At 48.1% G+C, this 243,793-nt stretch overlaps 14 protein-coding genes, 2 long non-coding RNA genes and 2 other non-coding genes across 37 annotated transcripts; 12 read left to right on the top strand and 6 right to left on the bottom strand.

Annotated features, from left to right (window-relative positions):
* The first annotated feature begins 4,708 nt into the window (after positions 1-4,708).
* Positions 4,709-11,223, top strand: LRRC23 (leucine rich repeat containing 23). The gene is made up of 7 exons (XM_036296641.1): positions 4,709-5,543; positions 5,632-5,741; positions 6,213-6,466; positions 7,058-7,188; positions 7,846-7,982; positions 10,043-10,349; positions 10,946-11,223. The coding sequence occupies exons 1-6, from the start codon at positions 5,418-5,420 to the stop codon at positions 10,308-10,310; spliced, it is 1,026 nt and encodes a 341-aa protein (XP_036152534.1). The 5' UTR covers positions 4,709-5,417; the 3' UTR covers positions 10,311-10,349; positions 10,946-11,223.
* Positions 11,224-11,563: 340 nt separating this feature from the next.
* Positions 11,564-20,809, top strand: ENO2 (enolase 2). The gene is made up of 12 exons (XM_036301593.1): positions 11,564-11,681; positions 13,076-13,175; positions 15,135-15,230; positions 15,377-15,435; positions 15,746-15,815; positions 16,299-16,432; positions 16,658-16,880; positions 17,938-18,135; positions 18,859-19,060; positions 19,324-19,432; positions 19,596-19,654; positions 19,906-20,809. The coding sequence occupies exons 2-12, from the start codon at positions 13,091-13,093 to the stop codon at positions 19,973-19,975; spliced, it is 1,305 nt and encodes a 434-aa protein (XP_036157486.1). The 5' UTR covers positions 11,564-11,681; positions 13,076-13,090; the 3' UTR covers positions 19,976-20,809.
* A 3,855-nt stretch (positions 20,810-24,664) lies between these two features.
* ATN1 (atrophin 1) lies at positions 24,665-36,746 on the top strand. Of its 2 annotated transcripts, none has more exons than XM_036297278.1 (10): positions 24,665-24,836; positions 29,246-29,439; positions 29,584-29,721; positions 29,875-29,988; positions 30,558-32,515; positions 32,662-32,884; positions 33,398-34,094; positions 35,380-35,523; positions 35,846-36,026; positions 36,200-36,746. In XM_036297278.1, the coding sequence occupies exons 2-10, from the start codon at positions 29,413-29,415 to the stop codon at positions 36,231-36,233; spliced, it is 3,516 nt and encodes a 1,171-aa protein (XP_036153171.1). In that variant the 5' UTR covers positions 24,665-24,836; positions 29,246-29,412; the 3' UTR covers positions 36,234-36,746. The 2 variants fall into 2 exon arrangements, with proteins under 2 accessions (XP_036153171.1, XP_036153170.1); XM_036297277.1 differs by having other exon boundaries at positions 30,555-32,515.
* A 436-nt stretch (positions 36,747-37,182) lies between these two features.
* On the top strand, positions 37,183-39,566 carry CUNH12orf57 (chromosome unknown C12orf57 homolog). 2 transcript variants are annotated; one of them, XM_036297286.1, is made up of 3 exons: positions 37,183-38,123; positions 38,393-38,569; positions 39,103-39,240. In XM_036297286.1, the coding sequence occupies exons 1-3, from the start codon at positions 38,072-38,074 to the stop codon at positions 39,177-39,179; spliced, it is 306 nt and encodes a 101-aa protein (XP_036153179.1). In that variant the 5' UTR covers positions 37,183-38,071; the 3' UTR covers positions 39,180-39,240. The 2 variants fall into 2 exon arrangements, with proteins under 2 accessions (XP_036153179.1, XP_036153178.1); XM_036297285.1 differs by lacking the exon at positions 39,103-39,240 and adding an exon at positions 39,335-39,566 and having other exon boundaries at positions 37,639-38,123.
* LOC118652293 lies at positions 37,751-37,813 on the top strand. The gene has a single exon (XR_004966547.1). It is a non-coding gene; the product is annotated as a U7 small nuclear RNA (small nuclear RNA).
* Positions 39,567-39,934: 368 nt separating the features above from the next.
* On the top strand, positions 39,935-56,166 carry PTPN6 (protein tyrosine phosphatase non-receptor type 6). Of its 5 annotated transcripts, none has more exons than XM_036297281.1 (16): positions 39,935-40,276; positions 45,239-45,361; positions 45,582-45,776; positions 48,237-48,426; positions 48,569-48,685; positions 48,792-48,905; positions 49,058-49,154; positions 49,964-50,043; positions 50,232-50,381; positions 51,976-52,107; positions 52,214-52,368; positions 54,010-54,077; positions 54,172-54,323; positions 54,433-54,524; positions 54,877-54,987; positions 55,972-56,166. In XM_036297281.1, exons 1-16 carry the CDS (start codon positions 40,263-40,265, stop codon positions 56,051-56,053), a joined length of 1,872 nt encoding a protein of 623 aa, XP_036153174.1. In that variant the 5' UTR covers positions 39,935-40,262; the 3' UTR covers positions 56,054-56,166. The 5 variants fall into 5 exon arrangements, with proteins under 5 accessions (XP_036153174.1, XP_036153177.1, XP_036153173.1 ...); XM_036297284.1 differs by having other exon boundaries at positions 39,938-40,276; positions 54,877-55,018; XM_036297280.1 differs by lacking the exon at positions 39,935-40,276 and adding an exon at positions 41,931-42,286.
* A 2,462-nt stretch (positions 56,167-58,628) lies between these two features.
* Positions 58,629-61,026, top strand: LOC118652150. The gene is made up of 2 exons (XR_004966444.1): positions 58,629-58,785; positions 60,842-61,026. It is a non-coding gene; the product is annotated as an uncharacterized LOC118652150 (long non-coding RNA).
* PHB2 (prohibitin 2) lies at positions 61,000-66,281 on the bottom strand. Its single transcript, XM_036302118.1, has 10 exons — positions 66,009-66,281; positions 65,802-65,886; positions 65,426-65,505; positions 63,977-64,161; positions 63,527-63,656; positions 63,313-63,416; positions 62,815-62,892; positions 62,215-62,291; positions 61,546-61,551; positions 61,000-61,345 (listed from the first exon to the last, which is right to left on the bottom strand). Exons 1-10 carry the CDS (start codon positions 66,133-66,135, stop codon positions 61,318-61,320), a joined length of 900 nt encoding a protein of 299 aa, XP_036158011.1. The 5' UTR covers positions 66,136-66,281; the 3' UTR covers positions 61,000-61,317.
* On the bottom strand, positions 62,985-63,234 carry LOC118652402. Its single transcript, XR_004966630.1, has one exon. It is a non-coding gene; the product is annotated as a small nucleolar RNA U89 (small nucleolar RNA).
* An 87-nt stretch (positions 66,282-66,368) lies between the features above and the next one.
* EMG1 (EMG1 N1-specific pseudouridine methyltransferase) lies at positions 66,369-71,022 on the top strand. 2 transcript variants are annotated; one of them, XM_036302119.1, is made up of 6 exons: positions 66,371-66,687; positions 69,469-69,570; positions 69,683-69,824; positions 70,131-70,189; positions 70,266-70,415; positions 70,745-71,022. In XM_036302119.1, the coding sequence occupies exons 1-6, from the start codon at positions 66,520-66,522 to the stop codon at positions 70,856-70,858; spliced, it is 735 nt and encodes a 244-aa protein (XP_036158012.1). In that variant the 5' UTR covers positions 66,371-66,519; the 3' UTR covers positions 70,859-71,022. The 2 variants fall into 2 exon arrangements, with proteins under 2 accessions (XP_036158013.1, XP_036158012.1); XM_036302120.1 differs by lacking the exon at positions 70,266-70,415 and having other exon boundaries at positions 66,369-66,687.
* A 238-nt stretch (positions 71,023-71,260) lies between these two features.
* LPCAT3 (lysophosphatidylcholine acyltransferase 3) lies at positions 71,261-107,104 on the bottom strand. 2 transcript variants are annotated; one of them, XM_036302115.1, is made up of 13 exons: positions 106,840-107,102; positions 78,019-78,126; positions 77,430-77,536; positions 76,779-76,872; positions 76,577-76,614; positions 75,981-76,159; positions 74,998-75,106; positions 74,213-74,299; positions 73,959-74,125; positions 72,964-73,111; positions 72,727-72,885; positions 71,880-72,008; positions 71,261-71,665 (listed from the first exon to the last, which is right to left on the bottom strand). In XM_036302115.1, the coding sequence occupies exons 1-12, from the start codon at positions 106,988-106,990 to the stop codon at positions 71,892-71,894; spliced, it is 1,464 nt and encodes a 487-aa protein (XP_036158008.1). In that variant the 5' UTR covers positions 106,991-107,102; the 3' UTR covers positions 71,261-71,665; positions 71,880-71,891. The 2 variants fall into 2 exon arrangements, with proteins under 2 accessions (XP_036158008.1, XP_036158009.1); XM_036302116.1 differs by lacking the exons at positions 71,261-71,665; positions 71,880-72,008 and having other exon boundaries at positions 72,736-72,885; positions 72,968-73,111; positions 106,840-107,104.
* Positions 107,105-122,970: 15,866 nt separating this feature from the next.
* C1S (complement C1s) lies at positions 122,971-131,792 on the top strand. 2 transcript variants are annotated; one of them, XM_036299756.1, is made up of 12 exons: positions 122,971-123,141; positions 124,413-124,490; positions 124,729-124,936; positions 125,131-125,308; positions 126,121-126,246; positions 126,659-126,858; positions 127,045-127,198; positions 127,563-127,678; positions 128,090-128,168; positions 128,686-128,814; positions 129,522-129,596; positions 130,619-131,792. In XM_036299756.1, the coding sequence occupies exons 2-12, from the start codon at positions 124,468-124,470 to the stop codon at positions 131,416-131,418; spliced, it is 2,088 nt and encodes a 695-aa protein (XP_036155649.1). In that variant the 5' UTR covers positions 122,971-123,141; positions 124,413-124,467; the 3' UTR covers positions 131,419-131,792. The 2 variants fall into 2 exon arrangements, with proteins under 2 accessions (XP_036155649.1, XP_036155650.1); XM_036299757.1 differs by having other exon boundaries at positions 124,328-124,490.
* An 8,325-nt stretch (positions 131,793-140,117) lies between these two features.
* On the bottom strand, positions 140,118-150,474 carry C1R (complement C1r). The gene is made up of 11 exons (XM_036300333.1): positions 150,319-150,474; positions 149,364-149,592; positions 147,622-147,814; positions 147,161-147,307; positions 146,863-147,059; positions 146,418-146,565; positions 146,186-146,307; positions 145,385-145,463; positions 144,875-145,030; positions 141,450-141,524; positions 140,118-140,993 (listed from the first exon to the last, which is right to left on the bottom strand). Coding segments are annotated over exons 1-11 (2,118 nt in total). The 5' UTR covers positions 150,321-150,474; the 3' UTR covers positions 140,118-140,223.
* A 2,345-nt stretch (positions 150,475-152,819) lies between these two features.
* C1RL (complement C1r subcomponent like) lies at positions 152,820-166,049 on the bottom strand. Its single transcript, XM_036301186.1, has 6 exons — positions 165,948-166,049; positions 165,207-165,435; positions 158,964-159,153; positions 157,772-157,897; positions 157,324-157,398; positions 152,820-155,528 (listed from the first exon to the last, which is right to left on the bottom strand). Exons 1-6 carry the CDS (start codon positions 166,028-166,030, stop codon positions 154,756-154,758), a joined length of 1,476 nt encoding a protein of 491 aa, XP_036157079.1. The 5' UTR covers positions 166,031-166,049; the 3' UTR covers positions 152,820-154,755.
* A 3,158-nt stretch (positions 166,050-169,207) lies between these two features.
* On the top strand, positions 169,208-171,554 carry LOC118651718. Its single transcript, XR_004966331.1, has 3 exons — positions 169,208-170,301; positions 170,861-170,883; positions 171,347-171,554. It is a non-coding gene; the product is annotated as an uncharacterized LOC118651718 (long non-coding RNA).
* An 8,458-nt stretch (positions 171,555-180,012) lies between these two features.
* On the bottom strand, positions 180,013-183,265 carry RBP5 (retinol binding protein 5). The gene is made up of 5 exons (XM_036300805.1): positions 183,145-183,265; positions 182,930-183,042; positions 182,486-182,664; positions 180,993-181,094; positions 180,013-180,491 (listed from the first exon to the last, which is right to left on the bottom strand). The coding sequence occupies exons 2-5, from the start codon at positions 183,000-183,002 to the stop codon at positions 180,438-180,440; spliced, it is 408 nt and encodes a 135-aa protein (XP_036156698.1). The 5' UTR covers positions 183,003-183,042; positions 183,145-183,265; the 3' UTR covers positions 180,013-180,437.
* A 1,423-nt stretch (positions 183,266-184,688) lies between these two features.
* CLSTN3 (calsyntenin 3) lies at positions 184,689-209,694 on the top strand. Its single transcript, XM_036300804.1, has 18 exons — positions 184,689-185,058; positions 187,454-187,576; positions 188,030-188,225; positions 189,522-189,730; positions 189,978-190,127; positions 190,389-190,574; positions 191,009-191,290; positions 192,117-192,229; positions 194,436-194,598; positions 195,966-196,022; positions 196,854-197,011; positions 197,148-197,296; positions 200,261-200,487; positions 200,786-200,956; positions 201,769-201,914; positions 202,144-202,279; positions 208,285-208,487; positions 208,722-209,694. Exons 1-18 carry the CDS (start codon positions 184,995-184,997, stop codon positions 208,860-208,862), a joined length of 2,874 nt encoding a protein of 957 aa, XP_036156697.1. The 5' UTR covers positions 184,689-184,994; the 3' UTR covers positions 208,863-209,694.
* A 6,725-nt stretch (positions 209,695-216,419) lies between these two features.
* On the top strand, positions 216,420-233,128 carry PEX5 (peroxisomal biogenesis factor 5). Of its 11 annotated transcripts, none has more exons than XM_036299666.1 (16): positions 216,420-216,540; positions 217,295-217,457; positions 218,236-218,271; positions 218,523-218,655; positions 218,875-219,006; positions 225,493-225,598; positions 226,072-226,162; positions 226,577-226,687; positions 226,950-227,042; positions 227,385-227,504; positions 229,448-229,591; positions 229,795-229,865; positions 230,280-230,492; positions 230,788-230,953; positions 231,293-231,450; positions 231,670-233,128. In XM_036299666.1, exons 2-16 carry the CDS (start codon positions 217,311-217,313, stop codon positions 231,869-231,871), a joined length of 1,923 nt encoding a protein of 640 aa, XP_036155559.1. In that variant the 5' UTR covers positions 216,420-216,540; positions 217,295-217,310; the 3' UTR covers positions 231,872-233,128. The 11 variants fall into 11 exon arrangements, with proteins under 11 accessions (XP_036155559.1, XP_036155568.1, XP_036155560.1 ...); XM_036299675.1 differs by lacking the exon at positions 216,420-216,540 and adding an exon at positions 216,643-216,798; XM_036299667.1 differs by lacking the exon at positions 216,420-216,540 and adding an exon at positions 216,666-216,798 and having other exon boundaries at positions 227,409-227,504.
* The last annotated feature ends 10,665 nt before the right edge of the window (positions 233,129-243,793 follow it).

Genomic DNA, 243,793 nt, shown 5'->3' with positions numbered 1-243,793 from the left:
TCCAAAAATACTGAATATTGGAAACTTCCTAAGCAAATACTCTCAAGGTTTTATTATTATTATTATTTGCATAACTAATTCACTTCATTGTACTGATGATTGGGGCCAGCGCCAGGCACTGGCAGCGGGTGCGAGTGGCGGCTCCAACACTGACCATACAGATAAATAGAGGTGTGAGTGGGGCCGATGCTGGCAGCAGGTGCAAGCACCCAGCGGGACTTCGGTGCACAGAAGCAAAGAATTTTCAGTAACCACCAGAGGCTTGCCCTGATGACAGTTGACAGTGACTGGTGCCCCACCTTGGTCTGGCGCCCCTGCTCACCTGCTCCGCTCCACCATCCCGCTGCGGCCGATGCCTGCCATGTTCCGTGCTCTGCCACCTGCTGCTGATGCCCGCCATGTTCTGCGTGTGACCCCTGGTGGTCAGCACACGTCATAGTGACTGGTTGTTCAGTTCTGCTGTTTGGTCTATTTGCATATTAGGGTTTATATATATAGACTAGAGGCCTGGTGCATGAAATTTGTGCATGGGTAGGGTCCCTAGACCTGGCTGGCAATCAGGGCCAATTGGGGCCTTCTGGCTGCCGGCTGGGGCCTTCATTTGTTCCATGCTGCCCCCTGGTGGTCAGTGCACTTCATAGTGAGCAATCGAACTCCCAGTCTCCCAGTTGAACTCCCAAGGGGACACTTTGCATATTAGCCTTTTATATATATAGATATACAGAAAAAATCAATAGCTAGACAGTGTGGTACTAAAGCAGAAATAGCCAGGCATATATAGATCAATTGAAAATAATAGTTCAGAAATTGTATATATAATGATATATAATGATAAAGATGGCATTTCAAATCAATAGGGAAGGATGGGATTGATCAATGAGTGGTGTTGGGAAAATTAGCTCCCTTTTTGGGAAAATTTTAGATCCCTACCTCACACTATACACAAAAATTATTTCAGATGAATTTAAAACTAAAAACCATACAATGAAATATTGTTCAACAATTAAAAGAGATGAAATACTGCCCTAACCGGTTTGGCTCAGTGGATAGAGCGTCAGCCTGTGGACTAAAGGGTCCCAGGTTCGATTCCGGTCAGGGGCATGTGCCTTGGTTGTGGGCACGTGCCCAGTGGGGGGTGTGCAGGAGGCGGCTGATCGATGTTTCTCTCTCATCGATGTTTCTGACTCTCTGTCCCTCTCCCTTCCTCTCTGTAAAAAATCAATAAAATATATTTTTTTTAAAAAAAGAGATGAAATACTGATATGAACTACAACCTGGATGAATCTTGAGACATGCCAAGTGAAAGAAGCCAGTCATAAAGGACCATGTGTTGTACGATTTCATTTACATAAAGTATAAAAAATAGTCAAATCAATGGAGACAGAAAGGGGATCAGTGGTTGCCAGGAGCAGGAGTGGGAGGATTGGAATGTGATGGCTAAGGCGTAGAGGGCTTCTTTTTGGGGTAATGAAAACTTTCTAAATTTAATTGTGGTGATGGTTGCACAACACTGAACATATTAAAAGCCACTGAGTTGTACATTTTAAATGGGTGGATTTTATGGTATGTTAGTTATATATTAATAAAGCTTTTAAAGACAATTCTATGAGGGAGAAAAAAGGGAAGAATGAATATCAGATAGGCAAGAGGCAGTTTCTGCCACAGTTAATATCCAAATCAAAAAAGTAACAAATTGATTAAAAAAATTAATGGCATAGCAGGAACATGAAAAAGGATCTGAAAAGGCAATTTGTAAAATAAATATAAACAAATACAAATACATGTACACATAAAAAGAAACAACCTCAGCAATAATAAAAAATGCAAACTTGCCCTAGCCAGTTTGGTTCAGTGGATAGAGCGTCGGCCTGCGGACTGAAGGGTGGCAGGTTCAATTCTGGTCAAGGGCATGTACCTCAGTTGCAGGCTCAATCCCCAGTGGGAGTTGTGCAGGAGGCAGCTGATCAATGATTTTCTCTCATCATTGATGTTTCTCTCTCTCTCTCCCTCTTCCTTCTTCTCTGAAATCAATAACAAGTTTATATTAAAAAATAAAATAGTGACATATCTATTTTTCGACCTATTATGATTGGCAAAGTTAAGTACATACCCTCTGAACCAGAAATTGTACCCTCTAAGACTGTATCCCATGTTACTCAAAGTGTGTTCTGTGGACAAGCAGCACTGGAATCACTTGCAGGGTCGGAATCCACATTTTAATCTGATACTCAGGCAATTCCTATGCACATTACAATTTAGGAAGTACTGTTACAGAGTACTCATGCAGAATAGTAAGGCTATATCTAGGAGGATTTTTTGTTACAGCATTGTTTATAATATAGATAATTTTTAGAGTTAATATCCATCAATAGGGAACAGTTTAATAATTACTGTATATCCATAGAATGGAAGACTAGACAACTATAAAAAAGAAAGAGGTAGATATATGTTTAGTGACATGAAAGATGTCCAGAACATATTATTGAATGACAATAACCCAGTTGATGAATGGTATGTATGATTGATACAACTTTTGTTTTTAAAAAATCTTTAATACATTAACTTTATTTAAAAATGAGAGTGGTGCTGAGAGAGATCATGGACTTTTATATTCCTCTTATACACTTCTCTATTATTTAATTTTAATTTTAATGAATTATTACTTTTATAATCCAAGGAGATTCTATTTAAACCAGCTACTAGGGAAGGAGGATGGAGTGTCTAGCTCTCATTATACAGTGCAGATTCAGTCTTTGCCAATGAAACACAAAACAACACCCCAATGATTCCTCACAGCTTTCAGGATAAAGTCTTCATTCCTTAGGGTGCTCGGCTCTGTTTGCTGCTCCTACCTCATCCCTTAAGTGCACCTACCATTCCAGCCAGCAGAACGACCTGCTTTCCTTGCACAGCCTTTGAGCTCTTTCTTTTCCAGGCCTTACCAAAGGTGCTTCCTCTGTCTGGACTCTCTGCACTGAATATATGATACTAGTGGCCCAGTACATGAAATTTGTGCGGGGGGGCGGGGCGTCCCTCAGCCTGGCCTGCACCCTTTCTAATCTGGGACCCCGCAGGGGATGTCCGACTGCTGGCAGTTTCAGATCCCTCTCGAAATCTGGGACCACTGGCTCCTAAACGCTCACCTGCCTGCCTGCCTGATTGCCCCTAACCACTCTGCCTGCCGGCCTGATTGCCCCCAACTGCCCCCCCTTCTGGCATGATCACGCCTATCTGCCCCCAACCCCGCTGGCCTGCTCGCCCCCAACTGCCCTCCCCCACTGGCCTGATTGCCCCCAACTGCCCCCCCCCCTTGCCGGCTTGCTCACCCACAACTGGCCCCCCTGCTGGCCTCTGCCCTGGCCCTGCCACCATGGCTTTGTCCGGAAGGACGTCAGGAAGGTCTCCCAGTCTAATTAGCATATTACCCTTTTATTAGTATAGACTTACGAGTACACATGTACTATAAAATGATCCCCTGGCACTCAGTAAAAGCTCTGTATGTGTTGGGTATCATTATTATGACATCTGTTTCATTGTATTGAAATACCTGTTTACTTAATCTTGTCACTGGACTGGAACGGACCCTGTTTTACTGTCCTTAAGGGACCCTGTTTTACTGTCCTTAAGTCCCCGGTAGGCACATCCTGGCACAGAGTGCTTAACAAACGTATGTTAAAACAGACTTGTCTGTTAACTATATGACCCAAGCTGGACAGGGCAGGAGGTAACATTTCCTGGTTCCCAGTCCACCACATCTTCCGTCAGACCACTTTACTGTCTGTAATGCACGATTGCACAATTAATCACATAATAGCTTACTTTGTTCCCTAATTGTTTTATTTATATTAAATTCCACAAGATTAGTAACACCCTCCCCCCTTTCCCCAGACAGGAATTGTGTCATAAATATTAACCTCCCTGGGTCTTGGTTTCCTCTTCTTTCAAATATCTCTCTCACAGGACTGGTGTGGGGATTAAATATCACTTGTAAAGGCACCTCACACAATGTCTGGCACCAAATATTTGTTGCAACTCAACCTCTCTCTTTTCATCTCCTTCAACAAGTCACACAGGCCTGAGTGCCTGGGTTTGGCGGTATCAGTTCTCATTGATTATTTATGTAACAGCGTTGTGTGAGGAGTATTTTAGTGGGCACATGTTGGATTTTCTCCCCAAAAGGTTTGCATCAAACTAGTCCAGGATATGAGGAGTAAAATGCTCCCACACTGGCTTTACAATCTGAACAGCACTGTAGGGTAGATTAGACTCGTACTCAGTCCCTGGCAGTTGGTATAGTTAAGCCGATTTTACAGACGAGAAAGTGGAGTCTTGGTAAATTGCTAGTAAATTGCAGATCTGTCAAGACTCCAACTCAGGTCTCTAGGATACTTTGGGCCTGGGCTTCTTCCACTCCAAAGGTCGGCCTGAAAATAACGAATGGACGGGACCTATAGGGGTGGGGTTAGGTGGGGGTGGGGGAACAAGACCACGTACCTTGGTATTTTATTCCCTCTTTACCCGCCTTTTGTGTTTCTTTTGAATTCACAGTACTTTGCATTGAGGATGTCCGGTCCCTTTAAGGTCTCAGGTGACGTAATGAACAGCCCCGACCCTCCCCCTACCGGTGCACAGTTCTAAGCCCCGCCCCCTCCCCCCTCCCCCCAATTAAGGCTCCTCATCCGGGTTCCTGGGTTTGAGAAAGTGGGTTTGTAACTTGTCAACTGATCCGGTTCAGTTAGTGGCGGCTCCTCTCTCAACGGTTGTCAACTGCGGACGTCCAGTGCCCCGCCCCTCCGTTGCCATAACAACACTAAACAACGCCTCCGTCCCCTTTTCCCATCTTCCGAAACAATCCTTCACTGGGCCGAGACCCTCTCCAGCTTGTCATTGAGCGGAACCAGAGTCCGCTCCCTTCCGGGCAGGAGGATTGGGGACTGTCAGGCTGGTGTCCCCGAGGGCACAGGGAGCGGGCTAAGCAGGCGGAGAGTTAGAAGACATGAGTGGAGCTGGGCTTAGGGATGAACGGGAAGGGGAGGGTCGGTAAGGAAGATCGGAGGAGGACGAGGCTTACTTTAGAATGGAGATGGGAAGGACTGGGCGGAAGGGGTCCAGGAAGCGGGGGACAGAGCTGTGGAGGAGAGCTGGAGCCACTGCGAAGGCAGAAAGGGTCTCAGGGGTCTGGAAAGGCATCCTGGAATGTGAAGATGGGGAATGTGAAGTGCAGGTTGGGAGTCAAAATGAGATGCTCATAGGGATGAGGAAAGAGGCATATTTGGGGAGAGATCAGAGGTGATGGGAGGGGTAATACCCCATCCGTGGAGGTGACAGAGCTGAGGGCTGGCAGGCGCTGAGGAGACCTTCTTTCTCAGGACGAGGACCCAGCTTGATCGGTCGCCAGCCTTCAGCAGGGAAGAAAGATGTCAGATGAAGACGATCTGGAAGATTTTGAGCCAGACCAGGATGATCTGGAAAGGGAGGAAGATGAGAAGGATATAGAAGATTGGGAAGATGACAGGAAAGAGGAGGAAGACGTATCAGAGGAAGTGAGAGCATGGAAATGGAGAGGTCCTGGGGCTAAGGTTAGGTAGGGTTGGGCTGGAAAGGGATGCCTGACTGCATTTCCTCCTGCAGTGGATGCCGACCCCCCTCACCGAGGACATGATGAAGGAAGGGCTTTCTTTGCTCTGTAAGACCGGCAATGGATTGGCCCATGCTTATGTCAAGCTGGAGGTCAAAGAGAGGTGCATTGGGGGGTGGGGGGCTGGGAGGGGAGAGAAATGAGGTTGTAGGGCCCAATCTCAATTCTCACCCTCATTCCTGGGAGTTTCAGCTGAGAGTTTGGATCTCTCTGAGAGTCTGGATCTCTCTCATCCTAGACCAGTGGGAGGGAAGGGTCAACTTTACTTTTCAGGAGCCCTGAGACTCCCCGCGTCAGGGCTGGCCTGAGGAGTGGAGGCTGTGAGAGGGGATGTGGGATTTCTGCTGGACTCCCTCACTTGTCCTTCTGAGTGTCAGGTCTCAGCTCTTCAAAGACACAAGGTCCTTGCCCACTATTAAGAATCCATCTACCTTCTCTTCTCCCCTTCACTCTTACTATCTGTCACCCCTTCTTCTCCCCATTATAAGCCATCTCCATATTGCCTTCTGCCTTAGCATCTCTGCCAGTCCTTGCTGGATTCTCACCCTTAACCATGGCCTCTTCCATCTCCTAGAGAACTGACGGACATCCAGTTGCTGCGCTCCTACATCCATCTGCGTTACGTGGATATTTCTGAGAACCATCTGACGGACGTGTCCGCACTCAATCACCTCACCCACCTGCTCTGGCTCAAGGCTGACGGCAACCGGCTGCGGAGTGCCCAGCTGAACGAACTGCCTTACCTGCAGATCGCCAGTTTTGCCTACAACCAGATCATGGACACGGAGGGCATCTGTCATCCTCGTCTGGGCATCCTGAATCTCAAAGGTGGGTCCATAGGACGGGCTACACAGATTCCCTCCTTCCTAGCCGGAGGCCAACAGAAGTGAGCAGTGTGGTCCTTGGCTGTGCCACACAGCAATTCGTATTCATTCATTCAGGCACATTCTGATTCATTACGGCAGTTCCATGCGGTGGAGGTATTCTCATGCAGCTTACAATCTAGATGGGGGAGACAGACCATGAACACAGTAAACACAATGAGCAAATTCATTCAGCAACTTAAAAGGAGTTGTGTGCTATGGAGAAATAGATTCGGGTAAAAGGAATCGGGGGCACAAGTGGCAATTTCTAACAGATGGGTTAGGACACACATCATTGGAAAGCTAACATCTGAGCAAAGAGTTGGGGGAGGACAGGGAGGTTGTTGGCGATGTGGATTGCTGGGTGGACAAGTCCTTCAGGCTCTGGACCACCAGACCACTTGCCCAGGGCCCCTGAGGTGTTAAGTCTGGACTTGTCTCTCCTCATATCCAACTGGCATTGGAGAGGAAGATGCAGAGGCTCCCCAAACTCAGGCTCTGCTGCTGAACATTTCGGAGTGGCCCTTTGAGCTCTTGACAACCTCCTTCCCCTCAGGGAACCACATCCGCTCGGTGACAGGTATGGACCCCGAAAGGCTGATCAGCCTGCACACACTGGAGCTTCGAGGGAACCAACTGGAAAGCACATTGGGGATCAACCTTCCTTCGCTGAAGAACCTCTTCCTGGTAGCTCCCTGGGCCCGAGGGTGGCTGGTGCAAGGAAGACGGCACTGGGGTTGGGGGGCCAGGAGGCCTGGCTTCTAGTAGACTCAGCTTCTGACTTTATCATCATGCTGATAATTGGCATCATTTACTGAGCCCTTACTTGATGCCGGATACTGTGGTGATGCAAAGTTACAACAAACGAGGTGCTAGCCACCTAGCATCGCTGATAATACCTAATGTGTGGATAACACAGGAACAGTTTGCTTTGATACAGGTAGCAGCATAACGTGCCATAACTGAGGTTCAGACATCAGGCTAAGGAAGGCACTTAAATGTACAGTCATTTAGACTCTTGAGCTTCCTCGTTCCGGGGTGGGGCTGAAGTAATTTCTCCTCAGAAGAGCAGTGGGGCTCTGAGACCTGGGGGTGGGTTAAGGCATCGCCTCCTTAATCAGAGGTGGCTTTGGTGGGATGAGCAGTCAGTGGGAAGTTACTGCTGACCTTTCTCTGGCAGCTTCTCCTGGATTTCTTTACTCTCATTACCGATCTCTACTCCCCTCCTGACCCCTCCTTATCTACCTTTTAGATTTCCTCTTTTTGCTGCATCTCTTTCTGACTTCTCTTCCTTCCCTATTCCTCTCCCCTCTCCCAATATATCTACTGTATCCTGGAATCTAGGCCCAGAATATGTTGAAGAAGGTGGAAGGCTTGGAGCACCTAAAGAATCTCACTACCTTGCATCTTAGAGACAACCAGATTGACACTCTGAGTGGCTTCTCCGAGGGAATGAAATCACTGCAGTACCTCAACCTGAGGTATGCACGCCCTCCAGGCCCCACCATGTTCTTCCTGGTCCCAATCCCCCAATCCTAGCCTGTTCTGAGATTCTCACCTCATCCTCCATCCTGATCCTCATCCCTCCTTTCCTTACTTTTTTCTGCATTCAATCCTAATTATAACGCTGAGATCTTTATAGCCCAAGACCCCCAAATCCTTATGCATTCAACCCACAGTTATTGAGAACGTGCTATATGCCAGCTCTTGTGTTGTGTTTCAGAAACATTTAAAGGCACCAGAGATGGCCCCCGTTCTCAAGGGACACAGTCTGGCTCCCACCCTATGTTTTGTTTCTATTCCATATAAGTGTCTACTCTGCTTCTCCATCTTCTGGACCCCAATTCCCCTTCCCATTTCCTGCCTCTCTTATCCTGATCCCCACCTGTAAGGCTCCTTTACTTACATAAAACACAAGATGTGCTCAGATGTGAGCAGATAATATTTGAAGGAAATCTCTAGATAGAAAAGCACTCAGGATCAGAGATTTTCTCTCAGCAATTCTTGTCTGATGGAGGATTTTATGTGTGTTTCATTAAGCAAAGATATAAGAAAACTGCCTCCTTAGTCAACAAGGCCTCTTTAGTCAATACTGGCAATGGAGCCAGGCAGCATGGTTCAGTGGTTGAGCATCAACCGATGAACCAGGAAGTCACTATTTGATTCCTAGGTTCTTGGGGTTGATTCCTGGTCAGGGCACATGCCCAGGTTGTGGGCTTGATCCTTGATCCCCAGTAGGGGGTATGCAGAAGGCAGCCAATCAATGATTCTCTCTCACCATTTATATTTATAATAATAATAATAATAATATTTAAATATATAAATATATATTTGTAAAATATATATTTATATATATTTATATTTATAAAAAGGACACACACACACAAAGACTGGCAATGGAAACAGAATCTCCAAGTAGGAGAGATGGTTGAACCCCAACTCCAGCTTTAATTCATGGAGCAGTCTCTTGCTAATTAGCTCTGCCACATTGGCCTGGGAGGGTGGAGGGGCTTCTGTCTTCCTGCTAATAGCCTGGGCAGGGAGAGTGGACCCTTTTCCGTGGCTGTTCACTGGGGAGGTTTGGAAGTAAGAGTAGTGGAGCTGCATTGTCTCAGTGACTAGGAGGTGCCTCTGGGGCCAAAGATGCTCAACCTCCTGCAATGCACAGGGCAGTCCAGCACGAAGTGCATGCAGCGCCCCAGTGAGACATAGGGCGGCGGCGTGAGGTTCAGCACCTCCACTGAGATAAAGCGGAGACATTTAAACCTGATTTCATACAGGCTTGAAGCAAACACATGAAAATAGCTGTATGAGGAGGCATATTAGGAGATGGAGCTTGTTCTTTAGGCTGGGAGGCCCCAGCCCAGTGGTCGGCAAACTCATTAGTCAACAGAGCCAAGTATCAACAGTACTTCTTCAAAATAGACTCGCCCAGGCCGAAAACCGACTTCTGTGCATGGGCCATGGAGTTTCAGTCGCACTGTACGTGCGCGCCCACACATGGTATTTTCTGGAAGAGCCACACTCAAGGGGCCAAAGAGCCGCATGTGGCTCGCGAGCCGCAGTTTGCCGACCAGGGCCCCAGCCCATCCTTACCTCTAGGTTCCTTCCAGCGGAGAGCACGACGCAGCACTCACTACCTTGAGCGTCAATCCCAGGTCCTTTTTCTCTGCCCCAAGTCCTTCTAACCTCTGAGTGGGTGTAATTGACACAGAATTCTGTTCCTCCAAGGGAGATGCCCCCCTCCTCCCCAACTACCAGACCGGGTCGTGACCTAGCTTTGCTGCTCCAGAAGGATAAATAGGACACATTGCGGAATAGAATATGGCACTTAGGGATTCCTTGAAGGACAGAAGCAGGACAGGAGTAGAGCTGGACAGCAGCCCTGCAGCAAATCTGGCAATGCGTGGCAGGCCAGTCTGCAAGAGGCAGTGTTTCTGGGGAAGCTGGAGCCCATGGGAGACTCCCCCAGAGGCTCCATTCCTGGCAGCTCGCCTCCAAAGTCATTATTCCCACGAACCCCTCCTGACTGCACCCACAGGGCCAACATGGTATCCAACCTGCAGGAGCTTGCCAAGCTTCAGAACCTGCCCAAGCTCCGGGCCTTGGTGCTGCTGGACAACCCGTGTACAGACGAGAGTGACTACCGCCAGGAGGCCCTGGTGCATATACCACAACTGGAACGCCTGGACAAGGAATTCTTTGAGGAGGAGGACCGGGCCGAGGCCAATGAGATTCGTCAGAGGATGAAGGAGGAGCAGGAGCAGGATGCTGAGACTGAGCAAGACACAGGGCCGGACCAGCCATAGACGTAGCAGCGGTTCTTCTCGTCTTCGTCTTCCCTGATAGTAAGAAAGCCAGCAGGGAGGCAGGAAGAGGAGGCCAGGGGGCCTGGCACTTAGGGAGAGAGCAAAGCTGCTGTGGGAGGAGGTGGGCGAGGAAGGGATTAGGCAGAGAGAACCCTTGGAGAGATGAGGGTTAGGGGTCAGGGGTGTCTCGGGGTGAGGAGGAAAGACCAGCAGGGCCTAGGAGGAGCTGAGGAAAGGCTTAGGAGATACATCAGGAAGCCAGAAGAGTCAGTGAGAAGAACTGGGGTGGCAGGCATAGCTGCTGGTGTGGGGTGGCAGCCATACCTGAGCTAGAATGAAGATCAGCTGTGAAGGCCAGGTCGGCAGCAAGGTGGTGGTGGGAGGGAGGTGGCTGGTGGTGTATGAGGAATGCAGCTGGGCCTAGGAGAGAAGGCAAGAGAGAGAGAGCCTGCACTAAAAATCAGAAATTAAACATAACGGGACTCCGGGTAGGGGGAAGAAAGGAGGCCAGGGGAGGCAGCCGGGGCTGGGGAGGTGAGTCCAGGGAAGTGGAGCAGCGGCACATTTCAGATGGGGCAGAGGCAGCAGTGGGAATGCAGTCGGGCCCAGAGGGTTTACTCTGTCCCTTCCTCCAGGGGATCAAAGACACTGGCTCCCAGACCTGAGGTTGGCAGGGTCCACCACCGGCACGCCCGCCCCATCCGGAGACAGAGCTGACCTCTCAGCCCCGACCTGCGGGTTCATCACAGCCTGCCGCCCAGGCTCTGTGTGGGCACCTGGGCAGAGGGGTGGGTGGGCTCGAGCGCTGCCTGGAGCCTAGAAGTGGGCATCCTTCAGGCAGATCCGGTAGCCTGCGGAGACGGGCTGGGGTGTGTAGGAACAGCTCGGTTTCGAATAAAGAGATATTTTGATACTTTTGTGTCTGACCGGGTACGGGAGCGTCTATCGCGGGCTTTCCTGGCTGTGGCTGGCCTCGGGGATCAGATTACTCTCTCCGAGGCTGTGCGGGTTACTTTCCGGGGGGCCGGGTCGTGGGCAGCAGCGTGCGTGGGCGCTGGAAAAGGCAGGCTCTGGGTCGCCCCCGTCCCTCCCGCATCACTTTCCCCCTCCCACCCCCCCCACTACACCCCCACCGGCCCCCCACCCGCACTCCTACAGGCGCCTCCGCCCACGGCTCCTGACTCACGGGGGCTCTGGGTCACATGCGCCCGCCCGGCCCTATCGGCGCCTCCCCCCTCCGCACCCCCCGCCCGCCGCCCGCAGCCCGGGAGCCGCAGTCGCCGCCGCCACTCCCGCTCCCTCTGCGCCGCTGCCGCCGCCGCCACCGCCACCGCCACCGCCACCGCCACAGGCTGAGTCTGCAGCCCCGAGGTGAAGCCCTGCCCGGCCCCTGCGCCCCTCTGGCCTGTCCCCCGGCCCCTGTCCCCCCTGCCCTGCTCCCCCGGCCCGCGCGCATCTCTCCCCGGGCGCTGCGCACCTGCTCCGTCACCCGCGCCTCCCGGCACCCCCCTCCCCGCCTTCCCGGACCGCTCCGCTCCGTTTCTGGCCGTCGCCCCCTTCTCATTTGGGCGCCAGCCCTTCTGCACCCTGGCCTGTCCCGCATCACCTCCGGTCCTGTGGGCATTAGGTCGGGCTCTCTTCCCCGCCCCGTGCATTTTCATCCTGCCACGTCCCCTCGGCTTTGCATCTGAGGGGTGTCTTCTCTCACCCTTCCGCAGCAGCCTCTAGAGCAGCGGTTCTCAACCTTCCTAATGCCGCGGCCCTTTAATACAGTTCCTCATGTTGTGGGACCCCCAACCATAAAATTATTTTCGTTGCTACTTCATAACTGTAATGTTGCTACTGTTATGAATCGTAATGTAAATATCTGATATGCAGGATGTATTTTCATTGTTACAAATTGAACATAATTAAAGCATAGTGATTAATCACAAAAACAATATGTAATTATATATGTTTTCCGATGGTCTTAGGCGACCCCTGTGAAAGGGTCGTTCGACCCCCAAAGGGGTCGCGACCCACAGGTTGAGAACCGCTGCTCTAGAGTCTAGGCTCCCTCCCCCCCCCCCCCCCCCCCCCACACACACACACTGAGCCCCTTCGGCCGCCCAGGGCTGGGAGGGGAGAATTTGTCTAGGGGCGGCTGGAGGAAGGGCCCAGCCCTGCTCACCCCTCGGGTCTCTCCTCCTCCTCCCTCCCCGCTGCGACCCCCAGGATGGAGGGCCTTTCCTAGGACCCTCTCTCCACTGCACATCTGTGGGAGAGGAGGGACGTACATTCGGGGGAGAGTGGGACCTGGGCGTGGGGCTGGGGTGTTAAGTTGGGGGGACAGGCTGTGAATGCAGGCTGCAGCTGTGCAGACTACCCATCCTTTTCTTGGCTCCAAGGAGAAAGGCAAGCCTGGCGGCCATTCCTCTCTGAGGAGGTCTGGGCGAACCCCACCAGCCGGCTGCCCAAGCTGCTGAGGGGACGAGGGAACCACTGCCCCCCCCCCCCCCACTGCGGTGTCCTCCTGCCTCGGAGCTGGATCTCACCCCGCCCCGCACTGCAGTGACCTCCCCTTCCTCACTGCAGTGACCTTCTCCTGTCCCCCTGGAAGGGGTGGGGGAATCCCTTCTACAGCCCGTGGTAGCGGCCTGCTCCTCCCCACCCCCACCCACTGCAGTAACCTCTTTCCCATCCTCCTAGCCTCTGGCCCCTCCCACGATCTCAGGCTCCACCCCTCTAAGCCTCTTACCTTTCTCCTTACTTCCCTTCCACCCAAGGAGATCCCAGCCATCATGTCGATAACGAAGATCTGGGCCCGGGAGATCTTGGACTCCCGTGGGAACCCCACTGTGGAGGTGGATCTCTACACTGCCAGAGGTACTGAGCTGGCCCGGACCGAGCCCCGCCCTCCACCCGACCCCCACCCCGACCCCCACCCCGACCCCCACCCCGACCCCTCAGTGCTGGGTTCGCCCTGGCCTGGGAGGGGAAGCTTCCTTGATTCCCAACAGGGATGGGGTGCTGGGTCAGGCTCTTGGCCTGGATTGTGGGGGTTGGATGCTGTTGTCCAGGGGCGCCAGGATAGGCAGGCCTCCGTGTTCTAGTTTAGTGTATGACACATGCCCTGCCTCTGCATGTTTGTGTATGCACCTGTGTGTGAGCATATGAGTGCATAACTTCATTTCTCTGGGTTCCTGCTGGTGCATGTGGGAACTCAGATGGGTGGATAAGGAGGCCCTTGCTTGTGTGTGTGTGTGTGTGTGTGTGTGTGTGTGTGTGTGTGTGTTAGGGAGCAGTGTGTATATGTGTGTATTAGAAAGCAGTGTGTATATATGTGGGTGTATTAGGGAGCTGTGTGTGTGTATTAGGAAGCAGTGTATTAGGGAGCTGTGTGTGTATTAGGAATAGTGTGTGTGTATTAGGAGCAGTGTGTATTATGTATGTATGTATTAGGGAGCAGTGTGTGTGTGTGTGTGTATTGGGAATAGTGTGTGTGTATTAGGGAGCAGTGTGTGTGTGTGTGTGTGTGTGTGTTGGGAATAGTGTGTGTGTATTAGGGAGCTGTGTGTGTGAGAGAGTGTCTGTGTGTGTATTAGGGAGCAGTGTGTGTATTAGGAAGTAGTTATGTATTAGGGAGCTGTGTGTATCTCTGTGTGTATTAAGAATAGTGTGTGGCCCTAACCAGTTTGGCTCAGTGGATGGAGCATCGGCCTGCGGACTCAAGGGTCCCAGGTTTGATTCTGGTCAGGGGCATGTACCTTGGTTGCGGGCACATCCCCAGTGGGGAGTGTGCAGGAGGCAGCTGATCGATGTTTCTCTCTCATCGATGTTTCTGATTCTATCCCTCTCCCTCCCTCTCTGTAAAAAATCAATAAAATATATTTTTAAAAAAAGAATAGTGTGTGTGTATTAGGGAGCAGTGTGTATTGTGTGTGTTAGGAGCAGTGTGTATATATGTGGGTGTATAAGGGAGGTGTGTGTGTGTGTGTGTTAGCAGTGTGTATATATGTGGGTGTATAAGGGAGGTGTGTGTGTGTGTGTTAGCAGTGTGTATATATGTGGGTGTATAAGGGAGGTGTGTGTGTGTGTGTGTTAGCAGTGTGTATATATGTGGGTGTATAAGGGAGGTGTGTGTGTGTGTGTGTGTGTTAGCAGTGTGTATATATGTGGGTGTATAAGGGAGGTGTGTGTGTGTGTGTGTGTGTTAGGAGCAGTGTGTATATATGTGGTTGTATAAGGGAGGTGTGTGTGTGTGTGTGTGTGTGTGTGTGTGTTAGCAGTGTGTATATATGTGGGTGTATAAGGGAGGTGTGTGTGTGTGTGTGTGTGTTAGCAGTGTGTATATATGTGGGTGTATAAGGGAGGTGTGTGTGTGTGTGTGTGTGTTAGGAGCAGTGTGTATATATGTGGGTGTATAAGGGAGGTGTGTGTGTGTGTGTGTTAGCAGTGTGTATATATGTGGGTGTATAAGGGAGGTGTGTGTGTGTGTGTGTGTGTGTGTGTGTGTTAGCAGTGTGTATATATGTGGGTGTATAAGGGAGGTGTGTGTGTGTGTGTGTGTGTGTGTGTGTGTGTGTGTGTGTGTTAGGAGCAGTGTGTATATATGTGGGTGTATAAGGGAGGTGTGTGTGTGTGTTAGGAGCAGTGTGTATATATGTGGGTGTATAAGGAAGGTGTGTGTGTGTGTGTGTGTGTGTGTGTGTGTGTGTGTGTATTAGGGAGCACTGTCGGGGAAGGGCTGGATGTGGCAGGCAGGAGTTTAGAGCTGGAGCCTAAAGGGATCTCTGGTCCCTGGTGTCTTTCTCTCTTCCTCCTCACTCCATGCTCCTCTCCCAGGTCTTTTCAGGGCCGCAGTGCCCAGTGGAGCCTCCACTGGGATTTACGAAGCCCTGGAGCTAAGGGATGGGGACAAACAGCGTTACTTAGGCAAAGGTGAGGCCTTCTCTCTTTCCCAAGCTCGCCCACCCCTCAGCTTTATATTCCGACCTCACACCAGTCCCCAAGCCTCTTCTTGCACCCCCCCTTTCCCTCTGGTCCCTCCTGGCCTGACCCAGCCTGGCCTCTTTGCCTCTCCCCAGGTGTCCTGAAGGCCGTGGACCACATCAACACCACCATTGCACCAGCCCTCATCAGCTCAGTGAGGCTCACTCTTTGCTGGGGATGGCAGGACCAGGGTCCTAGAAGGAATCTGGGCCAGGGGAGAAGCGGGATGTGTGTGTGTGTGGGGAGGCCCACCTCTTGGGAATCATGGTTACTAAGGGAAGGTGGGAAGATGACCCCTTACTGTCCTCTGCTCCCGTGGGGGCTCAGGTCCCCTGATCCAGACAGGCTGCTGTCGCAGGAACGTGGTTGGACCCTGGCTGGCTGTGAGCCTGTGTGAAGGGGGGCTCTGTGTCTTAGGGCCCAGCCTCCATTCTGGCCCTGGGTGATGGTGGCTCTGCCTGCAGGGTCTCTCTGTGGTGGAGCAGGAGAAGCTGGACAACCTGATGCTGGAGTTGGATGGGACAGAGAACAAATGTAAGCAGGGGCCGGGAGAAAGTGGGGAGGCCGAGTGTGGGGAGGTGTGGAGCAGAGAGAACTGAAGGGGCCAGCGCTGTGGGAGCTTCCTGAGGATGGACTTTTCATCCTACCCCCAAAATCAAAGCAGGAGAAGATGAGTTTAACTGCAGTTGGTGTGTGTGTGTGTGTGTGTGTGTGTGTGTGTGTGTGTGTGACATTAGACCATTAGACCAAGGAAGAACTTCTTTGCAGCATAAAGGGGAGAGAGTTGACATGAGATAGTCTGATCTTGGGGTGGTTAGAAATAGACGCAGCTCTCTGCCCTTTCCTGTCACCTCATCCCCAGCTCCCCCGCTATTTCAGGAGAGAATGGACTAGATGTTGCGCAGAGGAGGGAGGAGGGGGGTCTCCTCTATTGCCTCCTTTGGGGAGTATAGGTGATGTCGGGCTAGAAGAGGAAGGAGACATTTTTGCTTAGTGCCTTCTTCTGTCATCTCCCAGCCAAGTTTGGGGCGAATGCCATCCTGGGTGTGTCCTTGGCCGTGTGTAAGGCAGGGGCAGCCGAGCGGGAATTGCCACTATATCGCCACATTGCTCAGCTGGCTGGGAACTCAGACCTCATCCTGCCTGTGCCGGTGAGCCCCCCGCCATGCCTGTACCTCTCCCAGGGGTGGGGCCCAGGGGAGCATGAAACCTTGTGAAGACTGATGGGAGGACAGGGAATTGGGGTAGCTAAAGAGAGAGGATGGGGACATGAGACTCGGAGTCTGGGAAGCTGGGAGGGAATTTGGGATCTTGGGTGGATGCTCCCAGGAGCAGAAAGGAAAATGCTCGGTGACTATCTGTCCTGTGGCTCCCAGGCCTTCAACGTGATCAATGGTGGCTCCCATGCTGGGAACAAGCTGGCCATGCAGGAGTTTATGATCCTTCCCGTGGGTGCCGAGAGCTTTCGTGATGCCATGCAACTTGGGGCGGAGGTCTACCACACGCTCAAGGGGGTCATCAAGGACAAGTATGGCAAGGATGCCACCAATGTGGGAGATGAAGGCGGCTTTGCCCCCAACATCCTGGAGAACAGTGAGGGTAAGACCAGGATCCCCACTCCCAGCTCTGAGTCTCACTTCATCCTGGGCCATTGGGAAGGGCCACATAATTCCCCACGTCCTGAGGAGTGTGGGTGGTGGTCCTTGACTCCTGCTAGCTCCAGAGGGCCTGACAGATTCACATGCAGGCTGGAAGAGCAGTCCTACCTGCCCAGCCAGGTTCCTTCGCGACTGTAAGTTCTCGCCGGAGCCCCTGGAAGTGCTGGACGGTGGTCTAGGTCTCCTGTGGGATCCATGCCAGCCTTTAACTCCATAGGTTCTCAGTTCGTTGAGATATACGAAACTCTAGGAAACCTATTCTAAATCTATCCCACTCTCACCCCAACTTCGTAGGCCTTGAGGATCTCTAACTTTTTTCTGCCCTGGGAGAAACCGTATAGTGAATAGAAACAAAACCCAAAACTGGTAGTGAAGAGTTAAGGTTCTGAGGCCAAAACTGCCTGCCCTTGAACCTTGACTTGAAGGCTTACTGGCTGGCGATGTTTCTTACTTATTTTGTCCATGCTTTGTCTTTAAAAAAATATTTTTATTGATTTCAGAGAGGAAGGGAAAGGGTTAGAGAGAAACATTAATGATGAGAGAATCATTGATCAGCTGCCTCCTGCATGCCCCCTACTGGGGATCCAGCTGGCAACCTGGGCATGTGCCCAGACCTGGAATGGAACCTAGGTCGACGCTCAACCATTGAGCAACACCGGCCAGGCCATGCTCTGTCTTTCTTATCTGTAACAGGGGAACACTAATAACAGTATCTACTTCTTAGCATCGTTGTGAGGATTAAATGAGATCATATATGTAAAGTGCACAGTTAGCCCTCAAAAAATGATAGCTATTTAAAAACACTGTTATTAACCGAAGGCATCCCCTGCCTTCCTGGGAGATGGCCTGCTCTTCCCAGACCTGGAGATAACCCTGACCAGAACCTTAGCCAGACTCCTCCATAGCAAGTGCTCTACCACGGCCCCTAATTTCTTCCCCTCTCTCCTTCCTCCTTGTCTGCCCTTCCTGCTAATAATCTCGCTGTGTTTCATCCCCAGCCTTGGAGCTGGTGAAGGAAGCCATTGACAAGGCTGGCTACACGGAAAAAATTGTCATTGGCATGGATGTCGCTGCCTCAGAGTTTTATCGTGATGGCAAATATGACTTGGATTTCAAGTCTCCTGCTGACCCTTCCCGATACATCACTGGGGACCAGCTGGGGTCCCTCTACCAGGACTTTGTCAGGGACTATCCTGGTGAGAGCAAGGCGGGGTATGGAAGAGAGTGCAGGGGGCGGGCAGCAGGACCTTATGGGATGCTACCCCAGGTGCCAGGTGCAGGTACCCTAAGAAGAGACCGAGAGCCAGGGGTGGGGTGAAGTCTCCTGCAGAGCCTGGGCTTTGTATGGAGTACATGTGCAGGGCCCTGCGATGAATTTGTTCCATCTGCCTCAGCTCCTGATTAAGGGCATGTGCTCTGAAGCTACTGGGGTCATGGGGAAGGCTTTGGAAGAAACCAGGGATGGTGAGGTGACTGGACCTGGCAGGGAACCAGCCGTTTCAGTGTTTTTGATAGATAAAATTGTGGATGCTGAATGGAGCTGGAAGTGATGTGAGAATAGAAGGCTGATGAGGAACTGAATTATCCTTCAGTTCTACCAGAGCTTTAGATATAAATTGCAGAATGAAGGATTTTTATTAGTAATGAGGAAGGGCTTCCTGGTAGTGAAAATGTGAAAATGCAGATAGGTTGTGAGAAAGATTCGGAACCCTTGTGTTTTGAAAGTTTATGAATGAATCAAGGTAAGACTCAGTTAGGGCAGGCTTATTTCAGGGATGGGGGAAGCCAGGAGGAGCAGCTCAGTTAGCCAGGGGGTCTGGCCATTTCAGGAAATCAAAGTGTGTGTGTGTGTGTGGGGGGTTCCTGCCTGGTGCAGAACCCCAGAGAAGATCAACAGCCCCTTCACTCCTCTCCCTCAGTGGTCTCCATTGAGGACCCCTTTGACCAGGATGACTGGGCTGCCTGGTCGAAGTTCACGGCCAATGTAGGGATACAGATTGTGGGTGATGACCTGACGGTGACCAACCCAAAGCGTATCGAGCGGGCACTGGAAGAAAAGGCCTGCAACTGCCTGCTGCTCAAGGTCAACCAGATCGGTTCAGTCACTGAAGCTATCCAAGCGTGAGTGCCTCCTGGTTCTCTCCTGCTCAGCCCTTCTGAGGACCCTCTTGAAGGGCTCTACGCCCACAGATGCTGAAGAAAGCAGGGAACCTAGAGTCACCTTTATAGCCCTCAGTTCTGCTCCCTCTGGGTTCCGAACAGATTCTCTGCTTCCCTCCCAGACAACTTCCCTCCACATGTTTCTTAACATAGACCAACGTTGGGGCTGGGAAGAGAGTGCCCAGTGTGAGGGGCTGGGGGTCAATGCTGGTGTATGGATACAGGTGCAAGCTGGCCCAGGAGAACGGCTGGGGGGTCATGGTGAGTCATCGCTCAGGGGAGACTGAGGACACCTTCATCGCAGACCTGGTGGTGGGGCTGTGCACAGGCCAGGTGAGTGCAAGGGAGATCTTTGTGCAATTGGTGGGTTCTAGGCTCAGGTGGGTCTCTCCTTCCAGGTGTTTGAGGGTGTCGGGGGAATTTCAAGGGAGTGTACGTTTCCTTTAAAGAAATGAAGGGGCAGCCACTGAGCTGCTTATCTTTCCTGCTGTTTCAGATCAAGACTGGGGCCCCGTGCCGTTCTGAGCGTCTGGCTAAGTACAACCAGCTCATGAGGTGAGGGAGCCTGGGGAATGGGAGCCCGGGGCTCAAGGTTAAAAGCTCTGTTTGCCCACCGTTCCATATCCAGAGAAGAGTTCTGAAGGACGGGTTGAGTAATGGCCTGATGGATGGATCCCACAGGTCACGTGGGAGAGCCAGGGAAGGCCCACACTTGGGCCAGGGCACAGGAGCGGGTGGTGTGAGGGGCTTGGAGACTGAGGACCTCCTGCTCCCCTGACGTTTCCTTTCTGGCTCATTTCTCTCAGAATTGAGGAAGAGCTGGGAGACGAAGCTCGCTTTGCCGGACACAATTTCCGCAATCCCAGCGTGCTGTGATCCCTCTACTCTCCTGGAGACTTGGACCCCCTCCACCCTCCTGGAACCCCTTCCTGTCCTGCTCTGTGATACTTCACCCCAGACACCCCAGCTGACCTGCCGCACGGCTCCTGGGCTTGTCCTACCCCTGCTGTCTCTACTCTCCCGCTCTGGGTTTCACACTCTTCACTTCTCCCTTCCTTTTCTCTCTCCTCAAAGACTGGCCACAGGACTGAGGATTATAAGGGGGTCCGTGGAAGAATGATCAGGGTCTGTGACAGGGGCATCAGGGTTGGCTGCTGAGGTGTTCAGGGAGGGGCCCTGGGTCACTTGCACTTTGCACCTGTTCCATGTGTTTTCCATGTTGCAGATGAGCCAGGCACTACATGGTGCTGAGGTGGAGGGAGGTGCTGGCTGCTGGGCATGCCTGCCCTAAGGTTTTAGTGTGTTATTTATTTATTAATTTATTTTTCACTCATCCTGTTGATTATTCATTTCCTCATGACTCCAGGGCCAAAAACTGGCCTGACTGGAGGGGACTATGTATTTCATATGGCTATAGATTCTGAGATGGTCTGGGATGGAAGTCTTGCTGGAATGCTGAAGGGAACAGAAAAAGGCCTTGCTGGCAGTTCCTTTGTGTGTAGCAACCCTTCACTGAAGCCTGGCTGGGGTCAGAGATGGGGCTGTGCGCCTGGGGACTCTTCCCCGGAACTCTCTTCCCAGCCCTACCTTCCCTGTTCTTTCTCCAGCTGCCCCAGAGCAAGGTCTTGCTCCCACCATGCCATGTTCCACCGTTCCCACCACCTCTGACATTGAAATGAGCACCACCATTAAAGTCTGAATCACAGTGCATTATTGTGTCCGAGGAGTCTGACTGTAGTTCATATGAGGGGAGAGAAGATGGTGAAGCTGGATAGCAGAGCTGGGGAGGGCACAAGAGGAGGAAGACAAATAGAACAAATATGGCCAAGATGATGACATTGCCTTCCCCACCCTAGCCAGGTGAGGGCCACACTGCCCCTGCCTTCTCAGCAGCAAGCTTGGCCCCAGGATCCAGATGAATGATCAGTTCTTAATCTGGTGCAGCAATTCTTCAAATCACCAAAAATGTGTGTATGTGCATTTTGGAGGAAAGGTGGCCACAGTGTTTTCAGATTCCCAAAGAGCCTTGACCAGAGAAGGGATAAATCTGTGAACTAGAGCAGCTCCCATACTGGGCCTCTCCAAACCCAAATCCCGGCTGCTTCGGGGATGGAACAGCATTGCATGGCCACCACTCCCTGCAAGGTGGGGAACGAGGAGGGAAGGATGGTACCAGGGACTGAGGAAAAAGGCCTCCGGTAAACTGGAGATTCCACTCCCCCCAGTTGGGTCAGCCTGCAAGTTGGGTGCCAGTGTGGGGCTGAAGATACACGACAACTCTCCAGCTCCTGCGGAGCCCCAGCACTGAGATGGGAACCCAGGAACCACCCTGGGGGAGAACCCCCTCAGTGCTTTGAACACTAGGGGCTGTGGAAAGCTGTGGCCACTAGAGGGAGGCAAGGTTCCGCAGGACACCGTATGCCCGGCTAAAGGTAGGTGGGAGGAATTTCAAGGTTGTTCCCTCTGTGGGCCTCCCACTCCGTTTCCGAGTTCTGGTCCTGGGATCCCTCTGCCACCCCGCCCAGCTCCAGGACAAGAAGATCCCAGTTCTGCATGGGCAGAACCCATTTCTCGGCCCTGTCCTTCCTGTGTCGCTGACACGTCCTCCATTTGAGTTCAAAGAACTTGCACCCTCTCCTCAGTGCCTCTTCATTTCAGTGCGGGCATCTCATCTTTCCCTTCTCTTCTGAGTCTCCTGGCGCCTTTTCTGTTTCCCTTGGGGCACACTATACTTTTCGCTGGGCCTCTTGGTTTTCTCTGGGGTGCGTTAGACTCATTTTTCCTTAGTAACTCCTAGACTAACCAGGCCTATTCTGGTTGGAGCCACATTGTCTAACCTCTGCCCCCTTTCTCCCTCCTTACTAAGTCACCTTCTCTGCAGCCATGCCCCCTCCTCCCCCAGGTACTGGGTAGATTGAGTTACAGCTAGCTCTGCCTGGGTTTCCCAGGCCCTTCTCTCCACTTTCCCTTTGTGCCGTTGCCTGGAGACCAGTGGGTCCTGGGGGGCTGGGGCCTGAGAGGGAGCTGGGGTGAGGGATGGTGGTGGTGGTGGTGGTGTGTGTGATGCTCCTGAAGCTGAATTGTCAGCCTGGCCCTCAGGTAGGGAAGGATTTGGAGGGTGGAGGCCTTGACTCTCCCCCATCTTCTGTTCCTACCGATGCTTACGTTTTCCTTTCAGGCTTAGATGTGTCACCATCCTCATCCACTCCTTAGTGGTTGAAAAACGAGAGAGAGCTCAGCCTGGAAGGGAATTGGAAAAGGCCTCGGCCAGGATCCAGTGGGAGACTAAACTGAGAGGTGCAGAGAGAGAGGAAATGCAATAGGGAGGGGGATGAGGGGGGGGAGGAGGAGTCTTGGAGCAAAGTTGGGAGGTGGGGAGGAGCAGGAGCTATTCTAGGGTACTGGGAGGGGGGGCAGGCGGTTGGGGGGTGGGGGAGGTTGGCCTTGGCTCTTGAAGGCCCTGAGGAATAAGGAAGGTGGGCATGGGGTGGTGAAGTGTCAACCAATTTAAGAGACAAAAGAGTGGTGTGATTCTCTCCTGGGCCAAGGAAACCTCTTGTTCAGGGTCCCCAGTGCTTTAGAATCCGGTTGGAGCTTTTGGGTATTCCTAGAACTTGGCTGAGCCCGGCCCAAGGAAATACGAGGCAAAATCTACTGAGCTGATACAGAGCCAACCTCCTTCCCAGAAGGCTGGCGGGATCCTGCCGTTCAGGGCCCACCCTTGGCCTCTAGCTGTCCTGGCCTCACACATACCCTACCCCCACCCCAAATCTGGAGAGCTGTTGAGGGCTCCCAATCCAGACTCCAGCCCCAGCTCTTCCTGTTTCCCAGCCTGCCTCCCTCCCATTCTCTGGCAATCTCAGCTGCCAAAATCCAACCAGTGTCTTGGTGTCCTTTGTCCTGGGAGATGTTGCTGCTTGGTGTGGGGCAGGGAGCCAGCCCAGAAGAAGACACTGGTGGTGGGCTGCTGGGGTGCTGCAGGCGTGGAGGCTGAAGACTGGGAAGGCTGGCAGTGCGGAGGCTGCCTGGGGAACAGTGTGGGAGAAGAAAGAGCCTCCGGCCGGTGGCGGGGCTTGTCTCCACATTAGAATGATTGGGATTAGGGAACCGGGGCACCTAGGGATTTGGCTCAGTTTTGAGACTAATCCTTACCCCATCCCTTCCCTGGGGCCCAAAGTCCCAGTGATGACTTCAAAGGAGACACCACTAGACAGAGGGCCTGAGGATGGTGGCCCACTCCTATGAATTAATCTCTTCCCTACACCAGAGCTGCCCTCCCCGTTCCTATCATTTCCTTCTCCTTTCCCTTCCACTGTCTTCTGCATCACTGACCTTCCCTCTTCCATACCCACCACCAAAGGCCTTGTTTATCTTACCTGCCCTTCCAATCCTCATGCCCCTCCATTCTATCTACCTGGTCTTGCCAACCAAAATCCTCAGCTCTCTTGGAAGCCCTCCACCCCCAGGACCCAGCCATCCCTGTGGCCCACCCTCCTTTCCCACCCAGCACCCCTAGAAAATGCGCCTGGCCCCGCCTCCGTCATCTCTAAGGTTTCTCATGCATTCCTTTCTCCGAGCTGACATCTCTGAACTTGTCTCTCCATCATCCACAAATTCTTGTTTCCTATTCTTTTCCCAACCACAGTCACCCCCAAACTCTGCTCTCTTCCAGAAACCCCGTCCTCCTACTTGTCTCCATTTCTTCCCACCGTATGGCCCCGAACTCCCATCCCATTCTCGCAGGATCGCCTCCCCAACCTCCCCCCAGCTTCTTTCTTCTCGTCACACCCTCCCTGCCCCGCAGCCCCCGCGGCTCAGCTTCCCGGTCCCCCCGTCACCCCTCTGCCTCCCCACCTCCCGCCCACCTCGGCCACGGCCCCTGGGCGCCCAAACTTCTGCCTCCCGCAAAGCCACCCCGACAACCACAGCCCCTCCCTCCCCGCCTCCCCGGTGCCAAGGCCCGCAGGCGCCCCACATTCCGCCCCGGCGACCCCACCCCCCCGCACCCGGGGCCCCTCCGGCCTCGGTCTGGGCCAACTCGCTCGGCGCCTCCCCCGCTCCTCCCCCCCTCGCCGCGCGCCGCGCTCCCTCCCCCGCCCGCCCGCCCGCCCGCCCGCCCGCGGCTCCCTCCCGGCCCCTCTCCCGATTCCTCCGCGCTCCCTCCCCTCCTCCCGCTCCCATCCCCCTCCGCGCCCTCCCTCCGCCGCCGGCCGCTTTCCTGTGCGAGTCGCCGGACGCGCCGCCCAGCTCGCCCGCAGCCCGGCGTCGGGCCGGGGCCAGCGGCCAGGGGCCAGGACTGTCTCGGGGGCCCGCCGGCCGGGGAGGGTCCGAGGGGCCCGGGGACGGCGCCGGGAAGGGGCGGGGCCGCGGCGGAGGCCTCCTCGCGGCCGGGGACGGCGCGGGCCGGGCGCGGGCGGCGGGCGAGGCGGCGGCGCGTAGCCGAGCGGAGGGCCGGCCGGGCCGCGGGGGCGAGCAGCGCGGCTGGCGTTCCGGGCGGCGGGGGCCGGGGGGGGACTGAGCGAAGCCGGTCGGGGTGAGCCGGGGGGAGCGGCCGGGCCTGCGGGGGGAGGGGGGATGGGGGCCGCCCTCCGAGAGGGTCGGGGCCGCCGCCGCCGCCGTCGCGGCGGCGACTGAAGCGGGAAGAGGAGCGGGGGGCGGGGAGCGGCCGCCGCCCCCCGTCGGCGCCGGAGCCCCGGATCCTGCTCGGAACCAGCCGGCCGTCCCGCGCTACCGCCAGGTAAGAGCTGCCGCCGGGCCGGGGCACGCCCGGGTTCGGGCCCCGCTCCCCACCCCCACCTCCCGGCCCCCTCCCGCCGCCGCCTCCATTTGTTCTGTTTCCGATCGGGTCCCCCCGCGGCGGGCGCTGCCCGGCCTGAGGCTGGGGGGTCCGAGGGGCCGCAGTGCCCGGCGGACCGGGCAGGTGGGGTGGGAGGGTCTCAGGAGGAGGGTGATGGGGTAGCGGGACCCCGGACCGAAGAGGAACCGGGGTGGGGGGTTTGGGGGATGAGGGATGCCCGTGAGGGGCTTTGGGGCGAAGCGGAAAGGAATGGACGGGGCCGCGAGGTGGGCGCCAGGTCCCCGGGAGCAGCCCGGAGGCCCAGGCCCGGGTTCGGAGCCGGGTGGGGTGGTGGGCGCGCAGGGGTGGGAGACGGGGAAGGGAAGGGGTGGGGTGGGGTGCGGTGGGAAAGGGGGGGGATTGTGGCTGTGAGGGGAGAGCGCAGCCTGCGGAAGGCCCAGGAGGGGTGCACCTTGGTGCCCCCCCAGGTGTTCCTGCGTGGAATTGGGAAGGCAGTGAGTGCCTTTGTGATTCCGTTTTCTTTCCCCCATGTCAGGTCACCTCTGTCCTTTTTTTTTCTCCTCCCAGTTTCAGGCATAGTTACTTCTTGGCGAGGAGCATATTGGGGTCCAGTAGTGTGGGTGACCCTAAAACTAACGGAGAGAGGGACACTGACGGGAGCGTGGAAACCAGAGAATTGGGACATGTAGGCACTGGAGACGAGGTGTCCCCTCCCCTTCACATCCAGGGCCTCCCGGGCCCCTCCAGCCGCGGTCTCCCGGCGGCCCCTCCATCCACGGTCTCCCGGCGGGCGGGCTGCCTTCAGGACGGTTTGAGCCCTCGAATTCCCTTTGTGCAGGGCTCGCTGTGACCGGGGTGGACTCGGAAGCTCTCTTCCCTGAGGGGACCGTCGAGGAGTAGGAGTTGCTTTGGCAACTGCAGGGGGAGTGGCTGGCAGATGGACCCCTGAGATGGACTCTTGAGGGGCAGGTTCTGTCATTGTGTTGCCATGGCAACGATCCGCTGGGATGTCCAGAAGGTGGGGGCTCAGCGTGTCGATTGGACCTCAGCCTTTGGCTATGTCCTCGGACTGTGGTCTGGGTTCGGGAGACGGTTTCTAGTGTTGCTGGTGGGTGGGCTTTCCTTCCATCTCGACGTTCACGGTGTTTCTCCAAGCCCCTCCCCGTAGGCCTGGTGGGAGCCTGGGAATGCTCTGTTCACGGGACCATCTTTTGGTAGTTTTTTCTGACCCTCTCTCATTTTTAGGGACTTTTTGTATGCAGGAGTCTTTTTGCTTCTTTGCACTGATATTCTTCCATTTTCTTAAGCGTGAGTCTTCCTCCCCAATCAGTCTTTGCCTCTTTTGACACAGTGGCCCCTTTCCTCAGCGAACCTTGGAGCTATTCCTCCCATCTTGTAGGAATGGCCGGGCTTTCCACGCCCATCTCAGGTAAGGGTGGCCCAGGGGAGAGGGCTGTGGAACAGCTGGTGCGGTGGAGCCCGGAGACCTGGGTCTAGTCCTGGCTGTACGTTTGTGACCTGGGGCAAGTCACTTCTGTTTCTTTGAGCCTCGGTTTCATTGCCAGGTGAAGGGGTTGTGTAGATGAGATGATTTCTGAGGCCTTTGACAATCCTGGATTCTCTGAAGGCTTAGGCCAGTGCATTGTTACCTGCTGGTCTGGGCTGCTTTGTTATCGAGGTGTTTGTTAGTCTGGTAGATCTGGAATGATGATGGGGGCTGGAATTCAAGTCCTTCCCGAAAACCCTATGCCTCTATTGTATTCCCTCTGACATCCTTCTCATATTTCTCCCTTAATTTCTTTTTCTGTTTTTACTTAGAGACTCTCGCTATTTCTCACTTTTCCACGTCCCCAGTCTGGTCTTTATCATTTTCCTTTTGCAGTGAAGCAATGACGGTGAATGCCTGTGTGTTGCCAGACACAGAGTAGGTGCTCTGTGAATGTTAGAGTGACTGGCTACAGGATGGAGTGTCGCTTAGCTTGCTGGTGTTAAAACATGCCCCTGGTTCACACATAAATACAACCTTAATTTCTCTCTCACTCCCTGCCCCTCCTTCCCCCAGGATTACCTACCTTTCAATGACTGCTTTTCTTCAAAGCTACTCACTGCTTATTTTATCAGACTTCGGCTGATTTGATTTTATTTCTTAAAATATATTTTTATTGTTTCAGAGAGGAAGGAAGAGGGAGAGAGAGAGAAACATCAATGATGAGAGAGAATCATTGATCAACTGCCTCTTGCATGCCCCACACTGGGGATTGAGCTCACAACCGGGGTATGTGCCCTTGACCAGAATCGAACCCAGGATCCTTCAGTCCACAGGCTGACGCTCTATTCACTGAGCCAAACCAGCCAGGGCAGATTTCAACTGATTTTACAAGTGGAAGTATGGGGAGGGGCACACTGGGCTTGCGCAGGTACATTCCTGCATTTCTGTGGCCTTTCGGATTCCCTGGGTCTGACTGACTTGTAAGCAGGTTTGGTGCTGGAAGGAGAGAGAGGCTCTTCTCTAGAGGGGCTTGCAAAGACATACCTGTCACAAATAGTCATCATGGTCATTGCTGTGTGCTTCTGTTAATATTGTCTTCCCCTTTTGATATTTGGGTTTTATTTGGACATTTTGGGTTGAGAGTATTTTAAAGTCAATCTACACAGCAAAAAATATGCTAATAGTTATAGTTGAAGAGAAGTGGCTGGTTTATTGGGCAGAGCATCCGTTGTAAGTTCAGAAGACCTGGGGCTTTGGTCCATCTATTTTTTTTTCTCAAGTAAATTCTTATTAAGTTCCCTGGAAAGGTTAGGCTCACCCCTCACTACCTGCCTCAGTATGGTTCAGTGGAGGTGAGTAAGAAGTGATTACTTTGTATTCCTTGGGGAAAATATGATCTAGAATGTGGAAATGCCATTTACCTTAGCGAAGCCTCCTAACTCGGAGCACACAGGTAAGCTTACTCTGTTCCCACTGAGGCCAGCAGCGCTTCATCCAAGAAGACCTACAAAGTTAGTGGGTTTAGAGGTCAAGAACAGAACTCCATATATACATGACATCAGTGGGGGATACAGAAAGGAAGAAAACAGTAGCAAGGTAATATTTTTGCTCTCAAAAGATCATATGGTTGGTAGTATGGAAAGACATGACACTTAGCAGGAAGTACAAACCAAGGCAAATGAAAATAGCTGACTGTATAGACAGATATAGATATATAGATATAGATAGGGTGTGAGGAGGTGTATGTGCCCGTCTAAGCCAAGAGAGAGGATAGGCTTACAAATCTGTATTGGGTACTCACTGATTTGATTGGTAAAGCGAAAGTCCTGCCTTTTCCTCTAGCCTTTGGGAACCCAAGCACTAGAGAGGGGGGTCTTATGAGGCTCTCAAAAGTGAAATTCTGCACTTTGGGGACACGTAGATTTTGTCTTGGGATTGGTAGGGTTGCATTCCTTTGCATTGTAGAATGGGACATTCTTCTCCTACTCACTCTGATGTGAAAAAAAAGACTATTTTCAAATCTCTGGGGTTGACCTATGTCTTCTGAGGATTATCTCAACCAACTTCTGATAAAGTATAAAGAAAGAACCTGGGTTTCGGAGTCAGGGAGAGGTGGGCTTGATTTGGCGCTGTCACTGGTTCCTCACTGTATGTTCATCACATGAAGTTGGCAAGTCAGAATCACAAATCTTTGAGCCTGTTTCCTCACTTATGTAATGGGAATAAGAACACCTACTTTTCAGGGTTGGTTATAAATATTGTATATGTGAGGGCTTGACATAAAGAGGGTGCTCAATAAATAAATTAACACTTTAGCTATGTTTCTTGATGTTCTTTTGTAAGGCTCTGTGGAGTTTGTGTGTGCACAAATATTTCCTAGGGATCATGAAGGGTAAAATAGTGTCATCTCCTGAATTGGGGCTCATAGATACATCTGAGTTTTATTGCCTTCCCAGAGATGATATTGTAATTCACTTATAGACATGGGGCAAGCCAGCCATGTATTGTGGGGCCTGCACTACTTCTTATTTTATTTTATTTTTCAAAGTATATCTTTATTGATTTCATAGAGGAAGGGAGGAGAGAGAGATAGAATCATCAATGATGAGAGTGAATCATTGACCAGTTGCCTCCTGCACGCCCCCTACTAGGGGTTGAGCCTGCAACCCAGGCATATGCCGTTGACCCGAATCGAACCTGGGGCCCTTCAGTCCTCAGGCTGACGCTCTATCCACTGAGCCAAACCAGCTAGGGCGGGCCTGTACTTCTTGACTGAAAGGCCAAGGCTAGGACGCTTGCTGTGGTAACCCCTCAGACTCTATTCCCTGATTTGGACATTTTGATGGTCTTTTTCTAACAGGCTTCACTGAAAACAGATCCTGCAAGTTCCAGGTGCCTACGCTGGAAACTTGGAGATCCTGCTTCCTGCTTCCCAGGCCACAGTTGTGGGGAACTTGGGGTGAAGCAGGGAAGTTTCTGTATTCAGCTGCCCAGGCAGAGGAGAATGGGGTCTCCACAGCCTGAAGAATGAAGACACGACAGAATAAAGACTCAGTGAGTGACAGCTTAAATGAGGGACATGAAAGATTAGGGGCAGGGAAGGTAGGGGGGTGGGCCTGGAGAGAAAATTGCAGTAAGGCACATCTTAAAGTTAGATGTAGTGTGAAAACAACTTTCGTTTCCTTTCTTCTCCTTCAGATGTCAATGAGGAGTGGACGGAAGAAAGAGGCCCCTGGGCCCCGGGAAGAATTGAGATCGAGGGGCCGGGCCTCCCCTGGAGGGGTCAGCACGTCCAGCAGTGATGGCAAAGCTGAGAAGTCTAGGCAGACGGCCAAGGTATTCTGTCTTGAGGTCCTCCCACAGGTGGCCCAGGCACTTGGGCTAAGGCTGTGTGTGTGTGTGTGCTGCAGGGGTACTTCCTCGCTGGCAGAGGGCTGTGGTGGAGGTTTGGGAGGCCTAAGACAGGAATGTTCCCTTTCTCGCTAACAGAAGGCGCGAGTAGAGGAAGCCTCCACCCCAAAGGTCAGCAAGCAGGGCCGGAGTGAGGAGATCTCAGAGAGTGAAAGTGAGGAGACCCATGCACCAAAGAAGACCAAAACGGAGGTATCCTGACCCATCTTCTGACTGTTCTGTCCCCCACACTTGCTTTCATTCAGGATTCCCACTTTAATCTTACCTGGGATAGGAGAAAAGTGGAGGAGCCTGGCCTTTCCTTTTCTAGGTCCTGATTTTCAGGAAGGAGGAGGAGGTTTAGGGTGAGAAGTCTTAGTGGAAGGAACAGATAAATCATACAAAAAATGCAGAAGTGGACCTTTTAAGAACCAAGGGTTTCTGGGATGTTAAAGAGGTAAAGGAGTTAAGAAGGGGATGGCTATAAGCTGGTGGAAGACGGATTTGGGTTCAGCTGTGGATAGGAAGAAGGTGCTTGAGATGGACACTCGAAGAGGAACAGGGTTTTACAAGGAGGGGCTGATCTAGGGAGCAGCTGAGAATGTGGGGAGGGGTGGAATCCAGAGGTGGTAGGAGAGTGGGCTTGAGTAAGAGTGTCCATCACGTCGTGGCCCAGTGGTGCGCTGTGAGGGGGAAATGATTTATGCAAGGGAGGCCCCGAATCTAGGGGAAGCCAGAAAGGAAAGGCACAGGGGAAAACAGCTCTCCCTGTTCTGCAGCAGGAGCTCCCCCGGCCCCAGTCCCCCTCGGATCTGGACAGTCTAGATGGGCGGAGCCTCAATGATGATGGTAGCAGTGACCCGAGGGACATAGACCAGGACAACCGAAGCACATCCCCCAGCATCTACAGCCCTGGAAGCGTGGAGAATGACTCCGACTCGTCCTCCGGCCTGTCCCAGGGCCCGGCCCGCCCCTACCACCCACCTCCACTCTTTCCTCCCTCCCCCCCACCGCCAGACAGCAACCCTCGACAGCCAGAGCCTGGTTTTGAATCCCACCCTTCTGTGACACCCACTGGCTATCATGCTCCCATGGAGCCCCCCACATCTCGAATGTTCCAGGCTCCTCCTGGGGCCCCTCCGCCTCATCCACAGCTCTACCCTGGGGGTGCTGGTGGAGGAGTTTTGTCTGGACCCCCAATGGGCCCCAAGGGGGGAGGGGCTGCCTCTTCAGTGGGGGCCCCTAGTGGCGGTAAGCAGCAACCCCCACCCACTACCCCCATTTCAATATCGGGCTCTGGGCCTGGGGGTGCTCCCCCAACAAAGCCATCAAACACTCCAGTGGGTGGTGGAAACCTACCCTCTGCTCCACCACCAGCCACCTTCCCACATGTGACACCAAACCTGCCTCCCCCACCTGCTCTGAGACCCCTGAACAATGCATCAGCCTCTCCTCCTGGCCTGGGATCCCAGCCCCTACCTGGGCATCTGCCCTCTCCCCATGCCATGGGGCAGGGTATGGGTGGACTTCCTCCTGGCCCAGAAAAGGGCCCCACTCTTGCTCCCTCGCCCCACCCTCTGCCCCCTGCCTCCTCTTCTGCCCCCGCCCCGCCAATGAGGTACCCTTACTCGTCCTCTAGTAGCAGCTCTGCAGCAGCCTCCTCGGCCAGTTCGTCGTCCTCTGCCTCCCAGTACCCCGCTTCCCAGGCCCTGCCCAGTTACCCCCACTCCTTCCCTCCCCCCACAAGCCTCTCCGTGTCCAATCAGCCGCCCAAGTACACCCAGCCTTCGCTCCCGTCCCAGGCTGTGTGGAGCCAGGGCCCCCCGCCACCCCCTGCCTATGGCCGCCTCCTCGCCGCCAACAATACCCATCCAGGCCCCTTCCCTCCTCCTGCTGGAGGCCAGTCCACTGCCCACCCCCCCGCCCCCACACATCACCATCACCAGCAGCAGCAGCATCATGGGAGCTCCGGGCCCCCTCCACCCGGAGCATATGCCCACCCTCTGGAGGGCAGCAGTTCCCACCATGGGCACCCCTATGCCATGTCTCCCTCCCTGGGCGCTCTGCGGCCCTACCCACCGGGGCCGGCACACCTGCCCCCCCCTCACGGCCAGGTGCCCTACAGCCAGGCGGGCCCCAGCGGCCCCCCCACCTCCTCCTCCTCTTCCAACTCCTCTGCCTCCTCTCAAGGGTCCTACCCGTGTCCTCACCCCTCTCCTTCCCAGGGCCCCCCAGGGGCGCCCTACCCCTTCCCCCCGGCGCCTCCGGTCACCACCTCCTCGGCGACGCTCTCCACAGTCATCGCCACCGTGGCGTCCTCGCCCGCCGGCTACAAGGCCGCCTCCCCGCCTGGGGCCCCGCCGTACGGGAAGCGGGCCCCTTCCCCGGGGACCTACAAGACAGCCACCCCGCCGGGGTACAAGCCTGGGTCCCCGCCCTCCTTCCGAACGGGGACCCCCCCGGGCTACCGAGGCACCTCGCCGCCCGCGGGCCCGGGCCCCTTCAAGCCGGGCTCGCCCACGGTGGGGCCCGGGCCGCTGCCGCCAGCGGGACCCGCGGGCCTGTCTGCTCTGCCACCGCCGGCCGGCCCGGCCCCAGGACCGCCCCTGAGCGCCACGCAGATCAAACAGGAGCCGGCCGAGGAGTACGAGACCCCCGAGAGCCCAGTGCCCGCGGCCCGCAGCCCCTCTCCCCCTCCCAAGGTGGTAGACGTGCCCAGCCATGCCAGTCAGTCAGCCCGGTGAGTGGGCGCGGGCGGGCTGGGGTGGGGAATGGCGGAGCGGGGGTCGGGGGGCTGCGTCCACAAGGTGCTTTGTAAAGTACGGCGGCCCCTGTCCGCCTGCCCAGCCGGTGGGGGCTGAGCGCGCGCTGCCTCTGCGCCCTCAGGTTCAACAAACACCTGGACCGCGGCTTTAACTCGTGCGCGCGCAGCGACCTGTACTTCGTGCCCTTGGAGGGCTCCAAGCTGGCCAAGAAGCGGGCCGACCTGGTGGAGAAGGTGCGGCGCGAGGCCGAGCAGCGCGCGCGCGAAGAGAAGGAGCGCGAGCGCGAGCGAGAACGCGAGAAGGAGCGCGAGCGCGAGAAGGAGCGCGAGCTGGAGCGGAGCGTGGTGAGTGCGTCACGGCGTGCGCCTCCCGCCTTCCGGCCTGCCTTGTGCGCTACGCAGTCAGGCTCGAGGGGCGGGGGTCACTGCGCCACCTCTTGGAGAGGAGGAAGTACTGCAGCCCAGGAAATGGAGACCACAGGATTCCTGCGGGAGGGGTGCCTGGCCTGGGGTCGGCTCAGGTCAGACTACCTGTGGATTGTAAGAGCTGCTCTTCAGAAGTGGGTAGGGGAGTCCCTGGTAGGCTGAGTTCCAATAAGACGAGGTACTTTGGCATTCTGCTGCTGAGATAAACTAGCAGCTCAGGATTGCCCACCTTTTTTATTATTGATTTCCAGAGAGAAGAAGGGAGAGAGAAACGTGGTGGGTTGCTTTTCGCCCATGTCCCAACCCGGATTTGAACCTGCAACGTTTTGGTGTACAGGCTGATGCTCCAACCAACTGAGCCACACCAGACAGGGCCTGGCCACCATTTGCTAAAACTGCTTTTCTGATTCCTTTTCTCCCTGTATCCCACAGAAGTTGGCTCAGGAGGGCCGTGCTCCAGTGGAGTGTCCGTCTCTCGGCCCAGTGCCCCATCGCCCTCCATTTGAGCCGGGCAGTGCTGTGGCTACAGTGCCCCCCTACCTGGGTCCTGACACTCCAGCCCTGCGCACGCTCAGTGAATATGCCCGGCCTCACGTCATGTCTCCTGGCAACCGCAACCATCCGTTCTACGTGCCCCTGGGGGCAGTGGACCCGGGACTCCTGGGTTACAATGTCCCAGCCCTGTACAGCAGTGACCCAGCAGCCCGGGAGAGGGAGCGGGAAGCCCGAGAAAGAGACCTCCGTGACCGCCTCAAGCCCGGCTTTGAGGTGAAGCCCAGCGAGCTGGAGCCCCTACACGGGGTCCCTGGGCCTGGGCTGGACCCCTTCCCCCGCCATGGAGGCCTGGCTCTGCAGCCTGGCCCCCCTGGCCTGCACCCGTTCCCGTTTCACCCGAGCCTGGGGCCGCTGGAGAGAGAGCGCCTGGCGCTGGCGGCGGGGCCCGCCCTGCGGCCCGACATGTCCTATGCGGAGCGCCTGGCCGCGGAGAGGCAGCACGCGGAGAGGGTGGCAGCCCTGGGCAACGACCCGCTGGCCCGGCTGCAGATGCTCAACGTGACCCCCCACCACCACCAGCACTCCCACATCCACTCGCACCTGCACCTTCACCAGCAGGATGCCATCCACGCAGGTGAGACGCCTACTCCTTCCTGGCCCCCCCCCCCCCCAAGTGGTTGGGCTCTCCTCTTCCTCAGTCCAGGACCCCCTTCGTCCGGCATGAGCTCTCTCCTCAGTGCTTCCTGATCTTTGCTTCCCTGTCATTCACCAGCCTGTCGTCTCCTACCCTAGCCTTGCCACAGCACTGTTGCCCACATCCCACCCATGAGAGAGGCCAAAGCTGAGCCCTTTGAGAGAGCACTGCCTTTCTACCGTTACCGCCCCTTTCCCCCAGACCCTCACGTACCTGTTTTCTTGCTCCTCTGGATTCAGCTCTCTTGTGACTTCTTGCCACCTTCTCTCCTCCCAGCTGTAGGCCTTTTATGTTCCTCCCCATCTCTGTGCCTTTCAGAAAGAATCTTGTAGCTGTGGTTGTGGGCATCATAGGTGATAATGAGCTTTACTTACTGTCCTTTTACTATATTTCTTTAAAAAAAAAAGACTTTTATTGATTTCAGAGAGGAAGGGAGAGATAGAAACATCAAGGATGAGAGAGAATCATTGATCGGCTGTCTCCTGCAAGCCCCCTACTAGGGATTGAGCCCATAACCCGGGCATGTGCCCTTGACCGGAATCCAACATGGTACCCTTCAGTCCACAGGCCAATGCTCTAGCCACTGAGCACAAACCGGCTGCAGTGGTTGGCAAACTGCAGCTAGGCAAACCACGGCTCGCGAGCCACATGCGGCTCTTTGGCCCCTTGAGTGTGGCTTTTCCACAAAATACCAGCTCTTCCACAAAATACCGACATCTGCGCATGGACCACGAAGTTTCAATCGCACTATACGTGCGCGCCCACACGTGGTATTTTGTGGAAGAGCCACACTCAAGGGGCCAAAGAGCCGCATGTGGCTCGCGAGCCACGGTTTGCCGACCACGGGGCTAGGGTTTCACTAGATTTCTTATTGCCCACTCTAACCTTACATTCATGTTCATTCCAACCTCCCTTGAGCTTTCTCTCTCTCTGTTAACCTCTCTTCCTGTCTCATTTTCTCAACTTTCTTTCCTCTTTCATCTCCTCTAAGCAGACCACGTCTCTCTTTCCTTTTCCTCAGACCCCTCTGATAACTATAATCTGTCTGTTAATATGTCCCTGCTCCATTAGCGTCTCATACTTGTCCATTGTGCTCCTTGTTCCACTCTGGATCTCCCTGTGTTTGATTTTCCATCTCTCTTCCCAGGCTTGGATCCCTTCACTACATGCATGGTTTTCCCCAAACCTGCCTTCTGGTGACACCTTCCTCTTCTTTACCCTCCAGCCTCTGCCTCAGTGCACCCTCTCATTGACCCCCTGGCCTCAGGGTCTCACCTTACCCGGATACCCTACCCAGCTGGGACCCTCCCCAACCCCCTTCTTCCTCACCCTCTGCACGAGAATGAAGTTCTTCGTCACCAGCTCTTTGGTAAGGATGGAGGTTGGGGATAGGGAAGGTCTAATAAAGGAAGAGCAGAAAGGAGGAATTTGGGTGGTGGGATTGGCCTAATTTGGCTTGGGGTGGGTGAGGAGGTGCCCAGAAGAGCTGGGGGTGGGAGTCGCTCTGCTGGAGAGAGGCATCGGTTTTATTGCCCGGCCAAGAAGTTTGAATCCTAACTCCACCACTGGCATTTTTCAAGACTGCTGTTACCTAATATTTTAGTCTGTTTCCTCTGTATGTAAAGTGGTTGGTTATCTCTTGGCTCAGAGTAGGTCATCAGTCATGTGCCCTGTGCCCTTCCTGCCTACAGCTGCTCCTTACCGGGACCTGCCAGCTTCCCTCTCTGCCCCGATGTCAGCAGCTCACCAGCTGCAGGCCATGCACGCACAGTCCGCTGAGCTGCAGCGCCTGGCGCTGGAGCAGCAGCAGTGGCTGCATGCCCATCACCCGCTGCACAGTGTGCCGCTGCCTGCCCAGGAGGACTACTACAGGTACGACTGGGCGCCCCTCGGCCAGGAATGAGGAGATGTAAGCCTGGGATGGGGTGTAGGCATGGTACAACTTGGTGTTAGTCTTCTCAGGGAGCGATCCCCTCTTCCACCATCCTCTGTGAGAGGGGTCAGGTCAGATTTGACCTCACTCGCTTATTCTGTTCTACTCCCAGTCACCTGAAAAAGGAAAGTGACAAGCCACTGTAAACCTGCCATCAAGAGAACACCCAAGTGTGCATCTGGATCTTGGAAGCCTCCCTCCCGGCCTGCCACCCAGAGCGAGGAGGGGTGCTGCTCAGTTGCAGGGCCTCAGCAGCTGAGCAGAGGGAGGGAGGAAGGGACAGATGGGAACCGAGGCTCCTGTGGTGTGCAGAGGTGGGGAGGTAGGGGGGTGGGGGCAGAAAGCGCGCAGTATCTTGGACCAGGTCCCTCTTTTTGTCCCCCTGCTTTCTTCCTGTCCCATGCCCAGCCCCTGGGCCACCACCCCGCCCTGCCCCGTTGGTGTGATAATTTCATCTGTTAGATGTGGCTGTTTTTGCGTAGCATTGTGTGCCACCCCCTGCCTCTACCCAACCCCTGTGTGCGCGCCCCCTCTGCAATGTATGCCCCTTGCCCCTGCCCCACATTAATAATTTATATATATAAATATCTATATGATGCTCTTTAAAAACATCCCAACCAAAACCAACCAAACAAAACATCCTCACAACTCCCCAGGAAGATGGCTGTGACTCCTTATTTGCGGCTACGGGGCAGGGTGGGGGGTGAGGGGTGGGAAGTTGTCTGCTTAATGGGGCCTCAATAGAGACCCTCTGGGAAGTGGGAAGGGATGGGCCTTCTGAAGAACAGGGTGGAGGGACCCTAAACAGTTGAAAAGGATACTCCCATCAGGATGCTAGAGGCCTGGGACAGGCACACCTCTGCCAAGGTCAGGTCTAGGAAATACTCAGACTTAGGAGGTTTTTGTTTTTAAAATACATTTTTATTAATTTCAGAGAAGGGAGAGCGAGATAGGAACATCAATGAGAGAAAATCATTGATTGGCTGCTTCTTGAAAACTTCCCCTTCCCTCTCCCTCCCCCTTACACCCCCCCCTTTCCCTCCCCTGTTCCCCTCCTCCCCCATGAGCCTGTAACCCGGGCATGTACTCTGACGGGGAATGAACCCCCACCTGATTCATAGGTCCACGGGCAACCACTGAACCACCACTGCCGCGCTGAGGCATGACAGCTAGGAGCCACCAGTCTGAATCCTTTCTGCAGAACACTTTGAGACATTATGAAGCAGAGGTCCAAGAGCCGTATTTCCACAGATTAATGCGATTAGAATCCAGGAGTCTTTACCCTATGGTTTGAGGAGAGAGCAGGTGACCATTTCAAACGCCTAGACAAGTTAGACGGCATCACGCCGCAGCACTCCTATGCAAGTGCGACGGCTGTTTCGGTTCCAAGCTTTTATTGCTGCAAGTCACTCTCCTTAAAAACCAAAAGGTGTGACTGGCTTCTCTCAGCCAATCAGCATCGGTCTCATTTGCATACGCTCGTCTCAAACGTTTGCCAACTCTAGACACGCACACGAGTCCCTTAAATACTGCCTTTCCTTGAGAGACTCGCAGTGCGCCTCGCTGCGTGCACAGCGGTGGGAGCTAGGAGCGCCCGCCCGGAGTCACCCTCACCCAGGGCGGAGTCCACGGGGGCCCCGCGTTCTCGCCAGGGCCCGCCCCGCAGTGCTTACAGCTCTTTTTGAATTTGTCCAGCAGGTCTTCCGGCTCGTCCCGGAAGGCCCTCCCCAAACCGCGAGTGCATGGCAACAATAGAACCACTCAGAGCCCGCGCGGGCGTTATTCTCCCTGCTCGTTAGAGCGTCACGCCCCCGACTGTTCCCAGTTCCTCGGGGTTCCGTGGGGTGCTCTGGGGGGCGCCCGAGGAACTTCCGGCTGCGGCTGGCTCTTCCCCCGCCCCGACTACCCCGGGGAACCGGTCGGCGGCCTCCCTCTCTTCCCGGCATTTCCTAGGTCTTGCCGTCCGTGCTGCTCCCGTGGCGCTATGGCGTCCGCCTCGGCCCAGGCTGCGGCCCTGAGCGCCGAACAGGCCAAGGGTGAGCAGCAGGGCATCCTAGTCCCGGGGGCCGCCTGCCGGGGAGGGTGCCGGCGGGGGCTGGCAGCGAGATGGGCTTGCTCCGCCGGAAACGGGGCGCGGGGTACCAGCCTCCTCCCTCCTCTGAGGGGTGCGGGGCCGTGTTTATCGGGTTACCACGGCTTCGGCCCGCTAATTCCCTGTCCTCTTCCCTGCACTGTCGGCTGGGCCTGCCGGCCACGCTCCGGCGCCGGCCCCGGGACGCCACCCTGGGTTGCATCCGCCACACAGTGGTCCTGGCCGAGGTGATCCAGGCGTTCGCGGCCCCCGAGAACGCCGTGCGCATGGACGAGGCTCGGGACAACGCGTGCAACGACATGGGCAAGATGCTGCAGTTCGTGCTGCCCGTGGCCACGCAGATTCAGCAGGAGGTCATCAAGGCCTATGGCTTCAGCTGCGACGGGGAAGGTGGGTCGGCCGGGATGGGGTGGAGTTGGGGAGAAACGTGCTGGATTCGTAGTCCTGACTGTCGTCTCCCTTCTCGCCACACGGAGGCAGCCACAATCCGTCTAATAGTGTTGGCCCTGAGCCCCCTAGGTCCTAGGACCTACTCTGAAATGCGCCAGGTGAAGTCCTCAGTGCATTTTGTAGTTACCATTAGTTATACTATTAGTCCATTTTAAGATGAGGAAACATACTCTTGTAGTAAACTAAGTGCCGGAGGGTCGTCACCGCAGAGCCGGACCTGAGTCCCGTTTTGAAAGCTTTTCGTCTGCATAATAGCAGCTTCTGCAGCCCCTCCAAGGTGTTTGGCTGCTCTCTGCTTGAGGGTTGGAAGTTCAGTTTCTTTAATGAGATCATGGTATTCCCCAGGGGTGTTGACTGATTTAGGCTGGTCACCCCCTGGCCCTCCTGTGTTGTGGTTATAGATATGGGGTGTTTCCTGGGTGTTCATACTTTGGATTTCTGTGACTAAATTGCTAACATTGTTCACTCGATAGGGAGAAGCACGCCTTGGGATATTTCCATTCCCTGCATCCCATCTGGTTGTGCTCCGTGTAGACGGGAAAGTGGTTGATCCAAACCCCCAGGGCAGAGGCCTTTCATGTGCCTTGTTTTGCAGACAGCTACCTGGCGAGTGACTCATGCTCAGGCTACCCTCTGCCCTCGTCTTGAGCACCTCCATTCCCTGGGGATGTGGGTTGACCTCAGACCCCCCCCCACCCCCTGCAGGTGTCCTGAAGTTTGCCCGCTTGGTCAAGTCTTACGAAGCCCAGGATCCTGAGATTGCCAGCCTGTCGGGCAAGCTGAAGGCACTGTTCCTGCCGCCTATGACACTGCCACCCCACGGGCCTGCTTCCGGTGGCAGCGTAGCCGCCTCCTGAGAGTTGGCCTCCCCGTGACATTGCCTGGGAAGGGAAGATCTCCGTGTCCCGGTGGATAATAAACATGCCTGTGATTTCTTCTCAGCGTCATTCTTTTGTGACCTGACAAGCCCACCTCCTGGCCCCGGATTCCCTCTGCCATTTCAGTTGCTCATGTCCCTGTCCAGATCTTCCTATGCTCTTGCTGGGCCCAACCCTGCTCCAAGGCAGGGTTGGAGGGTGGGCCGGCCCTTCAGCACCCTGAGCGGGTGGGCCTGCACAGGTAGTACCTCTGGTGAGGAATGGGGCTTCCTGGGCTTTTCCTGCGGCCCCTTGGTGGCTGCGGACCAAAAAGTTCCCTCATTGGCTGGTGTTCACTTGGCCGGGGTTACTTCCTGGTCCTTGCCCCCACCCGCTCTCCTGCGGCCCTGTCAGCTTGCGCTCCAGGTGGAGCTCCAGGTGGCTCCTCCCCTCCCCATGGAAGGAGGCCCTGGGCAGGCAGGCAGGCACGCCCTGGACTCTCGACCTGACCGGAGGAGTAGGGCTGGAGGGAAAAGCAGGCTGCTGTGGGTGGTCTGAGGCCAGCCCCACCTCATCTGCCCCTTTGCTGGGGATCCTTAGTGCAGGGGCTTGTTCCTGCCGTACCCTTGGCCTGGTGGACAGCATCGAGGAGGAAGCGGCTGAGTTCAGAGCATTCTTTTCCACCAGGTCTGGGCCACCACACTGCTGCGCCTTGGGCTCAGCCCCGCCCCGCCCCTTCTGGCTCTCTGCCTGTGACTCCCCCATCCTCTGGGGAGATGCTGTCCCGTGGGTAAGTCTCCTGCTCCACCTGGGTGCTACAGTCTCCTGTTCGTTTGGAGGGAGGAGCAAGGTTCACGCTCACTTCTGACACGTGTGTGACCGTGAGTGCGATCTGTCAGTGCTCCCTGCCCTGGGTCTGCATCCTGTCTCTACCCTCGAGTTTTGAGGAGCTCCAGGCTTATTCATGCTTCTGGGGGGACTCACCCCCTTCTCTGACACTTTTCCCTGACACATGTGTTGATTCTCACCATTGCATTTCTCTCTCCATCCTCCGTTCGCCTGCTTTTGCTGTTTGCTTAAGTTAGACCTGTCCCCCGGGTAGCCCACATCACCTGAAACATAACGTGTCTGAAAGACAAACCTGAGAAAGCTTGTCTGCGTTCCACTTTCTTTCAGTTCCTCTTCACTTCCCCTCCCCTGTATCATTCATACACAGACACATGGTGAGGCACTTTTGAAGGTTCTGGCTATAACTGTAGCGGACAGGGCAGACATGGTCCCTGCCCTCATAGAGCTTCATTTCAGTGGGAGGCGACAGACTACACCAAGAACCCAATTAATAGGATATTTTCCGATTCTCAGAAGGGAAAAGAAACAGCTTCATGCGCTAGCAGGTGACTGGGCTGCCGGCGCCCTCACTGGCTGGAGGGGTCCAGGAGGGTTTTCCTGAGGAGGGGACGAGTGAGTCAGAGCCCCTGGGCAGAGGGAATGGCGAGGGAGAGGCCTTGCTGTGGGAGCAATGACACAGGGACAGTGCCCGAGGCAGGGTGAACTGGTGGGGAGGAAAGCAGGGCCCGGCAGGCCTGTTGGAGTTGGTGACCATCTACCTACTGAGGACCTGCTTGGAGTGTTGGTGAGTTGGTAGGTTGGCCACGCCCCTCTTTTCATTGGTGCTGCCTTCCCCAGGGTACACGGTTGTCACTGTCAGCCCCACTGACCATCTTCTGGACAATCCCATCCATGCTCCCACCATGATCGTTTTCTCACCAGCCGGTTGGAAAGGCCTCTCCCGGTGCAGGTTCCTTCCCCGGATCCTCAGCCGGCGTGCCTCGTAAGGCTCTGCAACAGGCCCCAGCCTCTCAGAGCAGCTTTGCAGCAGGCAGCCCGCTCCGCTCACATGCAGCCCTGCTCCAGCGGATCCGGCGCCTGCCACCTTGGTGCTGCCTCTGTGGGAGCACCGGCCCTCCAGCGTCCCCCTAGGGCCATGCCAGCACCCTCCCCCCAGTATCCTACCTCCACTGAGGTCTGCTGCAGCAGTGTGGCCGTTGCGTGGGGAAGGACAAGCTCTGGTGTCAAATAACCTTGGTCTGTCCACCTTCCCACTCATGTGCTTGTGACCTTGTGCCAGTTACTTAATGTCTCTAAGCCTGTTTTTTTTTATTCTAAAATTGAGCTAATAAGACCTAATAAATAGGGTTGGCATGTGGGTTAATTTGTAATGTAAGAGCTGCTGGCACTAAAACCCTACTGCGTATCAGCTTTTTAAAAAAAATTTTTTTTAATTGATTTCAGAGAAGAAGGGAGAGAGAAATGGAAACATCAATGATGGCCTGGCCGGCATGGCTCAGTGGTTGAGCGTCGACCTATGAACCAGGAGGTCACAGTAAAATTATGGTCAGGGCACATGCCTGGGTTGCAGGCTCGATCCCCAGTGTGGGGCGTGCAGGAGGCCGCCGATCAATGATTCTCTCTCATCATTGGTGTTTCTATCTCTTTCCCAGGTGCTGAGGAATTGGGAAGCTCAGGAATTTCCTAGGCATTTCACTTGGCTATTGTAGACCCCTTATCTTTCTACTTCACCACTGATCTCTATCTCTACCTTTATCTCTCTGCTTCCCAAGTGAATACTTTTCTCTTCTGAAGCACTAGGCACTTATTTTGTAGCTTCCGGCCTCCTTCAGCCTGTTTTCCTTCCTTAAAAAAGTGAGGGAAATAATATCTACATCAGAAGGATGCATGAGGCCCAGGTGGGATTGTGTCTGTGCAAGTGCTCTGGGGATACTGGAGCGCCCATAGCAAGGTAAGGAAGGCGGTGGTTCTTTATGTCCCTGTTAAAGGGACAACAGAGACTGTACATCTTATCTTAGTGTCTGTCTTCTGGCTTGACACCTTCCAGAAAAAGTCCTTCCTCTCCCAAGGGTCAGGCGCTCCTGGGTGCCTAGCTAGTTTCTTCCCACCCAGTGGGTTTAAGCCCCAGAAGGAGAGAGGGCTGGGTCCGGGGTGCAGTGGGTGTTCAGTGCTGAGCAGGGACCTGGAACTTTGCGTGGGGTCAGGATAAAGTGTCCAGGTGGGTATTTGTACCAAACCAGGGATGTGTGTCGATGGACATGGGCGATGAGCTGCATGTAGTGGGACTGTGTGCGTGGGTGGGTGATTGTGTGTGTGTCTGTGTCTGTATATGACAAGGGAGGGGTATATGTGTAGGACCAGGAGCTGGACTTGTGACCATGTACTTGCATAGGTTTTGATGAGCTTGTTTATGGGACACATGCTCTGTGCGAGGCATTGTGCTAAGCTATGAACATTCGGAGGTGAGCAAGACTGGTGGTGGGCCCCTGTGGTGGAGCGGGCTGTGCAGCTGCTCTTCCGGCCCTTGCTGTGGGAGGGAGTTCACGGTCATTCAGAGCGGCTGTCCTAGACTGAAGGGGAGCCCGGCTGGGCAGCTCAGTTGGTTAGGGCGTCATCCTGTAAGCCAAGATTGTGGGTTTGATTTCTAGTCAGGGCACATCCAACAAGCAGCCAGTGAATACGTAAATAAGTGGAATGACAGATCAGTGTTTCTCTTTCTCTCTCTCCCTTCCTGTCTCTTTCTTAAAAAAAATCAATTTAAAACATTTTTTAAAAAGACTGAAGGGGTAGTCAGCATCAGACCACGCAGTAACCAAGCCAAGCAAGTTCCCCAGGGTACCAGAAAGAGGTGGGAAAAAAGCCCTTTTTGGGGAGGGGAGCGGCGGGGGGTGGGGGGATTGATGTTTGATGTTTTAAAAAGTGATACAGTAGTCGTCATAGAAAAACAGACTTTTGTTGGGCTTTAAGACTTTGTTATTTTTTTCTCCTTATTTTTTATTGAGGTTGGCATGGATGTAAGCCTGGTGAACATCAGCATGCACCCATGTATATACCACCCAGATCAAGCAGCCCAGAGCTTTCCTGGAAATTGCTACCTCCCAGTCAGTTTATTTATTTTTATTTTTTAAAATATATTTTATTGATTTTTTACAGAGAGAAAGGGAGAGGGATAGAGAGTTAGAAACATCGATAAGAGAGAAGCATCAATCAGGTGCCTCCTGCACACCCTCTACTGGGGATGTGCCTGCAACCAAGATACATGCCCTTGACCAGAATCGAACCTGGGACCCTTCAGTCCACAGGCTGACGCTCCATCCACTGAGCCAAACCGGTCAGGGCTATTTTTATTTTAAAATATATTTTATTGATTTTTTTACAGAGCGAAAGGGAGAGGGATAGAGAGTTAGAAACATCGATGAGAGAGAAGCATCAATCAGCTGCCTCCTGCACACCCCCTACTGGGGATGTGCCTGCAACCAAGATACATGCCTTGACCGGGACTCTTCAGTCCGCAGGCCGATACTCTATCCACTGAGCCAAACCGGCCTGGGCCCAGTCAGCTTATTTTTATAAAGGTAATACATGCCCATGCCACAACTTTCTAAAAGGTATAAGGGAGAAGTCGCCATCTCTCCAGCTGCCCAGACTCCCCCCAGGGGAAGCCACCAATATGAGTTTCTTGCCTGTGCTTTGTTGGGCTGCTTTCCTCTCGCGTTGGTTGGGTGGTGTTTGTGTGGAATTACACACTGAGAGCATCATGCCCTTGTAGTGTTTAGGGCCTCTCAAGGTCAACGGGCCCTGAGACTATCAGCCATGGCAGGGACCGGGGCCCCAGACAGGCCTCTGGCTGATTGAGACCAGATCCACTCGGCAAGAAGCTATGGCTCAGACATAGGGTGGTTGGACCAAAGGGGCCTGTCAACTCCGTCCCCACCTGCCTCCTTAACTCCAACTCCCTCCCTCCCCCCATTCTGTTCCTGGGCTCCAACTACATGGTTAGGGCAGGGTAGGGGCAAAGGCCCAGGGGCAAGAAATAGAAAAGGTGCCAGTTTCACAGGGGTCATTCTATCCACCTCTCTGCCCCAGGGGCACCCCTGCAGATGTGAATGCTGGGAAGGCGAGGGCAGCCTCCTTCAGAAGCATCTACAGGTCTTGGCTGTTGGGGACCCGCCCCTTCCCACTACAACTTCCCCACACTCCCTGAGCCTCAGGTCCCTTGTCTGTAAAGTGGGACAGTACCTGCTTCACAGGGCTATTGTGAGGAGTAAATCAGGCGAGGGTCGTGAAGGACCTTATAGCACAATGTCCGGCACACGGCATGATTGCAGTACATGCAGCGATCACTGTGACCATTATTATTAGCTCGGAACAGGGAAGGCAGTGTGGAAGCAGCTGGGAGGAGGAAGAGATGGCGTGTGACTGTGTGGGTTCACATGTATGAAGCATGATCTTCTCCCGGAGGGTGCAAGGTGTACACGTGTCCTTATTTGTGGAATGCCATGCTCCGAAGGCCTTTGATGGCAGACATGTGGAAAGTGGGCCCTAACCCCACCCCCACTGCCACCGTCTCTGCTAAAATGAGAAGTACAGTGAGTTCCCCCAAGGGGGCCTCGCCCCTTCCTGTCCCCGCCCTGTCGGCAGCCCTGGGCCATTGGAGTGGCAGCCCCAGAACCAGGACTACAGGGTGGTGAGGCGGCCTGGGTGCTGAGGGCCGCGTTTGAGGCTTAGCCCTAGCGGTCTCCGCTTGCCCGGACTCCCCGGCACTACCTCGTTCCCGGCACCCCCTTCCTTTTGGGGAGCCCCCAGGATGGTGAGGTAAGGGCCTGGGACCCACGGTAGGCAGGAGGCACGGGCGCCCCGGAGCCCGTGCGACCTCTCCTCACCGCCCTCCTGGGCCTCTCAGGTGGTTTCACCGAGACCTCAGTGGGCTGGATGCAGAGACCCTGCTCAAGGGCCGCGGTGTCCATGGGAGTTTCCTGGCTCGGCCGAGTCGCAAGAACCAGGGCGACTTCTCCCTTTCTGTCAGGTAGGTGACCCTCAGCTCCACCCAGGACCGGGATTTTGGCAGTTCATTCTTGGTTCCCTCACGGTAGTGCCCACTCCCCAGCCCCCGCCCAGCATGTCCCTGTCCCTGTCTGTGTCCACCCCATCCTGTGTGTGTCCCCTTCTTAGGACCTCAGCCCATCCCCTACCCGTCCCCCCCTCTCCTCCTGCACCCACTGGCCTCACCGCCTGGTGTCCTGCAGGGTAGGGGACCAGGTGACCCATATTCGGATCCAGAACTCGGGGGATTTCTACGACCTGTATGGGGGGGAGAAGTTTGCGACGCTGACGGAGCTGGTGGAGTACTACACGCAGCAGCACGGCGTCCTGCAGGACCGCGACGGCACCATCATCCACCTCAAGTACCCGCTTAACTGCTCTGACCCGACCAGTGAGAGGTGAGGGGCTTTGCTTCCGCCCCTCACTGGCAGTGCCTTCCCTATCCCGGCGCCCTACCAGGGCTCTGTGGCCCTCTGTCTTCCGTGTGACCCTAGGGCTGTGTCTCAGTGGACGAACCTCCCACCCCTTTCCGTCTACCCCTGAGGAAGCGAGAGGTCACCTCACCCTTCGGGGTCCCTGTCGACTGGCAACCCAGGCCGCACTGGTGACAGAGAGTCCACTCCTTGTGGCCAGCCTTGTTGTTAGAAAGCTCCTCTTCCTTCTATGGAACTGAATCTGACTTCCTGTAACCATTCCCTCCTTCTGGGCAGGTTAATACAGTGCGAGATGGAGAAGGAGCAGGGAGAAGTGTCTATGAGGACACTTAATGCCTTGCCTCAGCAGACCAGCGGGAATGGGTCTGCCTCTTGGGGCTGGCAGGGCATCGCTGTGTGATCTGGTCACGTGTGTAAGGGCCCAGGACTGGGCACAGGGTAATACTCAGGCCATTTCCCTTCCATCCCTTTGGCTCCAACGCTGTGGCCGCAGAGCGGGCCTGGCCACTCTCCAGGAGGTCCCCCTAAAGCTTGGGTGGGAGGTGGGGCACCTGAACACTCAGCATCACAGGTGGTTCATTCTAGCAGCTACATCTCAATGACAGCTCCTGTTAAGGCAAAGGGCAGCTGCAAAATTCTAGGGTGTTTTTTCCCCCATACTCCTGTGGCCAAGCCAACGTGCCCTTGTACTGTATTTGTGTATCGATTGTTGACATGATTCTGAACCTTGATTCTGTCCGTTTTCAGTGCTTCTGAGATGCATGCCTCCCACCTTGCATCCATATTTTTGTTCAAGTCATTGATTAAGACTTAGAAGTGGATGAGGTGAGGTGAAGGCCCCAAGCCCCACCATGACTCTCTCCAGTCCACATGAACCCATTGATCACTTCCTTTGAAGCCATGCCTTCTAGGAGAGAAGCCTCAGCATTGGTGACCTCGTCCTTTCCTACCCTTTCCCTAGGTCCCATCGCTAACATGCCTGGGGATTTGTCACTCAGACTCGCTGAACTCATGTCCTCTTTTGGCCCTTGCCCACAGCCAGGCTCTTGCAGTAGGAGAATGGGGTTGCCAGACCATAGAGAAGCAGTAGGTTGGGGACTGAGCTGGGAGAGGGAAGGAGGGTCTGAGCAGACCCCTTGGGGAGGAGGCTGAGGCCTGGGTTCGCATCACTTGGGAGAAACAGGAGGAGAATAGAGCTGGGGCTGGGGCTGGTCAAGACCAGGAAGCTGACTCTAAGAGGCCCTTTTGGTTACCTATGCCTGGACACTCTGGGCTCACCCCTGACCTTGGAAGTGTGTGTGGGAGGCTCTTTCTCCAGACCTCTGTGTCCCTGCAGCCACTGCTGCTGCCCCTCCCCCTCCACAGGAATTTGCATTCGTCCCCTTGATGGCTAGCTCTGTGCCTGTGGTCAGCCTGACATTTGCATGGAAACTTCCTCATCCTGGGGCCTGGGGGAAGAGGGCCAGACCCCTCCTCATTGCCCTGGGGCTCTGGCCTGTCCCTGAGTAGCAGGATGGGGTGGCCAGAGGGCTCCTGGATAGGCCAGGAGACTCTGAAGGTCTTTGAGCTGTGGTCGTCTCTGGGCTGGAGTGAGATGCCCTCTTCCCCACCCCCCATTTTTGCGGTTGGAAAATGTCCCCCCCTCCCGAGGTCCCTGGGCTGAGGAAACCTCACAACCTCACTTCTCACTCTCTCCCCAGAAGGAGTTTTGTGTTTTTTCCATCACGTGGTTTCCTGTGGGGCTGGGCATTGTGGGGCTACAGTTTCCTCCTGGGAAGGGGGTGTGCTTCGGGGAAAGGTCCTAGTTCTGCTTTCTGCCCTTTAGAGCCCCTTTGAGCCCCTCTGAACCCCAGCCTCCTCTTCAATGGCATCATCCTGGGCACCCCAGAGCCCCCCAAACCACTCTCCCCTGCTGGTTGTCTACCTTGCCTGCCTCCCTGGAGGAGCTCTTTCCATCAGGCCTCCCTGGTGACTTCCGTCTCTCCCATCTCCATGGCTCTCTGTGGTTTGACCTTTGGCTGCTTTCCTCTTGGTCACCGTCCTCTTTCCCTAGCCTAGCCCCATCTTTCACGGAGACCCTTCCTGGTTTCTCCCTCCAAATATCCTGGACAGGGCCTGCCTTCCTGCCTTTGTATTAAACTTCCAGAGGTGGACCTGATGAGCACTCCTGAGGTTTGCTCGTTATCAGCAAGGGCCTTGGGCCAGTGTGCAATGGACAACCTCAGTGTCCTCATCTGTAAAATGGGCATGGAACCTGCCTCTTTGTGTTTTGTGAGTAACGGACCTAAATATGGTGGTGGGATTGGAAGCATCTAGCATAGTGCCTGGCCCCTCACAGGTACTGTTTCCCTGTCCCTCCCTGTGAGCCTCTCAGTGACTGCCCCTCGGCCCAGGACTCATCTTCCCCGATGCTGCCCTTTCTAGGTGGTACCATGGCCACATGTCTGGGGGGCAGGCGGAGACACTGCTGCAGGCCAAGGGTGAGCCCTGGACGTTTCTTGTGCGTGAGAGTCTCAGCCAGCCTGGAGATTTTGTGCTGTCTGTGCTCAACGACCAGCCCAAAGCTGGCCCAGGCTCCCCGCTCAGAGTCACCCATATCAAGATCATGTGTGAGGTAAGGCAGCCTGGCAGGGGGGGAGCCCCTTGCTGGGGCGTGGGCGGTGGGGAGAGTCAGCCAGGCTTCCGGCCAAGGCTGGGGGTAGAGGGAGAGAGGGAGACTTGGGCCCTGAGGGCTGGCCTGACTTGGTATCCCTCAGGGTGGACGCTACACGGTGGGCGGTTCAGAGACCTTCGACAGCCTCACGGACCTGGTGGAGCATTTCAAGAAGACGGGGATTGAGGAGGCCTCGGGAGCCTTTGTCTACCTGCGGCAGGTGAGGCGTGGGCCTGGCTGCGTCCTTCCTCCCCCTGTGCAGTCCCGCCGCCTCGGAGCCTCTGAGATCGGGCAGTGACTGACTTCTCGCCCCGCGCCCACCCTAGCCATACTACGCCACGCGGGTGAATGCGGCCGACATCGAGAACCGGGTCTTGGAACTGAACAAGAAGCAGGACTCGGAGAACACAGCCAAGGCTGGATTCTGGGAGGAGTTTGAGGTGCATGACGGGGACCATGAGGGTGACCGGCATGGGGTGCTGGCAGACCCCACTCCCTCTCTCCGTACCTGATACTGATCTGCCCCAGGCTCTCTCCCGCCATAGACGCCCCTCTTGGGGCTGGCACTCCATTGCCCCTTCTCGCCCCTCAGAGTCTGCAGAAGCAGGAGGTGAAGAACCTGCACCAACGGCTGGAAGGGCAGCGGCCAGAAAACAAGAGCAAGAACCGTTATAAGAACATTCTCCCATGTGAGCATCCCCATGGCCTCCCTCCCTCCCCCTCCCAGAAGGCCTCCCTCCCCCTCCCCCATGGCCTCCCTTCCCCCTCCCCCATGGGCCCCATCCCTCCCCCCATGGCCTCCCTCCTCTCACCATGGCCTCCCTCCCTCCTCCCCCCATGGGCCCCATCCCTCCCCCCATGGCCTCCCTCCTCTCCTCATGGCCTCCCTCCCCCTCCCCCCATGGGCCCCATCCCTCCCCACATGGCCTCCCTTCCCCCTCCCTCCATGGCCTCCCCCTCCCTCCCCTTATGGTCCCCATTCCTCCCCCCATGGCCTCCATCCCTCCCCCTCCCCCCATGGCCTCCATCTCTCTCCCTCCCCCCATGGGCCTCATCCCTTGTCCTCCCCCCATGGCCTCCATCCCTCCCCCTCCCCCATGGCTCCTATCCCTCTCCCTCCCTCCATGGCCTCCATTCCTCCCCCTCCCAAGCAGCATCCACCCAGGAGATTCTCCTTCCCTCAGCCAACCTCCCCCATCTCCTAGGATCCCTACCCCCAGCTCAGGGAGGATCCATCTCCCACCCACACAACAGAACCTCCCCTTCTTCAAAAACCCTCTAATTCCCCCAAGCCTCCCACACCGGCCACCCTCTCCACCCTCCTTCCTTTGAAACCTCCACTTCCATGCCTGCAGCTGCCCTGCCTGCCCTCAGTGCTCCGAGAGCCTCATGGCTTCTCAGACAAGAATGGCCTGTGAGCTTGGGAAGGGTCCGATCCAGGGGCTGGTGAGCTCCTGCTGACCCAGACCCTTCTTGCTTCCTCCCTGCCCACTCTCAGTCGACCACAGCCGAGTGATCCTGCAGGGGCGGGACAGTAACATCCCCGGGTCCGACTACATCAACGCCAACTACATCAAGGTCTGTGCCGCCCACCAGTCACACAGGAGGAGGGCTGGGCCCTGGGAACTCCCCATCTCAGGGAGGTACCAGGTCCAGACACATGGGCAAAGCCAAAGCTGACGACTCACGTGGGTGAGGGTAGTGGGGACGCAGGACTGTCCCCGGCCAAGAGGCTCATGGTCCCGGTGTGTGTGTCTCTGCACCAGAACCAGCTGCTAGGCCCTGATGAGACCTCGAAGACCTACATCGCCAGCCAGGGCTGCCTGGAGGCCACGGTCAACGACTTCTGGCAGATGACGTGGCAGGAGAACACCCGTGTCATCGTCATGACCACCCGAGAAGTGGAGAAAGGCCGGGTAGGGCCGAGCTCCTCGCTACCCCCTGATCCCCACATCCCCTCCCCGGTACTCATTGTCCACCACCACTAAACCAAAGAATTCCAGGGCAGAAAGGCACCTCCGAGGGCAAGGGTCCAACCCTTGTTGGGAAACAGGCACAGAGGCAAAGTCTTGGGTACACCCTGACTCCCCAGATCTCTGCTTCCAGCCTTGGGCACTCCTGACCACCAGACTCAGGTTTTATTTATTTACTAGAGGCCGGACGCACAAAATGTGTGCAAGGGTAGGCCCTCACAGCCCTGGCTGCCGCAGCCCTCACTGGCTCCCAGCTGCCTCGCAGCCCCACCCACTGGTAGTTCCAGAAGGTTGCTCTGGAAGGTCATTTAGCCTCTGGTCTAATTAGCATATTAGCTCTTTATTATATAGGATTTTTAAAATACATTTTTATTGGTTTCAGAGAGGATGGAAGAGGGAGAGAGAGAGAGAAACATCAATGATGAGAGAGAATGATTGGCTGCCTCCTGCATGCCCCCCACTGGGGATGGAGCCTGCAACCCAGGCATGTGCCCTGACTGGGATTTGAACTGCGACCTCCTTGTTCATAGGTTGACGCTCAACCACTGAGCCATGCTGGCCGGGCCAGACACAGGTTCTAAATGGGCCTTCTGCCTTGAAGTGTCCAGAAGCAAACATTCCACCGATGGGGAAGAGCCCCTCTTGTCCCCTCTGCCTCAGAAATCTCTCTGGAATCCCCCCCCCCCCCCCCACCTGCACAGAGCCTATCCTGGAGCCAAAGTGACCCGTCCAAATTGCGAACTGTTGCCTTCAGGACAGTCACACTCTAAGAGTGGCGGTCAAGGCCTGGAGGCTTCTCCGAGACGCCACTGCCTCCAGTGGGCCCGGCCCTTCTAGGTTGCTGTGCCTTTGCACAAGCTCGTTTGCTGCTAGGAAACGACTTCCTCTCTCCACGCTATCTCTGCCTGACAGACTGCTCATGTGTGAAGACCCAGTCCAAATGCTCCCTCCTCTGAGAAGCCATTTCTGATTTCCTCCTTAACGAGAGGGAGACTTAGCCTCTCCCTCCAGCTTGCTCCACGGTTGCCCGCCCAGCTGTCTCTCCGTGAGCTCCTGGAGTCCCAGACTGCATCTTACTTGTAGTTGTAGCACCTGCCTGGCTCGCACAGCCGATGTGGACTGAAGGACTTGTCAGGTGGCTGGGCAGGACTCAGCACTGGATCCTCAGGCTCTAACTCTTGGCTAGTCCATCCATTCCTCTAAACCAGTGGTTCTCAACCTTCTGGCCCTTTAAATACAGTTCCTCATGTTGTGGTGACCCCCAACCATAACACTGTTTTCGTTGCTACTTCATAACTGTAATGTTGCTACTGTTATGAATCGTAGTGTAAATATCTAATATGCAGGATGGTCTTAGGCAACCCCTGTGCAAGGGTCGTACGACCGCCAAAGGGGTCGCAACCCACAGGTTGAGGACCGCTGCTCTAAGCGATGTTGACTGGGCCAGCACCAGGACCCAGGACCTAGAGCAGGGCCCAGAGCACCCTGTGTCCCGCCTGCTTCCGCGCCTCATGCTCGCCTCCGCCTTCCCTTCCAGAACAAATGTGTCCCGTATTGGCCAGAGGTGGGCACTCAGCGTGTGTATGGATCCTACGCTGTGACCAGCTGTGGGGAACAAGACACGGCTGAGTACAAACTCCGCACCTTACAGGTCTCCCCACTGGACAATGTGAGTGTCCCCCACCCTTGCCCCCTCTCGGGCCCTCCTTGTTGGTTGGGAGGGGGATGGAGCCATGTGTGGAGCAGGGGGCACTGACTCGGTGCACTGGGTCCAGGAGAACCTGGTGCGGGAAATCTGGCACTACCAGTACCTGAGCTGGCCTGACCATGGGGTCCCGAGTGAGCCTGGGGGCGTCCTCAGCTTCCTGGACCAGATCAATCATCAGCAGGAAAGTCTGCCTCACGCAGGGCCCATCATCGTGCACTGCAGGTGAGGATGATAAAGACGTCAGTAGTAGCTGGCAAGTAAGTACCGTACTGCTGAGGCCCACACACTATTGTCAGCAATTTACGGATTAACCAGCCTCTCCCGGTTCCCTGATGGCTGCAGATCCATGGGTGGAACTGAGCGTGCACCAGCCCCACTGTCGGACCCTGTGCCAGGGAGTGGCTTTCTCAGAGCCCCCTGGATGTACCATTTTGTCCAACTCTGCCAAAGGCAGATGAAGACACAGGCCCAGCCCCGTGGCAGGTCACCCGGGTCAGGACAGAGCCTAGACGAGGTCCCCGTCATGGTTTCTGGCATTGGCCCATTCAGCCCGTTTCTTCTTGGCACCCACACCCTCCATGAGGGGCAGTGTGGCTCCCCATCTCTTCTCCTTTCCCACCTGTAGCTCTGCGAGTGAGGGAGTGAGGGGGCTTCTTCGTTGTTGTTGTTGCTCCCATCTCCCCTTCCCAGCCAGTGTCCCCAGCTTGGCTCCAGAGCGTGTAGGGACGGCGATGTTCAGGACGGGCACAGGCGTCATAGCTCCAGGGGAGACCCTCATGTTCATGATCAGGAGAGCCCATTCCCTGGGGAGGTGGGGGTTCAGCGAGGAGGTCTGAGGGCAGAGTCCTGCAGGTCACTGTCCCGGCCAGCCTGGCCCGGCGGATGGGCGCAGTGGGCACCGGGTCCAGGGCGGCTGGTTTAAATTCCGGCTCCTCTCCTCACTGGCTGGGTGGCCTTGGACACATTGCTTCACTGCTGTGACCCTCAGATTCTCAACCGTCAAGTCAGGATCTCACAGGGCTGTGGTGAGGATTAAATGAGAGCCTATCACTGTGTCTGGAATATAGTAAACACTCAAGAAGTGGGAGCTGTGCTGTGTCCCCTCCCTGCTTCCTGTGAGCCGGGCCTGAGGGCCTGACTCCTGCCCGCCTGCAGCTGCGCTTCCTGGCAGGGCTGGGAGGCCTGGATCTGCAGGTGCCCCCTCCCTCCATGCTCCGCTCCCAGGGGCTGCTCTGCATCCATCACCAGGAACAACCCTCCCGCTCACCGCCGCCCCCCCCATTCTTGAAATCCCCATGGTCTTTATTTAGACGTTACAGGAAGGAAGTGGGTGCAGGGGGTTTATTTTTTGACAATCTGGGTTTGAAATTAGCGAGACTTGGCACCAGCCTGATGGGCGCAGTGAAGGGGCAGGACTGAGGGCATGTGGGGCCCTGAGGTTCCAGGCCCTGTTTGCCCAGGCGGGGAGAAGCGGGGAAGGCTTGCTGCTGCACGGCTCCTCCACGGCTCCTGTGCGCCCTGCACCTGCTGTCTGAGGGCTGTCCTTCTCCTGCAGCCAGGCTCTGAAGAAAAAGGGAAATGAAGCCCTGAAGAAAGAAGCTCCAGATATAACCTTTGAAGGGAGAAGGGGAAGGCCTCGCTCAGGCCAAGGGTTTGGGAGGTCAGGGGAGTGGACAGGACGGTGGTGGGACGGGATCCTGGGTCTTCTGGGGGCGGGGGCAGCAGTCACTGGCCAGAAATGAGGCGTCAAGGTAGGGGGTGGAGGAAGTGGCAAGAGAGGGACGGCTGGAGCTGAGCTCTGGCCCCTTCCTGGGGGGTAGGGGGGGTGGCCCTGGCCTCTGAGGGCGCCCCTTCTCTCCCCAGCGCGGGCATCGGCCGCACGGGCACCATCATCGTCATCGACATGCTCATGGAGAGCATCACCACCAAGGGTGAGGCTGCCGCGGGCGCAGGGGGAGGTGGGTGAGCAGCTCCTCCGTGTCCCTCTCCACCTGGGCCTGAGGTCCAACTGCCATCCCTGCTCAGGCCTGGACTGTGACATTGACATCCAGAAGACCATCCAGATGGTGCGGGCCCAGCGCTCGGGCATGGTGCAGACGGAGGCGCAGTACAAGTTCATCTACGTGGCCATCGCCCAGTTCATTGAAACCACCAAGAAGAAGCTAGAGGTCATGCAGGTGTGTTCCCAGCAGGGCCTGGGCGGGGTGGGGGTGGGGGGCTGCGGAGGGCTGTGGGCATCACCTGGTCCTGGGGAGCCCACTGCCCTCCCACCACTTCTGCCTACAGTCCCAGAAGGGCCAGGAGGCCGAGTACGGGAACATCTCCTACCCCTCAGCCATGAAGAACACCCACGCCCAGGCCTTCCGCACCTCCTCCAAGTGAGTGCCCCGCCCTGCCTGCCGCCTCCCAGCTCCCAGCGTCCTCCGGTGTCTCCTCCCCAGCTTGGCCCGCCCTTTCCAGAGTGCACAGGGCTGCTCTTGAGGAGGCCTGGGTTCAAGGTCCAGCTTGATTCTCACTGCCTGTGCGTGTTTCCCCAGTGCTGTCTGCCTGGGGCCCGTGCTGGGGGCGGGCGGTGTCTAGTGTGAGGACAGTGACCAGGCCTCCCCACTTTCCTGGCCTCAGTTTACTCGCCTGTGAGGTAGAGGGACCAGAGGCGGCTGCTGGTGCTGGGTAACCCTGCACTGTCTCCCGACCTGTGCCAACTGCCCACGCTTGCCCACCCCCCTGCAGGCACAAGGAGGATGTGTACGAGAATCTGCAGAGTAAGAGCAAGAAGGAGGAGAAGGTGAAGAAGCAGCGGTCAGCAGACAAGGACAAGAGCAAGGGCTCCCTCAAGAAGAAGTGAGCTGGGCACCGTCCTGAGGTGGCCATGGTATGGCCCCTGTGCTCAGGGCTCTGCCCTGCCCCAGTGTCCCCTGGCCCCTCTCTCAGGGCTCTCCCTGCCCTGTCTCAGTGTCCCCTGGCCCCTCTGTCAGGGCACTCCCTGCCCTGCCCCAGTGTCCCCTGGCCCCTCTGTCAGGGCTCTCCCTGCCCTGCCCCAGTGTCCCCTGGCCCCTCTGTCAGGGCTCTCCCTGCCCTGCCCCAGTGTCCCCTGGCCCCTCTGTCAGGGCTCTCCCTGCCCTGCCCCAGTGTCCCCTGGCCCCTCTGTCCGGGCTCTCCCTGCCCTGCCCCAGTGTCCCCTGGCCCCTCTGTCAGGGCTCTCCCTGCCCTGCCCCAGTGTCCCCTGGCCCCTCTCTCAGGGCTCTCCCTGCCCTGCCCCAGTGTCCCCTGGCCCCTCTGTCAGGGTTCTCCCTGCCCTGCCCCAGTGTCCCCTGGCCCCTCTCTCAGGGCTCTCCCTGCCCTGCCCCAGTGTCCCCTGGCCCCTCTCTCAGGGCTCTCCCTGCCCTGCCCCAGTGTCCCCTGGCCCCTCTCTCAGGGCTCTCCCTGCCCTGTCTCAGTGTCCCCTGGCCCCTCTGTCAGGGCTCTCCCTGCCCTGCCCCAGTGTCCCCTGGCCCCTCTGTCAGGGCTCTCCCTGCCCTGTCCCCAGTGTCCCCTGGCCCCTCTGTCAGGGCTCTCCCTGCCCTGCCCCAGTGTCCCCTGGCCCCTCTGTCAGGGCGCTCCCTGCCCTGTCCCAGTGTCCCCTGGCCCCAATGTCAGGGCGCTCCCTGCCCTGTCCCAGTGTCCCCTGGCCCCTCTCTCAGGGCTCTCCCTGCCCTGTCCCCAGTGTCCTCTGGATCTGGTGCTCACCCTGGATGGGTGACAGGCTCAGCCTTCCCAGACTTGCTCTTGTCCCCCTCCTCAGGCTCCAGCCACCCCCTTAACTCCCTTACTCCCTTCTCTCTGCAGCCTCAGCCCTGTCCCCTTAGAGAAGTCTCCAGAGAACAGCAGCAGCCTGAACCTAGGAGCTGCCCGCCCAACTCCATTGTAATTTAAATGGTCGTGTTACCACCTCCCTCTCCCAGACTCTGTAAATAGCCCAGCAAGGCTCCAGGCGGGGCCAGACCCTCCTACACTGTAAATAAAGCCCCTAGGATCACGGTGTTTGGGTCTCTAACTCTGCTGCCTGGTGGGAAGGGCAGGAGGGGGTGAAGAGGGAGGTGGGCAGGGAGCGTGTGTGTGTGTGTGTGTGTGTGTGTGTGTGTGTGTGTGTGTGTGTAAAAGCTCCACCTTTAGGTACAGACAGACAGACCTGGTTCTGGGCTCTGCTTAACCCACTAGGAGTGTGCCGGTGGCCCCGGTTCCCCAGGCTCTTTCCTGGAAAGGGGAGGAGGATCCTAACAGGGTGGCTGTGAAGATCACTGAGATAAGGCGTGATGATTGCAAGGGCAACAAAGTTATTACACGCTTGCCATGTGTCAGGCACTGTTTACTTTTTTAATTTTATTTTTTTAAATCCTCACCCAAGGATGTTTTTTCATTGATTTTTAGGGAGAGTGGAAGAGGGAGGGAAAGACAGAAATATCGATGTGAGAGAGACACATCGAATGGTTGCCTTCTGCGTGTGCCCCCACCAGGGCCTGGGCTGGGGAGGAGCCTGCAACCGAGGTACATGCCCTTGACCAGAATCGAACCCGGGACCCTTTGGTCCGCAGGCTGACGCTCTATCCACTGGGCCAAACCCACCAGGGCGGCACTGTTTACTTTCATTTATTTGTTTTCCATAAGAGTTTATTTGAGCCAAACTGACCACAGATGCCAGGGAGCACGATGAATGCTCCTCCTGTCAGGCACTGTTTAAAAGACCACATGTATTGTCCTGGCTGGGGTGGCTCAGTTGGTTGAGCATCATCCTGTGCAGCAAAAGGTCACCTTGTCAGGGCACTTACCCAGGTTTCAAGTTTGATCCCCGGTCAGAGTGCATACAGGAGGCAACTGAACGATGTTTCTCTCTCTCCCTTCCATTCTCTCTACAAAGCATCAATAAAAACATTAAAAAACCTGCATGTTTTAATTCAGTCTGGGTATCTATCATTCCCACTTTACAGTGGGGGGAACTGAGGCACAGATTAATAACTTGCTCAAGGTCACAGAACAATTGAGCAGTGAAGCTAAGGTTTTAACTCAGGCCGTCACGTCCCAGAACCCACACGCCTGGAGATGCAGCTGAAGTCACTGAGGGGGGTGGGGGTGGGACCACACACTTCTGGTGCCGACTTAGGTCCAAGAGCTAAGAAAGTACATAGAGGCCAGGAAGCTCAGGGCCAGGGCCGCCCTGGCTCCCCCCCCCCCCCCCGGGCTCCCGGTGCCCCCATTCCTCCCTTCCACGGGCCCTTTTGCTCCTGATTCATTTTATTTTTGTCCTCTCTTCCTTTCCCGGTGTCCAGAGTGGGCTGCCAGTGGTTCCTTCTTTGTGTTACGTCTTTACCTAACTCCTGGGGAGTTAAGCCTGTGCGCGTCCCCCTGCTGGGCAGGCTCAGGAGTAGGCCCAGTCCTGATAGATGTTGGCTGACTGTCCTTCGTTCAGTATATACTTTTTTTGAGTGTCCACTGTGCTGCGGGCACTGGAGTCACGCTGGGGTGCGAGGATGGACAAGACAGCTCCTCTCCTTGTGGAACTTAGGAGGGTGGTAGGGGAGACAGACCCACAGACACATGTGAAGTACAGAAGGATGCAAACAAAACAAAGGAAGGAGGGAGGGAGGGAGGGAGAGGATCAGATTGGGCGACACAATAGCTCCCTGGGGCTAATGCTCTCCGGGGGGTGGGGGTGGGGCCTTCACCTGTGCACCTGTGGGCCTCAGGGCCCCTCTCCCAGCAACGCCCTTTCTTTCCCAGCTACAGCTGCACAAAAGAAAGGTAGGCCCCACACCCTCTAACCGCTGTTGGGCTCCCTGCCATGGGCTGGGACTTGGACCCAGGGCAGTGAGGTGGGTCCCAGAGTGGCTGGGCTCTGTGACTTTGGTCCCTCCCGGGAACAGAGCACAGTCCCCAGTCCCTCCTCCCTGAAGGACGCCTGCAGGGGCTGAAGGAGAGCAGCTCAGTCCTTTAGTTGTCTAGGTCAGCACTGATGCTCATGGCTAGGTCAGGTCGAGCCTCTCAGCAGAGGCAGGCACCCTAAAGCGGGGGCTGAGGACAGGGAGACGCCATGCTAAGACCGGTCTGCCCTCCACAGGCAGGGATGCCCAGCACAGGTGGGGCCGTGGGCCTGGGCACAACCCACCCCTGCCAAGCGAACCTGTGGCTGACCTCAGGGATCTCCGGCCTCCAGGTCTGGCCATGAGCAGGGTCGGAGGCCTCAGAGAGTAGCTGAGGAGAGAGCTCAAGGAGGTAGGCCAAGGGGCCCCAAAGCCCCTCCCTTTGTCCCGCTGGAGACAGACCAGTCGGCCTGATCTAGGCCTGGGGCAGAGGTGCTGCTAGGCGAGCAGACGCAGATAGAAAAGGGTGGGGGGGTGGTGGTTAGCGGGGCGGTAGAACTCAGAGGAGGCTCCTAGGGCTGGCGCTGGGAGGCAAGGGGTTAAGGCAGTGGGGGGGCAGCCTATGGCAGGAGGACACACCTGTACGCAGGGGCGGCAGGCGGGGCCCAGGTGAGGAGCCTGCGCTGCCTGCCGGTGGAGAAGGAAGAAGGAAGAGTGGAGGCCAGGGCGGCGGTTGAATCCTGGGCCTGACTCCCCTTCCTCTCCTCAGCACTCACTCTCTGGGGGTCAGGTGGCCTGGTGACAGGTAAAGGCCTGGGAGAGGGGCCCTGGGGCTGAGCAGGGAGTGCAGAGGGCCCGTGAAGGCCACGGACGGGTCTGTGGGGACAGGGACAGGCTGTGTGGGTGGTGGGGGAAGGGGCTCGGAGGCCGAACACAGGTGGGCCGGGGGCTGCTGAAGCTTGGCCTGGCCGCAGTGGACCCACCGTTCAGGGGGAGCTGGTGGCAGGCTGCAGGGCTCACCCGGAAATGTCCCCCAGGGACGCGGGTGTGGGGGGGGAGGGGAGCTAGGGCTCTGCAGCCTCTCCAGAGGGAGCCTGGGCCTCGGACTGCCTGCCCGGGAGGTGGGCCGGCTGGGTGGGGGCCCCCGTCTTACCCAGCAGTGTTTGGGTGCTGGTCGGGAGTCTCTAATACTGCCGGGTAATGATGGAGGCCCCCGTCCCTGTGTCAGCGACCATCCTTTGCCTCAGGCCCCGGCAGGCTGCAGCCCCCCACGGCTGGCCCTCCCCCCGCACCCCGGAATCCCCTCCATCTGCAGTGGAGGGTGCTGCAAACGAAGTGGCTCTTGGTTGGCGAGTTGCCCACTGGACACAATGGTTCTGAGCCCCTCCCCCAGCCCGGAGTGATTTGTCATCTGCTGGATCCAGAACGCACAGCCGACCGTGAGCTTGGGATTGGCTCACTCCTCTCAAGAGACCTCACCTGGCCTGCGGCCAGGTCCCTGTAGCAACTGGCCCGCTCCGGCCGGAGTGCGTGTCCCGGCTCTGGGCCCATCTTCCAGTACAGTGTTGGATGGTCTAATCGCGAAGCTCCTAACACTGTCTGGTAAAGATGGCCCCCGGGCCGGTCCCCTCGGCAGTGACCTTCAGGGAGCCCTGAAGACCGTGGAGGCCTCCTGACCACCCCCTTTGACCTTTACCCCTCTGGATGGGGGTGCAAGTCACTAAGAAAAGGGGAACAATGGGGAGGAGACAAAATGGCTGCCCCAGGACTTGAAAACACGCTTGCTCTCCAGGCAGCTCCACGCTCTTCCCGCCCTGGAAGCACGAAGGAAATAGTGTGGATGGGACCTGTGGCCGCCGACTCAGTTACCCCACCCTTCTTGTCTGTCGATCTCATCTTCGGCTCCCGGCTCCGGGGGCGTGGGCTGCCACGTCGGCTTCCCTCCCTGCCTCTTTCATGACATTCGACCTGCAGAACAGGGAAAGTCAATCTCCGGCTTAAAAAATCCAAGAAGCTGAAGACGAGCCCAGTCCCTCACCCTGGAAGGCTCCCCTCCTCCCCACCAGCTTTGTAATCCCTGCATGCGTTTGCCCCCAGTGCTGCCTCCCTACAGGGACAAGGGATGGGAGGTGGACTGTATGGCGCCAGGCACAGCGGTAGCTTCATTTCCCTGGTGGTTGAGATTCAGGGAGCCGTTTTGGGAAGATGAGGCCTGTCCTGTAGGGATTGAAAACAGGCACCTGTTCCGCTGGGGGCCCGGAGCTGTGGGAGTGAGCTCACCCCCGCAGGTGGAGCCGTTTCATAGGTTCCTCACCCCTGGTGATTGTGAAATTGGCAGTGAGTAGCTCTCAGCAGGAAACACGACCCACGGGGCCATTTTTTATCCTCACCCGAGGATAATTTTCCGTTGATTTTTAGAGTGGGAGAGGGAGACAGAAACATTTGACTTGAGAGAAACACATGGATTGGTTGCCTCATGCATGTGCCCTGACCAGGGAGGAGCCTGCAACCCAGGTACATGCCTTTGACTGGAATCGAACCCGGGACCCTTCAGTCTGCAGGCTGATGCTCTATCCACTGAGCCAAACCAACTCGGGCCCACGGGGCCTTTGAGCACATAAGCCCCTGATAGGCTGAGTGGTCTCCCCCACAGCTGCATGGAACCGTTACCAAGGAAGCAGCTCTTGTTGGGGTCATCATATTTTTGGTCTAGCTCAGCAAAGCCACAGCTGCTCGTCTTAAAAAAAATGTAGATGTCGGTAAATAAACGGGGTGATGTGGTAGAAACGGAGGGTGGGGTGGGAAGTGCAGCTGGGCTGGTTTTCAGCTTGGGCCCTAATTTCTGACTCTTGGACTTCCAGGGTGAGCAGGGCCCAGGCCTGCCAGTCCTGTACTGCCCTGACCAGAGCCGGTGCGCCCCCTGCCGGCAAAGACAAAGAAAGACGCAGAGTGTTATGTGAGAATGCGCAGGCGCACTCCCCCCTCCCCGCAGCCAGGCCCATGGAGCCTTGACTTTTGCTTCAGTAATAAAAATTTATTGAGAATTCCTGGGATGGTGGTTATTGCCTCCCAACCTTGAGAGAGGAGCCAACGCTGCAGGAAATCACTGAGAAATCACACACTGTCCCAGCCACCCTGCCAACACAGGGAGGAGGAAGTCATTCCCGACCATGGGTCAGTCTTCATCTGAGAAGGGTGGGACGACAGGTACAGAGGGGACCATCACATGATACTGGGGGCAGGGTGGGGGTGTGCTGGACCCCAAGCCGGCTCCTCAAACACCAGGGCAGAAACAGATCCACTTCTCCGCTGGGGGTGGAGTTCTTGGTCAGCAGGTTCACTTCTTAGTCTTGAGGAGGCTGTCACTGTGGACAGGAGATGGATGACATTATTAGAAGACATAAATGTGAGAGGAACGGCACCATGGCCACTCCCTTCAAGGTCACAGGAACCACCCTCCTTCCTGATTAGGGGTGTGTGAGGAAGGTTAGGTGGTGGGGAGAAGGCAGGTACTGGGAGATGAGCTGCAAGACCCCATGGAAACAAGGATGCACCATCAACTTACCTTCCCCTGTGGACACCAGGTCACCAGATAAACAGGAAACACAAAAAGAGAAGAAAAATGCAGAGGTGATTTTCAGTTCAGGCCTCACCTAGCTCTAAACCCTCTGTGCTCCCAAGAGAAAAAGGGTTGGAAGCCAGGACCTTAGGCTCTGGAAAGGAGACTAGTCCCCTCAGCACTGCCATCTCTCACCTCTCCTTTCCTAGCATCCTTCCATGCCCAGAGCAGCAATGTTAGGGCTCCTGAGTAAGAAAACTGAATACCATCTTTCACCACTTGTCAGTAGACAAAACTTTACAATTAAAGTGCCCCCCCCTTTTTTTTAAAAAAAAATTGATTTGAGAGAGAGGAAAGGAGAGAAACATCGGTCAGCTGCCTCCCATGTGTACCCTGACCAGGCATCAAACCTGCCACCTTTTGGGTACAGGACAAAGCTCCAACCAACCGAGCCACACTGGCCAGAGCGAAAATGTTTTTCACATGAATAATCCTATTTTCATAAAACCAATCATATGAGATTCAAGTCACCAACACTTTCTATCTTCTGGTTCAGAGGAATGGTGTCTTTCAAAGGTCACAGGAATAAGCTAGTAACTGGCTCCGGAGCTCAGGAGACTGGACTTATACCCCATGTTCTTTGTGGCCCCCCACTGTGTAGGGCACATCTCTCACCGGGTGAAACTTTCATCCTGCAGGTTCAGCACAAGGTTGTCAGCAGTGAGATAGATACGATTCTGTGATGTGGCAATCTACCGGGCAGGAAACAAGACAGATGCGTGTATTAAGCAAGGCTTCCATTCCTATTCTGGCATTCAGTACCACAGACGGGACATACGTGGGTTAGGAGCAGGGATGCAACAATGAGAAAGACATGGTTTCTGTTATCACACACAGACCCAGAGCAGCAAGCAACTGTGATTGTGCTGGTATAACAGAGGCATGAGCAAAAGGTGAAGGGAATCCACAGGAACTGTGTTTGTTTTGATCCTCACCCGAGGGTATTTTCCCCATTGATTTCCAGAAAGTGAGGGGGAGGGAGAAACATCTGATGTGAGAGATACATGGACTGGTTGCCTCCTGCCCGCATGTGCCCCTACTGCAGTTGGAGAACCTCAACCGAGGTACATGGCGACCCTTTGGTCCAAGGCTGAAGAAATTGTTTTTGATGATGGGAAGTGTCAGTTTGAGCAGAAACCTGAATGAGCACGATTCTAACCACCACACTTCATTGCCCCCAGGAAGCCCCGAGGGATACTAGGCTCTTACACTCACCGTCTTGGAGATGTTCTGGGCCGCCCGGATCTTTCGTAGCTTGATGTAGCCTGGGTTCTTGCCCAGTGCTTCTCCAAGGTGAGCAGGGAGGGGTTAAGGGTTCACACAAGGCAAGTCTCATTCTCTGGCCCCATCCTTACTCCTCCCGTCACGCCAGCCCTCCTCTGGGCTGTCAGATCCAAGGTTGCGCTCAGGTGGCTCGTGCCTAGTCTTACTTTGGTCCTCACCTGTGGGCCCCCCTGTAGGCAGCTGCCAGGAACTAGAGGCAGCAGCGGAAATGGAGGTAAGGCCAGCAATACTATTGATCTGCTTTACAGTGAGGAGCCAAGCTCAGGTACCCCACTAAGATTTCACATCCCATTTGAGAACTCCACCCCCCAGGGAGCACGGAATCGCATTCGCCTTAGTTTCATCAGCCAGCCCATGAGGGAGGAAAAGGGAGGATGGGAAAGCAATGTGCCTCAGGGGTGAGCTGAGATCTCTCCATCAGAAGGATATCATCTTAGCGGCCTCAGCTTCACCCTCAGCCTGCACGATCTTCTGCCGCTGTTCCTGCTTTGCCTTTTCCACTAAGAACTGGGCCCGCTGGGCCTCTTGCTGCGCTGTGGTGGGAGTCAACAGGTCACAGATGTGAGGTGTCAGAAACCCCATGGCCCCCCCCCCCACTTTCTGCATTTTCAGAAACCCTTGACCCACTCCTCTGGTAACTCACCCACTTGTTTGGCTTCTACAGCAGCTGTGTACTCTCGGCTAAAGCTTAGCTCCGTGATGGCTACATCGTCCAGGATGAGGCTGAAGTCCTTGGCCCTCTCTGTCAACTCCCTTCGGATCAGCAGAGACACCTGGGGGTCGGAGGGAGGAGGGGAAGGGAAAGGTCTTTCGAGGGGACTGGAGAACTGAAAGGAAGGTGGGTTGCTGTGACCATCTGAATATCAGATCTTCTGAAAAAGGCAGAAAACTCACCAACCCTTCCTTAGTACCTACTGAGTGCTAGTCTTGGCTCTCCTTGTTCCCCACAGTGGCCATTAGTGACGCTTTTAGGTAGAAATGGACCTGGGGTCCCAACCTTTTCCTCATAATCTGCCTCTCCTAATACCCAGTGCCCCGGGTCTAGGAGGAAAACGCTGACACTATGCGGATGGTGATGGGAGCGGGGTCCAACCTGGGCCCGCTGGGTGATCAGCTGTGAGGCGTTGAACTTGGCCACCACGCTCTTGAGAACCTCGTTGACAATGGACGGCAACACTCGCTCCTCGTAGTCCAGCCCTAGGCGCTGATACATGCTGGGAAGCTCCAGGGCATTGGGTCGAGACAGCACCCGCAGGGAGATGTTCACCATCTGCAGGTCTAAGAGTGAGGTCAGCAGTGGCTGGTCACGGCCATGGGGCCTCATCTGGCCCCTCCGCCAAGCACCCTTCCCCACACCCTGTCTCCTCCACGTAATATCGTGCAGCCCGCTACGCCCCTGCAGGGAGGAGAGGAATCAGGCCGACAAGATGAGACTCGGCACAGGCCAAATGCATCCTTGTCCACAAGGGTGTTAGGCCTTCTCTATCCACAACCCCTCCACTAACAAAGGTAACCTCTCCTCTTCTCTCTTTGCCACTGTAACTGTTCGCAACCTCTACCGTAGGCGCTATAATAATCACCTGTCTTCTTTACTAGACCACCAGGGCTTATGGATGAGGACTGTGTTTTATGAATTCTTTATTCCCAGGAACTAGGGTTTAGGGCAGGGGTCCTCAAACTTTTTAAACAGGGGGCCACTTCACTGTCCCTCAGACCGTTGGAGGGCCGGACTATAGTTTAAAAAAAAACTATGAACAAATTCCTATGCACACCGTGGCGGCAAAAACACCCGGCGGACTGGATAAATGTTTTCGGTGGGCCGTAGTCTGAGGACCCCTGGTTTAGGGAATGAATGTTAAGTGACCGGCACTAAAAACAGTACAACAACGTTTATTACAGGTGAGCTACTTGCCTCAGTGTGAATATGCCTGTGTGTGTGTGTGTGTGTGTGTGTGCGTGAGAGTGAGATGAGGGATCAGGGGAATCCCAAAGGCACAGCTTCTAGGTACGTCTAGGCCAGGGGTGGGCAAACTTTTTGACTCGAGGGCCACAATGGGTTCTTAAACTGGACCGGAGGGCCGGAACAAAAGCATGGATGGAGTGTTTGTGTGAACTAATATAAATTCAAAGTAAACATCATTACATAAAAGGGTACGGTCTTTTTTTTTTTAGTTTTATTCATTTCAAATGGGCTGGATCCGGCCCGCGGGCCGTAGTTTGCCCACGGCTGGTCTAGGAGGAACCAGTGTACCAGTGGAGAATGGGACCAAGTTTCCCCAGGACAGGGCATACCAGGGGATACCATTAAGTCAAGCAGCTAAAACAACAACAACAAAACCTAGGAGTGAAGGACAAACCGTGCTCCCACTGAATTTATGTTAGGGGGTAGGAACAGTCAGTTAAAAAGTGCAAACACACAGCGTGCCCAGAATGTTTTGCTTTAACCGCAGAAGCAGGTACTTTAGTTCCAGCTGTGTTGCAGCTGTGGCACCACCATCTTCCCCGAGGGGCTCCTGCCAGCCTTCCCAGCGTCCAAACCTACCTTTCGAGCCTGTGGGGGAGGAAATTTTCCGTGGCCTGGCCCGGATGTCATAGATGATGGGGTACTGGAACCAGGGGATCCTGGAGGAGAGGGAACAGACAGTTATCAGGAGGCTGCGGGGTCACTAGTGTCCCTCGCCACGTGCTTCCTGGCCTGCTCCTCCCCTTGGCGACCACAGGCCGGGGGGAACCCTCTTCTTCCTTTGGAGAACAACATGCACGTGCTGCTGCAGTTACGGGAAGCACCCACTCTCCGGGAGATGGAGTCAGGAAGGGAGAGAGCACAGCTCAATCCTGTCGCAAGTCCTACTACAGCCGCTGGCGGGTCGGCGTTCAAGGGTGAAGGGTCAGGGTCAGTCCGCTCTGCCCGCCATTACCTGAAGTGGAGGCCCTCGGCGAGAATGGTGTCCTGTTGCACGCCACCGATCCGATTAAAGAAGATGGCTCTCTGCCCGCCTTCCACTGTGGGGAGAGGGGTGGGGGTCAGGCCGGGTACGCGCTGGCCCCGGGTGGGGCGAGGGGCTCAGAGGCCGGGAGGGCCCGGGAGGGGAGGAGTCCGGGGGGGGCGGGCGGAGGTGGCTCACCGGTGAACACGGACTCGCGGACCCCGTAAGCCACGGCGCCGGCCCCGAGCAACAGCTTCAGCGCCGTGCCCATGCCACGGGGCCCGGAGGGCAGCCGCCCCGCCAAGTCCTTCAAGTTCTGGGCCATGTCCGATCCTGAGACCGGCGGCCCCAAAGGTCAGGAGTGGGTGCCGGCCCGCCTCTACCCGACTCCAGTTTAGAAACCGCACCCTGCACACGAGGGTCCGCGGCCCAGGTGCTCGCAGGAGAAAGGGCACCGGAAGTGCGCTTTCTTCTAAACCCTCCCCCCCCGCCCACGGGGGACCCGAACCGGGCGCACCGGAAGTGCGCACCGGGAAGTCCCGCCCCTCCCGGAAACCCGGCCCTCCCAGGGAGACCTCGGGAGCGCCAGGCAGCCAGACCTCGCCATTTCCCAGCGCCTGCTTTTAAAATGGTAGCCGGAAGGAAGTTTTCGATTAGGAAGCGCGTGGGGCTCTAAGGATACGAACATAACTTCCGGCCGGCTTGCAAGATGGCTGCACCCAGTGGTGGATTCCAGCCTCGTGAGCGTCGCGATGGGGACCAGGAACAGGACTGGGATGTTGTGGCGCCCAAGCGGCCCCGACTTGGGGCGGGAAGCAAGATGGGAGGCCGTAGGCTGATTGTGGTGCTGGAAGGGGCCAGTCTGGAGACAGTCAAGGTAACACGGGCCGAGAAGGCGGAGAACCGGGGTAGCGGTAGGACGGGACCCCGGGGATGCGGGAGAGCGGGGAAGCGAAACACGCTTCTGGCGGGAGAGCGGCCGAGGTGGCGGTCTTCTGGTTCGGCGTCCTGGGTTGGCTGTCCTCGCTTTCTTCTTCCCTTGCGGAGTCGCAATCCAGCCGTCACGTCCTCGCTTCCAGTTGATTCACCAGGATCGTCCTGCGGTATAAACTCATCTAACGGGAGGGGAGTTTCTAAAGGTGGTTCCGGTAGCGTAGTCGGCCCTTCCTTTTATTCGTAGGGACTTGGTGTTTTAGAAAAGGTGTTTACTGTCACGCTCCTTTGTATTCCTACCCACTTCGAGAAACACTTTCTTACCTATCCTCCGGCTCTTCTGAATAACCCGGCAGTTCTGTCTTTAAATTGTCCGTGTTCTCATTCCCCCTGACTTTCTTGTTTTCTCACCGTTTACAGCTAAATTTGTTCAGTGAGTAGGCCCAGAAGAAATAGCACTGGTTTGGAAGTCAGACCTGGACTTTAATCTTGATTCTTACACTTATTTTATGTTGAGAAAAATTTGCCCTCAGTTAATATTTACAGGAAGAGTGCAGTGAAAGTGCTTTAAAAGCAGTATGTTTCCATAGTGATCTACGGTGTGATTCTTTTTCATGTTCCTCAACCACTTTGACCCTTTATTAGGGTTGCCATCTACCCTCCTCCCCCAACTTATTAAAATCGATATTTCTTCCTCTGTAATTGATATTTCTAACCTAAGTAGGTTCTTCTATTTATCCCTCACTTAATTTCCTGCTCCCTTTCCAAACTATTAATTCTGAGTGTCACTCAGCCACTCCATTTCTTCCTGTGTCCCTTGGGGATGATAGTAGTCCCTACCTTGATGGATTATTGGGGAGATTAAAGGAGTCAGTATGTATAAGGGGTTTAGAATAATGTCTGTCACTTGGAATTAGTTATTATTGTTACTGATTCCACGTTACCTATTAAGTAGTTGGAAGTGGCATGGTCAAATTAAAATTCCTATAGTATGCTCTGGAAGAATTTAGGTTAAGTTGTCATTAATGGCACTCCAAGGGTGACAGAATCATAGCTGGTTGAAATCTTCGGTGCTGTTACCTCGTGCCTTCCTTGTGCTGGTAACTCTTGCTGCTCCCAGCCTCCTCTGGGCCTGCTCTCTGCATTTGTTCTTCATACTCCAGCCTCACTGGCCTCCTTTAAGCTGTTTGAAGGCATGAAGTTCTCTCGTACCTTGAAGCCATTGCATACAAGGTTCTCTAACTGGAAGCTCCTTTTACTCAGCTCTTTGCTTCATTAATTCCTACCTAATGTGCATTCACTTAACAATTATTGATCCTCTTATGCTGCTCATTCATTAATAGGTTAAGTGTTACTTGCTTATAGAAATGACTCCCTGAAGTAACTAGAAGGCTCTCTCTGAGGGCAGAGAAAGTTTCAAAAATTCTTACATCTCCAATACCAATTATAGAAAGTGAATACACATGGTATTCATTCTTATTGGTTTTCAAGCTTAACCACATACCACAATTAAAAATCAAGTTTCATAAACCATCACCATTACTACATTTGAAGTACTCTGATATTTTCTATCTTATTTCATTAAAAACCCTCCTTATAACTTACTAATGGGTTAAAAATAGATTCTTTTATTCAAGAGGTTTTCTTCTATAACTAAGTGTCCCATGGTCTTAGTTCCTGGCCTTTGTTCTTTCTCTGCTTGCTTTGTGACATTGTTATTTCAGTTATCATTTAATTTCAAAGTCCATGTGCCTCTTCCCCACTTTTTGGGGTTGTATATCTTCAGATGTTGTCAGACATACAAATGTTCTACTGATACATAAAAGCTTAGCCTTTCAAAACCTGCATTTGTACTTAATGGTATGTTTTTTATCTTAATGCTCCTTAGGACTCCAAGTTGCAATTTGCAATTCTTTCTTTTTGCTGCTACAGATGGATTCAGACAGAGCTTTAGTATCAAACTCCTACTTGGCGTATTTTCTAGTATACAGTATTCCTCAGTCATTCTCATACTCCTGTTGTTCCAGAATCATTTCTTCCTGGTGGATACGTGAGGATTCTGCAGTTTACAAAGCAGTTTCATATGTAATCACTGCCCTTCAGTGTTTCACTTCCCACTTTTTTCAGCATAATTTTCTTTTACGTTTACCTTTACAACTAGGAACAACCCCTCTTATTTTTGTTTTACTTTTGACAGAAGTATTTCTTGATCAAATGACCTCCTTCATCATTAGAATTTTCACAATTCTAGTTCAGATGTGCAGCTCTTCACTCAGTACATGGTTTTTATAAGCAAACAGCGTAATGACCATATATATTTTGCCCAGTTTATCACAATTGGTATGCCTTGATAAGCTTTCAGCCTTTTTCATTAACTTTATTCCACCTGGTTCTAGAATCTCACACCAGCTTTGCCTAATAGCCACAGATTTTTAAATTAAATCAAGTTTAAATCATCTGAAATCACAGGTTGTGCCTTCATCCCTTTTCCAAGATCAGGTATGGAAGGAGGAGTGAAGGAAAGGAGGGGAGGGTAAATGTGGTCACACAGTGAACCCCTGAAGTCTTGCTGGGCCCCCACCCCCATAGCTTCTGGTTTAGGAAATCTAGAGTGAATTTGCCTAGAGTAACACGTTTCCAGATGCTGCTGCTGGTTTGGGGAGCACACTTTGAGAATCACTGGGCTAAGTAAAACTGCTTACGTTCTGTCATGTTCCCTCTTCAGGCAGGGAAGACATATGAACTATTAAACTGTGACAAGCACAAGTCTATGTTGTTGAAGAATGGACGGGACCCGGGGGAAGTGAGACCAGACATAGCTCACCAGGTAACTCCAGGGACAGCGCCTCACAGCCCCTTGAGCCTTTATACGGAAGGTGAGACAGATGCGTGCTACTTTTTTGCAGTCTTGACTGTGCCTTGGTGTTTGCCGCCCTCAGAGTTTACTGATGCTGATGGACAGTCCCCTGAACCGAGCTGGCTTGCTGCAGGTTTATATCCATACACAGAAGAATGTGCTGATTGAAGTGAACCCTCAGACTCGAATCCCCAGAACCTTTGACCGCTTTTGTGGCCTCATGGGTGAGATCTTTAGGACTTAAACTTTAGGAGTGAAGAAGGGAAGAGGGAACATGCTTGATCTTAGAACAGGGACTCCTCATCACTTTCCATGTGTAGGGGTAAAGCCTACATGGGTTCCTGGCTGAGTAAAAAAGGGAGAGCGAACCTATCAGTATATAACTAGTCATATGCTTGACAACTGCTTGCACATAACATTTTAGGGGTACAGCATAGCTATAAGGCCATCTGACCATGGGTTTTTCTGGTTAGATTATGGGCAGAAATGTGGTCTCCACTGAGCTCTGAATACTTTTCTTTTCGCCCTAGTTCAGCTTTTACACAAACTCAGTGTTCGAGCAGCTGATGGCCCCCAGAAGCTCTTGAAGGTGAAGTATTGACACCTACTGGTTGGAGAAGGGTTCTGAGAACCTTTCTGGGGCTCATTTTTCTCTTTTACTTTAGGTAATTAAAAATCCAGTGTCAGATCACTTCCCAGTTGGATGTATGAAAATTGGCACTTCTTTTTCCATCCCAGTCGTCAGTGATGTGCGAGAGTTGGTCCCCAGCAGCGACCCTATTGTTTTTGTGGTGGGGGCCTTTGCCCATGGCAAGGTAAGGTCTAGGTTCAGTTCTTAGATTATTCATAGCTTAGTACAGAATTCCAAGAGCAGTTAGCATTTTGATGATCCTTGTCCTCATCAGTTGGGAAATAGAGGGTCAAAGAGCTGAAAGACAAGTGTGGGTTCCCTAACCTGCCCCAGGACGTATCTTTTGAGGACTGCTGGCATATTTGTAATAGTCAAAACTAGGACCATCTTAATCCTTCATACAAATTTGATATTAACATAGTGAAATAAGAGCTCAGCCCAATTTTCCTGCCCTAAAGGACTGAACCTATTACAGAGTGTTAGAGTTGGCTGACAGAACTATTCTCTCCTCAGCTCAGTGTGGAGTATACAGAGAAGATGGTGTCCATCAGCAACTACCCCCTTTCTGCTGCTCTAACCTGCGCAAAACTTACCACAGCCTTTGAGGAAGTATGGAGGGTCATTTGACAGTAGGACCTTGCTCTGAAACAGAGACTGTTGACATTGCATCCCTTGACTCTTCTAACTCCCTGTTGGATGATGACTTTCCTGAACCAAGACTGGGGTTAGTGGAAGCCAAGGCTGAATGTACATTTGCTATTTGTTTATCTTATAAACACTGTTCTTGCAAACCTGGTTGTATTTGAGGATTCCTAAACTTAGTCTCTAAAGGTGTAAACTGTTCGTTCTCCTCAGACTTCAGGGAAAGGTGTGAGGTTACAGTGTTTGCAGCCTGGTTCCGGGCTTTGCAGGTGGGCTTTAGCTCCAAACTTCTGAGATTACTGTGCTCTCAAGGAGATAGCCCTGATTACTGCAGCAATGGCAAGCACGGAGAACTGTCTGAAAGAAAGCAGCCAGGAATGCTAGCAGTGAAAAATTGAACAAACAGAAGTGATTTTTATCTGGTACAGTTCCAAGGTAGAAAAAGTGGAGCAGGCAGGGCCTTATGCCCCTTCTCACCCCCCCATGGGGGGAGTGGTGGTGGCGGCATATATACAATCATAGTAAATTGGCAGAAGAAAAACAGAACAGATTCCTGGCTAGAGGGGGAGAGATAAGGCAACGTGCATGGGGGAGTCCAGAGGGGAGACATGGGCCCCTCTACTCCTCCCACAAGAGTTTCCCCTTTGGCCCAAATGAAGACTTGGCTGTCAGCAGAGGCACAGCTGGGAGTGCCATGTCTTTCTACTCCCTGGCTTCTGTGTTCTCTGTGCTCTAGGGTGGAGTGTAGAAAGGGAGACAAGTCATTTCTGCACCAGTCTTGCTCTAGGCCACCTGCAGAAGAAATTTGATGGGAAGGCTGGTCAGTTATTTCTTCTAGTTCCTGGTTTACAGCCCATCTAGCTTCTTCCTGGCACGTTAGTGCCCAATACTGCTTCCTAGAAGTCAGACTACCTTGAGATTCACCCCAAATTTCTAACACTGTCCACCCCCCCCCCCCCCCCGCCCAAGTTTATTGCTCTATCCTGTAACCTGGATGTTAACTTACCAGGGAAATAGATTATTCCATTTTCTTTAACTTTTCTTTCCTTGGCACTATTGCTTTGTGAAGATAAGGCAATATGAATAATAGGCTCAGGAAGAAGACGTGGCCAAGGAAGTAGATGGATTTATACACCTGTGGAGAGATTCAGGCCACTGAGTTAGCCTGAGGGCATCCTATATAATAAAGAGCTAATATGCAAATGGTTGTCACACAGTCATGCTGGGCCCACGCGCCCCGCCCTGGTGCAGGGGGACCTGAGGCTGCACTCCCCGCCCCGCAGGGCTTGACAGGGGACCTGAGGCTGCGCCCCCGGCCCTGTGGGGCTTGATGGAGGTGGGACCGGCTGGGTCTCGCACGATTTCAAGGTGTGTGTGGGTGGGCAGGGAACTTGACTCTGGGTCCCGCGACGCGCCCTGGACTCTGACAGGAGGGAGATTTTCATATACATTTTACTAATTTTCTTTCATCTCTGACACTTCCATTATAGAGAAAGGGCAAATAGCAATATTAAAGTATTTCCTCTAATTCCTTTAAAAAAATATATTTTATTGATTTTTTACAGAGAGGAAGGGAGAGGGATAGTGAGTTAGAAACATCGATCCTACTGGGTATGTGCCTGCAACCAGGGTATGTGCCCGCAACCAAGGTACATGCCCTTGACTGGAATCGAACCTGGGACCCTTGAGTCTGCAGGCCAACGCTCTATCCACTGAGCAAAACCGGTTAGGGCATCCTCTAATTCCCTTCTAATGTGCACGAATTTCATGCACCAGGCCACTAGTGGTATATAATATCCCTTACTACCCGAGGTTTCAGTGGTTCCCTCCCATCCTTGCAAGCAGGCCCTCACCTTAAACCATTTGTCCCATGTGAAGAGACAGAAGGCAGTCATTGAGTAACCCATGAAGAGCCAGTGGATGGTCTGCTGCACCAAATAGTAGAAGGGTTGTAGGACAGTAATGGAAGCCAGGTTGCTCAGGGTTGGGCTATCTCGTATTAGGCTGGCAGCCTGGGGAGGAAGAGAAGAGGTAATCAGGACCTTGCCTCTTTTCGTAGTCCCCTTTCACCCAGTATCCTTAAGGCCTACCTGCCTTTCCACGATAACAATGAGGAATTCCATCTGGAAGCAGATCAGGTATCCTGAGTGTAGGCCATGCCAGAGGGCCAAGAATAGCAATGAGAGACCCTGGGAGAGTTCTTTATTTCCAAGGAACTTGAGTCGTTTGAAGAAGTAACTAGAGAAAAGGATGGGTAAGGATGAGCTACAGACTAGTTCTTGCACTCCCACCATCCGCCTCTGGGTTCTCAGCACCCTGAGGAGTGCAGTGGTGGTGGCTGGCTCCCACTTGGGCCCACCTGGGGCAAGGGAAGCAGTGCTGCCTGGTTAGCTTTAGAGATGGAAGGCAGTGAAGTTCACTCAGTTTAGAGACAGAAAATAGACATAAGGCTTAGCTGGGTGAACTTGGGCAAACTACTTAAATGACTAGTGCCTGATGTTGACTTGCAGTGAATAGGGGAGACCAGTTTTCTACTCGTGCTGCTTACCTTCTAGTGATGGGACAAATAAACAAAGACTTTATAAACAGAACAATAGAGAACATAAAACCAGTGGCTGAACTGGGGTTAAACCCAGGACTCAAGGCACTTAGACATTTTGCTTTCGTTTTTCAAATAATTACAGAAATGGGGCAGGGGGTGGGGGGGTAGAAGTGGAGACACAAGTGTGTAAGGCAGGGGTCCTCAAACTTTTTAAACAGGGGGCCAGTTCACTGTCCCTCAGACCGTTGGAGGGCCGGACTATAGTTTTTTAAAAAAAAACAACTATGAACAAATTCCTATGCACACTGCACATATCTTATTTTGAAGTAAAAAAACAAAACGGGAACAAATACAATTTTTGTATTTGCATGTGGCCTGCGGGCCGTAGTTTGAGGACCCCTGGTGTAAGGGTATGTGTGAGAATGATTGGAAGTTCTGCCCAAAGTGGGAAAAGACAGAAGTGACAAGTCCATTTCTGCCCTCCAATCTGGAAAAGTGGTGGAAGGCAGAAGCTCAGGTCCACACCTCCCCTCCCCTGCTTACCGGGCCACCCAGGCGTTGGTGTTGATGTTGAATGAAGCGATGGTGCCGGTGAAGCGGGGGGTTGTTTCAAAGAGCCACACCTTCATGTTAGCGCAGGCATCCCACTTTGCCTTTCCATTTTCATCAAAGTCATTGAAGCCCAGCCCCGTCAAAATGCATACTCCTTCCTGAGGGAAGGACCGACTCAGGGTTCTTGCCACTCTCCCCACGTCCCCCACAGCCTGTCTATGCCCTATTTCATCTTTTCTACTTACTGTGACCAGCCAACAGGTGACGTATTTGTACAGCACAAACTTGCCCCAGATGAGCATGTACATGCAGCGGAACCAGAAACGGCGGTTCTTAAGAGAAGAACGAACATGTGCGTTAGACTGTGCGAATTTCCCTAATGTTCCTCCTTTCTACTCTTGGGACTGACTGCTTCATGCCCATCTGACAGTCTGCCTCTATAATCGGCTAAGAGGATGAGCAGGGAGCCTAGCGAATATCCACTTCCTTTCCCTTGGAGTTGTGAAACAGCATTGTCCTTAACTCTTCTTCTGAAGCACTTGGGACACTAAGTGCTAAGGGACTTTTATGAATTCATGCTCAATGTTAACTTAAGGAGACAACTGACTTTGAGTGGGTAGGGAATGGTTGCAAACCTTTCAGGTGGGCAGGAGCAAAAGCCAGCACTCCCCCCCTCGGATTTTAAATTCCCTAGAAGCCCCCAATCTATCAAGAAAAGAAACAAGCTGGAGAGGACCAGGAGCTGCTATGCTGGGCTGTAATATAGTAAGCTAAGAGCTGCTCCTGGGGAAGGTAAGGGGTGCCGAAAGTGCACCTGGCACAGCCCTGTGCCCGCGAAGGTCGTTCAATACTGGCTGATGAACATGTCCTGGCCTGGCTGGCATTGACACCAACTCTCACAGATCTAGAGCAAAACCAACATGCATTTGTCGATGGTGTTTCCCACTTCTTGGCTATCTATAGGAATCCTTGCCTGTCCATTTTCTATCTCGGATGCAGTCATACTGCTGCTGCTTTAGTAGCCACTCACTTCATAGTCTTCGGTGAGGAGATAGTTTTCTGGGATGTGGGGACTGAGGAAAACGTAGCCCACCAGGTAGATGAGGCCCAGACTCAGGCGCTTGAGAGCAGGTATGGTGCTGAAAGGAACAGGTGGGGGTCACAATGTGTAGAGGCCACTTAAGTCACAGAGGGGAGCTATCCATCTGGGATGGGATGAATAGCTCCACTGCCCAATATATCCTATATAATAAAAGGGTAATATGCAAATTGACCCTAACAGCAGAATGACTGGTCACACACTGACCAGGGGGCAGATGCTCAATGCAGGAGCTGCCCCCTGGTGGTCAGTGCACTCCCACAGGGGGAGCTCTGCTCAGCCACAAGCCAGGCTGACGGCTGCCAGTACAGCGGTGGTGGTGGGAGCCTTGCCTGCCTCCTCAGCAGTGCTAAGGATGTCCGACTGCAGCTTAGGCCTGCTCCCTGCTGGCAAGCGGACATCCCCCGAGGGCTGCCAGGCTGCCAGAGGGATGTCTGATTGCCAGCTTAGGCCCAATTCCCTGGGGAGCGGGCCTAAGCCAGCAGGTGGTCATCCCCCGAGGGGTCCCAGACTGCGAGAGGGCACAGGCCGGGCTGAGGGACCCACCTGAGTGCACAAATTTTTGTGCACCGGGCCTCCAGTTTAAGTATATTAAAATCAATTTTTTAAAATGAGAAAATGAACTTTAAAGGTGGGGACATGACTGGTTCAGTCAAAATCCTGCTACATAAAAGTGAATTTTATGTTTGTGCCACAGGGTCAGAATGGCTGGCTGAAAAGGGCCCGCTGCCTGCAGTGAGCAGGTACAGAGTGCCTGTTACGACAGTCCAGGGCCTGTGTGGCATGAGCGCGGGGAGCCAGGGCCATGTGGAGAATGCAGCTGGGGCTGGTCCGCAGGAAAGTCACTTCAGAAGTGGCTTTATAGAGGGTGAGACACCTACTCTACAGAGGTCTTGACCAAGAGGGGCATTTACCTGCTTGGTATCTCTCCTGGCTTGTCAGTCAGCTTTCTGTGCACCAGCTTCATGTAGTGGTTCATTGAGAACTGGGGCCCTACCAAGAAGGCTCCATAGAAGTAGGAGAAACCAGCAACTTCCAGCAGGGAAGGGATACCTCGTATGGCATATTTCTGTTGCTCAGAGGACAATGAACTCTATGCCGAGAAGAGAAGGAATGGTTCAGGATAGCTTTGAATCTACCTGCAAGAGCTGGTTTGTGTGTTCCCCACCCTTTTGGCCCACTGAACTGGTTCTTTAAATAGCCATCTCTGAGGGGATGATATGGAGAAAAGTAGTTGCTTCCTGTGGAAACGAGTGTGTGCAGCAATAGTTGACTGCTGCTGATTTCCAAATGCCTTGTTGGCATTGATCTCTGGACTTTGTGCAAGAGCTGGATCCAGGCAAATTAGATTTGTTGATCCTTGCTCAGTGCTATCAGAAACAGATCACATAGGCTGGGGATGAGGTGGGGCTCAGCCCCTGGTGGTTGGGTTCAGTCTTTTGGTAAGAATAGCCTTTCTCCTTCCCTCTGGTTTACTTCCTTAATCTCTCTGTGGAGGAGTTGTGCTTACCTGATCTTTCCCTCCATCAAAGTAGTCAACAGCCAAACCTGAGCAGAGAGAGAAGGTGTGGGTAGAGTGGAGGGAAAGGACACTGGGGATGTGACCTGTGGACTGAGGGTAGCAGGAGTGTGGGGGAGAACACAGAGTAAGTTTATGGTCAGATGGGGAGGAGCCTAGATGTAAAAGGGGAGGGTAGTAACCCATCACATACCAATCAGTTTCAAGGTCAGAACACAATGAGGCATTGTCCACTTGATATCATAGTTGCCAGTGGCTGTCCAATAATATCCGGCAAGAAGGTAGGCCTAGGAGAGAGGAAATATTTATTCTATTATTGCTATGATTTATTTTCTCTCTACTCTGAAATCTACTGTATTCCTTCATTTTTTCTTTCTCCTGGTCTATCATTAAAGGCCTTAAGAAGTTCCTATAAATGGAGACACTGAAACTGTAAAGGGAAAGAGACTTGCCTCAAGGTTTCTCAGTAAAATTAAGGCTAATTGAGAACTTAGATGCTTAGGTTCTGTAGCTCATTCTAAGTTGATTTTCTGCCTTGCCTTTACATGACTCCCCTCATGAAAGCTGGGCCAATCTTGGTGAGAACCTTAATGCACAGTCCTATGCAGAGGGTTAGCTGTCACCTCTTCCTTGAGGCAGGAAAAGTATTATCACTGCTACCTGCAGATGAAACACCTGGGGCTTGTGTAACATGACTTACATAAAGTCATACGGGTAAGTGTTATTGGGAGAAAACAATCAGAAATTGGATTGTTTTCCAGTTCACTGGTTTTCCTACACCACAGTCTCTGACTTCTCCCCAATCCTCAGCTGTGACCTGTGCTGCCAAGGGAAAGATGCTTACCATCTGGAAACAAAAGGTAGTGAGAACAGCAGTTATAGTGCGGCCCATTAGTCGCAGAATGAGGAACTGAAGGATGACACATAGCAGGGAGTGGTACATCTGGTTTCCTAGTGCAGAAGAGAGCAAATTTTAACTTGTGTCCCATCCTGAGACTTCTAAACACAAAGAGATACATACAGAAAAAACTATTTTGGTATTAGGATATTTTTGTCAAAATTACCTCATGTTCTGGGGGAAGGGACTATAAATAGAAGGGACTGTCGGGCAGCTACTGTATTTCTGAATGTTTGAACTTAAGGTTGCTCCTGAGGGGACTGCTTGTTATCCAGTTATAGGCATAGCAGAGAAACTGGTGCCTCTCAGTTGATGGGGTCTGGCAAGGGTAACCACTCTCAAATGTTTTATCTGGGGGGGGACTGTCCATATAAGGAGAACTTAAGCTATTTTCTTGTCCATACAAATCCTTTCTTTGCAAGCACAGGATTATAACTTACCTATCCATCAAATTCTCTCCAGGAAGTTTGGTTCAAATCTGTTCCTTCCCAGATTCCCTCTAATTGCAGCCCCACTGCTAGCCCAGTTTACTCACCAAAGTTAAAATAAGCAATGGAGAGGCCTGTAAAGGTGTGGAAGAGATGGATGAGGTAGCTGTCCTTGTAGAAAAGATAATGCCGATAAAACAAAGCCAAGGGGTAACCTGAGGGGAGATCAGAAGAGGGTTATTTGTGGCTGGTGCTCTCCCATTTTGTTTTGGAGGTTTATCTGGCATGAAACTCAGCCCAGAGAGGAAAAAACATACATTATGTGGATGTCAACAGAGAAGATAATAATATCCCCAAAAATCAAAAGTGTTTTCGTGAGAAAACATTTAAAACTGAAGACAGTTTTATATAGAGGCCATATAAAACCAGGTCCTAAGGCTAGGTTTCTCAGAGAGACTATTAAGTAGTGCTAGGAATTTTCTTTTGCGTTTTCGGTGATACAAGGAATTGAGGGTATCCAACTGTGCTCTGCCCAGAAGCATTATTTTATACTTTTATGATCTATTACTAGAGGCCCGGTGCACAATTTCATGCGCAGGTGGGGTCTGGTGGGCCTGCCCCATCAGGGCCTGGCTGGTGGGGGGTGGGGCCTCGGGCTGTTGGCTGGCCTGCTTCCTGATCGAACTCCTGCCTGAGGGGACAATTTGCATATTGGCCTTTTATTACATTGGATAATTTTATCTCCTGTCCTGCTAGTAGTGTATTATCAGCAAATTATCAAGAGGATAACTATAAATCAACACAAGGCTATAAACTGCGATTGCTGACTGAATTACAGCTGAACAGCAGTTATAGGATATGTGTGGATGCTTCTCACATGCTGAGGTCTGGGCACTCACTGGGTTAGAAATCCATTAAGTATCATGGGAAAATGTCTTCTAAAGCAGTGATTCAGAGTATGGTCCTGGGGCCACAATTGAACTATAGTGGATCTCCTGATGGGCCATGAGCTGATTATGCATGGCCAAAGGTTGCTTACTGAATAAAAGAGGGTCAATATAACATTTGGTATTCCTAAACTAAAATTAGCATGTTCCATGGTGTTACTACACATTTGCATTTAGTGTTCTATCAAGAGGTCGCTGATGTGCTTGGCAGTGCACGTGTGAAGAACTGGAATTCCTACTGTGTTTTAGAAGGACACTTGACCTATCCTATCATTGCATAGTGTCAGCTTATCATTGGCAGTATAGTTGTGAGTTTGGTTAACTCTGCAATGCTCAGAAGTGTCAAAAACAAAGAAAGTGCTCAGTTTTTTATTAAGTAAATGGGTAATCCTGTTGTGTATTTGGCTTATGTCCTAGGTCAGTGATGGCGAACCTTTTGAGCTCGGCGTGTCAGCATTTTGAAAAACCCTAACTTAACTCTGGTGCCGTGTCACATATAGAAATTTTTTGATATTTGCAACCATAGTAAAACAAAGATGCATATTTTTGATATTTACTTTATATATTTAAATGCCATTGAACAAAGAAAAATCAACCAAAAAAATGAGTTTGCGTGTCACTTCTGACACGTGTGTCATAGGTTCGCCATCACTGTCCTAAGTCCTAGTTTTTTTTCCCTATAATTTTTTTTGTTTTTTAACTTATGATCACATCCTGTGTACTTATGTAATCAAGTTTTTAACAGTGTATCCGCCATTTAATCTTCCTGGTGCCAGGACTTGCTCTTGTTTTTTTTTTTTCTTCTCTTTTATTTGTTATTTATTTTTAAAAAAATTGTTTTTTTGCTCTTGTTTTTTTTTGACTGCTGTTCTAATGGGCTAGACACTTCATCAATTTTATAGCTTCATGCAAATAGCTAACTTTATAGATATCCTGTGGATTACTGGCTCATTCATTCAACAAATGTTTATTAAACACCTACTACATGTCAGGTATTCTCTTTGTAGATCACATAATGAGGGACAAGGTGGCATGCAATGGTTTATTTTCTAGCTAGCTAAGGTGAAGATATAGGATTACTAGCTCAAGGGAGAGGGAGACAGCTATGACCCCTTCGTAGTCAGATGAATGAGTAAAGAAATAGGATCAAGTTTCATACATATCACATATCAAATTTGGCAGGAACAGAACACCATGTTATCAGCAAGTATTGCTAAGAACCAGAGCCAGGTACTAGAAAGTATATATAGAATAAGATCAGACTGCCTTAAATCTTTGACTTTTTAACATTGTAGGAAATGGGATATAAATGAATAGAAACAATAAATAGGGTATATCTTAATTATTTAGAGTACTCATAAATAAATCCTGGATAGCTAAGAGTTTACCCCTTTAAGCACTAAAACCCTTAACCACTTGGAATCACCAAAACCCTGAACCATTCGGAATGCTTAAAATTTAAAAATGCAACACATATCACTCTGCCCCCTTAACGTGGATATAATTGAACACTTTCTTGGTGATCTGGTTCATAATTATTCTAGAGTAAAGTCATGACTGCTTTACAAGCTGTTGAGATGTGTAAAACTGTTGCTCCGATTCTGTTAGGGCCTACACTGTCCTGCATTCCGAGTTCTTGTATCCATTTCTTAGGGCTTTTCTGCCCCTTTCCTTCCTATTGAGGGATTAGTAGTCACTTGAGCTTTCAGTGTGCCTGCCAAGGATGTTGTTTTCCCTACTTCTAATTTACTGCAGGCCTTAGAAATTGTATGTTTTAAAGGCGTAAAAAAGAAATATAAGAGCAAAGGTCTTGGATGCTTTCCTTACAGACTTAGTGCTTAGCCTGGTAACATCGGTTCTGGCCACTCAAGGCCCTTTGTTCGGGTGTATTTTGGAGAAGTGGAGGTTGTTGAGTTCCACACAGGCAGGTGAAGTAGTATTGTACACTACTAAACATATGATAAGAAGATGGTGCAATTGGCAGAATAATCAAAAGAATGCAGCAGGCCATTAAGGTTACCAAGAACATTAAGATCATAACAGAGAACAGCGAAGCCTGAATTGAGGCCACAGAGGGGAAGAAGGAACTGTTCTGGGGAGAGTTGCTGTGACAACCAGAGCTGATTTTGAGTGTGTAAACACCAAGGCCTTGCTCTTGGCTGCTGCTCAGCTCAGCAGGCTTTGTAACCTGGCTGCCCAGTCACCCCTTTAGGGATGTGCTGGGTTTTTTTGGAGGGTGTTGTCCCACAAGGTGTTTCTGAGTCTTAATGCTTTCTTGTGGGAGCCGATTCTTAATACAGTAGCCACAGTCACCTGACAAATATTTAGAGAACAATGGAAGTAACTCCTCCCCGCCCATCAGAGAGTCAGATTCGGTAGGTCTGAGCGATCTGGTGTGCAGCCAGGGTGAAGAAGCACTGTCTTACTAAAATCCTGGTGCCAGGCCGAGTGCTTACTAGGTCCTGAGAATAAAATCCTGAGCTTGATGACTGAGAGTTGCTATCTTTCCTTTAATACCACTCTCCAGGCAGAGGTTAGTTTTGTAAGTCTGATTGGGAGGTTTTAAAGAGCTTGTTTGGCAGTACTATAACTTTTTTCTTTTTAGTTAAAGAAGGGCCTTCAGAAACTCATTAGCAAATGCAGGCTGATGACCTAACCTACTCCCAAACACGATGATCCCATATTAGAATGGGAGCATTTCAAGAGCAACACCTATGGTGTTTACAGTTTTAGAGCAAACTGCTGGGATACACGGAATCTGGCTCTGTTTGGGGGTTCAGGTTGTGAGTGTATCCAGCTGTGTTCTCCAATCAGTCATTGGACATCTCATGAGTGCTGTTGGAGTCAGGGACTAGGATCTGCCACAACTTAGTTATTAGTGGAACTTCTTATTCTCTGCACAATTGTTGTGAAATTACTTATTAATTTTAGAGGTCCTGAGGTTTCATTTGAAGGAATAGAAATGAGCTGTTTTCATTAAAGTCTGGTAAATTTCTTTGTCTTTTCATCCTGTAGAGCTATATCTGGGTTCTGTAGGAATAGGATGTGACCCCATTTGACTAGTCAATGAGTGATAAGACTCTGGTGAAAAGAAAGTAGAGGATGTTTTGGCAAGTGTGAGGAAGAATACGGAATTAGGACTGCTAAATGCTGGATTAACCAGATACTGGTACCAGTTTTATAGAAAAGAAAAACACTTCAAATACCATACAAAGAATTGATATAAATGAAGAAAATTAAAATTTTTTTGAATTAATCCATTAAAACACGGATATTAATAGAAATATCATACTTTTATTTATTATTATAATTATTTTTTAATGGTACCCTGACTGGGAATTGAATCTGTGACCTCCTGGTACATTGAACAACACTCAACCAACTGAGGCACACTGGCTAGAGCTAAATATCATACCTTTAATGAAAACAAATATATTTTTCTAAAACAAACAAAATCATTGAATGCAGAGAATGGCATTGTTTTACACTTGTACAAATTTCTGGCCTTTCTCTAAGTAGAAGATAGCTGGATTCTCAAATGTGCCCCTGTATTTAATCTGTTGTTTTGGTTAAACTATATGAAGAAAATCGTTATACAGATATATAGTTGAAAGGCGAATCAATAGCTTTTTCAGATAAATTTGGATATTCTTTGATATTCTACCTAAACTTGACAGATTGTTTCTTAAAGGTTTGTTGCAATGTGGAATGTGCAGCAAACATATCAATGAACTTTTCATATTCTATTATGTTAAAATCCAGTGGTCTCTCATTGCTTTGAATGGTTTTTGTAATATCATGCACTGGTCATCTGGAAAACAGTGGTTCACTGTGTTAGGCAGATCTTCCAAATATTGACAATATGTCATTAAAATACAGTATAAAAATCACATCTTTTGCCCTAGATGGTTTGGCTCAGTGGATAGAGCGTCAGCCTGCGGACCAAAGGGGTCCCAGGTTCGATTCCGGTCAAGGGCATGTACCCTAGTTGCAGGCACATCCCCAGTAGGAGGTGTGCAGGAGGCGGCTGATCGATGTTTCTCTCCCATCGATGTTTCTAACTCTCTATCCCTCTCCCTTCCTCTCTGTAAAAAAATCAATAAAATATATTTAAAAAAAAAATCACATCTTTTAAAAACACCATTGATCTTCAACATAAAAATCTGTATGTATTGAGTAGTTGTCACGCTCATGGAGGCAGATACAAAAAAGTTTTCCAAAATTTTAAAAATTTTCAATTGAAAGCTTGAATTTTATTATTTACTACAAATAGTGTCTGTTATTTTCCTTGAAATGACAGGCTCACGTTTTCAAGAAAATATCTGCCAAATGCCCATATCTAAATAATCCATGTCTAAGTTTGTCAGTTGTTTTTTTTCAAGTAAAGATGCTGTCCCATGAAAAAAGCTCTTAATTGAACGTGCAACTCAAGTAACTGCACAAATACTCTGCCTCCAGACAGCCTTGTACTTCAGTATGCAGAAGTGCTTTCGGCACATTTCTCATTTCTTCAGACTATTAAGAAGGGTTGAGATTTAATACAATTCATAATACTTACTGCTTCATCCAAGACATTCTTTTTTTCTTTTTTTAATATGTTTTTTTGGTTTTTTACAGAGAGGAAGGGAGTGGAATAGAGAGTTAGAAACATTGATGGGAGAGACACATCGATCAGCTGCCTCCTGCACACCCCCTACTGGGTATGTGCCTGCAACCAAGGTACATGCCCCTGACCAGAATCAAACCTGGGACCGTTGAGTCCGCAGGCCAACACTCTGTCCACTGAGCCAAACCACTTAGGGCAATCCAGGACTTAAGTGAAACTGGCTTGTTTTTTGTTGTTGTTGTTGTTTTTTTTACTATGAGTGCATGGCAGTGAGGAATACAGAGGGAAAGATAAAAATATACAGTGACTGCTAGTGCACTTTGGTACCCTTGCCTTCATTTGTGTTAAAGCACCAGCAGTTTCACACACCATTGCTTTTGCACCATCAAAGCAAATGTCAACACAGTGAAAAAGGCAAATAACACCTTGGTATTACTATGAAAGTAATTTTCATCCCATGAACGCCTTAAAGGGTTCTCAGGGGCTCCCTGGGAATTCATGGGCTCCACTTTGAGAACTGCTGACATCTGGATTGATGTTTTGCCTTCATCTGCCTTCTTATAATGCCAAGTCTAACAGTCTTTTCTTCTTCCCAGCTTCCTCAACTTCCCTGCTGTATTTTCTTTTTTTTAAATCCTCACCCGAGGATATTTTTTAAAAATTTATTTTAGAGAGAGAGGAAGAAAGAGGGAAATATTGATGTGTGAGAGAAACATGGATCAGTGGCCTCCTAAATGCGCCCTGACACCTGGAATCTTTTCATTTTTTTTGAAAGTTTCTCTTTCATTGGTTTTGAGAAACACAGTGTCTCTGTTCCTTTTCTTTCTTTTTTAAAAAATATATTTTTATTTCAAAGAGGAAGGGAAAGAGAGATAGAAACATCAATGATGAGAGAGAATCATTGATCAGCTGCCTACTGCACGCCCCCTGCCCCCCCTCCCCGCCCCCGACTGGGGATCGAGCCCGCAACCTGGGCACATGCCCTGACCAGGAATCGAACTGTGACCTCCTGGCTCATAGGTCGATGCTCAACCACTGAGCCACACTGGCCAGGCTCCTTTTCTTTTTCTATTGAGGTAATTCACATAACATAAACTACACCATTTCAAAATGTAGAATTCAGTGGTTTTTGGCATATTCACAAGGTTACACAACCATCCCCACTATTTAATTCCAGAATGTTTTCATTCTCCCAAAGTAACTCCATACCTGTTAGTAATCACTCTCCATATTCTTCTAGCCCTTGGCAACTATCAATCTACTTTCTGTCTCTATGGATTTACCAATTATGGGTATTTCATGTACGTGGAGTTCTACAATATATGGGCCTTTTATGTCTGGGTCTTTCCGTTAGCATATTGTTTTCAAGGTTAATTTTGTTACAGCATATATCATTCTTTTTAAATGACTGAGTAATATTACAAAGTGGACATACCACATCAGTAGTTGATGGGACACTTGGGTGAGTTCTACTTTTTGGGTATTACAAATAAGGCTGCTATGAACATTTGTGTACAAGTTTTTGTGTGAATATATATCTTGAGTTCTCTTGGGTATATACCACTCCTTAATTATTTTATCCTCTAACCCAGCACTTCTCAGTTAGTGGTGTAGAGAGTTTTTAAAATTTCCCATCTGTTGTGGACCAATACTTATTTATTGATTTTAGAGAGAGATGAAGGGAAAGTGAGAAACATTGATTTTGTTGTTCCACACATTTATGCATTTATTGGCTGATTCTCCCAGGTACCCTGACTGGGGATCGAACACGCAACCCTGGTGTATCAGGATGATGCTCTAACCAACTAGGGCGGACCAACATTTTGTAAAATACAAGTCATGGGCTTGGATGATATGACACTGTCAAATTGCTGTGAAAGGTTCCTAAACATCACTTCCTGTATTTACTTTCACTGGCAAATAGTGGCCAACTATAATCTGAACAGATTACACCAATCTACCTTTCTTTGTCTCTTTCAATTAAGGCTTTTCTTCTGGTTCCTAAATACTGCTGCCCTCCCGGATTTCATCTTGACCATTATTATTCTTACTACTAGGGGCCCAGTGCACAAAGATTCATGTATGGGGGGGGTCCCTCAGCCCGACCTGCACCCTCTCCAATCTGGGAGCCCTCAGGGGAGCCCTCTCTAATCCAGGAGTTTCTGTCTGTCTTTGCAATCATTTGAACGAATTGTCTGAGACCCCCAACCCAGTTTGGTTTGTTGCTTACAGAATAATAGAAGCATTTTTTTTTCTTTGCTTCATTGATGGAGATTTCCTGGAAGTTTTAGGATATCTTCCCTTTAATTTTTCCTAGACACTCTGATTTTACTTATGTCTCTCACCTTTGCTTTCCCTCCATCCCCCACCGCAACAGTAACTTGCTCCAGGCTCACTTTGCTCTAGTGCAGTGGTTCTCAACCTTCCTAATGTTGCAACCCTTTAATACAGTTCCTCATGTTGTGGTGACTCCCAGTTTCATTGTCACAAATTGAACATAATTAAAGCATAGTGATTAATCACAAAAACAATATGTATTTATATATGTGTTTTCTGATGATCTTAGGCGACCCCTGTGAAAGGGTCTTTCGACCCCCAAAGGGGTCACGACCCACAGATTGAGAACCGCTGCTCTAGTGTCTAGGAGATCCACCTGCCACCAGAACTACGATTCCCAGCATTCCTGGTGCTCCCTGTGCTCTGGCCTTCCACTTCGGGTCCTGGGCCTGCCATAAGAACTACTATTCCCAGAATTCCTGGTGCTCCCTGCACTGGGAGCAATTGAAGGAGCCACGGCCCTCCAAGCTTCCGGCTCTCATGCTCTGCTTTCCGCCGACCGAGGGAGCCACGTCCCCCCAAGGGAGCGATTGAGGGAGCCATGTCCCCCCAAGCTGCCGACTCTCCCGCTTCTGTTCTCTGCCCAGCACCTGCATATGCAAATTAACTCACCAGCTTTGGCGGGTTAATTTGCATATTCACCCTGGTTGGCCAGTGAGTGTAGCGAAGGGACAGTCAATTTACATGTTTCTCTTTTATTATATAGGATTGTATAGGATTGGAAACTACATCTACTGTCATGTAACTTAATACAATCTTTATGCCAAAAACAAATCTACATTTAAAAAAATATATATTTTATTGATTTTTTACAAAGAGGAAGGGAGAGTGATAGAGTTAGAAACACTGATGAGAGAGAAACATCAATCAGCTGCCTCCTGCACACCCCCTACTGGGGATGTGCCTGCAACCAAGGTACATGCCCTTGACTGGAATTGAACTTGGGACCCTTCAGTCCGCAGGCCGATGCTCTATCCACTGAGCCAAACTGGTTAGGGCAAATCTACATTTTTAATCCTACTCAAGTTTCAGTTCCACATTTCCTGGCTGGACATTTTTAGTTTGCTATCTCATACCATCTTGTACTCTATAAAACATGACTTATTCCCTTAAATCAGCCTTCTCTTGGCTTCTTTTTTTGTTTATTAATGGTGTTAGCTTTCTCCAAGTCATAAACCACATTGTTTTGCCTCTTCCCTTTCTTTGGTTCCCTATATCCAGTCATCAAATTCTGTTGATTCCTCCTTTGCAGTATCTCACCACCCTTACTCTTTTTTTTTCTGTGCTACATTTACAGTTAAGGCCATCAGGCACTCAGATGTAAACTCTTGCAATGGCCTCCTACTTGATCTCTGGCTGCAGCCTCACACTCCCAGTAATCCTACACCAGAGTACTCTTTTCAGCTCCTGCTTAGAAACCACCAAGTGACTACTCAACAGAGTACCAATTCCTAAGCCTAAGATTCGAGGTCTGTCTTCTAAACTACATTTCTAGTTAAAGTTACCATTTCTCCAGCTAAAACTGATCTTGTTTTTGCCCAAAAACGTCTTATGTCTTTAGTACCTAGACTTTAGCTCACACCAGTCCCTTTGAGTGGAATATTTTCTCAAACCACCCCTCTATCAAATGAAATGCTACCCATTCTTAAACAATTCAAGCCCTAGCTGATTTGGCTCAGTGGATAGAGCGTCGGCTTGCGGACTGAAGGGTCCCAGGTTCGATTCCGGTCAGGGGCATGTGCCTGGGTTGCGGGCACATTCCCAGTAGGAGATGTGCAGGAGGCAGCTGATCGATGTTTCTCTCTCATCGATGTTTCTAACTCTCTTATCTCTCTCCCTTCCTCTCTGTAAAAAAATCAAAAAAATATATTAAAAACAAAATAAATAAATAAATTAAGGCACTGGGTGGTTAAAAGAACATGAACTTTGGAGTTATGACAGATCTCAGTTTGAATACCCAGTTCTGCTACTTATTAGCTGTTACCTCAGGTTGGTTGATTAGTTAACCTTTTTGGGTCTCAATTTCATGAGTAAAATGAAAATCTAGCTTAGGATTCATATATTAATTAAGACTGGTACATATTAGATGCTTGATGAATGTGAGATTGCTTACCTCTGCTTTAACAGTGAAGCACTCAGCTCTCTCATCCAGTCACACAGCTTTAAAAACATACCATCTGTTTGCTTAACAAAATGAACTGCTGACATACATCCCTCACTAAACCTATTCCTCCTTTAGCCTTCCCCATTTCAGCAAACAGCAACTTACCCTTTTGTTCACCTTGCCATCATTCTTGACCTCCCTTCCTTTCAACCCAATCAATAAGTAATTTCTGTTCTACCTTCAAAATAAACCCAGAATCTGACCACTTCTTCCCATGTGTCCAAGTCAACACCATGTCTGGCTTGTTATTATAGTCGCCTCCTGACTGATCTCCCTGCCTCTGCTCTTGCCTCTCCCTTCAGTCTATCCTTAACACAGTATCCAGAGGGATTTTATTATAGCATAAATCCAATCTGCTCATTCCTCTGCTCAAAACCCTCAGAAGGCCTCCAGTCTCACTCAACAAAAGCCAAAGTCCGACCAGAACCTATAGATCTGCTCACCCCTTCCCCACTCCACTTTTCTCTAACTCATCTCTGCCTCCACAAAGCTCTCCTTGGAACATCAAGCAAGTCCAGCCTTGTGGCCTTCATATAATACAGCGGTTCTCAATCTGTGGGGGTCGCACGACCCTTTCACAGAGGTCGCCTAAGACCATCAGAAAACACATATATAATTACATAATGTTTTTGTGATTAATCACTATGCTTTAATTATGTTCAATTTGTAACAATGAAAATACATCCTGCATATCAGATATTTATGATTCATAACAGTAGCAAAATTACAGTTATGAAGTAGCAACGAAAATAATTTTATGTTTGGGGGTCACCACAACATGAGGAACTGTATTAAAGGGTCGCAACATTAGGAAGGTTGAGAACCACTGATATAATAGGTCCCTTGCCTGGAATGATCTTTCACAAAGAAGCTCAAGTCCTTCCTTATATTCCTTCTCACTTCAGATCTTTACTAAAAAGTCACGCTATCAGTGAGATTGCATATGTTCCCCTCACCCACCACCAACCACACTTCCCGTTTTTTTTTTTTCTGTACTCTCCTCTCAGCACTTATTACTCTTTCAAATACTATCTTTTACTTATTTAGCAGTATTTGAAAACAGGGATTTTTGTCAATTTTTTCCACTACCGTACCTCAGTGCCTAGTACAGTTCCTGATACAAAAAAAGGTCTTGAGACTATTTGCTGAATGGATGAAAGAATGAATAAACAAATAATTTGTATTCTAGGCAGTCAGTAAAATATTAAGCATCTGTTATGTGGTCACACTGCGTTGGGCAAAAAGGGGGATATGGTAGAAATTTTAAGAGGTGCTTTTTAACTCTTAAGGAACTTTCTAGGTAGAGAAAAAATATCAAAGAATGATGTTCTAAAAAAAAAAGAAAAAAAAAGAAAAAAAAAAAAAAAGAATGATGTTCTGAAGTGCTAACTGCATGGAATAGCCAAGGTTGTAGTGGTTACAGAAGAGAGAGGTCAATAATGATCAGAACATTTAAGATGAAGAGAGAAGAGAGAAAGAAAGGGCATTCCAAGGGAGGGGAATAATGTAGTAAAGGACAAAGGGACAGGAAAGAACATGGAATTGTCACCTCAAGACTATTTCCCCCCTAGGGGTGAAACAGTAGCAAAGATGAAAACGGGCAGAGCCTGAAATTGATACAATAGAAAAAAATCAGAACAGTTGACTAGATGTGGGAGATGATAGAAAAGGTTGAATTAAAGATGGTTAAGCTGCTGCAATGGTTTCCAAACTATTTTTGCTGGAATAGCCCCTAAAAGAATTCTGAAAAACCATATCTCCTCTCACATTAATATACCATCAAACATTTGTAAGTTTAAACAACAGCAAATGATGTGTGCTTTTGTTAAGTATATTGAAGATTTGCTTTAAGTACATATGGAAAATGCCTGCCATGTAATCCAAATGGTAAACTAGTCAGCCTGATCAGATTTAGTTTTGTTGAAAGAGGTCTAACTTCATTTTTTAATTTAAATGTATATGTTAATATTTCTTCCTTATGACAACCATCTTATTTTCTTTTATTAAAAATATATTATTATTGATTTCAGATAGGAAGGGAGAGGGAGAGAGAGATGGTATCATCAAGATGGAAAAGATTCGCCGAAACCGGTTTGGCTCAGTGGATGGAGCGTCGGCTTGCGGACTGAAGGGTCCCAGGTTCGATTCCGGTCAAGGGCATGTACCTGGGTTGCGGGCACATCCCCAGTGGGAGATGTGCAGGAGGCAGCTGATCGATGTTTCTCTCTCATCGATGTTTCTAGCTCTCTATCTCTCTCCCTTCCTCTCTGTGGAAAATCAATAAAATATATTTAAAAAAAAAAAAAGATGGAAAAGATTCATTGATTGGCTGCCTCCTGCATGCCCCACACTGGGATCGAGCCCGCAACCTGGGCATGTGCTCAACCACTGAGCCATGCCGGTTGGGTCTTATTTCTTTTTTTAAAAAAATGTTTCTATTTCAGAGAGAGGAAGGGAGAGGTTGAGAGGGACAGAAACTTTAATGGTGAGAGAGAATCATTGATTGGCTGCCTCCTGCATGGGGCATGTGCCCTGACCAGGAATCAAACGGTGACCTCCTGGTTCATGGGTCGATGCTCAGCCACTAAGCCACACCGTCTTATTTCTGAATTCCACTTTTAAGATGGATAGATAAGGTGGATTTGGGACAGGGAATCTCAAAAGGAGGTTATGCCTGTCACTGCTCTTAGGAATTATTTGCTGATACGTTTAAAGCCACTATGGAATTTCTAGCTAAAAGAGACAGTCTTAATCCCACTTCTAGAAACCAGAAACACCAATCAAAAAGGATATATGCACCCCTATGTTCATAGCAGCACAATTTAGAATAGCTAAGATTTGGAAACAGCCTAAGTGCCCATCAGCAGATGAGTGTATTAAAAAACTGTGGTACATCTACACAATGGAATACTAGGCTGCTATAAAAAAAGAAGGAACTTTTACCATTTGCAACAGCATGGATGGAACTGGAGAGCATTATGCTAAGCGAAATAAGCCAGTTGGAGAAAGATAAATATTATATGCTCTCACTCATATGTGTGACATAATCATCAACATAAACTGATGAACAAAAATAGATCCAGAGACAAGGGGCAGGGAAGGGGGCGGTTAGAGATCAACTAAAGGACATGTATGCATGCATATTAGCAAAACCAATGGATACAGGCACTGGGGTGGTGAGGGCTTGCCCTTGCAGGTGGGAGTGGATGGGTGTGTGTGTGTCAATTGGGGAAAAAAGGGACATATGTAATACTTTAAACAATAAAAAAAATATTAGAATAAAAAAGAGAGTATTATCTGGAGGTTGTAATTCTTCTATACTATGGAATGTATTACCATAGGTAATGGGTATTTTGCTTTGGGCAATATTAGAAGGCCACATTCAGGATCTGTCTGCTCTTTTAATTAAACTTCAGTTAAATTTCCCCAAGAATCACAGACTAGAATATAAAATAGGACTGCTTTTGAATATGGATTATTTATAGTTTAATCAAATATTTTCACATAATTCTAACTTTATTATTTCTTCTTTGAAGACCTGCCACTCAGTTTTTTAAAAATATATTTTTTTGTTGATTTCAGAGAGGAAGAGGGAGAGTGACCGAAACATCAATGATGAGAGAGAATCATTTATTGGCTGCCTTCTACACACCCCATACTGGGGATAGAGCCCACAACCCAGACATGTGCCCTGACTGGGAATCAAACTGTGACCTCTAGGTTCATAGGTCAACACTCAACCACTGAGCCACACTAGTTGGGCTGCCACTCAATTTTTTTTCTATTCTTCCACTAAAGTGAAAAGGAAGACAAATACAAATAGGACGGAGGGTTAAGTCCTTTAGGGTTAAAAAGGAGGGTTAAGTGATAAGTAACTGGTTAGGCACTTAAAGCATAGAACTTACTGATTGCTGTAGATTATGGACATTTAGGTGGGGATGAAGCTACCTTTGGAATTTGTTCAGAACTGGTCCTTTGTTTCTGTTTACCAGATTAAGCCTCTTGATAATAAGGGCAAGATGCTAATATACTTTCCACATTCTGACAGTCCTCTCTAGTTAGAGCTGAATCATATGCTGAATGGTTATTGGATATACAGATATTTAGAACTGAAGAAGTCTTAGAAATCACTGACTCCAAACTCTTCATTAGACAGATAAGAAACTAAGGCCCAAAGGGGATAACTGGCATACCCAAGGTTAGTAGATCACAGCTTAAATTAGAATCCACATTACTTGATTTCCACTCTGATATTCTTGCCACATGCCTAAGTGCTTGGCAGGTACCTATGAGTAAACCAGTAACAACTAGCTGTGTGCTTTTAAAAGTACAGCTGTATTATTCTTTGATTACTCAATAACCATCTATACTCCAGCACTTCTGTATAGACACATACACACTTATGTTTATTTGCTTATCTTTCTATCTAAAAGCATTTAGACTTCATTTTAACAACAAACTTCTCTCTCTCTCTCAAATCAATAAATAAAATTTAAATACCCCCACAAAACAAAAGTAATTCTTTATTTGCTCCATTTCAGTCAAGTGATCTTAGTAATAAGCAAGACCTTTGTAAGCTTAGTGTTAGTGACTGATGTATACACCTACTCACTGACTGGTGAAACCTGCTACAAAAGCTGAAAAGTTATGACACAACAAAAGACTTGACTTTGATGTCACCAATCCCCTTTATTGTCATGCCACAGGAACTAGACACTCATAAGTTATCCCCAGTCTCTTAGCCCAGGAAAAGTTAGTCATCCATCAGTGGCAAGCCCACAGGAGTCCTTTAAATCTGATGAGATGGCAAAAGGGATGTCAATGTTATTCTTATGTTTGAACACCTGGATTATAGTATTTGTCTATATTACTAGAGTTTGTTTAAATGGTCACATAGTTATTTTACTTTATATATTTTTCCCCCCTAAAAATTCTACAAAACTTACAGATTTAAAGAATGTTAAAGCTAAAAGAGGCTAATGACTGGTATGCCTTCATTTTCATGGAACAGAGACAACAGATGTCCAGGCTGATGTTGAGGTGCTTTAAGACACTGAAATGGCCGTAACCGGTTTGGCTCAGTGGATAGAGCGTCGGCCTGCGGACTGAAGGGTCCCAGGTTCGATTCCGGTCAAGGGCATGTACCTTGGTTGCGGGCACATCCCCAGTAGGGAGTGTGCAGGAGGCAGCTGATCGATGTTTCTCTCTCATCGATGTTTCTAACTCTCTATCCCTCTCCCTTCCTCTCTGTAAAAAAATCAATAAAATATATTAAAAAAAAAAAAAAAGACACTGAAATGCCTTACCAGGCAATTTTAGGCATAGGATGACACTCTTGTTGCCTGTATTCAGTGCATTTTATCACATTTTAATTCTTTTTACGGTAGTAAACCACATGGTTTACTTCTACCCAGATTATCTGATAGATGCAGGTCACCTCATTTTATTGTACTTCACAGTTGTGTTTTTTACAAACTAAAGGCAAGACCCTCCACCAGAAAAAATATCACAACTTGCTTATTGCAGTGGTCTGGAACTGAACCTGCAATATCTCCCAGATATGTAGGGATATCCCTGTAGAATATCCCTTTATTTGGATCAAGAGTAATACACTTTAGAAATTCAATTCTAAAATGAAGGATAAAAATCACATGAGCACATCAATGGATGCAGAAAGAACTTTTGACAAAATCCAATATTTATGATAAAAACTCTCAGCAGAGTGGGAATAGAGGGGTCATACTTCAACATAATAAAGGCTATATGTGACAACCTACAGCCAATACCATACTCAATGGACAAAAGTAAAAGGGTTTCCCTTAAGATCAGGAACAAGACAGGGATGCCTGCTTTCACCACTCTTATTCAACATATTACTAGAAGTCCTAGCCACAGCGATCAGACAAGAAGAAAATATAAAAGTCATCCAAATTGGAAGGGAGGAAGGTAAAACTGTCATTATTCACAGGTGACATCATATTGTACATAGAAAATTCTAAAGACTACCAAAAAACTGCTAGATTTAATAAATAAATTCAGCAAAGTAGCAGGATACAAAATTAACATCCAGAAATTGATGGTATTTTTATACAACAATAAACTCTCAGAGACACTAAAAAAAGTAATCCCATTTACTATTGCAACAACAACAAAAAATAAGATACCTGGAAATAAACTCAACCAAGGAAGTAAAAGACCTGTACTTGGAAAACTATAGGGCATTGAAAAAGAAAATAGAAGAAGATACAAACAAGTGGAAGCATGTACCATGTTCATGAACTGGAAGAATTAACATAATTAAAATGTCCATACTACTCAGAGCAATCTACAGATTCAGTGCAATTCCTATTAAAATACCAATGGCTTATTTCACAGATCTATAACAAATATTCTAGAAATTTATATGGAACCAAAAAAGATCCCAAATACCACAGTGATCTTGAATAAGAAGAACAAGGTTGGAGGGATCACAATACTAGATATCAAGCTATACTACAAAGCACTGTGCTCAAAACAGCCTAGTACTGGTACAAGAACAGGCAGATAGATCAATGGAACATAACAGAGGACTCAGAAATTGACCCAAACCACTGTGCTCAATTAATATTTGACAAAGGAGGCAAGAGCATACAGTGAAGTAAAGATAATTTTCAATAAATGCGTTTGGGAAAATTGGATTGGTACATGCAAAAAATGAAACTAGAATGCCAACCTACACCACAGACAAGAATAAACTTACAATAGACAAAAGACTTAACTGTATGTCACAAAATCATAAAAATCCTAGAAAACATTGGCAGTAAAATCTCAAATATCTCACGTAGCAGTATTTTCACCGATACATCTAGGGCAAGAGAAACAAAGGAAAAAATAAACAAATGGGACTACATCAAACTAAAAAGCTTTTGCACAGCAAAAGAAACCACCAACAAAATGAAAAGGGAGCCCACTGTATGGGAGAACATATTTGCCAATGATACATCTGATAAGTGGTTAATTTCCAAAATATACAAAGAACTCATACAACTCAATACCAGAAAGACAATCTAATTAAAAAAATGGGCAAAGGACTTGAATAGGCACTTCTCCAAAGAGGACATAGACATATGAAAAAATACTCAATGTCACTAATGACCAAAGAGATGCAAATTAAAACCATAATAAGTTATCACCTCATACCTGCCAAAATGGCTACCATCAGTAAATCAACAAATAACAAGTGCTGTTGAGGATATGAAGAAAAGGGAACCCTAGTACACTGCTGGTGAGAATGCAGACTGGTGCAGCCACTGTGGAAAACAGTATGGAGTTTCCTCAAAAAATTAAAAATGGAACTGCCATTTGACCCAGGAATCCCACTACTGGGAATATAACCTAAGAATCCTGAAACACCAATCAAAAGGAATATATGCACCCCTATGTTCATAACAGCATTATTTACAATAGCTAAGATCTGGAAACAGCCCAGTAGATGAGTGGATAAAAAAGCCATGGTACATTTACACAATGGGATACTATGCGGTTGTAAAAAAGGAGCTCTTAATCTTTGTGATAGCATGGGTGGACCTGGAGATTATTATGCTACGCGGACAGTACTGAATATTCTTCTTTTTTTAATCCTCACCCAAGGATATTTTCCACTGATTTTTAGAGAGAGTGGAAGAGAGAGGGAAAGACAGAAATATTGCTATGAGATAAACACATTGATTGGTTGCCTCCTGCATGAGCTCCGACCAGGGCCAGGGCCAGGGAGGAGCCTGCAACAAAGGTACATGCCCTTGACTGGAATCAACTGGGGACTCTTTGGTCTCCAGGCTGACGCTCTATCCACTGAGCCAAACCGAGCCAAATGGGCTAGGGCTGGACTGAATATTCCTTCACCTGGTTTTAAACTATAAAATCCCAGGCTCAAGCCTCTAATCTGGGGAAGGGAAATTTTGGCCCAAAATTTAGCTAAATTAAGCCTACAGCAACTTTCAAAAATAAAGGTCTGTGAGTTGTATCCAGTACTCTCAGGGAAAAGCTGATTTCCCAAAAGCTACTAAAGCTTCAGTTTCAAGGCCCTTTAAGGCCACAGGGGTGGGGTGTGAGGTGGAGATGTAGGTGGATGTGGGAGGGAGCAATATGTTTATACTGACATATTTTTGTAAAAGTTGTAAGGTATTTTTTTTTTCTTAAAGAAGGCCCCCAAGATTATATGAACTTCAGGTCATATAAATCCTGGTTATTTAAAAAAATAATCTACCATCACAACAAAAGTAGGCATATGCCAGAAATTTCTATTACTCTCAGAATTCCCAGTGGAGAAAGGGTTCTTTGGTCCTTTAATCCAGTTGTGACTTGATCTGGCCTAGGGTTGTCCAAGGGTTGCCCTGTCACACTGCCAAGTGGCTAATTAGCTGCTCTTTCTCCAATGCTCCCAAATACTTGTCCTGATAACTTCTTGTGTTTAAGAGTTGCTAAGTCTAATCTTTGTAAATACGAACAAAGTAGGTGAGACTTCTTTTTCTCAGTAGGTATTTCAGCAAATAAAACAATAAACTCTTTGTTACCCAGCTAAAATTTAATAGGAAAAAAAGATAATAGCATCACACCCTCTAGTCGTCGGTTGGGTCCTCTCTTCCTCTGTGATATACATAGTTCCTTTTTTTAAAAAATTAAATTTTTTTTTTACTGATTTCAGAGAGGAAGCGAGAAGAAGAGAGATAGAAACATGAATGATGAGAGGGAATCATTGACTGGCTGCTTTTTGCCCATTGGATGGAGTCTACAACCCAGGCGTGTGCCCTTGACCAGAATCAAACCTGGGACCCTTAGGTCCACAGGCCGATGCTCTATCTACGGAGCCGAACTGGCTAGGGTCTGACTGAATATAATATAAGTGCACGCTACCTAGGAGCTCCCATGTTTTACTTTTGTTTCCAACTCTTTCAGAAGGGCCAATGAAGACTTAGGAAATAGAGTCAGATTACCCTTTAGCTAAAGAACGAGGATTTCTAGTAGCCCTTATGGTTCAATATTTTTGGCCAGGGCCCTAGTATATTTGTACTCAAACTATAATCAATTTTTTCCACTTTGTCTGAATTATATGCCATAGGAGCCTTAAAGTGTACTATTTCAGTTGGCCTTTTCTTGCTGGCTCGCAAAGGGAAGTTTTATATTTATGGATAGTAATCCAGAGTGGTGTCCAAGTTTATCGGAGTTTAGAATTGCTATCATAGCAGAAACTGAAAACCTCAAGCGCTATATAAGCCATAGCCATTTACCATGTGTACATGGATGCTTCTCATTAGGGCATATACAAATATACAGCTATTAAAACTTTAACATCCTGGGACCTCAGGTCTATATATAATATATACATATGAATGCTCAATTTTTTAAATAGTGAATGTGTGTGTGTGACTTAAACAACTTAAATTTATTCTTTCATGAGTCTGGAGGCTAGTAGAGGAAATCAAAGTGTTGGCAAGGTTGGTTCCTACTGGTGGCTTTGAGGGAAAAGTGTTCCATACCTTTTTCCTAGCTTCTGGTGACAGCTAGTGATCCTTGGCTTGCATTATTTCTGGCTCTTTGGTCATATGGCCTGATCCATGTATGTCTATGCCTCTGTCTCTCCTCTTATAAGGCCTTCTTAGATATTGGATTTAGGACCCACCTTGGTCCTATATGATCTCATCTTAACTAATTACATCTGCAAAGACCCCATCTCCAAATAAGGTCACATTCTGAAGTTCTGGTAGACTTGAATTTTGAGGAACACTATTCAACCCAGTGCAGACCCCTATGAAATTAAGGTCTTCCATGAAAAACATTTGAAGATTATGCTTTCATTTTTTTAAACTTCATGAATTAGTACAAAGAGCCATCCATGTGCTCTAAGCCTTTCCATGTGGAAAGCCTGGTGTGGCACCACAGCAGATCTGACTACACTTGTTAGGCTTCCAGGAGTAGGTCTAGTCCAGGTGGAGTTTGTCAGGCAGAGGGGAAGGTCACCTTGCCTCTGGGGTTCTCTCCTGTTATAATGAATTGTCTGCAAAATTACTATCTTACATTAATATTTTATGTAGCAGATAGGATCATGTATACTTTTCTTATGAAAATGCCATAGCAACATGAATACATGTACGAAAGCATCTTTAATGGACAAAAACTTTTTTATTTTTAAACAGCCTATGGTTAGAGTGGGGCATTTAAATAATCTATATGATGACTTTATGTGACTCAAGAACAAAACCTGGGTCTGACCATTTTTGGCTTAATTTTCTACCCACTTTCTGACAAACTGTCCCTATGTTACAATGCAATAACATTTCTATCAGAAGCTTCTCTTGCTAACAATTATGGTGCATTGTACTTAAGCAGACTCATTCAAGGTGTCCATTGTTTCATAAATCTCAATTACCTTCATAGGGAATAGGGAAGAACTTAGATTTGAAACCCGTCCATTTTAGGCCAAAGGGAGAGTCTTATCCAGAAATTATCCTTATTTTTAGTGTCTTATTTGCCCCCCACCTTCTCATTTTGAAAATGGGGAGAAATAAATATTTATACAACATCTTTTGGGCTATACAAGTTATAGAAAGGCTTTGATGTTCTCTAGGAAGCTATTATTGCTTCACCAAGAGAACTCCAAGTGGGTCCTAAATCTCCTTGACTTCAGCAACTGCTAGGAAAATGTCAAAACACAAACACACACACACACACACACACACACCTTAAAAAATCTACAAAGACAGTTTGCTTAGAACAACTCTCCTGGCAGCCCTAAGTAGGACACGTATTTTTGTTGAAGCTACTAGTCACAATTTATGAATTGTATTAAGAAATATGAAGTGATCAATTAGGAGAATGCTGTATTGCTCAAGGTGGCTGATGCGAAACAGAAAAGGAAATATGGAACTAAATAGTTCCAACAACCTTATGAAAAAAAATGCCTCTATATTTAACCTTCTCATCAAAAGTGTGAAACAAATGGTGTAGGTAATGATAACAATTATAATAAAAATGATGATGATAATAATGTGATTCAGTAATAAAAATAATGTTTGAAGAATAATAAGAGATGTTTGCAAATGGGAAAAACTAAGCCATAAAGAATCTGAGAGCATTTTGTTTATTCCAAAGATCACAAGTTACAATGGCATTTCAAAAAGTTTAAGGTACTATCAGGACATCAAGTTTTACAAAACAGATACTTGAAGAAATAGAGTTATGTGCTGCCTTAACAATGGGGATACATTCTGAAAAATACATCACTATGTGATTTCGTCACTGGACAAACATCACTTACAAAGAGCCATCTGTGTGTGGCTCTAAACAAATCTAGATGGGATAGCCTATTACATACCTAGGCTACAGCCCTGTATAGCATATTAGTGCACAAAACAATACCTGATTAACTCAAGAGAAAATGACACAATCAAGAGACACAGTAAACACAACGCATGAGGCTGCTGCTGGCATTACACAACATAGTGTTTTACAGAACTTTTTTTTCATAAGTAGAGAAGTACTCTCTAAAATAACAAAAAGTATAGTATAATAAATTCATAAACCAGTAACATAGTTGTGTATTATCAAGTAGTATCTACTGTACTAACTATATGTGTTGCACTTCTTTTATATGACTGACAGCACAGTAGGCTTGTTTACACCAGCATCACCACAAACGTGAGTAATGTTACAATGGCTACATCATTAGGAAATTTTCAGTTCCATCATAATCGTACCGGATCACCACTGTATATGTGGTCCATCTTGAACGAAACGTTGTCATGTGGAGTATGACTGTTCACTAAATCAGTGATCCTCAAAGCTTCAGGGTAATTGTATAACCTGGAGGGCTGTAAAACAGATCACTGGGCCCATCCTCAAGGTTTCTTATTCAGTAGGTCAGGGGTTGACTTGAGAATTTGCATTTCTAACCAGTTCCTAGGAGATGCTGATGCTGCTGGTCCCAAGACCACACTTTGAGTCTCCTTGGAAAGGAAGGAGATGAATACTTATTGAGGGAAGAGAAAGAACAATTATTTAAAACTATCCTGGGGTAGGTTTGGTCAATTTATCTCATCTAGTCCTCAAAGCATCTCAATGAGCAATGAAATGCATCTCAAACATGAAGTTTTGTGCAATGTAAGATTCTGGAATGTAGAAAATGCTTTTCCAGGCAAGAGGAGAATTAAAAAATCTGTACAAAGGCTGCAGTTCTCTAGAAATAAGAAATTTATATTATTTTTTAAAAATCATGTAAATTTTGCATCCTGTTTCAAAATACTGCTGCTTGTTATGAATTAAATATAATTACAAAGTATTTATCAGGTAAACTGCCTAACTCTTGACCTTAATTCTTTAGTAAGATTGGCCTTTGGGAACATGAGGAAATGAATGGCTGAAGTTTAGTAATTATCTATTGTGAAACAGGTAGTTCATATTTAATCCAGAATTTGAACTTAAGCCTGCAGGTCTCTAAAAACAATGCACATTCTACCACCTTATCCTGTTTTCCCACCGCACCCCTCTCCCTCCACCTGAAAGGTCTACTGAGTTTTTCTTTACTGTTCCTTTATGAATCCTTTATTGTTCTGGCCAAAATCGAGTACTGCTGTTCCGCAGATGTGTCTCACTTTTCCTCATCTTCACGTATATACTCATTATTCTCTGCAGCTGGAAAGCCCCCCCTTTTATCTCAACTTGACCAGAATCTTCCATACCCTTTAAGGTCCAGCTGAAATGCTATTTCCTTTTTAAAGACCAAATCCCATGTTTTAAAAGGCTGTTGGACTGCCTTGGCCAGTGTGGCTCAATTGGCTGGGGCATCGTCTCATATACCCAAAGGTTGGTGGACTCAATTCTCGGTCAGGGCACATACACAGGCTGCAGGTTCCATCCCCCGGTCGGGGTGCATGTGAGAAGTGTGAGGAGTAACCAATCCATGTTTCTCTTTCACAGCAATATTTTGTCCTCTCTCTAAAATCAATCAGTCAATCAATAAAAGGCTGTTGGACTGAACACCTCCAGTGAGTTCCCATGGCTGTCCAGACAGATTTAATATCAGTGGGTATGTAATTATTTTTGTTAAATTAGCTTGTGCATATAATCTCCTAGGCCTTAATTTATACATGCCTCTGCAAAGAAATGATTCTATTTGACATTAAAGTTATACTGGCATCCAAAACATGAAGTTTTGTGCAATGTTAAGATACTGGAGTGTAGATAAGTAATTGGAAAAATATATTTAAAAGAAATCCCCAAACAGGAAGATTTAGCTTATGGTGAAATTTGTGGCTATGGATTAAAATAAAGATAGTCTAAAAAGGTGTATATCTAGACTTTTAGAATTGAAAAAGGGGACTTGAAAGTCATTTAAAAATCACCCCCTAATTTTTTCCCACCTTTAAAAAATTATTTATTGATTGATTTTAGAGAGAGGGAGAGAGAAACATTGATTTGTTGTTCCACTTTATTTATGCATTCATTGGTTGCTTCCTGTATGTGCCCTGAATCCCACAACCTTGGTATAACTGGACGATGCTCTAACCAACTGAGGTACCTGGCCAGGGCTTAATCACCCCCTTATTTTATAGTAGAATTCTTGGACCCTTCTTTTTATTATGGTCAGAAGTCCCATTTGTTTATGCTGTTTAATGTCCATCTAGCTTATCTTTGGTGTCTTTATATTGTCATTGCAATGCTACCTGAAGAAAGCCTTTTGCATTGAAAACTGGACTTAGTTCTGAAGGGCCAGACCTGACTTTGGTCCAAAGGGAACTAAACTGTAAAACCTCCTTTGATTTTAAATGTTGCTAACCCCAGTGATGCTAATTTTAAACCTCTGAGGAATGAATCCTTACCCCCAAGTGCAATTTTTGATCAGTCTAACAGCCAAGCCACAGTCATGGCCAAGGCTAGAGAACACTCATACTAAGCAGGGTGGCCATCTGCTCTATTTGGCCACCTCCAGCTTTGGAAGCTGAGATAGCTCATATGCTGATTACATCTTGGTTTAACCACACAGAGTGAAGACAGAAAAGATATCAGGGCATTTATCTTTTCCACTCCCACATGCTCCTCCCAATTTGCATTAGGTAAAAAGCAAGGACTCCAGAATTGGGTAGAAATGGGTGTAACCTTAGGCAAGTAACTTAACCTCTAAAGATGTTTCCTATTTGCACAAAGGAGATAATAGTACTGTAATAATCTTATGGGTAACTGGCTGGTTTAGGTGGGGCACTGTTGAGCATTTCTAACAATGTCTGAAACTGGTAGGTAGCAAACCCTTAATAAATGTCAGCTATCGTTATCAACAAAGGAGGTAGCAATATACTCCATCAACATGATTTAGGTTCTATTATCTCCTAAAGGCTTTTCCATAGCATTTTATTCCCTCCCTGATTCAATTATATCAACATGATCTCCCAAAACTGTATCTTTAGCTCAACTTCTTTTTTTTAAATCCTCACCCGAGGACATTTTTCCATTGATTTTTAAAGAGAGTGGAAGAGAGAGGGAGATAGAAACATCAAAGTGAGAGAAACACATCGATTGGTTGCCTCCTGCACGTGCCCCAACCAGGGCCTGGGCCAGGGAGGAGCCTGCAACTGAGGTATGTGCCCTTGACTGGAATCAAACCTGGGACCCTTTGGTCTGCAGGCTGACGCTCTATCCACTGAGCCAAACCTGTTAGGGCTAACCCAACTTCTTTCCTGAGCTTAAGATTAGGCCTCACAATTCTCAACACACCCATAGGTGCCCTTAAAACCTAAAGCAAATCTAAAATTAGATCATTACCTGGCACTGAACAATGTCTGACTTTCCTCTTGACCTCGCTCCATATGTGAAAAATACTGCCATTTTTCTAGCTACCCAGGCAGACGTTTTTTTTTAAACAACTTCTTTATTCTTCATTTAATCAGTTGCTAAATCACTCATTCACACATTGACTTACTCAACAAATATTTATTTCTAACAAATAAGTACCTTTTCTATAAGTCAGGTACTGTGTTAAACTCTGGGTATATGGTGGTAAACAAAACTTACATGGTTTCTATCCTCAACTTCAAATATATAATTACAAATTAGAATGTATACTTGCAAGATTTCAGTCAGTATGAGGAAGTGCAACAAGGGACATACTTTAAAGAGTGTCAGGAAAGAACTTTCAGAGGAAGTGACAATTTGAACAGACAATTTGAAAGATGAAAAGTAGTCTATCAGGTGAGTAATAAGTGAAGAACTTTCTAGGCAGTGGGATGAGCAGGTGCAAAGCCTCTGAGGTAGGAAAGGGCTTAATGTCTTTTCTAAGAAACTGAAAAGAGGCCAAGTGGTTAAAAGGTTGTGAACTTGCTTGAGATGAGGCTGGAGCAGCAGGCAGGGGCTTACCAGCCACATATGAAAGCCTCAAGGGCTCTGAGTAGGACAGGCACAGGATCCGACCACCCTGGCTGCTTTTGGAGAATGGCCTGGAGGGGGCAAGTACAGAATTAGAAACCAGTCAAGAGACTATTTGGGTGGTTCTGGTGACTTATGGTCAGTGGCTGTGTTGATGGGAGAAAAGTGGATATATCTGAGACACAAGTTGGAGGTAACATTGATTGGACTTAGTGATAGGGATGTGGGGAGATGACAAAGCTGATTCTTGCGTTTCTGCCATGAACAGCTGAAGGTGGATTGTTTAGAGTCTACCTCTCAAAAGATTCTGTATTCTGAAAATACCCTTCTTTTCCCTCATAACTGCCTTGCTTCCAAATCATTATAACTATTTAGATCATGTTTCTTCTCATTAGTTTCCCTACCTCTTGTCTATGTCCACTTCAAATTACCCTTCACTGTATTATCTTCTATTCACCTTTCAAATATTTCCAATGGTTCCCTATTTTCTACTTAATTAAGTACAAACTCCTTACCTTTCCAGTCTTATTTTCCACCACTTCTCTACTTAAGTCCTGCTTTAGTCAAACTGGACTGGTTGCTGCTCCTTGAAAGTGTCATGACACATTATTACCTCAGTGCTTTCGCTCATGCTGTTCCTTCAGTCTTATCATCTCAATCTGTTGAAACCTTATTCAACTCTCAAAGTTCATTACAGGTCCAATTTTTAAATCTCATAAAGCCTGGTAATTATCTTATGACCCTCGGATACCTGCCTTTTATTGTGGTTATTAGAATACTAACCTCATGCCCATTCCCTACCCACTAACAGACTGCATATAATGCCTTTGAGTGCATAGGTCTATTACTCATACTATACCACTGCCCTTGCCCAAGCATAGTGCTTCACTCACTGTAGGTATATTTTACTGAATTTATTTGAAACAATTCATGTTATTATGCTTAAAAGTGATGAGATCCCAGTTGTTGAAAAGAAGATGTTTCCCAGTAGCATTTGCCAGCACCAGGGCTCATAGCAAAATTCATCTTCCACCAAATTCCCTGCAATCACATCAATACACAAGACATACACACACCCCTTTGATAGAGTCTTCTGGTTGTTCACAGTACTCCGAAGTGGCAAACTTCAGGAGCTTGCCCTTTCCTTGAAATACTGAATATTAAAAATTACAGTCTCGCCAGAACCGGTTTGGCTCAGTGGATAGAGCGTCGGCCTGCAGACTGAAGGGTCCCGGGTTCGGTTCCGGTCAAGAGCATGTACCTGGGTTGCGGGCACATCCCCAGTAGGAGATGTGCAAGAGGCGGCTGATCGATGTTTCTCTCTCATCGATGTTTCTAACTCTCTATCTCTCTCCCTTCCTCTCTGTGAAAAATCAATAAAATATATTTAAAAAAAAAAATTACAGTCTTAACTTGGGATTTTCAAGCTACTTGATATATTCCATTAATGGGTCATGAAATAAATTAGTAAGTCATAAACAATACTAAAAATAAAAGAGAAAATAGCTAAACACACTGCCTCCAATAAGGATAAGTAATGTTTCCTGGAACTTTTGTTTAAAGTACATGTTTAGCCCTGGCCGATGTGACTCATTTGGAGTATAGTCCCATGCACCAAAGGGTCAAGTTGCCAGTTCAATCCCCAGTCAGGGGGTATATAGGAGGCAACTGATTGATGTTTCTCTCCCCCCCCCTCTCTCAAAACAATAAAAACACATCCTGGGGTAAGGATTTAATACATAAAATACATGTTTACACATATGTGTGTATTGGGTCATGAGGTAAAACATATTTCTTACCATGGGTCAGAAGGGGTATGGTATAGAGAAAACAATTTCCCAGTCAGTTGTATGCCCTATGATAGATAGTACATAGCAATAGTCCACCAGCACAAAAAGGACGAATTCCAAGTCTTAATTCCAGCTCTGGCTCCATTTAATAGGATGCCCCTTATAATTTTTTGCTGCTTGTATTTATAGTTGAGAAATCAACAGTGAACTTCCCAACTAATGTAAATACTCCTAATTGCCAATCCCAATCCCAACAAATAACTGGGTCAGAAACAAGGTTGAAGGAGTGGGAAGTTAAAAAAGCTAGCGTGGCACAGAGAACCCTAGATCGGGGTGCTGATAAATTTGGGTTGGGTAATACTGAGGTCACACAACCTAAAGCCCCTTTCACCTCTAAAATTTTATAATTCCACAAGGGAGGGAAAAGGCTACCTTTATTTGGAAGAAATAAAGATCATCTTGGTTTGACATATAATAAGCAAAAGAAAATGATATTAGCCAAGGTTGTTTAAATATGAATTAATGCCTCTTCCATTATCTAGATCGGATTAACACTCTTAGGTGATATTATATGTCAATATCTCTACTGACTACTACTGGATAAATTCCAAACTTCTTTCTGGCATTTAAGACATTCCACAACTGCCCAACTTCATCTCAAACTTCTTACTGTTCAGTTCTCTAACCCTCGGCTCTTCTCCCAGTAATGTTTGCTTAATTCTTCCCCACCCCTGCTCTCCTAGCTAAAGTCCCATAACCTTCATAAAACCTTCCAACCACTCAAATATTTATACATCAAATCTTGACCTTTGAATTTCTACAGGATTTTACAGCAATCCTATCAAGGAGGCACCACAGTTTCCATTTCACAGGTAAGAAAATTGGGGCCCAGACAGGTTAAGTGGCTTGCCCAGGGTCCCACAGTTTCTAAGCAGCATGCTGCTTCCACATATTAAAAAAGCCATGGAGGAAGGAAGCAGTAAAGAAGCCTATAAACCGGTGACAACACAGCTCGTTGTGACACAAATTCAGATACACCACATCCTTTGAACCATACAGGTAATGAACGCTTGGGGTAGCACGGATAGTTTATAAGGGGGTTGTCAATCCTGTTTCCCAAGCCTAGTGTTAGGACGATATTCCAGTGTAAATGACAGGTGGGTGGCTAGGGAGAAGAAAAGTCATATGGCATAAGAACCAAATATTAGAAATGGGACAGAAAAGCGATGAAAGTGTCACATAAGCGGGCAATGCACAAAACAGAGACTCAAAATAGGGGGCTGAGGAGGCCCACAGAGCTAAAATAAAATACTTAAGTTAGGGGGCCTATGCTGCCGATAAGGAGCGCGCCTGTGAGGGCTGATACAGCATTAATAACAGACAGCAGTGCACATGGCCAAAGAGTAGAACTCAAGAGCGACAAATAAGGGCAGGTCGTGGGGACACCGGGAGGGTGGTGGCGCCAAATGAAGGGTACAGCTGGGGTCGACGAGAAAGGTGAAGAGGTTCAGAGGGCACAGCAGCCCCGGACTCCAGACAAGATCTGCCTTTCAATAAATAGCTGGTTGGTGTGTTTTCGCATTCACACATGCACCCCACAAAGCCCTCCCGCTGGCTCCGGGAAGACGGGGAGGTTACGTCCCCGTTCCCCGCGGACTCCGCGAGAGGGCGGAAGGAGGCACGAGGGTCCTTACCCAGGAAGATGGAGATGATGAGCCGCAGCGCCTGTTCCGACGCGCCCAGGGACGTCGCCAAGTTGTTAAGGCTCAGCTCCTGGAAACCCCACTGCAGCACCCTGGTCGGCTCGGTCGCGGTTCCCACGTCCCCCTCAGCAGCAGACGCCATCTTAGCTCCGGGCGCCCCCAAGGGACCCCTCAGCTCCGTGCGCCCCGAATGTGGGCACAGCCCTGTAGCTTCACCCCCAATTCCGGCCCGGAGCCCGCCCACGGCGTGCGCATTGGCTGTAGACCCGCCCAGTGGCTCCCGGCGCTCCCGGCTATTGGTCGGTCCCACCGGGGGGCGGGGCCTAACGCAGCAAGGTAGGCAGAGGGCGGGGCGGAACGTTTGTAATGCAAAGGTGACTCCGGCCCAGAATGAGCTGGGTGCTGCCCGGGGGGCGGGGCTTGGAATCGGAAACTAGAGGAGTGATTGGAAAAGTCAGAAGCCGAAGGCGAGGTGGTGGTACAACTCGGTTCTACTGTTCAGGGGAGGAGTCGGTGAGGGCGAATGTCCGGCCGGCTCGTGCGCTGCCTTCCCATTGGCTGGGACGGAGCAGGCGAGAGTCGGGGCGGGGGGGGGGCCTGTCCCCCGCCCGCAGGGTTACTCGCGGTCGCAGGCGCGCCGGGGTTACTGGGGCATGTAACGGAGAGGGCGGGAAATCCTGCTACAGCCTCGCGAGCGCCTCCTAACGGAATTTCCGGGGCATTCTTAAGCCGTTAGACTCGCCAGAGGGTCTTGGGAGAGCCCAGTGCCCCCGAACACTATTTGCCTGCTCCTTTTATTTCATGCAGCCCCTGTCATGTAATTTTCTATATGAAAACGTTACCTTCCCCGGAGAGGCGGTGAAATGAAGATAGGCCGATCTTATCATTATTTTCATGAAAAATTAAACGACTTTGTCACTATTTAAGGTTTATGATAAAAGTTCAAGCAGTAGGGGAATTTGTAAAACAGAAAATAAAAGTATTTACCCTCTCCCACCCTGCTTCCCATCCTTATTTCCTAAAGGTAACCACTGTTCAGATTACACCAAGTGTTGGCGAGGAAGTGCCCTGTTGGTGGGAATGCAGATCGGCGCAGCCACTCTGGAAAGCAGTATGGCGTTACCTCAAAATATTAGCTATGGAATTGCCTTATGACCCAGTGATTTCACTTTTGGGAATTTATCCGAAGAAATCCGGAACACAAATTCGAAAAAATATATGCATCCCTATGTTCATTGCACCATTATTTACAATAAGTCAAATTTTGGAAGCAGCCCAAGTGTCAAGCTTACCTTTTGCAACAGCATGGATGGGCCTGGAGAGCATTATGCTAACCGAAATAAGCCAGAGAAAGACAAGTACCATATGATTTCACTCGTAGGTGGGATCTAATGAACAAAAGAAACTAACAAATAGAAACAGACAGATAGAAAACAGACTGACAGCTGTCAGAGGGAAGGAGGATTGCAGGGCTGGATGAAAAAGGTGAAGGGATTAAGCAAAAATAGTATGGGGTTTGGAGAGCTTCCAGCTTGGTGAACATGTGGAGGTGTTGGGAGAGTGACATGCCTGGAGAGGGCATGGAAGCTCCAGTCCCTTCCCACATATCTTGTCCTGTTCATTCCTATCACCTGGATGTTCAACTGTATATCATATTCCTTTATAATAAACAAGTAAAAGTAAGTAAAATGTTTTTCTGAGTTCTGTGACCACTTTAGCAAATTAATTGAACCTGAAGAGGGAGTCATTAGAACCACCAAACTATAGTCTGTTTGGTCAGGAGCTCTGGTGACAAACTATAGCCTGTTGGTCAGAAGCTCCGGTGACATTCTGAGCTTTTGACTGGCTTCTGAAGTGGGGTCAGGGCAGTCTTGTAAGACCGAACCTTTAACCTGTGGTATCTGACCCTATCTCTGAGTAGATAATGTCAGAATTAAGTTGATGTTGCAGAAAATTATTTGGTGTGGGGGAAAAACCTCCACACATTTGGTGGCCAGAAGTGAAGTGTTTTGTGTGGGTGGTCAAGGAGACTCACAGGAAAGAAAGACACAGTAGGGAAGAATTGGATTTTCCCTTACATGGGAAGGAAAAAAAGCTGAGTTTTTCCATTAGACAGAGGATATGTTCATTTGTTCAAGCAATGAAAGCACATTTGGGATTGCAAGTCTCTCTCCCTGGTTATGCTGACAATGACCCACTGTCATTCTCCAGGATCCATCTGTGTTCTGCACAGGCCAAACAGGTGAGTTGAGTGCACATGTGGTAGAAATCACCACCCCTGCACGTTTCAAGTCCTTGATGGTAAGTGGCACTGATCTCTGCATTCCCTCCAGGAATTGGGTATTGCTTTTGGTTTACAGAGGTAGAGGCAATTTTGGTGGCTCCTACCTGGCCTTTCCTAGCACAATGGCACTCACTCCAGAGGTTAGGGAGCCAATGTGGGCACTCTGCCAACTGCTTAGTATATTTATTCCAAGTATGCATTTGGAACTGGGTAAATAACCACAGGATGGGTTTGGGGACCCTCCTGGGCCCACTGTACTAGGGATCTGAGCTAAAACTCCATTGAGTACCTGACCTCTGTAAACCCCTTATCTGACTGGTGGATCACACTGACATTTTGGGTCTCCTGGAATTAGTGTCAGTTCGGTGCCAGTGTCAAGTATTCCTGGCAAATCTGGTAATTTCTTTTCCCCCAATACACAGTTTCTTGGTAAAAGGCTATAGGTTTCTTTGGGAAAGGCCAGGGGAAAGATTAACAGAATGAATTTTTGATAGTGTCCCTGGGTCCTTCCTTAAGGGGACCTAGCCTCACTTTCATTCAAGGGTTCTGGCTCAAGTCTGGGAATTGATTGAGGGGCCATGAAGCTGTTTTTATGATTCAAGTTAGATATTTGTTCACTTGACCTAAAACTTTTCTGCTTATACAAATCGAGTGATTGTGCTTTGACTTTGCTGTCCATTATGGCAACCACACCCACCTTGTCTTTGGTGTTTGAATGCTGCCACATGGCCCCTTCCACTCCAGGAACCAATTATTCCCATTGCATTTATGTTTCCCAGTTCAGTGATGGCAGTTCCCACTGTAAGGTCTGGCCTACAGAGAAGAGCCATCACAGAGCTCTTCAAGGATGCTGAGCTACCCTCACAAATGTATTTCTCACAGTAGTGGTGAAAGATGTCTTCTGGCCCTGGCCAGTTTTTCAGTGGTTAGAGTGCCCGTGGAGTTGGATTCGGTCAAGGGCACATACCTTGGCTGTAGGCTAGATTCCCCAGTCGGAGCGTGTGCGGGGTAAGTAACCAGTCAACGTGTCTCTCACATTGATGTTTATCTTCTGTCTCTTTCCCTCCCTTCCACCTTCTCTAAAAATCAATGGAAAAAATATCCTCAGGTGAGGATTAACAAAAAGAAAAAAGAAAGAAATATGTCTTCTGGACCCTCCCAGTGTGGGCGAATAGATCTTAAATGGCAAATCCACTTTAACATTTCAATCTCCCTAAGCCAAGGGAGGTCAGGCAATCTGCTTGATAAGACCCTCTGCTTTCCCCTAAGGGAAGATGACTGCCTGAAACAATCCACCCTTTTTTTTTTTTATTTTTTACAATGTTTTTATTGATTTCAGAGAGAGAGAAAGATAGAGAGAGAGGGAGAAACACATCAATGTTGAGAGAGAACCATTGATCAGCTGCCTCCTGCATGCCTCCTACTGGGGATCGAGCCCACAACCTGGGCATGTGCCCTGACTGGGGATTGAACCGTGACCTCCTGGTTCATAGGCTGATGCTCAATCACACCAGCCAGGCTAATCCACTTTTTAAACTTTCTTGTTCTGTCCTCTTTCTGCTTATAAAAGTCTTTAATTTTGTACAGCTCCTCAGAGCACCTGTCTACCTACTAGATGGGCTGCTGCTGATTCATGAGTCTTTTGATAAAGCCAATGTTAATAACCAATTTAAAAATTTTAAAAATGTTGTGTGGACTCTCTCTGAGGAATGGCTGAGGTGGGCGTATCAATCATCTATTTTCACAAGGAACCTCCTGGGAGAGAACTCACCCAAATGGAGGAAGAAACCTGGCATGATATGCTCAACTCAGTAACAAAATCTCAGGGTCAGAGTTGATGTGAAATTCTCCCACACTAAACGGCGACTTCAGTGAGGTAAGGATCGTGTCTATTTTGTTTACACTGTACATCCAGAGCCTGGCACATAGTACATACTCAATAAATATTTATTGATTGACTGACTGACTGAAATTCTTTTCTTTTTTTTTGTTAATCCTCATCTGAGGATATTTTTCCATTGATTTTTAGGGAGGGTGGAAAAGAGAAGGAAAGAGAAACATTGATGTCAGAAATACACATCAGTGGTTGCCTCCTGCACGAGTCCTGACCAGGGCCTGGGCTGGAGAGGAGCCTGCAACCCAGGTAACGTGCCCTTGACCGAATCAAACCTGGGACCCTTTGCCCCACAGGCTGAGGCTCTGTCCACTGAGCCAAACAGGCTAGGGCCTGACTGAATTCTTTTTAGTGAGAACTGCAACAGAGAGCCGAGGGTTTTTTCCCCGGGTCATGTCTCAAGTCGCTGAAGAATGAGCTCCTCGGACCAGAAGATTTAAGCAAAAGTGTGGAAAATTTGTTACAAGCACATTCAGACTCCCCACACGGGGAGGGGGCCCAATGATGGGCTGACCGTGAAGCCTTGTAGTCCAGGGGCATATGCTTGCTACAAGCCTGCTCTATGTCTACCTGTGTTGCTACCTGATTGATTCCCTCATTGTTCTTGCCCAGCAACAGACCTGAACTTTCCCTGTTTCTATGCATTCGTACACCTTGTTTGCTGCAGGCCCTCCCTTGGTTTCCCATGCCTCCTGCTCTGTGTCCAGAAACATTCTATTATTTCAGCCTGCTTGGTTTCTGTGATTAGATGTAGTCAGACTGCCATGTTTGCCCCTGCCTGGGATCCACCTATGTTTCAAGCTAACTTCTCTCATTACTGCCTAGTGCATGTCACTCAAGTTGGTTTTCACTTTAGCCCTGATGAATTCATATTGGGGCCCAGAGGCTATATGTAAAAAAAAAAAAAAGGCAGAAATTATGTCACAGAACACACTGCCTTGGTATCTCCTAAAAAAAAAAAATAACCAGAAAAACAAGGAAGTGTTTTCTTCTCTTTACATTACTTTCCTCACTTTACATTCTCTGCAGTTTTAGCCCTTCATGGGCTTCTGTGTAATAGCAGGAGGTTCCTTCCAGGAGATGTTACACTCTCCACAGTACAGTGAGCAAGTTGCCAGGTAATAGACAAGAATGTTTATGAATAGGGAGCTGGAGAGTCTGTGTAAGAGAGTAGAGGGGAAGAGCTAGATAAATCTTACTGGGACCCCATTTGTATCCACAGCTTGGAGAAATATGGATTATATTTGGGGATTGTGGCAGAGATTGCTAGCTGCTCACCAAATTCTAATTTCCTCATTTTCTGAACACATACCTTGCAGTGAGGTGTGACCTTGTGGTTGAGTTCCAGCCAATGGAATATGCATAGAAGTTATGTGTACCACACCCAAATTTCCATTGTGCTTGAGCCAAAAATTTTAAAAACTTATTATTGCATTCGCCTACCCAATTAATACAGGGCTCAGCTAAGACTTTTACATGTTCTGCTACTGTATATACAGTCAGCCCTCCATATCTTTGGGTTCCACATCTCTGGATCGAAAATATTTGGGAAACAAAGTTCCAGAAAGGTGATCTCTAAACAATACAATCTAACAACTACTTGCATAGCATTTACATTGTATTAGGTATCATAAGTACTCTAGAGATGACGTTAAGTATACAGGAGCCTGTGAGTAGGTTATGTGCAAATACTATGCCATTTTATATAAGGGACTTGAGCACCCATGGATTTTGTTATCTGTGAGGGGTCCTGGAATCAAGCCCCTGTGGTTACCAAGTGACTGTTGTACCTGCAACACGGGTGTTTGGGAATGGAAATGGAGGCTCAGAGATCATTGCAGTTTTGAGGAAACTAGTTAGCTATGAAGAAGCTGAAGTTGAAGAGATGCCCTGGGCTGATGTAGGGAGCTTGGTAGGATTTTCAAAAGGAAAAGAACTATGAATGCAGCTGATAGAGCTTTAGGAATGGCAGCAAGAAATGAGCTTCCTAAAAAGCGATCTTGCTCTAACTCAGACCACACATTTCAAAAAGGATCACAGCTCTTCCTAGAGAGTAGCAAAGAGTGCGAGATGGCGCAAAGTGTGTTTGTGCGTCTCACACCTGAGTATTTCACTGGAGCGACAGGTAGGTATTGGGTTGTGGAGTGGGGAAGCCTGCTCAGCTTCCTGTGCAAATCATGACGCAGTGGGCACTCTCTGAGGATGGGTGGGCCTGGCTTAGAGATGCTGGCAGAACTCAGGAGTTATTTTCTCCAGGAAGTCTCCCTGGTCCCTTTCCCCACCCAAATCTGGGTAAGAATACTTTCTATGCACTCCTGTAATATCCCATTTTTACTGCTGTTCTAGTTTCCTATTGCTGAATAATGAAACCACTCTAAACCTTACTGACTTTAAACAGCAATACTCATTTTTTTTCTTTATTATCTCTCATGGCTCTGCGCGTTCATTGGGCTCAGCTTATACAATTCTCACTTGGGGAGGGTGTCATGCTGTTGGAGTCAGATAGGATTGGAGTGCTCTCGAAAGCTTTCTCACTCACAGACCTGGTGTGGGGGTTGATGCTCTCAGCCAGGCACCTACACATGGCCTCTCCATGGAGCCTGGGCTTCCCCAGGCAGCTGACTTCTGAGAGTGAGTGTGCCATAAGGACTGGGTGGGTACAGGATGACCTTTTCTCTTTGTTGTTGTTGTTAATCCTCACTCAAGGTTATTTTTCCATTGATTTTTAGAGAGAGTGGAAGGGAGGGGAAGAAACAAAGAAAGAAACATCAACACATTGATTGGTTGCCTCCCACACGTGCCCTGACCAGGATCGGAGGTCAAGCCTTCAATCAAGGTATGTGCCCTTGACTGGAATCAAACCCAGAACCCTTGAGTTCATGGGCCTACGCTCTGTCCACTGAACCAAACTGGCTAGGGCAGTGTGACGTTTTCTAACTTACGTCATGTAGAATCACTTTTCCCATATTCTCTTTTGTTGCAGCAGTGACAAGCCCTCAGCCACATTAGAAGGAGAGGACATAGGAATGGCAACTAATTTGGGGGCATGTTTAAAAACCACTACAGTTGCTGTCATAGGAATTTCACATAATTTTGTCTACCTCCCCTACTAGAAAGTAAGTTCCTCGAGGGTATTGAGGATTCTTATTTATGTTTGAATCCCCAGCACATAGTAGGCATTCAATAGGTGTTTGTTGAATGAATGAATAAAATAGCATTGCAATATGGGAGGTTTCAATAAGCTCTCATTAGAAAAGATGTTTTGTTTGTGAGAAGTAAAAAATTTGGAGGAACTACCTTCCTAATCTAATTCTGAAGACAAAGGAGAGACATTAAAGTTTTAAAAATGTAACGTTGTCATTAAGGAAGATTAAATTTTCAGTTTATAGGATAGATTTAGGGATGATGAGAGAGGAGGAGGGGAGAAGTTTGAAGGCAGTCTAGCTAGATGAGATCTAAGGAGGCTCTGACTTGGAGGAGTGGATGTGAAAGATATTAAAAGATAGAATCTAAAAAAAAAAATAAAGATAGAATCTAGTAGTCTCAGGGAGGACTGGGGCAGAGAAGAGGAAGAATAAAGATAACTAAGCTTTTGAACCTCGGGGGCTGAGAAATGGTAGGGTCATTAACAGAAAAAGGGAAGGCAGAGTAAGACCACTGTTGAAATGCTAGCCATTCAAGTCCCATTTCAAAGATCTCACTTATTCCACATAGACTTTCTGATTTCTCTTCAGCCAGATGCAATATCTTTCTCCTTTTAGTTCCCAAACCCTTTGTTATATTGTCATGTTGCTTAACTCCCTCTACCTCTTACAATGACTCTGACCCTATCATTTTTTTCATCCCACGTAGCACCTAAAATAGTGCTTTGTACTTTATAAGCCAGAGTACGTTTACACTGAATTATGCAGTTTGGGGTGGGGAAAAATAGTCCCCCAAATTGGCTTTACTTTGTTACTGTCTTTGCCCATTGGGTTGCTATAACAAAATACCACAGACTGGGTAGCTTATGTATTTCTCACAGTTCTAGACTGAGATCAGGGTGTCAGCATGGTCAGATGAGGGCTTTCTTTCTGATCACAGAATTCTAGTTGTATTCTCACGTGGCAGAAGAGCTCTGTGGGACCTCTTTTATAAGAGCGCTAATTACCCTGGCCAGTGTGCCTCAGTGGGTAGAGCATCGGCCCTAGGACCAAAGGGTTGTGAGTTTGATTCCTGGTCAAGGGCACATACCTCAGTTGCAGGTTCCCCAGCCTCAGTAGGGGAGTGTGCGGGAGGCAACCAATTGATGTGTCTCTCTCACATTGATGTCTCTCTCTCTCTCTCTCTCTCTCTCTCTCTCTCTCTCTCCCATCCTCCTCCCTTCATTCCACTCTCTCTGGAAATTAATGGAAAAATATCCTTGGGTGAGAATTAAAAAAAAAAAATTAAAGGCAGATAATTCTTAAAAAAAAGTAATGGAAAAAATATCCTTGGATGAGGATTAACAACAACAATCTACACTAATAAAAGACAAAGATACTAATTGCCCATACCTTTGCTATGCCCTAAGCCATGCCCACCAGCCAATCAGAGCAACTATATGCAAATTAACCCAACCAAGATGGTGGCTGGCAGCCATGGAGCTGGAGTAAGCAGGCTTGGTTGCCCAGGTGATGGAGGAAGCCAAGCTTCCCGCCTGCCCTGAGCCGGCTGTGGCCTCCGCTCATGGCAATAAAGTTTCAATTATAGAAGACAAATAAATCCCAGATACCTGCTTCCAGCCAGCCTCCACTGGGAGCTTGGGTGGCTCGGGCCCATGGCCAGCCTGCAAACAGCCATCAGCCCCTCACCCAGGATAACTACACCCTCATGGGGTGAGGGCCCCTGTTGGGGGGCTTAGCCAGCCTGCAAACAGCCATCAGCCCCTCACCCAGGCTGACCAGGCACCTCTGGGGGGACCCCCACTCTGAAGGGGCTGTGGCCAGCCTGCAAACAGCCATCAGCCCCTCACCCAGGCTGGCCAGGCACTCCTATATAATAAAAGGGTAATATGCAAATTGACCCTAACAGCAGAATGACTGGGAATGATTGGTCACTACGACACACACTGACCACCAGGGGGCATATGCTCAATGCAGGAGCTTCCCCCTGGTGGTCAGTGCACTCCCACAGGGAGAGCTCTGCTCAGCCACAAGCCAGGCTGCCGGCTGCCGGTACAGCGGTGGTGGTGGGAGCCTTGCCCGCCTCCTCTGCAGTGCTAAGGATGTCCGACTGCAGCTTAGGCCTGCTCCCCGCTGGCAAGTGGACATCCCCCGAGGGCTCATGGGCTGCCAGAGGGATGTCTGACTGCCAGCTTAGGCCCAATTCCCCAGGGAGTGGGCCTAAGCCAGCAGGTGGTCATCCCCTAAGGTGTCCCAGACTGCGAGAGGGCATAGGCCTGGCTGAGGGACCCCCCCCTGAGTGCACAAATTTTTGTGCACCGGGCCTCTAGTACAGGGGTCCTCAAACTTTTTAAACAGGGGGCCAGTTCACTGTCCCTCAGACCGTTGGAGGGCCGGACTATAGTTTAAAAAAAACCTATGAACAAATTCCTATGCACACTGCACATATCTTATTTTGAAGTAAAAAAACAAAACGGGAACAAATACAATATTTGTATTTGCATGTGGCCCGCGGGGCTGTAGTTTGAGGACCCCTGCTCTAGTATATACATAAGCACTAATCCCATTCATGAGGGCGCCACCTTGTGACACTTCACATTGGGTATTAGTATTCCAACACGTACATTTGGGGAGGACACTAACATTCAGACTATAGTAATTACTGTTCCTTTCCCACACTTCCTTCCTTCTATTTCCGCCCCCTCTACATTCATGTTATTTTTTCTGATATAGTTACACTTTAAAAAATGTTTTTCTTTCTTTTTCTTAAAAAGATTTTTTAAAACTGATTTCAGAGAGGGAGAGGGAGAGTTAGAAACATCAATGATGAGAATCATTGATTGCCTGACTCCTGCATGCCCCCTACTGGAGATGGAGCCTGCAACTTGGGTATGTGCCCTGACTGGCATTGAACAGTGATCTCCTGATTCATAGGTCGACGCTCAACCACTGAGCCACATAGGCCAGGCAACACTTTTTTTCCCTTATGATTTTTCTACATCAAAAAAGTAGACCAGGGGGCACATGTAATACTTTCAACAATAAAGATTTATTTTTAAAAAGTAGATAAATAAACTATCACTCTTTAGCTTTACTGGACAGTAAATTAATGGGTATTTTGGCAAGCATTGTTTGTAGCTAGAGTCTTTGATAATAATCTAGGTACACAGTATGTTGTAGGGGTGGAATTCTCCCCCTTACTCCCAATTTTAAAACAATTCTTTTTTAAAAAATAATTCTTTTTTAAAAACAATTCTTTATTGTTGAAAGTATTACATATGTTTCCTTTTTGTTCCCATTGACTCCCTCCAGGCCGCCCCTGCCCCCCACCCCAGGACCTCACCACCCCATTGTCTGTGTCCATGGGTCATGCATATATGCATACAAGATCCTTGGTTGATTACCTTCTACCCACCCGCCTTCCCTCCAAGATTCTGCACTCTGTTCCATGATTCGAGTCTCTGGATCCACAATCTCTGGATTCATCAGTTTATTTTGTTACTTAGATTCCACATATGAGTGAGATTATGTGATACTTGTCTTTCTCTGATTGACTTATTTCACTTAGCATGATACTCTCTAGGTCCCTCCGTGCTGCCTCAAAGGGTAAGAGATTCTTCCTTTTTACTGCTGCATAGTATTCCATGGTATAAATGTACCACAGCTTTTTTTTTTTTTTAAATCATTTTGTTGATTTTTCACAGAGAGAAAGGGAGAGGGATAGAGAGTTAGAAACATCCATGAGAGAGAAACATCCATCAGCTGCCTCCTGCACACTCCCTACTGGGGATGTGCCCGCAACCAAGGTACATGCCCTGGGACCCATCAGTCCCCAGGTCGACGCTCTATGCACTGAGCCAAACCGGTTAGGGCTACCACAGCTTTTTTATCCACCCATCTACTGTTGGACACTTGGACTGTCTCCCAATACTTCTTTATAAGACTACCTCTTGCAAGGAAGTCTGAGTTCTGAATAAGGTACAGAGCACTAGGGAGATTCTAGCTTTCATTTGTGAATGCCTGGTTAAGGTAGGGAGTACTAAATTGGAAAATTCCATTCTATATTCAGGGACTAAGAGGAAATTGGAAAGTCTGACCTTGAATTAATGTGGCTTGTTCACAGGCGTGTGAGTGAAAAATTTTCAAATAATTACTGGGTGAGTTTCAAGGTGATATACTTATTGGGGCTCCTGGGACCAGTAGTATTGGAGGACACAAAAGAGGATCAGTGGTTATTGTTGGGTGAATGGATTGCCCTAGTGACATTCCTGATCTGTTCCTCAGTTGCACAGCCACATTTCTGGTTGATTATATGCTTACTTGTCAAACCTAACAGGTTAAAGAAGAAAGACTTTGGGAATGTTAGGGGGGAAATGTTTCTACTACTTTTGAGAAATCTTTCCTGAGGGAGAGAGCTCCATGATATGACTCTTCTGGTCATTCTCCATTTCATCACTCACTGTGCCCTGGGGAGGTGGAGTGACTTAGCTAGCTGATACATAGGGAAAATAACTGGCATGTCTTGCTCGGCTTGGCCCTTCCTCCTTGTGAGTGTGAGCTGTGTACAGGAACACATGTTCTCTATTTGGGCAGGTCTCTCCTGGCCTAGTGTTGCTTATATCTAGAAAGGTAATTCTGGGGTTTAGTTAACCACCATTTGGGGTGTGTGTGTGTGTGTGTGTGTGTGTGTGTGTGTAGTGGAGTCCTTTTTAAAAAAATAGTTCTTGCCCTGACCAGTTTGGCTCAGTGGCTGGAGCGTCGACCTGTGGACTGAAGAGTCCCAGGTTCGATTCTGGTCAAGGGCATGTACCTTGGTTGTGGGCACATTCCCAGTAGGGGGTGTGCAGGAGGCAGTTGATCGATGTTCCTCTCTCATCGATGTTTCTAACTCTCTATCCCTCTCCCTTCCTCTCTGTAAAAAATCAATAAAATATATTAAAAAAATAATTCTTTATTGTTGAAAGTATTACATATGTTTCCCTTTTCCCCCATTGAATCCCTCCCTCCTGTCCCCACCACCTCCCCCACCCCCTGCCCCAGGCCTTTAGCACCCTGTTGTCTGTGTCCATGGGTTATGCATATAAGGTCTTTGGTTGTTTACCTCCCACCTCCCACCCCCCCGGCCTTCCCTCGAGATTCCACACTCTGTCCCATGCTTACATGTCTCTAGATCCACTTTGTTCATCAGTTTATTTTGTTACTTAGATTCCACATATGAGTGAGATCATGTGATACTTGTCTTTCTCCGATTGACTTATTTCACTTAGCATGATACTCTCCAGGTCCCTCTTTGCTATCTCAAAGGGTAAGAGATACTTCTTTTTTTACTGCTGCATAGTATTCCATGGTATAAATGTACCACAGCTTTTTTTTTGTTAATCCTCATCCAAGGATTTTTTTTGCTATTGATTTTAGAGAGAGTGGAAGGGAGAGGAAAAGATAGAGGGAAACATCAATGTGAGAGAAACACATTGATTGGTTGCCTCCTGCATGCGCCCCGATCAGGGCCTGGGCTGGGGAGGAGCCTGTAACAAAAGTATGTGCCCTTGACTGGAATTGAACCTGGGGTCCTTTGGTCTGAAGGCCGATGCTCTATCCACTGAGCCAAATGGCTAGGGTACCACAGCTTTTTATCCACTTATCTACAGATGGGCACTTGGGCTGTTTATAGATTTTAGCTATTGTAAATTTTGCTGCTATGAACATAGAGGTGCATACATTCTTTCTGATTGGTGCTTTGGGTTTCTTAGAATATATTCCTAGAAGTGGGATCACAGGGTCAAATAGCAGTACCATATTTAATTTCTTGAGGAAACTCCATACTGTTTTCCATAATGGTTGCACCAGTCTGCTTTCCCATCAGCAGTGTACTAAGGTTCCCTTTTCTTCACATCTTTGCCAGCATTTGTCATTTGTTGATGTTAGCCATTCTGACAGATCTGAGATGATACCTCATTGTCACTTTAATTCGCATCTCTCAGATGATCAGTGACTTTAACCACCATTTGGCTTTTATATGAGCCCATGTCCTCTATTTTGACCGTTATTGCTATTTAAAAGAATACTTTGAGCTCTATTTGCTGCTTTTGTATTATTTTTCAGTTTCTCTAGAACTTGGAATGGGAAGAGGGATGCTGTTATTCAGCCCCCTGAATGAACCTAACATTGTGAATATGATAATCATGACTCTATAGAACACTAATGATTACTTTCTAAAGTGTCCAATCATACCACTGTAAATGTGTTAGTTACATTTAATTTTAACACATAAGGTTCTACTTTCTGCTTTGTATGTCAGCATTATCACATCAGCTGGGGTTCAGATGACCCTGAGGGTGACAACAAGCACCGCTGTTTTTATGAATCCCCATAATACTGAGCAGATTATATAACATGGCCCCTGTTCTTTCAAGACTGTCATTTAAAGTTGGACTTAAAGTCGGCTAGATATTCCTCCAACAAAAAGGGTTCACTTGGGAAAAAGAGAACTGCAATTGGGAACATGCAGCCATGGCAAGTCATGTGCATCTTCACTAAAACAAAGAAGAGTACATTTTTTTATAGAGGGGAAGAGCAGTTAGGAGGACTGTTACAAAGAGTTCTCCCTGTAGGGCGTGAGAGCTCCCCCTACAGGCCTTCCAACTTCCAATCTTGGTTGCGGTCTCAATGAATTCTTTTACACACACACTGTTAGAGGTTTTGGCTTGAATTCTTGCTGAACTGGGAAAGGAATCGGTACTCAGAGATGCCATTACATCTGTGCTTTGTTGTTCCCTTAAGCTTTAGAGAGAAAAATAAAAGATTTTACTTGGATGGCAAAATGGAAGGAAAGAAGACAAAACACACATGAGGGAGAGAGTCAAACTTTTCTCACAGTGTTGAATTCAGAAGTAAAAGGAGGAGGAGTCCTGGGCAATTTGCTAAGATGCTCTCTTTTTTTCTTGCTGTACTTGGGAGCTCTTGAGTAGAGTGATGCTGCTATTGCTACTGTTGGTATTTGGAGATGAACTTGTTGTTTATTTATTTAGGGCTTACTGAGTACCAGCTATACATTCATTGCTTAGCATGCATCCTCTTACTTTTTTAAAATAATATTTATTTTTTTATTGCTTAAAATATTACAAAGAGTAGTACATTTGTCTCCCCCCCCCCCCCCTTGAGCTTCCCCCAGCCTCCCCTATCCCCCAGTGTCTTGTGTCCATTGGTTATGCTTATATCATGCATCCTCTTACTGAATCATGGCTACAATAGGCCCTGACAATGATAGCTGGGTCTGAGGGAGGTGATATTATTGCCATTTTACACACGATGAAGCTGGAGCTCAGAGGGGTTGAGTAACTTCGTAGGCCACACAGCCAAAAACAGGTAGGAAGTGATCTGAACTCACCGAGGCTCATTGAATCAACTATTTCTCAGGTACTCAGCGTTGTTTTTAGTCGTAAGCAACCGAAACCAACTATGGTAGATTTCAGCAGACGAGGAATTTATTAGAGGGGCCCTGGATTGCTCGCAGAAATGCCAAGGGCTGGAGCGCCAAGTGTGGAAGCTTCGCAGCAGGAACAACAGTCAGAACATGGCTGCTCGGCTGCCATTGCCTTTGCTGTGTTCTAGATGCTTCAGCTTGCGATGCTTATTCGCTGGGGCTGGATTCTGGATGCTGCTAGCAAGCACAACCTCCTCCTCCGTCTTGCTGCAGCCGCCACAGTCCCCAGAGGTTCCAGAGTTCCTGCTTCTTGGCGTTACTTCTTCTGGATTCAAAGCCTCGGCAGATGTCTCTGATGACTGAAGCGTGAGTGCACGGCTGCGCTAGGGCTGCTAGAGTGGTGAGGGACACACTTCCTCACTTACGTCTTCTCCTGGGTGGTGGGCTTTGCTCCCCAGACTCATGATGAGGAAGTCCCCAAATGTGGTAAAGACAGTCAAATGCTAGGCAGCCACAGGAACGACAAATGATCACCTGTCCAGCACTCATTTGGCAGCAAAACCTGACTGAACTGATGTGAAGTACCTAGTTTACAATGATAAGTAATTGCTAAATATAATATATGATTATAACTAAACTGTAATTTTAGTTATTCCACTTACGGTGAGGATCAATCTGTTTATCTGCAAAATATTAATGTTTGATAATGGTGTGTTTTCCCAGGCCCTCAAGGGGAGGGAGAGGAAGAGGTGTTACCTAATATTGGGTCCATGTACTGCACTCTTTTTCTAAAAATCGTAAAATTCTGAATTTCGAAACATGTCTGTTCTCAAGGGTACTGGATAAGGGACTCTGGATTGCGTCTGAACTGGGGCTTGATTGGTGAATAGAATTTAGATGTTTGGAGATGTGGAGGGGATTTTAGGTAGAGGAAAAAGCACCATCCCACACCCGCTTGGGTCTAGGTATGTCATTATCCAACCATTAAATATGCTTTAAAGGCAGAGAAGACCTGCATTACGGATAACTGTTTCCCCTTAATTCATGATTCATACACAACTGGAGGGTTGGGCTTTCTGGGTTTGCCCCCCCCCCCCCCCCCGGATTAATCCCCTCCTTCTCCCACAAATCACCTGACTTCCCAGAAAACTCTGTAACACACCCTTTGGCTGAAAAAGAGCATTAGGCAATCGGTGAAATCCCCCATTCCTCCTTTCTCCCTCTGCAGCCCTGGATAGAGGAATCGTAGGCCTGAGAGAAGTATGCAGTTCTTGTTTCAAAAGCAGAGGGAGCTCTAAGATCAAGGCTGAGTTACCCTTTCCCTATGTCATGGTCTCCCAGCCCCCTCTTGTTTAGGTCAGGGAATTTCAGACATGCACTCTGGGGTAGAGAATCATATCACCAGAACCAGGACAGGGAGGCCGGCAGAGGTTCCAGCGGAGGGAGCGTCCAGGCCCCGTACTTCTCTCCTTGGGAGCCGGCAGGGTGGCCCAGCATGCCCACTGGCAAGAGAGGGGACTGACCCACTTGCTTCCCTCAGCTTCTAAAGGTAAAAACCTTAAAAACGAAGAGCAGAGCTTTGATGGAGGCAAAAAGAAAGCAGAAAACTTTACATACAAAGGTTTTGGGCAAAGATGGAGGGTTGGGAAGAGCAGAATAAAAAGAAGGCAAAAATATAGATACTGTAACCTATTTCTCTTAGGTACCTCATCCACCCTCACGTCACCCCACCTCATGTGCCTAGTACTGTTTTCAGGATTTACATCTGGCCTGCCCCCACCCCTTTGGCAACACTTTTCTAGAAACGGTGGAAAGATGATATCTTGTCTTTTTTAGTGAAGGGGGAAACCTTGCCTCCTGGAAAATTAATGTAGAAAATTGAGGAAATACCTTTCTTTTCCTTTTATGTTTATTGTCATCCAGTTACCCCTTTTCTCCTTCCCCACCCAACCCTGTCTCAGGCCAGTTCTCCCAAGGTCACTGCCTACTCTAGTGAAAGAAGCTCTTGCTCCATCAATGTTCATTGGGAGTATCAATAGAAATGCATGCAATAATAAATATAGCAAAGACAGCTGGTTTGAAGTGATAGGGGGATCACTATCAAGAGAGAACATGCTTTAGATGAATGGGCACAATGAGGAAAGACTCCTGAAAACCTGAGTGGAAATAGTGATCTTGTTCTGTGAGGGCAGGAGAGAGATTGATGAAGTTGGGGCTGGGATGGGGGGTGGGCTGGGCTGAGGGTGAGGAGGAGAACAGAGGAGGGAGAAAACTGGGATCAAGTACTCATTCTTTTGTGTGTTTTTAAAAATATATATTTTTATTGATTTCAGAAAGGAAGAGAGAGAGCGAGAGCGAGAGCGAGAGCGAGAGAGAGAGAGAGAGAGAGAGAGAGAGAGAAACACATCAATGATGAGAGAGAATCATTGATCAGCTACCTCCTGCATGCCCAACATTGGGGACTGAGTCCACAACCTGGGCATGTGCCCTTGGCTGGAATCGAACCTGGGACCCTGCGGTCCGAAAGCCGATGCTCTATCCACTGAGCCAAACCATCTAGGACCATACTCATTCTTTTGGAGAAAAACTGGGATAAGGTCCAGAGAGCAATGGGAGAAGGATATGATTTAGTTTTAGTTTAGAAAGTTAATTGAAGTAGAACCAGGGAGGGTGTGAGGAGATAGGGGTCACATGGTGATGATATAACTGTTTAACTCTGTGTTATTCTTATGAAGGTGACACTGACCACAGGTGACTCTCCAAAGCAGTTGCCTGTGTTTGTTAGACAAATACAGCTAGACCTGCCCCCATCCCCTTTAGCTCCAAAGTCCAGAGGTGCTGAGAGCCAGGTCCAAGACACGTGCTGCTCACCAGGATGGACAAATTGCCAACAATGTGGTAAGTGACCATGAGTCTTCGGGGATCTGCATAGACTCCATTCTCTTCATCTTCTTAAGAAAACAGCTCAGTTCTGAAGCCTGGGTTTTGGTTAGATCTATGCCTTTTTACTTTATTCCAACCTAAGATTCTCCTCCCCATATTGTGGTTCTTGTCTCTGTGACAAATGCTGGAGCTCTGCACTAGTCTTCTGTACCGGTGTCACCCCCTGCTTCATATGCCTTTTTTTTTTTTTCAGGTGCATTGTTCTGTTTTCTGTTTTGCCATGGGTTTATGCTGAGCCTACTATGTATGGGGAGATACTGTCCCCTAACTATCCTCAGGCATACCCCAATGAGGTAGAGAAAACTTGGGATATAGAAGTTCCTGAAGGGTACGGGATCCATCTCTACTTCACCCATCTGGACATAGAGCTGTCAGAGAACTGCGACTATGACTCGGTGCAGGTATATTATAATAAGCACCTACAGGATAGGACTGGGGGATCAAATGAGATGGAGGAGGGAGTGCCACAGGGATATGGTGAACTAGAGCTAAATAGTCGTAAGGTGGTATGTGTTCTACTCTCCCTGCCCCTTTTGCTCTCACCTCTGTATCAAAATATTACCCTTTTCTAGCTTCTTTTTGACTCTTCTCTTAGATAATATCAGGAGGCATTGAAGAAGGGAAAATCTGCGGACAGAAGACCAGCAAGAATCCCAACTCCCCAATCGTGGAAGAGTTCCAAGTCCCATCTAATCAACTCCAGGTGATCTTTAGGTCAGACTTCTCCAATGAAGAGCGTTTCACTGGGTTTGCTGCATACTATGCTGCAGTAGGTAAGGCTCACCCTTCTCTATTGACTCATTGATCCAGTTAAAGGATTAGAAGCAGGATAGACATTGAGCAATGCAGTGAATAAAGAGTGTTTATAACTCTTACAAAGTGTTGACTTGCCTTGGATCCCTTTATGAGTAGCCTTTCTGAAATTCAAACACATGATCATAAGTTAGTAGTGATGATGATAATGTTAACAATAAATAATACACATCAATTTATTGAGAGCCATTATGAAGTGGGCACTGTATAAGGAATGTTACCTGTATTAATTTAATCTTCACCTCAACTTTCCAGGTAGGTATTATTATCTCCATTTAAAGATAAGGAAAGTGAGGACAAGAAAAGTTAAATAACTTGCCAAGACTCACACAAGGAATGTGTGATATTCAAATCCATTCAATATATGGCAAACAAACCTTCAAATTCTGTGTGCTGCTACACCTAAAATAAAGTTAGAAGTGCCATCATCATACAAAGTAACAAATGTACTAATTGTTTATCCCTGCAGAAGACATATCATCATGTTTAGCTTGTAGAGTATTTTCTTTGGAGCTGAAATGCTTGTTTGTGAGAAGGATCAAGGGTCTCTGGCAGTGAGAGCTCCCTTATAGCTGTACAATCTTTAGGCACAACTTTGGAGTCACCTTTCAGGAGAGCAATATAGAATAATCCCTTGATGAAATGTGATTTACTGAAGGTCTTTAAACAACAGTTCTTTTTTAACTTTTCTTGCCCTTTCAGTTTTGGGTTTAACCTCACTCTTCTTTCTAGGTGTATTGCCCTTGACCTCAAACTTTCTCTACTTTTGTAGATATTAATGAATGCACAGACTTTGCAGATGCCCCTTGTAGCCACTTCTGCAACAACTTCATTGGTGGTTACTTCTGTTCCTGCCCCCCAGAATACTTCCTCCATGATGATATGAAAAATTGTGGAGGTCAGTTTGGCATTGAACGGGTGCATAGACCCTGAGATTTGGGTTGGCTTGAGGCTTTAGTTAAGGGCTTTAGCTATCCTTCAGCCTTGATTTGGCATCTATTCTTAGTTAGCTTAGAGTGAGGGGTGGAAGACGACAAGATTACAGAGTCAAGTTAATTAATTGGAGAAGAGAGATAGATGTCTTTGAAGAGTCTATCTGTGACTGTTCATAACTATGAAAGGCTCTATCACAAGCAATGTGATGGAAACCCAATAGGCACTGGGCATCTTTACTAATATTTATTGGGTGTATAATTGCTGCATATGGGCTCCAGTCAGGGACTGTCAGTTTATAAGAGGAATCATAGAAAGGGCAGGAACTTCTTTGCTTAGCCTATATTTGATTTCCCCTTTTTCTTTTTCTCTTTTAGTCAATTGCAGTGGGGATGTGTTCACTGAACTGATTGGGCAGATCACCAGTCCCAATTATCCTAATCCATATCCAGAGAATTCAAGGTGTGAATATAAGATCCTGTTGGAGCAGGGTTTCCGAGTGGTGGTGACTCTGCGGAGAGAAGATTTTGATGTGGAACCAGCTGATTCAGAGGGCAACTGCGTTGACAGTTTAGTTGTGCGTGATAGATAATTAATTTTCCTCTCAACTCACACAGAGAGATTTCTTCTTGAAGATAAATTATTTTTCCTCCTTTCCTTTCTCCCCCCACCCTTTGTTTTATTTTATACTATTTTTATTTATCTCCATTATTTTACCTCTTTCTTTTAGTTCTCTCTCTCTTCTGATGTTGTGTCCTTTCAGTTTGTAGCAAAAGACCAGAAGTTTGGTCCTTACTGTGGAAATGGATTCCCTGGGCCACTAAATATTGAAACCCATAGTAATGTTCTTGATATCATCTTTCAAACTGACCAAACAGGGCAGCAAAAGGGCTGGAAACTTCGTTATCATGGAGATCGTGAGTAATCTAAAAGTTGTGCTTTGGTTGGTTGTAAAAAGTCCCTGGACAATGTAAAATCAAAACAGGTAGATTGTTGTAGAGGGGAGTATCCTGATTACTCCCCATTACTCGGCCAGATCTAGACCTGTCAGTGGTTGCTAGAAATGCCTCAACGTCTAGGAATATTTCAACTGGACCCGTGAATGCAGGCAACTTGGGAGCGGCTAGTTAGTAATGCCTTATTATTTTAGATATCTCCATATTGGAATATTAGAAATCAGGATTGAGGATGACTGGATAATTTTACAAAGTGTGAGGATGATGTAAATTGAACAGAGATTATCCACCTATTTGGTGAATTATTTTTCCTGTCCTTTCCAAGCAATCCCTTGTGCTAAAGAAGTCACTGCCAATTCTGTTTGGGAGCCTCAGAAGGAAAAATATGTGTTCAAAGATGTGGTGAAGATAACCTGTCTGGAGGGGTTCGAAGTTGTACAGGTAAAGTACTGTTAGGGGCTTTTCCCTAGTCCCTAGGTGAGGGTGAGCATACTGGAATTGCCTTATTGTTTACTGAATATTCTTGTTTGAGCAAGGTATAACACCTTTTCCATAAACAGGACAGCTCAGGATCTTTAGTTCTTCCTTGTGAGTCATAGAGCTCCTTGGCCAGCCTGGCATTCCTTCTGTGCCCACAGTCCTCCTGGGGCAGGGGAGCTGATATGCTGGGGCAAACTTGTCTTTTAGCCCCGACTCCTGGGTGCTCTGCGCTATTCTGCTAAGATGTCCCCGAGGTTTTTGTGGTGAGGATTCCTCTTTGATTCGAGGCCAGAGGTTGATTCAATTTTTTTTTTCATTTTAATTCCCCAAATCCCTCCTTATAAATTAATGGTGATGTCTATCTTTCTCTAGGGAAGTGGTAGCTTGCCACATTTCTATTCTACTTGTCAAAGCAATGGAAAGTGGAGTAATTCCAAACTGAAGTGTGAACGTATGTATCTCTTTAAAATGGGACTTTTTTTTTCCCCTCCCAAAAGGCATTGAAAGATCAGCACATCAAAATTCACATGTATGGTTTTCTTTCAGGCTTGTGAGAGTGGGTTGGGTTTTTGAAGGGAAGCCATCATAAAGTCCCAACTCTGATGTGGTCCCAGGACAAACTGGCAGGTTTCTTTAAAAAAAAAAAAAAAAAAAAAGAGGCTTGGTAGAGTTAATAGTACCTGATGGGTCCATTCCTGGCTTCTGCGGGGGCTTCTACCAACCACTGAGAACCAGGTTCTTCCTTGTAGCTTTCAAGGGTCTAGAATGAATTGGAAGGAGTGAGTAACACCAGTTGGACAGCATGGCTACAGAGAAGCTGGTGGGAGAATCATTCCAGGTGTACTTATGGATGTAGGAGTGGGGCAGAATGAAGGACATGGCTGGGAGGATGGAACTGGTCTAATGACCAATGACTTCCTGGGAAGCGTGTCTATCCTGACCATGACTCTCCTGCCTTCCTCTTGTAGCTGTGGACTGTGGCTCTCCTGATCACATTCCGAATGGTAAAGTCGAAGAACCAGAAGATACTTTATTTGGTTCTGTTGCTCGCTACACTTGTGAGGAGCCATATTACTACATGCAGAATGAAGAAAGTGGTAGGTTTTTTTTTTGACTAGAGAAAAGAGAGAGAAAGGGTGAGAGTGTTGGACGGTGAATAGCACAATCTTGCTGTGCTGGAGAGAGTTTGGAAAGAAATGAAGGAGATGAGATGGATTCTGTCCATACTCTTGGCTTATCTAAAGATATAGTTGTCATATGGGGCAGGGTAGGTTCCATAGGATTATTCATAGTGAATCATAGAGATCACTTGGCTCAGCTTGTCAACTAGGCAGGAGTTCCCCTACAATACCCATCTTTATGTGAGTATCCAGTGTTTGACCAGTTATTTAATGTAGAACCACAGGAGTAATGCCTCCAGCTTCAAGTCACCATGGTATGATGACTGGCTTTCTTGATGGAGAGGCCATGGTAGTGATAGAGGAAGGACTGGGTGAGACATTGTATGTTCCACTTCATTGCTTTAAATTAAATTAATTGATTAAAATTTTGTTCCCTCTTGAAGCACCTTCCCAATCACTGCCATAACCCTCTTCCTTCCACTTTGGAGACTATTCTTTTCCTTCTGTAGGCAGGATAGAGGTCAGAGAAATTGTTTGGAAGATGTTATCAAGATTTTTTTCTAATTTATGTGACCCAATCTCCTCCTCAAATCCCAGAGAAGTTGAGGCTCTGAATGAAAGGGGGGAATCGAAGATAGAAGATACGGTGGTGAGAGTGTCCTGTGTCTCTTGTGCTATTCCAGGCGAGTATCACTGTGCCGGAAACGGGAGCTGGGTGAATGATGTCCTGGGCACAGAGCTGCCACAATGTGTTCCAGGTAATCAGGGATCAGGCTTGGGTAGAAACCATAGCCACTGGTACAGGTGAGTGGGGTCAACCTCTGAAAGTAGCTGTAATCCTTCTGTGTTAACAATCTGGGCCTACCAGAGTGTAGCTCAGTGAGGTAAAGACAATAAAAAAAAATGAGGGGTTGCAGACAGATCAGAGTGGAGTAGGAGAAGGCTCTCAGGCAAAGCCAAGATAATAATGATTCTGGTAGTAACAACAGTGTTACTATGGCCTGAGCTAGTTAATTGAATTTATTACCTCATTCAAGTCCTTGCAACAGCCCTATGAGGTAGGTATTATTAGTCCCATTTTACAGATGAGTGAATTAAGTGCAAGCTCACAAAGTTAGTAAGGGGTAGGGGTAGGCTTCGAACCCAGGTCTGAGGCCTAAGCCTGTTATGCTCAACTCAGAGTCCATCACACTGACTAGTGAGGGATTTAGGTAAGACGACTTTACCTGAAATAAATTAATTTTTAGTAATACTGGGCAATGGCAAGTGATCAAACCTAGAACCAATCAATGGGGAATGAAATGAAAGAAGAGAAGCCTCCCTTTGCCCTATTTCCATGGGTCTCTAGGAGGGACTCAGCTATAATTAGGACTTCAGTAAAGAAGGTGATAGCTTTTGATTTGAGCATAAGACGAAGGTAGAATGTTTGCCTCTCCTACTGTCTGTATGAGGAAAGAGTTTCCCAGCCTGGCTCCCAGGGATGAGGTCTACGGGGCCATGAGTCAAGTTGTCTACAGCGTGAAGCAGTAGTAGTTCACACACTGCCTCAGCTTACCCAGTCTTTCCCATAGCCTGTTTGTAGAATTGGCAACATAGGATGTTTAGTCCTTAGGTATGTTCAGAATGAGTCAAGTACGAAGATGGTTGACCAAACACAGGGTTGGCTATATTGTGCTAGAGAACTCTGAAACCTGGCAGGTTTTTAAATGGTTGGAGGACTTGTAGGAGGCTAGCAATCTATTTCCTGCTCCCTCCTAACCTTGTTCTTGTTCCTTCCTAGTCTGTGGAATTCCCAGTAAGCCCTTTGAAGGAACACAGAGGATATTTGGAGGGTCTTTTGCAGATATTGAAAATTTCCCCTGGCAAGTCTTCTTTGCAAACCCACGGGCTGGTGGGGCTCTCATTGATGAGTATTGGGTGCTGACAGCTGCGCATGTTGTGGAGAAAAACCGGAACCCAGAAATGTATGTTGGGTCTACCTTAGTGAATCGTGAAAGACTGACAAATTCCCAAATACTCATTCCTGAACGTGTGATTATTCATCCGGGTTGGACCTTCCTAGATGACCCAGAAACACGGAAGAATTTTGACAATGACATTGCCCTGATACGGCTTAAAGACCCAGTGAAAATGGGACCCACTGTGTCCCTTATCTGCCTGCCAGGCAACTCCTCAGAGTACAACCCCTCAGAGGGAGCCATGGGACTGATTTCAGGCTGGGGCAGAACAGAAAATAAAAATATTGTTTTAAAGCTCAGAGGGGCAAGGCTACCCATTGCTCCTTTACAAAAGTGCAAGGAGGTGAAGGCAAAAAAATCGGGAGTGGATGTAAAAACCTATGTTTTTACTGATAACATGATCTGTGCTGGAGATCAGAAAGGTGTTGATAGCTGTGAAGGGGACAGTGGTGGGGCCCTTGTTCTACAGGACCCCGATAAAAGTAATCCCAAATTCTATGTAGCTGGCTTGGTGTCCTGGGGCCCACAATGTGGGACCTATGGGATCTACACAAAAGTGAAGAACTACATTGACTGGATAAAGAAGACTATGCAGGAAAATAGTACCCCCAGTACAGACTAATCCACACATATTCCACCAGCCTTTCCAAGGGCTAGGACCAATCTGTTGCTTTCTGTCCTTCACACCTATGATTTAAATAGAACTTGGGTGTAGGTATACATGGCTGGAGGTAGTGTTTGATCATGACATAGTATTGATCGTTCAGTGTGATCTAAATCTGTGGATAACAACATGAGAAGGGCACTGCTATCTTGCACTATTCCATAGGGAGTCCCCTTTCTTGATAATTACCCGGTGTTACAGTTCTGGCTCTGAAATTTATTGTTGGGCATACCCTTGATTTATTTGTTTCCCTTTCATCTGTCCAAAGTTCTACTTACTCTATCATTCTCAATGTCTACTATCTACTTGTAATAAAGCAGGTTTATAACCCAGTTCTGGCTGACTTGTCTTATTCCACATCAAGACCTCAGCACCATAGAAGGAGAGTGTGATGAGAAGGCTGTTGTGTCATGGAAATCCAGACATCTAGCAGTCAATATATATATATATATATATATATATATATATATATATATATATATGGCCCAGTGCACGAATTTGTGCAATGGTGGTGCCTGTTTGGAGGAGGAGACAGCTGGAGGTTGGCTGGCCTGCCACCCCAATCAGGGCTATCAGGGCTATCAGGGCTATCAGGGCTGGGCTGGCTGTGAGGAGGAGCCGTGGGAGGTTGGCCGGCCGGCCCCACTCCCTGATCTGACGGTTTGCTGGCCACAGTGGGCATGATAGCAACTGGTCATTTTGGTCTTTATAGTATTCCGGTCGCTTGCTTTTTATATATATAAATATACATATCTACATATATTTCTAGCAGCTAATATTGAATTGCCATGAAAATGGGGAATTCAGTTTTTCTTCTCTCATTTAATTAAAATATACTGAATATTATGGACTAGCATGAACATGGTCAACACAAGATATCATATTTGAACTCATTAAGCATACTTGAACCTCATTGAGAAGTCCACATAGCAACAGTTAGAATTGGCTGTTTAAGTATAAAAATTTGAGGTATAAATTGTTTCAATATGTCTCCGGATTAATTTTCCTTTAGTACTCATTTGTATAATACAATATTATGACTGAATAAAAAAGAAAAAAAATTCAGCATGCTCTTATTTGCTTTCCTGGTGGTTTTGGTTAATTGGTCAGTCAAGCAACAATGTCATCACTGGATGGAACTCTGTACCAAGAAGTTATAGCAAAGCCCTCATGAGGATAAACCTAAAGACTCTCTCTTCTGTTTCTTTTCCAAGGGAATGGAAAAAAAATCCCATAAAACTCCTCCTGCTCCCTAAATGATTACTGATGAAAAATAACCACACAACAGAGACTAGTAGTTTTTAAACAGAGGTCGGAGCGCTATCTTAGGTGGCAGTTGCTCTAACAGGGTGTCTTATGAAAGCTGTAGACTAAGAGTAAGAATTTTGGAGGACTCTGGTCTGTTTAATGTGACGCATAGCTTTCAGGAGAACAGTTTTTTTGTTTTTTGTTTTTGCCAGAAGCCAAAAGGGGTGTGTTTAGAGCCCATAAAAAAAGGGGGGGGGGGCTTTGATCTCCCATAGACCAAAAGGGCTAAATTCCACAACTGACCTTAGATTGGAGGTTAACACATGATGAAGTAATCAGAACTCGATCGAAGGGTCTGAAGAATCAAAGGGGAATTATAATAGGGAACCTCGGGAAAGAGGGTGTCAAGCCATTTACATTATTTCTTAACTGTAGAAGTTGAACCCCCACATGTCTGTCATTACATGTGCAATGGAATTGACATTGTACCCTGGACTACAGTGTTTGGGGTGGGAAGAGGGGGATTTCTCTAGAGAAAAAAGAATTGGAAAAATATTAAGGTTAAGAAACATGCTCATGATGTAGAAATTTTCCTTCTTTTTTATACTTGGCTACCAGAATCTGACAAGTATCAGAAAAAAGAAGTCTACCTCCACCAGAGAGAACCTTCAGTCTAGTTGGGTTCTGGTGAAAGAATTTCCTCTTCACAGCTGCGCTGTACAGTGGAATGGGTGTGGTTTTTGCAATTCCCTGGGTGAATGGCAGGGTGGGTTTCTAAATGAATCATCATCAGAGACTTCAGAGCTGGGAAGGGCTCATCACCAAGGCCTCGAAAATCATTCATTGTGGCTTGAAGGGTATCAATGATACTGCTTGGCAAGTCACTTGGGAATAATATGTGTCTGTTTCACCTGAAATTCAGGAAAGGACTTATTTTCTAAAGCAGGTGATTTGCCACATTTCTTTGGTCAGAAGAAAATTGACTGGTGGGTCAGCCCCTCATGCCAGGGAGAAAAGAAGATGCCCAGAGGCCAAGAGGACGTGATAGGAAGGAACCCAGTTAACACTGGACGAGTCCAGAATTTTGTGACTTTAAAGTTGCTTTTATTGTGATTTCCTAAAATCAGAAATATATTCTGTGGTAATGTGACTTTATGCTTTCTGTATATCTATTCTTTTGTTTAAAATAAAAATATGAGAAAGCCATATTTTCAGCTTTATTGAGATGTGATTGAAATAAAATTGTTAAGATATTTAAAATTTACAATGTGATGATTCGATATGCATACATATTGTGAAGGAATTCCTTTCATCAAGTTAGTTTACACATCTGTAACCTGACATATTAACCCTTAAAAATTCTTTTTTGTGGTGAGAACATTTAAGTTCTACTTTCTTAGCAAATTTCAATTATATAATACTAGTGGCCAGGTGTATGAAATTCGTGGGGGAGGGTGTCCCTCAGTCTGGCCTGCACCCTCTCTAATCTGGGACCCATTGGGGGATGTCTGACTGCCGGTTTAGGCCCAATCCTGCAGGGATCGCCTGCCTGCCAGCCTGATTGCCCCCTAACCGTGAACCTGCCAGCCTAATTGATACCTAACTGCTCCCCTGTCAGCCCGATCACCCCCAACTGCCCTCCTCTGCCGGCCTGATCTCCCTCAACTGCCCTCCCCTCCCGGCCTGAATACCCACAACTACCCTCCCCTGTTGCAACCCACCTCCTCCACCAGGACCGGCCTCCTCCGCGTGCTGCGCAGACTCCCAGGCCTCACTATGCGGAACAGATGCCAGGCCCCACCTCTGCTGTGCACATGGCCACCTTGTGGCGGCCATCTTTGTGGCACCATCTTGTAGTGGCCATCTTGTTGCGGCCATCTTGTGATGACGTCGCACGTGAGGGCCACCTAGGCTTTTATTAGTATAGATAGTATTACCACATATAGTCATCATGCTGTACATTATATCCTCAGATCTTATTCAGCTTATAGAAAAAATTTATAACCCTTTTACCAACTTTTCCTTGTTTCCCTATCTACCTACCCACAGCAGCAACTTTTCTATTCTCTATTTCTATGAGTTTGACATTTTTTTTAATAAAAGGATTCAACATGTAAGTGATATCATGCAATATTTGCCTTTCTCTGACTGGCTTATTTCACTTAACGCAATGCCCTCCAGATTTACCCATGTTGTCACAAATGACAGAATTTTCTTAGTTTTTAAAGGTTAAGTAATATTCTATCCTATCTAACAAAAGGGTAATATATAAATCAACCCAATGGTGGAACAACCGGTTGCTGTAACATGCACTGACCACAAGGGGGCAGTCGCTCAATGAAGGAGCTGCCCACTGGTGGTCAGTGTGCTCCCACAGGGAGAGCGCTGCTCAGCCAGAAGCCGGACTCATGGCTGGTGAGCGCAGTGGTGGTGGCGGGAACCTCTTCTGCCTCCAGAGCAGCATTAAGGATGTCCAAAGGCTTAGGCCCACTCCCTGCTGGCAGTCAGACATCCCCTGAGGGCTCCTGGACTGCAAGAGTGCACAGGCCAGCCTAAGGGACACCCCCCCATGCGTACACAAATATCATGCACTGGGCCTCTAGTATATATATAAAATTAAATGTATATACTTATATAATATATTTTACTGATCCACTCACCTGTTGACAGACACTTAGGTTGTTTCCATATCTTGGCTGTTGTGACTAATGCTGCAATGAACATGGGAGTATAGGTATCTCTTTGAGATAATGCTTTCATTTCTTTTGGATATATACCCAAAAGTGGGATTGCTGGATCATATGACAGGTTCTATTTTTAATTTATTGAAAAATCTCCATACGGTTCTCCATAGTGGCTATACCAGTGCACATTCCCTACAGCAGTGTACCAGTGTTCCCTTTTTTCACAATCCTTACCAGCATTTATCTCTTGTCTTTTGATAATAGCCATCCTAACAGAGGTGAACTAATATTTCATTGGAGTTGAATTGGCATCTTCTGGATTATTAATGATGCTGAGCATCTTTTCATGTACCTATTGGCCATTTGTATGTCTTCTTTGGAAAAATGTCTTTTAAGGTTCTTTGCCCATTTTTATTTTATTTTATTTAAAATTTTTTTTTAATTGATTTCAGAGAGAGGAAGGGAGAAGGAGAAAGATGGACACATAAATGATGAAAGAAAATCATTGATCAGCTGCCTCCTGCACACTCCCTTCTGGGGATGAAGCCTGCAACTCGGACATGTGCCCTTGATCGGAATCAAACCCAGGACCTTTCAGTCCATAGGCCAATGCTCTACCCACTGAGGCAAACCAGCTAGGGCATGCCCATTTTTAAACTGGGCTGTTTCCTTTTCTGCTATTGAGTTGTATGAGTTCCTTGTATATTTTGGATATTAGCCCCTTATTGGATATGTGGTTTGAAAATATTTTTTCTTATCTGGTAGGCTGCCTTTTCATTTTGTTGATGGTTTTCTTTGCTGAGTAGAAGCTTTTAATATTTTTTATTTAAAAATTTTTTCTTTATTGTTTGAGGTATTACAAATGTGTAGAGCAGAAGCTTTTTAGTGCAATGTAGTCCCACATGCTTATTTTTGCTTTTGGTGTCAAGTAAAAAAAGTTATTTATTAATTTTTAAAATATATTTTATTGATTTCAGAGAGGAATAGAGAGGGAGAGAGAGATAGAAACATTAATGATGAGAGAGAATTATTGATTCTCTGCATGCCCCACACTGGGAATTGAACCCACAACCCAGGCATGTGCCCTGACCGGGAATTGAACCCTGACCTCCTGGTTCATAGGTTGGTGCTCAACCACTGAGCAACACTGGCCAGGCAAAAAAAAAGTTATTGCCAAGACCAATGTCAAGGAGCTTAGCCCCTATGTTTTCTTTTAGGAGTTTTATGGTTTTAGGTCTTACACTCAAATTATTAAGATTAAATAACTTTTTTGTTGTTGATTTTTGTGTATGGTCCAAAATAGGGCCTAGTTTAATTCTTTTTGCATATGGCAATCCAGTTTTTTCAAAACCATGTACTGAAGAGATTACCCTTTCCCCATTGTATATTTTTGACTCTTTTCTCAAAAATTAGTTAACTCTATATATGTGGGTTTATTTCTGGGCTCTCTATTACGTTTCATTGATCAGTGAGTCTGTTTTTATGCCAATACCATACTGTTTTGATTACTATAGCTTTGTAATATACTTTGAAATCAGGAGGTGTTATGCTTTCTCTTTGTTTTCTTTTTAAAAAAATATTTTTATTGATTTCAGAGAGGAAGGGAGAGGGAGAGAGAAATAGAAACCTCAGTGATGAGAGAGAATCATTGGTCAGCTGCCTCCTGTCTGTCCCCGACTGGGGACTGAGTCCACAACCCAGGCATGTGTCCTGACCAAGAATCAAACCATGACCTCCTGGTTCATAGGTCGAAGCTCAATCACTGAGCCATGCCAGCCTGGCTGGGGTTGTTTTCTTCACTTTTTAACTTTATTTTATTAAAAAAAAATCTTTATTGTTGAGAGTATTACAGATGTTCCCTCTTGTTTCCCCCATTGCCCTTCTCCACCCAGTTCCTGCCCCATCCCAGGCCTTCACCACCCTATTGTCTGTGTTCATAGATAATGCATATATGCATATAAGTTCTTTGGTTAACTTTTTCCTGCCCCTCCTCACCCCTTCCCTCTGAGATTTGTCAATCTGTTTCATGCTTTCATGCCTCTGATTCTATTTTATTCAGGTTATTTTGTTCATTTTATTTCTTGTTTATTTACTTTTATTTTTTAGATATAATTGTTGATAGATATATATTTGTTGCCTTTTTATTGTTCATATTTTTTATTTCTTCTTCTTCTTCTTCTTCTTCTTCTTCTTCTTCTTCTTCTTCTTCTTCTCCTCCTCCTCCTCCTCCTCCTCCTCCTCCTCCTCCTCCTCCTCCTCCTCCTTCCTCCTCCTTCCTTTTCTTAAATTATACCCTTCAACATTTCATGTAATACTGGTTTGGTGGTGATGAACTCCTTTAGCCTTTTCTTATTTGTGAAGTTTTTATCTGTCCCTCAATTCCAAATGAGAGCTTTGCTGGGTAGAGTAATCTTGGTTGTAGGTTCTTGCTATTCATCACTTTGAATATTTCTTGCCACTCCCTTCTGGCCTGCAAAGTTTCTGTTGAGAAATCAGCTGGCAGTCGTATGGGTGCTCCCTTGTAGGTAACTAACTGCTTTTCTCTTGATGCTTTTAAGATTCTCTCTTTGTCTTTAGCCCTTGGCATTTTAATTATGATGTGTCTTGGTGTAGATCTCTTTGGGTTCCTCTTGCTTGGGACTCTCTGTGCTTCCTGGACTTGTAAGTCCATTTCTTTCGTCAGGTAGGGGATTTCTTCTTCAAACAGAAGAAATGTGAACATTGGTATGCTTGAAGTTGCCCCAGAGGCTCCTTACACTGTCTTCATATTTTTGGATTCTTTTTTTTCTCTCTTCTGATTGGGTGTTTTTTTGCTTCCTCATATTCCAAATTGTTGATTTGATTCTTGGAATCCTCTACTGTTGAATCCCTGTACATTATTATTTATTACAGGCCCAGTGCATGAAATTCATGTGTGTGGGGGGGGTGTTCCTCAGCCTGGCCTGCACCCTCTCCAATCAGGGACCCCTCAGGGGATGTAATATTCTAATCCAGAACTGCTGGCTCCTAACCACTCACCTGCCTGCCGACTTGATGCCCATAACTGCTCTCCCCTGCCAGCCTGATCGCCCTAACTGCTCTCTCCTGCCGGCCTGATCCCCCTAACTCAGAGGTCCTCAACTTTTTAAATAGGGGGCCAGTTCATTGTTCCTCAGACCGTTGGAGGGCCGGACTATAGTTAAAAAAACAACTATGAACAAATTCCTATGCACACTGCACATATCTTATTTTGAAGTAAAAAAACAAAATGGGAACAAATACAATATTTGTATTTGCATGTGGCCCGCGGGCCGTAGTTTGAGGACCCCTGCCTTAACTGTTCTCCCCTGCTGGCCTGATCCCTAACTGCTCTCCCCAGCTGGCCTGATCCCTAACTGCTCTCCCCTGCCTGCCTGATACCCCTAACTGCTCTCCCCTGCCGGCCTGATCCCTGTAACTGCTCTCCCCTGCTGGTCTGATCCCCCTAACTGCTCTCCCCTGCTGGCCTGATCCCTAACTGCTCTCCCCTGCCAGCCTCATTGCCCCTAAGTGCCTCTGCCTTGGCCCAGCCACTATGGCTTTGTCCAGAAGGATGTCTGGAAGACGTCTGGTCTAATTAGCATATTACCCTTTTATTAGTATAGATTTCTGTTAGTGTGTGCTTAATTTCTGACTGGTCCTTTTTCATGTCTGACATTCTCACTAAGATCCTTGAAAGTCTCATGAAGATCCTTGAGTAACCTTATAACTGTGGTTTTGCTTGCTTCCATTCTGTACCCAGCAGTTTGCTTGCTTCCATTCTTTCACTTGTGACATGTTTCTTTGCCTCCACATTTTGGCTGCTTCCCTGTGTTTGTTTCTATGTATTAGGCAGAGCTGCTGTGTCTCCTGGAATTGGTAGAGTGGCCTTGTGCAGTAGGTCCCCTGTAGAGCCCCGTAGCACAGCCTTGCCAGACCTGAGCTGGGCACTCTAGGTGTGCCCCGTGTGGGTTGTGTGCTACTATCTTGTAGCTGAGCCTTGATGGCTGTTGGTGTCACTGGGAGGAGTTGACCTCCCGGCCAATTGGCTGTGAGGACCAGCTGTGACTACAGTGGGAGAGCTGCTGTGCAGGAAACACTGCTATCGGGCAGGACTTGCTTCAGTGTGGCTTTGGTGCTCACTGAGTCTGCCCCTTGAGTGTGTCACTTGTGGATGTGTAACGTTGCAATCTGCTATGGTTGGAACATAAGTTATTTAGAAATATTGTTAATGATTCAAATTGGAAACAAATAATTTCACACCACTCCTCTCTTAAGGAATATATAGAAATTGGAAGGTGAGCTGTTAAGAAAGCTGTTGTATTTGCAACTATGCATGTGGGAAAATCAGAATTTTCTTCATATTGTACCATCAGAACAAAATACAGAAATAAATGATCTACAACTGTAGTTGTAAATGTGTGCATACGCTTAATTATTCTCATTGACTTTCTAAGTAAAATATTTTAAATATGACCTTGCTAAATATTTTTATATTTATTAAATACTATGTTTAACTTATTTTACACTTTGGAATTTCTCATAACATTTTATTTGGAAAGAGTTTTATACAAATATCAAATGATAAAAATGGAAGAGGACCATGACAACTAGAGATTGTGGAATATATCTTCTGTAATCCTTGGAGGAAAGAAAGGTGACCTTTGGGTTGTTTCAGATCAAGAATGTGGATGGGATTATAGAAAAGATAATTTATTTCACACAGTGTTTTTCTGCATCAATGATTTTAATATGGATTCTTAGTGGTTACCAACAACTAGTCAAATGATTTTCTTTTTACACACTCTGGATTCTGACCTAGTGAAATGAGGGCTCAGCCCTCTTCCTCCATCTCTTTCTTGATCCAGTCCACGTAATTGAGTAACTTGGTGTAGAAGCCATACCCCCTGCTACACCCGATGCCCCAGGATACTATGCCCGTGGCCACCCAGCGGTCAGTATTCGGATCCCTCACAGCAAAGACCCCTCCACTATCCCCCTGACAGGCATCCTGCTTTAGAGTTGGGTCCCCAGCACAGAACATGTTTTGTGAGAACACATCGTTCCTGTTTTTACCCTTAAGCCACGCCTCACATAAACCTCGGTTAGCTACGGGCAGACGGACAAATCTGAGATTGTTAGCAATCCTTTCCTCCATTATCCCAAAGCCACTGACATAGCCCATGAGGCCGCTATCATAGAAGGTCTCATTGTCAGGGAGGCAGATGGGGAGGAGGTTGGGGCCCAGGGTGACACTATTTTCCAGTTCTAGGAGGGCAATGTCCCCCTCAAAATTGTGGGACTCATCCTGGCGGTAGTCTGGGTGGATGCTGACCCTGCGTACAGGGTGATTTGCTAGTTTTGTGATTTCTTCCACATTTATGTGACCCAGGAACACATCTATGCTGGCATTGGCTTGTGCGTTGTGTTCCTTGGGGTAGAGGGTGTGGGCAGCGGTGAGGATCCAGCGGTCACCCAACAGGGCTCCACCCCCTCGCCCATGGATGTTGGTGAATGCCTGCCAGGGGAAGTTGCCCATCTTGGCTTTTTGCCCTCCAATGATGCGCTGCTTCTGTTCCACAGGGTGAACGGGTTTCCCACACACTGGAGAAGAGAGACAGGAAGTCAAGGACAAGTCAGTTCTAGGCCCGCCTCTCTTCCCTCCTGTGGTCAACCCATTCCCTTTTCATCCCTTCTTATTGGCTCTGGGCCCTTTCCTCTTTCTCTTCCATTCCAACAGCTCCATCTCTGACCTATTGTCAGACTGTTCTCCTTGTTCTTGTTTATTTCTTCCTGTTTTATCTATTTATTTTTGTTGTTGTTTTTATTTCTGATTTCCCATCTACTCAAAAAAATGCTGGAATGTCAGGACTGCATCCAGTTCTTTATATTTCTCTCTCTCCCTTTCTCCTGGGACATCCTCTCTTTTTCTCTCTTACTCCTCATGTCTATTTTCAACGTCAAGCTGGAGTGTCTTTCCATTCACTTTGCCTCCATTCTTTGTGCATGCTTTTTCGGTTGCAAAGTCACCAAGGATATCTCCAGAGGGTTTTCACTTACCTGGCAAACAGCGAGGAATCTTCTCTCCTTCCTGTTCATTTTTCCAAATGCCCTGGGCTGTGCAGGTATACATGCCTGAGGGGAGAAGGGACTATGATCAGGTTGGGAGGAGCTGGGCAGGGAGACCAGGTTACAGAGGTCAATGAGCACTGAGTGTTGGGAAGAGACAGGGGAGGACCAGAACCAGCATGGACAAGGATCAAGGGAAAGACTCAAATATATATAAGGGTGGAACATAAAAAGTGTGAAGAGGCTCCATACATATATTATTGTTTTAATGTTACATGAAAATATTAGAATACTTAAGTACAATGTGATTTCTATTTGTGAAAATAGACACAAAAACTGGGAGAAGCATATCAAGATCTTACCAGAGTCTTGGTATCTTGGTATCTTCATAGTGGGATTGTAGATAATAATGGCAGTTACATTTCTGATTGCTGACAATGTGCCATGCTTGCTACTAAGCATTTTATCTGCATTATCTCATTTTAGTGCCTCAGTGACACTTTCAGGTGTGCATTATTATTCTCCTCATTTTATAGATGAGGAAACTGAACTTAAATCATGTACATAAGGCCACATAAGTTCCAGAACCAAGATGCAAAGTAAGGGTTGTCTGATTTCAAAGTCCAGCTCTTAAATAACATCATATATAACCCATATATAAGATTTTTTCTTTTTTTGCATGTTTTAAACCAGAAGTAAGGGATTTCTTTTCTTCAAAGAAAATTTTAAAGATACCATAGATGAATTTGAGAGTCATTTAGCAAAACTAACTGCAGAATATCACAGCATAGCGGCCTGAGATGTATGTGGGGAGAATGCTGGGGGAGGTCCCACTGATATGACTGTAGTGGTGGAGATGGTTGTGGTGGTGTTGGCGGTGTTGGTGATAGTAATAATGGTGGTGCTTATGTGGTATTGTTGGTAGTGACGATGGTGTTTTGTTGTTGGTATTAGTAGTGGTATGGTGGTGGTGGTCATGATGGTTATGGTGGTGATGATAGTGGTGATGGTGAAGGTGGCTGTGGCGGTGGTGATGGTTGTGATAATGGAATGGTTGTAATGATGGTGATGGTGGTGGTGGTGGCGGGAGGGAGCTGTTTATGAGATTCAAGTCTTTCTTTGTCACTTCGGTTTATCCTTCTTCAACATGACTAGGTGCCTCTTGGCACTGTACTTTAGGACCCTGAACCTAGTGTATTGGGCAACCACTTTAATATATATTCCCCAGGGATTCTATTGGAAGAAATCTCAGAAGATGTCTTGAGGAGGAACCAAGATGGCGGCATAAGGTATAAACCTGTGCATGCTGCCCCCCACAGCAACACTGAAACTACAACTATAAGACAAAACAGCTATCATCCAGAACCATGTGGAAGCTGACCGAGTGGAAGTTCTACTAGAAGGAAAGAAGCTCATTGAGACTGCATAGGAGGTGCAGAGGCGCCAAAAACAGAGGTACGGAGGTGCACATGAGGTGGCTGCACCTGGATGCACAGTTTTTTTCAATTGGAAGGAGATACAAGCTCTCGAATGCACTGAGCTCATTTAAGGCGAGATTCTGGGGTCCCAGACTCCTACAGGGAGAAACTGGACTGTCATGCAGTGGATCGGAAAGCGAGGGTGGCTTTCCCACAGAGCTGCTTGCAGGGATCATTGTTGCTGTGGAGGCGCGGGACTCGGGATGCAGAGACATGGAGTTGCAGAGATGCTGATGACAGCCATTGTTGTTTTCTCCGCTCTGGTGATTCTCTGAGACTCCGCCCCACTCAATTTACATCCCCACCCAAACTGTGTGCAGCAGTGCAAAGAAATCATCTGTGCTTTTGCAGCCTAAATTTAACAAACTGCAGCTGGGTCAGAGAGCTCCAAAACTTCCAAACCCCAAACAAAGAGAAGAAATCTGCTGGTATGGCTGTAGCTCCTGCTGGGTGGACTCACACAGTGGTTGACTTGGAGATCCAGGAGCCAGGGTACCCCTGTCAGATACCAGATTTCAACTCCTAACATCCATAAGGGACACACTCAAGAAGCAGACTCAGTGAGCACCAAAGCCCCACTGAAGCAAGTCCTACCCCATAAGGGTGTCTCCAGCACAGCAGTTCTTCCACTGTAGACACAGCGGGTACTTGCAGTCAGCCCAAAATGCGAAGACAAAGAAACATGTCACAAACGAAAGAAATGGAGGAAAGCAAACTAATGGAGGACATAGAGTTCAAAAACCACAGTTATAAGGTTACTCAAGAATCTTCTACGAACCTCCGAGGAACTTAGTGAGACCTTCAAGGATCTGAATGAGAATGCCAAAAAACTGGAAAAGGACCAGTCAGAAATTATACATACACTGACTGAAATTAAAAATAATATACAGAGATCCAACAGCAGACGAGAGGATCCCAAGAATGAAGTCAAAGATTTGAAATATGAAGAAGCAAAAAACACTCATCCAGAAAAGCAAAATGAAAAAAGAATCCAAAAATATAAAGATAGTGTAAGGAACCTCTGGGACAACTTCAAACGTACCAACATCTGAATTATCGGGGTGCCAGAAGAAGTGAGAGAGCAAGATACTGAAAGCCTATTAGAAGAAATCATGACAGAAAACTTCCCCTACCTGATGAAAGAAATAGACTTACAAGTCCAGGAAGCGAAGAGAACCCCAAACAAGAGGAATCCAAAGAGGACCACACCAAGACACATCATAATTAAAATGCCAAGGGCTAAAGACAAAGAGAGAATCTTAAGAGCAGCAAGAGAAAAACAGTTAGTTACCTACAAGGGAGTACCCATACGACTGTCAGCTGATTTCTCAACAGAAACTTTGCAGGCCAGAAGGGAGTGGCAAGAAATATTCAAAGTGATGAATAGCAAGAACCTACAACCAAGATTACTCTACCCAGCAAAGCTATCATGTAGAACTGAAGGTCAGATAAAGAGCTTCACAGACAAGAAAAAGCTAAAGGAGTTCATCACCACCAAACCAGGATTGTATGAAATGCTGAAGGATATTCTTTAAGAAGAGGAAGAAGAAGAAAAAGGTAAAGATAAAATTTATGAACAACGAAGTGACAACAAATAAATACCTACCAGCAAGTGAACCTAAAAATTAAGTCAGAATAAACTGGTGAATATAATAGAAGCAAGGGCATAGAAAGGCAGTGGACTGACAATTCTTGGGGGAAGGGGGTGTGGGGGCGTGCGGGAAAAGATTGGACAAAAATCTTACACCTATGGATGAGGACAGTGGCAGGGCGTAAGGGCATGGGGTGGGGTGGGAACCAGGTGGAGGGCAGATATGGGGGGGGGGGGAAAGAGGAACATCTGTAATAATCTGAACAATAAAGATTTATTAATTAAAAAAAAAAGAAGATGTCTTGAGAAGATAGAAGGGAAACACTGCCATTTGCATGGGTCCCTACCTTGCTCAGACTCACTGCTACCATCTCTGGTCTTCATCTTGTAATATGGTTCATTGCAGTAGTACTGGATACGGGCCTGGTAGGTGTTTACCCCCTTTTTGGTGGTATAGTTGAAGGCCCCATTACGCAGGCTTCGGGGCTGCCCACAGTCCTTGACTGGGAGAGAACACAGGGCCCATGAGAGCTGACAATGACAGCTGGAACTTCGGTGAGAGGAATGTGAGTTGTCTACCCAGAGAATAGGCTGAGAACCTCAGAGAAATAAGTTTCTCTATTGGGGGGCACCTGGGGTGGATGAGAACTAAATGGACTGAAGTTCAGTTCCAAGCAGAGTCCATCAATCCGATTGAGATGAGGGTTGCCTGGTTCCTGAGGTGGCCATAGGCTTCAAAGAAGAAATCAAGGGGAGGGTCTTTTGGGGAGAGGCTTCCTTCCAGACCCCCCTCTTCCCTTCTCAGCCTGGGTCCCCAAGGCTGGGTGGTGGGAGACACATCCTGCATTGTGACTTACTCTTGCACCTGGGCATGGCGCGGTGCCATGTGCCGTCATCCTGGCAGACAGCTGTGAAGGAGGGCAGCACCTGGTTCCCCTGTTTGAGCAGAGGTAGAGGTGCCATTAGTACAGGAGGCACTGCAACTCCCATCCTGCCCTTCCCTACATGGCAGGTAGTGCAAATACAGCTCTCAAACTCTCAGACCTCAGCACCCCTGGGGATGTGGCTCTTTAATCCTTCTTCCTAGCCAGGATGTTCAGATCAGAGTTATACATGGGAGCACTGAGTCATACAGGAGAAAGTCAGAGAAAGGGCTAATTGTCAGACCCAATAATTCTCTCTAGACTCTTGTCTATTTCCACTGAAGTCTAATTGAACCCCACAATTTTAATTATTTATCCACTTTATTTAACAGTTTTTCCATTATAGTTGATATTCAATATTATTTTATATTTGTTTCAGGTGTGTAGCATAGTTATTAGACAATTATATAATTTACAAAGTGATGACCCTGATAATTCAAGTACTCACCTAGCACCATATTTAGTTATTACAATACTAGAGGCCCAGTGCACAAAATTTGTGCATGGGTAGGGTCCCTAGCAGCTGCTGGCTGCTGGCCAGGACCTCCCTTCATTCCGCCCTGCTCCCTGGTGGTCAGGGCACGTCATAGTGAGAGATTGAACTTCTGGTCAGTCAAACTCCCGAGGGGACACATTGCATATTAGGCCTTTATATATCTAGATTATTGATAATATTCCCTATGTCCATCTGAATTACTCCTGGGCCAGCTCTCTCCCTCAGCCCTGGGCTCTTACCTCGATGAGTTGGTAGCCTTGTTTGCAGGTCGCGATGAAGTAGTCACGGAATTGATACTGAGGCTGCAGATTCTGGATGATGGTGAACTCATCTAGGGTTTTGGGCTGGGGGCACTTGATAACTGTGGCAGAGACCAGAGGGTACGTTTATTTCAGAGCCACTTGCCTTCCTTCTCCCTGCCTGATCCTGCCCCATTGCTGGTCAGTGAAGGAGGCCCCCTGGCAACCTTACTTGAAGTGGTGTAGTGCAGCTTCCAGCCCCGGCTGTCCCCTGACTCGTCCGTGAAGAACAGCAGATCCACAGCATTGCTGCTGGTGTCAAGGTCAGCGGGTCTTTGCTTCCCACAGAACTCGCCGATGTTCCTCCCACTGGTGTAGATCTGGTGGGGTAGGAGGGAGGGTCATCTCTCCAATGCAGACATTCTCCCACAGTTTCGAGGTGGTGGTGGTAATCTTGCTTTATACCATAAATTATATAATTGTTTGTTTTCAACTGGAGGGGAAAAGGGACCCCCAGGACCTGCTTCCAGTTGTATAGGAGCTTGCCCAGCCCATGTGTGATGTTGGACATTCCTGTCCCAGTTGGCCAGAGGATCCAGCAGGCAGTAGGGATACAAAGGACCAAGTGGGGATGGGAAGGAGAGGGAGGGGTTTCTCTGGGGGTGGGATGGCCGTACCTGTAGCTGGTCATAGGGGCAGTGTACTTGCTGGTGGTCATCGATTTCAAAAGGCTCCAGGAACTTGAGGTGGATAGTGTAGCCCCGCTCCACCCGGATGCTGTAGTTGCAGCGCAGGTCAGGAGGGTAGGGCCGGGGGTACTCCAGGCTGGACACGTAGCCCGATGGCTCTGTGTACAGCTCGCTGCTGCATTCAACTGTGAGAGCACAGCCGGGAGGGGGTCACCAGGAGACTCTCTGGCTGGCCCAGCAAACCCTTGTTCAGCCTTTACCTCTCTCCCACACTACCCAACCTCACCCTGGCAGGAATGTCCGTCCTTCTGAAGCTCATAGCCTGGACGGCAGGAACAGAAGTAGCCACCAACGTAGTTGTGACAAAGGTGTTGGCACAGGGGCTGGGGATTCTTCTCAAGTGTGTTTTGCTGGGAAGCACATTCATCAAGGTCTGGAAGAGATTCCGGAAGGATTAAATTCCTGCCAGGGGACTTCTGTAGTGCTGTTGGCCTCAGAGTGTCTCTCACCAGAGGCCACAAGACCAAGTTAGCCCCTGCCATCCTGGACCTCTAGGCCTTTCTAATGCTTTCTGAACTACCCAATGGGGACAGAGCCCAGGTTGGCATGCCTCTTCTGGAAAAAGCTCTCTCGAGGGGAAAAATAAGGAAGGCCAGGCTTCCTGCTTCTTTGTAGTCAAGATTCCCTCTTTCCAGTTCCCATTGAAAAGGACGGAGGCCTTAAAAAGGCTCCCTGGGGACCACTCACCCACAGCTTGGTAGTAGGCCAGGAAGCCCTTGTAGAACATGATGGTGCCGTTCTCCTCGTTGGAGAAGTCTGTGTGAAAGGTCAGTAGCATCTTGTTTCCTTCGGATATAAATTCCTTTTCTCCTGGGGGGTTGCCCAGTGGAGAACCCAGTTGCCCACAGAACCTCCCCAGGGTTTTCTTATCAGCAGAAATCTGGTGGAGGAAGGACAAGGAGTAGAAAGAAGGGCTGTTGAGACATGTTCCATGTGGATAGTCAGTGATGGTCGGCCTTATCTTGTCCAAAGAGTGAATAAGCCCCACTTCTGGAATGGCCTCCAACTCATCTCCTCCTGCTGGGCTCTGGCTGTCCCCAGGTGATTTTCATCTGGCACCTGAGTCTCCCATTGCCTAACTCTTTTCATGTTCTCCTGTGCCCCTCCCCTGTTTACGTTCCCCAAGCATGTTTCAGACTTTTCTTCATTCCCACCCCTTCCCTTCCAGTCTTCCACTGGAATCCTGATTGCCTCTACCCAGCCTTTATTTTCCTTCATTCTTAGAATCTGGACTGATCTGCTTTAATTTCTATCCTGTCATTGGACCTCACCTTATTCAAACCGTTCATGTCTAGTCATGTCTCCTGATACACGTAGCTGAATGTGAGCCGCAGGGGCCCAGCAGGGGCCCTCCAGCTTTAGCATCGACAAGCATCGCCCAGCTTTCCTTATTTCTTTCTTCATGATTCCTTAGCCCATCAAAAGCAGATGCCCTTCCCCCAACCTAGTTCCTCACTATCCCTGCCACCGAGACCCCTCCCCCCAACACAGCAAACTTTCCCAGTCCTTTGAACGAGGAAGACGTACCATTTTCATGTTATTCTCTCACCACCTCCTGAGAATGATATTTATTGGAGGTGTTTAAGTTCTATTTGAATCCTGAATCTAGAACCTCATTTTTATTGGATGCAGAAAGATGGGACTGGGAGGGTACCCTTAGTTATTACAGAGGGGAGGGGACTGAGTCCACTGTCCTTGAGCTATAACCACACACATTTTCTTCCCCATGTTCCTGTGCTCCTGATGAGGCAGGAAGTCATGGTGATATTCTCCATGGAAACAGGGAAACTGAGGCAGAGCAGTTTCTCAGAGACTCCCATCAAGGAATGGATGGGGAAGGTTTTTCTGAATCCTGTAGATCAGTGGTTCTCAACCTTCCTAATGCCGTGACCCTTTAATACAGTTCCTCATGTTGTGACCCAACCATAAAATTATTTTCGTTGCTACTTCATAACTGTAATGTTGCTACTGTTATGAAGCGTAATGTAAATATCTGATCTGCAGGATGTATTTTCATTGTTACAAATTGAACATAATTAAAGCATAGTGATTAATCACAAAAACAATATGTAATTATATATGTGTTTCCCGATGGTCCTTGGTGACCCCTGTGAAAGGGTCGTTCGACCCCTAAAGGGGTCGTGACCCACAGGCTGAGAACCGCTGCTGTAGATGGTACATTTCTTGAGAGTGGGAATTGTAGCTTCCTTCCTCTGTGTTTCTCCCCCACAGTGCTCACTGAGGGCCTCTAAAACCGGTGGACACCATTCATGGTCTCACCAGACTCCCAGAACTCCACTTGGCCATCAGCTCTAACAGGGCTGGGGCTGTGTCCACGGGTGGGGAATATAACCGGGTGGTTAAAACACAAGTCCTCATGTTCCAGAGCCACCCAGCTCTCCCTCTGCCCTCACAACCTGACCTCCTACCTTGACATAGTCATAGAAACAGTCTTCAGAAGGCTCCAGGTCAAACTGCCAGAAGACAAGCTTCACCCTGTATCCCGTGGGGACTGTGATCACAGTGGTGGTCTCAAAGTTGTTGGGGTAAGGCTTGGGGTACAGAGGGGAAGTCACCTCCCCATAGAGGTCCTGAGCGATGGGCATGGAGCCTCCCACCTTGCAGAACAGGACTGACAGCAGGAGGTATAAAAGCCACCTGCCAGAAAGAAAGAGGGTGTCTGGAGGGCGGTTTGGGCAGTGACTGGGGTGGGGGATGGGGTAGTCATATTGCTGGACATTTTCCTCTGCCCATTCTAGACCTCACGGATGTTCCAGGTGAGTGTGGTTGGAGTGGGGAGGCTGGTCTCTGCATCGGCTGCATTGATTGTTTCTCCCCAGGGCAGAGTCCAGTCCAGAGGTCAACTGCCTTCACCTCTCTCCCCATCCTCCTCCACTGCCCTGTACCATCACTCCCCCCTCCCCCAACCCTCCCTTCCCATTCCTGGAATAGGGATGGCTTGGGACCAGCTAGTTGAGGGTGAAGGTTTCCAGTCATGGTTCTCTTAAAGGGCTCCCAAAGGCTCAGCAAAGGCCTCTGGGAGAAACCGCCTGTGGAGTATGGAGAAGTGTAGCACAGAAGACACCCTACTGAGCAGAGTGTGTTCCCCCATCTTGGCACTCGCCTGCTATGAGCTGGGGGGATGAAGAGGATGTGGCCATCACCTCAGATGTCTAAGGCCTCCGTTAGTCCTCAGGGGGAGGGATGGGGACTATGAGTTTGAGTGTGTGCATGCATGTGCACATTGGAATAGATAAGGGATATGGGGAGGAGAAGGCTGTTCTTGTCTGTCTGAATATATTTGGGGGCAGCGTTGCCTCCCATGCCCAGGGTTCTCCCCTCTGGTATCATCCTCCCTCCTCGGTCCCCGTCAGCCTTACTCACATTTCTCAAGTCCTGTTTTTGGATCCTGGACTCTCCTGACAGCGTCTTCATCCACTCTGTGTAGAGGGAGAGAGCAGCGGTCATGCAGAGGAGAGAAGGGGGAGGGAGGGACTGACTGAGTTGGGGGGAGGGGGACCTTTCCCGGAGGAATGCTGTAGGGAATGAACTATTTGCATAAACAAAACTGAAAAAAAAAATCTGTTTCCAGTTTCATTCAGTTTTGGTTTTGAATTCTCTGATAGTGCTGCCACCTGCTGGCCTATATGGGGAAGAGTCAGTTTTTAGGGACAGAAAAGCCTTGGGTTGGAAGCCCAAACTTCTTGTTTTCTAAGTCTGATCTGAATACTCCCTATCTTCAGGGACCTTCCTAGGGATTGCTGCTGTGTTTACAAGATTCCCACCCAAAGTGCAGTGGAAATCACAGCTGAGGGGACTCTCTTTTCTGGACTGCCCTTTTCCATTCACTGGGTTTGTCCTGCCCTTAGTCACAGCAGCCCTGGTCCAGCAATGGCCAGAGTTTTGACACCCGGGATGATGTGACAGGGGTAGGGGAGGGCAGCAAGGGTGTGGACAGAGGAGAACGGAGTTTGGCTGTATTGGAACCCTCGCTTACTTTGCTCATGGATGACACCTAGACATAGGACAGGAATTGCTGCACTAGGGTCTGTTTTAGACTCCTCCTCCCCACCTCAGTGAAATTGGTTTTTAGAGAAGCAAGGGCAGCTGGGGAGTGGGTGGAGACATCCTCTTTGCCTCAGCATCTTGTTAAGAATTTGAGCCCCTGAGCATCACAGTTGCTTAGGGCCAGGCGAAGGGAGTGGCTGTGGACCAAGAGTGACTTGAGGGGAAGCTAGACCCCTGGGAGGGAGGAGAGCTCTTGTCCCTCCTGCCCACCAGGACATAGTGTCCTGTTTTAAAGGTTTGCTGTTTGTGGGAGCCTTTCTTCGTCAACTCTCCATGGTTCAAATGCCTTATGGCAATGAATTCCATTGGGAGGCTCAGGCTGCAGAGCAGGGCCCTGAGTTCTGAGGCCTTTGTTGTGTATCCTGCTTGTTTCCCTTATTAGATTAATTCCTCTATCCCTGCACCCACCCACCCACTCATTCCTAAGTCTGATCTGAATACTCCCTATCTTCAGGAACCTTCCTAGGGACTGCTGCTGTGTTTACAAGATTCCCACCCAAAGTGCAGTGGAAATCACAGCGAGGGGACTCTCTTTTCTGGACTGCCCTTTTACATTCACTGGGTTTGTCTTGCCCTTAGTCACAGCAGCCCTGGCCAGAGTTTTGACACCCGGGATGATGTGACAGGGGTAGAGGAAGGCAGCAAGGGTGTGGACAGAGGAGAACGGAGTTTGGCTGCATTGGAACCCTCGCTTACTTTGCCACCTACTTAATGTGCCAGGCACTTTCGTAGGCAATGGATTATAAGGACTCATGAAGATGGAGCAGTTCGCCGTTAGGCAGCAACAAGTCATCACTGAATGCAGTGAGAGCAGACACGTGGAGGATTTCTTCAGCAGGCTTACATGTCGAGCTGAGGAATACATCTTACGGCAGGGCTGATCCATGGCATGACCCATGACATGACCCATGGCCTTGTAAGGTCAGGAAAGACAAAAGATAGGGAGGATAAGGACTAGATCAGGAGATAAGAAAGCGGGGACTCTTGTCCAGCAAATTGCACATTAGCATCCTGACAGCAGTGTGTGTGTGTGTGTGTGTGTGTGTGTGCGTGTGTGTTCATGGGGGGAGCAGGATGGCAGAGGTAACAGGGAAGGAGGAGGTGGTCTGAGAAGGTAAGTCTTTGCTGAAGCTCTCCTAGCCCATCTACAGATTCTGAGGTCTGTCCCAGTGTTTTACAACATAACTGGAAAGTGACAAACTTGGCCCTCATTAGCTTAGTCCCACCCTAACCTCCACTCTGCCCAACTACTCAGAATAACCTTTTCTTACACATTTGACTTATGCCCTTGACTCATAACAAGAATAGAAAGAAGGAACAGCCATATAAAGAGTGTCAGGCACTTGACTTAAAGACAGTATTCAAAGACATTGTCTATTACATTGTTCATTCCTCTTAGGATTTGATTTTGGGGGAAAATTTTTTTCCTTTAAAGTAATGGTAGGTTTTTCTTTGTGGCTATATCTATAATTATACCTATATCTAGTTATATAAATATAGATGTATACATATGGGTATATATTTTTTGCCTTGGTTGGGAGAAACTCATATCATTTTTTTTCAATAATAAAAAACAGTAAAACTAAACACATGTTCATTAAATAAAATTTAGCAAATAGAGAAAAACATGGAAAACAAAACATCCAGAATTATACCACTTAAAACAATCTCTGAAGAACATTTTAGAGTATTTTAAAAATGTCTTTATTAGTTGAATGATTTTAGAGAGAGTGGAAGGGAGAGGGATAGAGAGATAGAGTCATTGATGAGAGAGAAACTTTGATCGGCTGCCTCCTGCATGCCTCCTGCATGCCCCCTGCAGGGATCAAGCCTGCAACCCCCACATGTGCCATGGCCAGGAATTGAACCAGTGACATCTTGGTTCATGGGTTAACACTCAACCAGTGAGCCACACCTGCTGGGCTTAGAGTATTTTTCATGGTCTTTGTATTATGTACTATTCAACTTTGTAAAATAGAAGTAACCACATGTACGTTCACATTTTAATCCTACTTTTCCAAAGGTAAATTTAACCTTTAACTATATAGCTACCTTGATTTTCAATAGTAGCAAATTTGCTCTCTTCTCTGTTTCATTCATTTTCTAGTTCTATTTGAACAAGTGTATTTTATTTGCAACTTTTACTCTAAATCGCCATCATGTCCTCACTAAAAATTAAATAGTTGGTCCTCTCAGGTGGAGCATGGCCCGGGGTGTCCAGCAGCACTGGAGGTCCTGTGGGAACATCCAGCCCAGGGCTGGGCTCAGGAGATGGGGTGTCTGCAGGAGATGGGGCCCCAGGAAAGTGCGAGCCAGGTGTCATCCTCCTCACTGAAGCAGGAATTCCCAGGGAGAGAGAATCTGTAGGGGTGTCGGATTGGGAGGGGAAGTGGGGGAACCCTGAGAAGTGTAAAGGTGCACTGGGAAGCACACGGCCTTGGCTGTCCCAGACCAGCTGTGGCATTTGGGCAAGTCACTTTACCCCTCTGAACTTCAGTTTCCTCATTTAAAATGTGAGTCAGCAGAGTGGAAAAAACTTTGCATTGAGTCTTGAAAAAGTACTCCCACAGTAATAGTGTCCAATTGTTCATAGATGAAAGGTTGATCCATACATTTACTAACAAAGCTTAAAAGTAAGCCTGAAAAGATCAAGTAAATTCCAATAAAACCTGCATCCACATCCTCTTTACCCAATCATGTACTGAGGGACACTTCCATATCCTGTGATCCACATATACAATGGAATACTACTCAGTCACAAGAAAAGATGAAACAACTGCTGTTTGGGACAACCTGGATGGATCTGGAGAATATCATGCTAAGTGAAATAAGTCAGAGATAAAAAGTCAAGAACCATATGATTTCACTCATGTGGAATATAAAACTGAAAGTGATAAATGAACAAACGAACAAACAAAAACTCATAGACACAGACAACAGTATGGTGGTTACCAGAGGGGTTGGGGTGAGGTAGTAAAGCTTTGTTATAGGGGCTCAAATATATGGTGATGAAAGGAAACTTGACTTTGGGTGGTGAATACACAATGCAATATGCAGATGATGTATTATAGAATTGTACACTTGAAAATATAATTTTATTAACCAATGCCACCCCAATAAATGTAATAAAAAACTGTCTAAAAACAAGCTCCAAAAAAATGTAAAGGAGTAAAAATAAACTTAAAATCTATAAAGCTAAAGAAGGAAAATAAAATGTGATCATAACACATCCTTTGCAAACTTGGTGTGAGGAGTCAATGAAGTAGCATGTGTGAAGCGCCTGGTATAGAGAATATGTAACAAAAACCGGGCTGTCACTGTAATTGCATCTGGGAGTTGTGGTAGGCGGTGCAGCTGACAGTTTGGCTATTTGAAGGTCAATTAAAGAGATTTGGGAATGTTTCAAAGATGCAATGCAATTAAGACCACTTCCCTCATACATCACTGAACAGGGGGATGAGAGGGTGGCTGTGTCAGCAGAAAGTGAAGTTCAAAGTGAAACTCACTGAGATGTACAGGGCTTCCCTGGGCTTCAGGCAAACTCACAGGAAGGTGGAGGGTGAGGAGGGGTTGGGGGACTCCCTTCTTATCTGGCATGAGATCAGCCTTGAGCAGAGGAGGAGTTCTCTCTCAGGAACTCGGATAGGGATTCCCTGCCCACCCCCTCCCCGCCCACAGGACTCAGTCTTCGCTTTCAACCCTCTTCTCCTGGGGCCTCCACAGTGCTGGTGTCATTGCTCAGCGCTCCCAGGGTCAGCCCTTCCCACCCATCACGTCCTTGATCCAGTCCACATAATTGAGCACTTTGGTGTAGAAGCCGTACCCTTTGCCACACCCAATGCCCCAGGATACGATGCCCGTGGCCACCCAGTGACGGGCATGGCCATCCCATACTACATAGACGCTACCACTGTCCCCCTGGCAGACACTCTGCTGCCGTGTCTTATCCCCGACACAGAACATGTTATCAGAGAACACCTCAGTCCTCTGTTTCTCTTGAAGCCAGGCCTCGCAGGCCTCCCTCGGGGCAACAGGCAGCCTTGAGTATTTCAACTCGGTAGTTAGCCAGCCCATCTGCACACCAAACCCACTGACATAGCCCATCAGGCCACTGCGGTAGAGGGTCTCGTTGTCAGGCAGACAGACCGGGAGGAGGTGGGGCCCCAAGGGGACACTGTGCTGGAGTTCCAGGAGGGCAATGTCCCCGTTGAAGTTGTAGGACTCGTTCTGACGGTAGTCTGGGTGCACAACCACACGGCGCACAGGGTGGTTCCCCAGTTTTATCATCTCATCTATGCCTGTGTGGCCCAGGAACACGTCCACATTCCTCTTCTTCCCGAGAAAGATGCTGTCTTTGGGATAGATGGTGTGGGCGGCCGTGAGGATCCATCTGTCGCCCAGCAGGGCCCCGCCCCCACGGCCATAGATACTGGTGAAGGCTTGCCAGGGGAAGTTGCCCAGCTTAGCTTTGGAAGAACCCTGGGCCTCCTGGTTCTGGGCGATGGGGGTGACTGGCTGTCCACAGACTGGGAGAGAGGAGAGGTAAGGGTGAGACACCAGCATGCATCAAGCCACAATGATTAAAGACCCACTTCTGTGAAGTGCTCTTCTTCCTGCCTCCTTAGCCATTTTAAGCTACTTTTTTACTCTCTTGGTGGGACCACCCTGAGCAAACTCATGTTGCAAGCAGAGTTTGCCTTCAGTGCCTCTTGCCTCTGTTTTTTGTGTAATTTCTTCATTTAAAAAAATGTTTTATTGATTTTGGAGGGAGAGGAAGAGATGGAGGGACAGAAGAAGAGAGAGAAACATTAATGTGATAGAGAAACATTGATTGGCTGCCTTCTGCATGCCCCCCACTGGGGATGTGGGGGGATGGAGCCTACAAGAACCGGAATCCAACTGGTGACCCTTTGGTGCATGGGACGATGCTCAACTAACTGAGCCACACTGCCCATGGCCATTTCCTCAGGCTGCCCCTAGAGCTTTCTGTGGATCAGGAGTAAAATCTGAAAAATTTATTCAAGAAAGGCAATGGTTTGACTAAAAAAATGGGTTTCAAAAATGGTAGGCTTGAATCCTCATATACTGCTGATGGGAATTTACAATGGTGCATCCATTGTGGAAAACAGTTTGGCAATTCTTCAAGAAGTTAAATATAGAGTTATGATAGGACCCAGCAATTCCACTCGTAGGTATATACTCAAGAGAACTGAAAACATACGTTCAAACAGAAACTGGTACATGAATGGTCATAGCAGCATTGTCTATAAAGGGCAAAAAGTGGAAACAATCCCAGTGTCCATCAACTAGTGAATGGATAAACAAAATGTGGTATATCCACACAGTGGAATTCTATTCACTCATGAAAGGAAGGAAGTACGAATACAAGCTACAATGTGGATGAAACCTGAAGACATTGTGCTGAATGAAAGAAGCCACGCACAAAAGGTCACATATTGTATGATTCCATTGATATGAAATGTTCAGAGTAGGCAAGTCCATAGAGACAGAACACAGATTAGTGGTTGCCAGAGGATGGGGAAGGGGAGAGTTGGAAGGGTACTGGGTTTCTTTTTGGGATGATGGATATGTTTTGGAATTGGTGGCAATGGTTGCACAGCATTGTAAATAGACTAAAAATTACTAAGTTGTACACTTTAAAATGGTGAATTTTATATTATGTGAATTTTATTTCAGGAAAAAGCCAACCAAACAAAAAAGGTGGACTTTCTGGCCCTGTGGGATCTAAGAAGGGAGATATTTTGGGGACAGAGAGCCTGTCTGTGTATTCCTAAAGCGTACCATACCAAGAGAGGGTTTCCTCTTATTACAACCCTGCCCCTCTTTCCTCTTCACTTTTCCATCTGATTAACTTCCTCATGCTTTTGCTTTCTTAGTTATCTCTTTTTTAAAAATATATTTTTATTGATTTCAGAAAGGAAGGGAGAGGGAGAGGGAGAAACATAAATGATGAGGGATAATCATTTATTGGCTGCCTCCTGCACACCCCAACACTGGGGATCGAGCCTGAAACCTGGGTGTAACCTGGGCATGTGCCCTGACAGGAATCGAACCGTGACCTCCTGGTTCATAGGTTGATGCTCAAACACTGGGCTTGGTTATCTCTCGATCTTTGAAGAATATGGGACAAGCTCCTTGCCTCTTCTTTTCTGGACCTTTTTGGTTTCCCTCTTCTTCTTCCCTTTCTGCCTTTATTTCTTCTTTCTATTTGAAGGCTTTCCTCTAACCCCCTGTATCCTGGTCCACAGGCCCCTGCTTGGAAAGTGGCCATAATCACAGCACTGGCAGGTCACTACTCACCAGGCACACAGCGAGGAGCCTCCTCCTTGTCCAGTGTCTCTTTCCCAGGGCTCTGGGCTCTGCAGGTGAGTGTCTCTGAGGAGTGAAATGAAGTGAGGCTCAGAATTGGGAGTTGGGGTTAAAAAAGTAGGTGCTTGCCGAAACCGGTGTTGCTCAGTGGATAGAGCGTCAGCCTGCGGACTGAAAGGTCCCGGGTTCGATTCCGGTCAAGGGCATGTACCTGGGTTGCGGGCACTTCCCCAGTGGGGAGTGTGCAGGAGGCAGCTGATCGATGTTTCTCTCTCATCGATGTTTCTAACTCTCTACCTCTCTCCCTTCCTCTCTCTGTAAAAAATCAATAAAATATATTAAAAAAAAAAAGATTAAAAAAAAAAAAAAATAGGTGCCACAGGCCTCTTGGTGGGAGTAAGGCAGATAGAAGCTGGTTTCCCAGCAGGTGGGGACTCACCTGCTGGCACCGCCTGATAATAGGGCTCCTGGCAGTGGTTCTGGATCTCGGAGGAGTTGTACCCAGGTGTGTGTGTGGCATCAGAGTCACCACTAACCTGGCTGATGGGCTGACTATGGTTCATACCTATAGGGAAAAAGTGGTCATTAGGACCTAGAACAGAATTGCAAACTGGCACCCCAGAGAGTGATTCTGGCCCATGGCCATATTTAGTTTGACCTGTACAGTGTTTTTTGTTTTCTCTTTAAATATTTGAACTATTTTTCACTGATCAGATGGTCAATGCTAAAAAACAAGTAACTAGGATATGGGGAAGCGGGCATTTTCAGACATGATTAGTGAGAGTGTAAAGTACCAAAACCTCTTAGGAGGGAAATTTAGCAATACCAAAATTAAAAATGCATTTTTTTCACCTAGCATTTCCATTTTTAAGAATTTACCCTCATATGTGTGCTCCAAGATGTATATGTAAGATATCCATAACAGTACTGTCTGTGGCAGCAAAATATTTACCAGTGGAAGACTGATTAAACACATTATGACACATCAATCAAAGGAATATTATATGGCCATTAAAAATAATTAGGCAACGCTAGCCGCATGTATATGGAATGATCTTTAAGATATATCACTGAAAAAAAAAAGATATATCACTGAGTGAAAAATGTCAAATTTAAAACATTGTGAATAGTATGCATGCAGCACACACACACACACACACACACACACACACACCTACTCACACAATTATATTTGAATGGCATAGCATGTCTTTGGAAGAATACCCAGGAAATGGAGAATAGAGTTGTTTCTGGACAAGATAGCCAGGGACTAAGGGCCAGAGATCAGAGACTTACTCTTTACCACATTTTTGGGATATTTTTATAGTGAGCATATATTATCTTTAAAAAAATTTTGAGTTACCAATTGAAAAACAATTGGTAACCTTTGGCTTGAAAAAACAAGATGATCTGCAAGTTCTGGGCCAGTAAATAGTCGTGGAAACAAGTGTTGAGCAATGGCTGCCCTTTAACTGGCAGCTCATCAGCAGAGGCCTGGAGGGGGCAGGGAAGGTGTGGGCCTGGGTGTTCCTGAGCCCCCAGTGTCAATTGTCACTCAAGTTTCTGCTTGTAGCTTCAAGGCACCAGGGCCATGGCTATGGGCAGAGAGTGCACCCCCGAGGGACACTCACTCACGGCTTGGTAGAGGACCAGGAAGCCCTTGTGGAGGCCCGTGGTCCTGTCTGCAGAGGAGGCTGGTGCAGGGAAGGTCAGCCGCAAACTGTTCCCCGAGGACACAAACTCCCTCTGACCTGGGGGGCTGCCCAGCGGAGAGCCCATTTGGCCGTAGAACCGGCTTGGATCCATCGCACTGGCTGTGATCTGAAAGGAGAGGGCGGCAGGCAGGTGTGGGGTGAATTTGCAGCACAAGGGGTCACCGGGTCACATCATGGGCACAGGCTTCGTCCCCATCTAGGAGGTCTGCACTCCTCTGGGGCTGAGAAGCTGTTCTCTGTGGAACCTTGTTCAAGTAGCTTCCTGTTCCATTATTGACCCCCCAGTTTCTTCCAGACATGACTAGATACCTTGCATATTTCTTTAGCCTGCTATAATTGTCTCATAAAGTCTCCCATATTTACCTTCTTTCAAGAAGCTCCTTGGGAACAGAGTCAATAACATCATAACAACGATGTTTGGAGACAGATGGTTACTAGACTTATTGTGGTGGCCATTTTGTGAGGTATATTAATATTGAGTCAATATATTGAACTCCTGAAACTAACATAATACTATATGTCAATTATAATTAAAAATAAATCAATAAAAAAGAAGTTCCTTGGAAACCCTAGGGTTCTCCCAATAGTCCACTGGATTGTAAGTTCCAAGAAGGCAGGGAGTACAACTATTCTGCTGGCCACTGAATCCCTGATGCTCAACATGGTGACTATAGCACCACGGCTTTGAATCAACGACGATGCAGACATAAGTCCCTTCCATCCAACCCCATCACCTTCCTCTTCTCTGAGTAACTTCCTGTGGGCCAACAGCTGTGACGCAATAAGACCCTCTGCAAACACTTAGCTGGGGTTCCTGGTCTTCCCTGTTCTCCTTCTTTTGGAGTGTCCCTCCTCTTACCCCATGCACTGTAAATAAAGCCCCACAAGGCGTGGGAATCTAAGGACACAAGTGTACACAGTGTGGATACTCTGGCAATTGTTGTTTAACTTACATGTTCTTTGAGCAGGGTGTCTCTGTGTCAAACCCTTTTGACTGCCTCGCCCCTGCTCAAATTCCTTTCTGTGGGTTCCCCATCCCAACGCAGGATACCTTGGAAGGAGTTCCCTTGACTGATGCTTCATGCTTAGTCTCTATTCTGGGCACACGGCTCACTGCTCAGCTCATTTTATTTTTAAAATTTTATTCCTGATTTCATATTGACCCACATCCTGCGCTCTTGCTAGTTTTTCATTCGCTTATTCTTTCAAAGTCTCAAATTCCTTTAAGAGGCCATCCAGCCTATCTCATTGCGATCACATTAACTGGGTAAAAGTTGGCATGAAGAAAATTTCTCAGTCACCCCAAATGCCTTGCTTGGGCACATTCCAATACTGTTCTTTTCCTCAGAACAACAACAAACTTAAGCCCCATATTTAAGAGACTCATTATCTCTTGGGGGAAGAAGCCTTTTTGCTCTCTGAAACTGTCCTTTACTGATCTACTTGGTTATCAAACTCCTCAGCTTTCTTTTTAGCTTCCTCACAAGTTGTTGGCTAAATAGAATCACGTAGGAGTCTAACTAGCAAAGCAGAATGAACACATGGCCGTGAGTCCTAAGACTTTGCTCTTAGGACTCTGTGACATAGGCAGTTGCTCACCCACCTCAAATCTTAGTTTCCTGTCCTGTAAAATGGTCTGTGAGGCCTCTTGCTGTCAGGGCAGCATGTCCTATGCAGCTTTCCAGTATGTCCCTAAAGAGCAGTGGTGAAGATGATACGAAATACCTGCTCATTCAAAATTCATTGTGCTGCCGGAACCGGTTTGGCTCAGTGGATGGAGCGTCGGCCAGGGGACTGAGGGGTCCCGGGTTCGATTCCGGTCGGGGGCATGTGCCTTGGTTGCGAGCACGTCCCCGGTGGGGAGTGTGCAGGAGGCGGCTGGTCGATGTTTCTCTCTCATCGATGTTTCTGGCTCTCTATCTCTCTCCTTTCCTCTCTGTAAAAACTCAATAAAATATATTGAAAAAAAAAATTCATTGTGCTGTGTGTCCTACACGTATGACAAGCTTGGATTTCATTTATTCTTTCATTTATTTCTTTGAGAGTTATTATGCTCTATGTGCAAGACACTATGCTAAGTGCAGGGATACAGACATGAATAAGACATGGTTCTGCTACCAAGGAGCCCATAGTCTGGTTGAGAATATTGCATTTAAGGTGTGTGTGTGTGTGTGTGTGTGTGTGTGTGTGTGCGTGTGTTGCCCTGGCAGCAGAGAGGAGAAAAGAATTCTATTCCTGAGCTTGGATTTCCTCAATGACAAGGGAAGAGTCAGTCTGGGCTTAAAATTGTCCATGACTAAGAAGAACAGGGCTCATGGTAGGTGCTCAATAGAATCGGTTGAATTGAATATAGTCGGCTTCTGGTGAAATCTGAAGCTTTAAACATGCATTTATCTCAAATCCCATTAATATGACAGCAAAGGGATAAAATGGTGTACATGGTCAAGGACAAACAGTGAGAGACGGCAGCAGATGAGCGATGCCAGTAACATCTTGAAAGGTGGAATGGAGATGCAAAAGGGACAGCCTGACTCTGCAGAGGTGGAAGCCAACATAAAGCAAGCAGGTTCCCATTGCAGAAATTAGGATAACCAGGCACCCGTGAGGATGGGGATGAGAGAGAGGCTTAGAGGAGCCTCTGTAGGGAGACCTCAGGATTCTGGATCCCTTTGCTCACCCTATGCATCCAGATAACTTTCGGGCTCACCCTGGCTGGAGACCTGAATGTGAGTCAGAGACCCTGGACTTGGGGTTCCCTGGGACACTTGATAGAGGGAGTGAGGCCAGAATTGAAAACAGAAGGATGAGGTGAAAGTGTGCATAGCAAACAGTGAGATGCTACTGCTTGTTTACTAGAAGGCTGGCAACTGATCAGGAGACCAGAGGATTCCTCTCTGAGGCTGGCTAGCCTCAAAGAGAGTACTTCTGCATACTGACACTGGGACCCCCCCCGCCGCCCCTCCTCCCCCGCCAGACATCTAAGTCACCTTGTTGATAACTCTGTTTTCAAACTTGTTTCACAAATTTCAGCTATCACACAGAGCATCCAATATCATTCTAGTACTTCATTTTTAAATATGAACGGACAGCCAAGGATTATCAAACATTGTAGGAGAGATGAAAAGCAGAGACTTAAAACAAATGAAGAGTAAAAAAGAACTTGGATAATACAGGCACTAGAAGAAACATTTAAAAATAATTCTATTATAGGGAAAAGAGTATTGTCTAGTTAACAGGAACAGTATTCTGTAAAAAGGCACATTTAGAAAATAAGAATGAGGCTTTAGACATAAAAATATGTCAACAGAAAATAAACCATTACAGTTGGTATTTAAAAGGAGGAAATCTCCCAGAAAATGGAACGAAAAGACAAGGAGATGGAAAACACAACAGAATGAATAGCAAAACTAGAGAATCAGTCCAGAACATACAGCAGCTAAATCACAGGCGTTCCAGAAATCAAAAATAAAGCGAGTAGATATGTGTAAATAATTTAAGAAACAATACAAGAACATTCCTAGAATTGAAGGACTAGATTAAAAGAGTCTCTAGATTCAGATAACTCTGTACAACCAGTAAAAAGCACATAATGAAAGTTCAGAATACTGGTAGTAAAGAAAATATTCCAAAAGCTCTAGAGAGAAAAAAACTAAGGATCAGGACTCAATGCTATCAGACTTAACACGAGAGCTAGAAGACAATACCACATTTCTGAGAGGAAATGACTTCCAACCTAGAATGCAACCCGGTTAAACAATCCGTCACTGTGAGGGCAGAACAAAGACGTTTAGGGTTATGTAAGAGCCTCTGAAATGTACTCCCACATACCTTTTCTGGAGGAGAAAGTGCTCCTACAAAAAGAGGGAGTAAACCAGGAAAGAAATGGTGATGGGATTCAGTTCCAACACAGGACAGGCAAAGGGAATCTCCAGCATGAGGGAGAAGGGGACTCCCAGAAAGTGTGAAGGCTTAGAGAACAAAGAATTCAGACTGAGGGAAGAAACCATCAAGAGATCTGTAGGTGAGTGTCACCAATAAAAAAAGAGGACTCAGAGATTGACATTTGTACTTGAATGTGCTGAGAAGAGATTTACGCTCCTGGGTAAGAGTTTGGGGAGGTTAGTTACAGAGAACTAAGCAAACCAAAGATTAGAACAAAAACCAACAAAAAATTCCAAAGAACTCCATGTAATTATTGACTCCTAGAAACCAAAGTTGGAGAAAACAAACAAACCTATATTAATTGTACTTCACTGGCTCAGATCTGAATATTTTAAAGTTATAATAATATAAATAATGACTCTAGATTTAATAAAAAATGACAGTATTGGTAAACTGGGCGGATGGAGGAGGGGAAATGTAGATGGTGAAGTTCTGAGATAGAGCTAGTCCTATCATCTATAGTTGAAAGTTCATGGGTAATATTGCTAGACAGACAAGAGCAGAGCAAGGCCAGGCACAGAAACTCACAGGGCAGAAAGCCCCGGATGCCCAGCAAGTGGGAAAACTGGGAAAACAAGAACCTCACCCCCAGGTAACCTATCCTCCCCTAGCATATCACTGCTCATGCGGTTTGGACCCCTGGTCTTTAATATCGATGGTCAGGTGGTTTAGATCCCCTGACCTTTTCCTCCTTAAAGATAACGTCGAGGCCTCAGTTGTATTTCAGCTCCAGGTCCAGAAAAGCAGCAAAACCTGACAAGTGACGCTGTGGCTGCCTCAGGACAAGCCTTGTTGATTAGTGACCCCCTGCCCTGCCACTGACCGGTCAGTAGAGCATACCCAGAAAACTGATGAATATTCTATTAAGACTCTTCCCTGAGACCTCCCCTAAGATTGCCACCTGCAAGAGAGAGATACATATGCTTAGGACAAAGGACCCCAGTGCGCACACTCCCCCAGGGGAGCACGTCGGCACCGTTCCCTTCCCCCTTCTTTTTTCTAAGGGACCCCAGGAGACTTGTAACCAGAGGAGCAATGGGCAGCGGCAGCTCGCCCCAGGCTAACCCCCGAACCTGTCTCCAGGACCCCCTTTCCTCTGACTTCTCAGTGAGACAAAGCAGCCCAGCCAGGCTTTCCTGTGGCTTCTTCTATGGCCTTCCTTGCTTCACTGTCCTAAGGATATTTTGGCTGCCATCATGGATACAATACCCTTTGGCTCAGTGTTGTGTAGCCCTTCCTTTTGGATATCTCCAACTCCTATCCCCTTTTCCTTAAATAAATTAAAATTTCTTTATTCACTGCCTGAGATGGCTATTTAGCCTGACTGTGCATCACCAATTTTACCCTTTCAAATGTGTTTTACAAAACACAAACAAAACCAGAATGAGCATGTTAGTGATACAGATGAAAATAACTACCAGATGAAACAGCTACATGAATTGTAACTAATTGCCCCAGGAGAGGACAATGGAGGGGGGGGAGTAGGCTGGAGACAGCTGTTTCTCATTATATGCCTTGTAGTACTCTGATTAAAAAACAACAACAGCCCTAACTGGTTTGGCTCAGTGGATAGAGCGTCAGCCTGCGGACTGAAGGGTCCCAGGTTCGATTCCGGTCAAGGGCATGTACCTTGGTTGTGGGCACATCCCCAGTGGGGACATGTGCAGGAGGCAGGTGATCGATGTTTCTCTCTCATCGATGTTTCTAACTCTCTATCTCTCTCCCTCCTCTCTGTAGAAAAATCAATAAAATATATTAAAAACAACAACTATGTGCATGTATTATTTTGATATAAATAAAACTTAAACCAAAAGATAACATGAGGTACTGTTTTTGAAGTGTCCTTATTCGGATAATGCCCTTACCCTAAGAACTTTTGCCATAGCTCCTCTAAGGTAAACCCAATCACCAAATCTTTTGTTATTATTCATGCCCAGCTGCCTGCCCTGACAGAGCAAGTATTCAGGTGTGTTTAATGACTGACGTGTGAGTCCTTGCTCTTTATTCTAGGGATTGGCAGTATTTGTGTGTTCCTTTGGGGCCAAGATGGTAGCAGAGCCAGGGACAGGTAAGGGGCCTCCCAGGTAAGCCCGCCTGTGCCCCTGACTTGGGCTCTTCATCCATCCTCTGAGGTTCAGGGCACTGACACCTCCCACTGCCCCCTGGGCTCCAGGCTAGAGGATCCCTCCCCAGAGTCCCTCCAGGACCCCAGCTCACGGTGACAGAGTCCGGCTCACAGTCCTGGGACAGCTCCAGGTCCAAGTCCTGCAAGATAAGCTTCACAGCAAAGCCCTCCGGGGCCTGGATGACAGTGGTACTCTCTTGGCCTTTGAGGTATGGCTCTGGGTACCCTGGAGAGGTCAGCTGCTGGGGTAGCTGCTGGGCCAAGAGCACAGAGCCCTGCGTGGGGCAAGCCTGGAGGACTCCCCAGAGAAGCAGCCACCACCTGTGAGGGGGTGAGGGCAAGATGAGGCCTGTGGAGTCATGAGGAGTGAGGGCAGACTATGCCAAGGGACTGAGGGACCAGTTAAGGCATTAGCAGCTGTGGCCTCAGCCCTTGAGGCCTGGCACCTCTGCCTGCTCCCTTATCACCCCTCTCTGCCCCAGTTCCTCCAGCCTCCTACTCAGCCTGAGTAGGAGTTTTCCACCATTGCTATCTCCGTGGAGAGTCTCATACACAGTTGGGGGCTACTTTCTGCTTCAGCAGATCCCACCCCCACCCTGGAAACTGAGGGAGACATGGTGGTACAAGTGAGGGACAGTTAGATGTTAGTTTCCTGGCTCAGAGCATCGGGCTTGATCACCCCCAGGAAAGGCTGCTAGAAGCTACGGGCAATTTCTAAGTCCCTCTGCATTAAGTGGCTCTGTGTGTGTGAGTGTGCGTGTGTGTGTACATACGCCCCTGGGTCCCACCCCATCCTTTTCCTCTCCTCCAGGCCTCTCCAAGGCCACACTCACATCATGCGTGCGCAGCTTATGGAGCTGGGGCTTCCCCAGAGATAATTCTCCACCTCTGAGACCAGGCATCTGGAATAGGCCATCTGGGACCTTAGAGAGGACTTGGCCCAGGTTAGGGAACAAGAGGTGGGGCTGGAGAGGGCCCTGAGGGGGAGGAGGGAGCTTTTACTGGAAATGGGTTGAGTAATTCTCTGGTTCCTTTTTCTAATTCTCTGGGTTGAGCGCCACCTACTGTATAACTTGGGGATAGCTCACCCACCACAACTTAAGGCAGTGGTTCTCAACCTTCCTAATGCCGCGACCCCTTAATACAGTTCCTCATGTCGTGGTGACCCCCAATTTCGTTGTTACAAATTGAACATAATTAAAGCATAGTGATTAATCCCAGAAACAATATGTACTTATATATGTGTTTTCCGATGGTCTTAGGCGACCCCTGTGAAAGGGTCTTTCGACCCCCAAAGGGGTCGCGACCCACAGGTTGAGACTAAACTGATGTGGGCTTCAGAGATCAGGGGTGGGAGGGCACTGACTCTGGGCTCTCTTGGACTATTTGTACAAAATAGTAAATGGTAGGGTGGTTCCTTGTGAGTTATGGCTGTTGCCTTTAATCGGCCATACCTTTCCCTCCCTGACTTTCCACCCATTGTTGAACTTGAAGTTTGTGACCTGTGACCTTGAGCTTCTCCCCCAAGCAAGTCTGGGGCCCTCGCTTAGGTAACCTTTTGCTCACAACCCCTGGAAGCTGCTCGTCCACCAGGGTCAAGTTGGCACAGGGCTGGGATTAGGCCCTGACTTCAGCTTCTTTAGGCAGATACCAGGGGCCGTGACTAGGCACAGAGGCCACGCTCCCTAGGAGACACTCACCCACAGCTTGATAGGGGGCCAGGAAGTCCTTGTGGAGGCCAGTGTTCCTGTCCTCAAAGGAGGCAGGTGTGTGGAAGGTCAGCAGCAGCCCCTACAACGGGGCTGTGATCTGAAAGGGAAGGGATCCTTTTAAATTTACTTTTCAATTACAGCTGGCATATAACATTATATTAGTTTCAGGTGTACAACATAGTGATTAGACATTTAGATATTTGTATACCTTATAAAGTGATCCCCCAATAAGTTTAGTACCCACCTGACATCATAATGATTACAATATTATTGACTATACAAGAGGCCCAGTGCACAAAATTTATGCATGGGTAGGGTCCCTAGGTATGGCTGGTGAGCAGGGATGATCCGCGGGGCAATCAGGAGGGGGGGCCCTGTTGGCACCCGGCTTGGCTGGCCTGGCACCACCCACTCGCCAGCCCCGTCCCCCGCTGATGCTGCGGGGTCAGGGCCTGTGGACTGGGGGGAGCTCCTGCATTGAGCATCTGCCCCCTGGTGGTCAATGCGCATCATAGTGACTGGTTGTTCCTGCAGTCATTCTGCCATTCGGTCGATTTGCATATTAGGGTTTATTATATAGGATTCCCTGTGCTGTATTTTACATCCCTTTGACCATTTTTATAATTGGCAATTTATACTTCTTAATCCTTTTCGCTTTTTGTCCATCCCCTCCACCCGCTCTCCCATCTGGCTGCCATCGGTTTGTTCTGTGCTCCTCTCTTTCCTTTTCCAGCTCTTCCCATAGGCTGGTTCCTATCTTCCCTGGTCGATCACCAAGCATGGATTCCTTCAGTTAATTCAAATAATTGCAGAATCTTAAATCTCTGATAAGAAATCAAAGAGAGTAATTGGATTTTATCTTTATGCTTGAAAGGAGGAAAAGAGAATCCCAAAGGTATTCTTCTGGTTTAACAGATAAGCAATAATCTCACAAGTATTTATGCTTTCTGGAAAGTAAAAGGTTAATTAAATTTTTTATGAGTAATAAATTATCAATGATCAATCAGAATTGCAGACTTTTAACATTTATAGACTATATGGTCATAAAGCAATCATCTTTGAAGTCTGAATGTCTTTAAAGATTCCTTTGTGTAAATCACACTCCAAAGGTGACATAAACATAACATGGAACAGGATTATGTAGTTTCATACCAGTGAGATTAAGTGTTTTTGGTTCTCCACTTTATCAGAATCAACTGTATGAGCAGAATCCTGTCTGATTTTCTGCAAGGCTAGGCTAACAGGGAGTACACTCTGTCCTCATCTTGCTCAGATTTATTTTGTGGGCATTTGTGAGGCTTGCTGTTTAAAACCAAGCACTAGAATTTCATTTCAGAGGATTTAGAGGGAACAAAGGGCAGGTCTGAGGAGCTTAAAATGTACAAAAGAAAATAAAAAGTTAACAAGTGTAAATATTGGACACATTAGGTCTCTCATCTACAATTGTAAGTCAGGTCCCCTCACTCCAGGCCAAGGGAGAGGGCTTGGCCTGGACAAGGCAACGGGGCTGTAGGTAGGGAAGGCTCTGGGGAGCAGGAGGAGCAGAAAGTTACTGGAAATACAGTGCTTATCAACACGACTTTAAATCTCCAGAGTAGACTCCACTGTGGTCTGGCTTGGGGATGACCAAAATATTGGAGCTGATTTTTTCCCCAATTGAGGCTTGACATTTCTGAGACCGGGAAAACCTCTTACCCACCAACAATCAGACTTAACTGAAGGAAAAGCTAAAGAAAGTTTTCTGGGGACCAGGCCAGCTGCCTATTTTTTGTTTTTAAATTCTCTTTCTCAAAGCCTCTATTTCCATTTCTTTATGCTCCTGGTTCTCTGCCTCTGCCTTCCTTTTCTAGGCCGGGTGCTCTGGGGAGAAGGGCAAAGGCCATGTGGCAGCACCAGGACCCGACCTCATTCAGATGAGGTGGGGGAGAAGGGAAGCCTTTGGTGAAGGCAGTAGAATTCACCTCCGTGGAATCTTCCTCAGTTTCTGGTCTGCACTGCTCCTCCTTGCCCTGAGTTGGAAACCTGGAGGTTCAGCTGGTGTTTGAGGTCGTGCCTTCTCATTGGATGTCAGAGCAGGTCAGGTGGCCGGCTGTGGACTGCTTGGCCCATGGTGTTTAGAAGTCCAGGTTGGGCCACTTCTTGTCAGTTGAGGGAGGAGTCAAATGAAACCCCAGAAGAGGAAACTTTCTATTGACACCTGCAAGTAAAAAGCCAGGACCTGCTGGAACAGCCAGCCCATGACCCAGAGGGGCCATAGCACGAGTCCACAGGGATCTGTTCTGGAAGGACGGGTGCTGAACCAACCACTAGATCATATGGGGTAGGGGCCCCATAGTATGATAATCCGTTGTTTCTCTGATTATGTTTCACTATAGCTACTCCTTCATCATCCAGCCATCTAAACACCTAGTAGCCCTAACAATACTGGTGACTTCTGCATTGATTGCCACCCACCCTGCCTCACTTTATTTGAATCACTCATCACTGATTCACTTTATTGCTGTTGACTCTGATAGGTCTAGCAAGGTCATTAGTACCATACCCACCAGGGTATTGGTTGGCTGCCTCCTGCATCCCCCCCATTGGGGATTGAACCTGCAAACCAGGCATGGGCCCCGAACCACAACCTCAGGGTTCATAGGTTGGTGATCAACCACTGAACCACACCGCTTTGGTGAGCAATAGAAACTCTAAGAAAGAACCAAATGTAAATTCTAGAACTGAATGATGCAGTATGTGAAATTTAAAAAAATTACTGGAAGGGCTTAATAGAAGAATGGAGATGGCAGAAGAAAGAGTCAGTGACCTTGAAGATAAATAGAAATTATTCAATCTGAAGAACAGAGGAAGGCATTTTTTTAAATGAGTAGAAACTCAGGAATAGTGGAACAATATATATATAAAAAAAAAACCCTCTAATATGCATGTCCTTGGAGTGCTAGAGGAGAGAAGAGAATGAGGCAGAAAAAATATTTGAAGAAATAATGGCTGGAAATTTCCCAGCTGTTGAAAAAGGCATCTATCTTCAGGTTTAAGAAGTTCAATAAATTCAAAGCAGAACTAAAAATAAACAAAAGAGCACACATGGGCCCATCAAAGTCACATTGCTGGAAACTAAAGATAAAAAGAAAATCTTGAAGGCATCCAGAGAAAAAGAACACATCGCAATCACAGAACCACATTTTCAATGTCACTGCTTTCTCATCAAAACCAGCACAGACCAGAAAGAAGTGGAACAACTTCTTCAAAACATTGGAGGGAAAAAGCGTCAACTCAGTGTTGCTTTTCCAGCAAAAATATTCTTCAAGAAAGAAGATGAAATAAAAGCATCTTCAGATAAAAAGAAAACTTAGAAAACTTGTCATCAGCAGACCTACATTAAGAAAGACGCTAAACTTCTTCAGGCTGAAGGGAAAGAAATCCAGATGGAAGAACAGAGTTGCTAGATGAATAAAGAGAAATGGTAAATTTCTGGGTAAGTATAAAATATATATTTTTCTTAATATCTTTAAAATACATATGCCTGTTTAAAGCAAAAATTATAACATTGCATTGCGAACTTTATAACATGTGTAGATTTAATATGCATGGAAACCATAGCATAAAGGATGAGGGGAGACTTACTAGTATGTGGTAACGAAGTTTCGTCATTCAACAGTAAGTCTAAAAAGACTAAAAAAGTGAAGGATGCAGTTCTCTTTAGAGCAGTGGTTTTCTTTTCTTTTCTTTTTTTTAAATTCTTTATTAGTTAAGGTATTACAAATGTGTCCTCATCCACCCCATTAAACCCCCATCCTCCCCCCCCCCCCCCACTCATGCTCTCATCCCCCTGTTGTCCATGTCCATTGGTTTGGCTTATATACATGCATACAAGCCCTTTGGTTGATCAGAGCAGTGGTTTTCTATTTGTGGTCTGGGGAACGCTGGGGATCCCTGAGATCCTTTGAAGGGGATTATGGGGCCAAAATTATTTTCATAACAATACTAAGATGTTATTTGCTGTTTTCTCTCTCTTTCTCTCATGAATGTACCAGGGCGTGACCAGAGGCTACGCAAGGTATGTCAGCATCGTCCCTTCACAACTAATGGAACATGTGCTTATTTATCCTTACATTTTAAATTTTTCTCAGTTTTAATGTTTTATGCAGTGAATACGAATAGATACAACCCACACAGACAAGGGCTTTTTGGGGTTCTCAATAATTTTTAAGGGTATAAAGCTTGAGTCCAACTGCCCTAGAGTGATCACTAAAAAAGAAAAATTAAAAAAAGAAAGGCAAAAACGTATAGCTAAAGGCCAATAGATAAATTGAAATGGAATTCTGGACCCTAAATGGGATTAATTTGGGGGACTTGTTGCTAAAAGGGTGACCTATTAGAAGTTGTCCTGGTTTATCTGAGACTGAGGGGTTTCCTGGGACACAGGGCTTTCAATCCTAAAACTGGTTCGGTTCCAGGCAAACCCAGACAGTGGTTATTTCTAGTCCTTCAATCATCTATTTTGTTCCCCTTTCCCTTAGCTAATGTGAGCCCATGATGAGCCAAGGCTACATCTGCTCTGCATGGGTCCCCAGATATAGGTTAAGAGGATTGAATCAAAGAAATAAAGGGAGCAATCTACAAAACTGTGAGTACACAATGTTCGCAAAAATAGAAACACGAGAACAATCTAAAACAACTGTGACCGGCCCAGCAGCATGGATCAGTAGTTGAGCATCAACCGATGAACCAGGAAGTCAAGGTTTGATTTCCGATCAGGGCATATGCCCGGGTTGTGAGCTCATTCCCCAGTGTGGGTGTGCAGGAAGCAGCAGATCAATGATTCACTCTCATCGTTGATGTTTCTATCTCTCTCTCCCTCTCGCTTCTTCTCTGAAATCAATAAAAATATATTTTAAAAAGTAAAGAAATAAAACAACTGTGACCATATTAGAGTATAAGGCTATGGGTGACTTAAAAAATGTTTCTCTGTTTAGTGAAATTTATGTGATGTTATTAAATCACTTTAATAATTATAAAATAAATGTATTTAAAATGATAATTGTGACCAGATGGCCCCTTCTAAGACAAACAAGATTAAAAGGATGAGATCCTGGATCCTGAAGATGATGCTAAGACCCTGGCTCCAGTGGCATCTTTAGGCCGTGTGATCAATGAAGAACTTTTTGCTCTTGGATATAAGCTTAGGCCAGGCATGATTCTTTCAACCTTGGGGAGCTCATGTTTAAGACACCTCATGTCCCACTGTCTCAACTCTTCCCCTCCATTGGAATTTGTTTCTCATTGACTGAGAAGGGGCAAAGGGCAGAAGCAGGGAGAAGGGACAGTCTTCAAAGTTGTGATGTGGGGGTTGGGGAGGATGGAGAGAAAGCCGAAGAAGTCCATGGGTGTGAGTGTAAGAAGTGCATAAACAGGTTTTCAGAATTTGGATTGTTATTTTTGAAATTCCTGCTGGTGCTGCCACCTGCTGTCCTGAATAGGGAAGGACTTCCTGTGGCAAATGTCTGACTTTTACCGGTTGCTCTATACTATTGTCTTTTAATATCTAATAAGTACAATATGAACTGTTCTGATCATTTCACCCTCCCTTACGGTAATGGACATACTAAGCTGCCGGCTGGGTGGTTTTTGATATGTGGGGTAACTATTTATTCATATATCCCTGCCAGCAGGACTGGGAGGCCTTGTTCCTTAGGACAACTGACTGTCTTTATGCCCCGGAAACATTACAGGGTTCGAACCAAAAGGGATCTTCTCACAGCCGTGGCACTGGACTGCAACGGCGATCTCCAACTGGGAGTCCTGCTGAATATATTGCTTTAACATTTTTGTTATGCTGGTAATGGTAGGCTCCCTTAAGGTAAAAGTGGCCCAGCTGACTGGTAGCAAAGTAAAAGCCCCGAATGCCACTTCTAATAACTACAATACCTGGGATAAATCAAGAGCTGAGCCAGGTCAGGGAGGCAATTCTAGAGAATCAGGCTTCATTTTTCTCCCGTTTATTTTTGTAGCCTGATTGCTTGCTGCTGCATTCAATGTCTTCCTCATTTTAGATCCTGCATTCCCTATATTCCATCCCTGCCAACTGCTTTCAAGGCAGAAGCCAATGCAGTCCAGCAGGATGAGACTTTTCACTTAAAACTAATCTCATAGATATGAGATGATAGAAATAGTAGTGAGGAATGTCAGGGGCAGAAATGGAATAGTGGGGATGCTATAATTATAAGAAATATTAATCATGCTCATGTGATTGTTCTAGTGTGATTAGAGAAAACGTAGTTGAGAGTTGTACGCCCCAGGACATGCGAGCCAACATCGGAATGCAGTCCAACCTCCTTTCCTGGGAACTGCCTGTCATTATGAAAAGATTAACAACCTTGTTGCTGAAACAATCTAGTCCCGGAGGCACTAGCTCTTTGCCCGCCCTTTTCGACCCCCAGCCCCTATTGCTTGTAATCTGGTCCCAGAGGCACCTGGAGGCACCTGCTCGCCATGACCACCTCCACCACCCCTCCCCACCCCCAGCCCGCATTGTCTGCAACCTGTAACCATTATACCTTGCCTACTTTCCCATGCCTGTAATTCTTACTTTCCCATGTAATCTTTGTCCTTCTACCCAAAATAAGCAGCTGGCTTATGGGGAAGGGGAAAACAGATTTTTGTGGATGACCTACTGCTCTTCCATACCGCCAGCATTATTGGAATAAATACTCATACATGATTCAACCCTGTCTCTGCTTAATTGGCTCAAATAGTGACAGGCAATTCCAACCCATTGGTTGTCCGGTTTCAGTTTGATTGGGGCTGGAGGGGCTGCTTCCAAGATGGCTGGCTCACAGGTCTGTGGGCAGGGGCCTCAGTTCCTGGACACACAGCCCTCTTCATTGGACACTTGCGTGTCCTGATGACATGACAGCTGACTTTCCCCAGAGTAATCTAAGATAGAACAAGACTGAGGCCAAAGTTCTTTTTAAAAACATTTTTATTTAATTCTGGGAAGAATGCTTAACATGAGATATATCTTTTTTAAAAATATATTTTTATTGATTTCAGAGAGAAGGGAGAGGGAGAGAGAGATTGAAACATCAGTGATGAGAGATAATCATTGATTGGCTGCCTCCTGCACACCCTCTACTGGGGATCAAGCCTGCCATCCTGGCATGTGCCCTTGACCGGAATCGAACCCGGGACCCTTCAGTCTGCAGGCCGACCCTCTATCCATTGAGCCAAACTGGATAGGGCGAGATCTATCTTCTTAACAAATTTTAAGCTATAGACACAACATTGAACAGAAAGTCTGAAATGTCTTTTATAACCTAGCCTTGGACGTGACATAGTATCACTTCATAGTATCATCATATTCAGTTGGTCACACATACCAACCCTGATACAGTATGGGAGGGGACGACACACGGATGAAAATGTCATGGAGCAGGGATCCCTGGGGCCATCTCAGAGGCTGGCTATCACTGAAGTAGATATGTCATTTTAGTACAATAAATGCAGAAGGTCAGTGGGCAGGATGTTATTTTTGCCAGGTAGGATTGTAGTTCAGATGGATTAACCTGAAGCCACAGTGCCCTTGGGGACACTGGCCCTCTCTCTCCTCTTCCACCCTAAGATCTGAAGGGCCCCTTCACCCATCACCATCAAGGAATAGGGCTGCACAGATAAAACAATGACTTACAGCAAACAAAACACAAGAGGAGGTGGGGCTTTGCGGGGGTGTGTGTGTGGCGGGGGATAGGAAAGGCTACAAACTACCACGAAGGGGATGGGCAGGAAGGAGAAGGCGAGGGGTAACCTTAGTGAGTCCAGAGAATCTAGGACTGTGGTCTCACACCAGCAGATTGTCCAAAGGGCAAGTTCAGAGGCTGGAGGTTCCACTTCCAAATCTCCCATCCCTGGGGCTTTGGGTGGACTTTGAAACCTAAAGTCAAGTCCTTCAGTAAAAGATTCCTTAACCATACTGCGTATGTGCCTTGCTTGCTAATAGCAAGGCTGTTCTGCTGTATCCTGCACCATCCCTCCCTTTCACATGAGTTTATAGGTGAAGCTGCATTTGTATCCTATATAATAAAAGCCTAATATGCTAAGTGTCTGGTCATCCGGTTGTTCGTTCAACCAATCAAAGAGGCTGCTCAACCGCTCGCTATGACGTGCACTGACCACCAGGGGACAGACAGTTGACCTGTTGACTAGTTGCTATGATGTGTACTGACCACCAGGTGGCAGATGCTCTGACCAATAGGTTAACTTGCTGCTGGGGTCTGGCCAATCGGGACTGAGCGAGACAGGCCGGACATGCCCTGGAGGCCTCCTGCTGTCCCTCCTCAGTTGGCCAGCCTCCATGTCCCTCCCCCGCCCTGATTGTGTACCCTTGGGGTCCCTCAGTCTGGCCTGTGCCCTCTCATAATCCAGGACCCCTCGGGGGATGAGGGACTCCACTGGTGCACGCATTTGTGCACTGGGCCTCTATTTTTAGATAATCAACTTGGTATATTATTCTCTGCTTTAGTTTCCTTTGTTTCTGCCAAGACTTTAATAAATCCTTATTCAAATGGTGCCCCCTTGTTCCATCTGTGCTACTCAGAAAGAAAGTAGTAGGAACGAGAGGTGCACCCTTATCCCATCTGTGCTATTCAGAAAAAAAGTGGGAAAGGGAAGGGAGAGGTGAGCAGTAGCGTTGGTGAAGGGAGCCACCTGCCGGAGGAGGAGTGCTTTGCAATCCAGCTGCCCTTTTCTGTGTTGAGACTGTATCTCCAACAGGGAGCTGGAAGGATAAGCTTTATTAAGCAAGACAATAGTTTCCTTACAGCTGGGTCAAGGACAGGCAGCCAGGGTTTTCTGAAAATAGCCGGGAAGGAGAGGAGATGGGAGTGAAAGACAAGAGAGTAGATCATTCACAGACATCAAAGCAGAGCAGACCAGTCCTGTGAGGAACCAAAGTCACACAGAGTGAAAGATTTTGCCCAAGATCACGGTGACTCCTCAAGCAGTGCTTTTAGCTCTGCCCAGCCCCTCTGCCTGAGTCAATGAATACCCTCAGCTGTTGTCACATGCATGAAGCAAAGAGAAAAGAAGGTGCTGGTTCTCAGCAGTCTTCTAGAACAGTGGATGGAAAGCCACACTGACAATACACACACCTGTCCCCACACACCTTACATAGAAGAGACGTGTGTGAGACAGATGCATGATGGTCACACACACTGGTATAAAAGGAAAACTGTGCAGTTGGTACTCAAGTCAACCCTCTGCATACTGGGTCATGTCCAGGGTAGGGAGCGAGGGCTGGTCAGGTCCAAACGGAGGTACGATTGGAAGGATTGCTGGGGCTTCGTTAGGGTAGAAAGATGACAGGAGATATGCTGCAGGGGATCAGGGGTAGGAGGCTGGAGGAGTCTCAGGCAAGAGGAAAGCATGAGGAAAACACCCACCAGGGCAGGGCTGAGGGTGCTGGCATCCATGGGGAAGAAGGGTAAGGAGCCAGAACAGGTCGAGGGAAAGTGGCTGCACCTGCAGCTGGTAACTAGAGAAGTCTGGGGCCTCGACACAGCCCCTGCCATGGTGGGGTCCAGCCCCTTGAATGGTATAGCTTCAGTGTGTACTGTGGGGGAGGAGTCCAAGAGGAACTCAGGTGGGGGTGGAGCCTAATGGCTCTGCACAGCTGACTCCATAGGGGCTCTGTAGGGTGGTGCAGTCTGGGACAACACACTTGTCCTTCTGGGGGTAAGGGGACTATGGGATACAGTGAGAGATTCTGGTTCTGAAGCTTTAGAGGGAGGCAACGACTCCCTTCCATCCCTATCACCTCCAGTCACGGTGAGGGCTGAACCATCTCTCAATCCTTGGTATCAGTCAGTTATACTTGGGTATGAATATAACCCACTGTGTGACCTCAGAGGCATGAGCCTTCTTTAACATTAACTGTAGAATACAAGGCTTTGCTTCCAGTTAAGGGGATTTCAATCATCGAGTTAAGAGGAAGGAGATAGTAAAAGTAATAACAGCCAACTTCATCGATGCTTACTCGATTCCAGGTCGCATGCTGAGCAATTTTACATGGAATATTCCTGGGAGGAAGGAGGAACCCTTGCAATTGCCTTGCATGACCAGCAAATGTGGTTTTACCATAGGTTAGTGGCTTGTATATTCTCACGCCACTAGTAAGAGGTGGTAGTTTGACACTAGAGCCTGGTCACCTGATCACTGTGTAAAACTCCCTCCCAATTAATGGGCTCCTGCACAGAGCCCATTAATTTGCCCATTTGGCCTCCTCATCCTTTCCCCTCCTGTTGTACCTGCAAGGTCTCCCCCATCCTCAACTGTCCATACATGTCACAGCCTTGGGGTGGCTCGAGGTCAGTGCTCAGGGAACCTGACGGCATGGGTGTTATCTTGATTGAGAGGGGAAAGTTGGGAGAGATGTCCCAGAGAGCTGGGTGTGGGTACTGGAGGTCGTCCCGAGGCTGGGCAGGAGCAGGGAACTCCAGAGGGAAGAGCAGCCTGTGGAAGGGCAGGAAGGAGGGGAGGGGAGGACCAGGCCACAGCCAGGGGCAGCCCCCACCCTCATTTTTATCCTCAGCCACATCAGGGACTGCTGGCCTCTTACTGACCTTTGGTTATTTAAGCCTAAACCAGGTAGGGTTCTTGCCTCTTAGGGGATAGCATTTGGGTTGGGAAAAGGGGTCAATGTGGACAGGCCTGTGCTCTTTGTTGGGATCCTAGGATTTGCAGTGGCCTCCAAGGGTTTCCAGGGTCAGCCTCCTGGCCAGGATGGCCTTTGTGATTTAGGGTTGAGGGATTTCCTGCTTCTGCCTGAGCTCCCTGGGCATGTGGGCTGGTGGGGGGTGGGGAGGGGGTCAGCTAGGGAGGGGTACACGGCTAGACTTTGCTGCTCCTGCCTCCTCTTGGGCCTCTTTCCAGAACATGGAGCCTGAGTCCTTGGGCAGCATGTGGTCCTCTGCTTCAGAGGACACACACCTGCTCCTGTCCTCCTGCCCATGTTGGCCAGTTCCTTCTGAGCAGAAGTGTCTGGATTGACCTAAAGCAGCGGTTCTCAACCTGTGCGTCGCGACCCCTTTGGCGGTCGAACGACCCTTTCACAGCAGTCGCCTAAGACCATCTTGCATATCAGATATTTACATTATGATTCATAACAGTAGCAACATTACAGCTATGAAGTAGCAACGAAAATAATTTTATGGTTGGGTCACAACATGAGGAACTGTATTTAAAAGGCCAGAAGGTTGAGAACCACTGACCTAAAGGATCATTTGGCATTCAGGCAAGAAAGTTGTTGGTAACTATATGATACTATCTCAGCTGTGTGGAGTGGAAGTGGGATAGGGGCCTGGCATAGGGCTGGTTTAGATGGGTGCCAGCCCTTATCTCAGATGGAAATAAACATCTTGGATTCCTGATCATTTCCCTGGGACCAAAGACTCTGGTAAAAAAAAAAAAAAAAAATCAAAGTCTGTCTCAGGACCCACCCTGTGTTCCCCTGGAAGGGCTGGGGTGAGACCCACCTTGGTACCCACCCATCCATCTATGGCTGTTGCCTCCTCCCCTGTCTTTTCCTTACTCACATGTTGGTGTTCCTGGTGACGATCTTTTCTATCAGAATGAATGGAGCAGCCTGATTTGAAGGAGGGTAGGGGTATTGTCAGAGTGAGTATGCAGATTGGAAAGTCCGCTGTGTGTGTGTGTGTCCAGTGGGGAATGGAATATCCAGGAAGGTGGCAGAGAAGGGAGGACAACTTGGTGGGTCTTTGGCTCCCACTGTGATGAGAAGCGCCCCCTGCTGCCCATAGGGGGAAACAGCAGCAGAGCTCTTAGTAGGTCCCGGCTCCCACCCCCTTGTAAATGGCTCTGAAGCTGCTCAGTCCTCCTCTGGTTGCTTGTGTTCCTTTGCGGGTCTTCAGGCCTCTGGCTCCTGGAGGGGTGGGATCGAGTGGAGGATGAGGATACTCATGTCACAGGAGTTTTGGGGGATTGAGGCTGCTTTTATTTGGGCCTGCTAGTCACCACGGAGGCCTCCAAGGTTCTGGGTCAGGCTCTCTGTCAAGACTCCAGTGAGGGGCACTGAACTAACATAAAGAGCACAGAGAACAGTCTTTTGGGGAGAGGCTTGGGTATGCACTGTGAACGCAGAGTGGCTGGGACACTGCGGTGACCTGGTGACTTAGGTAATGGGTGAATACACATGGAGCATCATCCTCCAGCTTCTCTCTACTTTGGAAAGGGATCAAGGGAAGGCCCAGGAGTCCTCGGAGCTTCTGCTGGGCATCTCGTCTGAGAAGAGGCTCTCTCTCCTCCCCACTTGGCCAGGGGACTCTGCAGAGAGTCTGGGTAAGGAATAAGCTTTCCAGTTCTCCTCTGAGTTCTTTTCTTGCTCTTTTCCAAATGCATCCCAGAGTGTGTGGTAGGGTCAGTGTTGCAAGCATAGTTCTTCTGGCCGTAGCCCCAGTGACTGTCCTGAATGTGTGTGGGGCAGAGCCGTTACAGGGGGCAGAAGTGTTCATCTAATGAGCACAAGCCAGGGACTTTCCAACAATTTTCCCTCCCCACCCCAGCCAGACTCTGTCCCCACCCCACACTGAGCCCTCTTCTTTCTGACTCTTGTCCTACAGTACTTTTATTCTGAAAGAACCAAGGCCACTGGCGGTAGGGAGGTGCTAGAGGTTAGAGCTGGCCATGACCATGAATAGGGCCTATCCTCGGGGCTGTTTTCCAGGGCAGTGATTCCAGAACCCTAAGAGAGGGGCCTTGGTGTTCTCAGTTCTCCCTCTTATCCTCTGCCCCCATTTTTGTTGGCCTTTAAGCAGAGGGTCTCTATAGCCAGGCCTATTGGTCTTTCTCTTACTGTTGCCTTCACACCTCCATGATCCTCATCTTTGTAGCCCTTGGCCTTATATCTTCCATCTGTTTCCCTTTTCAGGCCTTCTTGCTGCCTATCCTTCTCAAAGTAGACATGGAGGCCAGGCCACTATTTAGAAGCTTCTCAACTTCCTCCCAGTACTGCACAAAGGGTCTTACCCAGTCACCTCCTTCTTCCCCAACATGTAGGATGAAAGTGTACCATAGCCAGGATGCATTCAGATGTTGGTAAACTGAACTCTGTTCAGTGCCTTGGGCCTGGTACTGTTGAGCATAAGAGGCTTTTTCCAAAATAAGGACAAGGACATAGACAAAAAGACTCTTAAATTCTTGAACCCCAGTCACAGTTTTCCAAAAGGTCCTCCAGGATAGACTTTTCACTAACCCTCAAATGCTCAACACTTAGTCCTTTCTTAGATGGAAGATAAAGAGAGTTGAGATTGGTTATTCTCTAGCATCATTTCCTCTTTGCCCGTTTCTTTCATCCAGGAGGCCAGACCGTGAACTGGATATAAGGTCACTATTGGGCAGTGGAGTGTGAGAAAGAAAGGACTTTGGCCTTAGGGGCTGCAAGTTATAGATTAACGTGGGGAGGGCTGAGGAGGGACTCAGCGGGAGGGTAAGGGCCTGAGAAAGGGACTGATGACCTGGGACAATCTAGACTTGAAGGTGCACAAACAAGAGGAGTCTGGGGACTGGTGCTGTCTGGAGTGGCCTTCAGCTCCTCTCTGGCTATTTGACCTTCCTGAAGACCTGCTTGCATACTGCATCCCTTGCGGTCAGTTCCTGGGGATAAAGAAGGAAAGTTGAGGAAAACGAATGTTCTTGCCAGCTGGAGCTCCTTTCTCAAGGTCCTTGACCTCCATTTAATCCTCAGGATACATCAACTAGAGCATTTGATGCATGAGGAATTGTATCATTGTCCAGACCTTCAACTTTTCAACCCAGAGGAAGGAAGGTAGCTGGGTCAGGGAATGTGAAATGGTGAAGTCTCCATCTCTCCAGTTTTGATTTATGGACATTCACTTGACTTGTAGCCAGGGCCCCACCTCGACCACTCTACTTTTTCCTCTCTCGACTCTCCCCAGAGCTTTTTTGAAAAAAATTTTTTATATGCTTTTGTTCCCCAGTGCTATTGTCCCCCTGTCTTGGTTGTTTTCTTTGGAGAGGGGGCAGGAGATAGAGTAGTAGAGTTATCTGATTTGGGCAAAGACATGAATCCTAGCTGGAGGCCCCTCTCCAGACATGCCCATTTGGGTTCCTTTTCCCAGACCTCACCCAGCTTACCAGGTGCAGCATCTCTCCTTCCAGCCAGTGCCTCCAGCCTCGGTTAGGCACCTCCCCTTTCTGCACACAGACCAGCTGCTCCTCCTCCCAGGTTACTATGGTCTACAGGCAAGGCAGGAGTAAAGGAAGACTGAGGGGCAGTTCCACTCTGGCTGGGCTGTCCCCTTTTACACCACAGCAGACACTGTCTTGCTCCAGCCCCTTCACTCTGAGTGAGAAGGCTGCTCTGATTTAGGACCCCTGCCCCCCACTCTTAAAGGCCACTGAGGGGGGCCCACAGTTTGTCTACTGTAGGGCAGAGTAGGGAGGGAGCAGGATAACCAGGGTGAAATTGGGGAGTGGGTGATGAAGAAAGGAGACTTTGTCCTCTGGATACTTCTGGTCAACCTGGAGGGGCCTTTGGGAAAGAAGAGATAGGTTGGGAGGTCCATCAGGGAATCTCTTTCTCAGTTTCAAGGACAGCTGAAGCTTTCCTGAGAATGAAGGATTAAGCTCCCAGAGTCAGAGCTGGGTGGGCCTGGGCATTCCAATCAAAACTTATACGATAGATCCTGCTAAACAGGGAGCTCAGAGTCTTGATCAGTAAATAGATATTTATGATACCAGGCAAGACTGTTGAGGATGGGAGTGAGGAGCTAAATCTTCAAGGAAGTGAGGAGTTAATTAGATTGGAGCTAATGGGAAATTTTTAGCAAGGAAAGTAACAGCACAGAAGTAAGAAAGAGGGAAAACAGTTCTGAGGGGCTGTAACCTAGTGTGTATGTGGGAAGGACACTAGTGTGCTGTGTGAAGCATATGACCTTACCTGGAGCGTAGAAGATTGTCATGGAAAGGGTTTGATTAAGGGAGTGACATGGTCACTTTTACATGTTAGATCCTTATGGCTACAGTACACAGAGTGGTTTAAAGAAGGGTTAAGATTGAGGGCTAATTTCAGGTGCCAGGTGAGAAATGAGGGCCTGAGTTAGGCTGGGGATAGTGAGAAAGGCTAGGGAGGAACAGAGGAGAGCCATGTGAAACAGCAATGTTCAGTAGAAATATAATGGGAATGTAAGCCACATATATAATTGAAAGAGTTCTAGTAGCTACATTAGAAAAGTAAAAAGCAACAGGGAACTAGGATCTGCAAAGGAGACCAAAAGGAATATGTAAGAGGCAGAAAGAAATGCTGGAGAGTGAAGTTATAGAGGCTAAGGGAAAAAAGACTGTGGTGATGAATAGGGTCAAAGGCTAGAGGGTAAGCAAATATTTGCTCATTGGCCTGAGGGTGACCTGCTCTTTTGGTCCTGTTGACTGGTGATAAGATCCCACAGGGAGAGAGTGGGAGGGGGAGCACCAGGACCCTGTAATCCTGGGGACTCCACAGCATGCTGTGGTGGTCATTTCCCCTGGCTCTGGCTGGGTGAGGTCATTTTGCTTTGCCCCGAATTATTAAGAAGCACCTACTTGCTCATCCACATCCCCTCCCCCACCCCAAACCTGAGGAAAGGTACCTGGCATTTTCGTCCATCCACCATCCTTAGGTCCTCCTCAAACTCAACTCCCACCTCGAATTCTAGAACGTAGTTGCGAAAGGTGCTGAGGGTCTTCACTGTCATGTGGTTGCCCTGATGGTCAATCTCCTTGTCTGGCTTGAGTAGCAGCGCTATCTTCCGCAGAGCCATGTTGATGTCTGTGGGGATTATCTCTTAGCCGGTGTCCTCTTAGCCAGCCAGCCAGGGTTCCCCCACCTGCAGCAGCCCCTTGGGGGCTGTGGACTATATTGATTTACTCCCTCCTAGAAACACTCCTAGAGATGGATCCCAAGAGAGGTGCCAGCTCCTGAGCCTTTCCACAGGGTCCAACCCCAGCATTCCCCCTTCTCAATGGGATGGAGAGGCAGGAAGGTAGAGGGAAAAGGGGGAGTGAGAGGGGTCTGGGAGGGGTGAGGCCATTACTTAAGGCTTGCAGGTAGTCCTCCATGTTCTTCTGTGAGACAAAGCAGTAGTAGCCGGTGAGGTTGGGAGGCATTGTCCGGGCTGGCCAAGATGGAGATGGAGATCTTAGGAGACTATAAGAGACAGGGTGAGGAGGGAGGGGTGTTGTCTGGCAGGAGAGACTCCCGCCAGGCCTCCACACACAGAGACAGGCTTGTGTAAAGGTCTATGCTTACCAGGGTTTTTATAGCGCCGGGGCTCTGTTGCAATAAGAGCTCCTACCAGACCTCCTCCCTCCCCTCATGATGAGTTTGGGGTGGTGTTTGCTGCCTGAAGGAGGGGCAGGGACTTGGCAAGGTCATGCTGGACCTCGGCTTTTCCTGAGGAAGGAACCTGGAGCAGGATCTGGGGCTGTCAGTCATCCAAGACTTGAGCCTTTCCAAAGGTCAGCTTGGCTTCCAGCCCATTTGTGGGAGGCTTGGGAACCATTCCAGAGCCCTGGGGAGATGGTGTCCCCCTGGGAGGAGCTGGTCTTGCTGTGTGGAGTGTGGGCTCTTCCAGGCTTACCCAGGGATGAGTTCCAACAATATTCTGAGATCCTGGGGCTGAGTTGGGGATCCTGAAAAGTATGAGGGGAGAAGGTGGGGGAAGGAGGAGGACAGCCAGCTGACCACGAGCCAAAGTGAAGCAAATCCTATCGTGCTGGCCCCCACAACTCCTCTAGACAGCTCCCCTAGCTGCATTCCAGGCTCTGTCCTGTAAGACCATTGGGAAGGAGGTGGAGAAACTGCCCTTCCTAAGCACAGAGGGGGCGGTGGGCAGCCTGATGAGGTGTTGAGTTCAGAGTCCAGAGCGGAAGTCAGTGAGGGAGGAGGTTGGTTGGCTATTCTGGAGAATTTTACACGCTTTGGCCTGGGACCCAGAGGTTTCCTTCTCCCTGTGGAGTCATTGATGATACATACGCCCCCGGCCCCCCCCTACCCCCCAGTCCCTCAGCCCTCAGACGGCCCAAGCTCACCAGTATTCCCATGGTGGAGGGAGGTGTGCCTCAATTATTTTGTGCCCCACCCCCCGCCCCCAACCTACCAACTTCTCTGGCTTCAGAATCAATGGGATGATTTATTATGGTTTAAGGTGGGGAATTCGGGGAGAGGAAGGCAGGGAGGGTAGGCAGTGGGGAAAATTACACCTGGTGGTGGACTGCCTCGACAGGTGTGTGCGTGTGTGTGCGTGCGCGGCACAAAAACCTCACTTTTCCTTCAGTTTCTTCAGTTCCAAAGCCCTTTCCACCGCCCTGCTGACCGCCCCGTGTTTTCCTGAGAGACCTGGGGCTGGGAACTGAAATGCCAGGATCTTTCGGGTTCAGGCTGTGGGTTTTACTTCATGGTTCCCAGGAGGCACGCAGCAGGGACTTGCTGATGGAATGGACTGTGTAAAGAGGTTAATGCAGAGTTGGGGGGGGGGGGGGTGACGCGGTACTGCTCCTCCTCGCCTCCCTCAGGTCTCCGTTGACGTCTTGGTTCCCCACCCCCGAGCTTCTAGCTTCTAGCTTCTCCCGAGGTCCGTCTTATTTCCCACCCCCTCCACGGCTTTCCAGCTTCCTCTCCAGCCCCCGCAGTTCCCTGGCTCCCGCAAATTGCAATCCAGGGGGGAAAAGCCCTAAAAGCATTCTCCCGCCCCAGCTCCCCGGTCCCATTGGTTCCCTCCCCCGCTGCAGCACCTGGCCCTCCCAGTCAACCGATTGGCCCATGGCCTCATCAATCTTCGTCTGGCTGTGCTTACGTCATCCTGCAGTAGAGGGGATGGGAATGAGAGAGAGCGAAAGAGCGAGGAAGCCGGGCTGGAGAGCATACGAGAAGCCACTGCAAGTCCCCCACCTCCGCCACCCAGGTTGGGGTCTGCCCAGGTCTGCTCTATGGACTAGTGTGGGCGGCAGGCTCCTTCTGTCTCTGCCCTGCTGCCCTCTCTCTTCCCTCCCCTCCTTGGAGGTCCCCTGCATCCCTCCCTCAAGGAGCAGTAAGTGGGCTTGAGGCTCCCAGGGGAGAGCAATCGCCTGGCCCTGCCCTGCCCTTTACCACACCACACCATGACCCTCCTGCTGCTGCCCCTCTTGCTGGCCTCCCTTCTTCCCTCCAGCTCCTGTAACAAAGGTGAGTGAGGTGGGGGGTGGGGGCACTAAAAGAGGGGTTTCAGGAAGAACATTGGGGGGTAGGGGTGAGCAGGAGCCATGAGGCTCTCTGGCACATGACAGGTGTCAGTTCTTCCCACCATTCCCCTTCCCATCCATTTTCTCAGATGCACCCCTTCTCCTTTCCTTTGAAACATCCCCCCCACCCCCCCGCCACCACATCCTCCTGTCTGGTCCATCTTTATCCATAGGCTTCTTTGGTCCCGTTTGGTCCCTATTCCCATCTTGGGGTTTCTGTCTCCCTGTCTCCCAATTTCTCTCTGTTGGAGATATTTCATGTCTCGGAAGGACTTGCCTGAGGGTCATTATACATCTCCGGGTGGTTCTCCATTTTCACTGGGGTGTGCGTGCACTAAGGGTGTGTGGCAGATCCATCTGGTTCATCTCCATCCCATCCTGGGGAGAAACTGTTCCTTGCGGCTCAGCAATTCGGAGCACGTATGTTTTGGCGTGTTCCTCTGCATCTATACCCTTATGCCTGCATGCAGCTGGGTTGTGGGTTACCAGAGCTGCCCTCTCTGGCAGACAGCAGATAAATTCAGCTGGGTGAGGCCCACAGAGGGACCAAGAGGGAGGGAAGAAGGGAAGGGGTGGAGGAAGAGGGCTCAGGTAGGTGGAGAAAGGCAGGAAAGGGCAGAAGTGGGTGTGTGGGGGAGCTGAATGAGTGCTGAGAGGGAAAGCTGAGAAGGAGAAGGGAGATGAGGCGTGGGAGGGGAATAAGAAGGGGTTGGAAAGGGTAAAAGTGGAGGCAAAAAAAAGGGGGAGAGAGGAATGAAAGGGAAATCAGGAAGAACGGAGGAGAAGAGGGGGAGGGGAGAGTCAAGGAAGGAAAAGACAGGGAGCCTAGGAGTGAGTGAAAGGAGATGCACACAAGGAGAGAGCTGGTGGCCAAGAGGAGAGGAGCAGGGTCAGGGTTGAGCTGTGAAGAGGGTGCCCAGTGCGGACCTTGCTGTGTGCCTCCCCTCCATCCTCAATCTCTGACCTCAGTCTGGTTTTTTAGCCTCCTGCCACTTTCTGTGCTGCCTTCTGAGCACCGTCCTGTGGCTTTCACCTCTGCCACTAGAGAAGGGGTGGTGGTAGTCATCAGCAAGAAAGGGGCAGACTTTCAGATACAAGAAGGCTTTTGGGGGTAGGGATGGAGGAAAAAAGGGATTTCTTGCTCACCATGACAGTCTGGGGACGAGTTTCCTCTGGCAACATCCTTTTGGATGATGTCTTTCTCTGCCCATGTCCTGCTGATGGACCATCATAAATGTACCTGGGAGCCTGAGGGTTGACATGATAGGATTAGATAGAGCAGGCAGTGGAGGTTGGGGTTGGGAGGTGATGTAGGAAGGGAAGGGAAGATGCTGTCTTTCCCCATAGCCTCTTACCAGGCTAGTGGGAAATTGGTCCTGGCAGGAAGCACAGTTGAGCTAAGTCTGGTAGGAGATAGGGAGATTTGGAGGCTGATCCATCCGGAATGGGCTGGTGGTTGAAGGGAAGTAGGATAGAGTAGACAAGAATTGGGACTAAGTCATGAGACTGTATAAAAAGTGGGGTTCAGGGAGCATGGGGTTTGGTCACCTTGGTGGGAGAACACAGAAATGTGTTGGTTACGAGTGTGTTCTCTTGGCTGTGGGGGTGAGAAGCAGGGAGGAGATTTGTCCTGATTCTAGGCCAGCTTGATAATCCCTTAGGATGTTGGCTCTGCTGGGTCCAGTTATTTGGCATTGATTCCTCCGCTCTATCGCTGCCCTTCTCTGTCCCCCTCCCTCTGTCCTATATATTTTCTCTTCTCTCTTTCCCCCTCTTCCCTCTACTCTGGGAGAATGGCCTTAGGTTGGGGCTTGGCTGGGAGAAGTGCAGAGTGAAGGGATCAGGATTGAATGGGGTAGTGGAAGTGGTGATGGAGTGGATAAACAATCAAGATCTCAGGAAACTTCTAGATCTACTTTTTCTAACATCAACTCTGCCCTTCATCTATCCCTTCCCTTTCCCAGGGCCTTCTGATGGCCCACCACTATTTCCTGAGTTCTCCAGTCTCCATTCTCCAGCACTTGAAATCCCTAAGGAAAATTCTCCACCCTCTGACCATGTTTCCCAGTGAAGTTAGAAGATCCATCCCTCTCTTCAGGGCAGGCTGTTGCCATGGAAACGTTCTATCCTGCCATAGGAGAAGGCTGTGACCTCCCTCAGGCCTTCTGACTCCTTTAATAGCTGATTTCGTGTCCTCATTTTTTCCACCTGCAGGTGCTTCTGCAGGGTGTGGAAAGGGTAGTGATACTGGAGTGTGAGTTTTTCTGAGTCAATGAGGGTTGTGTGGGAGTGGCGGGCGAGCTCACAGGTTCTTCCTCTCCTCTCCCTTGGGGGGTCAGCCAACAAGCACAAGCCATGGATTGAGGCGGAATACCAGGGCATCGTCATGGAGAATGACAACACGGTCCTGCTGAACCCACCACTCTTCGCCTTGGACAAGGACGCCCCCCTGCGCTATGCAGGTAATTGGGATTGGTGGATTGCAAGGCGGGTAGGGCAGAGAAAAGTGGTTGGGAGGGTAGAAGGCAGCAGAGGAGAGGGGAGATCCTGGGAAGGAGAGCAATAAGGAAGTGGGAAAGAGGCCTTGGAAAGTGGAAGATAAAGTTGGCTCAAGGAGTAGAAAGGGCTACATTGAAGCTGGTGGTTGGGTAAAGGCAACCAGAGAGGACATGGGCAGGATAGGGGTTAAATGAATCAAGATTTTGCCAGATCTCAGACCTGGTACCTCTGAGAGGTTGTTGATCAGGAAAGCTGGCGTTGGAGCTGTATGCTTGATAATTATTGCTTTCAGATGCACAAAAAGGACTGGGCTTGGGAGGAGAGGTGAAGTGGGAACCCGAGGCAGGGAGGCTGAGGCTGGAAGGAGATGTTGGAGGTAGTGCAAGAGCCTCATCTTTTCCTACCCGCTCGGCCAGGTGAGATCTGTGGCTTCCGGCTCCATGGGTCTGGGGTGCCCTTCGAGGCTGTGATCCTGGACAAGGCAACAGGAGAAGGGCTGATTCGGGCCAAGGAGCCAGTGGACTGCGAGGCCCAGAAGGAGCACACTTTCACCATCCAGGCCTATGACTGTGGCGAGGGCCCTGATGGAGCCAACACCAAGAAGTCCCACAAGTGAGGAAGCCCTAGTCCCATGCCCCCTGCTGCAGGGTCTCCTTCCTCCTTCCAAGCCCCTCGCCATCCTCCATCGGTGTAGTCATTGAATATTAGCTGCCCTTTCCCTCTCTGTTTATAGGGTTTAGGGACAGGAGACAGAATTATATAGTAGAACTTAGTGGGATCTAACCCTGGCTCTGCCTCTTATGGCCCTTGGGCAACTTAGCCTTTCTGGATCTGGTTTTCTTATCTGTAAAATAGAAATAATTATGTCACCTACTTCTTTAGGTTGCTGTGAAGATGAAAGGAGATGGTTTGTATAAAAAGCATGCGCCACAGTGCCTGACAGATAGTAATAGGCTCAATACATGGGGGTTACGATGACCAGGAGAGCAAGGAGGAAGCGAAGGAGCACACTCGGCACTGTAGATTCCTTCCTACTGTCCCGCCGGTCTGTGGTGCAGTGTGCGCCACTCTCACACCATTATAACACACACAGCACGCTGGGTGAGGGTGGGCAGGGGCTGGCTACAGCACGAAAGAGGCTGGGACCTGGGACTCCTTTGTTTCAAGCTAACTTCTCATGTGAGACTGGATGAAAATTGGCAGGCAGGATTCCTGGGTTGCTAAGAGGCCCTGAAGATCAACTGCTCTTTGTGACTCAGTTTCCCATTTGGAGACAGGAACTTTGCCTCTTGGGTACTGGGAGCCTGGATCTAGGCTAGGGGCAGGCCTCAGCGCAAAGGGTTAGCCTGAGCTTTGGTTGCCCTGCGGGGACCTGAGCAGGGAGGGCCGCAGCTGACATGCATACTGTTCACAAAAGGCAATACTCGTCTTCCGTGTACTGCTCATGACAGATGTCATGGCTTTTGTACAAATGCCACTACCTTTCCCACGGTTGGTTTTTAACTTGGCTTTTACTCTGTATCTTCCTTGATTATCTCATTGGATCCGATTGTTGTGAAGAAACGACCTGCTGGACACAAAATCCTCTTACCCCTCTTCTGGGCAGCCCTAACCTATAGCATTCTGTCCAGAAGCCATCAAAATCAGTCTTGGTGTCACCGGGGGCGGTTCTTACCCCTCACAGCAGATATCCTTTCCTTAGCACAGTTCCCTTGAAGGCCCTCTCCCTTGAGGTGTCTAGTGCCCTGGGGAGTGGCGATGGGCATCCCAACTGCCCCAGGCTAAGAGACAGACTGCCTCCCTCCTGCTCTGATTCCCTGTCTGGATTTCTGCTTGTGCCTCTCTTGAGTCTCCAGTATGAGGATGGCTGACTCGTTCTCTCCCCTCGTCCCACTCTGGCACATGCAGGGCGACCGTTCATGTGCGTGTCAATGATGTGAATGAGTTTGCCCCCGTGTTTGTGGAGCGGCTGTACCGAGCTGCAGTGACTGAGGGGAAGCTGTATGACCGCATCCTGCGGGTGGAAGCCATTGATGGTGACTGCTCCCCCCAGTACAGCCAGATCTGCTACTACGAGATCCTCACACCCAACACCCCCTTCCTCATTGACAATGATGGTGAGTCCAGCCCCCGCCCACCTTGTGCACCCACATCCCTCAGGACATCTCAGGGCTGAGCTGTCCATTTTGCCCTCCACACCCTCCTTTCCAGATGTGGAGCATTTTTTCCCGAGATACCCTCTTTTCAGCTTCCTGCTGCTTAGTTAGCTCCTGAGCCCCCTGCCCTCTGCCCCCTGCCCCCTTGTCTCCCTAGGTTTTCTTTAGTGCTTCTGACCATCTCTATCCTCCCCCGCCCCCACCCCAGGGAACATTGAGAACACGGAGAAGCTGCAGTACAGCGGGGAGAAGCTCTACAAGTTTACGGTGACAGCTTATGACTGTGGAAAGAAGCGGGCGGCAGATGACGCCCAGGTGGAGATCCAGGTGAAGCCCACCTGTAAACCCAGCTGGCAAGGTGAGGAGCCCTGCTCTGTGACTCATCTTGTGAATCATTTTTTACCTTCACCTCACTTTTTGTCGCTTCTGACAGTCATGGGAGCTAGGCTAGGAGTCAGGGGAGGGATAGTTAGGTTCAGGCTTGTAAGTGTCCACCCTGGACAGCCATTTTTGTAGGAGGCTGAGACTGTCAGTGGAATGGCAAGAGCAAAATGGATAGACAGGAGGGGCTGCCTTCCTCTTCTGTCTCTCCACTGCCCTCCCCCTCTCCCCCATGCAGGCTGGAACAAAAGGATTGAATATGCACCAGGTGCTGGGAGCTTGGCTTTGTTCCCTGGTATCCGCCTGGAGACCTGTGATGAACCTCTCTGGAATATTCAGGCCACCATAGAGCTGCAGACCAGCCATGTGGCCAAAGGCTGTGACCGAGACAACTACTCCGAGCGGGCATTGCGGAAACTCTGTGGTGGGTGTGCATCCCCAACCCCTAGTCCTGCCCCTTCCCACCCAGCCCTTACATGACCCTCCTCTACCTCTTTAGTAAGAATCTGCATTATATCTTCCTTTGTCCATGCACAGGTGTATATATTCACAGGGGTTGTGGCATGTAGCTAGCTCTTGTGATCCAGAGATCAAATAAATATGTTATTGGCAAAGATGCATAATTGTAGCACAAAACGATCACCAGATGCATTGTGGAAAAATGGTAGGGAGAGATGAAGAGTTGGAGAATGAGTTAATTGGAGAGGTATTCCTCTCTTATCTTTGAAAGGCCAGAAGAGGTGGTGAGATTAACTGTAGGAGATTTTTTCTCATTAGTCACTCTTTCCCTGCCTGCTCCCCAGTTCCAAATCTGCTGCTGCTCAGCTCTGACATGTGTGCTTTCTGGGGCTCCTGCAGGTGCTGCCACTGGGGAGGTGGATCTGTTGCCCATGCCTGGCCCCAATGCCAACTGGACGGCAGGCCTCTCAGTGCACTACAGCCAGGACAGCAGTCTTATCTACTGGTTCAACGGCACCCAAGCTGTGCAGGTGCCCCTGGGTGGCACAGCTGGGCTGGGCTCGGGGCCCCAGGACAGCCTCAGTGACCACTTTACCCTGTCCTTCTGGATGAAGCACGGTGTAACTCCCAATAAGGGCAAGAAGGAAGAGGAAACCATCGTGTGTAACACTGTCCAGAATGGTGAGCCTTGCTCAGGGCACTGGCCGGAGAGTGGGAACACTAGCTTCTTGGCTGCCTCTATCACTGTCCAGTCTGTGACTGTGAATGGGTCACTTCCTCTTGCTGCATCTGTAAGATGGCAGTGCTAGGTTTGACAGTTCCTGAAATTCTTTGATTGGCTCCCAACATGAGAGGTTGAGATCCTACTGCTCTCAGAGTGCAGTGGGACTGCTCACTGCCGTTCTCACTTGGGGGTGCCCAGTCCTCCTGCATCCCACCATAGACTGCCCCCTGAATCTGCTCCCATTGAAACCCTTCCACTATGGTGGAAAGCCCTGGGTGGTGGTGTGCCCCATCCTTTCTCCCCTGCCTCTACCCATTTTCCTCTTATAAGGGCTAGTTGGCTCCATCACTAAGTACATCTCCCTCAACTGTGTGACACATCCTTCTGCGGGTCGGGTGTCAGGGGGCTCAGCTTCATACGCTCTTTAATTTCTGCCACTTCTCTGAGGTCAGATATCGTGACTTGAAGAGGACTGTCACCAGTGATGTTTGTATTAACCAAAGGACCCATAATGATCTGGGTGGAACAGGCTGGCTGGTGTCCCCCCTCAGCCAATCAGAGTGCCCAAGAAGCTCTAGTTACCACCTGAACTGGGTGTAGGGGTGTATGTGTGTGTGTGTGTGTGTGTGTGTGTGTGTGTGTGTGGAGAATACTAGTGAATGCAGGAGTGAGAGAGTGCATGAGAGGGCAAAGAGAACCCAGTGTCCTCTCCTTTCTGGTGCTTTGAACCTGTTCTTGCCCCAGGCCCTGTGTTTGACCCCCATCCCCATTCTCTGTCCTCAGAGGACGGCTTCTCTCACTACTCACTGACTGTCCACGGCTGCAGGATTTCCTTCCTCTACTGGCCTCTGCTGGAGAGTGCCCGCCCAGTCAAGTTCCTCTGGAAGCTGGAGCAGGTGAGGCCAGTGCCAGAAAGATGGGTGCATGTAACTTGCTTTCAGGGGAGGAGGGGCCTAGGGCAGGGGTTTGAGTTTTTTGGGTCGCCCATGCCCCCTCTTTCTGTTCCTCACCATTATACCCCTAGGTTCTTTTGTTTTCTATTGCCAAGGCTTGTCTCCTGCAGAAAGTACTCCTGGGTTAAAAGGAAATAGGAAACAAATGACTACTAACATCAAACCCAACCAACCATTTCCTCCCCCCCTTGTTTTATTTAATCTCTTTCTGATCTAGAACCTTAATAGTACACATTTCTGACTCTCAAGCAGTTAGCATGTTGTAATTGAGAAAATAATTAATTCTGAGGTACACAGATTGGGTTTGAGTCCCGCCCGGGGAACTTACTAGCTCTGAAAACTTGGTTAATATGTCTAGACTTCAGTTTATTTACCTATAAAATGGGGATAATAAGAATTCTATATTCGGGGTTGTTGTAGGACTAAATGACATGATAGACCTTTACACTGCTATCCCCACTTAACGACAGAATATGTTCTCAGAAATGTGTTGTTAGGCAATTTCGTCGTTGTGTGAACATCACAGAGTGCACTTACAGAAACCTATTACACACCTAGCCTATATGGGATAGCTTCTTGCGCTTAGGCTACAAGCCTGTACAGCATGTTACTGTGCAAAACCACAGGAGGTTAAACCAAGCACAAGAGAAAATGATGCAATCAAGACCCATGGTAAACGTGAGAAATCTGAGGCTGCTGCTGGCATAACACTTTTTTACAGCAAAATTTTTTTATGAGTAGAAAGACTACATTCTGAAATAGTGATTAAAAGTATAGTAAGTACATAAACCAGTAACATAGTTGTTTATGATCATTATGAAGTATATGTACTGTTCATGGTTATATGAGTTATTCTATATATAACTGGCAGTGCAGTAGGCTTGTTCAGACCAGCTTCACCACAAACAAGTGAGCAATGTGCTGCACCTTGATGTTATGACAGCTATGATGTCACTAGGCGACAGGAATTTTTTTTAGCTCCATTATAATCTTATGGGACCACCATTGTATATATAGTAGATTGTTGACCAAAATGTCATTATTCCACACATGACCATAGACTGGAAAGGACTCTATACATGTTATTTCTTATTGATATTATCCATGATTATGAAGGATAAGTAAAAATGGACCAAAACCCCACAAACGAAAACAGTAAAATCCTCTCTTGAGCCAACAGTTGCATTCTCCAAGCTAACCACAAGGACTAGTGGGGACTAATGGGTTTCCATCTCCTATTTTTCTTGCAAGCCCTGGTGGAGTGGCTGGTTAAGCAAATGACTGAAAAAAGGCAGGAAGTGGAAGAGAGAGAATGGCAAATGAAGGGCCTGGAAAACCCACAAACTGGATAGTTGAGGGCTGTTTGCAAAAGCTTCTGCTTTTTGTGGTACTGTTTAAAAGAGATAGTCTGCCATTGGCTATTTCTTGACCTTCTGCCATGTTGCTAATATTGGTAACATTACTCCTATTTTTATTTTACTTTTATTTATTCAAAAAATACTTATTAGATATCAATTAAGTCCTTGTCAATCTGCTAGATTCTGGGGATACAATGGAGTATAAGATGGATCAAAATCTTTGCCTTCATTAAGGCTACATTTTAGTTGGAGAAATATTTTTAGAAAGTAAGCAGACATATAAAAATGATAAATAGTGATAAATGCTCTGAAAGAGTAAGGCACTGAAGTAGGGAAAAGGGGAAGGCAAAGATTGGGGAACTTACCTTACATTGGGTGTTCAGGGAAGGCGACTGAGGAGAAAAGTAAGTAGGATGGGAAATAGCTGATAGGAGAGGGTGTTCTAGGCAGAGAAGAAACAGATGTACAAGCCGTGAAGTAGGAAAGAGTTCAGCGTGTTCCAAGCATAAATTATTTTGGGAAAAATTAATTCATAAAATAGCACGTTACTCCTTTTAGAAATGTTTATAGTTTTAAAGATTTACCTGAAGAGTGGAATTTTAGGTATTAGGTTGGTTGCCTGATGGATTTTGCACAAGGATGTTATTCCTTGAGCTGGATAGGCAATAAGTCCCTAATAAGTCCTGATGATAGAACTGCCCCTTGATTCTCAGGAGAAGGGGCAGTGCCTGGTGTTAGTTCCCTGAGGATGAAGTCACTGAGGGGCTCTTGCCCCTACCCGCCTCCCCCAGGTCTGCGATGACGAGTGGCACCACTATGCATTGAACCTGGAGTTCCCCACAGTCACACTCTATGCTGATGGCATCTCCTTTGACCCTGCTCTCATCCATGACAATGGTCTCATCCACCCACCCCGAAAGGAACCTGCTCTCATGATCGGGGCCTGCTGGACTGGTAAGTCGCTGAGTTGCTCCATGAAGACACTGAAGGTTGGAGCCTCTAGTGCAGGGATGGCGAACCTAAGACACGCGTGTCAGGGATGACACGTGAACCCATTTTTTGGGTTGATTTTTCTTTGTTAAATGGCATTTAAATATATAAAATAAATATCAAAAATATAAGCCTTTGTTTTACTATGATTGCAAATATAAAAAAATTTCTATATGTGACACGGCACCAGAGTTAAGTTAGGGTTTTTCAAAATGCTGACACACCGAGCTCAAAAGGTTCGCCATCACTGCTCTAGTGGCTTAGAATTGGTGAAGGAGCAAGGACAGTTGGGCAAGGTAACTCAAAAAGATCTCCAGTGGCCACCACAGCCCCCTATATCTCCTACCTATTCAACTGGTCATCACCTCTGACTTGGAAAAATTTACTTTTCAGGCATCATGGGAATATTTCTGTCACTTCAGCCAGTTTCCACTCTGTCCCATCACAGTGATTATGATGTCCACAGCCCTTTACCCTGTTGGAGGGCAGTAATCCTTCAGAGTCATCAATCTTCCAACTTTAAGCTCTTTCTTTCATTTATTTTTTTCCTTCTGGGAGAGTGTGTGTTTCTGTCAGTCTTACCAGAATTTGTGTTTCCTCAGCAACATATTTGAGGGTTTGTCTATACTAGAGGCCTGAGGGATTAAGACATAACAAAAGAAGGGTTGGGGCCCTGGCCGGGTAGCTCAGTTGGTTAGAGTGTTGTCCCAATACACCAAGTTGCAGGTTTGATCCCCGGTAGCACATCCAGGAAACAACCAATCCTATATAATAAAAGGCTAATATACAAATTGACTGAATGGCCGAATGACGGAATGACCAGTTGCTATGGTATGCACTGACCACCAGGGGCAGACGCTCAACACAGGAGCTGCCCCCTGGTTATCAGTGCACTCCCACAGGGGGAGTGCTGCTCAGCCAGAAGCCAGCTCACAGCTGGCGAGTGCAGTGGCTGTGGCAGGAGCTTCTCCCGCCTCTGTGGCAGTGCTAAGGATGTCAGACTGACGGCTTAGGCCTGCTCCTTGTGGTGAGCAGGCCTAGGCCATCAGTTGGACATCTCCTGAGGGCTCCTGGACTGTGAGAGGGTGCAGACTGAGTTGAGGGAACCCCCCCTCCAGTGCACAATTTTCATGCACCAGGCCTCTAGTGAATGCATAAATAAGTGGAACAACAAATTGCTCTCTCCCTGCCTCTCTCTCAAATCAATAAATAAAGAGGTTGCAAGTCCTATAAGGGCAGGCCAGAGCAGGGAAGACCTCTTCTTCCTCTTTCCTCTCTGTCAATCTGTCCTTACAACTTTGAGCTCACTGCCACTTTTTTTCCTTCTCCAGAGGAGAAGAACAAGGAGAAAGAAAAAGGTGGAGACAACAGTACGGATGCCACACAAGGTACTCTGTGTGTAAGAACTGGAGACCAGAGAGTTCTCACCTTAACTTTCTGTTCTGCACTCCCTTTTCCACACCAAATCCTGTTCAGCCTTGTTAGTTACTGCTTCCCATGCCACCAGGTGGCAGAGCCTCTGAGAACTACAGCAAGGTAGGGTTTCCTTGGTGAGTGGCCAGATGGAGTTTGGCTGGATTCTGGGTGTCCCATCCTGCCTACAGAGGGGAGTAAAGGGTTTCTCTCGCTGAAACGCAGGAGGCAGGAGTCAGTCACAGGAGGATCTGGGCATCTGTGAAGCTCACACACATTCACCCTGGTCTCCTTGCATGCTTCTGAAGATGCCCTCTCTTGCAATCTCCTCCTTTTCCTCATTGTGTCTCCTCTCTCCTCCCTGAGTCTTGCTTTTCTTCTTCCCTTTTTCCCTGTCCTGGAAGCTTTTCTCATTTCTGTTGCTTCTATTTTTCACCCTTTTCTCCCTTTGTTTTATTCTGTGCTAGAGGCCCAATGCACAAAATTTGTGCAAGGGGCTTGGTCCTTGAAGCTGCAGCAGCTTGCCTTGGCCCTCAGAGCCCCGGCTTCGTCTGGAAGGACATATGGTCTAATTAGCATATTAGTTTTTATTATTATAGATTCTCTCTCTGCCTTCTCCAATCTCCCACTTAGCCTCATTTCTCTCTCATCTCTCTTCTTTCCTTCTTTTAGTTCCCACCTTTCTCCTTTGCATTTTCTTTCTCAAGCCTTCTGCCCTTTCTCTCTTTTCCCTTTCTCTTAGTCCCTTTCCTTGTCTATTCCCCCTTTCTTCTCACCTCCCCTCTGCCCCTGTGTTCCTGCCCTAGGAGACCCCTTGCTGATCCACCACTACTTTCATGGCTACCTGGCTGGTTTCAGCGTGCGCTCAGGCCGCCTGGAGAGCCGCGAGGTCATCGAGTGCCTCTATGCATGTCGGGAGGGGCTGGACTATAGGGATTTCGAGAGCCTGGGCAAAGGCATGAAGGTATACCCCCTTCCTCCAGCCCTCTCCTTCCAGACATGTCCCCAGTTCCCCAACCTTGTCCCACCTCTCTACCTCGGCTCCCTTCCTCTCTTGCCTCCTGGGCCTGCTCTCAGCTGTGTCTGTGTCTGGGACCCAGGTCCACGTGAACCCCTCGCAGTCTCTGCTCACCCTGGAGGGGGATGATGTGGAGACCTTCAACCATGCCCTGCAGCATGTGGCTTACATGAACACCCTGCGCTTTGCCACGCCTGGCGTCAGGCCCCTGCGCCTCACCACTGCCGTCAAGTGAGTGTGGGGTGGGGTGGGAAAATCACAGAGTAGGGACAGACGGTCAGAACCCTTTGGCGGTCAGGGTAGCTCAGTTAATGGATGGGGAGAGGACACTTGACCTGCTTGGTTGACATTGCCTGGACTAGACTGATTTCCCAGCAACTGATGCATTACTCTTTCCACTGAGCCACACTTCCAGGACTTGGGGGTTTTAAACTTCTTGGTGGCTCTCTGCTGATATGTAAAGTGGGACAGGGGTGGAACTGGATTGGGAGCTGGGAGGGCTGATATTAATTCTGACTCAATACTCATTACCTTGAAGATATCGGGCAAATAGCTCTAGGTGCTTTACCTATTTTAACCTTGACTCATCAAGCTCTTGCAAGGTCAAAGTGGATGATCTAAGCTCAATCTGACCTGCTGCCTGTTTTTGTAAATAAAGTTTTATTAGTACACAGCCATGTCCGTCCATTTGCATATTGTTTATGGCTGCTTTTCCACTGTGGTGGCAGGGTTGAATAGTTGGGACAGAGGCTGTATGGCCAAAAAGCTGAAAATATTTACTGTCTGGCCCTTCACAGAAAAAGTTTGCTGACCTTTGCATTTTAAGTGAATTATTTTGAAATCGTTCAAAGAAAAATTATACATTACTTCAAGGTTTAAGTATATTTGGTGTTAAAAAATACAGATTAATTGAGAGGTAATGAAAGCATAATAGTTATGGACACAGATATTACTAGCTTTTTCACATCGAACAAATGCTATAAAGCAAGGATAACAATAGAATGTAACACATGGGATTGTTATAACTAAATGATATAGTCCAGATCAAACGCCTGGCAGAGTGCCTACTCTGCAAATGTTGGCTCTTATTATAAGGGAATTTTCACCCCTTATTAGGTTTATGGGGCAGTTTTTAGGATATACTGCCACCTAGTGGGTGCATTACACAATGTAGGAGTCAGGATTCTTGTGTAAGCATTCTCTTCCCTACACTGCCTCAGTTTCTCCATAAACTGTATGAAGATTACTACCACTGACTTGTCCCTAACTTGAGGGGAGTGGGTTTAGAGATGAGAGAGCTCTGAGTCTAGGCAGTGACTGGGTGTAATGATCAGCCTCACAATTAGAGCAGTGGAAGGCAGGGGCAGGGGCTTTGGGTAATGTGGCTGTTGGTGGGTGGTGTGGTGACGATGTGGAGTTGAAGGTCATAGGTAAATGAAGTCATGTGGGCACAGGTCAGAGCTGAGGATGTGTCCCATCATGTTATAGTCAGAACCCTAGTTGCCAGAGGGCTGTCATCCAGTTAAGAAGGGCTTAATCCTCCTCAATCAGCCAAGGACCAAGTCAGAAGAGAGGGCTCTGTCTCAGCTCAGGGTGGAGCTCTGCAAGAGTAGTCCCACAGGGCGAGGAGTTGACATCCCCTTTGTTGATGGGCTTATCTGAATCCCTCCTACCTCTGTCGTGCTCAGGAAGAGGCTTATACAAGGGCTGGGAACTGACATTGATCCTTTCATACAGGAGAGGGGCCCTGTTGTTTTCTTTCTGAGGTTAAGAAAAAAAAAGAAAAGAAAAGAAAGAACAAACTCTCATTTCTCCATTTCTAGTGCTTCCATGTGGTTGGTTAGTGCTACCCTAATACTTGAGGTTGTAGGAGAAAACATAGAGGTTGTGTATTTGTGCGCATGTGTGAATGAGAAAACAGGGAGAGATAGATACCTACCAGCACTTCCTTTTCTCTGATGCATACCCTTGCCCTAGTTCAGGTGGCTTCCCTTTCCAGTGTTCAGTTCTTGGGCCTTTGTCCATTTAAAGCCAGGTTAATGCAACTATTCAGTTTTTATTATTTTTTTAAGTCTCTTTCTTGGAAAGCCCATTTACTTGCGGCATTAACCCCAGAACAAATGCTACCCCATCTTTTTCTCTAGCTTTGTCCTTTTTTCCTTAGCTCTTGAATTTCTACCAGCTTGCTATAATCTCTTTCTAGAACAGTGGTTCTCAACCTTCCTAATGCCGCAACCCTTTAATACAGTTCCTCATGTTGTGGTGACCCCCAATTTCATGGTTACAAATTGAACATAATTAAAGCATAGTGATTAATCACAAAAACAATATATAATTATATATGTGTTTTCCGATGGTCTTAGGTGACCCCTGTGAAAGGGTCGTTCGACCCCCAAAGGAGTCGCGACCCACAGGTTGAGAACCACTGATCTAGAAGTTCTTTCAGCACCTCAAAAAAAATGAGCTAAAGCTGAAATAATGCTATGAGGAATTTTATTTATGAATATAGGATGGGGCTAGAGGGGATCCTGAGAGCATGTTTCTGAGCTGCTGTGCTGTTGGTTGGTTCAGCCTGGCTGAGTTTTCTAGGGAGAGTTTGTATCGGCACCAAGATCAGTGAGGCTCATGGGAAGATGGATGCAGGTCCCAGATAGTCAGATTAGTTCACCTACCAAAGTGTGCTACTCTGATATTAAAAGAGAGTCAATAGAAGACTCATCAAGAAGGCGAACACCTTTTGATAGGTCCCCACCTCCTTTTGTGGTAGAATATTTTGGGGCATATTTCTGCCAGATATTGCATTAAACACAAATAAAAACACCTCTTGGATAAAGAACTGTATGTGTATGTATGTATATTACAAGCTCAGCTTGTAAAATACAAGTTTGCTAGATGTTCCATAATTTTGGGGTAAGACATTGATGATGTGGTCATCCCCTTAGGTTAGCGTTGCCTGATCTTCTGTCCCTGATCTTTCCTGCAGTAGCATCTTCATGAGAGACAGTATCTCTCTCTTCAGCTCTACTACTGGGGGTGACGGTGGTGGTGGTGGTGCAGAGACAGTAGCCCCCTTTCCTCCCCTCACCACATGGGCTGCTCTATGTAGAGGTGGAGGCCCAGAGGGATGAAAGAGAATATAGATTATAAGAGAGGGGGTTTTGGGGTCATAGCTGCCTCTCCCCATTTCTCACATAGGTGCTTCAGTGAAGAGTCTTGCGTCTCCATCCCCGAAGTGGAGGGCTACGTGGTTGTCCTCCAGCCTGATGCCCCCCAGATCCTGCTGAGTGGCACTGCTCACTTTGCCCGCCCAGCTGTGGACTTCGAGGGATCTGAGGGGGTCGCTTTGTTCCCAGATCTTCAGATCACTTGCTCCATCTCTCACCAGGTGGAGGCCAAAAAGGATGAGAGTTGGCAGGGAACAGGTAAGGATGACCCCAGGGAGTGAGGTCATCCCGAGGAGGGTCCCTATCTAGCACCGGAGTGAGGGAGAAAAATCTGGGGCTGGATGTGAGCAGCGACTTCATCCTGCATTTGCTTGACTAGAGCCACAGACCATTAGGAAGAAGAGCCTGTAGGAGGCTCACAGGTGGATGGAAATTGTTGGGTAACGGCGTTCTTGAAAATGATGCTGACTTCCAGGGAATGACCCTGGCAGGGGAGGAAGAGTGGCTGTGAGGTGGGCCTCAACTCTGACCCAGATCCTGACTCTCTCCAACCCAGTGACAGACACACGCATGTCGGATGAGATTGTGCACAACCTGGACGGCTGTGAGATTTCTCTGGTGGGGGATGACCTAGACCCGGAGCGGGAAAGCCTGCTCTTGGACATGGCCTCCTTGCAGCAGCGCGGGCTGGAGCTCACCAACACGTCTGCCTACATCACCATTGCTGGTCAGTGGGGCCCGAGAGCCTGTCCTCTTTTTCTGTGTGTTCTCCTCCCCATGATCAAGTACCGGGAAATCCAGAGGGTCCCCTTCAGGTCCAGGGATGTGGCCAAGTGACATTTCGCATCTTCCCAGCCTGGAAGATTGTTTCGCTGCTAGATTGCCCCTGGAGGAGATGTACCAGGGGTTAGGCTCCAAATGGTCCTTTCTCCCTCTTCTCTCTTCAGCCTGGCTCACCTCCACCGCTCCTTTGGCCAAGCCTTCTTTGACCAGCTTCCTAATCCTCTGGCTGTTTGATACCAGCCATCCCGCCTGTCTTCCATCTCACTCATCTTATGTAAACAGCATAGCTTTCTGTTAGGAGGTCATCTAACTAGTGGGAATGATTTAGAAATGTCCAAAGGAAGCCTGCTCTTCTCCAAAGGATCCTCCCTAAGGGAGGATGGGAGCTGATGGGCATCACCAGTTCCCTCCCATTTCCAGTCCCTTCCAGAGCCTCCCTGGTGATTTCCGTATTTCCCCCTCTCTCTGTTTCTCTCCTGCTTGCCACCTCCCTAATGTGTTGCAGAGGGTCCTGGTTTCCTTCTCTCCATCCCTACCCAGAAGCCACAGAGCATTAGAGAGGAAACCAGAGCAGGAAATGCAGCCCATCCCAGTCAATTAGAGCCAGGTTGCGGGGCAAGAAGGGAACATCGCTTCCTCTGAGAACTCCTGTTGAAGGGTGGAGTTAACCCACTCTAGGCTGGTGGGAGTCGGAGAGAGAGTCCGCCCTGGGCCTCTTCACCGGCTCCTGCGCTGAGCTACTTCCTCATCCCCCAGGGGTGGAGAGCATCACTGTGTATGAAGAGATCCTGAGGCAGGCGCATTACAGGCTGCGGCACGGAGCTGCCCTCTACGCCAGGAAATTCCGGCTTTCCTGCTCAGAAATGAATGGTCGTTACTCCAGCAATGAATTCATCGTGGAGGTACCGATGGAGTCTCCTTCCTTCCACAGCTATTCCCCACTGGCAAGAAGCCAGGGTGGAGTGGACTGAACCGAAAGGTGGTGGGAATGGAAATGACAGCAGGGAGGACTCCTGGCCCCGGTGGTGGGTGGGACGGCAGCAGCTGTGGGGCAGTGGTTAAGAGAGGGCTTTCGGGAGTTGGAGTTGGACCTGGGGAGAAGTGTGTGCACACCAAGCCCTCCCTCCCCAGGTCAACGTCCTGCACAGCATGAATCGGGTTGCCCACCCGAGCCATGTGCTCAGCTCCCAGCAGTTTCTGCACCGTGGTCACCAGCCACCTCCTGAGATGGCTGGACACAGCTTGGCCAGCGCCCACCGAAACTCCAGTAAGTAAGGCTGTGTGGGGTGGGCAGGTGGCAGGGGACGGGGCTGGGCACAGGCATCCTCCCCCTCCACCCCCGGGGGGGTGGGAGGGGCAGGACAGGGTGGAGCATTGGGTTCTGTTCCCTTGTGGTACGTGAAGGCTGTATTCCAGTTTCTTTATTCCCCTGGATCATCACCTTTCCCTTGTGAAGAATGTGAACCGCGTGTCATTGCAGGGGCACTCATGCTGGGAATCATGAAGTCAGTGTGGGGTTTAGGCCAAGCCTTTGTTGTCCCTGCTATCCTCCCACAACAATATCAATAAGCCCTGGTCCTAGGGACCCTTGGTAGTGAAGTTATCAAGTATTATTAAACACCTATCATGTACTAGCACTGTCCTAAAGTACCCTTAGGAATCTAAAAAAGTTACAGGATACTGTTCCTATCCCCAAGGGGAAAGTTGGCACCATTACACGTGTAATTATGTGCCATGTACAAAGTCATAAGACTATTTCTAAATCAAAATGGGCAAGTGTGTAAACATGCAGATGGAGTGCTGCCCTTTAAAGCAATCTCCTTCCCTGGCCCTGGTCCTTCACCAGTGACACAATTTTTAAATTCCCATGTAAGAGTTGCTTAATAGCAGAGAAACCAGAAACTGCAAGTGTAAAGAAGAAAGCTCAGCCACAATTCTATCACAGAGAGGAAACCATTTTATTTATTTATTTTAAAAATATATTTTATTGATTTTTTACAGAGAGGAAGGGAGAGGGATAGAGAGTTAGAAACATCGATGAAAGAGAAACATTGATCAGCTGCCTCCTGCACACCCCCTACTGGGAATGTGCCCACAAACAAGGTATATGCCCTTGACCGGAATCGAACCTCGGCCGCTTGAGTCCGCAGACTGACGTTCTATCCACTGAGCCAAACTGGTTAGGGCAAAACCATTTTAATATGGTATATTATGCGCCAGGTTTTTTTTTCTATCCCCATTTATTTTTTCCTTTTTACAAAGTTCGGATCCTATTATTTTGCAACTTGAGATTTATACCAAATATTATAAAATGAGTCTTCCCCCACATTATTAAAAACTGCAAAATTATTCTGATAGTGCTAAAAGTGATTTTTTTAAATCCCTTTTTTGATTGCTTTCAAAGCCAATTAATGAGGTTGCACTTATTTTATTTTATTTTTTTGGACACACCATGCTTTTGGCCCAGTTCAGTATTACCCAACTTCAGCATCCAGTTTTGTCAGAGTTGGCGCCGGATGTCATACTGCTTTTTTAAACATTAAACCTACTCTTGAAGGGCACAGCTTTGTCACTTTTGAAAAAAAGTCAAAAGGTGTATCACAGGCTCTGAAGGCAATTCCTTAAGGAGTTCCAAGAATGCTTTGTGGGAAGAAATCCTTGGTCAGTGAACACTACCCTGAAAGTACAGCACTCCCTTCAATACGTTTAGTAATAAGAACAGCAAGCACATCCCCGTGTGCCAGGCACTATGTCGGTGGGCTTTTACACATATTAACTCATTTAGTCATTACAAACAGCAAATGAAATAGGTACTAGAATTATCCCTTTAAAGGCAGGGAAATGGAAGCCCAGAGAGATTAAATACTTTACTAAGATCACACCGCTAGAAAGATTAAAATCCAGCAGCAATTCCAGAGCCTGTGCACTTCATACTCTCTCCATTTATATTTGATGCTTAAAAACACACACACTATTATTAGCCTCAATACTTTGTAGGGCTTCCCTCTTACTCAGTCTGGCTTCCTCTCCTTGGGCAGTGGCCGCTGCTACACTATCCTTTGTGTATTGTTACCCTTGGTACTGGCTCCCTTCTTTCTTCTGCAGAAGCCTTTTTAAGTGTTTTACTCTGACAGTATGGCAGAGCAGGTGGGAATAGGGACGAGGAGGGAGTAAAAGGCATAACCAAGTTGCAGAGGTTCCAAGAAGCTTCACTCCATTTAAAAGAAAATATTTTTATTGATTTCAGAGAGGATGGGAGAGGAAGAGAGAGGTAGAAACATTAATGATGAGAGAGAATCATTGATCAGCTGCTTCCTGCAAGTCCCACACGGGGGACGGAGCCCACAACCCAGGCATGTGCCCTGACTGGGAATCGAACCGTGACTTCTTGGTTCACTGTTCAACACTCAGCCACTGAGACATGCTGGCCTGGCTTCACTCAGTGTTTAGTTGGTAGGGACATGTGAGCGAACTAAACCTGTTTGTGTTCAATAGACCCTCAGGGCCAACTTCTTTCTTCTTCTCATGATTCCCTAGCTCTTTCTCCAGTTCTTTCCCTCGGAATTGGCCCACTCAACCCTGTCTGGGTTGGATACTGGGTCCTGCTACACAGACTAAGCTCAATCTAAATCCTTGTTGGCATTGTTGCTGGGCCTGTCGAGATTTTTCACTCTTAGTTTTCTGTGGCATGAGGTCCCAAGGGTGGCCCCTCTCTAACTACCCCAGAGCTTCCTACCCTCACCCTCATCCTCCCCAGCTGGCGGTGCTCCAGGGGTATGTGTAAGTATTGTCCTCATTTCACCTCCCCATCCACTGTTCTGAGCTGATGTGCAGGCTAACCAAGCCTGCTCTGAGATCCTAACTGAGAGCGGCAGCCTGCTTTTGCTTTCCCCTTTATTTTGGGTTGAGTATTGTGCAGAGTCCATAGTTCACCTGGGGTCCTTGGTGATGACATCTCCTGAGTTTACCCGGAGATCCATTTCATAAAACCCTCCTCAAGGCAGTCCATCTCCTCCCCCACCCAATCCCAAGAGTGGTATTATAGGATTATGGCTTTGCAATGTCAAATTCCTCTAGGCAAGCAGAAGCAGTGAGAGATACCATTTCCTCCGAAGGGACAAGAGGTGGATTTCCCTGAAGGTCCTAAGTGCATCAGAAAACAGAGGATCAGTGTGAAGGGGGGCAGTCAGGGAATGTTTTCTGGTGCGCATAGAGTTTGAACTTTGATCTTGAAGCAATTTTTGTGTGGTTATGAGAGAGAATGAGAATTTGAAAATTGTGGGTGGGTGGGTGGTTTAGGGCAATTATGGTTAGGGAGAATAAGGTTGTCTGAGAAAGGTGAGACAAAATGATGAAGATTGTATTTATATAGTCATCCAAAAGTTTGATGCTCCTCAGTCTCACTTGGGGAGCTGTAAAAACGTTTGGTGCCCAGGTTACACTCCATACCAGTTAAATCAGAATGTCTGGCTGTGGGAGCCAGGCATCAGGGTTTTCAAAGGTTCTTAAGTGACTCCAATGTGCGGCAAGGTTTGGGAACCATTTCCCTGCTTTGTTTCCTACAAGGCTTTTCAGAAAGACCTACAATGTAATAGGATAAAGGTAGAAAATGAATTAGGAAGTGCGGCGGAAAGGACTAAGATGAAAGAAGAATAAGAAAACCAGTTCATAAAATCCTCAGAGACTGTGCAGTTGCGAGAGTGGGTCAAATTTTGACTCAGCTTCCTTGTTGCTGAAGCCAAGGGGAACCTGAGAAGTTATGAAGGTCATAGGATAGGAGCCAAGCAGAATTTCAGGAGAAGCCCTGGGACCAAGGGCAGAAAGGTTTCTCCTGATGGTCTTCACAAAGGGGGCACCATGCAGAGCTGTGGACAGGGCTCTCCACAGTGTCCTCACCATCAACTGAAGCCAGGAGTTCACATGGGCCATTTGCTAAAACACCCTTTCATGTTGACTATGGAGGTCATTCAAGGCCAGAAGTAACAGCTCAGATCTAATGCCGCAAGAAAGGTTGCTTCGTTGTTAAATTCTTGATTTTTATCTGTAGCTAATTTAAAAATCCTCCCATCTCCCTGGCCTCCTGGCTCATTTTAAACTAATGAACCATGCTCATTGGCCTATAGATAGAGTGTTGGCATTTTGTCTTTCCTGCATCATTTCTTAGTCCTGGCAATCAACTTGTGATTTCCTTTGCCAGGCCAGGGTCTCAGAGGACCAAATGCATCTGATTAAGGCACAAACCAGAAGGTTTGGCTTGTCATCATTGTGCCCAGAGCAAGTATGCCTGCTGTGGCCTCCAATCCTTCTAGAGCCTGGGCTTAGCGACAGGGGCATTCTGCTGGTGGCCTGCCCCCCCCCCCAACCCCCCCATCTTGCTCATTGACATGGAGACTTGGGAGGGACTGTTTCCTGCAGATGGGCAGACAGGTCTTCTCTGTCTCACTCTCCCCTCCTCCCCCATGCCCAGGCAGTTAAGAAATGCTGATCCAGCCAGGCCCATCTCTGCCCTGGAGCCAGTGCCCAGGAAGGCTGCCTGCCCTGCTAGGCAGAGTCAGCTCTAGCTGGAGAGTGGCCCCAAGTGGGCTATGGGTCGGGACGGGGACCAACTCGGCAGAGAGCCATCAGGGTGGCCTCAGGGAGGTGTGAGGCTAGTCTGCCTTCTCAGGCAGGGCATTCTCCACACACCTGGTTGGCCCTGGAGCGCGTGGTAGTGTGTGTGGTGGCAGCATGAGTGTGCTGGCTGCCGCAAGCAGGGACTGCAACAGGGTGTGTGGGGCTCTTGTGCTGTGTGCTTCTCTGCGCTCTGCTCTGTCTCTTGACATGTGAGTCTTACAGGCTGAGGGTAAATTCAGGACCAGAAGGTATATCTGTTACCGGAATATAACGCGCGCGCGCGTGTGTGTGTGTGTGTGTGTGTGTGTGTGTGTGTCCCATGCATTTAATAGTTCCTCAGCAACAGGACTGCTCAGAGTCTGGGCCTCATGGAGCCTCTGTGGTCGGGTGAGCTGCTGTGAGCAAAGACAGTGGGCAGGATGTGCACCATGTGGGGTGTAGTGACCCAGCTGCCTGTGAGGGCCCTGGGCCTGGGTGTGTATGTGTGGGGTCTCTGCCTCCAACTGCTATCCCTGGGGCTGTGGGCTCTCCTGTTTTGCCTCCTCCTGTTTCTCCGAGGGCTGTTTGTGTGTGCGCGGGGGGTGGGCAGGGCTGTGCTCACAGTTGTTCGCTCTGTGGCCCTTGCAGTCTACGTCTGTGCTGTTTACATCCTCTTTCAGGGGATTGCCTGGTGTGCCCAGCTGGCAGGGAGCTGGGTGACGCTGCACCTATGGCTCTTCGCTGCCTTTCTGGAGACCCTCAGACGTATCCCGTTCACCCTGCTGTGTGAGCAGGCTGCCAGGTGGCTGGTGCAGGCAGCTGTGTGGGCCAGCAGAGGCCTGGCTTGGGTGCAGGGTGTGGCAACATTCTTCCGGCTATGTGCCCACCCGGTCTTCCTGGGCATGTACCTGTGCATGCACATCTGCTTTTCCGCCATCAGCTCTAGGGTCCACGTGAGAGTCCACGTGCCCTTCAATGTCTCACTGCCCTTCAAGGTCCATGCCCCCCTGAGCCTGGGCCTCAAAGTGGGGCTGCAGGACCAGAGGCATGGCAGGGCCAAAGAGAGGAGGGGTGTACCTCAGAGGGAGGTTAGGGAGGAGCAGAGGCCCCGGAGGCCCAGGAGCCCTAAGCCCATAAGGAGAAGGGAGGCGGCATCCAGCAGGAGTGAGTCCAATCCAGGTAGGTAAGTGAAGGGGCTGCTCCTTGCCCCTTAGACCTGTCCCAGCCTTGGACATTCTCTCCTCCCACACCATTAAGCCCATGTGGCTGCCTCTCTCCTTCTCCCACTGAGCAGCTCATTCCTAGGCCAAGTGGTCCCGAGAGCACAACCTGGGCAGGCTCCAAACCTTGTCCTCTTCCCGCTGACAATAGGGCTGCTCCTGACAGCACTGCGCTGGGAGCCCCTCCCCACCTTGCCCTGCCTCCACTTTTACTCACCTCCTTCCCTCTGTCTCTCTAGCAGCTGCCACTCTGCCGACAGCTTTTCTCTTGGTCTCTGGTCCTTCCCAACTCTATTTTTCTTCTAGCTTCTCCAGGGTAGCCTCCTCTTCTGAGTCATCATGGATCTTCTCTTCTCTTACTCAGAGATACCCTCTGCCTAGGCCCCCCTCCCTGCTCCCTGTGCTGAGTCCCCTCAGGTGGGCCTGGCCACGGTCTGCTCACCGCACGCTCTCCCCACAGTGGTCCCCAGTGCAGCGACTCTCATCATTGTGGTGTGTGTGGGCTTCCTGGTGCTCATGGTCATCCTGGGCCTGGTGAGAATCCACTCCCTTCACCGCCGTGTCTCGGGGGCTGGTGGGCCCCCAGGGGCCTCCAGTGACCCCAAGGACCCTGACCTCTTCTGGGATGACTCTGCTCTCACCATTATCGTGAACCCCATGGAGGTGAGTGGCTCTGGGGAATGGGAGGTCTGAAGGGTCATACACAGTGAAGACCTCTAAGGAATGGCCAGGCCCTGGGGAAAAAGCTCTGGGAAGAGCCTCTGAGTAGAAAGGAGAAAGGTTTGCATGGGGAAGGAGGTGGGAGAGGGGTGGGGTGAGGAGACGGAGGGAGGCTGAGAGGTTCTGGGGTGTGTCAGGCCACTGAGCCCCTCTCTTCTCCACTTCTGCCTTCTCCAGTCCTACCAGAATCGGCAAACCTGTGTGGCAGGGGCTGCCGGTGGCCAGCAGGAGGACGAGGACAGCAGTGACTCAGAGGCAGCTGACTCGCCCAGCAGTGATGAGAGACGCATCATTGAGACCCCCCCACACCGCTATTAAGGCCTACACTCCTCCCCGAAGAGAGAGAGAGAGAGAGAGAGGGAGAGAGAGAGAGAGAGAAAGAATTCTGCCCTGGTGAGACAGAGATACTCTCAGAAAAGAAAGAAGGACATTCTGAGAGAAGAGAGACCAAAAGGGAGAGAGCTTGAGGCATCCTTTAATCTCAAAATCCCACTGGAGTCTGCCCTCCCCATCCCCCCACCCACCTTGCTCCCATGCCTCTGGGCTCCCCTGCTATCCCGAGTGGAAGACTCTGGCTGCCTTTTTTGCCCCTCAGAGCAGCCTTCCCCTAGCTCACCCATGTCTCTGTCTCTCCCCCCACTAGCCATGCTCTGTATTGGGGGGGGGGGGGGTTGTCAGTAGCAATGGCAGGGGCCAGCGATGGGATTGAAGGAACCCTCTACTCCACTTCCCTACTATCCTGTCCATGAGGCCTTCCTATCCCCAGTTCCTGCCCTGGGGCCTTCCTGCTTCTCTTATGATCCCCCACCTCTGTCCGTTTCACTCTGGGGACCCCTGCTTCTTCACTGCGCCCACTTTCCTTCCTTTGTTGCCCTCTTTCCTCTCCTGTCCTTGCCTGAAGTCCTACAGCCCCTTCCCCTTCCTACATGACCCAGTCATGGCTAGGTTGTGGGGGTGGGAGCGGGAGTAGGGGCCCCGATGTATTATATATAATGTATATTTTTTCATGTTGTTGTGAGCACAGCCCCTGTGTTCCATGTGCAGCTCACAGCCTTGTGTGTGTGTGTGTGTGGCATTGTCATGTCCTGGGGTGGCGGTAGGGGAATGGGTGTGGTGAGGGAGGGGACACACCTGAGGGTTTTCAAATAAAACAACCAGAAAAAAGCGCCGTGAGCTGCCTCCTGCCTGTCTGATCCCATGTGGACACTATAGGAGGCAGGCCTGTGGGTCTCAGGGCCCGTTGGGATCTATGAACAGGGCTGAGGTGAGGTGGGCAGGACTGGTTGTCTTGGGTGCCATCACCAGGATGCCAGGCCACAGGGAAGTAAGGCAAGGTCAGATGGCTCCCAACGCCTTCCCTCAGCACTCCCTGGAAAAATATAGATGATTCAGGGGATGCTGCAGATGCCTGGACATTGTGGGGTCACTGTCAGTCCCTCCCCATCTCTTGGAACATCCCATCTGGAGCACATGGGCTCCTAGCCCAGGAGTCTAGGAGGTAAGGGCAGGAAGCCCTGCCATTTGTAGCAAGAGAGGATGGGCTCTGAGACATGTCCCCTAGGTGGTAAGAAGCAGTAATGAGATGGACATGTTTCAGAAGAGGGACCTGTAATGGAGCATCCTTCCTGGGCTGTCTGTGCCCCAGGAAACACCAGGGATCCAAGTCTTATTTCCTTTCTGTGGGATGAGGGGTTTTGAGGATCAGTAATGTCCTCTGGAATTCTTAACAGGTGGGATGGAGGTGGAGATCACTGGCACATCCCATGTCCCTCCCAGTGCCCAGTCTTCTGCTGGGTGCCTGCTCCTTACCCATGGATCCAACTACCAGCTGTAGATGGATGCTTCCACATATATTTCTCCCATCCAGACTTCTTTCCTGGCCCCTATTTACAACTACCTATTGGTATGTCTACTCAGGCATCTTGTGCCTCAGACTCAACCTTAACCCAAATTCTGCTCTGTTGTTGCTTACCTCTCCCTATCGCCTTTTGCCCAGTTACCTAAGCCAGAAACCTGGGTGTCGGTCTAGACTTCTCCCTCTCCCTTCACCTCATGTCCAAGTGGTGATGACACCTGTCATTTTTACCCCTTAAAATCTCTCAACATGTCTTTTCCTTTCTCTTTCCTCTACTGCTGTTGCTTCAATATAAGCCTGGTCTCCTTGCCTCTGGGGTCTTACTGCACTCCAGCCTGACTCTGGGTCTGAGTGACCTTTCCAAAGTGCAATTCTGGTTATGCCACTCTCCTCTTAGAACCTTCCCGTCCTTCCTATCACTGCCAGTCAAGTTCTGATGCCTTGGGGGTGGCACTTAACCCAGGGGGGTCAGACCTTGCCTCCCTCCCTGACCTCTCTCTGCCACCTCTCTTGTGCACCTGGTCACACAGACCACTAGTCCTTCCCCAAATTCACCCTGCTCTTTCCTGCCTTCATCTTTGCACATACTGTTCCCCCTGCCCAGCATGTTCTTTCCCTTTGTGTGCTTATTAACTATTCTACTTATCTATTCTCTTTGTGCGCAATCTTCTACTTATCACTGAACACCCAGTTCCAATGTTGCTTCTTCCAGGAAGTCTTTTGTGCTCTGGCACCTCTTGTTTATGCCCCCATCACAGCACTTCCTACTAGACTGCAGTACATGTATGTTTCCACCACCAGATTTGTGGTATCCGCAGCAAATTATATAGGGTCCGGCACATAGTAGGGGCTCCATAAATGATGAGTGAGGTGGTGTGTGTGGCTCTCACACTGAGGCTTATTGGTAGAAGGGGAGAGGAGAGCTGCTTTGGTGACCTCTGCCCTGGGAGGTCAGTGCATAGAGGACAGAGGTGGCCAAGCTGATGCCCTGTGGCAGCCTCTCCTGTGGTGGGGCCACCTGTATGCCAAGCTGACATTTCTGTGTCTGTGGCAATACCATGTGGGAGGCAGCTCTACCTGTTCAGCCAGAGTCCTTCAGAGGCTCAGGTGATGGCTCAATAGGTAGAGAGGCATGAGAGAGACTTTGTTGTCCTGAATCTCAGTGTGTTCACGTCATTCTTCTCCCTCTTGCCATCCCTCCTCACCCTCACGCTCCCTGGTCTCCAAGACCACAGCTTCCCATGGGGAGGAGCTGAAGCCAAGTGCATCCCGTTATTTCTGTGCTTGCCCTGGGAGCCCATGCACTGTGGCTGAGACCTCGGCACGGGGTCCTTATTCACCTCCAGTTCAAGCCACACCTCTATGGAGCGGGTGGGGAGAGGGAGAGCTCACTGGGAACTGTCTCCCCCCATCCCCTCCCCTTGTTGTACACACATCAGCAGCATAGAATGGCAAATGGCAGCGTGGAGTCTTTCTTACATCTGCCCAACCTCAGCCAGACTCCTGGCCTTTCTGGATCGTCTGCCCCTGGGGTGGAGTTTTTTTCTGAAACCTACCATTCTACATTAGTTTCCTGGAGACTCTAGAATCAGAGCCATGGATCACTGATTATGTCTTATATGTGTAACCTTTCCTGTCCCTCGTGTCTAACACCCCAGATCCCAGTGTATGGTTACTGCCATCTCCCTCTATGACAAGGGAACACATAGAGGCATCGTGGGTGGTGGTGGGGGTGGTGGTATAAGTAGGAGCCTGGGGGCCTGGAGAAGACCTTGAACTCCCCCCGCCCCCCCCCCCCCCCACACACACACGGAATGAGGCATGAGGTAAGATGCTAACTCTGACCATGCGGAGGAAACACAGCAGGCAGCAGACCAAATGGGTTTTTATTTTGTTGCTCAAGATCTCCTGGAAGGCTGCTCCATAACCTTCCGTGTAGAAGCTGGAAAAGCCTCAGGGTGCCTGGTCTTGGGCAGCGTTTCCAATTTACCTACTCCCATTTGATTCGAAATAGCCGACACATCTCCTTTGGCCTGAGTCCATTCTTCTGCACTGGAAGGATGTTTTCCTCTGAAATCCTCTCTCTGCAATGAAAATTAATTAGCTTTCCAAAAGCTGCAAGAGCTATGCCCTTGGGAAAAGCCATGCTGTAGAGGCAGATATGGTAACAACGAGTTCAAGAACAAAGTGTGTCCTTCCTGTTACCAGGCCAGAGACCTGAAAACTCATCCTTGTGCTTCCTGGGTGTTAGGTGCGTGCACACACACAGACACACGCACACACACACACACACACACTGGTAGTGTGTAAATGCAGGAGGGCTCTGCACACTTCAGTAGTCTCCATTCCACCCTGCAACCTCAGGCTAATGCACCAATCAGCAAGAATTCGGAAACCTCCATTGCCCCACCCACTAGCCCTCACCCTGGGGACTTGGTTGGGTAGGGAAAGAATGACACTTCTGCTCTCTGTCTTCTAGGAGCTATGGAAGGTCTCATATACCCTTCAGAATGTAATATCCATGTTTGCTCTCCAAAGTGTGTCCCCTAGAAGATCCCCCAGACTTACTATACCTCAGGACTCTGGACTATATGTTGACCTGGTGACTCCCTCAGATCCTGGGATGTCTCCGAGGCGTGTCTAAGGATGAGTTTGTGTCCACTCTGTTTCTCTGTGCACCTTGGGTATGGTTTCCCGGTTTCCTGAACTCCACTTCCTGGGAACCCTCTCCTCATGCAGCATCCTTTGGGCGAGTCCCTGGCAGGTGGGTGGAGGCATCTGACAGACAGAGAGGAGGAGCTAGCAGGATTATTTTCACAGCACTGGTGTCATTGCATCTCCCGTGGCACCACGCTGTCGCTCCCTTAAAATACCCACGTCCTACAGGAAAAGGACAGATGAGGATTTAAATTTAGCAACAGCGGGTAGGGGGAAAGGGGTGATGGAGACTCTGGGATGTGGTGGAGCCGACTTTGAGAAAACAGGAGTAAAAATCCCACGATGCCTGGGTGAGAATTCCAATATACAAGGATAAGGGAATGTCAGCCCCCAAATATCCAATCTCAAAGAGCTGCCCACATTTCCCAAGTTCTCACCTCAGGTCTGCAGCCCTGTCCTGTCTCCTCATCAGGTGTGGTCTTTCCCCCTTAAACACGTGCAGTTAGGATTATTCTGTGGTCTCCCCATGCGCTGTGGTGTGGCAGGCTCTGGGGAAAGAGGCTGCTAGTGGGCAAAAGCAACATTTGAGATGACCTCTAATTTTAATTAGGCCTCTGAAGGAAGAGCAGTCTTCCTTCATTCCATGGTGTTACAGGGAGGGCAAAGTCTGAAAGGCATGAAGCAGTGAAGAGAGGGTAATACATCTTCCAGATGACAACTGGTCAAAGCCCCAGGGTACCAGGTGGACTTAGGCTGCTCATGCTACCTAGTCTCCTGATAGTGTAGCAGTCCCCTCACAGAGCCCAAGGCCAGGGACCCTCTCCCTTAGCCCCTACTCTTTTTTCTTTTTTCAGAGAGAGGAAGGGAGAGGGATAGAGAGATAGAAACATCAATGAGAGAGAGAGAGAGACATTGATCAGCTGTCTCCTCCATGCCCCCTACTGGGGATCAAGCCCACAACCCAGGCATGTGCCCTGACTAGGGCATCGAACAGGTGAATTCTTGGTTTGTCGGTCAACACTCAACCACTGAGCCACACTGGCCAGGCCCTCAGGGCCCTACTCTTGACGAGCCATCTTGTTGCTTTGAGAAGATCCTATAGCACAGAGGGCCCCCTTGCCAGGTGAGGTCATGGGGAGCAAGGCTGATGAGGACTTTGCTATCAGCTCTGCCCCTGTTCAAATACCAGCAACTTAGTGTTTGTTCTTTGTCTTTTTCTCTAAGCGTTGGTTCATCACCTAAAAGGGGAATTTTAGGTGAGGCTTAAGGGTCGAGTGAGGCTTAAGTAAGAACTTTTTCCGAAATAACTCAGAATCAGCATATTACATGTCAGCTATTATTATCATTAATTATTGGGAGATGCACAAAACTATTCCTAGTCACAGTACATGGGGTCTTTTAAACCATGAAGTTCTAGAGATCCCTGAAGTTCCTTTCATTCAAAGTCCAGGCAGCATAGGGTTGTGGTTTTGAACACATGCTTTGGAGTCAGAGACACCTGGATTTTCTTCTTCTCCTTGACACTTTACAGGAGCGTATTGAGGCTAATGCCCGTAGGAGAATGACTATTTTTATAGTTTCCAGTGTGTTTTAAACAGATATGAGGTTATTTTAAAAAATATATATATATATATATTTTTTAAAATATATTTTATTGATTTTTTACAGAGAGGAAGGGAGAGAGATAGAGAGTTAGAAACATCGATCAGCTGCCTCCTGCACATCTCCCACTGGGGATGTGCCCGCAACCCAGGTACATGCCCTTGACCAGAATCGAACCTGGGACCCTTGAGTCTGCAGGCCGACGCTCTATCCACTGAACCAAACCAGTTTCGGCAAAAATATATATTTTATTGATTTTTTTTACAGAGAGGAAGGGAGAGGGATAGAGAGTTAGAAACATCGATGGGAGAGAAACATCGATCAGCTGCCTCCTGCACACCCCCTACTGGGGATCTGCCCGCAACCAAGGTACATGCCCTTGACCGGAATCGAGCCTGGGACCCTTCAGTCCACAGACCCTTCTATCCACTGAGCCAAACTGGTAGGGCACGAGGTTATTTTTTTAATAGATAGGAGCTTTAGCAACGGGAGTGCCTAGGTTCTTAACAAACAAGAGCTCACAGGATGTTGGGTGCCAACTTCTGTGGGTGATCTTGATTTGGATGGGCAAAGCTGACCTGGTACTACAGTTAATACAAAACAGAGATTAGTTCAACAAACAGGTGGCCTTTTGGTCACACCTCAAAATGGGCAGAATCTTGGCTATGAGAGCTTTTTAAGTAAGGCATTGGTAGGTAGAAAAATAATATAAAGCCACTGTAAAATGGAGTTGGTGCTGCCATCCCGCATGCACTGTCTTATTCCTCAAACCTTTGGGATGTTAAGACGGGGCAAAATAACCTTTGGATTGGGGCTAAACCAACACTGTGTCCCAAATAACTGTTTGTAAAGATAAGAAAGCTGGACTGAAAATGAAAAACACACCTGGAATTAATGTCATGATGTAAGCTTATCTGCACCAACAGAAAGGCCTTCCTTCTGCTAATGTCATTGTGTACCAGGGGAAAAGGGTATTGGGTTAGTTAGGGCCTCTGAAAGGAGAATTTTTGCATAATCTTCAGGCCTGCCCTGCCATTCTGTTTCCCTGATGTATTGGAGCAGCTTCTCTACTTTCCCTGAAATAGTTTACACAGCTATGCCCCCCGAGTCCTCTGGAGCCTCCACCTTTGAAATTTGCAGGACAGCCTGGCCCAGGGTGCCACCTGCTGTCTACCTATCACCCCCCTGCACCCTGGGCTGGACTCGGACTTTTGTTCTCTTGGCACTAACCCATGCCGGCCCATCTACCAGCAGCCCTGAGCACCTCGTGCCCTTTTGCACCAGGATTCCCTTGGTCTTGGAGGCAGGTGAGATTTCAGGGTTTCTCAGTGACCTTGAAGTTTGACACCAGAGCCACTACTGTAGCATATGGTGGGGTATGAGGCTTAATCCGTGGTTAAAAATCATTTCTTGCATCTTGTCTGTGCTTTCCTAGTTTGGAGCAGTGGGAGTAAGGTCACCATGGTGACCTTGACCAGTGGCGAGGGAGGGAGGAGGGAAGAGGAATGATTCACTGGGCTCCTTCCCCTTGGTCTCAGGATGCTTGGACCCTATTTTAGTCTACGAAATTTGTCATCATCTAGTGCTATTTCCCCCACTAGCCAGAGGTGGCAGAGGGCTCGAGGGCAAGCTTCTGTCTCCATGGAGACTGCACGCGGCCAGCTAAGGGCGATTTAGAAGGGGACAGGCCTAGAAGGCTGGGGAGGGCCCCGATTTGAACCTCGCAAATCCCGCGTTATACGGTGCGCCTCCAGGGAAGAGCCGGAATGAACTGAGCTTAGGATCCAGCGCCTTCGGCTTTCACCGAAGCGCAGGAAGCCCCTCCTGGCTCCATTCTTCTTCGAGCTTCCCTTCAAATAAGTACTGGAGTCCGTGATCCTGGTAAGAGCTCCCAGAGCGGTTCCAGACTTCCCCTTTAAGGCGCTCTTCCCCTTTAAGACTCTCGGTGGCTTCCGTCGTGCCGCCTCTCGACCTTAAGGCCCCGCCCCTTCAACGACTTCCGCGAGGCCGCGGCCGCAGCTCGGCCGTCACGGCCCCTTTAAGCCTGAGCCCCGCCCCTGGCGCCCCGCCCCATCTTTTCCTCTCCCACTCGGCCCGGCACCAGGTGCCCCGGCGGGTCGGGCGGCGCGGCGCGCGACGGTGAGCGCAGGGCCTGGGGGACCTGAGGACACGTTCACCGAGCGTTCCGCGTCCTTGCCGTGTCCTCGCGGGTCCCGGGATGGGGCTGGGGCTGGGGCTGGGGCGGGGGAGACGGGGTGGTCCGGAGCGCGGGAGGGGTGGGCCTGGCTCGGCGGGGCTGGGGGAGGGGCTCAGGTGACTTCGGGAAGGGGATGTCCCCCCTCGATGCTGTGGGGCCGTGGGGAGTGGGGGGCCTGGCGTTGCGGTCTGGCGGCGTCCCCACTCTTCCTGCCCTGCCCTGCCCCGTCCCGCCGGTACCCCGGTACAGCCCGGTTGCGGAACTGTCGCCCCGTCGTCTCCCGGGGTCCAGGCCCCTCTGAGGGTTGCCGGCCGGTCGGTGGGGAAGGGCCTGGGGCTAACCTGGGACGGGCGTCTGTCTGCCTCCTGCAGATACTGGCTGGGTGGTGGTTTGGGTGTGACAGCGGGACCTGAGTTCCTCACCTTCTCTGCCCATCAGAGAGCTGGCGGTCGCCATGGCGATGCGGGAGCTGGTGGAGGCCGAATGCGGGGGTGCCAACCCGCTCATGAAGCTGGCCGGGCACTTCACCCAGGACAAGGCCCTTCGGCAGGAGGGGCTGAGGCCCGGTCCCTGGCCACCGGGGACCCCAGCCTCCGAGGCGGTGAGTGTTCTTGGGTCGGAGGGCCCAGGAGTGGCGTGGGGTAGAGGGTGCCTATTAGGAAGTACACCGAACGGCTTTCTCAGTGCGCGGCCAGACTCTGTAAGACACGCAGTACCCGACTGTGCGGTCAGGGGCACTGACCTCTTTCTCTTTAGGCTGTCAAATAAAAAAATGACAAGAGCCCACACAATAGCCGTCCGCTGTGAATGAATTAAAGTGAGACCTAGCCCAGCGGGTTGTGGCTCACTGGTTGCTTCAACCTGTGAGCCAGGAGGTCACAGTTGGATGCCGACCAGGGCACATGCCAGGGTTGGGGGCTTGATCCCCAGAGCGGGGCGTGCAGGAGGCAGTCAATCAGTGATTCTCTCTCATCATTGATGTTTCTATCACTCTCTTCCTTCTTCTCTGAAATCAATAAAAAGATACATTTAACAAAAAACAAAGTTATACTTTTTTTTTTTTTTTGGTCGGATCAGCAGAAAATTTATTTATTTATTTATTTGTTTATTTATTTATTTTTTTGGTTTTTGGTGCCGTGACTCGGATGAAAATTTATTTTTTGGTGTGCTGCAGAATTTTAGGAATTAGTTTGTGTGTGCCATGAGATGAAAAAAGGTTGAAAATCACTGCTCATCGTGTTGCGAAGAATAGTTACCACTCAATGAGTGTTTACTAAGCAACATGCTAAGCACTGTACATCTTTACATTGATGGAGGCAACCGTTTTATAGGTGAAGAAACAAGGCTCACAGAGATTTTGTTGTCTCCCTTCTGTCTAGGTCCCTAAGCCTTTGGGGGTAGCCTCTGAAGATGAGGTAAGTGTTCTAGTCTCTTCTGTTTCATTTTCCTGTTGCCCATTGTGTTTTTACTTTAAAGTTGGTTCACCCACATTTCAGTCTTTGGACTTTCCTGACCAAATGAAATTTGCTTTAGCCCTCTTGCTTATTTTTAAAAAAATGTATTTCTTGGCATATTCCCAAATCTGTAGTTTCTGTTTGACATTAGTAACCTGCATCCCATGGCCCTGCCTCTTGCTGGGTTCATCTCACCATCTCTCTTCCGACAGTTGGTGGCCGAATTCCTCCAGGACCAGAATGAACCACTTATATCGCGTGCCCCTCAGACCTTCAAGATGGATGACCTCCTGGCAGAGATGCAGGAGATTGAACAGTCAAGTTTCCGCCAGGCACCCCAGAGAGGTGGGTCCAGAGTCTGATGGGAGGGGAGATCACCATTTTTTTTATGTGTGCAGATAGAGCCAAGGGGGTTCCATATTTGGATGCTGCTGGGACTGGGAAACTTGAGATGCAGAAGGAGACAAAAGGAACAGTGTTTTCATGGGCACTCAGGGTTCCTTAGGCATGAGAGAATGATATGCATTTCTTTTGTTTCTCAGTTCTCTCCTTCTCTATCTCCAGCCCCTGGGGTGGCAGACTTGGCCTTGTCTGAGAACTGGGCCCAGGAGTTTCTTGCAGCTGGAGATGCTGTGGATGTAACGCAGGATTATAATGAGACGGACTGGTCCCAAGAATTCATCTCTGAAGTTACAGGTGAGGCTCCTCAGGGGAAAATCTGAAGTGGTTCCTATTGGGGTCCAACCCCAGCAGGTCCAGGGGTTCCCAAAGGTGTGGATGGAGTTGGCGAAGAAGGAATGACATGGAGACAGCGTTCAGTTGATCAGCAGCCTAGCCAGGTTCTCTAGCCAGGATCTCCAGCCAAGTTCTGTCTTTATTCTGTTACATCTGTATTTATACCAGTTGATTTTAATCGTATCCATTCTATTCCAAAAGTTAGGGCATTTCTTATCTCCATTCCAAGGTTACTCTATTGTTCAATTAAGCTACAAGGAAGTAACTGAAGGAGATTATCTTAAGTAAAGATTATGTAGCTTAAGCGTGATTGTTCGAAGTTAAAGTGATTAATTACCCGCCTGGCACTTAGTTAAGGGGTTTTATTCCCTCCCTAACTCCAGGGAAAAACCCCTACCTGGGGATACAACCTTTCTCAGAGAGGTGACCTTGGTTAAAACACATAGCGCTAAGAAGGGGAGCAAACATTAAGAACAGTATGCCGTATACGCCAGGTCCCTTGAAACATATGCTGTGCAGATGTTTCTTCCCTGTAGTGACTGTGTCAAGCAGCAAGGATGGACCGGCTTCCAGCAGGTTCCCATGGGGCAATCAGTATTCTGCACTGTTACCTAATTCATCTAAGGGTATATGTAGAGTGATTCAGCTGCTTATGACTTTTCTGAATTCTTGACTCATTTCTATGGGCCACTGAATCTGATTTCCCTTAGGTGATAATAATAATAGGGAATTGAAACTTATATTAAACAGAGGACTGTTTGTGTTTGTGAGAGAGAGAGGAAAAGGGGGGTGGGTGGGAGGAGGGGATGAGGAATTATGTTTACTTCTTTGTTACCTGAAACTTTATTATTGTAGTTTGGTGGAGAGATTGGATGGATTGCAGTGTGGCTCAGGGAGGGAGAATTATTTAACACACCCTATGGGATTTTGGCATTAAGTTATCTTGAACAGAATTGGGACTTGGAGAGTGAAATTGCTGAGTTCAAGGGCCTGAACTATAAGATCTTGGAGGTCAAAGACCATACCTTGATGATAATAATACAAATTAATAATAATAGCTAATGTTTATTTACCATGTTTAAAGGCTTTGTGTTTAGTGCTTTAAATGCATTATCTATTTAATCATGAGAGCCCAGGAGATAGTTACTGTTTTTATTCTTAGTTTTATAGATAAGAACTTTGCCCAAGGTGACACAGTTTTGTGAGTAGTGGAGTTGGGATTTGATTCTGGGTTTGAATGATTCCAGACCCTGTGGATTTAACCATTATGTAGTATTGCCAGGCCTACAGCTTCAGCTCTTCAGGGTCTCAGTCAAATTTTCCCTCTTTGAGGGCATCCATGCTCACTGCATCCTTTGAGATTGATGCATGGTAAATAAGTTGTGGAGTTGGGATTTGAGGCATAGAAACATGAATGATGAGAGAGAATCTTTGATTGGCTGCCTCCTGCACATCCCCCCACTTGGGATCAAGCCTGTGACCCAGGTGTGGGCCCTGACTGGAATCGAACCATTATCTCCTGGTTCATAGGTTGCTAATTTCACTGAGCAACACCAGCTGGACTATATATGTTATATTCTTAAACCCATTTGAATTTTACAGTAACACTTACAAGGCAGGTATTCCTCCCCTATATTATGGATAAGGAAACTAAGATTTGGGAAGGTTAAATACTCTGTCCAAAGTCATTCAGTAACAGAGCTGATATTGGAACTCATGTCTGTTTAACTGTGGGCTCTATACTTAGAACCATTACACTATCGTTGAGAAATCTGAGCTGTAATAGAGACCCTCCATCAGACTGAAACTCAGTGTTTCATATAAACCTTAGTGTAAGTGCTATCTCTTATTACATAGAGACTTCTGTTGTAATGTGTGGGCATCAGTCATTTATCACAACTCAAAAAAAAAAAATCATTGCTACTGTAAGCATTGAGACTGATGAGATTTTTGTTACAATTACCTGAATTGTTTGCAGCCATTGAAATCTCCCTTAGCCTGTAAGTGAAAAACAACTTAATAAAAAACACACATTGGACTTTATCTTAAATCTGTAAAATCTTCTTTGGGAGATCTCTTTTTTATACATTCTTTTGTAACCATGTCTGCTTCACAGAGGCAGGGACATGGGAAGCTGGAAAGAGAAGTAGAGCTATTTGGAGTCTACCTTCATAAAAATGTCTTATTGCAGTAGTATATTGCTTTGTATGTAGTGGATCTTCAGTATTTAGTGAATGAATGAAGTGAGATCTGGGAGAAAGAGCTAAAGGAAATTGATTTTCTAGTAATTGATTTTTTTTAATTCTCAACATTTGTGGGTGATATGATTATATTGATGATATAGATTACTTGTTACTTTATGGATAAGTAGACTGAGATGAGAGAAGGATATATTCTTTATATCCTTATTATTTTCTAATCCTCATTGTTACAATTCTAGAATTAAGTTTAAAAGGAACGGTGAAGTTCAATTTTTTTGTTTTATTTGGAAATACCTATAGTTTCACTGGAAGTTGCCAAAAAATGTACAGAAAGGTTCTGTGTATCTTTTATTCTGTTTTTTCTCAATGATAACATTTTGCATAACTGTTATGCACAATATCAAAATCAGGAAATTGCTTTTGGTGTAATCCATAGAGCTTATTAGATTTCACCAGGTTTACATGGCCTTATTTGTGTATGTTTTTATAGTTTTATGAAGTGTAGATTTGTGTAACCACCACTACAATCAAGATATAGAATTATTCCATTGCACATAAAGTTACTTTTTAAGAATTCTTTATTAGTTAAAGTATTACAAATGTGTCCTTACCCCCCATTAACCCCCCCCCCCCCCCGCGCCCCCCCCCACACACTCATGTTCTCATCCCCCTGTTGTCCATGTCCATTGGTTTGGCTTATATGCATGCATACAAGTCCTTTGGTTGATCTCTTCGGCTTACCCACTCCCTCCCCTACTTTCCCTCTGGGGAGTGATAGTTTTGATCACTGTTTCTCTGTCTTTGGATCTGTCCCTGTTTATCAGACTATGTTGTTCTCTATAATCCACAAATGAGTGAGATCATGTGGTATTTATCTTTCTCTGACTGGCTTATTTCACTTAACATAATGCTCTCAAGTTCCATCCATGCTGTTGCAAAAGGCAAGAGTTCCTTCTTTTTTACTGCAGTGTAGTATTCCATTGTGTAGATGTACCACAGTTTTTTAATCCACTCATCTGCTGATGGGCACTTAGGCTGTTTCCAGATCTTAGCTATGGTAAATTGTGCTGCTATGAACATAGGGGTGCATATATCCTTTCTGATTGGTGTTTCTTGTTTCTTGGGATATATCCCTAGAAGTGGGATCACTGGGTCAAATGGGAGTTCCATCTTTAGTTTTTTGAGGAAACTCCATACTGTTCTCCACAGTGGCTGCACCAGTCTGCATTCCCACCAGCAGTGCAGAAGGGTTCCTTTTTCTCCACATCCTCTCCAACACTTGTTGTTTGTTGATAATAGCCATTCTGACAGGTGTGAGATGATACCGCATTGTCGTTTTGATTTGCATCTCTTGTATAATTAGTGACTTTGAGCATGTTTTCATATGTCTCTCGGCCTTCTGTATGTATAAAGTTACTTTTTAGTCTGCCAAATTTATTGATAGAATATGCCCTCCAACCCTAATTTTCTGGGCCAAATAATTCTCCACTTCATGATTGCTTAGCTATAGGAATGAAACACATCCTTAAGGAGTTTTGAATTTAGAAGGCCTCAGCTAAAGTGGTGTGTGAGGTTCAATGATAATGAATCCTGTACTTTCATAGGAAAAACAGTGGGCAATAGAAGCAGAAGATGAGTGCCACAGATCTCCCCTGGATGGCAGAGGAAGAGGCTATGGAATAAAAGGAATAACAATCTCATTGTGATGTTTTCTATTTTTGTTGTAAGTTTGCCACGAGTGGCCAGCTATGATAGCAATAGTTAATACTTGTTACTTTTGTTTTATGTATGCATTATCTCATTTGGTCTTTATGACCTCTCTCTGAAGTAGCTATTATTATTTCTATTTTATAGATAAGGAAATGGAAACTTGGCAGGTTGAGTAATTTGTCTGAAAATGCATGGTGAATAAGTTGTGAAGTTGGGATTTGAGTGCAAGTAGGCTGACTATAAAATCTACATTTTTATTACTGTGCTATTTAGCAAATGCAGAAAACTGATGGATAGGGGTAGGAAGTTCTGAGTTTGGGTTGGATGTGCCTAGATGGAATGAACACACAATGAGAAACTGTAAGAGGTGAACATTCTGAATTGGATAATTGGTACCTGGGTTGTTAGTTTGAACTCTACTAATCAGTGTGTCCTAGGACAGTCCTTTTCCATCTGTAGGCTTTAGATGCTTCAATCTCAGAGGTATCCAAATGAATCTAATTTTCTGTAACAATTTCTCAAAAAATATTGTGAAGGCCAAGTGGTACTCTTGGTAATTTTATTTTGATTCCTTTGTTGGAGCAGGTTCCCAAATGCCAAAAAATTCTGAGTCTTTTGGCTAATATGGCCAAATATTAAATTACAGGTATTTGAAGAAGTCTTTTCTCACCTTTGGGATTTTCTTTTAATTTTTCTCATGTCTGTTTTATAGTCCAGTTGCTTCTTATCTTTGAGAGGAGCGTTTCACAGAAATGGTGTTCTCTGTAAGTAGCACTTGTGGCCTGAGTATGCTTTTGTAAAACACTCTAGTTAAGAGTAAGGAGGAGGAACTGGTTATTCTTCAACAGAATGGGACAAAGAAACTGGGAGGTATTATAAAGTCTAAGTGTTAAGCATCTCATTATTAGGTCTCTACTCTTGAGCCAACAGTCTAGTTGGGGCAAAGGAAAAATAAATGTTGCCTGTAAGAGCTAGTGAAGGATATATGGATATAAATGTTGGGAATCTGTGACATTAAGGGACCGAGTGCATGATCAAAAATATTGTCAATGATATATTTTATTATATTGGTAATATCTACATATATAAGAAGCCTGTGGCTGTAATGCTGTAATGACCAAACAACCGGTCACCAAGAGGTGCATGGAGCACCTCTAGGTCCGCCCCCCCACTGGCCCGTGAGCTGCTCGTGGCTCGTGGCAGTGAGCTACTTGTGCACGGTGGGACTGGGGTCCTGGTGGCGCGGCAGGTCTGGGTCTCACGTGATTTCGTATGCTGGGCCTCTAGTATTATTTATAATTAGGTATTTTCTGAGAGTCTTGATTCTTTATATCCTCAGATTTTGACATTGCTTTCTCAGATGTTGAGATTACTTTGTTGAATTTATTCAGGCAAAATCTCAGTTAAATGGAATATAATATAGAGTTCTGCTAAACATTAATACTGAGGGGATAAATCTCAACATTTAAAGCAATGACAGTTCTTCAAACTGGAGACAAAGACAGGAAGTCCATCTTAGTATCTGGTTTGTAAAGATGTGGATGCAGAGCAAAAGGAATGAACACTGCAGACTTATGCTTTCTCTATGTTTACACATACTTTAGGGCCCCTTAGAATAATTTTTTTTTTGCCTTTTCCCCCCTGACTCCAGAATAGTAAAGGGCAAAGTCCTGGAGGTTGAGAAACAAACAGTTTAGCACCCTCATTCGACCTGTTGCCTTGATATGTTTATTCAGATGTTGCAGCTGTGCCCTTTGTCACTAGAGCTAAGACAATTTCTAGAATTAGACTTAAAAACATAGCCCTCAAAATTAATCAAAAGTGACTGAAGTCAGAATAGTGTTTATCTCTGGGGGGTGGAGGTATGAGGGAATCGTAAATATTCTGTATCTTGATGTGGGTGGAGGTGATTTGAGTATATTCATATGTAGAAACTAATGAAGCAGTCTATTTAGTTTGGTATACTTTATGAACTTTCATGTTTGTATTTTAAATCTCAGTTAAAAAAATAAAAAATAAAAACATCCAGTAGGAAGAGTGGACCCATGTATCTTTAATTCTAGCTCAGTGTTCTGGTTCTCAGATTCTCTTGATAGGTATAGTAAGATGAAATATGAGGCTCCTTTTGTTAGGAGGGTGTGAACTCTGTAAATGGAGAACAGACCAGAGATTTGGTTAAGGAACTAGAGTTCTTCTGTTCTCCCTTAGTTCCTTGCTGCTTCCCAGTAGTACCTTTGAGGAAAGTGAAGGTCCTAGTACCTGCTTTTTCTTATTGAGATTTCTGACACTTTAAGCAAAAGGCTTTGGTCCTTATTCTTTTTATTTGGTCTCCTGTTCCTGGTTCAGTAAGTTTCCATGCCAGGCCCTTGGGGGAGTAGGTTGGATACTGAAAATTTAGTAATATATATATTTTGACCAGGGGTCTCTGAGGGATTAAATAGGATTTTGTCTGCTTTGGCTTGGTCAAGGTAGTAGTCTTTTTCCCAGCCCCTTCACTGAATCCTGTGTGATTTTTTCAACTCTCTGCTCCTTGCAGACCCTTTGTCTGTGTCTCCTGCCCGCTGGGCTGAGGAATATCTGGAACAGTCAGAGGAGAAGTTGTGGCTGGGAGAGCCCGAGGGAACGACTGCCAGTGATCGCTGGTGAGTGCAGCCATTTCTTCCTGGATGGGTTCCTGTGGAAGGAGGATTGGACAGTTTTCCCAGCCTCCTCCAGCCTCCTCCATCTATATTCCCAAACCATCTTGCAAAACCTTCATTTTGTACATTAAGTTTCCACCTGTATTATGATCCCTAAGAATCCTAACTGTCCTAACCAAAAGTTTGTAACTTTACCTTCTGCACCCTGATTCCTTTTTAAGTTGGAGCCTGTCTATTCTTTCTCTCTGCAAAGATATGTTTGGGAAAGGGAGAGTTAAAAGGATATAACTATTGCTTTACACTCCTGCCCAGATGTCCTTTAATGTAAATTGTAGATCCTCAACAAGAGAGTAGAGTAAGGTCACTCTGTTTTCCCCCATAGGAAGTGTGATTGCCATGGGCTGGGAGTGGGGAATAGCATGGGGAAGGTAATGGCTAACTAATGTGTAAAATTAGTTTGTCCCTACCTGTTCCAGGTATAATGATTATCATCCTGAGGATGATCTACAGCATACTGCCAGTGACTTTGTGGCCAAAGTGGATGACCCCAAATTGGCTAACTCTGAGGTGAGCCACACCCCACTGCTGCTTTGCCCAGGAGAGCTGGTCTTGGAAGTCAAGGGTCTTGCTTCTCTTACCCCAGTTCAGTTTAAAGAGAAGGAGATGAGATCCTTGGTCTGTTCCTTCTAATTGAGAATGGAGACTTTGGATCTGCCTCTTCTTCCAACATTCTTTCCTCATTTCCTTGCTTACTAACTCCCCCGCCCCGCCCACCCCCCTCCCCGCCCTGCCTTCTTAAATCTTTAGAGCCAGAAATCCTTTCTTTTTGCTCTCTACCTTTTTTAGGGTCTGTAGTATATCTTTCCTACAGCCCAAGATGGTCAGGGGGGAGGGCTAAGTGCAGGCTCCTCTTGGGCATGGTTGAGAGTGCACATTTGGAAGTTCTTTCCCGAGTGGCCTATGTGTGTCTCTGTGCCCCAGTTCCTGAAATTCGTGCGGCAGATTGGCGAGGGGCAGGTGTCCCTGGAGTCCGGTGCAGGGTCGGGCCGAGCTCAGGCAGAACAGTGGGCAGCAGAGTTTGTACAGCAGCAGGTAGGACATTGTCACCTCCCAGTTCCACTTCAGAGCCAGCTGGTGTCCTAGGCCTTGGGTTCAGTGTTCAGTGGTCCCAGATGGGGAAGGGATTTTATTGTCAGCTTGTCTTGGTAGCGTTCAGGTCTGAGTGGGTGGGAAAGAGATTCTGAGAATGTTCTTCTCAGAAGTGTCCAGGTTGGTGGTGGTCAGTGGGTATTTAGTCAGTGTTTAGTGGGTAGAAAGTTGGTGGTGGTGGTATGACCATCCTTCTTTGTCACAGGGTACGTCAGATGCCTGGGTTGACGAGTTCACAAGACCAGGGAACACATCTGCCCTTGATATGGAGTTTGAACGAGCCAAATCAGCTATAGAGGTGAGAGCAGATAGAGCAGGAGTGCACACTGCACAAGAAAAGACTCCATCGGAGCAAATGGGTGTTAACATCAAAGATGATGCGCATAGTGTTCCTGGATCATCTGTGTCAGAATTGTTTGGGATTGGTGCCTCTCAAAAATGCTAATTCCTGCATCACCTCAGATGACTGAATCAGAATCTGGGAGGAGGATCTAGGAATCTGCATTTAGAAAAAGCTCTTCAGATATTCTGAACACATTGAAGTTTAACTAGTGCTTAGGGAACCGTTCTAGTGGAGCTGAGGTGGGGTGGGGTGGTCATGATGTATCCCCTTTTTCTAGCTTCCTTCCCTTCCTTACAGTCTGATGTCGATTTCTGGGACAAGTTGCAGGCAGAGTTGGAGGAGATGGCGAAACGGGATGCTGAGGTTCACCCCTGGCTTTCTGACTATGATGACATCACGACTGCTTCCTATGATAAGGTGAGAACTAGATTTTCAGATCGCAGGATTTCCTTGTTTTGTTGTCTCTCCTTTAATCCTGAATTTGGATATTCACCTTTTTTAATCCTCACCCAACAGTATTTTTCCATTGATTTTTAGACAGAGTGGAAGGGACGGGGAGAGACACACAGAGAGAGTCATTGATGTGAGAGAGAGACATCGATTGGTTGCCTCCTGCCCGCACCCCTACCAGGGCTGGGGATTGAGCTTGCAACTGAAGTGTGTGCCCTTCACTGGAACCGAACCTGGGATCCTTCAGTCTGCAGGCTGATGCTCTATCCACTGAGCCAAACAGGCCAGGGCTGGGTACTCACTGTTATGTAATTATTTTCTTAAGCCCCTTTTTTCTGAAAGGAACATTCCCTTGCCCCTGCTGTCCTTTAGTAATTGAGAGTATGCTTTATTCTTAGGCTATAAAGGTTAATAATAGACCACCCTTGTCAAATAACAATGGTGCGATGACATTATACTTATGGTAGAAGTTTGCACATGATGCAGCAAGAGCATGGGAGGTTGAGAACATTTTGAGAAGATAGATAACTCCTTTGGTGTGGAGTGGTAGTTGGTAGACTCTCTGTGCCTCCACACCTTAATACCTATGTATTTTTTTAACTCACAAGTTTACTTTAAATTCTGATCTCTTCCTGCAGATCACCCAATTTAGGGTGTTTTCAAAGAATTATATTAAATAAATGTTAGGAAAATTTTCCAGCAGTCAGTGGTGAAAAATGATCAAATTTTGCATATAGCATATACTATTGACTTAGAAGTGTATGTTATTTCAGGGTTATCACTATGAAAAAATACTACCTGTGGGTTGTAGGGCATTTGGGGATGTGGTTAATAATTAAGCTGCTGAGTTGAAGCATGATAGGGAAGGGAGAGAATTGCTTGGTTTTGTAAAAGACAAAATAGGAACTGAGGAGGTGAGTAGGGATATCTTTTTCTCAGCTCAGATCTGTTTGGGAAGGGATTCAGGGGCTAGAACCAGGGATTGAGATACAAGGCAGGATGCTGAAGGCAGATCTTGACATAAGGGAGCTGTGCAGAGATAGAGATGAATAAAGTTGAAGATAACTTTAAAAAAATCAATGAAAAACTTAGTACTAAGAGAAATATGATTTTGCCTATTATCCCAGTCTGATTTCCCACTTTACCTCATTACTCTCTGCCTAACATGAAACGCCACTAGACAAAACTTTGCACAGAGCATCATAACTCTTCCCTGAAATGAGAATTCCTCAGCTAGACGGGGACAGTGTATTTCTGAAACATTTCTGCCCTCAGGATTTTGGGATTAGCTATCATTTACCATCAGATACAGATTAATATTAATAACTTTTAAGAATGAAATTGGGGAACAAATGAAAAATTTCTAAGTGCTTCAACACATGCTCTCTTATTATTGTCCACAATGACTCTATGAGTTGGGTAAGATTTGCATTTGAATGGCAGGGTCTCTAATTCCAAATTGCCTTATAATGTAGTTATCCTTTACATTGTCACATATTGCAGGATAACTAGAAATGCCCTGTGAAGAGCTAAGGAGAGCTTATTTTATTACTGCAAGCAAATCCTGGCATATATTCTGTTCATTGGTGAGAAGTCAAGGATTTGGAAATTCACGTCTATAAAGGGTTCCTAAAATAAGCTTATGCCTGGCATGGATCAGAGTTTGTAGGCCAGCCTAGTGTTCCGGTTATTGTGAACAGGAGCTAGAAGTGTGAGCACAAAACTGAATGACTTCACTGTAGTCATACATGATCTCCTTATTAATATGGAAATTTTGTCATCATTTGTTCAGATACCTTTCTGGAGACCTTCAACTTCTCCACCTTTGTCTTGGTTGTCATCTCCTATTCCTGCTGCTCTGTGATGACTCCTTCTCATATGGGTTCGTTCTTGGCTTCTCTTCTTTCCAGGGGTACCAGTTTGAGGAGGAGAACCCCCTGCGTGACCACCCCCAGCCTTTCGAGGAAGGGCTGCGGCGACTTCAGGATGGGGACCTGCCAAATGCTGTGCTGCTTTTTGAGGCGGCTGTGCAGCAGGATCCTAAGCACATGGAAGTGAGTGACTCATTCTTCTGACTTCACATTAGAGACTGCTTCCTCTAGTTTTGAGGGAGGTCCCAAAGAGTAGTCCAGATGACTAGGGCCAGTGTGCTGGCCTGGGATGGGGTGAGAGTGAGATGGTGAGTGGCGGGGAGCCAGAGGAGGGGAGGATGGAAAGGTGAATACAAGGGTGATGGAATCTGTCAACTTCCCTCTAGGCTTGGCAGTATCTGGGTACCACACAGGCAGAGAATGAACAAGAACTATTAGCCATCAGCGCACTACGGAAGTGAGTACACTGAGAGGTGGGGTGAGGTGGGTCCAGGGCTCTCCAAATCGCCTTTAGAATGATAAGAGCCCAGATCTAGATCCATGTCTTCTTTCAGGCCACTAACTAGAGTGTTTTTCATGATTAAAACTATAAGGTTTGGAGTGAGTTGGCGATAATTGGTTCTATTCCTTCAATAGCTTTTGGTTTTATTTGTGAGACCCTGGCTGGTTCCTTGGCTGCTAAACTGTTCCCTTTCTCAGATCTGTAATTTTATTAGTAACTTATGTGTAGAGGATTCCTCTGTATCTTAATCGGAGGGAGTTGGCAGGTGAGGCCACCATGACTGCATTCCAAGGCTTGGCTTGGATCCCAGAGTACTGATGGGTGCCATTGTCACTGCAATACCAGTTCTGTCCATCTCTGTTCAAACAGGTGTCTGGAGCTAAAGCCAGATAACCAGACAGCATTGATGGCACTGGCTGTCAGCTTCACCAACGAGTCCCTGCAGCGACAGGCCTGTGAAACCCTGCGAGACTGGCTGCGCTATACACCAGCCTATGCCCATCTGGTGGTGCCCGGGGAAGAAGGGGCCAGTGGCGCAGGACTGGGCCCAAGCAAGCGCATCCTGGGATCTCTGTTGTCTGAGTGAGTGAGGAGTTCCTGGGGTGAGAATGGTAACCCATTAGGAAAACCTTGATTTTCGATATTTGGATAGGGTGAGACTCAAGGATCTACTAGTACTTGAAGGAGGTCTGCATTTTACAGTGTAATGCTGGGAGGAGACAGAAAAACAGGTTTGTAAATTGGAATTTGGGAGTAGAGTAGGAGGGGTAGCTGATAGATTGATAATCTCTGGGATCTGATTGACTAATTAAGGAATTATTTTGGAGGGGTAGGAATATGTAGACATGTCCATCCACATTTTCCTCTTCTTTTCTAGCTCCCTGTTTCTGGAAGTGAAAGAGCTCTTCCTGGCAGCTGTGCGCCTGGACCCTACAAACATTGACCCTGATGTGCAGTGTGGGTTAGGGGTCCTTTTCAACCTGAGTGGGGAGTATGACAAGGCAGTGGACTGTTTCACAGCTGCCCTCAGCGTTCGTCCCAATGTGAGCCTCAGGGGAGGAATGGAAATGGGACATCACTCTGTACCTTATGGAAGAACCATTTGTTGGGACCTTTGGAGTCATGGGATAGTTCATTCCAGTGTTCCATGTACAGGTTACCTTGGGAGAATTGGGCAAAGAAGGGTGGGTGTGCAGAGCCATCTGAATTTACAGGAGTCTGTATGGTGAGAGTGGTTACATTGAGCTACACAATGAACTGTTGAGGGGAAAGGAATGGGGTTGTAACATACATTAGCTAAACAGATTGGTGAACGGGAGGAATGGGCAGAATTTGATCTGAGTTTGGCTTATGTTCCTAACTCTTCTCCATCCCTATCCCAGGACTATTTGCTGTGGAATAAACTAGGGGCCACCCTAGCCAATGGAAACCAGAGTGAAGAAGCAGTAGCTGCATACCGTCGGGCCCTCGAGCTACAACCAGGCTATATACGGTCCCGCTATAACCTGGGCATCAGCTGCATCAACCTTGGGGCTCATCGGTGAGAGTATCTATTGAGTAATGAATGAATAACTTCTTGGTGAGGGTATCTACTGAGTAATAAATGAATGAACCTTTTCTCCATGCCTTTGTCCCTTGCTCCTCATTCTCTGTTCCTGTTATTTGACTATCCATCCCCAGCTTTCTTTCTCCCCATAACAGCTGACCTACCTCCTTCCTTGGTGTTTTGCTCACCAGCTCTCATTTCTGTTCCCTACAGGGAGGCTGTGGAACACTTTTTGGAGGCCTTGAACATGCAGCGGAAAAGCCGGGGCCCTCGGGGTGAAGGGGGCGCCATGTCAGAGAACATCTGGAGCACCCTGCGTTTGGCATTGTCCATGTTAGGCCAGAGCGATGCCTATGGGGCGGCTGATGCCCGGGATCTGTCCGCCCTCTTAACTATGTTTGGCCTGCCCCAGTGACAGTGGGATGGGCTGCCCTGTGAGTGTCTGCCTGGAGGGGTCCCCGCTCTGGATGTGACTCCCTCTCCCCAAATGGGCCTACCAAGGGGGTGGGCTGATGATCATAAGCGGTACGGCCTCTCAGGAGTGGCCTCAATGTAGGGGTGGGTAGTCTTTGTTCTAGTTCCTACGTAATCGTAGGAAAATGAGCTGTATCTCTTGAGTCCCTTGGTAATTCAAGGGTGCACACCCGGCTACAGATCTCTGCATATCATGCCCTTTCTTGGTGCTGCTTTTTGGGTAGGACCCAGAGATAATAGGGTAACTGTTGTCATCAGCTGCCATTTCTCATAGGGTCTACCACATTTGTAATGTCTGTCCCCCCTCCCCCTTTTACCGGGAATTGATAATAGTACAGCTTCCTTGGGCAGTTATGTGTAGGCCATTCTTCTACCATGCACCTCTGTGATGACCATATCTAGGGCGGGATGGCAGGAGTTGGCCTGTTGGACTTAAATGTTGATTTGGCTCAGCAGAGTCAAGTTTTGGTAGGGGTGCTCATAGTTCTGTCATTGGACCTCTCCTGGCTATTGCTCAGATTCCCTGGGTACGATGCTGCACACAGGAATGCTGGCCTCACTATCTGGGGGTCCTCAAGAGCTGCCAGGGTAAATTGCTACACAGTGTTTGGGTGTTGGGTACAGGAAGGCTCACTTGTGGAATTAGCTAGCCTAGAAGGGACCTGATGGGATCAGGTCAAGGGCTGTGCTCTGTGCCCTTTGGTGGAAGGACGGCATCGGGACGTGGGATGTGAGTGCAGGAGTCCCTCCTCTTAGACCTGTGAGTAGGAATTGAGCTAGTAGCTCTTCTAGAAAGTTGCTTCAGAAATTGCCATCTTGCCAAATTCCTAGCAAAGAGATGGTTCAGTGTTACCTTAGGACTTCGCTGTATGTCTTGAAGTGTTTCTAGGGGAGAGTGTAAAAAAATCCCTTTCCCCTATAGTACCTCTGCAAGGTGAAGATTGAGGGAAGAGAGGGAGCCTCTTGGATTCTTCTCACCTGTGCCCTGCGTGGGGAGCTACACTAACCTGCAGAAATGACTGCTGAGCCTCTTGCCTTGTCATTAGTAGCTAATGATCAGAATTTTTTTTTTAAACTACCATGGTCCCAAGGTTCCATTCTGAGATTTATTTTTCTTTGTATGAATATGTGTAAATGATTTTAAAATAAAACTGTAAAATATTTGTAGGAAGAATAAATGGAACTGACATGGGTCTGAGTTCTATTGCCAAGTATGAAGTTGGGATGTTGGGAGGTGGGTTGGTGTTTGGAGGATTGGGATTCAACAGTTTTCCTCTTTATCTTTCAATTCTCATTGGTGTACTGATTGCACATCTGTGTACCTAGTAATTACTCAGCACCTACTACGTACTAGGTACTATGAATAAGATGGACAGGGTGCCTGTGTTCATGGAGTTTATGGTTTATCAGGACAGACAGATGTTTAACAACCATGTGCACTTTTCACACTTGTGTATTACAAAAAATATGGGGTTGGTGCTGTGTCATTTTGGGGTATTGTTTTATTGTGAAAGACATGGGAGGATTTGTATAGTTTTTTCCAATGCTTAGGTTTCATTTAAAGGTTTCATTCAGCTCTGCCTGGTTTTCTCAGGACTATATGAAGAGCCATATCAACATGGGTCACTATTCTGGGGAAAAATTAAAAAATATAAATAAATTTATATTTGAAAATAAATGTTCATGGCCACATTAGAATTAGAAAAAATATCTAAAAGAACTTGTTCTGTAAATTTCTAGACAGTGACATATTATTTAGTTATTTATATTTATGGTACAGTTTCCAAGGCCAATAATGTTAACAATATAATGAGAAAAGGTTAATAAACCACAGGTTATCCCTAGGAAAAAATGCACAGAAAAGAGAATAAAGGAATATTCCAATATGCTAAAAGTGTGAGGATTTCCCCCTTTTTGTCATATCCCAATTGTTTTTTTTTTTTAAGTGCATGTGTAATACTTTCAGAGGAAAGAAAATAAAACACCATGAGGGAGGAGGGTGTCTGTGGCCACCACCTGGGTGATCTCCAGGCAGCTGGAGACCAGGGCTCTGAGGAGTGGGCAGTATGAAGCCCAGGCCTGGGAGTGGGCTGGGCAGGCCGAGGCAGTAGTTTTGATATGTGGAAATATAAGAAGGAAGAAAGTGGCCAAGTAAATGGCTTGAAAGCTTAGCTAACTTCTGGTTTAAATGAAGTCTCCAGGTCTGTCTGCCTTGCCTGCGTTTGGTGGCATGATGGCATCCAAGAGGATACTTTTCTTGCATAGTCAGTGCCAAATCAAATCCAGCCAGTATTTATTGAGTCCCTGTCAGGCACCAGGGTTACAATTAGCAAGGCAGACAGGGTCCCTGCTTTTATAGCTTACATACTAGGGGGAGAGACAGAATAAGCAAGTATATATGAACATTTCAGTTATTCATGTGTGTTGAAAATATCAAAATGGCACATTGACAGGAGAGTAAAGGGGAGGGTTTGGGGAGACAACATTAGATAAAATCGTCAGGAATAGGTCTTTGTCATGAGGTGATCTGAGTGAAAGGGAGGAGCCACCTATGGGGAGTCCTGGTCCCAGGGCAAGTGGGAAGACTGATGTGAGGTTAAAAGCTCTGCAGTCCCACAGGAAGAAGGCTAGGGTGGAGAGGAATAGCAGGAGAGAGGGTTGACAGGTGGTCAGGAGCCATGGCAGGGAGGCTCTTTTCCATTATGGTAAAGAGTTTGAATTTTATTCTAAGTTCCACAAGAAATCACTGGAGTGTTTTGCGCAGAAAAGTGATGTGATTTAGTTGCTGCAGTGTAAAGAATGGATCATGGAGGGTGTGGAGGCTGGTTGGACCTGAAGCAGGTGGGTCAGTTTGGAAGATCCTGGAGTAAGCCAGGTAAGGGATGTTAGTGGCTTAGTGTAGTGTGGACATGGAGTGGAGGGGATGGATGGAGAGTATGGAGCCAGAGAAGGTTGGATGAATTCAGTATATGTATATCTCTATCTATCTATCTATCTATCTATCTATCTATCTATCTATCTATCTATCATCTATCTATACCTATCTATCTACAGACACACATACACATCTACAATAATAAAAACATAATATGCTAATTAGACCAGATGTCCATCTGGACAACCTTCTGGAAGAAGCCAGGGCTGCGAGGGAAGCCCGGGTCCTGGGTGCCAGAGGGAAGTCGGTGCTGGCAGCGGGGAAGGAAGGCCTACTCCTGCATGAATTTTGTGCATTGGGTTTCTAGTATATACATAAACAGAGACACACACACACACACACACACACACACACACACACACACACACACACGTACGTTTCAACTGCTGGAACTTGCTGCTGGATTGGCTGCAGAGGGTAAGGGAAAGAAATGAAGGATGACTCCCACCCTGAGCAACTGCAAGAATGGTATTGCCCTCAACTGAGAGGGAAAAATAGTGGATGGCCCTAACCGGTTTGGCTCAGTGGATAGAGCATCGGCCTGTGGACTCAAGGGTCCCGAGTTCGATTCCGGTCAAGGGCATGTACCTTGGTTGCGGGCACATCTCCAGTGGGAGGTGTGCAGGAGGCAGCTGATCGATGTTTCTCTCTCATCGATGTTTCCAACTCTCTATCCCTCTCCCTTCCTCTCTGTAAAAAGATCAATAAAATATATTAAAAAAAAAAAAAAGAAAAATAGTGGAAGGAGCAGGTTTGGGAAGGAAAACAAAGTTCCATACTGAATACATTAGATTGGAGGTAGAGATCTCCAAGTAGAGATTTTAAGTAGATCATTAAGTCTTAGGGGTATGTCAGGACTATCTAGATAAAGTTATGTCCTTTAGGTGATATTTAAAGTCCTGAGACTGGATATGTTTACCTAAAGTGAGACTGTAAATAAAGAAGAGGGTGTAAGGCTGCAAAACTATGGATTGCCAGGCATTTGTTCCTGTATGATACAGATCTGTACAGAGTAACCTTTGTTTTTTTCTATGTAATCTGAGTTGCATATCTTCTGCAACTTTAAGAAACAATTTAACCCCCTCTCCCCCCAAGTTTTTCTATTTACAGGAAGAAATGTAACTGGCAGATGTCTGAGTGCTCAATTCAATATGACTAGACCATTCTCCCTCTACAGGTAAACTGCTAGGAGGTGAAATGATGGGAAGACTGCTTGGTGTGTGAAGACAATTTGTTTGATAGGACGTCTTTATAGTCCCAAACTCTGGTTGCTGGTGGGCCATTTTCACAACACCATCAAGCCTACTAGACGAGGATGTAAGCATGCCAAGGCATCCTCTTTTCTAAATAGTGCATGTACGGGCATTGGCTCCTTGAGGCTCCTCTCCACTTACTTAAAACATTAGAAAATGATTGTTTTTAAAAATTTAAATGTTTAGAGCAGTTTTAGGTTTCCAACAAAAATTGAGAGAGAGATACAGAGATTTCCCATATTCACGAGACAAAGGGTACTTTTCTGGAGGGCTCTGCTAATGGACAGACACTGAAGGGTATAATTATTGTTGATAATATGAACTCATCAGAGAAATGTGGCATCTTAAAACTTTACTAAGGCCCTAGCCTGTTTGGCTCAGTGTATAGTCAAAGGTATGTACGTTGGTTTCAGGCTCCATCCCTGACCTGGTTGGGTGATGTGGGAGGCAACCAATTGATGTGTTTCTCACATCAATGTTTCTGTCTCCCTCCCTCACTTCCTCTCTCTCTCTCTCTCTCAAAAAAAAAAAAAAGAAAGAAGAAAGAAAGAAAGAAAATCAATGAAAAATATCCTTAGGTGAGGATTAACACCAAAAATTTTTTTTTTACTTAGATTTTGTATGTGGAGTACCTTTGTAGTCTGCATAATGTGTACTAATGACTAAGGTTAAGAAAGCCATTTCATAAAGACATTAAATTATTACATTTAAATATTAATGAAATAAAATTATTTATTTATTTTATTTTATTTTTAAATATATTTTATTGATTTTTCTACAGAGAGGAAGGGAGAGGGACAGAGCTAGAAACATCAATGAGAGAGAAACATTGATCAGCTGCCTCCTGCACACTCCCTACTGGGGATGTGACCGCAACCAAGGTACATGCCCTTGACCAGAATCGAACCTGGGACCCTTGAGTCCACAGGCCGATGCTCCATCCACTGAGTCAAACCGGTTAGGGCATTAATGAAATAAAATTATTTAAACAGTCATGTACATACATCTATGTGCCCTTAAATAATGGCAAAGGTAATAACTTTATCTCTAAGGCAAATGTACAGTGGAAATTACACAACTGTTCTTTTTTTATTCAATCTGCCTATTTCTTTTCTCCAGAAATTTACAGCCTCTGCAGACATGGCTTCTGATTCAAAAAGCTGGAGTCCCTTGCGATCCTGACATCATCTTGGGTTCCCTTACTCACCATGTTTCAGTGCTCTTAGGCTTTCATATAGGAAAACAAATCCTCACTTGTTCAAAAAAGAGATGAAAGTTTGGTCACACTAGACATTACATGACATCCTTGTATTTTAATGAAAAGAAATAGATGATCCAAGGGGTAAAAAACCCACCCACAATTTCAGGATAAAACACCCACAATTTCAGGATAAAACACACTGCCTGTCCTTGGATTTCTAGCAAATCACACATTTATTCGACCCTTTAGGCCAATGGGTCTCTTGTTTTGGGCTGCCACCTGGGGCCATACCTTTTTTTCCCCTCTAAGCTCTACTCTAGTCAAAATTTTCTGGCAATCTGGAAACTCATCTGCTAATCCCTGCTTAATCTCAAATGTCACAAAGAAAGAAACAAATTGGGTTAATATCTAACTTGATAATATTTTTAAATAATTTTGAAAAATTCCAAGAAGACAGAGCTTAAACAGCTTTTCCTCTAAGTTTGACTACATAGGATTCATCAGTTCAAAAAAATTAATGTGCTGATTCCACTAACAACATCTGGCAGCTGCTGCTATGCAGCAAAAACTACTACTACCACTGTTATATATTTGAACTTACCTTACGTTCTGACGGTTCTCAAAGCCAAGGCTATTATTCTAAGTGTTTGGCTCACGTTAAAACCAAGCACAAACTTGGAGAGACGAGTTAGCCTTTTACTCCTTCTTAGTTTAATCAACCAGTTCAAGGCACTGGTTTTTTTTAGCTTAAGTGAGAATGAATTACTCTCAATCTCTTTGTTTTGATAAATGATCCAACAGAAGAAGAAAACATATTCAGATGGTTCAGTAGGAGGAAGAAAAAAACAACTATTTGGGAATCCATTTGCTATGGCCAACGTTAGGTCAACAGCAGATGGCGCCAAAGGACCTTAATAGGACCTTAATAGCAACCAACAGTTGTCATCTCCATTACTAGTCTGTGTCCCACCCCATTTACCCAAGATTGCTCAGGAGTGGTGATTAAGAGCATAGACTCAGGAGTCAGAGTAGCTGGCTTCACAATGCCATATTTGCTAGTTGGGTGACCTTGGATGAGTTATATAACTTGATTTTCCTCTTTGTAGAATAGGGATGCTAAAAAAAATCTCATAGGATTGTTGTGAAGAATAGATGAATTATTTCATACTAGAGGCCAGATGCATGAAAATTCGTGCACTGGGGGTGGGTATCTCTCAGCTTGGCCTGTGCCCTCTCAGAGGATGTCCACCTGAGTGGGGGAGGGGAGGGGAAGCGGGCCTAAGCCGCAGTTGGACATCCTTAGTGCTGCCACAGAGGCAGGAGAGGCTCCCTCCACCGCTGCTGCATTGGCCAGCCATGAGTTTGCTTCTGGCTGAGCAATGCTCCCCTGTGGAAGCACACTGACCACCAGGGGGCAGTTCCTGTGTTGAGCGTCTGCCCCCCTGGTGGTCAGTGCGCATCATAGCGACTAGTCATTCCCAGTAGTTCTTGGGTCAATTTGCATATTACCCTTTTATTATACAGGATAATTCCAGAGGGAAGGTCAGAAGTTATGGATCTATACTGATCCACAGGGAATGGCTTGGATTGATGTTTAGGACCTTGGAAAGAACACAATGGAAGGATTGACAAAGGAAATGGAGAAGAGATATGTAGGTCAAGTACATGTAAGGGCACAAAGTGTAAAGATATTTGTGTTCCATGGGAATGATTGCCAGAGGTCATCTATCATGAAGGTGGTACTCAAAAATCATCTTGAGGAGGTAACATGCTCTGTGGATGCCAATCAATAGCTTTCCCAGGCTACTTCAGTGCTTGCTCATTGGACTTATGAATAAAATGGTCATAGTATAAAGACTAGAAGTTATGAATGGGCCCAGCAATTGGACTTTTCCTCATTTGGGATGATCTGTGTGCACTTTTGGTAAGTAGCAAACCTATCAGTTGCAGAGCCCAAAGCTTTATTCCCAGTATTACACCATGTTTTTGGAGACCAACCAGCATTTGTTAGCAGGCTGATTATGTTAGTTTCTTCCATATATAAGGGTGTGATTATTTTCCTCACTGTAATAGACACTTATTCTGGATATGTATTTGTGCAAAATATATCTGCTTGCACTATCATTCTTGGATTTATATAATTTCTTGTTTACCATGATGGCATCTTAATTCAGCCAGGCTATGTGTTTATGCCCATAGTATTCACTGGTTTTTATTATGTATCATTTCATCACTCAGAAGTAGCTGATATGGTAGAATTATGAAATGGTTTGTTGAAGCCTCAATTATAGATTTAATTGAGTGTCAACCTCTTGAGGGGTTAGCATTCTGTCTTATAAGATGTGGTATATAGTCAGAATCAGTGACCAATTCATGGTGAGAGTGATGTGATTATTGCTGGGGAACCATGAGCTAAAGAAAGCAGGTGGCCTCTGGAAGGAAAAAGCAAGGAAATATACTGTCTCCAGAAAGAACTAGACCTGGGATTTAGTCCTGTAAGATCCATTTCAGATCTGACCTGTAGAACTTTCGGATAATAAATTTGTGTTAATTTGTGTTATAGCAGCAATGGAAAATTCATATAAGCAAAGAAGGGGCTCACTGAATTGGCTGAAGTAATTGATTCTAAAACAATGGTTATAAGATTGCTCAACAATCTTGAGAGCTTCAAGGGACTTAGCATCATAATTGTTTGTGCTAAATATTCCAGACACCCTCTCCCCCAGCCCCAGCCTCAAGTTCCATTCTGCTAACAGTTTGGTGGCATGTCCTTTTCTATTGAGTGCTTTGATCAGACTAAGCTGGTTTCTTTTTATTTTTTTATTTTTATTTTTATTTTTTAAAATATATTCCATTGATTTTTCACAGAGAGGAAGAGAGAGGGACAGAGAGTTAGAAACATCAATGAGAGAGAAACATCGATCAGCTGCCTCCTGCACACCTCCCACTGGGGATGTGCCCGCAACCAAGGTACACGCCCTTGGCCGGAATCGAACCTAGGACCCTTCAGTCCGCAGGCTAACGCTCCATCCACTGAGCCAAACCGGTCAGGGCTCTTTTTAGTTTTTAATATATTTTTATTGATTTCAGAGAGGAAGGGAGAGAGAGATAGAAACAGCATGATGAGAGAGAATCGTTGATTGGCTGCCTCCTGCACACCCCTCACTGGGGATCGAGCCTGCAACCCAGGCATGTGCCCTGACTGGGAATTGAACCAGCGATGTCCTGATTCATAGATTGACGCTCAATCACTGAGCCACACCAGCCGGGCTAAGCTGGTTTCTTGTTACTGTATTACAGTTTACCAGTCTTGGAAAAGCCTGTGTGAAAAAGCCTTACCACCCACTGTGCCTTCCAACATTTGGAAAGCCATTGTCAAAAAGAACCCAAACTTCTTATAGTTGATCATGAGCATCTATGAATAAGCATTGCTCCAGAGGAGGAAGCAAACCAATGACTAACTTTTCCATAAGGTTGCCTTAGTCTCTACAGAGTCTTACTTGGATGGATGCATAGAAGTCCCTGTTTCTTGATCTTCCATGCTTTCTTTTGATGTTTTTCTTTCCTTCTTACTGTAAAGGCTACATCTGCTACATTACCTGAGCTAATGTAGTAACATGTTTGTGGGTGAACATTTCATTTCATTTTTGAATGATTAACTTTTTCCCATTTTGGGACAGCAGACCAAGGGGACCAGACTTTTTGAGCCACTGAATCTCCCGGGAAAATCCTCATAGAAATATGTTAGTCACAAACATATTCTGCCCCTGAAACATGACCTGCTGGCGCCTCTTCCTTCTGTCCGTTGTTACCCTTACTGGGAATTGACTGTATTGTGCAGAACAATTTAATTGTCTTGGTTGCTACAGTGTCCTTCAAGGTAAGGTTCAGAGGCTCTCCTTTCACAATGTGAAAGACTAATTAAACTGTGTTCTTGGAGAAACTAAGATGGCGGCATAGGTAAACACCGGGAAATTGTCGCCTCACACAACAATTGAAAATTACCACAAAGGACTGAGCAAACATCATCCAGAACAACAGAAAGGCTGGCTGAGTGTAAATTCTACAACTAGAAGGAAAGAGAAGCACGCTGAGAGCCAGAGGCGCTGCGGAGGTGAAGTGCAGAGGTACGCTCGTGCGCGCGCTTGAGGAAAGGGGGTGGCGCCTGAGGACGCGGCTGTCTTTTTGAATCACAAACTCCCGACTGCTCTGAACTCCGGTTCCGGGAAGTCTCTGGGGACCCAGGTCTCATACGGGGAGAAGCTGGTCTGTCCGGCAGCGGGCGAACTTGAGGGCGGCTTTCCCTCAGAGGTGCTTGCAGCCGTTACCGGGACACTGAGACGCGCGACTCCGGGCGGAGAATCGGCCATAGTTCCCTGATCCGCCCTTTGACTCCCTGAGACCCCGCCCCACCCAGGCTGCGGCAGAGGCTTTTGCATGTGAATGTACCTAACTGCAGCCCAGGCAGGCAGACCCGGAACTTCCAAGAGAAGGCCCAAGGCCCCGCAGCGGCTTGCATTGCTTCACAGCTGAGCCTCTTCGTGGCTCCTGCTGTGTGGCCTCAGGCAGAGGCTGAATTAGCACCTCCTTAGATCCAGGAGCCACTGTCCCCAGTGGTCAGAGTGGGACCATCCAGATTGCAACTCCTCAGATCCATAAGGGACACACTCAGGGAGCAGACTCAGTGAGCACCAAAGCCCCACTGAAGCAAGTCTTGCCCCAGAAGGGTGTCTTCAGCACAGAAGTTCTCCCACTTTAGACACAGCTGATTCTCACAGCCAATTGGCCTGGAGGTCAATTCCTCCCAGAGATTCTACAACAACCAAGGCACCAAGAGTGCACCAAGAGTGTCCACCCCAGGTAACTGGGGAGGCTGAGCTACTGGGCCCTACAGGACACCTGGGGCGCAGGGCCACTCTATCAACACAGGGAAGCTGCCAAAATGTGGAGACAAAGAAACAGGTCACATATGGCAGAAATGGAGGAAAGCAAACGATTGGATATAGAGTTCAAGGCCACGTTTATAAGGTTTTTCAAGAATTTTATGGAAACCGCCGATAAATTTAATGAATCCCTCAATAAGTATAGTGAGACCATAGAGGACATGAAAAAGGACCAACTAGAAATTAAGCATACACTGACTGAAATAAAGAATAATTTACAGAGATCCAGCAGCAGACAAGAGGATCCCAAGAATCAAGTCAAAGATTTGAAATACAAAGAAACAAAAAATACCCAACCGAAAAAGAAAAAAGAAAAGAGATTCCAAAAATATGAAGATAGTGTAAGGAACCTCTGGGACAACTTCAAGCGTACCAACATCAGAATTATAGGGGTACCAGAAGGAGAGAGAGGGCAAGATATTGAAAACCTTTTTGAAGAAATAATGACAGAAAACTTCCCATACCTGGTGAAAGAAATGAACTTACAAGTCCAGGAAGCGCAGAGAACCCCAAACAAAAGGAATCCAAAGAGGACCACACCAAGACACATCATAATTAAAATGCCAAGAGCAAAAGATAAAGAGAGAATCTTAAAAGCAGCAAGAGAAAGACAGTCAGTTACCTACAAGGGCGTACCCATACGACTGTCAGCTGATTTCTCAACAGAAACCATGCAGGCCAGAAGAGAGTGGCAAGAAATATTCAAAGTGATGAATAGCAAGAACCTGCAACCAAGATTACTTTATCCAGCAAAGCTATCATTCAGAATAGAAGGTCAGATAAAGAGCTTCACGGATAAGAAAAAGCTAAAGGAGTTCATCACCACCAAACCAGCATTATATGAAATGCTGAAAGGTATTCTTTAAGAAGAGGAAGAAGAAAAAGGAACTCTGACCATTTGCCACAGCATGGATGGAACTGGAGAGCGGATAAATACCACATGATCTCACTCATTTGTGGAATATAATGAACAACATAAGCTGATGACTGTCGGGACTTGGAGGGAAGGTAGGGGAGGGTGGGGGTAAGGGGGAAAGATCAACCAAAGGACTTATATGCAAGCATATAGGCCTAATCAATGGACATGGACAACGGGGGGGTGAGGGCATGAGCGGGGGGGGGGGGTAGAGGGTAACGTGGGGACAAGGACACATATGTAATATCTTAATCAATAAAAAATATATATTAAAAAAAAACAAAAACCAAAAAAACTGTGTTCTTAAGCAAAACAACTCTCTCTGCACCTCATCTCCATCCTTACGTCATATAGACAGTGCTGCAGTGCTTTCTCATTTCTCCCTTTTATATTCCTGTGTGGTTTTAGTTGAAAAGCAGCCAAATGATACATACATATATAAATATCCTGATTCCTCTGTCAGGTCTGATTAAGACTTAATAAGAGGCCACATGGCCTGTTAGTATATTGTGGTTTGTCTTGTGTATCTTTGGAGACAGAGAAATTTGTAGCATGTGTTATATATTTGTTGGCGATAAGCTGCTTCTGTTGTGAAAATTGAAATGGCTTTATTAA

This window comes from Myotis myotis, unplaced genomic scaffold (genome assembly GCF_014108235.1).
Source record: "Myotis myotis isolate mMyoMyo1 unplaced genomic scaffold, mMyoMyo1.p scaffold_m19_p_3, whole genome shotgun sequence".
In the NCBI taxonomy this organism is placed as follows: domain Eukaryota; kingdom Metazoa; phylum Chordata; class Mammalia; order Chiroptera; family Vespertilionidae; genus Myotis; species Myotis myotis.
Note: the sequence above shows the minus strand (reverse complement) of the source record. Positions and strands in the feature narration are given on the sequence as shown.

Coding starts and splice junctions, on each gene's coding strand:
- LRRC23 (XM_036296641.1), top strand. CDS start 5,418: ATGTCAGATGAAGACGATCTGGAAGATTTTGAGCCAGACCAGGATGAT. Junction 6,467..7,057: donor GGGCATCCTGAATCTCAAAG/GTGGGTCCATAG, acceptor CCTTCCCCTCAG/GGAACCACATCCGCTCGGTG. Junction 7,189..7,845: donor CGCTGAAGAACCTCTTCCTG/GTAGCTCCCTGG, acceptor CCTGGAATCTAG/GCCCAGAATATGTTGAAGAA.
- ENO2 (XM_036301593.1), top strand. CDS start 13,091: ATGTCGATAACGAAGATCTGGGCCCGGGAGATCTTGGACTCCCGTGGG. Junction 15,816..16,298: donor GGATGGGACAGAGAACAAAT/GTAAGCAGGGGC, acceptor GTCATCTCCCAG/CCAAGTTTGGGGCGAATGCC. Junction 19,433..19,595: donor TGGGGCTGTGCACAGGCCAG/GTGAGTGCAAGG, acceptor CTGCTGTTTCAG/ATCAAGACTGGGGCCCCGTG.
- ATN1 (XM_036297277.1), top strand. CDS start 29,413: ATGAAGACACGACAGAATAAAGACTCA. Junction 32,885..33,397: donor GCGAGCTGGAGCGGAGCGTG/GTGAGTGCGTCA, acceptor TGTATCCCACAG/AAGTTGGCTCAGGAGGGCCG. Junction 34,095..35,379: donor GCAGGATGCCATCCACGCAG/GTGAGACGCCTA, acceptor TTTACCCTCCAG/CCTCTGCCTCAGTGCACCCT.
- CUNH12orf57 (XM_036297285.1), top strand. CDS start 38,072: ATGGCGTCCGCCTCGGCCCAGGCTGCGGCCCTGAGCGCCGAACAGGCC. Junction 38,124..38,392: donor GAGCGCCGAACAGGCCAAGG/GTGAGCAGCAGG, acceptor TCCGCCACACAG/TGGTCCTGGCCGAGGTGATC. Junction 38,570..39,334: donor CTTCAGCTGCGACGGGGAAG/GTGGGTCGGCCG, acceptor CACCCCCTGCAG/GTGTCCTGAAGTTTGCCCGC.
- PTPN6 (XM_036297280.1), top strand. CDS start 42,219: ATGCATGAGGCCCAGGTGGGATTGTGTCTGTGCAAGTGCTCTGGGGAT. Junction 45,362..45,581: donor GACTTCTCCCTTTCTGTCAG/GTAGGTGACCCT, acceptor GGTGTCCTGCAG/GGTAGGGGACCAGGTGACCC. Junction 49,155..49,963: donor TTATAAGAACATTCTCCCAT/GTGAGCATCCCC, acceptor GCCCACTCTCAG/TCGACCACAGCCGAGTGATC.
- PHB2 (XM_036302118.1), bottom strand. CDS start 66,135: ATGGCCCAGAACTTGAAGGACTTGGCGGGGCGGCTGCCCTCCGGGCCC. Junction 65,887..66,008: donor CCGCGAGTCCGTGTTCACCG/GTGAGCCACCTC, acceptor CTCTCCCCACAG/TGGAAGGCGGGCAGAGAGCC. Junction 63,657..63,976: donor TGATCACCCAGCGGGCCCAG/GTTGGACCCCGC, acceptor TCCGACCCCCAG/GTGTCTCTGCTGATCCGAAG.
- EMG1 (XM_036302119.1), top strand. CDS start 66,520: ATGGCTGCACCCAGTGGTGGATTCCAGCCTCGTGAGCGTCGCGATGGG. Junction 69,571..69,682: donor GACCAGACATAGCTCACCAG/GTAACTCCAGGG, acceptor TGCCGCCCTCAG/AGTTTACTGATGCTGATGGA. Junction 70,190..70,265: donor GCCCCCAGAAGCTCTTGAAG/GTGAAGTATTGA, acceptor CTTTTACTTTAG/GTAATTAAAAATCCAGTGTC.
- LPCAT3 (XM_036302115.1), bottom strand. CDS start 106,990: ATGGCGTCTGCTGCTGAGGGGGACGTGGGAACCGCGACCGAGCCGACC. Junction 77,537..78,018: donor CATTGCTTATTTTAACTTTG/GTGAGTAAACTG, acceptor CTTCTGCACTAG/GAAACCAGATGTACCACTCC. Junction 75,107..75,980: donor CCAGGAGAGATACCAAGCAG/GTAAATGCCCCT, acceptor TGTTCCTTTCAG/CACCATACCTGCTCTCAAGC.
- C1S (XM_036299756.1), top strand. CDS start 124,468: ATGGACAAATTGCCAACAATGTG. Junction 124,937..125,130: donor GCGACTATGACTCGGTGCAG/GTATATTATAAT, acceptor CTCTTCTCTTAG/ATAATATCAGGAGGCATTGA. Junction 127,679..128,089: donor AGGGGTTCGAAGTTGTACAG/GTAAAGTACTGT, acceptor ATCTTTCTCTAG/GGAAGTGGTAGCTTGCCACA.
- C1R (XM_036300333.1), bottom strand. Junction 147,060..147,160: donor GGACGGACATTCCTGCCAGG/GTGAGGTTGGGT, acceptor GTGCTCTCACAG/TTGAATGCAGCAGCGAGCTG. Junction 146,308..146,417: donor GCTGCACTACACCACTTCAA/GTAAGGTTGCCA, acceptor TCTCTGCCACAG/TTATCAAGTGCCCCCAGCCC.
- C1RL (XM_036301186.1), bottom strand. CDS start 166,030: ATGGCCTATTCCAGATGCCTGGTCTCAGAGGTGGAGAATTATCTCTGG. Junction 159,154..165,206: donor GTGAGCCGGACTCTGTCACC/GTGAGCTGGGGT, acceptor CTCTCCTTTCAG/ATCACAGCCAGTGCGATGGA. Junction 155,529..157,323: donor GGCTCCTCGCTGTGTGCCTG/GTGAGTAGTGAC, acceptor CCTCTCTCCCAG/TCTGTGGACAGCCAGTCACC.
- RBP5 (XM_036300805.1), bottom strand. CDS start 183,002: ATGCCTCCCAACCTCACCGGCTACTACTGCTTTGTCTCACAGAAGAAC. Junction 181,095..182,485: donor TGGATGGACGAAAATGCCAG/GTACCTTTCCTC, acceptor CCTTGCCTGTAG/ACCATAGTAACCTGGGAGGA. Junction 180,492..180,992: donor AAGGAGAGATGCTGCACCTG/GTAAGCTGGGTG, acceptor CTTTATCCCCAG/GAACTGACCGCAAGGGATGC.
- CLSTN3 (XM_036300804.1), top strand. CDS start 184,995: ATGACCCTCCTGCTGCTGCCCCTCTTGCTGGCCTCCCTTCTTCCCTCC. Junction 191,291..192,116: donor GTGTAACACTGTCCAGAATG/GTGAGCCTTGCT, acceptor CTCTGTCCTCAG/AGGACGGCTTCTCTCACTAC. Junction 197,297..200,260: donor CGCCTCACCACTGCCGTCAA/GTGAGTGTGGGG, acceptor TTTCTCACATAG/GTGCTTCAGTGAAGAGTCTT.
- PEX5 (XM_036299666.1), top strand. CDS start 217,311: ATGGCGATGCGGGAGCTGGTGGAGGCCGAATGCGGGGGTGCCAACCCG. Junction 218,272..218,522: donor GGGTAGCCTCTGAAGATGAG/GTAAGTGTTCTA, acceptor CTCTTCCGACAG/TTGGTGGCCGAATTCCTCCA. Junction 226,163..226,576: donor CCAAATTGGCTAACTCTGAG/GTGAGCCACACC, acceptor TCTGTGCCCCAG/TTCCTGAAATTCGTGCGGCA.